Source organism: Glycine max, chromosome 11 (assembly GCF_000004515.6).
Source record: "Glycine max cultivar Williams 82 chromosome 11, Glycine_max_v4.0, whole genome shotgun sequence".
NCBI classification, from domain to species: Eukaryota; Viridiplantae; Streptophyta; class Magnoliopsida; order Fabales; family Fabaceae; genus Glycine; species Glycine max.
The window spans coordinates 39,388,799-39,599,332 of NC_038247.2; the positions used below are offsets into that span (position 1 = coordinate 39,388,799).

The following is a 210,534-nucleotide window of genomic DNA, read 5'->3' on the forward strand; positions in this document are numbered from 1 at the left end:
CTGTCCCCAGCACCCCCATTGGTGAGTGAACCTCATTGATCGAATTCAAGAGCTCCCATTACTGTAACACGTGGTGTTAACAACAACCCTAGCCTGCTTTCAGATTGAGAGGGACCTGACCTGTTAATAATTACCAACAAGCATGCATCGATCTTAAAAGGGTTTTACATGGGCAAGCAATGTAAAATTTCACAGCTGCGGGCGTAGAACTAAGTACTCAAAAACACTTTAATTATTTGATGCCATGCCCATGCATATTAGATTCTTTTTATTTTATTCATTGCATAACGCAAAGTTAATGGTTTTCAGTGGTACGTTTTCTATCTCCCCAGTCCCCATAATCAATAAAATAAATAGTATCTCTTGAAAGTTGAAAGATCTTTATTACATAAGCAGATATTTCAATGTTATATAATAATTAATTTTGATTGAAATTAATATAAATATATATAGAAGGAAGGCTAGTTATGCTGCCGACAGTGGAAAGATATCGATATATAGAGGCAAAGTTGCTGTCAGGAGTGCAAGTAGGGTGGATTAACAACATGGAAAACGACAATTCGATCGATCGTTTCTTAAGACAGTGGCAATTGGCTCTCTCTCATATCATGCTAGTTACGTGATTTTCAATATTATTGATCAAAAAGGTAATTAAACAATTATCAAACTCGAATCTCTCCAATCATGCAAGCAAAAGAGAGAACGGGAATATAATCGCACCAGCTATAGAATAACTTAAAATACAAGATTAATTAACAGATCAAAAGGCATCTACGTTTACATTTTCAACTTTTTTCGTACGTATTTACTTGGACATACAAAAATTATTTTACAACAAATATAAATATAGTCGCTTTTCAAGAGCACAAACGATAATGTTTGGTTCATTTCTTTTCATTGCAATTAATGAAACACTTTTCAAGCTCAGAAGTCATCCATTCATTCGAAACAATAATTGTCACTTTCTTTCTTTAACCAAACCGAACAATTTTATCAATTATGTGCGGTAGCTGAGATATTTTTCTTTTTCTTTTTTCCTGACTCAAGAAAACTCATTTTGTCCAAACATACATTACGGCAGAAATGCCCCAGCTGTGAAAGTTGGTAAAGTTAATTCTAATTCAAAAGCAAAACATTTCAGAAAAAATATTCAAAACATCGATCGCGAACGTGTCGAATTATGTAGTTTTCCCCTTAAAAAATTATTTTGTCTGTCCCAGAAAATTGAACAGGCATGTATGCTCTAATCATATGGAGAGGGCAAAGCGTATGGAACCCCATTGGGACTAATCAAACCCAATAGGATGCCCAAGAGCCAAAAGTATATATGATAAATAAAAGAAATGCATGTCATAATATATATATATATATATATATATATATATATTTATAATGTTATATTATATTGCGGGGAAGCAGCAGTGAGGAGAATCATGTCTTCTTCTGTCTTATCTAATGGTTGATAAAGTCAAGACTCACGGCTCCACCGACCAATGAGCATCTTCTACAATCTTGCCTTTACACAAAAGCTCCTCGAATAGCATTTCTATAAAAAAGCATTTAACCAACAAATATATATATATAGATCAATGACCGTGCCATTTCTCAGTTTACTTTCTGGTGACTGAAATTAATCACCGCAAGTTCAAGTTTGCTTAAAAACATTAATAAACGTACTCTTTCCTTTCATACACCATTGTATGCATGTCTCATTCTATATATATTAACTGATGGAAATGATTAGTTTTACTGGATGTTACTTTCACATTGTCTTCTTTCTTAAGAGGAGAGGAGGAAAATTAAGAGAGAGAGATTGAAAGAAACGCGACGATTGAAATAACATATTCTACACTTTATAGAAGCCTACTGGTTGGAAATAAGGTAATCAGCTTTATCCATAGTAATGAGAAGAATATAGTGTAACTTAAATATATAAATTCAACTCATTTTTATATTAAGACAGCAAGGTGAATATTGCGTTATATATGTTTCTTGTTTGCAAACACATAGTTTCAACTCACGGAAATTAAAGCCTACTCGTGTTTGGTTTCTGTTTATTTTAATTACGAGAATATTTTTTAATGGTTTTAATAATATCTTAATTATATTTTTTTAATACAACACAAACTATTCTAAATGCACCCTACTATTTTGTTCGGGTGTGATTAAAAAAATTAAGAACAAAAATGAAAGAAATAAGATATATATATATATATATATATATATATATAGATTTTTTTATACAGAAAATGATATTTTTTGCTTGTATTATTTGAATGAAAAAATGACAAAAAATAATCAATCCTCTTTCTTCTTATCTGATTGTGAAAAAGAGAGAGAGAGAAAATAATTATAATAAATATTTTTTTATCCTTTTAATATATTACTTTGTCCTATAAAATATTTTTCAAAAATTTATTCGACCATTTTATAAGATTATTTTCTAATTTTTAGATGTATTAATTATTTTTTTCCTTATATATTATTATTTAATTATTTTTTTTCCAAATATTAATAAGAAATAAGTAAGTGGATAGATAAAAAATAAAGAGTAATTTTGAAATAATAGTATACATAATTAACATATTTAATGTGATAATTATTTATTAAGGGATAAAAATTAGTTAAAAAATCTTATAATTAAAGACAAATAAAGTAATAAAATCTCTAATTCTTATATACTAAGAAAAATCTAAAATAGACACTGAAGGAATTTTTTCTCCTTAAATAAATGGAGCTGACGTGATTCAACTCAAATTAAGATATAAAATTGAGAGAAAGAGTTTCACCCAAAAAAGTTTAAGATGAATTGATGAATAAATTTATTATTTCAACATATTTTTAATTATTTTCTCTCCACTTCAGGAGAGAATTCTTTTAGGTCTCACTTTTTTTCCCCTCTACAATTAAACAATGAAAAATGTAACGTTTCTTCCTAATTCTTTCCACCTAGCTATTTTCCTTTATTTCCATGCATACATGAACAAGTGTTTCGTAATATATAAAGTTTTATGATCTTGTTCGAAGAAAACTAAATATATTTTCCATCATAAGCCCAAATATTTTGCAGATTACCATTCTTAAATTTATATTTGTCGCGCGTACTTATCACTCCATTATCAAATTAACGAAATCAATATGTATACTGGTATTCCCATGTGATAGGGAGTACACTTCTCAAGGAATAAACACAGAAGTGACGTAACTAGCCACAATGCTCCATTATGAACCTTCTTGTGTTGGGTCCACTCCTCTTCTACTTTTGTACGTTAATAATTCTCATCCAAATCCAAACTTTTCTGCTCGGAGTTCATCAAACGAGGTTGGTAAGCAACTAAAATAAGAGAGAAAACTGTTTTTAATTTTTTTAATGTATATATATACCATATCATATCATAATTTTTATTTATTTAAAAATCGTTTAGGTGCAGCACAATCTAATTTATTGATTAACTTGAATAGAGTTGTATTTAACATGCTTCTTGGCGGGGAATAAGTTATCTCCTTTCTATAATTCTATGCTATCTTGTCGTAAAAACTATCAGAACTAAGAAGTTATAGCAATAAAGAAAATTAAAGGAAAATGTTTAGTAAATATAAAAATAGGACATAAAAAGCTCTTATAAATTATAATAATGTTGGTTCGAAAGATTAGTCACTTGAATTAAAGAGAAAATTTTGGATTTTTTTTTTTGTAACTTTTCTATTTGAAAGTCATTATTAGATGCAGCACGATCTTATTTATTTAGCTTGAATATAGTTGCATTTAACATGCTACGTGTTTAGCAACAATTTACTTCAGTCTCTACTATATTGCCCTAAATTTATGTAAGTTGTGATGATAAAAATTGGATTTTCTTTCTCTGAACATTAAAGACGACAACAAAAGTTCTCTTTAGATTGATTAAAATGACAAGTTACTAGCTAACTCATAGGGATTGGCTTTGAACTATAAGACTATGTTGTATTCATATATGAATTAATGATGTATTTAGTTGAAAAACTCATTTTATTTTTTCTGTCTTAAAATTTGTTTTGAACCAATGACAATTATATATTACAAATGAAATTAATCTTTAGTTCAATACATTGAAGAATATCATGATCTATGAAAAAAATGACAATTTACTAAAATCAAAGAGAAAACAGTTTTTAAGATTTTGAAATAAGTATTGTGATCTTCCTAATTGAAAGTCATTTAGATTTTCCAAATTAAAATTAAAATTAGTGAAATAGAAATACATAATAAAAATGTAGACACATAGACACCTATGTTAATGTTAGTATTTTATAATGTCACTATTTAAAAATCATGTGGGACAACACCATGTCACCACATCATCTTCATTAAGTCAGTAGATCTTAGTTCTTTAAATTTTGGATGTTTATTTAATAACAGGACCAAATTTGTTTGAATAAAAGAAAAATGTGAGGAATATATTTCTAACATATTTTTTTATTATTGGCTAAATTTGTTATGATTATGTTTGAATTGATGTGGAGAATGAAATAAAAATATCATTTTATTGTTTGGATATTTTATATATAACTTTCAAAAAAAAATTTGCCAATTCTTTCTGAAATGTTCTCATTCTCTCCAATTTCAATGGTATTTGATCACTAAACCACTGCAACATGTAATAAACACACATTAACAATCACATTAAAGTTGATCACTAAACCACTATCAAGTAATTACTTCTAATAAAGACTTTAACTGTAAATGATAAGAATGTATAACGCTTGTCTTTAAAATGACCCAAATATATGTGTTGGTTATGATTAACTGTCCCGTTTTTATGAAGAATGTTGTTTGTACAACATTATGATTATGATACAATTTCACATAATTATATACATTATATTAATTAAACGTAATTCTTTTTCTGACATAATTATACGTACGTAAACTTAATTATATTACTTATTAATTATAAGTAAACTTAAAAAGGTAAAATGTTTCACAAAAATAAAATTCAAAGAATAAAATGTTGTTTCACAAAAAACGTAATTTTGTATTCACCAAAAAAGAAGAATGAAAGTTTTATTTTTTTATTTTTTATAATACAGTACTATCTAAGCTACAATAATTTTTTTAATCAATCTTAAGCTACATTAAATAAGATCGTACTGATACGATAAGTAATTTTCTATCTTTAATAGATATAAAGGTTGTATAAGTTGAATCACATTAAAATATTAAATACAAGTGGGGCTCCATAGGCAACTTATTAGACATGGTTTATGACGACCTGATGCATCGAATCAGAATCCATTCCATTGCAATTCTCAGCTATTAATTACATATTGGAGGGAGTGACTTTCGGATTGAAGAATCAAAGAGAAGTCGTGGGATATTCACATATATAAAATTTTGAAGTTCTTCCATTCGGTGGCGTTGCGTTGTACAAGTACAAGCAAAAATTTGCGTTTGCGTGTAGCAATGAATAGAAAAATTTTGGTCCAAATTTGATCCTGTGCAAGTTTGGGGTCATTCAGACAGAAAAGGAGATTATTTATAGAGCCGACCAAGGCCGTTCTGATCCTTAATTTACGTAAAATTCCGAATCAGAAGAATACTCCTACACAATAACATAAATTAACTAAAATTTCAACTATAGGAGTACATACTAGCATCGATTAGATAGCCAAGATTAAGATAAGACAGCAATTTATTAGTATCAACTTTGGCTTAGATAGCATCATTTAACATGATGATGACTGGAAAATGTTAAATGAACATGAAAGTATCAATTTTCGTATGTATAATATAATAATAAAATACTAGTCCAATATTGACAAATATGAAAACGGTACGTACTCTAACATTGTCGGTGCCTAATTAAATGGTCACTCTTTATCCAACTTTAAAAATATAATATACTAGTATCAACTAGCAGCGTTTAAGGAAAGTAGTCAATTCAGAAGAAAACTCTAGTCAGCGTCCATTCCTTAGCCTTAATTAGGGTTTAGTTGAATAGTTATTGTTGAGTTAAATTACTTGCAGTTTAGACAACCTTATAATGTTACTTAGTTTTTATTAATCTCTAAATCAAATCAACGTAATATTCGTTAGCAGACAATATCCTCCTCTCCCCTCCTCGATCGTATAACTTTATCGTAGAGCACTGAATGTTAGAAATGTTTTTTTGCCGAGTTAAAACCATCTAAATAATGAACATATATAAAAATATATAAATTGTAGTTGAATTTAGATGAGTTTAAATAGAATGTAAAATTGAAACAAATTTAATTAAAAACCATTTGAATTGAGGATGGGATGATTTGTATTTTGTTAATGTTATTTAAAAAAAAAAATAGATACTGTATCAAGTACGTATGAAGGCATGGACTAAAAGTCGTAAACTAATCGCCGGAGTCGAAATGGATATCTAGAATACATTTTTGTATATTGTGTGGATTAGGTAATTGGCCAAACCTCTCCATTTTATAATGGCCCAAGAACAAACAATTTAACGGGACATGGAAATTGGGAGGAGTTTGTTAAAGAAGAATAGGAATGGGGAGTGAAAAGGGAACAGAAAGAGTTGAAATGTTAGGACGTGGTGGGAAGGCCTACGTAGCATAATATATAATACAAGTAATAAAGTATGCAATATATAAGATGAGTGAGAGTGTGATAGTAAGGAGAAAAAGAAAGTGGTATATATTGATATATGTGTGTATTTCCTTTGGGCTTGAAACTCAAAACTATAATAATGGGTTCTTCTTCTCCTCCGGACACTAGCAAGAGCATAAAGCTAGAGCGATACAACAGCTACATCAGGAGACTCAACAGCACCAAACTCCTCAACGCCTCCTCCAAACTCCTCTTCCGTGCCACTATCTTAGTCGCACTCATCCTCGTCTTCCTCTTCACCTTCAACTACCCTCCCCTCGCCCCAGACTTCACCTCCCACCGCCACCTCCACTCCCACTCCCACTTCCTCTCCTCCTCCTCCTCCTTCGCCTCCTGGGAGAAGCAGGTCCGCCACTCCTCCACCCCTCGCCGCCCCAACGGCCTCACCGTCCTCGTCACCGGCGCCGCTGGCTTCGTCGGCAGCCACTGCTCCCTTGCCCTCAAAAAACGCGGCGACGGCGTTCTCGGGCTCGACAACTTCAACAGCTACTACGATCCCTCCCTGAAACGCTCCCGTCAGGCAATGCTCTGGAAACACCAGGTTTTCATCGTGGAAGGTGACCTTAACGACACCCCCTTGCTTGAGAAGCTCTTCGACGTTGTCCCCTTCACCCACATCCTCCACCTCGCCGCTCAGGCTGGCGTCCGCTACGCCATGCAGAACCCCCAATCCTACGTCACCGCCAACATTGCTGGCTTCGTCAACCTCCTCGAGGCTGCCAAATCCGCCAATCCCCAACCCGCCATAGTCTGGGCTTCATCCAGCTCCGTCTACGGCCTCAACACCCAAAACCCTTTCTCCGAGCTCCACCGCACCGACCAACCCGCCAGCCTCTACGCCGCCACCAAGAAAGCCGGCGAGGAGATCGCCCACACCTACAACCACATCTACGGCCTCTCCCTCACCGGACTCCGCTTCTTCACCGTCTACGGCCCCTGGGGGAGACCCGACATGGCTTACTTTTTCTTCACCAAGGACATCCTCCAAGGGAAAACCATCGACGTGTACCAGACGCAGGAGGGGAAGCAGGTGGCCCGTGACTTCACCTACATCGACGACATCGTTAAAGGCTGCCTGGGAGCCCTGGACACCGCCCAGAAGAGCACCGGGAGCGGCGGCAAGAAGAAGGGCCCCGCCCAGCTCAGAGTATACAATCTGGGGAACACTTCACCGGTGCCGGTTGGGACCTTGGTGTCCATTCTGGAAGGTCTGCTAAGCACCAAGGCCAAGAAGCACGTCATTAAGATGCCATCAAACGGCGACGTTCCCTTCACACACGCCAATGTCAGCTTGGCCTACAGGGATTTCTCTTACAATCCCACCACCGATCTCGCCACCGGTCTCAGGAAGTTCGTCAAGTGGTACCTCGGTTATTACGGCCTCCAGCAAAGGCTAAAAAAGGAATATCACCTTGACAATGAATAATCACCTACGTACGTACCCAAGCCTTAATTATCCTCACACCACATGCCCTTGTTTTTGTTTTTACAAGAAACAAAGAAAAACAAATAATTCAAATACCTACCTTGGATCATTTTTCTTGTTTTTTCTTCAATTATTACTATTATTTTTTCTTAATTATTGTGGTGGTCCGTGTCCATGGATCCAAATGCATGTTGGTGTAGCAATTATACATAATATAAATATCGGGTATATATAGATGAGGGATATATATGCATATATAAATGTCAGGGAAACAAACAGAAAGCAAAAGCAGCAAGGAAGTGTATGTAATGTAATGTAATGTAGATCTGTAAGGAAAGAGAAAGAAAGGTGTAATAATGCAGGGTGGGGTCTGCCACAAAGGTTGCAGATCTCTCCCCTTCTTTTATCCATATGTTTTCATTTTCATTTCACATCTTGTTTCTCTGTTCTGTTATTCAACAAATTATATATATTATCTTTCCTTTTCATCACTTTATTATTATTTACAGTTACAGTGTTGCTTTTCCCTTGATTCATCATTGGGTCCCTATTATTATTCATTGCTTTGGCTTTTGGAGATGCTTTCATATTCATGATGACTCTTTCTCTAGAAAATACTACTAGCATTACTAATAACTGTGTCATGTATGTGACACTCACTCACCAAAACGAATTGAATTGGATTGGGGTAATATTAATTAAGCTATAAGCATAACTCTACACCCTGACATGGACGGTTGGATTATGCAAACTCGGCTCATTGGGGGCAAAAATTAGTTACTTTGCAATCAGCAAGGAAACGACACAAAGTGGTGTGGTTGCCAAAATAATGACATCCCCAGTCTGAAGCTTCAATATTAGCCTAAAAATCTTGCCAGCAGCGCAAATGCCAATAACTCACACAACACAATTCCTATCCATATACTTGTACATTAAAAGTATCTGCTTTCCGTATCGTATTCCCTTTCATTTTCAAAAGTTAAATTATCTCCTTCACAACTCATAAGGTACATTTAAATTCCTATATTCTTTTTTTCTTTTTTATTCGTATATATAAAAGGATAAAGTGTTCTTCCTACAAGATAAATATGTTTAGCTACATTTAGTACAATTATAATTTAAAGCATTTCAAGTAACACGAGAGAGCCAGACAGGTAATTAACTTACCCATTTTTATACATTATACTATTAACAGTTAATCTTTTTTTTTAATTTTAATCATAGTTAAGTATTTGGGAGTTTGTTCGTTATGGCTTTCTAATAATTTTTAATGACAAGAAAATATATTCAAATTTCTCAAAATGATTTCAAATCTTAAAATAAGAAATCATTACACTTGTCATTATCGAAAGAAGCATTGTGGGAGGAATGAGCAACAAGGACATTCACTTCTTTCTTTATTTATCCATAAATAAATTGAGAAAAAAAAAAAAGAAGGCATTATGCCAGGCAATAATCATTTTCTTAATCAACAATAAAGAGAAAAACTTTGTTGTGTAAAATTGTGATCATGACTGTAAGAATGGAGAAGACTCAGCCAGTTGTTCACAACAAAAGGACAGAGAGAGTACCGCAGACAGGGTCGAAGTTAAAGAGTAGCGTGTTAAAAAAAGAGGCTTATTATTGCAAGCTCTGAGGGAGTCTTAGTTGTCAAGATTTTCAGAATCCAATTAAATAAATAATTGTGATTCCCTGTTTCCTTTTCTTGTGTACTAGTACATGTATACTACTTATTAGTCCATCTAAAGCCAAAGTATATTAAAGCGAAACAGGGGCAGTCCTATTGTATATTTGTATTAGTAAGGCACAAACTTTGACCAAAAGGAAGAAAGATGTTGGCATGAGTTTGGTTTTGTTTTGTGGATGACAATTTGAAGGTAGTATATGGTAAGACGCGTGAACTGCGATATTAATATTCTTCACTACCGGGATGCTCAACGACAGGCTGGCGCTGTACAATTTCAATTGTCACATTGAACACGACTCCTCTTCCTCTACATCTAGAAGTGAGCCTATAACTTAATTCGCATTCAAATTTAGTGCCTATATATCAATGTTTATTCCGTAGTGCCTATTAACCTCCACAATCTTGACTTTCTTTCGACGTGGAAATCAGACTGCTTAATTTCGTCACTTGATGAATGAATGAATGAATGAATGAATTTGTGTGCTGCATTACATATGTAATTTGATTTAATTTTACATTAAATATAATGCTTTTTTTTAATTCTTTCTATAGGTTTTTTTCATTAGAGTTAATACTGTTGAAATCGGATAAAACTATCTTATTAATGATACATTAAATGTAATGTCTTCTTTTATATGTAAAAATTGAATTTACAAGTGTTAAATGTAATTCTTTATTTATGTCTAATAATGAAGAAACAATAATCAACATAATTAACAGTAATTTTATACCCTTGTTTGAATGTCTCACATGATTTCATGCTTCATTTGCCATATATACATCGGTACATGTATAAGTGACCAGTAAGCAAGTAGTTCCTCCTGTCTTGTATATTGGTTATTTTTAAGATGATGGAAGAAAAGTTAAATCATTAAATATGTCTAAAAATAAAATAAGTTTTTAATTATACTCTAACATAATTATACATCCAACTAATTCCATTAATAACTAATTGAATATTTAACCTAAATTATTATCTCACATTCTCTCTCTTTCACGTCATTATTAATATTCATTCATTATTCTATTATCCCCATCAATGGATATGAACTAATAACAACCTTCAATTTCAATATTTCTCTTTCCTAATAATGAAATGTTGGTTAGTTAGTGACTTATAAATAAGATTAAGTATTCCTTCAGAAAAATGTGACCAATATATAGGACCAGAGAAAGTATATTATTAATATCATCTTTGATTTGGTTAAATTAACTATTTCTCCAAGATTAAAGAAATTGGTTATACAGCTAATGTCAGCGCAGGTGTTTTAATTTTGTTGGTTTTCTTTTTCTTCTTATTTTAATGTTAAAGAACGAATTAGCAATGGAGTCAGAAAATAGTTTACTTTTATAAACTATATATTTATACTGAATGATGTTTGAAAAATTGCAAAGATAATGATCTAGGTAGTATATTTTCTATGAATAACAATGAAAATGCCTCTCTTTACTTAGCTCCATGATCAGTAGATATAAAACAAAACTATGCGAATTTGGTATTGATTAAATTTGAAAAAATAATTGCTACTAAAAGAACTCTGATCACAATTTTTAAATTATAATAAGTTAATCATGGGTATCCCTGATTATTTGAACTCGTTATAGGGATGGAAACTGAATTCCCGGATATAAAAGTGCTATAAACAAATAACTATGAATAAATGACTGTTAAACAACCTTCCGCCAAAGTTGTATGCTCTCTAATAAGGGACTAAGGGTGTTAAACCACGTTGAACCATATTGAATGAAGATTTGTACTTTGTAATTTTCTAAAGGACTAAGGGTGTTGAACCATATTGAATGAAGGTTTGTACTTTGTAATTTTCTAAAACCCCAGACGCAAAAGAAAGAAAAAATTAAGGACAGATTCACGTTGCGTTTAGCGGAACTAATTTCCAAATGCACCCTAATATAATGCGTTGGTTTTGTATGGTTGTGGTGTTGATATACGTGGACAAATTTGAGAAATGAGAGAGACAAAGACGCTCCACCAACCACGTTGTGCAAGTTCAATCTCAGGGAAAAACTTGATGTAAACTATGGCTTTTGTTCACACTTCAGAATAAGGAGGACATAAGCACATGCCCCCACATTAGGGTGACATATCACTTCGAAACTCTTGACAAGGTCATACTGTCTGATCTATTTAAGAAACTTAAGACTGCTCACCGACACTGAGTAGGCATTCTAATCCACAAAAACTCTCGTAGAAATTTAGAACTAAAAACTGGTTAAAAAAATTATAACATTTTTAAATTTTATTGTAATAATTTTTATAGAGCTTATAACTTTTTTGCTTCTTAAACTTATGCTATTAACTTAAGCTCTCAATTGTTCCGATCTTTCCCTAAAAATCCAAAACTAAAAGATTAATGAATATTGAGAGAAAGAAAAGGGGAGTTGGGGGTAATGTTTCCGTATTAGAAAACTCCACTGAAAACAAAAATATATTTTCTATGATGCTTTATTGTTTATCATCATTGTCTTCTACCCTTCTCAGCAGCATAGACCTTGCATATGTTGAGAAATCCATTGTTTTTGCAATAGGATCGATTCGATTAGTTTTTCTCAATGGGTGCTTTGTCTTTTATAGTAGGAAAAATAAATGAGAGGTAAACCAAAAACAAAAATTATCCTTAGTTTTTCTCAATGTGTTTTAAAATTATTTCAAGCGTATAAACCATATCAAATTTCTCTCCACTTTTATTTCCTCATAATTTATTTGTCCCCTTATTATTACTTTTATTATTGCTGCTTAGAAAAAAAAAAAAAACTATTTGATTGAATTTCATAATTAAAAAACTTATTAATTGATAAAGAGAATCACAATAAGATCACAGATACTCCCTAATGTACAGCTTTAAATATCCTTTGTTATGAGTTATATTCATATTCTAATTTTATACGTATTACTTAAAAGTTAAAATAATTTTATGAGAATTACTCAATTGTCTTTCAATACTCTTTAGTTTTGTCCAAAGTGATACTCGAATTTTATTTTCTTGCATATAGGAACTAGTAATACACCCAATGGTACACTTTTAGGATAAAAGTTACTCAATAGTAGGTCTGTTTTATTATATTACATTTTACATAATTAAAACTAACGGCATTACGGAAAGTGACAAAAGTTCAAGTAAACTAAAATAGAGATAATAAATCTAAATATAAAATACCTATATCTAAATACGGTATAAAACCAGTTTTTTAATATTTAAAAGTGCTGCTATTGACGGGGTAAGATTCGGATATTGAGTTTTTTTTTTAAAAAAAAAACATGTTATGTAATATTCACACCGAGTCCTCAGTCCTACTCATCGCCATCCCGAATATATATATCTCTTTCCGAAGATAAGATTCAAGCCCATGTAATCAAACTGTTTGATTATCCAAGTTTATAATCTCCTTACGTGGCTTAAAGATTTCACAAGCCCAAATATAACAAACCCACATTTAGAACAACCGAATTCCCAAAAAAACACACAAAAAAAGAAGATCGACAGACAAATTATTTGATTTATTTCATCGCCAATAGCCGAACTCGTGTTTGACTCCATAAACTCGTTAAGTGTTTATCAAGAACAAACCACGCAAATTGAAATTACCTCCAAAACAAAATCAGGCACCAGAAATATTGATGTCTTTGTATTTGCATATATAACTCACCTCCTTTACCCAGTGACAAAAATCAAGAGTAATCGAGTTTTAAGGGTAAAGGGCAGAACACCCTATAAACGAGTGCTGCACAAAGCAACTAGTTTCTTTGAAATCTGATCATGGAAGCATTTGATAAAACCTAAAACTCCTGATACACTCACTGTCACAATAAAAGGTGGTAGTGCCGGGGCTATTTTCTCAAGTCACGATAACAATTTAAAAATAGTGGAAATGAACCAAGAAAAACTAATTTGAAATCCAACCTAACACTCACATTGACCATAATAGATGGAAACAAATGCTCCATTAACATCACAGAATAACATCACCAAGAAATGTAAGGAGGAAAAGCATAAAAATTCACTAATTACTACTTTACCAAAGTGCAAAGCATAAACATAAAAAAAATAATCTCAAAACTAAGCAGAAGACACAAAAATTGAATCACCAACCACCATTGCGAGAAGCAAAATCACCACCCGCCGCCAAAACCCCCACTGCGATAACCACCACCGCCGCCGCCGCCAGATTGAGGTCCAGAAGGTCTATCATTTGCATAGGATACCCTAATGCTTCGCCCATCTAGATCCTAAAGAACTATAGCACGTCAATCAACTAATAATGACTATAATAAAAAAGTTCAATATAAACTGAAAAGCACTCTGACCTTCCCATCCATTGCAGAGAGTGCCGAACTTGCAGACTCATCATTGGAGAAGTTGACAAATCCAAATCCCCTTGATCTTCCAGAGTCTCTGTCAGTTATAACTTTTGCTGTGTAACAGACCCACAAGTATAAGTATGCCAGAACCAAAAATAGGACCAGGCAGTCATTTATTAATGCAGGCATGAAATCTCATCAGCCACATGTTTATGTTTATTCCAGTTTTGTCAATAATGAAACCAAGAAATTTTCCATTGAATACACCAGCACAAAACAAAATTATAGCTATTTAGCAATGAGATACAAATACTATGCTTGCTGTGATTTTAAGAAAAGTATTCACAGGTGGAATGGCCAGACAGAAAATGATATTTTGCACACAAATTCCAACAGCAAACAAAAATCTAGGGGTGCATCACAAATCAATGGCGGAATGGGGGACGATATTCCTCTATAGCAGATAGCATTGCGGGCAAATAAAATCTCAAATATATATGCATAAAAATTAAGCTGTATGCAAATATGAATCAACAGCTATTTTGGCATTAATATTAACTGAAACTTCAATTGCTCAAAGACATAAATGTGTAGTCCCACATTCCGGTCACAAAAATGTGAAGCCCATTGAGACTGCAATAGCTGTATTCATAGATGTTGCACCACAGTGGACTCCCAATGGCAGATTGAAGGATTTACACAATGCCATTGCAAAGTTATAATGACATCAAAGGAAACTGAAGAACATATGGTAAAGTGAGGCTGACGGGTGGCTGAAATTGGACACCATGTGATAACAATGAAAGCAAGCTGAACTTACCATCAACCACATCTCCAAAGCCAGAAAATGCATCCTTAAGAGACTGATCGTCAACTCCATATGAAAGGCCTGAAATAGCAAAGTCCAAAACAATAAAACCATAAGAAAAATGGCGACCAAGTGTGTGGGTTGTATCCACAACTATTTTTCCAACAAAAGTGAATACCTCCAATAAAAAGCTTGCTTGAAGACATGCAGCGAATGTAATTAAGCATGGATGAAACAGGTGCTTGTGTGCTGCGAGCAGCACCCTGCCTCAAGACATTTCCAACCTTATTACAGAAGGCCATTATGCTTGTTTCCTGATACAAAAAATTGAAACCAGTTATTGTAAGGATCAATAGAATAAAAACGCATCATCGTGATAGCCATAACCGAATGACAAATTCTAAAAGGTCACGAGCTTCACTTCTCAAAAAAACAACAAAAGGACATAAACGATTCCTTCTCGCCAACCCAGTAACAAGATAAGTTATACCCTAAACCCTAAACCAACCTACAAGATCAGAGGGAAACCCAAAAACAAATTAAGCCCCCACACAGATAAATGCATCAAAGTGATACATGGGGTTTAAGCTCAAATAGGAGAAAGAGGAAGAAGAGAAGAAACTGACCTGAGTGAAGAATGAAGAGAAGAGGGGCTAGGGTTTAAGCACACTCGCAGGCGTAGGCGTAGAAAATATCTTCCGCTTTATAGAGTGTGTGGTGAAATCTTGTGCATGTAGGTCTATATTTTTAAATTACAACCCCTACTGTTGTATGCTGCCTATTGGTTCGCTCCCCAGACTATACTATACTTGCTGTCAAAAATCAAGATAACATACTACACTAGTATTTTAGTACGTGCATTATACAAAATAAATATTTATTTCTAAATTTAATTTTTATATTTTAAATATATAATTAAATTATATTTTAGATTTGTCAAAAATAATTCTTTATGATATATTATTTTCTATTATCGATCATTTTAAAAAAAATCAAGTTATTATTAATGATATTGAGAATAATTGATGATATAAGAAGTTAAGTAAAATCATTACACTGATATATTCTATGCATGTTACAACTTTTTGAATATATTCATATGTATAGATATAATAGATTTTTAATATTTAGTTACAACTTGTTGAATCGTTTGAATGATAAATTAAAAGTATAATTGGATGTAACATATACATGTTAGGTACTTAAAAAAAACACAAATATATTAGGAGAATGAAGTTTGTCATTTAATCAAAAGATGGTATTAAAATGAATGAGAGAGTGGAGAATATAAAGATCCGATGAAACAGTTGATTGAGATTTCTTTCAGACATTTCACTTATTTGTTAATCATTTCAATATTTTAGAATTTTAACATCTGTTTTTTTTTTTAAAGAATGGAATTTATATTTCATGAGTGTATACCGAATTTGAGGAAGTGTTAAAAAAATTTCAATGCCATTACCCAATAAAAACACTTACAAACCTTTTGAACCTATACGTTGAATCTTACTCCAATACAATAAAAATCAATTGAATATAAAATATATAACATTGTACCTCATTAACTTAAAAAACTTAAATTCAGTGGCACAATTAAACAAATGAAACATATTTCTTGATATTCAATTCAAATAATCATAGTCTCACACCATACCTTAGTTTAGCAATTGAAATTATGCATATGATAGAGTAGGATTTGACTATATTTATTTTGGCTTGGCTTTTGTGCTGCTGACTGAAAATGCTTGCTAATAGTTCTCTAATAAAATATGTAAAAAAAAAGTTCTTCAATAAACATTTAGAAACTTAGTCACTAAATTTTTTGCAATACGAGAAGCTATCCACATCGAGAATAGTATATCCACAAAATCTCAAGTCCCAAAAACCATGCCCCTACAAAAAAAGGAAATAAAAACTATAGTATCATGTTCAAATCCTAAATATATAGTTATATTAAACATTTAGAAGAACAATTTTATTCATCATAATAATTGTATTTATTATGTTCTATGTTATCTAAAAAAATTTAAAAGTTCAAATTAATTAAAATTCATAATCTAGTGCGTATTTTTAATATTATTTCCCATCCCAACTGGGAGCAAAATAATCCGCTTACTTTTGAAAGAAAAATTAAAGTAGAAAAAATGAAAAAATAATCAAATTGATTTTTGAAAATGTGAAGAGATAATAAATTGACTCTTGAAAGATTGAAAATTTTATTCAATTAATATATAAAAAGTATAACAAAATAATATGATAAATTAATGACAAATTGATCTTTAAATGTCATAATTTAATGTTAGATTAATTCCTATAGTAATTTAATGAAAAATTTATTTAATAAATTTAACAATTTGTCATAATTTTTAAACATTCATATATTAAATTTGTATTTTTGATCTTTTATGATGAATTTATTGCGATATCATCCTTTGGGATGAATTTTTACTTAAAAAAATCATTGAATTGATGGCATTTATGTGCAAGTGTGTAGAACAGGAACTAAAAGAAGCCTATGAATAACGGTAGAATTAGAATTTAAATGGGAAGAAAGAAGTGTAAGTATATTATTATGTTGTCCGTATTTTTTAGCTATATAAATAAATATTTATTTGAATTAATCCTGAAAAGGGGAATGGGCAAGAGCTGGAAAAAGAACACATAAGCGTAGCACAGAGACACAGCAATAGATAAACACACACACACACACACGAGAGAGACGCATCCATTGTTATAAGACGCAGGCAAGAGATAATAGAAAACCCAGAATCTTGACAACTCCATTCTTTCGCCTTCATTTATTATTATACTGAAATAGAGATCTTATTCCTATCTCTTCATCCTACAATACAACCTAGTAACTCTCTCTTTCAATATCACCCCTGCCCCTTTTCATCCATTCTTATTAACCCATCAAGTTTTCATTCCTCTTCCTCGCTAGATTGGAATTAGGGTTTTCTTTCTCTCCCTGGCTATCTACCCAGCTTCTTTCCGTTACTGGATTTTCTAGGTTTTCATTGGATCGTACTCGCGGGGTTTGCATGAAATGGGCATGAGCTCTGTTCTCTTCAGACCTTCCAATTGTGGGTTTCGAAACACCCTGCTTCAGCATTTCTACCTGGAGATTGCTTATTCCTAAGTTTCACATGAGCATGGAAGAGGATTGCCTATATTAATTCCTTACTCACTTATCATAGCCTATTCTACTCGCAGGCAGGGTCTTCCTTTTTTCACAGAGGATCTGATTGCTGCTCTTTCCAAGACGAACCCTAATCCTAAGCATATACTTATTGGGATTCTGCTCAACCATTTACCACCGTACTAGGAATTTTGTTAGTCAGCTTCAGTGGTCCATGTTTATTTGATTCCTTCATTTTCTATAATATTAGTTTCCGCCGATTGCATATTTGGTCAAGGCAAGTAAAGTAATCCTTGTTGGTCACCATAATTTGTGTTTATAGTCAGCCAATAAGAAGCTTATGGAGGAATATTGAAGCTGGAAATGAATGCGGTGACATGGTGCATGGACAAGAGCATAGTTGCTGGTTGGTTCGGGTTCCCTTTCTGGAACAGTGCTACTGGAAACTAATTCAAATATTCTCCATTTTACAAGGAACATACACCGGACATATCTGGACTTTGTGCAATGTCGCGCTGCTTTCCATTTCCACCACCAGGATATACAAACAAGGGATATGAAAAGAAGGCTACAACAGAGGATGTGGAATTACTGACAAAGGTTAACGTACTTTCCTTATATTCACAGCGTACATTTTGTTTCATTATCATGATTTGGGATGCAAAAATGAAATTTCTTGTCAGTTGTGTAGCTGTTAAATATAAGATACATCTTTGCGAATGGACCATCAAATTGTTTTTTAAGAATATACGTGCTATGTGGCTATCAATATAACTCATCCATGATGTGGTTTAATTATGTACATCCCTTTGTTCTGAACCGTAGATGAATTGGATTTGCTTAGGGTCCATTTTAATTGATAAACTTGAAACATTTGAAACGGTCTTTTTGAATGTATCCCACTGGCAAAAGTAAAAAGGCATTGTTCATTTAGGATTTGGGTGCAATAGAAGATGATTGGAGGCATACTCCCCCCCTATTTTGATAAGTTGTTATGTTCACCTCTTGGTTGATGGAAGTTGGTTCTTGTTGCTTGCATCCTTCCTTTGGTGTACATCGCAATAATTGTTGCCTCATTCTGTCTTACAGTGTTACAAGATTCATGTTTGATTTTCGTGTTCTTTTCAAGTTTTGTATTTTGTATTTCGATGGATAAGTTGCATAGTACTGAAACGTACAAGTTCCAAGAGTGATAAATTCTTTTTCTGCCCATGAAGAGGCTTTTATGCTCTTCTTATTCTATTGACTTTTGTCCTTTGACAAATTACACTAAGATTTAAACAAGAATTTGACCCCTACACTTTACCCACTTAGGTTTTGGTTCCTGTAGTGTTTTTTCTTTCTTTCTTTGGAATAAGATTTTTTTATTTCAGTTGTTCAGGTTCTGTTCCCTTGTGGACTAATACTTTGATAAATGAAACCTATGTGATCCAATTCGTCTTGAAAAACAAGGAAAAATATACCAATATTTTAAGAATAACAACCAAGAATTTAATTAGTGAAAATATAGGTATTAACATTAAAAAAAACTATATCGATCAAAGGCCAAATCATATTTATCAAAAGTGCGCTGTATTGGTGCTATAGTGGAGTAGCAAAGCAAAGTGGCCTTGACCTGCTATGGGATTCAATAGCAGTTGTTATAGCGGCACTAATATGATAAAAGCTTCAAAAACCCAATTTTAAACCTAAAACAATGTTTAGCTATTTCTTTTTGGTAAAATTGCAATTTATTCCTCATTTTCTAATGCATTTTTCTGGGTAAAATTATAAGTGAGATTTATTATTTATTATGCATTTCTTTCACTTTGTTTTTTGATTTTGAATATTTTTAGTGCAGTATAAACTATTTAGTTTGTATTATAATATTTATAATCGTGGTCATCGTGCATCCCACTATGGTTTTTTTTAAGATGGCCACTATGCTTCGCCATCCAGGATTGATAACTATGGCCCCAACAGCTGAAAACCATTAGGACTAATATCTTTTACTAAATCCTCATCATTCTACTGCCTTCGTGGAAGTTTATTCTATAAAGAGAATTTAATTTCTACTTTCATGCCAGGAGTACTGATCTATCATTTATTTTAAATCATCTATCTGGGCAAAAACAAAAATATTAGTGAAACCCACTTTGTCTGTCGTACGCTGTAAAATAATGCTTTTGTTTTTGCTGATTTTGTGGTGCTGTGTGTTTGATGTGGAGTGGGGGAAGGGGTCAAAACATAATCTGTTATTAAAATTGAATAAACAATTACTTGTCAATTGTCATCAACTTATGAGTCCTTCAGATGGGAAAAGTAATAGATGACACATTGTGGGAAAGTTGGAAATATGCTATTGAGCTGAGATAGTGTGGAGAATTAAAGCATGTCTATTATTGGATGGTTTTGGCATACCATTTCTTTTTGTATGATAAACATGTGGAATGTAGGATAAAACATGGTTTTGAGGTGTGCCTTTTCATTTGGAACAAATGTCGAGACCACGAGGTAAGATGTTATATGTGTGGATATTGGAAGTAAAATGATTGTCTGTTTACACTTTAGAGAGACTTTTATGTCTCCTGCTTTGAATTTTTTTCTTGTGCTTGATAATGATTTTTATTTTTGTTTGTTGTATATCTTCTTCGGTTATAAAGGGCTAAATTAATGATTAGTTGCTGTGTATTTTGTATGTGTAAGAGTGAGCATTTAATGGTCTTGTTATTTTCTTTCTTGGATCTTCTAGGACCGTGTTGTTATGGTTCTTCTGTGGATATATTCCCTTTTGTATTTATTTTCAGGGTGGAATGGACATGTAAAGTCATTTTGCTTGTTTCCTCATTTGATTATTAGTCTTCATATCCAATTTCACCATACAACTTGCAGGAAAAGCACAGAGAAAAAAAGCATAAAAAAGGGAAGAGGGACAAAGAGAAGAAGGAAAAGAGAGACAAAGAAGGAAGGGATGGAAAGCGTAAGGAAAAGAAGGACAAAAAAGAAAAACATAGAGAAAAAAAGAAAGACAAGGACAAGAACAGAGATAAAGAAAAGAGCAAAACCGGTGCTGCAATTGAGAAAGAATTTCCAGGACAAGCTCAGGGTCCCAATGCTGGTAAACTACATCAAAAGGAAATCAAACCAATTGATAAGATTGTTTTACTTGAGGATAAACTTACCAAACAGTTTGCCAGTAACAATGGAGAGAAGGCTAGAGAGAATAATCATTTTTTTGAGGAAAACAAGGATTCTAAATTCCTCCTGGATTTGGAAAGGAGGATTAGGGATAATGACGGAGGAGCTGAGAATCAATTGGCTCAAAAGTTTGCAACTGCAGGACACAGAAAGAATGAGGGAGCTGTTAGATTGGTTACTAAGGGTAGTGGCACCTGGCCTGATGGTAAGGAAAGGCTTCAGGATAAGGGCATTGATACTAGAATGGTTGATAGGAGAGAAATCTGGGCTGAGTCCCGACCAGTTGGAAATATAACAGTTCAGAATAATGCTGGAAAATTTCATCACAGGGTTGATGAAATGCCCAAATCTTTGGAAAATAATTTTTACAAACCTTTGGAAGCAGCAGTTGAAGGAAAAGAGAGGGTTAAGGAAAAAAAAGATGATAAACACAGAGATAAAAAGAAAAATAAAGAGAAGGGGAAAAAAGGACATGGGAAGGACAAAGACAGGAGTAAAGAAAAGAAAAAGGAGGAGAAAGCAAAGGAGAATGCTGAACATGAAAACAGAGAGCAGCAGAATAAATTAAAAGAAAGCACCAAAGCTGGTCCATTAGGCTCAAATTCTTTCACACAGGTTTCCAGGCACATCTATGAGAATTCTGCTGTTGGGGAAAATCTCAAGAAACGGAAGGACATTGAATCAAATGGAATTATGCATGGTGAGTGTCATACATGATAGATCATCATTTTATTATTGGTGTTCAATGATCCATTCTGGTTGTAGTTAGATAAACTAGAGCGTTTCTCTTGTTAGATTTAAAATATCATTTCATTGACCTAATAGCTGATATCTACATCCTATGAGATTCTGTTAGATTTCTAATGTTCCTACATAATTATTTTCATATTTTGATGGTTAATATATTTTTTCAATTATATTGTATTTTGTTGTTGGCTGACATTCATTTCTGAATTTTCTGACAGCAAATGACAATTGGCCCAGTAAGTTGCCAACGCCCTCCCCCTCTCCCTCCCATCTCACTGAAAATGGGAGGATATTGGAACCCTGCCAAATTTCCCTTCAGAATACATCTGATAATAGGCTAGCAGCAGCCTCTAATATCAAGGTTGATAACAAAAAACGCAGGACAAATGGCATCATTGAAGTTCTACCATCTGCAGTTTCCTCAAAAACTCCCACTCCCACTGCTACCTTGCCAGCTCCAGTCAGTGAAGCATCTGCAAAACCACCTCATCCAGATACCAAGTACATAAGTCAGGTATATTCCGTACCCAAAGCAGATGAGTGGTCTGATTTTGATGACCAAGAGTGGTTGTTTGGCAGCAGTCATTCGCAAGAAAGGAAACCTGTAGTGAAATCTTCAGAGGTTGGGGATACACTGCAGGTATGGGCAGAAGCCGTGCATATAGAGCCAGCAGATATTTTTGCTCTGCCATATGTCATTCCATACTGACTGATTGTTTAAGTGGCAAATGTTACTTCAAAAATATCTGATCTGCTCAAGGAACCCTCCGTTTGAGAGGATTGACAGCATCTGGAGCCATGAATTGATTCTTATTTTCTGATGCATTCTTTTGTTAATTGCACGCTAGCAACAAATTATGCTTGCCTTGATTTTGAATTGGTTGGAGGGAAGCATCTGTCATAAGTGTTTACATGTTTGGTGCATTGCTGGAGGCTTGATTGGAGCAGTAGTTCTCACTTCACGCGACGACATAGTAATTCATTTACAGATTAGACTTCATAAAGAAAGGCAGCCGCAGGTTGTGGGGAAGAGACGTGCAAGCTCGTGCAACTTTTTTTTTTTCTTCCAAAAATTAATTTTTGCCTAGATCTTTGCCTGGGCAGCTAGCTAGTTCTTTCTAATTGAGAATGAGAATGTAAGAGAAACTAGACCACAATTTTGTTTTGTCACATAGAAATCCTATTTACTAGAATATGTATGATAGAGAGGGGGGAAAGGGTCTTGGTAGTCGGATTCATTTATTCGGTTTCCAGTAAATTTTCTTGGTTATTTCATCATTTTGCAAGTCCTTGCTTTCAATGGGCAATGTTGACTTAAAATCTATTACAATGGTTATCATACATCACTTTCGGTCCATTATGTTTCATTATTATTTTGGTCCACCAACTCTTTTACTCCCTATGGAATGCTTTGCTCAAACTGTCAACATGAGATGCTAATGGTGACAATAATGATAAGTTTTGATGTAAGTTTCAAGTGTTTGTAAATTGGTGTATTGTTGGTTGTAGATTTTGTTTATTACATCTTAATTTTTTTTTTCAAAATTTCAAATCCTTTTTGGCAATTTTGCATTGTCAAAAAATTTATAGTTCCTTAAAATTGTTAGAAAATATCTCAAAGGAGTAATATTTTATCACATAACAATGATGAACATAATTAAGAGACAAAAATTAATCCGTAAAATCGAAAAATGAATTTTGTAAAAAAAATAACGTGTGAATTTTATAAAAAAAATTAAAAATATAATTTTTAAAAAAGTATAAGTAAATATCATATCAAATTAATTAATAATAAGATAACTTATCTTATTACTTAACAATTATACTTCACAACAAAGAACAGAAAAATTTGTCACATCGTTACTTTATGATTATAAACATTAAACTCAAAATTATTCATAAAACGTTTTTGAAATTGTAAACTATACCCATATGATCGAGCTTATTTCCATTGGAGTGTCAGTGTCAGTAAATTTGGTTGGCATCAAAACGAGTGATCCATGTGTGACGTGAGTTTCTGTGGTGTCTATGGTGCATAAGAGACAAAACGAGAAAGCAAATAGGATGAGCCGGGCGTGTTCCACCATAACCTCCCTTTCCATTTGGATAATCTACCAAAATGTTCCACAAATATTTTTTAAATAAGCCTTAAGCTCAATCAAATTTCAAACAACAAATTAACAAAGGAGCTAAGGTCAGTGCCTGCCATTTTTACACATTATTATATTAATTTGAATTGGATGCTTGTAATTCTGAAACTCAAAATTGATATCGGATTTGGAGTACAATAACATTTAGTTTTGAAAATCATGGTTCTCGTTACTCCAATTTGTAAAATAACAAATGCATGTGTTGATTTTAAGCAGAGGAAGAGGATGATAGCGGGTTATGTTTGATTGATGTGTTACAGTGATCATCAATATGAGAATGTTGCCTGTTTGCTCAGCCACCCCAAGTTATTCCACATCTTCCCAGGTCAATTTCTTCAGTCTTCTAACAATGTTCTGTGTTTCTGCTTTCTTCAGCATACCCATCAATGATAAATCTTGTCTCGTTAAGTTCTTGAACTCAATTTAGGCATCTCTGAGATGGAAATACTTCAGTTTTATTTATCTATCACTGTTTGTTAGTTTTTTTTTACTTGAGGCAATTTGATCTTGTTCCTGCAGATTCCCTTGTTTGGGGGATTGCACCCAATTCGAAAGGATCTTGAGAGCAGATGTGTGGCTGAAGAAGGTGTGCATTTGGCTTCACAATATGGAGCTCATTCACTGAGAAATTCATTTGCAGTGCAAGCTACAAAGACAGTATTGGGCAGTTTTTCTTCTACAAGTGAATCAGGATACCTTACAAGCACGTGGGGTTATTCACCAGTGCTGACAGATGGACATCATTCACTGAGTAACGGGGAAGTCAGACACATGGAAAGTTATCATTTATCTACTGTGCCAGATGAACTTGCGGACTTCGCAGAACAGGCAACTGAAGGATCTAACACATTAGTGACACCAGCACAACCAGAAACACTATCGGCTGCAGATATAATGCCTGAGAACTTTACATCAAGTCCTAGTTCTATTAATGTGGACAATGAATCATTAGCCAGTACAAAAGCAAGTGTTGGAGACCTTGTTGCTGGATTCAATGAATCATTCAATGCCTCAATCAATGAGGGACAAAATGCTTTACGAAGCTCACTGGATACAGCCACTTCTTTTGTAGATTCTATTGTTAAAACTGCTACTGAATCTGTAGATAATACTTTTAGCAAGGCATTTTCTTCTGTTGATCAAACAGGGGAGTTAGCAAATAAAAAATTAACCAGCTTTTCAAGTGAGCTGACTGGAGTCACAAATAAAGCACCTGCCGTGGCTATTGATGTGTTGCGCCGCACAATTGTAGTTGTAGAGAGTTCTCTAACAAGTGGGGCTTCCTATGTTGTCTACTTATATGGCTCAGCCAAGGAGCTCCTTCCCGCAGGAATTAGGGATACAGTCAATGTATATGAAGATAAAGCAACAGAAATCTTGAGGCCTGTTGGGTCAGCAACTCAAAGGGTAACATTTTATGGAATAATAGAAGTTTCAATTAGATACTTTACTCAACTTTACCTGATTCTAAGTCGTAACTTCCCTTGAAATCTCATATTGGTTAATGTTTGTTTGAACTTGATTTGAATTATCTAATAAGTTGAGTCAAATCATCTTCTTCATGGGTGCCTTTTCATCAGCTTTGCTTAAGAAGTTCCTTGCCCTTATTGGTGGTTGAAATATTCTGAATCCATGCTCTCAATTTGCTGTTTTATTTCACAAACATTCTAAATTTGTTAGCTATTTCTAGTCTATTTATGTATTGTGACAATTTATGCTCCATCGGCAGATATACATGGCTGTCTATTCATTGGAGAAGAGTCTTGGCTTGGATCCAAATGACCCAATCATTCCATTTGTTGTTCTTGTAGGCTCTTCAGCCACATTATGGTATGTGAATTTCTCCTTCCTCAAAAGTAAAATTTTGTTATTTGTCTATTGAAGAATAAAATTTCCATCACAAACGCTCTCTGTAATAGATTGCATAGATATGCAGGGCCTTTTATTGGTTGTGGACATATGGAGGTTACTCAGGAAATTTGTCCCCTAAATCAGCTTTCGAGCTTTTGGCTGAGGACGCAAATGCTGCACTTATTGATGTCCGCTCTGAGGTAAGTTATGATTAATTTTTCTGGCTTTTATCCATAGCAGGAAAAACATTTGTATAATTTATGAAGGCAACGTCAGACTATCCCTGTGTTTTGATACCCATTCTATTCTTGTTCAACACTTCTTCCAAACTCGAACTATGGTCTCATATTTTGGAAGTTTTCCTATCTTTTTGCATTTGTTTGGCTAACTATTTTGATATAAAAATTGACCAATGGAGTTACTGCTCCTTTTTTTTTCCTGCAGGAAATGCGAGAAAAAGATGGAATTCCTGATCTCCGACGGGCTGCTAGGTTTCGTTATGCAAGTATAATTCCTCTTGAGGTTTGTTTAAAGCACAACAATATTTAAAAGATGTGACTGGGATAATTGTGGTACACCTTGACTTTGTTAAATGGATCAAATCCAGATTCTTGGTTGCTTGTTAGATTGATTAACAATTAATTTATAATCTGTCTACTGCTAATATAACATATGCAATTCTCAGGTTGATGGCTCCATACGCAAGTTGTTGAAGAGTGGTAGAGAGCTTGATGATTCCTTGATTGCAGCTATTATTCGAAATTTGAAGATTGTTAAGGTGTTTATCTTTGTATCTTGGAATAGGGTCCATTGTTCTGAATAAAATTACAGGAAAGTACATGGAATAAAAGGGATATCAATAACTACTTACTAAAGTTATATGGTATTTATAAAATAAGTATTGCCTTTCGGCAGTTTCATCATTTTAATTTATCAATAACTACTTACTAAAGTTATATGGTATTTATAAAATAAGTATTGTCTTTTGGCAGTTTCATCATTTTAATTTTTTCTATGACATTAAATGGGGCTTTTAAAGTGCTTGTGCCTAGATATGTTGCATCTTACAATAGGTAAAAGTTCATGGTAAAAGATAGTCACATATTCAATGTGTTGAGTTTGTGTGCCTATAGCCCAATACTTGTTAAATGTGATCAGGAATTGGCATGAGAAATGATGTCTCAAAATCTTATTTTCTCTGGCCAATAGGACAGTTCCAGGGTTATAGTGTTGGATGCTGATGGTACTTGTTCTAAAGGCATTGCAAGATCCTTGAGAAAAATTGGGGTCAAGGCAAGTCTTTCGATACCTGCTGAGATATTTGCTGCAAAACTACTGATATATTTCATAAAATTCTTTGCTGAGTTTAGCTTTGTACTATGAGATTTGGGATCTAGGTAACAAAGAACAGTTTATGCTGCTTCCATATCTGATATAGAATCCTTGAAAATGACATTTGTATTTAAAGATTGGGGTTGAAGAGCTCTGTCATGGGGAAAAGGTAAGATAATAATAGAGAAAAATTCTGTTAAATGTACTCCTACTATTTCACATAACTCGACTCTCTGTTAGTTTCTGCTTGATTTCACCCTTAGCGGTATCTTTATCATTAAATATCAAATATAACATGATAGTTCTGAATGAAAATGGATTGAACTCTTACTGTGAGGTTAAAATATGATGATTTATGAGCTAGTTCGTGATACTCCAGCAAAGGACACGAGTCTTTGATTGCTTGAAACTGTAAATGAAAAAAAAAAATTAAAAATGAATTTGATTGAATTCCAGATGCCCTAACTCATATATGTTCAAACTAACACTTAGTCCCTCCTTGTCAACACAAATGCTGATTGCCAGATACGTCATAGACATAGAGACAGCTCCTTTTTATTCAAGTGTCTGTGCTTTAGGGGTGGTTTGTATTGCCCAGGTTGACTAACAGATACATTCTGCACAATCCACTTAATCACTAACTTTAATATCAAATCCATGTAATGGAGTATCATAAAATTAACAACCTGTGTATGATATTACAGAATCCATACTTGGTTGAAGGAGGCTTTTATTCTTGGATGAAACAAGGTCTCCGTATCAAGGAACTCAAACCTGAGACAGCACTTTCCATCCTCAATGAGGTATTCGTCAAACTACTGTTGTTTATCTGTATCTTTACCAATTTTGTTAGCTTGAGTATCCAAAACTAATGGGATGAAAACTCTATAGGTTAGGTAGGTGCTGCTACTTAGGTGCTTCAACCATGCCTATAAGTTCCTTGTTGTAAATTAACCTTTTGGCTAAAAGCCTAAAATCACTGAATTGATTTCTACAGTAAGCCATTGCCTAGCTACCTTCTTCCAGTTTCATTGTCTGTCTTTTGAAAAATACTACAAAAGTTGCAACCATGTATGATTCTGCATTTCATTTTAGTAAACTTTAAAGTAGTCCCATTTCATTTATTTAGGAGTTTATAAAGAATGCAGTTGCTTTATAAATCTTCTTTTAGGACAAGAAGTGAAACTATAATCTTCTAATCCAGAAGTTGCTTATCTCTGACATTGTATTGAATAATTAAGATTTATGCCAGCCTTCTTTCTATTTATTCTTGTAAGACTTCCTGTGTGTGTGTCAGTTACAAACCCGAAAACAGAACCTGAAATTTAAGAGAGGTTAGAAAACCGAGAAGAGAGAAAGTTAAAGAATGCATCTGTGATGCTAGATTGAATGACAAACAGAGAAAAAAGAGAATACTCCTTCCAAGGTTTTTCCCTTTACAACTGAGCTAGTGCTGGTTTCTCCAATATTAAAAATTCAGAAGGAGTCCTCTTTTACCCCCTCCTACCATTCAAGCTAGCTACCTAACCAATTCTTTCACTACTCTTTATTACCTAACTAATTTTGTAATGACTCTAACTGCTTTTTGTTGATTTCTTTCTTTATTGTGTCCTGGGTCCCATCTGTTCCTGTGTTTATGCTTTTATTTTGAAGACATATAAAAGGTTAAAAGAGAAACTTTAGCTTGATTATATATGTTGGGTGTTCATTGATGCACATGCATTTCGGTACATATACAGGAAGCTGAAGCAATTCTGGAGGATGTTAGTCCTTCTCCTTGGCAACTTTTAGGTTATGGTACAGTAAGTGTCAAGTTACTTGAATGACATCTTCATGATTTTCAAATTGTTATTTGCCAATGGTTGGATTTCTCTATGTTAACTATCAAGTCAATTTAATAAGGTTCGTGTTGTTTCATAACATGATATGTGGAGGTAGAAAAAAATATTCCAGTGGAGCAATTTGGGTTGAGAAAAGTAAGGGGGGGGGGGGGGGGGATTTGATAATGGTTTCTAGTTATTTGATTTATTCCATTGTTCTAATATTTTCAGAAATTTACTTATTTCTTTTTGAATATGTATGTAACTAAATATTCCTATATAATATACAATAATCTTAAATAAATATTTTGCCTACTTCCTTGATATCATGAAGGAATATTTTCTTTCATATTATTATTTGATTTGGAAATAGTTAAATGATTGCATTCAATTTTATTATATTCTAATAAATGCAACTACTTTTGACTCAGGTACTTATTGCAGGGCTGTATGCATTATTAGGTGCGTGCATTTTCTTTCAAAAACAATCAATTTGTTAAGACCTAACACCTAATGATTTAAAACTTTAATTTTTGGGTTACATCCAAATTCTATGGCAGTAGCCAGAGGTTGTAGAATTTTATTTTATTTTATTTTATTTTATTTTCATTTTTATAGGTGCCTCTGCATTTATATGCTTAGATTATTGTGAAGCTGATTAGTGATTGGTCTACTTTTTCTCACACTATTATTAAGGGGTTATATAGTATATGCAAATTCATTTTGATTCAGTAGCTTAAACTGAAGCTCTAAATCCATCAAACATCATGCACGAGTGACTCAATGTCTATGATTTCTTTTTAATGAAAACCTAAAGACTCCCATCACTTTATTGTTCACCATCCTCAAGTGGGATGAGGCTTTTTTAATAGTCCTGATCTGACAAAGCACAATCAATATTGTCTCAGAGTTGGAGAAGACATTACAGTTAATTGGTGCATTTGGCCTCGGTTTGGTATGTTCATTTTCCTTTCAGCAAGTGCTTTTCAATCAAATTGTTTCTTTGAGAATTTTCAGTGAGAGTTTAGTTTATATATCCACTTTTGTTTGAAATCACATGGCTGGCTCATAATATTTGTGTGCTGGGAAATTCTCATGTTCTGTCATGTTTTATAGTCTCTTGGTCAATAACATCAGAGATTTTCCATTTCCTTACCAATGGTTCACTGTATACCAGACCATCTATTTGCGGGTTTCTTCATATGAAAACTCAGAAGATCTAAAACAAGATGTGAGGTAAGTATACTTCATGATGGATATTTGGTCATATAATCATGAAAGTAGACAACCTTTTAGTAATTTAAATATTAGCTTATGACCAAGTTATCTTAATATTCATGGAAGGTTTGTCACAGTCGTCTTTTTATGTTTTGAACTTTTGCCTATATATATTATGAATAATGTTAACTATTGCACAGACACAAAAGTCATGATTTTAGACATGTGAAAGGATCAGAAAATGTGTTCATATGCCCCCCTGGACAGATATACGTGAACATCGAGCATGTGAGACACACACACATATATGTATATATATAAGCACTATTCATTTTGGAATTCATGTAGCTAAACCAACTCTTTGGGCATGACGTTTCTTTTTTTTTTTTTGTTGAGAATGACAAATATCTTTGGTTACTAATACCTAGAAATTTTTTATTGGAACATAGTATACATAGAAGAAATTTTTATTGTGATCTGATAAATAAGATTTTAAACGTGACTTGTGCATAGATATGAATAATACATTTTGAAACTTGTAACTAGGAGAGAGTTACAACCTGGCTGGTGTTTGTTCCAATTACCTTTAAACTGCAATATATTAGTGCTCAACTCAAGCATGTAAAAAAATTAGGGGAGAAGAGTTCGGTCTGATATTATTACATCTATAATATAATTCTCTCCCAGAAGAATGGAAAACTATTTTTTTAAATAAATAATCAATCTTCTGTGTAGAAAGATATGTTTTAGATTAGGAAATATTCCCTGTGGTCTGAACTATAAGAAAAAAAACATTGCACATTAACTAAGAAAATTAATTCACCACATTTAATTGCATCAATTTCAATTAAAAAGTATTTTTTTTTTAACTTATCCTTCATTAGAAATTGGTATAAAAAATAAGAAAGAGTCATTGAAACTAGCACTTCAATTAAATGAAGGGTATTTTAGAGATAGCAGCACTAAATAAAGTAAAATTAATTGAAATTTTCTTATATTTAAGACCAAGAAAAATGTGTTTTTTTCTTCTATATTGAGACCAGAGGGAGCAGCTATTCCCTTAGTTGGAATTTTCTTATATTTGAGACCAAGAAAAAAACATATTTTTTCTTGGTCTCAAATATTTGAGATTCTAACTTTTTTTCAAAAATGTGTATTTGAGACCAGTGGGAGTAGCAGCTAACAAAAATTACCAGCTTCTGTATTCTTTCTTAGCATTTTTACTCTGTCATCTATTACGAAATTTGACCTGATTGTCTTATTTTTCCTTCAAAGGTTGTTGCTTTCTCCTGTTAGACTTGGAGCACAAGCATTTTCATGGGCTGCTGGAAAATTAGAATCAAATGGATTAGGATTACCTACATCACCTTCATCATCAGATGTTCAGAACCGGGTATTGCAGGCTGCTGCCAAACATGAATCCCAACCATCTGATAGTGAAGGTAACCAAGATCCAGTTCCTGAACCGACAGTTCCTCTCAATCAGAATGTATGAGATCATTCTAGATTGTCATGTGCTAACATGAAAATTAGAAGAGAGATTAATATGGTCACAACAAATTTAACTTCCACGATTGAAAAATTGCAAGTTGAAATTATCCAAACTCTGTGCTGCCACGGACTCTGCCCTGCCTGTAGGCGTTTTGACAATATAGAAAGAAAAAAAAACATTTCATGAGGATGATTATGTTTGATTTTGTTGCATGCATGCCACGCCAAAAGGGCTGGGTACAATTTCCACTGTCAAAATAATAAGAATGTATTTGCGTGATGCAATTTGTACCAAAAATTTGTGGTGGTTTAACTTATAGTATTGCAAACTAATCCTTCAATAAACTCATTGCTGTTTTGGTCTTCTATGATAGTATGATCCGTTTGCCACTGGATCACCTTGCCAACACCGGATCACCGCAGTGGAAAAATAAGGGACAAACAACAAATTTTGTTTATGGAAAACGAGTTTTTGTAGATACCTTCGAAAGACAATTGCTATTGAATTTAATAGATATAAAATGTCCGTGTGAAGATGGAGAAAAATATATAGAGACATTCGGTCAAACTTGAAACTTGGTGGCAATTAGTTATAAGAATATGGTCTATTTTGGGACCTATGGATTCCCTTTAATTATGATAAAAAAAAATTACAGGAATTATGACAAAGCATTAACGGGTGTTTGGTAAGAGAGAAATTCTTTCATTCTCGAGAATCATGTTTCTTGAGTATGAATAAAATTTGTATGTTTGACCATTAAGAATTTTTAGATAAATTTTTTAAAAATAAAAATGTTATGAATATTTTTATTAATCATTTTAATTATTTATCACATTATGTAATTTAATAAAGAATAATATGATATTTTTATTGTAGTACAAGAAAAATAAACTTGGAAAAATAAAATTTTCACCTCTTATAAAAGTTTCCATGGGAATCTGATTAAAAAATATTTTTAGGAAATCTTCTTTCTTTAAGAGTTTTTTTTTAAATGCATGCCAAATATGAAAAATAAGTTTTTCAACCTATGATTCTTTAGAAATAAGTAAATGAAAAGGGTTTTTTTGGGGGGAAGGAAAAAGGGTCTTGCATGGTACATAATATGCTTTCTAGATATATAGCTAATGTAGTTATTATAATTTTCATTTTTTTTAAGATTGTAAGGTTTCGATTAATTTTTATTTTATAAGTAAGTTTTGTAAGAATAAATTTAAGATAACTTTATCTTAGATTTATTATTAGATTTCTAGGTGCTTATTTCTAGGCATGAAAATGTTGTTAGATTTATTCGCGCTCTAAGTGTTTAAGGAATGTGTTAAATGATTTATGTATGCAATAGACACATGAACCAATGGAATAGAGAGAATTAATTAGGTGGAGATAATTGCCATGGTAAAATAAATTTTTCTATAACATTGTTTAGAGTGTGTTGGACAAGTTTCTAAAAAATTATTTTGTTATTATATAAATTTATTTAATTAAAATGAAAATATTTAATAAATGACTTCATCTTATTAAATTATAGCTAAGTTTGATAGCGTTTGAGTTGGGAATTTATAGGTTAAAGTCGAGTCAAATTGATCTAAATTTTTTTAGACTATCGTTTTTAGAGTCTAACTTGACTTGATGGGCCATCATGCTAGTCCATTAGACTATGTCAATTTTGATAAATCTAATTATGATTTTTTATCATAATAATTTATGAGTAATTTGAATTCAATAAATTAATAACAAGTAAAAAAAATTAATGTCTACACTCTTTGTATGTATAGAATTTTTGAAATTTTATTTTACCTCTTGCATGCTTATAATAATTATTGAAACAAGAAATATATCAATGATGATAAATTAATTAAAAGATTTTTTATGAAAGAAATTAAAAGAATTAAAGTCAACAAAAATATTTTTTTCAGCAAACTAAAACTATATTAATGTGGGTATAAAGATACCCTAGGATACCCTAGCCGCATACAAAAAAAGTAGCCAAAACAGCCTTGCAATAGAATATTCCTCCAATGGTTACAAGATATTTAAAATGCACTATGCATGTAAATATTTAGTAACCATTAACTACCCTCATCAGTAATGAACTCTTTAAAACCCATACCACCCTCCTAAAAATAATGTACCTACCAAAGTCAATAGAAATATTAAAAAAAAAAGAATATGCTACATATATATATATTTTTAATTTTTATTAATAAATATTAATGGTTAATTTATTAATTTTTATTAGTAAAAAATTTAAACTTTTGACATATTAATTCCTCCCTTTTTTTTTACCTTTTATCATCAGGTCAATCTTCTATTTTTCATTTATGTTAAAGATAATTTAATGCTATATACAAAATTAATTATTTTTTGTAATTCTTATGAAGTTAAGACAAATTTAATACACAACCACACAATGCGGCTGGTACGTAGACCAGGTAAATAAAACAAATATTCACATGTTAATTAATGTTATATTTTGAATTTGAAGTAGTTGGCCGATAGACCAGTAATCAAATAAAAGTTGATAAAATTTGTTTTACGTGGAGTTTTTGTAATTTGCTAAAATAAAAATCAAAGTCACGTGATGAGGGTGGAGACTGGAATTATATAAATAGCTGGTTGTGTATGGCATTTGTTTCTGGGACGCATAGGTAACGAATTTACCGTTACCTGTGGCGTCGCGTCTCAGATCCCTCTCTCTTTGGAGAGAACGCCCCAACAATCTAAATCTGCATCGCATTATCATCATCATCATCATCAATACTTCATTTATGGGGTTTTATTAGCTACAATACTTGTTTGCTGCAGGCTGCCAACGAAAAGGTGGTAATCATTCCCTTCTCTTTGTTTTAATCATCTCTTGGCCATTTAATTGATTTCTTTCTAATCTTTATGCATGCATCAAATTGATTAAGGTCAAGGCATTTTGGATCAGACATCTTGGCCCTGCAAGCTTGATGCAACACAACAAATATATATATCATGGGGAAAACACACGACAACGTAGTTGGGCTTATATTGGCCATCTCTTCCACTGTTTTCATCGGTTCTAGCTTTATAATTAAAAAAATGGGTCTTAAAAAAGCTGCCGACCACGGCAACAGAGCAGGTTCAACACCTCTCATATATATCATCTGGGTTATTCACGTATTAAACTTTTTTTTATTTTATTTTAACATATATAACAATTTTTCATTGATTTGATCAGCCACGGGAGGGCATTCGTATCTGTATGAGCCGTGGTGGTGGGCTGGAATGATTTCAAGTGAGTGATTTTCAATTTTCTAATTCTAATTTATATATTAACGTAGTGGTTTCTGCATCAATCAACGTATGCTATATATATATTTATATATATATATATATATCTTTCTGTTTTCTCTAGGCCTTAATTTTCATAGTGCAGAATAATTCACACATACAGCTCATAGAATTTTGTGACGTAAACGTCCGGATCCTTGTCTCTATTTCCACTGATATTGAGAAAACTTCTTCAAGACATATATTACCTAAAATCACATCATGCATTTTGTAGTGATCGCTGGGGAAATAGCCAATTTTGCAGCTTATGCGTTCGCTCCTGCAATCCTTGTAACTCCTTTGGGAGCTTTGAGCATCATTTTCAGGTAAGCAACACACACATATATATACACATATGTATGTATAGCCTTGTTCGTTCACAACACAAACATATGTGCATGCAATTAAGTTAAGAAAGAGGAAACAGTTACAGGGTGGATGATATATATATATATATATATTTATGATGCAGTTCAGTGTTGGCTCACTTCATATTAAAAGAGAAATTGCACATTTTTGGCGTGCTTGGGTGTGCTCTGTGTGTGGTGGGATCTACGTCTATTGTTTTGCATGCACCGAAAGAGAAAGACATTCATTCTGTCAAGGAAGTGTGGGAACTTGCTACAGGACCAGGTAATAAGCCTTCATTAGTTGCATGCATGACATTCATATCTGGTTATTAATTAATTAATGAGCCTAAGCTTAATTGATTTCTTTTAAATTTTCCTATGATCGAAATCGAACAGGTTTTATTGTCTACATTTGCGCTATAGTGATATTAGTTTGCGTCCTTCATTTCCGTTTTGTGCGAAGCCATGGGCAGACTCATATGATGGTGTATCTCGGAATATGTTCTCCCACCGGCTCCATTACGGTATTAATCTAATGTTCAATGCTTAATTATACGTACGCACGCACGAGTATATCATAAACTTAATTAATGCTGATATCCTACCTAGTTTAATTTAATTTTGCATATATAGGTTATGGGTGTCAAAGCAGTGGGAATCGCTTTGAAGCTTACATTTGAAGGGACGAATCAATTTGTTTACTTTGAGACCTGGATATTTACAGTGGTTGTGATAGGATGTTGCCTTTTGCAGATTAACTACTTGAACAAGGTATGCTTTAATCTGTGCCATTATAAATGTTCAAAATTAAATTAATCTTTCAACTACGGGCTGTCATCCCACAGAGTAATTGTTTCGTTTCAATTTTTACTATAATGATCGGAGCACTAGTGTGAAAAAGTCAAATATTTCTCATAATGGGGATATATATATAATATCATGCATGTAGCATCTCGTCAACAGACACCTTAATTCTCATAATGTTATATGAATAGACTACCATTAATCCTTAGGAGATTTAGGTGTTATTATTTGTCCTAAAAGTTTTTACCGTGTCATTAATTTTTTTAGTTTTCCTATGATGAGCTAACTGCATATATATGCATTTCGTGATCTAGTAGCTAGGTACCATTTGGAAAGTTTACAAACTACATATATAAGACACTAGAACGATTTAGTACTGAATCTACTGTGCGCCCTGTGAGCCTACAAATTAAACACGTTATTCTTAAGGATGAACAGTTGATTTGGAAAACGTGTTTGCAGGCTTTGGACGCCTTTAGCACTGCTGTGGTGTCACCAGTTTACTACGTGATGTTCACATCATTTACAATCGTGGCCAGCATTATCACGTTTAAGGTGACTATACGGCTTGTTATTTACTACCTTCAATCATGCAATAGTTAATAATGACTTGATGGTGGATGCATGTATATGCAGGAATGGGCGAAGCAGGATTCAACGCAGATTGCTACTGAGTTGTGTGGTTTTGTGACAATATTATCTGGGACCTTCCTCCTTCACAGAACTAAGGATATGGGAAATAAACCCTCCGACGCCTCCGTTCATTCAAGTCCTGAAGATAACAATAGTAATACTAAGACACCTCTAAGCAACCAAATTTGAATCTATATAGCTTCTCTCCACAAGCATTATTTTGCTTCTTAACAAGCATGTAATTTCACACATTTTTTTTATAAAAAAATCAAAGATATGCGATGAAAATATGGAAGATTAAAGGAAACATGCCTATATATATGTGGTTTTGCCCAATAACTGCGTACTCCCCCATGCCCCTGCACAAATCACAGTTGCATATCATGTAAATCGACGGATGATATGTCATCCCCATTTTGTACTGTAGTTAATAGAAGAGACCCAATAAATGAAGCAAACGTTGCTCTTTTTTTTTTTTTTTTATTTGCCTGATTATCAACCATTTATTATGTAGTCGTTATTGTATGCCACAGGTGAAATTCACAGACTTACATGGTCAGTTGCCAACTTGACCACACATGGTTATTAGAACTATTAATTTAAAATATTGGTTAATCCGCGTCATTATCTCACATATACTGTATTTATATTTCTTGATTTCATTATTTATGAAAAGATTAACATCTTCATTACTTTCCGTAAAAAAACAAAATGTCATTCACAAATCACATCCTAAAGATCAACTAATATCAGCACTAGTTGGCTCTCTTTGCATTTGCCTTTGCCACAATAAAATATGCGTTACACTCCATAAAAAGTGCTATTGCACATCTATGCGAGGGCGAACGGGCCATAAGGATCAAAATTAAAATTTGTTAGATAATTATTTTAAATTTTAAAGGGATAAAAAAAAGTATGGAGATTAAAATTAATACGTACTGACTGATTTATAATTATTATCATTGCTCCGCTGGCCATGCCACTAGTTTGATATGCATGGTGAAAAGTCAATGATTAAAAGCGATACACGCACTTGACTAGGGTTAAAGCCAGAAAAAATGAGAGCCACCAGACACGTTGCACTTTAGCTTAGTTTAATCACCCGTATATGCTTATGCTCATCATGTATCATATAGATTCACTTTCAATGAGTAATAATATTTTGTTTTTATATTTAATTAAAATATGATTACTTGAAGAGACTATTAGAAGAACAAAATTACCATCTAAAAACTAGAAAAATAAACACATTTTTAAATAAAAATATCTTTAGATAAATTTATTCACAAACACTTCCGAGATAATAAAATAAAAAAATATAATTAATTTAATCATAAATTAAGATTAACTAATAGATAAATTAATTTATAAAAATTCTCTTATATTAACTTCTCTAAATTCATATTGTGTGTTAGCAAACACGTGAACTTCCTTTTATTTATTTATTGTTCTTAAGTTAGAAACCTTCTTTTTGTTAAGTCAATGAAGTTTCTTTTGTTCTATATTTTCTTTTTAAGTAGTTGAAAACTTACTTTTTTCAGTAAAAAAGAAATTACTTTGTTTTGCTAGTGACAAATTCATTTAGCTGGATTACTTGCTGGCTATCCCATTCCATTTATTTAACTTAGCTTTGCTTAAATTTCATTAATAATTATGACCTAGCCTGTGGGTACTCTAATTGATGTCATTCAGAAATTGGTTGAAAAAAAAGTAATTCCTAGTAAGTTTCATATCAACTTTTTATATGTCACTATTTTTTTTTTAGTTTTCTTTTAGTTGATAAACTAAACAACAGTTGAGGACATCAAATCACATTGAGGGAGGGAGACAATCAATTCTACATGAAAGAGCGGTTTTTTTCTACTCTTTTGTTAGGTAAAATTGTAGGCGTTATACCTAGAAACATTTTCAAGTCAGTTTTAAAAATCTTACCCAAACAAGTCAAAATTTTCAAAATCAATTTTACTAAAACAAAGGGCTGCCACATTTTGTCACTTTAAAGACATTAACTTCTCCTGGCTTATTACGATGTAGACGAATTCTTTTACGTATGTCTTGAATTACCATTGCTATTTTTAGCACATGCATAAAAACCATTTATTATGGATGGTTTACAAACAAGTGTCCTCCCTCTGTCATCAATAATTTCTGAGCATGCATTTGATTTTGTAAGAATGGAAGCAAAAAACGTTAGGATTCAAATCCTTCAGAGACTATATTTGTGAGATCAAGAATTCACAGAGAATTTTACTTTATAGTTTTTTATTCTTTTCTCATTTATAGAGATTCTTCTTTAGCGTAAACTTCGTCGTCAAATACGATTTGTTGCAACAAAGTACAATATCTAATAAATTAGCTGTTTCAGACCATTCAATCGTCACATATGCCTATTTGACATGACTTTCATGTCTAAATTGCAGAAAATCATCTTTACAAGACATTAATAACATTTGTTCCATCCAGTAGAAAACGACTTTCAGCACATGAAGCAATATTTCAACCACAAATTAAGGTTCTGGAGGTATATCTACAATTAGCATCTTAAATATGATAATATCCTTAACCTGAATTATCACCGACCCGAAGATCAAGCTGCAATTGTTCCATAAGTACTTTTTCAACTGCATCGACGAAGCTTGATATATTCTGCCGAATATGGGTATCTAAAGAATTGGCCAATTTCTGAAAAATCAATAGCCCAAAAGAAGAAAGTCAGCATGGAAATTTTCCAATCATATATACTGTCAAATCAGGTCATGATCAGAATAACACTTCAAAGCAAAATAAAGACATGGGATGAGGAGAAAATATCTTGGGTGCCAAACCGCTGTAATTCAAATGACGCAAGGGATTAAGTGCATCGTTGGAAAATTTTAAAAAGACACTACCAAACAATGGCCTATCAAAAATCTATCTCAGGTAGGTGCATGTATGTGAAAGACCCTAACATCAACATTAAATCAGAATTCATTTACCATATAATTTTCAGAATGTAATACTAAAAATACAACTTAAATACAAGAATTTAATTAAAGAGCTAGGAGTCTAATGTTCCAAATTGTTAGGTCCGAAGTACAGACTGCGAGGTTGACACTGATGACTGATTTAAGGATTCAAGTACCATTTTGTAAACTCCTGGGAGCAAACTGATTCTAGTTGCTAGCTGTCTTATCATATTTTTGAAACATTGTTGACTTACAAAAATTTGGACTCTAATATTGGAACAGGACCTCATGAAATTGCAGTTATCCCCAAATGTTCTGCACATCATTAAAGGCCTCACTTGCCGTAGGACCGACCTTGAGGAGACAGTCACCCATTTGGGGTCTTCTTTTATTAATAAGTGAAACATCAATGCCTCAATGGTGTTAGATAATAGGCCCAATGGCCTTTTATGTTATTTCTTAGTTGGTAGCTGTCTTATTATATGGACACTTTAGGAGAAAAATTACAGCATTTAGACTAACATTGGCTACGCCAGTGAATTAATTTTGTAGTTATTGTCAAAAGAAATGAAGAATACATGTAGGACTAAGCTACTCTGGAATTTCAATAGGTTCAGCAAACAATTAAGTATGAGCATTTTGGACTTAAAACCCTGATACCACATTGAGAACGCTTGTACATATCGATAAACCACAAGGAAGAATGATGACAGAAAATTTATAGGTTATAGCTAATACAGATTGAAATTCTCTCACCTCAACTTTGCAATGAAAACTTAAAGAAGTTCTCTTCAAATCATCTGATCCCTTTATACATATCAGCTTCAATGGAGAACCAAATATAGGCCAACCATGTGACAACTTTATGTACGCATCAATTCCTCCAGCCATATGAGCCACAATAGTCTTATCTTTGTCCAAGTATTCAAGCGAATATCTGAATTGAGACATAAAAATTTATAAAGAACACTAAATGATAATCCAAATTTAAGAACATCAAAACCAAACAGTCTCACCTTGATTTATTAGCATCCTTTACTACAAGATGCCTAAGTGTGCTTAGTATAATTCTATCTTGAACTTTCTGTATAAACCACTGCAACGAGGACTTGCTGCATGGTAAATGAATGTCAAGGCATGAGTAGTGGCCAGAAGGAATCTGGGACCCATGGTTAAGAAAAAAAATGAGGACATGGCAAACCTGACTAATTTTGCAGTATCAACAATGTCGTTCACATATATATCATTTGGAAAAACCTAAATAATAATACCAAAAACATAATAAATCATCTAAAGATAACAAGGATTGTAAAACTGCTAAATTAAATTAACAAAGGTTTTTATATGCTGTTCTTAAGGCATAAAGAAACCGTAGTCCAACAATACAAACTTAAGTTAAAGGAGATGAGGAAAGAAAAAAGCAAATGTGTTGCTGTGTTATGTCAGGATCACATTCAAATATGAAGCAGTACTAATGAATGGAAAATTATAAATAGATTCCTCATAAGCAAGTCAAATTAAGATAATGATCTATTTTGATACCTGAACATTCTTTAACCTCATAGTCCCCTCAAAAACTTCAATTAATAACTCATAATTGAGTTCAGCTGCATCAACGGTAGCTTCAATTCTCGGTAGGTAGGAAATACCCTCAAATGTTGGCATATAAGTCTTCAATGACAAACGAATGCAATTCTCATCGAATGCAAGCACTTTTAGCCCCGTGAATGCATCCTCAATCTGCTCTACAACTTCAAACCTGAACAAGGGAACAAGATGAGTATGCCGTAAAACAGAAGTACAGATAAATATTTGAAGTGTAAGTGAAAGTAGCTTAACATACCATTTGACTGTAAACTGAAGATTCTGGAGAGAGTTTAGAACCGACTTCATTTCATCAATCTTATTATCAAGTTCGAATTGCTGCAACATAAGAAGGAAAAAGTATACTCTTCAATCTTTATAAACAAACTATCCTAAAGAACCACCGAAATGATTAGCTGGCTATAAACAAACCAGAAAAAGAATAATTAGTCTTTGAAACTAATTCAATTGAATGCCCAACTTCCCAAGAAGAAAATAAATAGCAAGTAGCATGGGTTGTGAACAACACCTCTAAATTCTTGTCTAGATTTGCAACGGTCAAATTTAGACAATCATCTGCCAGCATAGGGGAATCAATGCCTTCAGCTGTGTTCTTCTGATACTGTAATTATTAAAAGCTAATTGATAACTAGAAGAGAAAGAAGCGTTTATTTTACAAGAGAAGCAAGTAGCAACCTTAGATGTGACATTATAATCTAAAGAACAATCGATTTCTCCAAGTTTGGCCTCCAAGAGAATACAATCTGCAGAAAGGAGAAAAACAAGTAAATAGCTGAATGATCGGTGGTGAGTGAGACAGAGACAGAGACAGACCATCGTTGTGAGTTTTGGAAAGAAGGTGAATCTGATTTGTTACTTGGGCGGTTTCAAGGTGGAGGTTGTTAAGCTCCTCTTTCAAATGGTGTAGGTAAGCATCTGTAGTGTAGAGTAGAGGAGCACCAAAAGTTAAGATTCAATTTCGACACAACACAAGAAGAGAATTGAAAAGAGAAAAAGAAAAGGGAGTAACCTTGAATTTCCATAGAAGAGAAGTCGGAATCAATCTGCTGCAGTGCGGTCTGTATCGAATTGAGAGAGTGAGAAGAGAAATAGCAGTAAATAACCTAATCTTAATCTAACCTAACCTTAAAATGAAGAAGAGCAGAGTCATTGTCCAATTCGTCGTCATTAGCATTGCAAAGCTTCTGAATCTCTGCAATTCGACTGAAACACACAACAACAATCAACGGGAACGGCGTGAGAAAGAGAGAATCAGAAAACGAATTAATGCAATGCCATACCTGCGGAGCTCGCCAGATTCTACCATCTTTCTCTCTCTCTCTCTCTCTTCCCACACTGGAACGACACCAAATTTCAAATATTTATGTTTCCCCCCAAATCCCAATTTTATGCGTCAAAATTAATTTTCTCACTTTATTTTTTAAGGTATTAAAAGTATAATGAAAAAATATTTATTAAAAGACTTAACCATAATTATTTCGAGATTTGTTTATATTCAAACATGTCTTGTTTTATTTTTAAGAAAATAAAATACATAAATACAAAGAAGCATGATTTTCGTGTGTTACCAGGTAAATGGACTATTGCATTGCATGCAATCCTTCCCATCCTTATGATCCATGTTAATGTCAACATGATTTAATTATATTTTTAATATTTTTTATTTATATTATATATATAATATAATATGAAAGTGAATAAGATATTGGAAATGATATGATGGAGTTGTATTCTTTTTAGGAAAATAAATCTCTTCAAACTTTTTTTTAAATAGACGTCTTAAACTTTAATTTAATCCTAAGTGATCTTTAACTTTTATCCCTTTATAAATAGATACTATAAATTTTATTTTTGTTTTAATTGATCCTTAAAATTTATCATTTTTATAAATGCACACCTTAAATTTTAATTGCATTCTTAAAATTTTTTTATAAATAGTTCTTTTAATTTTCTGATGTTAGAGTTAAATTATTTATCTCAAATATTAATAATTCTTTATTATTTTTCTTCTTTTGTTACAATTCATTTCTTCATATATTAAAATATAATAAAAACAATAACTTACAAAAAAATAAAATAATTAAAAATCATAAAACAATTTTTTTATTTCTTAAGTTTTATAATATATTTTCAGGTTTGGAAAAATTATTTATAAAAATAAAAATAATAAATGAGTAGGATTTAAAGTAAATAAATTAGGGGTGTAAGTGGTATGAGTTGTGTTGAGTTTTGTATAGTATTCATCTCAATCCAATTAAACTTAATTACATTAGATTGATTTATTTTTTTTTTGCAACACAATCCAACTCAATCCAAACTTAATTGAATTGAGTTGGGTTGATCATCCGATTGGATCATTCAAAACTTACTACCTCTTTAAATCTTAAATATTTTTTAAAAATCTTCAAACTCAAAAACATTATAAGGGATATTTTTACAAATAAGTATTCATAAAACTTTGTATTATCTATATGATAAACACAAAAAGATAAATAAAAAATATATACTTACAATACTATTTATAAAAAATTGTACTCATATGATAAACCAAAAAACATAAATCATAAACCAATAATAAATACCTCATTCATAATGATAAAATATAAAATTAGGTACGGGTGTTTATTTTAGGATTGTCTATATTAACAATTTACTATTTAATATATAATTAATATTTTGTTATATGTTTGTTTAATGTATATGGGTTGGGTTGGATTTTGGTTGGGTTCAAAACTCCAAATCTATTACCCAAATCAAATTTTAATTGGATTTATTAAAATAAAATCAATTCACCCACAAGAATCTAATTAGATTGAATTGAATTGGAAGAGTTTTTAGATTGTGTGACCCACTTACATCCCTAAAATAAATGATTTTTGTAGTAATTTAACCCAAAATTAGATATAAGTGACTATTTATGAAAGGGATATATTTCTTTTTAAAAAATAGTAAATTTTAAGGATCAATTGGAGTAAAATTAAAGTTAATGATATCTCTTTGAAAATAGAAAAAATTAAGAATTAATTAGATTAAATTTATACGTGCAAAAGTGGTCAAGTTTAGGGAGTTAAGTACTTTATTCCCTTATTTTTATTCTTATTTTCAATCTCACTTTTTAAACCTCATTTTTTCATCTTATATTTGTCTTTCTTCGTTTTTTATTTGTCTCGCAGTTATAGGAAAAGTTGTTAATTATGCATGGTTAAATAAAGGGTGAGAGTTGTGAAATATTTATAATGTTCTTCTTTATTAAGGACATTATTTACTTTTCCGTAATATAATATGACAAAAGGAAATAGAAAACATTGGGCCAACACAGCCCAAAAGAGAGTGTATGGATCTTTAGCTAACCTAAAATTATATGTAATATATAGAGAGAGAGAGAGAGAATTGATATGGTATGAAGACAAATTTGATATATTTCTTAGATTAAATAATTGAATGAGTTTGCATATACTACGAAAATGAGAGAGAAAATTTCTAAGTAGCAATTAATACCAAAACTTTTAAAATTTTAAGAATCACATGGAATATAATTTCTCGTAAAAAAAATGCATTTGTGTTGTTGTTTTGACTAAAGAACTAAAATAACCAGCCAGAATGTGCCTATGGTGAGAGTTGTTGTTGCACGACCAAAATTGAAGCACGACTCTCCAAATCTGGTGAAGCAAGAAAATCACCGATGGCACCTAATTCTGGGAATTCACTCCAGTCTGTAAGTCCATCAGTTTGAGGAGACTCAATCCCATTCCCATGGCGCCTCCCAACTATAAAGAAGTCATGCTCTTTCACTATGTCACTAAGAAAAGCAGCTGTCTGGGATCCTTCTGTTTCTATGATTTGTTGATACCTTATATTATGTTCACGTGCATGCTTCACATCTTCTAGCTCATCATCATCCACCTCTTGCCCCCACTCATCATCTTCTGCTTTAAAAACAAGGTTGTAAATAACAATGTTCATCCCCGGGTTCCTAATTGCTCTCCTAGCTATACACAATGCCTCTTCATCATCATGTTCGCTCAAATAAATTAGTGCTAATCGAGTGCTTGAATATCTAGTTTGGTGGGAGGCACGAGTCACAAGTATTCCAACCGAGCATGGAGATAATCCTAGGACCCTATTATATATTCAGTGTCCTTATGTTCTTGTCATCAAACTGAACTTCCCCGTCACTGGACCATCTTTGGTGAAATGGAAGAATTATGATGGATGCAACTTTGTCAAAGGCATGGTTGCATACATCTTCATACATGAGGTTGGGTGGAGCTATTGCTGTGCAAGGGTATGCAGATACAGCATCTGGGTTGTCATGCTCATCAGAGTATGACTTGTGCTGCAATCCTGATGCTTGCCTTTGAATGCGATGAGGAATGAAAATGGGTAGGGCGCGTTCAACTAGCTCTATTAGATGCAATACATCCACAATGATTGGACTTTCTGTTGTTGGACAACACAGGTCAAGCACATACATTGACGATATGTGACTTGGTTTATGAATGCACATCAATATCCTCAGCTCAGACCACGGTTTTAAATTCATTATGTTCCTCTTTTGGTATCCAGCGAATTTTCTTGAAGGATCATACAAGAACTTGACAGACCATTGCACAATGCATGCTACCACCATTATGCTCAAAATCATTACTCCAAATGCTAGCTAGCCCATCGATTACGTTGGTGTCGTATAAGAAGCAGTAGAGGCCAACTTCCACAACGCCTTTGCAGTTCAAAATGAGGGCAAGAGAGACAGCATCACGCGGTTGCATGTTGCAGTAGAGGGAAGGTACAAGGCAGGCATGCTATGATTTTAACCAAGTGGGTGAAGATTACGACGGAAGTGATAGTCATAACCGATGTGGATGAATAGGAAGTGAAAAAATCTGCTTTCAAGACATTGATAGTGACGAAGATTGGCAAAAGGAAGGTGGTACCAAGGAAATTAAGCTTCTTAACCAATGCAGATCCCAGTGGAGGTCCTTCTGGAACAGAAAATCCCAAAAATGAAAGCTCCGAGCACGAATTCCTGATTTAGTTTAACGGAAAGCCAACCTAAAATAAAGAGCATAACGATGATAAGGTAAACATAACCATCCTTCACAGCTCTCCCTTCTGGGGTATGTTTGATGATCCATAACATTGTTGGGCGACACACTAATGGATTAAAGATAGCCAAACATATCAAAGCCAAGACGTTTCTTATAACATCTTTGACATTAGAATTCTCAGTAATCATAACTGCAGTGCCGATGGCGGTAGCGATTGTGCACAATATGTCACTGATCAATGCTGAAGATAATGCCAATTTCCCAAGTTCGGAGTTTTGGATTTGAAGTTCACTAAGGAGGGAAGAAATGACCGCAAATGAAATTACGGTGTGGGAGACCAATGCAACAACCAAATCATTGAAAAGGCACAAAATATGGGTAATAGCAATCCCGATATGGCAATGGTCCATGCCCTCTTTCCCATCCTAGTTATCAACCCAAAATCCATCTGTACATCGTTTATAAAAATGAAGAGGACAAAACCAATTGATGATATTGTTGTAATGGTGTCGTGAGTACCGTGCGGGAACAAGAGCCTCGTGTATGTGGCCAATGGTTCCAACATAAAACAAGCTTGTAGAATGTGAAATAAATATAGGGAGTCTCTAGGGCTTGAGGAGGAGACGACAGATTTGGGATATGACAAATATTACAAGGACCTGTAACTCAAACAATGGGAGAAAAGATTTCACTGGTTTCCTATTTGTTGCACCACTTCCCCATAACCCATCTGAAACAATATGGGGTGGCGTAGCATGCAGGCATACCATGTACCTGTGCGTCGCCTCATCCACTGTCGTAATTGAAAGGAACATAGTTCCATTTGGATTCAAATTCATTTTGATCAATCTATATGAGAGGAGTAGTACTCAATAATGGCACTTAATTAATTGAGCCAATGAGAGAGTGTAATTGAATATATATTTGTCACGACACGTACGGGCTTGCTAGCTCGCTGCTTTTTGCTTCGGTGCAACTGATACTTAATTTTGTAAAGTTTGGCTGCTGTGTAGGAAATAGTAGCAATTGCAATCTCATAATTAAGTAATTAGTATTCCATGCATGGTTCAAGGTTGTTGCTTATTTCATTATACCTGTTTAACAGAACATGCATATTATAACTTCAAACCATACAATTCTATATTTACACCTGCGCACAGTTGTATAATCTCCTTAATTTCAACCATTTTATTATAATTAGACAATGAGAGTGGATATGTCTCCTATAATGGTTATAACAAACAATTAGATACCTATTCACGGATTAAAATCCCCCATTCATTTCCTGTGTTTTCTGGTCTATCTCTTTGACAAAGGTCACCTCGATTGTGTTTAAAATATAATCTTCTTTTTTTTAACTACGTACTAATTTTTTTTAATCATTTGCCATTTTTTAATTTAGAGGAGGACAGAGAAACAAATAAAAAATAGTAACAGGTTATTTGAATGAGGCAGAAACACAAGTGAATCGTTTGTAAGTTATCTTAAATAAATTGTTTCTCTCCATTATGACCATGTATGGTTTTAGTTACTCAATATTTTTTATTCAAATTTAATCCATTATGTTTCTTATTATTACAGTTAAGTGATCCCATTATTTTATATTTATATAAAATCCTCAAGTCCTAAATTTCTACTTATTTTCTTATTATGTTCTGATATTCCTTAAGATACGAGGGTAAAAATATATATACTCATGTTTGTTTGAAGGTTATGATAGTTTATTCCAGGATAAGTTATATTCGCATGAATCTTATATATCTTCATATTTCAAGCAAAATTTATTCACATGAGGAGGGTTGATGGATATATGGTATTTCCATGAGAATGAAAGTTGTTTTTCACAATAACTATATATTCACACTAAGTTCAACTATATTTCATTTTTTTAATAAATAAATCTTAAATTATACTGCAATTACTATATATCAATCAAACATTTCTATGGGAATAACATTTATAAACATAATATTTTCAGAAATATGGTTACCAAAAATATAAATTTATATCGTGAAACAAATGCTCCCTTAGAGTTTAGATTTTTACCCAAATTAATTAGGTAAAGTATAATGATTAATCATCAGCAATTTCTTTCTTCTATAGATGTAAAAGGTCAAGGGTTAATTAGCTCCACTTTTCTTTTCTTTATGTAATTCTCTTTCCTTATTTTGTTAATTTACATATGTGCGAGTATATATATCAATTTTATGTCTATTTAATGTCCGACGTATACCTTTTACATTTTACTTTCATTAAAAAAATTATCTTTTATTTTTATCCTTTTTATTTATATCCTTTAAACTAAATACAACATAAGTCATTGTTTCACCAAGTTAATGGGATTGCTCATGAGCCAGCTAGGACTATTCCATTATTTCTTAATCTTTACGCGTTCAATCATCTTGATTTGAGCAATTTCTTTATAGCATTTTATAATAAAATGCTATAAGTATTTTCTATCCTTTTTATTTCTATTCTTTAAACTAAATACAACATAAGTTATTGTTTCATCAAGTTAATGGGATTGCTCATGAGCGAGCTAGGATGGCTCCATTATTTCTTAGTCTTACCCTTTCAATCATGTAATTCCTTGATTTGAGCAATTTCCTTATAGCATTTTATAGCAAAATGCTATTAGTATTTTCTTGTCTCGTGTGTCTCCAAGCTAGAATTCTAATTAATTATCAGAGAATTCTAATTCTAATTAAAAAAAAATGTGATTCTCACAAAAACAAAAGAATCTGAGCAACATCGTACAAATATATAGTATCTCAAAAAAATAATCGTACAAATATACATAGTTTTTAAACTTTGACCGCTAAGTAAACTTAAACGTATATGTGTAATGAGTAATGTTATTTTTTTATAAGATGAAGAGTAATGTTATATTCTCCTACAAATTTTTTTATTATATTTTTAAAATAAGTATTGAATAAAAATAATATATTTAATGTCTTAAAAATATAAAACACATTGGTTACTTATCATAAAAGATAATAGGAGGATTTAGAATTTTTCATATGTAATTAATTTAATCAACTTTATACTCATCACGTGGTGCATATCTTCGGACTTCGGGGAAGTATTAAATACTATTTAATTGATGATTACGAATTAAAGTCCCCATAATTTATATGTATGTAGTGCACCATGTGGTACTTAAACTGATAATATGGTGTAGAAATTTCATTAAAAATAATACAAAAATCATTTTATTAAAAAAGATCATTTCATTAAAAAATAAAAAAATCCGACCTGCCGGATTCGAACCAGCGACCTAAGGATTGGCTGCAGACACAAACCAACTACAGTCCTCCGCTCTACCAACTGAGCTAAGGTCGGATACTGCACAAGACTTTAATAATTAAACTTACACAACTAGAATATTAATAATGAATTTGATTAGTGTGCCATGAATAGGATAAGTGAGACCGGATGAGTTTGCGTGATATCATTGTTTGGCTTGAAGCTAACTTTGAATTAATTAAGCTTAACTTCAAGTCAAACAGATTTTACAAGGACTAAAAATATACTAAAAAGTTTTACAGGATTAAAAATGAATATTTTTAATTTGAAAATTTTCTTTTTTTTCCCATCAACTTTTGGAAGGAGTCCCAACACCTTGGTAATGAGATCCACTTTGTAATCGTTGCCAAGCACCTCTTGTACCTTGACCCAGACGATGACTTCAACAACTACTAGAACAATGAGATCTCTTAGTTACATTTATATTTTGATCGAACAAATGCCGTCATTTTTTTCTCCAATTGGTGCAAATGATGTCAACCTTGAATTTTTATTCTCTATGGTAAGAATTTGCCTCCTCATTAGGTCATTTGATGTGGAAAAAAAATTCTTAGATTCTATGTCAGTTAGAGTGATAAGGAGAAGAATATGGTAGAGAATGATCAACGTTGGCAAAAAAATCAAATAAAAAATGTTAATTTTTGGATTATGTAAAATTTAAGGTCATGCTAACCAATATTTTTAGGATACTTACTGAGAAAAAAATTATGAACAACTTTATGCTTTCTAATAAATTTTTCTTCTTTTAGTTCTTTAACTAGTACTCTTAGAGGCTAGGACACTAATTAACATTTACTTAAAAGTTTTAGTATGTTTTTAGTCCCTTGACAAATTAAAATATACAATTATTTGACTTGAAGCTAAGCCTAGTTAACCCAAACCTACCTTGCCAACCGGTGGTTATATTTCAATTTTATTGAGACCAAATACGTACTGTTAATGAAGCTCCAAAACCGGATTGCTGACTGACTGGCGAAGAAGTGTGCGTCGTCTATTGATGCGCTCAAGTCTTGGGTTTCATGCCCACCAGACCTCTATCATGCTTTCAAAGATGATGCTCTAGGAACCCTCTTTCCTAGGGGTAGCTGATTTTTCTCTTTTCTGTCCGCTTTGTCTTTTTTCTTTTCCCATTGATAAAAAAAAAAAAAAAAAATGAAGCTCAAAATTTGTTTCATGCTTTTGACAAGCGTAGTTTCGCAGTACCATACTTTCCGAAACGGCACATCCTGTGAGGAAGTTATCCAATGGAACTTAATTTCGAAAGAATATAATAAAACGACATCTTCAATTATTTTCCTTCTTTTAAATACGTATTAGGAGTTAATGTTTAGAACTTCTATATTTGTGCTGGGACAAACTTTGCTTGCTCATGAAAACTAAACTTTTTCTCTCAATTTCCCACATTTTCAATTTCATTCCTTTGATTTTGCTCTAACAGCCTTAGAATGAAAAATGAGAGAAGAGAGTAATCGAGCGAGTGGGATGCAGCCATAAACATCGAAAACCAAGCATATAATCAACAGCCAACAAGGGCAAATGACACGTCTTAAAGCTTCAACAATCTATTGTTCTTTGGAGGGTGCACGTAGGTGAATAACTGAATGTGAATAGAGGCGAATTCCTCCAAGATCATAGTAATGTGGGCTTACCATTAAAAAAAAATGACAAAACCAGAGCATTCAAAAATACCCGATGCTGCTCTTAACCTACATTTACAATTACAGAGTAATTTACAATTATAAAATTAAACACTATGTTAGAGAGAAAAACATAATGCAAAATAATCAACGGTGAAAACCATTAGACTGACTGTACACGTAACTTATTTGCTACATGGAGCAAATGACTAATGTTTGTATATGGATAACTTTGCAGCAACTTGAGGTTAGAAGTGAAATCACCCGCTAGAAGGCGCCTACGAACCAGAATTAGCATTGCGCAGCATATTCTGAGAAGTGTCTCCTACACAGTATTGCATGAGTTAATTTTCGTGCTTTTTCTATTTTCCACTGAGTGGAAGAATTACTAAATATTTTTTAGGAAAAGAAAATAAACACATAATCCTATTGTCTATGACCTCCTGATAAACCATTATCAGTTCTATGCACAATTTGACAACGAAAAGGAATTTATTGCTGCAAGGTTACAGTCAAGGAAAGCACATGACTTGTTAGTTGTAACAAACTCTAACACTCCAGCACAACACAAAAGGGAGAAACTTTGATTTTGTTCTAATCATCTTTCCTTTACAATAGGATCCTATAAAATGCAGTTATGCAGGTTAAACTTGCAAGAGGGGGGCAAATAGAGCATGTTATGAAGTATAGTAAGGAGAGAACTATTATTAATGATGTCTTATAGGTTTTTAATTAGTAATTCAGTTTGGTTTGCCAATATAAATTTGCAAAACATATTGGTAAAACTATTCACTTAGTCCCTTTAGTTGTTCTCATTTTTAGTCCCTATGCAAAAAAACAGTGAAGTTCAAGTTACCATACAATTTTTTGTGTCGGTTTATCATCTTCAGAAAGTTTAGTGGCAGTTTTTTCTAGTCAAAAAGTTTTCTCTAGTATTCTCAACAGGGAACAAAACTACTTGTATACATGTGTAGGGACTCAAACTTAACAGTTTTCTCCTTTAGGGACTAAAACTTAAAATAAAGATAATTATAAGGACCAAATGAATATTTTAACCAAACATATTGATATAAAATGGCTAGTTTAATTTTTAACTTAATTTTGAAACACTTCAAACTTAGTTTTTAAAACAAAAAAAGAGTTTTGATTTTCAGTTTTTAATAAGAACAAATTCACACCTTTTCCAACACCGTATCTTGGGGGCAGCAGCAAGAATCTCAGGTCCTTCCACTGGGCATAATAGCTGGCAAAGGCCTATCAAAGCCATTTGGCATAGGCTACCAAAACTCAACGAAAGCATATGTGTGTTATGATGCTGGCCATAAGATGGCTATCATCATGGGACGCAGGGTCCAGTATATAAAATGGATGATGCATGATAGGTATCAAAACACACTGTTGCTGTCATGAATACACAGGACATGCAGAATCAAAAGGAACTCAGCTGGATTTGAGGCATGATGATATGCATTTCTTGGCATAAAGACACACAACATGCAGAAGCACTTGAAGGCCAGCTGCAGCTTGCTGCGGACATTCCCACCCACCACTGTAATTGCATGCAATACCCAGTGGCTTGAGGAAGCATAGTTTGTCAAATCCCGGATAGCGGAAGGTAGTGGCCAGCCCCAAAACGCTATAGCCAAAATGGCGGAAAGAAGGATGGCTGGCAAATTTAATAATTTTTGTATGCATATATATAATAATATTAAGTACATAATTACATATATAAAGCTACAAAAATACTCAAATTTCATGACATACTCATAATCATCAATAAAAAGTCATAAGTCTTATTACTGTATTAAGCAAAACATGAGGAGTAACTGACTAGTTGAGGAATGATGAAATAGAAAAAGCTTTTGTTTTGAGGGAGAGTGTGGATTAATAAGTGCAGCGATTCACGTGGTTGAAGTTTAAAATTTGAAAACTGAAAACCACAACAAATTGAAACTAAAACTAATAAAAAACTGAAAACTAGTTTTAGGTTTTAAAAATTCCAAAACTTAAAACTGACAACCAAACAAAACAAAACCTTTGTTATCCCTTTTTGTTGGCAGTCTTTGGTGGATGGAGTTTCCTAGGAGGGTTTTGGGGTAATTGTGGTGCTTCCTTTCACTGTTTCATCAGTCAAATGTGTTTTTGTGGCTTCTTATGGGGTTTTTGTTTTATTTTCCTTCAGCTTTCTGAGTTTTTTTCCTCTTGTATTCTTTTTATCATTGGTTATCCACTTCAACATTATTAATGTACAACGAGTAAAGTACAACCTCCCATTTAAAGAGAGGCCAATTCCTTTCCTTTTTTATTAGCTATCTAAAAGTAACTCCACAGTTTCAAATCCATCTCATTTCTTTCCTTAAGTGGTGGTGGAAGATAAGGTTAAATGTCAGTCCATTAATTTTTTTTTTGAGGGAAAAGCTAAGGGTAGTCCAATATAGTACAAGATAAATAGGAATAAAACTGTACCTGTGGACCCTCTGGATCACTTAAAATGACGTCCCAAATATGAAGGATGTCAGCAAAATTAAATTCCTGTGTCAAGAGGAGAGTAATCCACCTAAATGCATAGAATTGGGGATTAACCTGACATGGAATTAGAACCAGAAATGTGAGATTTTTCTGATCAACTGCTCAATAATCAAATCAAACACGTCAAATCATCTGGCAATTGACACTCAAGACATACTTGCTAAGTAAAGACCAAAAGTGCCACTTAACTCGTAGAAGAATATAAAACAGGGGGGAAAAGTGTAACATAGAGAATAACACATTACTGACAGTGAAGCAGTTAAGAAACACACTTTCTAGATCATTTATTATTTAGTTTTACTATTATAATATAATATTGGAGTGATGAAATTCTTTTTAAAACAAATTTAATTAAACAGAGAAGAGGTGAGAGGACATTGTCTTTATTACTCATTCCTTGAATTCATTTGCAAAACGAAGAGAGTTAATCACGATTGTTCTAAGGAAAAGTTCTCCCTCACAATCCTTTTTCCATTCTCAAAATTGTAGAAAATATTTTTATTTTTAGACAGATCACGTACTTAAAATTGCATCTTACCTCAGTAGTGACCTCAAGATGACGCCACAGTTCTTCATCATGTTCTTTTAAAAGCTGGGACAATCTTGTAATAGTGGAACGGATTCCACAAATACTATTATCAAGTTGTTGACAAAAATTATCTTGGAACCCACTCAATAGCTCAACAAAACAAAAGAATGTGTCTGCTTCAGCAAAGGCCTGCATTTAGTAAGTGGCAACAGCCTAAAAAATTTAAAATCATATAACACGAGTAAAATGAAACTACACACATTACTTAATTACTACTATCTGAACAACTTTTTGGAAGAAAAAAACCTTATCAACATAACCATGTTTCACATTTTTTCCATTTTCTTTTATGTAGATGGAAACATTGTATCAACATATGGCCCTCAGCAAGCATTTTGAAACTGAAAGAGAACGATGGGTAGGAGAGAGCATGCAAGGATGTACTTACTGCATTTTCCTCGTCAGGGTCATTTTTGAACACATAGAAGAGAGGAGCCAATACTTCATTCATCCCTTGAACATATCTTATACCTGAGTTCAACTTTGCAAAAATAATTAATATGGTCTTTAAAGCCTCCTGAAAAATCCGGAAAAGTTGAAAGTCAAAATGGCAAGAAAAAGGATTGAGTTGGTATGAATTTGAAAATAAAATTAAAAAATAGAGGAAGAACCTGATTAGATTTTGCAAAATGAGAATCACCAGAGAAGAAGTCTATATCTGGATGAGTACGCTTGACATCTCGGTCAATCTGCTCTATGATCTCTGTGTCCTAAAACAATGAAAGAAAGAGTGGCAGAAATGTGTTTGCAAGTAGGTGATAGCATAGCATAGAGATAGAAGTAGAACCTGGAAGAACTGATTCCATATGCTGGTCTTGCCAAGACTCAAAGGGTGGTCCTGATGAGTGATTTGTGATCTAGAAAGCAAGAGCCGAGTCTGAGTATCAGATTTTGCATCATCGATATCATGAGCAGCGGAGTTGGAGTTGGAGTTGTACATCCTCCTCGTGATTTCTGACTGACTAGGCACAGAAACATTCAAATGTGTGTGGTTGGGGAATCAATAAGTAAGTATGTAAGTAAGTATGGAGTAAGTAAGTTACAGGATTCATGAGGAGGTCGTCTTTGAAATTTTTGTACTGGGACCTCTTTTTGGTTAATTCAGAGAACCAAAGGGCACGATCGGGAGGAAGATATCCAAGCAGAAGCTGCAAAAGTGAAATTATATAGTTTGTGTTTAATTGGAAAGAAAGGAAAGGATAATTAATCTGCAAAGGTACCTTCCAGAGGGTGGGACGCAAAGCAGCATCGGGTATTCCTTGAGAAGCGACTCTCCTCAACTCGCGCATGTCTATCACCTTCCTAGATAACTATAACGAAAAACAACAACCACATAAACTAGCAATTCAAGACAAGTGAATGAGTGAGTGAGGAAGCTAACCTCGGCCAACAACTGAACCTGAGCCTGAGCCTGGGCCTGGGCCTGCCGGGAGATGTCATCGGCGGAAGCAGTAGGAGAAGAAACGGATGAAGAAGAAAAAGGAGGAGGAGAGGAATTCTGATTGGTTGGGATTGTCCGGGAATCTTCTTTAACAGAAACAGGGGGAGGAGGAGGAGGAGAGGGTGGGTCAAAGCGGCCATGGTCGGAGGGGGTGGACCACAGAGCACTGTTCATCCACTCCGGCACCTGCTTCTTTTTCTTCATCCTTCTTTTCTATTCTAGGGTTTCCTTTGAGAATTGTTTATACTCTACGTCTCTACTGCTCCAGATTTCTAGTATAGAAGAAGATAAAATTGAGAATTTGAGATTGGAATTGGAGGACAAATCTAATATAATCCTATACTCATTCAATTCAACAACCCCGGTGGCAATGGCATGCATTTGCAATTTTGCATTAACACCTCTCCTCTAATTTCAGTGGGCCACACATTCTATACACATGGCCCGTCCAAAAAATGCCGACACAACACAACTCCCCCAAACATGCCTTCTAACATTGCCACTCCATTCCTACAACAATTTCTTCATTTTGCATTGGATTATCAACACTTTTTTAAGTTCATATATTTTATTACAATTCTATAAAAGTGACTTAATTGGAAATCATCAAAGCCAACTGATTATGAAATACAAATCAATATCACTTATGTTAACTTGTTATATTTGTAAGAGCTAACGGAAAATTTATTTCGAGCCTATAATAATAGTAGTTTATTTTAATAAAGTTTTTAATTTATTTCAATAATCTTGTATTATTTACTACAAGTTATATTGTAAAAGTATCCCATAAATCCGAGATCGTGATAAAAAAAATACCATAAATCCTCAACAGATGAGAGTTTTCATATATTGTAGGACCATTTAGGTTGTTTAGTGGAACTACTGGCAGAGTTTAGGAAGTATGATGGTCCATTAAATGGGGTAATACACTGGCATATTTCAGAAGCTTAATAATGGGTATGAGGGAGTAGTGTTAGAGACATGAATGAATTGAGAAGGCCTCAAGTGGGGATAGAGGGAGAAGTTGGAGGATGGATCTTAAGGGAGAAGAGGGACCTCACTGTTGAACAACATCAAGGGTGTGCACATTATGCTCCAATTCAACCGAGTCCATTCGCCTCCCTTTGCTTCATCCACTCTAACCCTTCATTGCTACTCTCCCCCATTCAACTTAATTATGTTTTTAACTTATCGTTCCCTCTCTATCTCTTAATAGAAAAACTATGTACATCTTTTTTACTTTTTAAAAACTTAGATACACTATCACATGCCAAACAAAAACAAACAATATCAAATTGTCATCACACATTACACATTACAGAGGTGGAAAACTTCATTTTAATCGAAAAACGATACCAACAATGTTTATGTATGCATTTTATCCAACTTTTTTTCCTTTCTTAATTCATCAACCTTTATATTAAATGTATATAAAATTATAAGACTCGTAAAATTATAATAAACAACTCATATAAATAAATATATATTGTAAATGTTTTTATTATTATATATGTTTCAAGAATCAAATTGAGAAAAAGTTGAAATGAATTGAATCAGAAATTCACCAAAGTTAGAATAAGCCTTAAAAATTAAAGAATACTTATAAAAATATTTGTAATTTATTTATTAATAAAATTCTCACATCCACCACTCTAGTGAAATAATATCCATAATTATTTTTTAACAAATATATTCTTAACCAACTAATGAAAAACTAATTTCATTCAACATTTAATAATGGAATAAATAAATAGGATCTCATTCTTATAAAATCATTTATATATGTATATACTATTAAAATTAAAATTTTCATCAAAAAAATCCATCTAACTCTAAATACGATCAATTTTACCAATGCTCTTCATTGAGTCCATTCATTCTTAGTCCTATAACTCAATTCAATAGATCTTTTATATTATAATAAACTTAAATATCTGAAGAAGAAAAAACTCAAGTATATTTTTCTTTTTTCAACAAAAAGGACCAAATTCAATTTGCTACCATCTTATATATGTTCTAGATTGTATCCAAATGTATGTATTTATCAAGGGCTCAAGAAGACCCAACTATTGTTGGCCAAATAAAATCTAATAAGAGTTGTGTTAGGAATTTCTAATTAATTAATATGGCTACATATTATATTATTATTTATATTTGTTATTTATATTTAGAGGGTTTAATATAAGTGATTTAATTTAATGATTTCATTAGACTGTCAATAAAAAATTGATATAAGTTTAATGAACAAAAATCATTTTGACTCGTTAGGAAATAATAAAAATTCTAATAGGTTTAAAACTTAATACACCAAATCAAAAAATAGTTTTTCATCTTTTCTATCTAAAGAGAAAATCACAATCCTATAAGAAATAAAGTAATTTGATTGAAGAAGATTATTAAATCAACTATTTCTAACCATTTCAAGATTTTGTTGCATTTTTTATCAAATATTATGAATTCAAATATTATTAAAACTTTTCTTAATAATATGATATGATGTGTTTGGTGCTCATATCTTATTTTATATGATTTATTATAATTCCAACGAGTTGAATATGCATGATAATCCAGGAGTTCGACATATGGGTTTCTTGGACATAGTCGAGTTGCAAGTCATCCCATGACGCCATACATGAGTCATACCTGAGGCCTAAGCTAAACTATAAGGTTTTTCATGAGCAAATATGGTTTCTCTTGTGTGATTATGTGTGGGAGGCATCTTTGAGCTAAAACCCTTAATTTGTGGTGTTTGTTATTAATTAATAGATTACATTCATGATCCAATGTTAATTTTTTATGCCTACACAAGCTTTGATGCATAATGGGGAAGATTCTCAAGTCACATGTAGTAAGATTGTAAGATAAAAGATAATTGGACTTGATGGTATTAGGCTAACGTATATGCTTTCTTTTACTTACATAGGCCTAAGTAGGCTAGATGTGGCACTACCCCTACCTAGGCTAGATGGGGGAGTGAGGTTTTCTATTTTCAAGGAACATAGATTCTTACTTTAATATATTTCTTCATATTTAGAAACAAAAAAAGTGAATTTTTGTTAACAGTATTGCCAATTTTACAATAACAAAATCATACTAACCAGAAATGTTATAAGCATAATCTGGTTCCAGCTCAACTCTTTCACAATTGATCCCGTGTTGTTGTAAAAAAAAAAACAAGTATTTATTTAATTCTAAATACATGAAAATATTATTATTATTATTATTATTATACCGGTGCGCAGCTAAAACATATAGACTGGAGAGTTGGAAATATGAACGCAGGGAAATGTAACTTATCCAGGAATCTTGTCAGCAGGAGTGGTTAGATTGGTCCAAACTCCAAACAAAACAGCCTCCATTCATTCTTTCTGACTATGAAATAGCATTATATTCGCTCCATCACCATGTGAAGTTATCATTTCATCTATTGTTTCTTTGAGGTCATTTTCAGCCTCCCATAAAAAACGTTCTCCATTTTTTAATAAGGCATAAAATCTTTAACTTTGACTTTGCCTTTTGTTTTCTTTTTCTCCTTTTTCCTTCATCTCAAGTCTCAATTCATTATGCTAGCTGCCATTGCACTTGAGTAGTCCTGAAATGGGTTGGGTTGTAGTGTGTGTGTTGTTTTCACTAAGTTGTGCCATTGATAGACGCGAGCTGGGTTTGAGGCCCAGAACCTCCTAAGAAGAAAGGAACGCAGAGAACAGAGAAGGTAAAGTTGTATATATTTCTTCTATATCTGCTGTTATTACAATGGTCATATATATATAGCTATATTCCTAACAGAATTGTGATTCTGTTGAAGGAAAAGATTACAAGCATAACGGAAATGGTATTGCTGCCCCCTGAGGCTCGACAACAATCTCAGCAGATTCTCTATTCTCTATTCCAGCTCAGCTTGGTCACGCATAATCTTTCAGGTATGCAGGCCTGTGAATAGTTCTCTTTGGTTTTCCTCCTTGCACCCCCTCATTGCTGTCTAGACCCTGAGTTACTTCCTGCACCTCTCTTCCACTATTCATATCATTCCATGGCCCTTGCAGAAACACCTTGTCCTCAAGGTGGTAATCACAACGAAGCTGGTCTAGCTCCTCCCATGTCGTCTCGTCGGGAGATAAGCCCTCCCACTGAACCAAAACTTCCCACTTCTTATCCGTACGCTGGCGATAGTCTAGAATCGTTAAGGGTGCAATGATTGGTTGATTCTGATCAAAGCGAGATGGCAAGGTTACTGGCTCCATCGTCTCCGGTGAACCTTTAAAAGGTTTCAAAACAGAGCAGTGGAATATCGGGTGAATTCTAGCACCCTCAGGTAACTGCAGCTTATATGCGACCTGTCCAACACGTTGCTATATCTGAAACGGCCCATAATACCGTTTAGATAACTTGCCCGACGTTGCCTGCGAGTGTTTAGTTGAAGATTGGCGGTGTGGTCGCAATTTGAGCATGACCCAATCTCCCGGGTGATATTCCACGTTCCTCCGCTTTGCATCTGCATAATGCTTCATCTGAGCTTGTGCCTTAAGGAGTTTCTTTCGAATAGATAGGAAAGTCTCCTCACGATTGGTCAGCATCTCTTCCACCGCGTCCACATTGGATGAACCAGTAATGTATTCCGGAAAGTTGAAGGGTTTCCGGCCGAAGGTGACTTCATATGGCGTGGACCCAGTGGCCGCGTTCCACGACGTGTTGTGCGACCATTCAACCCAGAGGAGAAATTTACCCCATGAGCTCGGTCGGCGATGTACGAACGAACGGAGGCACTGCTCAATAACTCTGTTCAACACCTCTGTTTGACCATCACTCTGTGGATGGTAGGCAGAGCTCATGCGGAGCTGAGTACCGCTAAGCCGAAACAATTCCTGCCAAAAACGACTTACGAAAAGAGGGTCACGGTCCGATACCAAGCTCCGGGGCATACCATGAATCTTTCCGACGATATCCATGAACAGACAAGCTACAGAATGGGCTGTATGGGCTGTGGGCAACATGCCCAAATGGATCCCTTTGGAAAATCGATCCACAACAACAAGAATAACAGTGTGACCATGATACGGAGGAAGGCCAACAATGAAGTCAAGGGAGAGGTCGTCCCATGGCCGGTGAGGAACGGGCAAGGGGCAAAGTAGTCCGGCTACTCGTTTTGTCTCGTATTTGACACTCTGACAATCCATGCATTGAGCTACAAAGTCAGCAACGTCTTTCCGTAAGCCAGTCCAGTGGAAGTTCTCCATTATGCGTGCTACTGTCTTAGCAGTTCCCAAGTGTCCCCCAGTGGGGGTTGCATGGAATTCGGTCAGCAATGTAGGAATGAGAGCAAGTTTGGAAGGGAGCCAAATTCGCCCTTTTCTGAGTACCAAATCATTGACAATAGTGTAATCAGGATACGTTGAGGGTGATGTTTGAATGGCTTTGACCATGTCCTGGAATTCAGAACTCGCTGTCAACTGAGCTCGTAATTCGTCCATGAATGTCAGGCAGGGTACTGATAGTGTCAAGAACAAGGAAATGGTGTGCTCTGGAAGCCGCGATAAGGCATCTGCTGCCTGGTTGCTTGCGCCGGAACGAAATTGTATCTGATAATCAAACCCCATCAGTCGTGCCAAGTACATGTGCTGTTCGGGAGTTTGTATGACTTGGGTGAGGAGTTCCTTCAAACTCCGATGATCTGTAATGATTGTAAAACGGTGCCCAAGGAGATATTGTCTCCATTTCCGGACTGCGGTGGTCACTGCGAATAATTCCCTCACATAAGTAGAGGCATGGTGGAGTTTCGGAGGAAATGGTTTGCTAAAATAAGCTATAGGATGGCCTCGCTGAGAGAGAATGGCACCCATACCTACCCCGGAAGCATCCGTTTCCACAGTGAAGGGAACCTGGAAATCGGGAAGCGCGAGAACTGGAGCCTCCGACAAAGCCTGCTTCAACCTGCTAAATGCTCCCTGAGCTTCAGTGGTCCATTGGAAGGGTTCGACCGTGGTGACTCACACCAGAGGTGCCGCGATGGAAGCATACCCCCTTATGAAGCGTCTATAAAATCCCGCAAGTCCAAGAAAACTCCGTAGAGCACGAGTTGACTGTGGAACGGGCCAATGGTGTATGGCGCTGACCTTGGAAGCCACAGGCTCGACGCCCTTCGAAGAAACCATATGTCCCAGGTACTCCACCTGAGGTTGACCGAAAGAGCATTTGGTCAATTTGAGGACGAATTGATTCTCAGCTAAGACTTGGAAGGCTTGTTCCAGATGAACAAGATGATCATCAAATGTCACACTATAAATCAAGATGTCGTCGAAAAAGACGATCACGAATCTGCGAAGGAATGGCCGGAAAATCATGTTCATGGTCGCCTGAAATGACGACGGCGCATTGCAGAGGCCGAAGGGCATGACTTTGAATTCATAATGCCCGTGGTGCGTACGGAATGCAGTCTTGGCAATGTCGTCGGAATTCATTCTGATCTGATGATAGCCCTGGAGCAGGTCAAGTTTGGAGAACCAACAAGCTTTGCCCAATTCGTCTAAGAGCTCGTCAATGGTGGGTATCGGGAACCGATCACGCACCGTGATTGCATTTAAAGCTCTGTAGTCCATGCAAAAGCGCCATGACCCATCCTGTTTGCGAACCAGAAGCACAGGGGAGGAGAAGGGACTGTTACTTGGGCGAATGAGTCCTTTCTGGAGCATTGATTCAACCTGCGACTCAATCTCGTGTTTCTGGTAATGTGGATAACGATAAGGTCGTACATTGACCGGCGCAGCTTGTGGCAGAAGGTGGATGTGGTGGTCTATTTCCCGGGCCGGTGGTAGCGAAGAAGGGGGCTGAAATAAGGCAGGGAAACGATCAATTAAAGATTGAATACGTGGGTGGGGACTCTTACCAGTCTGAGGTTCGTCTTCGAGCACGGTGATGTGAAAATAGACTCCCGTATGGGATTTACGGAGGAGTCGCCGGAATTGGGGTGGAGACAATAAATTCAGGCTGAGCTCAGTGTCGCCGTGGAGCTCCACTAGCTGGCCTTCGTGGAAGAACTTCATTAACATAGAGTTGTAGTTCGTAAGGACAGGCCCAAGAGACTTGAGCCACTGCACCCCCAAGACAAGGTTCGCGCCGACAATGGGCAAAACGTACATATCAATGGTGAAGGAGATGCCCTGTATGGCGACCGCGACAGCTTCACACCATTGATTACAAGCTAAGTGTTGGTCGTTGCCAACCATGACCCGGAGAGGACGCGTTTCGTGTGTCTTCAATCCCAAACGAACCACCAATTCCTCCTGGACGAAGTTATGGGTGCTACCCCCGTCCACGAGGATGATAACTTGGTGGCCGGAGAGCGTCCCTAACAGTCGGAGCGTTTCCGGGGCTAATTGACCCGCCAAAGAATTGAAACTGATTTGGGCCGCTAACGGGTCATGGGTTGCGGGTGGGTCGGGTCCTGGGTCCAGTTCCTCTATATTAACCTCAGCAGCTGGGTCTTCTTTAGCAACCAAGAAGAAAACCCTAGAGGCACATCTGTGGGAGATAATCTCCTCCGGTGAGAGCCTTTTCAGAGTGGGTTGAGGTCGCAGTGTGGGTGAGCGAGGGGTGGGCATGCGAGAAGGTGGAGAGGGTAAGAGGGCCGTAGTGGGAGCTGGGCGAGAAACCGGTATCGTCAAAGTCGGCGGTGCACGGTGACGGAAGGAAGAGCGGGTATCCAGAAGCTTGTCTTCTTGGAGGCGTGCGAGACCCGCGGCTTGCACAAGGGTCATAGGCTGCAACGCCTGAACCTCACGGCGTATTTCGGGCGTGAGGCCCGAAATGAAGCAACTCAAGAGGAATTGCGCAGGAAGACCAACGATTCTGTTGGCTAAGTCCTCGAAGTCGGACAAATATTGAGCCACCGTGCCGGTCTGCGTCAACTTGAAGAGGGAGCCCGTAGGGTCCTCGTACGTGGTGGCGGCAAATCGAGTTTGCAAGGCGTGGAGGAAAGAGGGCCACGATGTCAGTTGACCATTGCTGGTCATCCACTGGAACCACGCCAGTGCTCGACCCTCCATGTAGAAGGCAACAATGGTAAGACGTTCATGTTCTGGGGTCGCGTGGTATTGAAAGTATTGGTTGATTTTGAACACCCACCCGCAAGGGTCAGTGCCATCGAACCTGGGTATGTCAAGTTTCATACGATGCTGTGTTGCAGGAACAGGGGGGGTGAGGGTAGGAGCAGAAGTGGGTTGCGGTTGAATCGGGGAGAGTGGTAAGCGAAGGAGGAGTTCATCGAATTTCTGGGTCATATTGTCGACGGATTCACTGAGGGACATTTGGTGCTGGGTAAGTTTGAGAATGGCGGTTTCGAGGGTGACTGCAGAACCAGGGGTATGGGAGGAATCAGACATGGTGAACGAGAGCACCAAAAATGATAGACGCGAGCTGGGTTCGAGGCCCAGAACCTCCTAAGAAGAAAGGAACGCAGAGAACAGAGAAGGTAAAGTTGTATATATTTCTTCTATATCTGCTGTTATTACAATGGTCATATATATATAGCTATATTCCTAACAGAATTGTGATTCTGTTGAAGGAAAAGATTACAAGCATAACGGAAATGGTATTGCTGCCCCCTGAGGCTCGACAACAATCTCAGCAGATTCTCTATTCTCTATTCCAGCTCAGCTTGGTCACGCATAATCTTTCAGGTATGCAGGCCTGTGAATAGTTCTCTTTGGTTTTCCTCCTTGCACCCCCTCATTGCTGTCTAGACCCTGAGTTACTTCCTGCACCTCTCTTCCACTATTCATATCAGCCATTGTTGATGGCGGCGGAGTTCCAACAACTCTGGATGGACCCTTCAAGCCTGTGACCGTTCCTCTTGATCAGAGCTTCCGAGCGGTTGACCTGCCAGATACAGATCCTCTGGTTCAAAGAACCGTTCAAGGGTTCCAGCCAGAACAAATCTCTCTTTCACTCTCTGTTTCTCATGATTCTGTTTGGATTTCTTGGATTACAGGTAGGTAGGTAGGTACCACTACCACTCATCTTCATTGCTACTTTCTCATCTTCTTCCCCAACTTGAAATAATAAAATTAACAAGAGGTCACGAATGAATGAATGCAGCTATCACTTTTCTTGTTTTTTTTTTTTGCTTCATTCTTTCACGTAAATCCCGCCATCACTGCATGTTACTTAGCATTGAATGAAAACCCGTGTTGCTACAGGAAGCACACTCACTCTCTAGGTGCTCATAGCTTTTTCTTCATTCCACAATTCACAAAACCAAACATACTCAAAGCAGCCCAAAATCACACGGTTTGAGGTTCATGAATTATTTTTGTTCCAAGGCCACATTGTGATTTGTGCTAGTGCTAGTGCTTCTACCTACCATAACTCTTAATTCATGTCCTTTCAATTCAAGTGGCTATGAGTTTACTTTTACCACATAACTAACTAGTGATTGTCATTGTCTGTAAAACGCATGTGGCATAACGTATGTATCCCGTTGTTGCAGGGGAATTCCAAATTGGGGACAATATAGAACCCTTAGATCCTGAAACTGTTGCTAGCATAGTTCAATATGGAAGGTTAGGAAGGTCCATGAGACACAATGCTACGGGCTATTCCATAGTTTACAGTCAACTTTATCCTTTTGAAGGCCTTCAGAACTACACCTCTGGAATTATACATCATGTTCGTCTTACAGGTATAATAACACTTGGTTTGTGCTTCCCTTGTATTAATTAATTGCCTATAAGTCAAGTTTTTATTTGCATGGCATGTAATTAATTATTTAGAATTGTATTGTATTTGGTGCGCGCAGGATTGAGACCCAACACACTATATCAATATCAATGTGGCGATCCTTCGTTGTCAGCAATGAGTGACGTTCATTATTTCCGGACTATGCCAGTTTCAGGCCCCAAGAGCTACCCTAGCAGAATAGCAGTGGTTGGAGACTTGGGTCTTACATACAATACCACATCCACAGTTGATCATATGACCAGTAACCATCCTGATCTTATTCTGTTGGTTGGAGATGTTAGTTATGCCAACCTCTATCTTACTAATGGCACTGGGGCAGACTGCTCCTCTTGCTCATTTTCTAACACTCCCATCCATGAAACCTATCAGCCTCGTTGGGATTATTGGGGAAGGTAACATTTTCGATCATCACTTTCTTCCTTAGACAAATGTTCTTCATTTTGGTTGCAAGTCAGCTTCTTATAATTGATTCAGGTACATGCAGCCTCTGATTTCTAGTGTCCCGGTAATGGTAATAGAAGGGAATCATGAGATTGAAGAACAAGCTGAAAACCAGACATTTGTTGCTTATAGTTCTCAATTTGCATTCCCATCAGAAGAGAGTGGATCATCATCCACTTTCTATTATTCTTTCAATGCAGGAGGGATACATTTTATAATGCTCGGGGCCTACATATCCTATGACAAATCAGGTTAAGTCTTGCTTCCTACACTACATGATTGATATTCTTCATGTTACTAACATGCATGGTTTAGACTTCAGAAAACTTTGCTGTTTATTTATTTAAATTCATGTTACTGATTGATCACTACTAGTTTTAAATTGCAGGGGACCAGTACAGGTGGTTGGAGAGAGACTTGGCTTCTGTTGACAGGGAAGTGACTCCGTGGTTGATAGCTACATGGCATGCACCTTGGTATAGCACCTACGGGGCTCATTATAGAGAAGCAGAGTGTATGAGGGTAGAGATGGAAGACTTACTATATAAATATGGCATTGACATTGTCTTCAATGGACATGTAAGTATATTATTGTACGTCTTCATTGCATATGATCCATAATCCATAGATAAATTGGCAGACAAAATTCATTAAGTGCTTATATACATCTGCATTTTTAATTGAATACTTAGAAATTTCTTATGGGAGAACAGGTTCATGCATATGAGAGATCAAACAGGGTATACAACTACACATTGAATCCTTGTGGTCCTGTTTATATCACGGTTGGAGATGGTGGTAACAGGGAAAAGATGGCAATCACACATGCTGATGAACCTGGACAGTGTCCAGAACCATCAACTACACCAGATGACTATATGGGTGGATTGATACGCAATCCACCCATAAAACGTTAATGATACGCAAGAAATTCATTGTTAAAACGTTAATGATATTATTGTCATAAAAAAAACAATTGTAGCTCTGCACCTCCCACTTACGTAATATGTAGTTGCATCGAGCCAGATAGTTATATTCCAATTCCACAAAACCGTAAACAGACACAAGCACTGAGGCACAGGCAAGCCAATTAAGGGATAAGGGACATAATGAGAAGGAAAACTAAAAATGAGGTAGTGGTTAATATTGTGTTCGAATTGGGTGCTGATGTAGAATTTTCAGGGATTAGAGGGTTCATTCCTACACCATCCCCGCCATGGATTGGAGTTGTTGTGGTAGGTGCTGCCACATTCGGCATCGCTGCAGGTGTTGTCACTGTTGTATTTGTATTTGTAACTCCAGCAGTACTACACATTCATTATAAGAATTGAAATCAAGTAAGCAATTATTATAACCCATTTCATTTTACAGTACAGTAAGTAATATGCATTCAACTGAAGAACTCGAAACATTTGACCTCCTTATAGTCACCTGTTTTCATCCGCAATTTGCTTTCTTCTCCAAGGCATTTAACAAAAAAAAGTAAAAAATTAAAAGTTGCAGATAATAACACATTTTCTTTTGTTTAACTGAAGAGAAAAATAAAACTACTATTTTTTCTCTTCTGTTTTTTCTCTTTAGGATTTTAATTTAAATTTTTTTCTGTTCTTCTATTTCTCTCCATTCAAATAAACAAGGATAAAGGCAAGTAGCAATAGCATGGTTATAATTGGCTACTGTACTAGTACCGTACCTAAGGGATAAGGGTTTTATACAGTTGAATTTTCAACTTTTCAAATTTCAACTGCATGCATTCAAACACATTAAATTATTATAAAATAAATGTAAGTTAAAAATGTTTAGACCGTTTGATTAAAACTGCATGACTGTGCAGTTCTTTTTAAACTCTGGGTGATCCTGATCGGGGGTTATAATTACTTTCATTTTGCAATGTCGAATCCAATGGACCCTGCTTGGATTAAGAGTAAAATAATAATAAAATTAATAAAGAAAGAGATGAAAAAAAAAAAAATAGAAGCACAATAGAATATAAGAGAGATATATGTTATTTGTATAGATAAAAAATAAGAAAAAATTGAAAAATATTCTATTTTTTTGTCCGAGGGTCTTGCGTTGTTACATCAATCCTTTGGGTTGAAAAAACAATTCTATTTAGATGATTGGAAAAAATAAGTGAATTATAGAAAAAAAAATATTTTTGTAAGAATTAAATATGTGATTTTTCTATTTAATATTTTTCTTAACCAAAAATTATTTATTATTTTTACAAAATTATATTATAAATAAATAAATAAATAAAGAAAAAAAAGCATTTCTCCCAATTCTTTCTTATTGGAAATAAAGTACAACAGTTTTTAGTTAATCTTACTAAATAGCTTTTTTTTTTCTTCCTATTTTACTTCTCAAACAAACATTGAAAATTTAACATTTTTATCTTTTCAATTTTCTTCCAGCCTATTTCTACCCCCCAAAATAAGGGGTAAACCTAATTTGTGATTTAAAAGAACTGAAATAATAATATTATATATATATATATATATATATATATATATATATATATATATATATATATATATATATATATATTGAAATGATATAGTATTAACATGGCATTGCTCAATTATATATCTAGTTATATCAATGACATAAAAAAGTGTGTTTGAACTAGCTACAATGACATATCTAGTTATTTTTTAAAAATTAAAATACAAATAAATTATTATATTGAAGTGAAATATAAATATAAAATTATAAACATATGTGGGAGAAACTCAGTTTAAGTTCTTAATGAATTCATTATTAATTGAAGAAAAAAATTGATGAAGTTCTTAAATTTAATGTTACAATGTGAGATTCAGAAAAAGCAACTTAAGAATCTATGTCCTTTTCAACTTTTGACCAGAATTTAGAGTGCAACCGTGAGTTGCTTATATTGAACCAAACAAAATGTATTAGTTTCTCCTCCTTTGTCTCAATTTTTTCTCGAATCAAAACAATAATTCAACATAATATGATATTTTTACAGTAAATCACGTTTTTTAATATAATTCCCATGAACCGCCCAAATAAAAATGGCTTGTTTGTTATAGAATATATGAAAATAATTTTAAGGAGATAGAATAAGTTGGTAGTGTTCAGCAAGCGAGAGTTAGAGGATAAAAATTTAAAAATAGTGGAATTCTCTATACTATTCGTATTTATTTGTGCTTTTTTTCATTTCTTTGTTATTTTTCTTCTACTATTCTGCTAAATATGTTACTTTTCACCTTTATCTATTTTTACTTTGTTTTTATTTTTATTTACCTTATTTTCCCCCTATTTACTAAACATGCATGGCAGTAGGATGGAGCCATGGAGGTAGAACCTTATTTTTTGGACAAGACGTGCAGGGCGCAGCAGGAGAAATTATTACCCGCAATAATTATTGGTGTACGAGCTTGTTACTAGTTGGTCTTGCTCATTCATTGAAAAGTATGCACTGATCCCTAGATTTGTGCAGAAAAATGCAGGATGAAGATGAACATGAATCGTTGGATGGAATGGAGCAGGCAAGGTGAGAAGCACAAAAAGACATTGGAAATAGGGGAGAGCGAGAGGGAGGGAGAGAATCGGAATCGGAGCTAGCAATTACCATGATAGTAGTAGAAAACAGACAAGACAACACGACACAACACAAGGGTCAACAAAACATATATGTACAGAAACACCTGACGCATGTCACAACCAAACCAAATCTCCCGTCTCACTCTCTCTGGCTGCCCGTGAACTCATTCCCTTCCCACTAAAGATTAATCTATCTCATCTGATCTCGTTTAAATTGTTTATTTAAGCTTTAGTTTATAAATAAATATGTTCAAATATAATAAATCAATTTTTTTAGACTTAACTCTAGTAATATGCTGCGAATGCGAATAGTTCATATAACCTTTTAAATTTAACTAATTTAAATAAATAAATACTCCAAAAGAAGTGGCCTGGCCTGGAGGGAAATCCATGTGAAGATGAAGATGAGATATGCAATAGAGATTTAATTAAGGAGAAAGAAGAGGACGGCATACCTTGGGGTTGCGGAGGATGGGTACACGCAAGATCCATAGCCTATACGTACAAAAATAAATAAATAAATAAATAAATGATCCAATTAAGTCGAGATTAAAGTAGTGGTTGCATGAATGAAAATAATTTTTACTGGGATCGGTTTGTGCGATGGTGGAAGCACCGTGGAAGAGGCATGCATGGGGAGCTCTAGTGTTGCGCTGGTAGAAGCTGTTGAAAGCATAAGAAGCATGAGCTTGAAGAGTGTTGGGAACGTAGCAGAGGCCATCAGGCTGAATGGGTGCACAATCAGCTCCACCACCGGCTTCACATGCAGAGTCCAATGCCGTCTGCAGTGCTTCCTCGCTCGCGCCAATCTTCGCCACGCACCAACTCGCTGATCCTCCCACTATGCTTATCATCACCATCACCATTGTCGTCGTAACTGTTATCACTATCATATTTCTCATCGCCATTTGCCTGCTGCTTTTCCTTGAGGGAGGGAGGGAAATAACACACTCAACTCAAGTCCACGCTTTCCTTTTTCTTTCTTCAAATATAGATATAAATAAATAAATAACCAATATACCTAGGTTAAATTACGATGGTTGTCTTCTTTTAACTCTTACTTAGTATGCAATTTTGATTTCCTTATCTTTTAACTTTTAAAGATTGCAGTCTTCACATTTAAAAAAAAAAAATTCATGCAATTCTAAAAAAAAAAGAGATTAATTCAACTTAATTACTATATATTTTAACATTTTTGCAGTTAGTATTAGGTTATGTGTCACTTATTGTACATGTATTTTTATTTCAAGTGCATGCATCAAAGAATTAGCTAAACACAGTCACAATATTTTGTTTTTACCTTTATTCTTTTTTAGGTTACAACAACGTATAACCCAATGATAAAATTAATATAATATTATTTTATTAGTAGTATTAATATTATATGTCTATTGGATTGAGTTCATGGGTTTGGAATTCACGGATCCAACCCTCAACCAAATTATAATTAGGTTAATCAAAATGAATTCAAACTAATTTAATGACCCAACTTAATATACTATAATGTATACGGGCTTGGTTGGTTTGATAGGATTTCCAAGTCGATTGTGAGTTACTTATACTCCTAATGCGTACTTCATATAAAAATTTAGTGATCTCTAATCTTATGTATTTCTTTCTTTGATTTTACTTAATCTCCATTTTTTTAAAGATATATTTGGTTTAAAGAAGAATGAAAACAAAGTTAAATTTTGTTATTCTCTTATCTAGTTCTATTGAAAGTAAAATAAAAATATATAAAAAATGAAAAATAATTTTATAAAACGTTAACCGTTTGAAAAATGTATCAAAATGTTCAAGTGGTAAAGACTCAGAAGTCTAAGTGTCGATTTCCACAGAGACTTGTTTTATACTTGTGTTGAATAATTTTCAATTTATTAGAGTAAAAGATGAGATAAGGTAAAAAATGAGCTAAAAGAAACAATAACTAAAATAATAGATATTAATAAAAAAATAAAAGATTTAATAGAAAATTCAATGAGATGAGAATGTTAGGATCTAACATGTCTTATTTGCCTAAGATGTATTGTTTTAGGTTTTTCTCTATCAATTAAGTGAATTTTTCCTACACATATCTATTAGAATACTTATTCCTTATGTCTCACGATGATAAGCATATCTTACCTATCTATCTCTAAAATGTCTTTACAAAGATTCAATAGATAAAATGCATAAAATTCTAATTTTAGATGTTTGCTTTGATACATGGGCATAATGCAATCACTCTATGTCTAGCAATAATTTTATTAAGATACTCCTTCCTTTTAGTTCTATTAGAAATTATCTCCTATCGAACGACTAATCCCTAAAACTAATGCATGTAAGACCTTCCTTGTATTTTTATTAAGGATTATCTTCTCTCGAGCACCTAACCCCCAAAGATGATGTAAGGATGAAAGATATATGAAATTAAAATAAGAAAGAATAATAGGAAAGAAAACATTTGTTTGCATTGATAGATATATGGGCTAAGAGTTTAGCCTCTTATAGTCATAAGCTTATACTTGAAAAGGGCTTTAGAAACTGATGAAAGAAAATGAATGAAAAAAGAGAACATAAAATGATGGGAGAGAAGAAAGAACTCCCTAAGAGAGAGTTCTCAGGCTAAAGCCGAGTCTCAAAGCATTAGGTTCTCTTGGTATGATTTAGCCTTCCCAAGTGTTTTGTTATCCTTCTCCTCTTTTGCTAAAAAAAGGTTTTTAGATTTTTTATTTTTAAAAATAGAAAATTAATTAATGTGCCCTTGATATGTCATTATATAACTACTATTTTTCTCTTCTTTACTTACTAACAACGAGGTTAATTTAGGGCTTCTTCATTAACAGAAAAATTCTCTTCTTTTGTCTCTCCATTAAAAATAAGACATTTCTAATTCTTTCTTGTCGCCACATTTGCTATTAATATACACTATGGAGCAACATCCTACCATTCACGAAAGCACTTTGCCTCTTATTGATAACCTTAGGGAGGATCCTTTTCAACCTATTTGCAAGAATTTTAGCAAGAATGTTGTGCATGCATCCCACTAAAAAAATAGGTCTAAATTCACTAAGCTCTTGTGGATCGTCTACTTTAGGTATTAATGCAATGAAGGAAGTGTTAGTACCTCTAGGGAAGATGTCATTTTCATGAATCCCTCCAAAAAGCCCTTGATATCACCCTTCAAGATCTTCCAAAAGTGTTTGATCGATGAAATTAAATTGATGTCATCTAGTCTAGGGCTTTTATGGTTATCACATTCTCACACCGCCTCTTTGATCTCACCAATATCAAATTTAGAAAAATTTGGTCAACTCTCACTCCATTAACTTTGACCGACCTCTATGAAATTCCTATTTCAATGATTTCTAGAAAATCTATTGGCAAAAAACAAAACTTCCTCCTTAACTTTGACCGGATCTTTCACCCAAAGATTGTCGATTGAAAGGTCTCTCAACATAGACTTTCTCCTCCTCCAATTTATCACTACATGAAAATATTTAGAGTTTTTGCCTCCTTTGTAATTGTGGCATACCTTACTATTTTTTTTCTCATTTTTTTTTGGAAAAGGCTAATTGATATATAAAAGAAATAATTACACAGTAAAAGAGAGGATACGAGGTGTCGAGGTACCAATATCCCTAGAGGAAGTACAACATTAACAACCCATCCATATTCCATAGTTTCAAATATCCTCTCCCCACTCATATAGTTAATCGAACACCAACCCCTCCTCCGACCCTCTGAAAAACTAAATCACTTGTATCAATGCATATCTATATGAAACAAGATGCAAGAACACAAGATTTTGTTGAAATTGAGTGTCACAAAACAGAACCAACCACCCGAGAAGCAATCATGACACGAACCACGTCCCCACAATAACCTCGTAAAATCTTTCAAACATGTAGCTCGATTTGAATTCCAGTGCACGAAAGAGATTGATAATGCCTAAGCCAAGACCACACCAAAAACAAAAGATTGTCCACGACAACTCCTTGATCAAAAAACCCTCCCTTAAAGATGCATTTGTTTCTGATACACCACAAATTCCACACAGTAGAACACCAAATTAGCTTCCATACATATGTCATTCATGCTCGTTGACCTTCCATCTAAAACATGTTGCAAGAAATTTGATTGAGGCGGCATAAATGGTAATGCAGTGGAAATCCCCAGCCAATTGCTAGCTAGTATCCCAAAAGACTTTGATATATAGCATTGCACGTGAAAAACATGTGACCCGCAAACTCTTCATGAAGATGGCTGAATTGACAAAGATCAGAATGATCCCCTAGGTGCACATGTGTAAGAATTTTCTAGATTACTTAACGATCTTAAAGAACATGCCTTAAAGATTCTAATGCTTGATTTGAATTTGGATTATCCATTTGTCATCAAAGTAGGATACATGGTTATACTTTAATCTTTGCTCCTAAACCCTAATAGTGGTTTCTAACAATATTTTGTGATCATGTAACTGAGGCGAGTGTGAAAGTGTATGAAAATTAAAGAAGTTTAATTAAGGTTTTAAAAAATCTAAAATTATACGAAAAAAATAATTAATGATATAAAATCAAGTTTGAATTTCATGAAGACTATAAATAAAAATGGAGAGATTTTTTAAGAATTAATAAAAACCTTATTAAATGTTAATTGTAACAATATACACTCCTCTTTATGAGAAATTATATGTTGGTCCCAGACCATCACATCCTATGACATATGACAACTTAACTAGCTCATAGAAAGTTAACATGTTATGGTTTATTGTTTTTTATGTTTTTCCCCCAAAATCTTAACAAATTTGAGTATTTGGATTAACACATAATTACTCTAAAAGAGTTAATGAGAAGTTTTCCACGACTCGAAATATATATATTTTTGTTATATGATAGAGACTACTAGTATTTGACACATGATTACTCTAAAAGAGTTAATGTGAATGTAACAAAACTTTACATCACGTTAACTCTTTGGTTATGTAAATATAAATTTGATAGTATTAGTTACTTTATTTATTAAATACAATTTATGATTAATTTTAATAAATTATGAAATATGATATTTACTAAATATAATATATTTTTTGAATTTAACAAATGTAACGTTAATAATTAATTATATATTTATTTAGTTTATTAAATATAATTCTTAAATTTAATAAATGTAATAAATATATTTATCCCATAACTTCTATTGCTAATACTTATTTAATATTTTAAATTATTTAAAACTTAACAATATATTTTAACAAAGTGAATAATAAAATGATAAATTAAAATATTTCGGTATATGTTTTAGTTAAAAATATTTCATTATTTGTTGTGATTTAGAGATGATTTGTACTATATTATTTTTAACTTTTAAAACTAATTTTTTTTTCTATAATAATTTTTAAGAAATAAAATATTTTTTATTAAGAAAATGATATAATAAAAATACATTTTTAATTAGTTTAAAATATTATTATATAATTTATTTATTTATTTTCTTTTCCACTCATATAAGTACATAGATTGAAGTTTTTTTATTCATGTAACACAACACAACTTATCCTTTTCTTCTAGTATAATTCTTTCATTTTTATTTCATTTCTCCGTGTTTCACTTGTAAGAAAACAACAGTGTATCGAGTAGAAATAAGGTTATGGTAGCAGAGGAGAGGGTTTTGCAGTTGCTTCGATTTTCCTTTTAAAGCGCTTCGACAAGGAATGAGTTATGAATTATGATGCGAGTGGCAAAGGCAATTCATTTCTGATTTCAGGTTCGCTTTCGTTTTTCAATTTATGCGGCAATTTACATTCCCATACGTTTTTTTATTCTTCAATTAGACGAACACCAAATTACAGTTTCTGTATGTTCGTAATCATAGGTATTTAGTAAGAAAGTGACTGGATAAGAGAATGAGTGCTGAGATTGATTCAACTTATGCTCCTGAACCTCACAAAATGTCTGGAGCAACTACCAGTGGCCAAAAGCTCTCTATATTTTCTGCCAAATCTGGATTTGTCATCCCTAAAAACAAATTGTCAGGGTCGCTGGTCCCTATTTTCCGAGGGGCTAAACAACATGGGGTCACTGCTGCTGCCATCAATGAAGAAAGTTCAAAACAAATTGAGAGGAGATCAAAATGGGGTCCTGATCTCACACAAGATGCAGCTGTCAGGAGGGGAAAAGTTTTAGCTTTGCAGGTGTTTTCTGGAATCCTTTCAAACAATACTCCATTAACATTTATAATTACTGCTAAGTATTTTTTATTTATTTTTATTCCATCATCATTTCCTTGAAAGTACTCAATTAATAAGGTTAAATTTATACTTCTTTACAAGTTTTTGATTAAAATGTTTATGTTTTTTTTTTAAGGAAAAATGTTTGTTTTACTACTCCTTATTCCTTTTTTATTTTAGTTTTACAAGGTTCCTCGCATCTTTTGCTCATGGTACCCCTCCTCACTAATGCTTCCTTGCCAGCTTAAACTTCCCCAAGACTGCATATTGTGAGATACACAATAGACATTTTACTTACACGAAAATCATGAGATTGACATTAGTAAAGAAGTATTTTTTGCTAGACCTTGGTATGGAATGTGATTTATAGCTAGAAGCTAATAAAGCAAGTTGGGTGCTGTAGTGTGTGCTTCTGCTAATATTTTGCATAGGTTCTCGCTTCTATGATGTCTATAACTGGTACTGTTGTTTTGATGCACACATTTTGTAGATTCGAGTGGATCAAATTACAAAGCAGTTGGAATCAGAAAAACTGGAAGTTGGGGACACTCAGAACTTGAATCCAGATCAAAGCATATCTGGCCCTCAAATTAACAGCAAGGTTAACAACAATTGACACTGTTCCTTTTAATTTTTATTACTTGTTATTTTCTAAATGCCATGAATTTATTCTTAAATAAACTTCTGATGTTGATTTATGGATTTAAGAAGGCAGAAATGCTCGAACTTGAAAAGCGGGAAGCAATAGGTTTGTTTTCCTTGAAGTATATCTTTCCTTTTTATTCTTCCCCTTTGCTTCATACAGGCTGTGTATTCCATTATAATCTTGATCTTAATCATATCCAGGTGAAATACTAAAATTAGATCCCAGTTACAAGCCTCCACGTGGTTTTAAACCATTGTTAAAAGAAGCCAGCATTCCTTTGCCTGTAAGTATTGCTTCTAAAATTCGGCTAGATGTAACTCAATGCTATTCAAATTCCATTGTAACTTGTTATATTTATGAAAAATAAAAGATAAATTTCCTGGATTTAGAGTTCAACATCATTTTTTAGTGCATCTATATGGGTGCCAATTGGATGGTTTGGATAATTTTTTAGTCTGATTATAATGGATAGATAAAAAAAAAAACTATTAATTCATTCGTAACCCAACCATCCATTAATAATTTTTTTACGGATGAATATCCGACCAATCTGTTTAAAAGTATGTTATATTTTAAATTTCATTTTCAATAATTGTATTAGTATTGCCAAATGGATCACATAGTGATGGAGAAGCTGCAGGAAAAAGGAAAAATGGGCTTTCAGTAGCAATAGGAAGAAAAACCACTTGATCCATTTTCAGTGATTTAATTCAATGAATTGAGAAACAAATGGATGGATCATTATCCATCCATTAATCACAATAACACAGTCCATACAATCCATTTACTTTTGTTTACTGAAATGTATTGATTGCATCAGATTTAATTTTCGATTGATAGGTTGGGTTATAGATATATGGATTATTTTGCCACTTGTATGCATCCAGCATGTGCATGAGTCTCCCACCATGTAGGGTCCGAGAAGCGTAGATGTAAACCTAGGGGCTATTTCTAGGATTTGAACCCATGACTTGTAGGTCACAAGGTAGTAACCTTACCATTGCTTGGACACTTACCCTCTATTGACAAGTATTGATATATTTAATAATTTCATGCCTTGTCAAAACTATAATATTTAAATTCTGCTGTTAATAATTATAAAATTCATTATTATGGTTGTAGTTAAGGTTTTGTGGGCCTGATAATATTTCCTTATGCTGTAAGGTGGGGGCAATTTTTAGGTTGAGGCCTTATATTATTTCTTTATGTGTTTGACTTTAAGGTCCATGGTGTTTGACTTGAGCATGTGGCAAGTGTTAATTAACTGACCTGAAACAGTAACTCATTTCCAGACTTTATTTTCCGGAAATGATCTTCTCATCCACTTTCCTTGGCTGCTTTCCTGATGGTTGATGTTGTTGGAGAAGCTCCCTCCTCGTATTCTTGAGAGAAAGTTGAAAACTAACTTGTAGTATAAGATGTATCATTCAGAATTGAGGCACACTAACGGCCCAGCCTAGATTACAACTAAAATATATTACTTGTATACCAATTGCTCTGCAGAGTAAGAATGCAAAATGACTCAACCTCTTTTGCTTCTGATATGTTAATGCTAAAGTTTGGCATTTGTTTGTTGTAATTTAATTTTAAGAATGATCTTTTTCTTTTTTCAAAAATGAAATGTCTTTAACTAAACCTGAAGTTCTATAATGCAATGAAAACTCTTATATGTAATACCATCTTTACAGGTCCAAGAATATCCTGGGTACAATTTTGTTGGTCTAATATATGGGCCTGAAGGTGATAATCAAAAACAACTAGAAAAGGTAAGATCATGGTGTTGATATCTAATCTAACCTTTATCTGGTGATCTGCAGTCAGTAAAGTGTATCTGCTGATTGAGATCACAACATGAAATTTGTTCATTTTTTTAATTGATCTCTGACATATGCATGTCTCAGGAAACTGGTGCGAAGATAAAAATTCATGGAATCAAAGCAGACACAGGAGAGAAAGTAAGTTCCTTCACTTGATAATATAACGTGGCTTTTATTCTGCACGATGACTTTAAAATATTTTAACTTGATTATGGGAGGAAAGGACTGTAAATGTTTGCATTTGCTTTCTGTTTTCCATTTATTTAACTGTTACATTTTCAGGGTGAAATTAAACCCGGAACTGATATCCAGTGCAATTACAAAGAGATGCATGTTAACCTATCAGCTGATAGTTTTGAAAAAGTGGATGCTGCTATGTTAATCATTGAACTGCTAATCACCTCTGTAACAGTGAGTCTTGTCATTTTACATGACAGAAGTTTTTTATGATTTATTGTTTATGTTATAATATGTTTTATTATCATTTTTGTAATGATGCCATTCCTTCTGTATTTTCTATTTTGACTGTTGTAATTATTGCTGTCTTTTTATTCAGGAGAATTTAGCTGCTGGTTCTACACCCTCTATATCAGTTTCTAGGGACAGCACTAATGTTCTGAGTCAAAGGCAAGAAGGCCATGCAGATTCTCTATCTCTGGAAAACCAGGCTGTGTTGCAACCAGTAGCTGTTACACAAATGCATGGTGATAACTTCCAATACTCTAGTCCATGGTTTTCAGTGGTTCCATCTCATACCCCTGTGTTTGCTTCGTCTGGCACTGTAGCCCCCCCAAATCCACTAGGTCTTGCTAGAACTCCCCATTTTTCATCACAAACTTCAAACATGGCTTCGACTTTTGGTGCTCAACCTGGACCTGTTGCTGGATTTCAGTCGATTATTCCAAATCAACATGTTTCTGTGCAAACACCACCACCAAGACAGATTTTACAGTATTCGCATATGACTCAGACAAGTCCTTTGGGTCACATTGGGCCCCTAAGAAATCCTGTACAAAATTTGTCAACTCCAAATTCTTCATTTTCATTTCCTGTTACTTTAAGCCAAGCAATGCCAATAGGACAACATCAGACATCTGTGTCTTCAATGCATCTACCTATATCTGGTATATCATCACCACCGATACCTAACCAGCCATTGACCCATCTTGGTGTCTCTTCTGGCCTGAACGAAGCCCCTGTCACTGTTAAAATGTCTGTTGGTCCCAGCAATATGGGGCCAGTGGTTCCACCTGCAAGACCTGTTTCTCTACATCAACAGCCAGATGTTGCATTTAAGCCACCGCAGTCAAATATGTCAATGATTACACGATCTGCCACCTTTCTTCCACATCAAGTAGGAATTTCCCCTGGACAACCATCTTCTTTGAGATCAATGCCTGTACCAATACGTGCACCTACACATTTATCTGCAAACCATTTATCAGGACCTGTTTCATTTCCTTCACGTGGAATATCCCCTTCACTTCCATTGCCTCAGCAAGCAGGAATACCTAATCTTGCTTCTGGAGTTGCTCCTTATCACACCCATGTAAAACCACCAGTCTTGGGGACATCAAAATCTGGAAATTTTACTTTTCAATCACATCTGCCCAATGCAGACTATGGTCAAGTGTTTTCTGGACCAAACAGTCAATCAGGTGCTACACAAGAGCCACCTTCTGGTCCACGACCTCCACCATTTGGGTTTGCTGTGCCTGATCAGCCTCGTCAAATCTTTCCAAGGACACAATTCCCTGGTCAAGTGGATCAAGCCGTTCCCTTTGGGGTAAGATTAGGTTCCATCTCGAACTCAATTCCACCACCCAGACATGCTGTATTTCCATATGCTGGTCAACCTGCACCTAGATCGTCAGTCCCACAAATGGGTATGAAGAACTTCATTTCTGCCCCTCAAATGCCAAATTTGACCAATGCTGGTGCTCAAAGAGGCATGCCTATTCGGCAAAGCTATCCTCCTCAGATGGCACGGCCAGATATCCCAATGCCTCTGAATCAAAAGTTTGTCAACAATCCCCCCATGGCTTCTGGTAAGATAGCATATGCTGCGGACCAAATTTATGATCCCTTTTCACCCACTTCTGCACCTCCACAACAGAAAGGTAATCCTGGAAAATGAGGGAATTGGATGTGGCTACAGATACGTAACCGATAGTGAAAAACTCGAGTCATGACTGCAGTTTTAGGTAAACAGGCGCAATACTATTTGTATAGATTAATAATGGTCATGTTACAAAATCATATATGATTTCTTACCACAGTTTGAGTTGATTTCAACCAATCTTTGCAGGAATTTGGTCATCTCTCCACTATGTAAACTACATTTCATTTGGATTTTTCACTTCGACTAAGTTGCATTTAAGCTTGGTTTCAATGATTGATAGTGTTACGCCATCGGCCGTGTCACACTTTCTTGTTGACAATTTTAACTATTACTAATTAATTGTATTGTCAGTTTTAAGTTTTTTATCTTGTCATTCAATTGGGAAAGCAGGTGTTTAAAATCAAACCAAATCGTTTATAAACCGACAAATTAATAGAAAAAAATCAAAAAATTACAAAAACCAAAAATCTAAGAATGCACACTTTTCATGGTTTGATTTTCGGATTTTGTTATAAAAAATCAAATAAATTGTATATTATAATTATATTAAATTTTATTGTGGTAATTAATAATAAGTATTAAATAATTTATAACTTTTTCTTTGTCTTATAATTAAGTTGCATATTTTATTTTCATATGTTAAAAAATAATGTACAAATATTGTTAAAAAATAGTATAAAATATCAAGTGATGTATAAATTATTATTATATTACGAAAAAAGTTGATAATATCATTTATATTAGTGTTAAATAGAAGTAAAAATAATAATTTTGAACTAAAATATGTTAAAAAAAAGTTGAATAAAAAATAAAATTCATTGTTAAAATAATATAGCATAATTATGTAAATTTAGTTGATAGATTTTAAATTATGATAATATACTAAAAAAATAAAATACCACAAAACCGAACCAAATGAAATCACAAAAAATTGGTTGAGTTTGGTTTGGATTTGATGTTATATTCAAATCGAAATAAACTGAAATGCATCTTAATTTTATGTTTGATTCGAATGATTTTTTTATCTAAAAATTAAATCAAATTGCACCATGAACACCCCTAAGAAAGGATAGTATATTCGACTTTTAAGAGTACGTCTTATTTTTTTGAAGTCTTTTTCTTTTAGCATCAAGAGTTGGAAGTACTTGAAAGAAAGAAGATATATTTGGACAAAAAAAGAAAAAAAGAAATGGGCTAAGTTGTATTTTTTATCTCAATTTTTTAATTTTTGACAAATTTTACCTAATTTTTTAATTTGATGCATTTTACTCTTAAGAAACTTACCAATTCTATTTACTCATTTTTTTTATTAATAAATACAAAATTTGAGGGAAAATTTGACAGAAAAGTAAAAAGTTGGGGTTAAATTTGTCAAAAAATAAAAAATGAAAGTAAAAAGTACATTATGTTAGAAGTAAGATGACATAGAGTAAAATGTGTAAGTTCCTTAAAAGTTAGAGATAAAATACATCAAAAATTTAAAAATTAAAATTAAGCCAAAGAAATGAGATAATATAAGTAGCTCAAAGGAAAAAGAATCACAAACGTAGTGGATAATATGAATTGAGTTGAGCTAAAAATGATGTATTCGTTCAAGTTTTTCGTTTATTAATTACAAATACAAGTAAAAAAACTAACTATTAACCTTTGTCGACAAAAAGAAATTTCAAAGAAGAAAATGAATTTGTGACTCTGACCTCTTCCCTACTTCCAAATTCAGAAGTTGTTTCTTATTCACCGTCAGAGAAAAACGTTCTGTGGGCCCAACATAACCATAATCAAATGATATAGGTAATCACGGATAGATCCTAAATAATCACGGGTTACCCTAAAGAACATCGATTTGTCACGGGTTCATGCTACGTATGTTCAAATAAATAACATACAAATTATGAATTTCTTGTTATCCAATTGTTATATATTAAAAAAGCATAACAATTCCCATATTTAGCAACAAACGACACATACTGGTCAGTGGCCAATTGGGATGCCTAATGTCACTTTTCCAATTTGCTATCCTATGTAACAAATATAATCGCAGATTATCAAAAAAGAAATTATTTTATCAAAATTAATAAAAAAAATTATTGCGTAATTTTTTTATTTCATTATTAACGTATGTACCTAGTGCATGAAACAAAAAAAAACTATATTTCTTTTAGATGTATAAACAATATAATTAACTGCGTGTTTGGATTGACCTTTTCCACTCTTATTTGTGCGTCCTCTTGATACAATTCAAAGCTGCTTTCACGTCTTTCTAACCATTTGACGCAAAAATGGTGACTTGCGCGCGTTATGAACGTCAAACCAAACATACTATAAGAGTGTGTATAGGTATCAGTTAAAACTTAAAATAATGTAAATCACTTTTCAACTTAAAAGACAAATTCTTACTTATCAATTTCATGCTAAGGTGTTAACCCTCACGCATATTCTTCCTAAACTCACAAAACAAGGAAACAAAAACACACTTAAAACTCATTTACTCAAGACTACTTATGAGGCGACAGACTGTAGCTAGCAACACAAGCAGCAGTGAACAGTTCAACAGATGTAAAGTTGTTCTATAAGTAGCTAACTAACTAAAATTGATGAAAAGATTTGTTTTGGAAGGTACAATTTTGAAGGGGGTAAGAGGACGGATTGAATGTGTGTGTACGATAGCCGTTTCTCGTTCAGAAATGAAATGTATATTAATATTAATTTTTATAGTGAAAAAAAGTTCATTATACAAATGATAAACATAACGAATACAAGGATGAATAGAATCATGAGACAGGGCCGCCTAGAGACAAAAGTTGGTTCACATGTGACAGATAGAGCTAGGGAAGGGCCCACTCCACTTTTGAAAATGCCTAGTGAAGTCCTAAGTCACAACTCACAAGCAAAGCATAAACATTACTGATAGTTCTCATCCACAACACAATGATTTCCAATCCCATGTTAATGTTACTAGTTGTGGTACTGCTGGTGGTTGGTTTTGCAAAGTCAGATTTAAGTAAGGACAGAGAAGAATGTGCAGACAAACTAATTGACCTAGCTAGCTGTGTTCCTTACGTTGGTGGTGAAGCCAAAACCCCCACCATAGATTGCTGCACTGGTCTCAAAGCGGTTCTTGACCGGAGCAAGAAATGCCTCTGCATCCTCATCAAAGATCGCGACGACCCCAATCTTGGCATCAAGATCAATGCTACTCTCGCTATTCAGCTACCCTCTGCTTGCCACTCACCTGCTAATATTACTCAGTGTGTAGGTAATGTAATTTAATTAATTTGCTTTATTTATAATTACAATACCACTATCACTATGGCTTGGCTTGCTGATACTATCATATCACATATCACATCATACTCTTTATTCAGATCTTTTGCATTTAGCACCTAACTCTCCTGATGCTAAGGTGTTTGAGGGATTCCAAAAATCTGCCAAAACAAACAGCTCCACCCCAGTTTCAGTTTCCAGTGGTGCTGAGAAGGGATCAAGCTCAAGTGCTCAGGAAAAGAGTGGTGCTGTCTCCACAATTACAAAGGCACACCACCTGTTTTACTCTATCTTACCATTACCATTATTATTTCTTGTTTGAACCACCATCAAGCTTGCTTGCTTCATCTATTTCTAGCTATTATTGTGTGCTAAACTGAAATAAAATCTATCTATCTATTTGGGTAATGGGTAGTAATTATCAATATTTCTTCTTGTTGGAATGTTGGGTCTCTACCTAGTACCTACTGACTACTGTCTACTGTCTTGTCTTTTTCATTCTTCGTCCGTAATCTTAATCTAACAAACGAGGCACGCATTTAAGAGAGGGACCCGCTATTATATATACTTCAGTTCAAATGATAGTTCTACATATCGCTCGATCTGTTGATTTGAACACAAAATAGCATTGAGGAAACCAATTAATGGTAGGTGCAGCTTTGTTATACTTATTTCCCTCCATATATATCAAGATGGGATTAAAATTGGAGACATAAAGCCCGTATTGGATTTGATGGCAATCACTTTTTGTCTTCAGTAGTAAACATGTTCAGCAGTGTTACACTATTATGCAACCGCGTTTTGGGGCTTGCTTTATGTTACAACCCTTTTTTTATTTCCTATTTTGGGATTTGTTTCTTTTGATTATATTGCTAAACGAACCGATCTCATGATTTTTTACGTCGTAAATATTTTAATACTGCTTATCACATGATTTCAAAACAATTTTACGTCAACTATTTCATATGTTAAAATTTCATAAATAACTAAATTCATTGTGTGAAATATCTACAATAGTTGGCGATGATATATTATGTTATATTATCTTAATGATGATAGTTATCAAATTTTAAATAAACTAAATATATCTAGATATATAATCTTACAATTACTTTTTACTTACTTTTAAACAGTATAAAATTCATTAAAATAAAGTTAATTGATGAAGTATCAACTGATTTTTATATTATATGACATTTTACAAATTTGATTTATTAACACATGCTGGCGAAGATGCTACATTTTTATACGTCGCATTCCAAAGTAATGGTAAAGATTAAGAAACAGATAAGAATGGTGGAAAGAAAATAGAAAGTAAGAAGTGTTTTTATTGCCTGCTTCTCTGCTACAACTTGGAAGTCTGTAACTCGCATGGTAATTGTTGAAGAAAAAGGTCTGGCCTGCTTTACGACATGGAGTCCCTACCAAAAGTTTATTTGAACTATTATGTAAATGCTTTGTGCAATTGCAGCTTGTTTGTTATCTTATGTGTATCTGGAACAAAGATCAATTTCAGACTAATAATTTAAAATCGTAAAAGATTCCTAATTTAAACAATTGCAAAGTATCCACGGTTAAATTTAGAATAGGAACAACGTTTCAATGGATCATCTCTTGTTGCACTATTAGTTTATGAAGGCTACCCTCACCACTCACATGTAGCCATGCAAATATTTTACCATGAAGACAAAAATAATCCTCAATAAATAATATCATAGCAAGGTGTCACTGACAAGCCTAAGTTTTCTTTTCTCCGTTTTTTCCAACCCTGTCGGTTAAATTAATTAAATCAAGCTATTTACTTTTATCTTCAACCTTAAGTATGCGTCACCGCCTATCTAGAGGAGTTTAGAAGTTTTAAATTCAAAGATTACACTGCTACTGCCGAAAGTTGCATTGCTTTACTGCACCGACATTAGCTAGATTTTACTAGAGACAGTTTTACAAATGCATGGCACCGCCATTGACAATTCTTAGGCACTAAGTTTTATTATATTTTCTTGTTATAATCTGCCCATAAAAAAGACCTCCATGTATCCCATTAAGATGATATGCAATAGAGTGAATGAATTAAAAGAAACTCTTCCTCTGTATACGTAAATGTGTTGTTTGTGAATTTAATTTATCCCAGTATTTACAAACCCTTGCAGATGCTTCTATTTTATGCTGAGATTGTGTATACAAATGTGGAATATCTCGACAAAAATCTCGATCTCAGCAGCTTATCCTTTCACCTAGTGAGCAGAGGAGTCAATTTGGAGAATGAAGATGACATCAACAACATGGCCAATTAATATGAACACATCATTGTTACCTATTAGATTTATAGAGCAAAGAAAGTAAAACTATCCCTTATTTTGAACAAATCTTGTTAATTTCCAACGGAATTCTACCTTACATTATCTATTGACTAGTATGGACAGCAAATAAAGAGAAACATTGTAAATTCCTAAAACAACATAGACAAATCAGTTATAAATAAAACAACTCATTCTTAAGATTCTCACATAAACAAACATCCAAACTGTTATATAATGCAAAAAATTGTTTGACACATTATACAACTTTTTAAAATAAAATAATGCATTGTAATTTTAAAGTGTTTGCTAATGTGTTTTAAAACTACTAAAAGTTCTAATACAATGATTATCCACCTACCCTTTTTCATCCTCCTACCAAACATACCCTACATATAAAAGACACACCATGAACAGATATTTCCACACAAATATGTCAATACATACATCCGGCAAGAATACTTTTCATTCATTTCAGTCACCACTAAAATATTACAAAACCTTAGCCCACCAAAATGGGGAAATCAAGATGACAACATATGTTGGGTAGAAACATGATCAAGAGATAAATAGATACGACTGTAAAGAAATGCCACCACCTTTCCCACAGCGTATTCTACAACCTTTCTCCCACCAAAATAACCACCCAAAATGAAGAGTACAGAAAGTTGTTAAAGAACTCCTAATAAGTTAGTAATCGCCATTGCCAACACCTACTGACACTGCACGACCTCTACTGATGCGGTAATGATGCCACATACACACCCACATCTCCCTTTAGTGATTAGCATTATAAACCGCACAAAATGAATAGGCTTGAAACACCAAGGTAAAAATAAATTTAAAGACCATAAACTTAAAAAGAAGACAAAAAAGGGAGAAAAATCACCCTAGGTGTATGTCTGCACCTAATACCCAAGACAGTATATAATGCTATCAGGTTGAAAATCAGTCCCAAGCACTGGTTACCCCAGGACCGTATCCTGCACCATACACACCAGAATTGCCATATCCACTACTGTTGTTTCCTGCACTGTAGTAATCAGAACCACCCCTACTAAAAGAACCCTCTCTTCGAAAGTCACGGCCACCAAAACGGCTTCCTCCTGATCGACGGTTCCTTCCACCACCAAAGGAAGAGCGAGCAGCATACCGTGAGAGCCAATCAGGCACTTCTTGATTTGCTTCTTGCATCAGATCTGCTAAAGCCCTTGCTAGGGATGCATTGTTGTCATTAAAGAATGCAGTTGCCAGGCCTTTCTTTCCTGCTCGCCCTGTCCTTCCAATTCGGTGTACATAATCATCAATATCATTAGGAAGGTCAAAGTTAACCACATGGGCAACATGAGGAATATCAAGACCACGTGCAGCCACATCAGTTGCAACCAATATGGGGGTGTTGCCACTTTTAAATGACCTTAATGCCAATTCTCTTTCCTGCACATATTGTAAAAAACAATAAGCCTATATACTACACATCCACACCAACATAATACTACTACCACATCAACATTTTGTTGAGCATTAGATGTCAAGTTAATAGATGAGCCAAAATTGCACAATTAAAGTAATAGGGGAACCAAATTAGTGAAAAAATAAAGGGGGGGGGGGGGGGGGGTGGCAAATTTGACAAATGACAATAGTAAGGAGATCTAAAATGCAATATGATTAAAGGTGTGTTTGTTAATGGCTGCTGGATAGTGGAGCCATGTAGGGTCAAAGAGGAAATTCAGAACTTCTTCATGAGGAGATTTGAGGAATCAGAGTGGGAGAGATCAAAATTGGATGGGGTCAATTTCAGATCCATTGGACAGCATCACAATAATTTTCTGGTGGCTCGATTTGCTGAAAATGAGGTGAGGGATGCGGTGTGGGAGTGTGGCAGTGAGAAGAGTCCTGGACTAGATGGTTTAAATTTCAAATTTATTAAGGAGTTTTGGGACGACATCAAATCAGATTTGCTCCGCTTGGATGAATTCCATGCTAATGGAGTTTTTCCGAAGGGGGGTAATGCATCATTCTTAGCGCTAATCCCTAAGGTCCATGATCCCCAGAGTTTAAATGAATATAGACCTATTTCATTAATAGGCAGTGTGTACAAAATTGTGGCCAAAGTGTTGGCTAGAAGAATGAAGAAGGCCATGCAAACCATCATTGATGAATGCCAAACTGGTTTTGTCGAAGGGAGACATATGTTGCCCAGTACGCTTATAGCTAATGAAGTGGTTGATGAAGCAAAAAGACAAGCTAAAAGCTGCCTTGTGTTCAAAGTTAACTATGAAAAGGCGTATGACTCTGTATGCTGGGAGTTTCTATTGTATATGATGAGGAGGATGAGTTTCTGTCATAAATGGATTACATGGATCAAAGGTTGCTTGAAATCAGCTTCTATTTCTATTTTGGATAATGGGAGGCCAACAGCTGAGTTCATTCCCCAAAGAGGTCTCAGGCAAGGAGACCCACTAGCCCCTTTCCCGTTCAACATTGTGGCTGAGGGATTAACCGGTTAGATGAGGAAAGCATAAGAAAAGAACTTATTTGAAGGCTTTAAGGTTGGGAGTAATAAGGTAGACATGAGCATATTACAATATGCAGACGACGCAATCTTCTTTGGGACAATGACAATGGAGAACGTCAAAGCAATCAAGGCGATGCTAAGATGTTCTGAATTAGTGTCGGGGTTGAAGATTCATTTTGCTAAAAGTAGTTTTGGGGCGTTTGGAACGATTGAACAATGGATTAACAATGCTGCCAGCTACTTAAATTGCAGAAGGGTATCCCTATTGGGGCAAACCCAAGGCATAGCGAGACATGGGATGCAGTAGTTAAAAAATGTGAGAAAATTGTCAAAATGGAAACAAAAATATCTCTCTTTCGGGGGAAGAGCGACTTTGATAAAGTCAGTCTTGAACTCGATCCCATTTTTCTATTTTTTTTTTTCAGGATACCGATGAAGGTGGTGGACAGGTTGGAAAAGCTTCAAAGATGGTTCTTGTGGGGACGAAACTCAGATCAGAAAAAGATCGCTTGGGTGAGCTGGAGAACAGTTTGTATGCCAAAGGAGGCAGGGGGTCTGGATATCAGAGATTTGAGGAAGTTTAACTATGCTTTACTTGGGAAATGGCGTTGGAATTTGTTTCACAGTCAAGGTGAACTGTGGGCACAAGTTCGGAATTCAAAATACGGAGGATGGCGGAATCTAGATGAGACAAGAAGATCCAGCAGAGAATCTATTTGGTGGAGGGACCTAAGCTTCATTTGCAATTTGACGGAGGAAGGGAGCTGGTTAAACAGCAATATAAAGTAGAAAATAGGAAGTGGTTCAAGGGTGCTGTTTTGGGAAGACACTTGGAAGGAGGATGGAATGTTGCTGAAGGAGAAGTATCCAAGATTGTATCAGATTTCTCAACAGCAGCAACAAGTTCAGCAAATGGGGATAACAACAAACACAGATTGGGAATGGCAACTTCAGTGGAGGAGTTTTTTCTGGAAGGAGAAATAGATGCAGCTGCAAGTTTTATGGAGGAAAGACAGGGTTTGGAAGTACAAATGCAGCAACAAGACACTTGAACTTGTGGAGGGTATTCAAGTGGGAAGTAAAAAATGCTTATGCGCTTCTCAACAGAATCCTGTCATCTGCGACGCATGATGAAGTGTTTAAAGCAATATGGAAATTAAAAATCCAAAGTAAAGCCTCAATCTTTGCTTGGAGATTAATATGGGATAGACTGCCTACAAGGAAGAATTTAAGAAGAGATGTGGAAATAAATGATGCTGGTTGCCCATTCTGCAGAAATCATGAGGAGGATGCATCTCACTTATTTTTCAGCTGTGATAAAATCTTGCCGTTGTGGTGGGAGTCGATGTCATGGGTAAATATTGTTGGGGCTTTCTCAGAAATTCCGAAAAGCCATTTGCTTCAACTTTCTTACTATAATTCTGATGGTTTTAAGGGTCAAAGATGGCAGAGTTGGTGGATTGCCCTCACTTGGTGTATTTGGCATCATAGGAATAGGATGGTATTCCTAAATGAAAGTTTCAATGGTCATAAATTGATGGAGGATGCCTTATTCTTCTGCTGGACCTGGTTTAAAAATCTGGAAAAAGGATTCGATATCCCATTTCATTCTTGGTCTAGTAGTATTAGGGATGCTTTTAGTAATCAGGGGGGAATAGTATATAGAATTTACAGATCTGGTGTGTGGGTGGTTCCTAGTCTACAGCCAGAGCTTTGGTTCCCTAATACTTGTTCTGTATATTGTATTAGTTAACCACAGCTCTGCTCCTGTGGTTGCTAGGCTGTGGGTAAATCAGAACCACTTATACTGCTTTCTCTATATTTTATAACATTTATATTTTTGCCGATCAAAAAAAAAAAAAAAAGGAGACCTAAACTGCAATTTAGCCTAAATATTATAATACAAAATAAATAATTTATACTACACATAAATACTGTTATTTGAATCAGAGGCCCAAGGCCACTCTGCTCCGCTACACAATAGTGTGCCATTGACTACTCCCTCTGTCCCTAATTATAAGATCCTTTTCAAAAATTTGTTTCTCCCTTTCTATAAGACCCTTTTTTAATTTCTAGATGCATTCATTATTTTTTTCCTACATACCCTTGATTATTTTCTCTCCACATATTAATGAGAAATAATTAAGTGGATAGAGAAGTAAATTTGGAATGATAATACAAATAATTGACAGATTTAATGTGATTAATTAAATTAACTACTTTTCTTAAAGGACATGAATTAGGGACGGAAGGAGTATATGATTACACCCGCTTATTCCAGGTATTTGAGAACTTGGGCTCTCCTCTAACTACTTTTTTCAATCCAACTGTCCTAACTGACCCCCCCTTCTCCCCTTTTATTTCTATTCCATGTGACTCATAACTGTCTTTTAAACAGTCTTGCACAAGAAGATCCTAACGCAGACAAACAAGACTATCTAGGAAAATCAGATGTCATCCCTACTTTCCACTACATTAACTCTAAACCAGACATTCTTACCTAATACCTAAGCATTCAACACTGCTTTCCCAAAGCATCGCACACTGTCACAGAAGAAAAAATGAGAATAGTAGGGGTATGGCCTAGGCTTCATCTGCATACAGATACAAAGGCAAATATAGTTGTACAACATACTAACCTGTTGTGTCCTGTCACCATGAATAGTAGTTGCTGGAAAACTATTACGGCACAACCAGTGCTCTAGAGAATCAGCTCCCTTCTTTGTCTCCACAAAAACTAAAGTCAAAGCTTGCTGCAGAGTACAACATCATCCATGAAATAGGCTTTAGATAATTTAGAAATATTATTTTCTTTCAGAGAAAGAAAATATTCATACAATGAGAAAACACAATATCCATGCTATAAATTTACCACAAACAAACAAATGCCAAGAGGTTTGAGAGAACAGAATGCATGTAATCATGTATTGACCTAACTACATTCAAGCAAGACAGTTACATTGTGTTGTTGATCAGCATAATCCAGAAAACCCATCCAAATTAGGTCCAAACAGTCTTGAGACCAATGTTGTTAATGGCGAATGGCGGTTCATGGAGAAAAGCCAAAAATCTGCCATAAAAATATGGCGGATAGCGTAGCAGCAAATGGTGGAAGTCATGGCAGACAAAAAAAAAAATAAAATATATATATATATATATATTAACAAAACAATAGATAAAAAATAAATATAAATAAAAAATTAAAAAAACAATGGATTGCATTCAAATAAACTAAAAAAGTTTCATGAGTTCACACAATAACCAACACCAAATAAACTCATTCAAGAGTTCAAAATAACAAAAGGATAAAAGCATAATGCAAAGTGCAAAGTAAAGGTTGAGGCTCTAATCATCTTCTCCAATCCCAACATAATCCTCTTCGTTGTAATTAGTAGAAGAGGACTGAACAGAAAAAAAAAAAAAAAGGAGAACCAAAAATTAAAAAAGTGTCAAACAGAAAAAAGAAAACTGAACAAAAAAAAACAGAACCAGGTGCAAAAAAAAAACAGAACCAAGTGACGCCGCCGTCCCTTGCTCGCATGCGTGGTGCATGGTGCTCGCGTGGTGCCGTCGTCGACTTCGGGTGAGACCTCACGCTGGTGCGTGGTGCCATCGCCGCTGGTGCATGCTGGGTGCTGCGTGCTGCTTGTGCTCGCGCTGGAGTTCGCATGGTGCTCGCGCTGGAGTTTTGGAGTTCGCGTGCTGCGTGCTGCTCATCCCATTTTGATTCGAAAACTGGGTTTAGGGTTGGGTCGGGTCAGCCCAAGATGACCCAAACTCATTTTGGGAAAATTTTCAAAAAAAAAAAGTTTCTTCCGCCATAACCGCCATTCCGCCACCACCGTTAAGCTTATGGTGGCCACCATGGTGCCGCCATTTGAAACCCGCAACGCCACCGCTATTTGGTGGCGTTTTTTCAAAAATCCGCCACGCCATACCGCCATGGCGCCGCCATAACCGCCATTTGACAACACTACTTGAGACAATACTAATCATCAGGTTTACTTTGAAAGCCTTTACAGTTTGCCAGAATACTGCTACAGGTGTCACAAATTATTAAAGGGAAAAAAAAACTTGTAACCATAATCAATCAACTTAGGAATACTAGGCATCATTGGATTCATAGCATAATCCCCATTTCAATTGATTAGGAACATTTTCCCAAGACTACTGGATGTATGGATCAGCATACATCAGTTGATTGAGGCCAAAATAACTTGAATAAGCCCTTGGAAATGTGTATTTCATTACATTTAATTGCTAAAAACAAATAAAATAACACTTTCAATGAACTGTGAGAATACCTTTCCTTGTACACCGTTTGCCTTCTGTGCATGAAGAAGATCCATGAGGTGACTTCTCTTGTCAGACTCTTGAACATACTCAACTCTTTGGACAATTAAATCAGTACTTGAGCCCACTCTTCCAACAGCCAGAAAAATATAATTTGAAAGGAAATCAGAGGCAAGTCTCTGCATATTAACAGTAAAACACAACGAAATAAAAAGATGAAATGAGTAAGCTATATATCCAACAAATAATATTCATGTCATGAGCATTATTTAGACCTCTCAAGCCACTTATCATCCCAATCATTTAATTCTAATGATGTTAATCCTTCTAAGAATAAAGGTGGAAAGAGTGATTAAGGGTCAAAAGATCCCTGAATGCCAATACGTTATGCACAAAAACATGGACCTAAGATTGTTTACAACTAACAACGTAAGGTGAGGCACATCCTCCCGACATAGAGAGAATATGAAACCTGTATCTCTTTTGGAAATGTAGCACTGAACAGCATAGTCTGTCTGGCACCTGCTGGGGGCATGTCCATTTGTTCTACAATCTTCCTTATTTGTGGCTCAAAACCCATATCCAGCATTCTATCTGCCTCATCTAAGGCCAAATATCTGATCATCTGCAATGAAACTCTAGCTCTCTCCAGTAAATCTACCAATCTTCCTGGAGTTGCAACAAGGATATCCACCCCTCTCTCAAGTTCCCGGAGCTAGAAAATTAGCAAAGTGTAAGTGTGGATACCAACTTTCAAGAGTAAAATTTGATTGGCCATCCAAGCATTATACTCTAGACTCCATACAGGAAAAATTACAGAAACAACAAAACCAACGATAGGGAGGATAGAAGACCTGCTGATTAATTGGAGCTCCACCATAAGCAACAACGACCCTAACCCCTGTCTGGTATGAAAACTTTCTAGCCTCTTCATGTATCTGCATGGATAGCTCCCTAGTTGGTGAGAGAACAAGGGCAAGTGGGTAGACTATGCGGACGCCGCGAGGGGGCCTCTGGAGGGGTTGGGCTTGGCCTCTCATAATCCCATTGATGATTGGGAAACAGAATGCTGCAGTCTTTCCGGAACCAGTCTGCGCACAAGCCATCAAATCCCGTCCCGCAAGGGATATCGGTATGGCATGCCGCTGAACCGGCGTTGGCTTCACATATTTGCAGCGTCTAATGTTCTGACTAAGCGCGTCGCCCAAGTCAATCTCCGCAAAAGTATTCACAGCCGGGGGCACGTTTTCACCGCTCGTCTCCACCGGAATGTCCTCATACGCATCGAAGTTAATTCCCGTGTTTTCCTGCTGCTCCTCGCCGCCAAACGCTGCTGCTGCCTCCTCCTGATCCCCGAAGGGATTCACTTCGCGCCGATCCCAACTACCACAACTTCTGTTACCCCATCCGTTTCTGGCTGGCAGAGCACCCCACCGTGATCCCGCATTATTATTATTATTATTATTATTATTATTATTATTATTATTATTATTATTATTATTATTTGATGTAGGTGGTGGAGCAGGGGATTCCGATGGTCCACGGTTTCTCAGATGCGGAGGCACATAAACCGGCCGCGAAGGAGCTGTGGAGTTAGAGGTTCCCGCATTTTCAGGCGCCGAATTGGCAGCCAAATCAGCCCATGAAGTTCGCATGCTTCCAAGAGATCACGCCCTCACCCTGCATTTCAAACAAACAATTCCAAGCATGGCCGTGGAGGAATCAAACGAAGGGGAAAAAAAGAGAGAGAAGAGAACCTGTATGTAGTGTATTGGAAAGAGGAAGACTAAAACCCCGACTGAAATGGAGACGACGATTATTGACGAAGATCGAGAAACCCTAAACGCCACACACAACAAACACGCCTTCAAATTTGGATGGGATGGGATGGATACAAAAATATCTTTTGTGCCTAAGGATGCGCCCTCTCTCTCTCTCCCTGTTTTATTTTCTTTTTTATTTTTTGTTTATGAAAGGCTCTTTCCGTTTCTGATTCCAATTTAAGACGCGCTGTCCTGTCTCTCTCTACCTGTTGGCGTTGTGTTGCGGCTGCCGTGAATCTCAAGGTTGATATATGCCAACAGCCAACCAACACTCCTGTCCTGAATATTAACCTAAATTCATTATTGCCTAAACTCTCGTTAACCCGCAACTTTCCTCCCCTAATTTCCTTTCATTTTTCTATTTCAAACTCCTATTATACTTTGCAAAATTTCTTACTTTTAATTAGTGATTTCACTGATTATAAAATAATATTTTAAAGAAAAATAGTATTAAACAGAATGTAATGATATAAATATAATTTTACATTCTTATTTAATTAAAGAATGTTAGTGTGACATTTAATATAATTTCCTTTTTCAGGAAACATTTAATATAATTGTTCTAAATAGGATTAAATTGAAATATTTTTTTAAAAAAAACAAGAGACTGCCGTTACCCTGGTGAGTGAGCTGATATAATTCACCTAAATTTTTTTAGTACAAAAAAACACGTTAACAAAATTCAACATGCATCACTTTTACATTTTGTGACTGCTAATGCCGTTGTGATCAATTAGATGGAAAAAGATAAATTGAATTTTTTTTACTAAAAATCAAAAGAGTAATTTAACCAAACTGGAGTCTAAAATTGTGAGATAAAAATGTTGAAAGTAGAATTTTGGAACCTTTAATTAAAAAAAAGTTGTTAAGAGTTAAAACTTTTAAAATTTACTTACCATGCAGGCAATTCAATTATAATAACTATACTTTTTTTTTAGAAGAGTTATAATAACCATACTAAGACAATACTAATCATGCAATGCAACTAAACAAAGTTGCTTATAATAAATAAATAGAGCTGCAAGATAGGTGATAAGCAAGGATGCTAAAATGGTTTGGCATCACGTATAGGCATGTATTGAGGAACAAAAGCCTCCCGATCCACCATTAATCAAAATTATCGCGAGTAATTTGACTCACAAAACCAATCAATTCTAACATTGTAGAGTTTTCCTTTGCACAGTATTGATTTTCGCAGAAAAACACAACAATGCACAAGACATTCATCGTTTTCAGTTACATCTGCAATTGAAATTCTCATCGGATTACATCAAACACCGTCATATATTGGCAGAAAGAGCGACCGGGAAACACTAAAAAGAAATCCGACAGAGCATGGCAATAAAAGAAGATTACTCATAAGCCGGGAATAAAACTTTAATGATTAATTATCATGATGCTGCTATTCAGAATATGCGTCGTTGCTCAATATCATATATACATGACCCTCAGTTGGGAATGAGAGGTTTTCTGATTACAGGGCTAAAGAATGTTCATCAACAAGTTACACAGGGAAAGGCAGATGCACACTGCTAAGCATGATCATGAATTCTGTTTGCTTTTTTATTCATCCTATTCATGATTCGGGATGCATCATTAAGTCTATCTGCTCTCTCATAAATGCTAGCAACAACAAGATGCAACTCTTTCTTGTTGATATTAGGATTGGAATCCAGCTTCTCAAACAATGATTCTACCATCACGAAATCTTTTCTTGCACCATATAGACTCAGCATCTGGAAATGAACTTCATCTGGAAAAACACACCCTTCTTCATGCATCTGTCTATATAAAGCATCCGCTTTATCAAATTCACGCAGCTTTCCAAAAGCATTCAGCACGAGAGCAATAACATCAGAATCAGGAAAATATCCCACCTCTCTCATCTTCTCAAACACTTCAACTACATTGGCATACTTTTTGTTCTTAGAGAAAAGATTAATCATGCAACCAAACACAGATATATCTTTGACCTCTCGAGCATCAAAAGCCTGCCGGAAAACCCAGGTAGCCTCTTCAATTCTACCAGCTCTGGCAAGAATTGCAATTGCAGTGTCCCTGGGAATGTTGTCCGGTCGCTTGAGCTCATGAAGTAGACGCTTTGCATGAGCAACTAAACCCGTCCTCTCGTAGGCTACAATCATTGTCTGGTAAAGAACCTCATCAATTCGAACTCCAGAACTCCTTAATTTCTGAAACAAGATGGCAGCACGGTCCAGTTTCCCTGCCTTCTCCCATATAGATATTATGGTTGAATAAGTGATGGCATTGGGTTCAATACCCCTTTTATTCATTTCTTGAATGAGATTTGTAGCCTTCTCGTGCTCGAGAGTCTTGCCATAAATATTAATCATAGTGTTGTAGGTGACAACATTTTGTTGTACATCCTTACTTTGCATCAAACGGAATAGATGGATGGCTTCCCCAAATAGGTCAGCCTCTCCATAAACCCTCAAGAGCGTATTATAGCTAATGACGTTGGGTTGAATCCCCATTTTCCTCATGCTCCAGAAGAGGCGGTCGGCTTCCTTGGGCATGTGAAGCTGGCCATAAACATCAATCATGATGTTACAAGTGGTGAGATCAAGAGGGCATTTAGCTTCATTCATTTCGGAAAATAGAGAAAGTGCTTCAACAAACTTTTGGTTGTCAACGTAGATGGCAAGAAGGGTGGAATAGCTGACGGTGTCGGGTTGAACGGCATTGTCTCTCATCTCTTGAAGAAGAAGGCGAGCCTCACGGAAGAGCTTGGCTTTTCCAAAGACATTGATCATGGAGTTATAAGCAATAAGGTCGGGGGTAATAGTGGAGGCTTTCAATCTGGAGAAGATAGAAATGGCCTTGGAATAATCGGACAACTTGCGGGCAAGGTCAATCAAGTTACTGTAGAGAACGAGGTCGCCGGAGACGTTGTCTTGCTCCATCTGCTGGAGCCAAAAGAGGGAAGAATCAAACAAGCCGTGTTTGCCGAAACAAGTAATTAGGGTGGAGTAAGTGTACCTATCGGGGGAGAGGCCCTTTTGGCGCATTTCATCGAACAGGCCGTGTGCGAGGTGCCACTGCTTGGCCCGAAGGACGTTGCGGAGAAGGACGTTGTAGGCGAAGAGGGAGGGACGATAGAGGGCCTTGTCGTTGATCCAATCGAGAAGGGCAAGAGCGCGTTGCCAATCAGGCTCGCGGGATAGCAGGGAAACCATGAAGCGCATGGATAACTGCCTCCCGTTGTAGGGAGACATAACCGCATACAGTTCATCCTCGTTCTGGGTCTGTCCAATTGCCGCTAATAGCACTTCCATGTCCACGCTGCGGTCCAAGTACTGCTGCTGCCTTCTACTACTACTACTACTACGTTGCCTACTGGTGTTGGAAGATGATGTTCGGGTCCACACATCTTTAGCCATAGCCGTGGCTAGTACGGATATAGCACGAGTGGCAGGGCTTAAATGGCTTATGCCATTGCCAACGCTCCCTTTCGTTTTAGAACAAGAAGAAGAAAGCCATCCCACAAGGACTGAACTTGAAACCACCGTGCACATCTTCAATTATGGTTATGGATTATCTATCTCTACATACTTGTTAGTTACTGGCTAGCTACTGCTCATTTCTCAGTAATTTGGGCTTCACTCATTGCGGAAGACCCCGGTTTCGGCCGAAACTCCGACCCCCCAGATCACAGATGCCCACTCTCAAGCTCAAGTCTATGTTAAAATTAAAGTATCTTAATTTATAATAGAAATTACATTTATTTTATCTCTTTGATTCATCTTATATGAACACTTGTTTAATTCATTTTATTTTTTTTATAAATATTAATAACAAATATTTAAATAAATTTGTATTCTCCGATCTTTATCGACCAAAATGAATCAAGTCATTAAGTGAGTCCAATAAATTATAAATTTTATACTTCAGACTCATCGTATTATTGTACTCAACTCAAGACTGAGGAGTTATGTATCCTCTGTCTCCATTGGATCAGACCAAATGAACCAAACCATTGGCCAAGTCTAATGAATTATAAACTTTATACTTTAGACCCTTGGTACTATTGTATTCGAGTCTAAGAACGTTTGCGACTCGGTTTAATTTGATTTTTCATCAAAAAGTTACTCAAACCAAACTTATAAAACATGTAGTTTGGATTGATTTTTATTCAAAATAAAATTCAAAACAAACCAAACTAAACCAATATTTTGTGGTTTAATTCATTTTTTTTACTAAAGTATTATTTCATTAAAAATTATATATTTTTTATCTTTTAAATTAAATTACATTAATAATAATCTACAAAATTCATTAACACATTAAACCTTTTATAATGAAAATATGTCTAATTTTCATCTATTTTAAATCAAACATATCTTTAATGAGTTGTCTGAGAAAGAAAATGACATATATTATATAAGTTTCACATACATAATAGTACAAAAACACATAACACTAAACAAATATGACAATATTTATGAACAACCAAACAAATTTAATCATTTCTAGGAATCATGATTTAGAGGATTTACAATTTTGGGGAACGGTGATTTCTAAACACAAAAACATTTCTCTTATACCAAACACCCCATAATGTTAGTTTTTTTTAATTAAATCCATTTTGCTATGAAAGAAAATATTGTGAATGAAATGCAATATACACCTTGACAAATGCTAATTAATGACCATTGCATAGTTACACTTAGTATGTCACTCTTGAAGTTGATGGTATGGAACCTACTGAAGATGATCTTTTGACAATTTTTTTGGCTATTGCAAATATTGGGTATATCAAGTTTCACAATATGTCAATTAGTTCACGGTTATGCTGAGAAAATAGGCTCCAATGCCTTTGATATACGCATTGCCAAGTGTGGATTCATATAGCTAGTGTGAGTAGATTCTTCCAATAAATACTTGATCAAAGGAAGAATTTGGTATCATGGACTTCAACTATCTTTGGTTTGCAATGAATGGGATGGGGATGGAAGCTCTAGAGACTTTTTGAATGCATGGAGAAGGCTGAGTTGAGACCAAACCATGTGACATGTCTTAGTGTTTTTTAGTGCCTGTAGTCATGGGGGGTTGGTTGAGGAGGGGCTCAATATTTTGGTTAAAATGGTAAAGGATTGTCACCTTGTGCTAGATATCAACCACTATGTAAATATCCCAAATCTAGAGGTATCGTGTCCCTTTTGTAAGCAAGTTAAGGAAGACATTAATCATTTGTTCCTTCTATGTTCTTTTGCTCATTTAGTATGGAAGGAATTGTTCAAATGGCTAAGGATTGAAGTAGATGTTTTGCCTCAGACAATCTCACATTTATATGATCATATGTTTCACTTGTTAGTAAAAATTTATTTTATAATTTAAAATTTATAAAATATATTACTTATATTAAGTTTGTAAAATATTTGTTTTATTCTGTTTTGATTTTTAATATAACAATATTTTTTTTGTTAGGCTTAGTGGTTAATTCCAACAATATTTGATTTGTTGAGATTCTTTTTTTCTGCAAGTCCATACAGAGATCTGGACAATCGCAATTTGAATTAGAAAGTTATATTAAGCACAAGATGCAAAATTCAAAGAGGGATGTGTACCTAGGATCCTACTTGAATGGGTAAGTTAAACTGAACAAATGAATTTAAATAATGTATAATAGTATAATAACTTATATTGTTCTCCATTGCAAAGCACATTGGCAAATGGTCGTCATTTTGCCTAAGGAAAATGTTGTCATCTGGTTTTGTTCGTTGCATAATAGGTCTGACAATTACCTTAAAGAAATTATTAATAGGCCAATTATATTTTTCAATACATTTACATTAGCATTAGTCAGGAACATCAATATTTTAATTGTACAATACGCATCCATGTCTGTATTCTTTGAAAGGATTTGACGATACTCCACTAAGTAAATCCAAGGTTGCTGTAGGTGGATTGTTGTTAAAGTAAGTCATTTAAACAATACTTATAGTTATATTTTAATACTGTGTAGACTAATTTGTACTTAACATTGAATATCTAAATTTCATAATGTATTTAGTGTAATAGACAAAAAGGAAGCTCTGAGTGCGGGTATTACGTTATGCACTGGATGTCAACTATAATCTTAGGAAGTTTCAATAATAATTGGAAAATGATAATAGTTTAATTCAAACATATTTCATTTTGTTGTAATTGATATTATATATTATTAACTTATGTTTTATAATATCATGCAATATTTCAATGATGCTAGACCATTGGAACCAAAGAGATTGAAGGTGCTTCGCATTCGGTGGGCAAGCTACTATTTGAATGTTAAAAATGACAATTAGTGTTTAAGTAATTTTGGAATTGTAGTTTAGTTGATTTACATGTTTTACAATTCATGTTATATGCACATTAAATATTCTTCTAATTCATAGTAAATATTCAATTTTTATGGAATTTCTGCTAAAAACTGTCTAAAAACAAATTGAAAATTGTCTGTTGTGATTCTACTTTTAAATTTGGAGGTTAATTTGGGGTAACTAAAAAAACAAACAACATATTAAAAAAATCCAAAAAGCAACATCGATTTTTAGTAAAAATCGATGTTGATGTTTACAAACAATATCAATTTTTGCTAAAATCGATGTTAAGTTGCACTCACAACATTGGTTTCTATAACACCGATGTTGTTGTTGAACATACAACATCAATTTTTACCAAAAACCAATGTTGGTTGTCAAACAACATCGATTTTTAGTAAAAATCGATGTTGTTGGTTGACAACCAACATTAATTTTTACAAAAATTGATGTTAATATATACATACAACATCAATTTTTACTGATGTGAATATATTTAACTTTTTTTTTATAATTCTTATTATATAACATTACTTTTTTAAAACACCAATGTTACTATTTTTATGTTAACATCGATTTTGGAGAACTGATGTTAACAGTATTACTTTCAACATGGGTTAATAACCGATGTTGAAAGTCTTTAATAATTGATGTTAAAACTTTATTTTCTAATACTGTATATAATGAAATTGAGTAATAATATATAAATATCCATATTTTTCATACATCTAACAAACACCCATAATTTTTCTTTATGTCTCTCATATCATAATACTTATAATTTCTTACATGAATACTTTTCCAATGAAATTATTCTAATTAATATCTCTCTCCGCATCTATATATACACACACATTGGTTCAAAATTAAGGACCCTTTCTTAAGGTATAGGGACTAGGGAGAGTGGGGTTAATTAAAGAGAAAGAAATGAAATGCACATTCGGAATTTTTATCTTTTCGGGTACACTAATTTGCACAATTTTTTAACCCCAAAGAAATGACACAAGAATCAACAAGTAGCTAGTAAGATTCTAGGGGTTTTCCTCCGGGACTTTCTCCTTTCTCCGAAAACCAAAACCAAGCAGAAGTATTCATATTATCTTGGGAGAAAAGGCCTATCATCTGTACTAGGAAGCCAATGTATGTATTTCATTGGACTAGTTTGCTAGCTAGATAGGCCTCGTTAAAGAAGGACCAAGTTTCATTTTGGGATTTGAGAGAGATCTAGTGTAAGTTAGGGGCAATGTCAAAAATTTCTTGGCACATCCCACACAGGCTCGTTTAGTCAAATTGTCGTAATCGTTGTCTTCAATTGCATCCAAGATCTTACGATACAATATTAATGATGACCAAACCTGCAAACATACAAACAAAAGTGTTAACCTCTGCAAGTGACCAGTGTAGCATGAAATGATCCTTATATATTTCTCTTAACACTAACATAGCAACTGCATATGCATGGCAATCTTAATTAATCATTTGATCCAACGCCTTTATTCTAACGTCGGGGATTAAATTTGATGAATCATAACTTACTTCTATATATAGATCAAACTAATGAGTGAAGATCATGTGCCAATTCTAATTTGTCTATGCTATTATTACTATTAACATGACAATCACGTATAGCAGTAGATTATCAATTTCATTTATTGGATGAAAAAAAGTTTTTAGGAAACCAATAAAATATGTGGGTTATGTTCTGTAAATTCCAAAATCTACGTACTGGCCAACGACTGGCTTTTTGGAGCTGAGAAACTCCTTCTTCTGCCCGGTTGAAGTAGAATCTTGTCCTTGAAATCTGATATTTCATAAAGTTTCTCCATTTTTCACTGACCTTTCTTGAAAAAACATCCTTGTCACATAATTCAAATTGGGCTAGTTCGTCTTGGGGAAGGTACACTCTATCTCTTAATGCACTAATTAATTAAAAGAGTATGGTCATATATATATATATATATATATATATATACATATATAGTAAGTAGAAGAGGAGTCAATTAATATATAAAGTGAAGAAAACGAACTTACTCCTCCCCCACATCTCTAAGAATGTTTGTGAGTTGATTTCCTACACCCAGATATAGTGCAACATCATATACACTTTGAATTGGGATGACAGACTCCTGGGCAATGCCCATTATCGGAACAGTCATTAAGCCCACAGTTCCCGCCACATAGTAGCAGTAAAGATATAACTCTTGAAAATTGTTGTATTGGGCTTTCCTCGTATCCATTCTCATGTTTTGTATCATGTCCCTGAAAGGTTGTAATTAATGAAAGACAAGAGTAAGTACTTCATTAAGCTAGCCGATTCTGATCCAGATAAATAAATAATTCTGGTGGTAATAAGTAATGACCTTAATATCCAAGGGAAACTTGGAGACGATATCAGTAAGAGCAGCATCAAGCATATCATAGGGTTGTCCATTAAAAATGTCGTGCAATCTATCTTCCCACCTATCAAGAATAGCAGAGCTCATATACACCGCGTTAGGATCATCAACAAGTCCATCCATCCTCCTGCACCAAACTGAAGAGAAGCTAGTATTTCAGTAAAGGTTTCACGTACTATACAAAGCTACCTCATGATCTAATTGTTTGCAATTCTAGTGTTATATATTAATTTACCATAAATTGCACATATAGCTTTCTGTCTTTCTTCTGTCATAAGCAAGTTTCTTGTTAATTTAGAATTAATGGGTTGTGTCAGCCAAATAGCAGTAACACAAATTAAGAAAATAGTGGATTTGCTTTGTAGCTACGTACCTAGATAAAAGGTCTTGGCATATTCCGCGCAAATATTTCTGCACATTTCATAGGCATCATTAAGAAAAATGGGCTTAAACAGTGGCTTAAGCTTGCTACAAGGACTAATGATCTGAGACTACCTGTGAACAACCTCTTGTACAGCAAGAGGAACTCCTTGTTTTGACAATCGGAGAATTCCTCTTTGTTTGGGAGCCACATTTACTTCCGACCTAATTATAACACCAAATCTTCTACGACCACAACATGGTTTCCTATTGCTCCCAGTATTGATCATGGAACAAGGCTTTGCTGTCATCAGTGAACAAAATGATAAACTCATCCCACTATTTCTATTCTCAAGGCTTTAATTAGCTTACTAGTTCACTTGGGAATTGGGATATATCTTGCTGCTAACTCAATGTGGCTGGAGGAGCCTATCAACTATATAATTAGATATGGTTCTTGTATAATAGGGTGTAAACACCAACAAACATTTCAATGGCAATTTCGGGTAGCATAGAATATTCTTATGTAAGATTGATGCTTCAAATTGCATTTTATTTTTCACCCCTAACGAATGAAACAACGGAACTTCTATAATTAAGCACCAAGCTTATGCAAATAAACAAAGTTCTGGAATATTTATATATATTTAATTAGTTTGGTTTGAGAAAGAACGGGGCTTACAAAGATGCTGCTTTTGTCCTGTAAATTTTCTCTTGCAATTGTGTCTTCTAGTTCAGTTCCCTGTAAAGAATCTTAGTCATTCGTGATGCCTTCTCGAACTCCTATAATACATCCTCCGTCCTTCCATATCCCTTTCCTTGGCCAGTCCATTTTTTTTTTGTTACGTACAATCAATCCTTCGCTAATTAATTATCCTTTATTGGCCGAACTTTAGAATCTGCCATTTGTATGGCCCTACCCCTTGCCCTCAATGTACAACCACCTAGCTGACTTTTTTTAAAGTGTGATGATAAATCGATCCAAATTTCAATCCAATGTAAACTGCAAAAATCATCCAAAAATTTGAAAAATGAAATAAATAAAAATTTTGGAAAATTAATTTTTTTTATTGGATCAGATCGAATTTCAAATTTGATTTTAAAGATCAATTCAATCTAATCTAAACGAACTTATACCCATTTATGCAAAATATATTTAATTAAAGATATGTTTTTAACTAATTATTTGAGTTAAGATGCCTAATTTTATTATTATTATTAGTTAAATAATGACATATCAATAAAATATTTGATATTTTAAATTATTTTCATTATATTTATTATGTATTTTATCTTTTATTTAATATTTTAAAAATAATAATTTAAGATTAAAACAAAAAATCAATCCAATCTAAATCGCTTTAAATTGGATTGGATAAGATAAAATTAAAATTTTAAAACCAACCTATATATGCATGATAAATTAAAAAATCAACTTAATTAAAGAATACCCCTATAAAACATACTACATGATCCCCCGGTCTGGATATATATAAAAAACAACTAATTAAAGAATATTTCATAGAATATGTTTGATAAGTATTTTTACCTAGTTTTTAATTTCTTTTTACAATATGAAAAGTTAGCTTTACTATTGTTTGATAAAAAAAACTTATTTTATAATGTATATGGCTACATGCTTTTATCCACAATATTCGATCCAGATTTTAGTGCAAAGACACTTAGCATGAATAGAAGGGATGTAGGTTAAATAAGATATATATCTGAGTGTTATAAATTCTATGATATTGTATTTAATTGTTATAAAAAAAAATAGACACTTAGCATGAACTAGCAAAAATTAAGAATTGACATGCATCTTTTAATTTTTTTTTACTAGTTAAATTGTTGTTTTATAAATTACTTTAATATTCACGTGCTTTTTCAACTATTATATCTTTTTTGCTTTACTAAATGTAATATTATTATGAATTTTCATTCAAAACTATTTAGAATATGACATAGTGATATTTTTGTAATTAGGAAAATGAAAATAGTTTTTTTCAGACTGAACTTCTAAGACGGTTATATGAAATCGTCTTAGGATGTGTGTCGGTGGAAATATTTATGTATTGAAAATGAACATGGTTTTACTTATAAAAGCATTGCCTTTTTTATCCCGACCTCCTCCCGCGCGCCTGGTACACCCTAGCTTTAAGCTTCTGAACCATTGCTGCCTAGTTCTCTCGCGGTCTCACTCAATCACTCTCCTGCCTCCCTAGTCACACTACTCGGTGTGTCGTGTGCGTATCGTCATATAGGTAATTGATCTATTACATTTTCGTCTATTACTTTCAGCTTAGTACAGTTGTCGTTGTGACTCCTTGACCCATGTTTCAATGTAATGTTGACATTATTGACGTCTATCCTTAGCATTATGTATAGACTGAGGCTCAAGCAAAACATACACTGAACCATGACCTCTGCTTCTACCGCAACCATCCATAAACCTATTTCGAACACAAGCAAATCAATATTGTTTAGCTATTACATTGAAACAATATTCATTATGAGGTAATCTTAAAAATGAAACCTTGTAATTCAATTTACTTACATCATCCACAGTTGTAGTATATATATGTTCAAACACTTGTCACCTGATATTATTTCAGCCACATCTACATGTGTGATGAAAAAGCTTGCTTGTACATTTGGAAGCCCGAATTTCGTCCCATCCCATGGCAGTTGAATTGGTTTCTGGTACATGTCATACAATATCTTCATCAATTCTCCCAATGGATCCTCTACAGCACCTGTATTGCACCTTTCAACACTTCCCACCGACTTTGGCACATTAGGGTGTGAATCCTATATGGTTAATGAAAATAACAATTACATTTATGTTATGAAGCAGGTATTAACAATGTCAACTTCAACAAAAACAAGCAGAGGGAAAATCAATTTATTTACATTAGAGATAGGTTTCACAAGATGTGTCGATCATCCAATGAATGTGTTAACGGCCTCCCTGGCATATTGAATCTCTGACATTGGAAATGGTACTCGCGCGTCACCGTCGTAAAAAGTTACAACACTAACCCTCACCACATCATCTGTGTAAGGGACATTGTGTATCGCAACGGTAGTATCAAATACCTTTCCCAAGGCCACTAGCCGTGTACACTCCTCACCAACTATGTACAAGCCCATAGTTGTGACATCAGCAGCAGAAGGCTCCTCAGCTACAACATTGGCAAGTTAGTGTGTGTTCATGAAACTACTACTGCATCATAATAATCATATAGTGACTTGTGTTGGGTGGTGCCATAGGTCATGTGGTAATTGGTGTTGCACTATTTAAATTCACATAAGTATGATAAGGCACATATTTATTGAGCATGTAAAAGGCTATATAGCATATGCTACACTGATGAATGGGATTTGGCACTTTAGCCCTGCTTTTCACCAAACAACCTAAAAGGCTGATTACTAGTAATATAAATAAGGGAAAATTGTTTGTTCTTGTAGCCTGACGGGAGTCCATTCAAGTTAGGATTCAACGTTCAATGTATTCTAAGACCTGTAGCTTTTCACCCCAATGTACATGGACCAGCCCAATTGGGCAGCACCTAAAAATCAAGTCTTGCAATGCAACTCAGTCAAGGACCACAAGTATGGAACACTCATCAGTCACCACCAATACCACTGCTACCATAATCTACAAGTTACTACAATTAATTATTGCCTTCTAAGAAGGGTTTAGAAGTTACCTTCAAAACACTTTTCAACATAGAATATAGGGTGTTGCCGTACCACATAAAAATAAATAAAAAAGGTTCATCCAGCAGATCAAAACCAACCAATTGAAACAAATAAACACATCATCAGTGACATTCTTAGAATGTGTGACGTAAAAAATAAGTTTTATTCCCGTAATTACAAAATTGACACCGTTTTATATTCTAAGACGGTTCTGCAAAATCGTCTTAAAATGCACGTCGTAGATAAGTGCTTTTCTAGTAGTGTAAAAAGATTATAATTTTTTTTTATCCCACTAAATAAAATTTTTGTATCCCTCAATGACATATTTTTGTTCCTCGAAAGATTAAAAAGATGGAGAGAAAGAAGAAGAAACTAATGCAACTCTTGAAACTTCATGGGGGATTAATTATGAGCCATCACAAGCATATTGCATATGTTTTATTGTGTTCTTCACCAGCTTCACTGTCCACACCATATATCTCAGCTCAAACATAAGGAAATCAATCAAGCTAGCGCTCATCTCATTCTAAATAATAATAGGTGGCAAATCGTTTCGTGTATATATTTGTTGGAAATAATTCAAGTCTCACATCGGGTAAAAGGAACCTCACTTTAGAATATATAAGTGAGGGGCAACCCTCACCCCTTGAGCTAGCTTTTGGGTTGAGTTAGGCCTCTCACATTATTCATTCTAAGATGGTATCAGAGTTAGTTCTGATCCTGGGATCACGCTTCTGCTAATCCTGGGATCATGTTTCCGCTAATCCTTGCTTTGTGGTGACAAACACCCACCATTTGTTGTTCACGCCCCGAGCCCAGGAAGTGCTTGGCGTGAGGGGGTGTGTTGGAAATAATCAAAGTCCTTCTGGAGTTGAGTTAAACCTATCACATTATTCATTCTAAGAATATTGCCTGCCATTAAAATTGAATGGTGAGTGCTTTTTCATTTGTTAATTTTATTAGCGGGCCTTGGTTATATTTAAAAGTATTATTTCTTTTAGATTTTTTTGAGAAATTATTTTAAATTGTTAATACAATAACATTAGTTGGAACTTTAATTTGTTAATGGACAAAGCAATACAAGATACAAGTTATTACACTGTTATAAATAATGCTAACAATTTTAATAATTGTTACTTCAGAAAAATATTCAAAATTTAAATTAATAAAATCTTACTTAAAATAAAAAAATATAAATAAATTAAATCATCAAATTTTATTACTCAATATTTTTTGTTAATTTTTTTTACTATAATAAAACTATATCATATTACTCTTATTAGATTATATAATATAATAAATAATTAAAATAATTAATAAAAAATATCATATAATTCTTTAATTTTTAAAACCTTATATAAATACTTTTTAACAATATTTATGATCAAACAAATAATTCTTTTTCATATCCAAAAATCATATTTTTTTTAATATGAAAAAATTTCTTTCATACCAAAATTCTCCTTTGTGCATTTTTTTTCTCTCTTATTAAACTGTAATGTACAAGGAATCAGGATTATAATTTTAAAAGTTTATTTTTATAACAATAAATACATTGATTATTCACTATATATATCCCTCATTTAAAAAAAAAAAAATTCTTTTTTTATTCGTCCATTTTCTCCTAAAAGGAAGTATATAATTTTTAAATGCAAATATAATTATTATATATATTTAAAACCCACTCTCAAGTACACAAAAAATCTTTCATTTAAGATTGTGAATTCAAGCGCGCGCGTCACTCACATTTTTTTTCACGATAGTCATGGGCTCATGGCAAATCTTCGGCATGATTAGGTGAATCTTTCAAGCCGATGCAATCAATAAAAAACCATATGTCATAGTATTACTTTATTTAAATGCAGCCAAAAAAAGTATTATTTCTTTAAAGAGCATCTATGTCGGGACTTTATTTAAATGCATCTTTAAAGAGCATCTACGTCGTCTATTATTTAAATATAATTCATCTCATATTATATATTTAATATGTATATATATATTAAAAAATAAAATTCAACTTTTTCTAGAAATTATGGTGATTATATTACTTTTACGTTGTAGTATGCGCACGAATTTGTACCAAATAGTGCTTTCCAAAGGGTGATATAAATTTCAAACATCTCTTATATTTTTTTTTCTCTTTTTTCATATCATCCTTTATTATCAATCAAATAAATTATTTATTTCTTTTTTTTTTTTTATCTCACTTAAAGTGTCTACACCTACCTGGTACAAGGATGTTCAAGAATTATTTTTCTTTTTGAAATTTAAATGACCCATGCTAATTCTAATAAAGAAACTAAAAAAATAGTTAATGTCATGGGCAATAGAAAACTCCCATGTTCTACTCGTGCACAATTTTTTAATTTTCCCAGATTAATTTGATACTTCACTGTCAAGAAAATAATAATAGGGATATGTGCGCGCCAGGCGTGCATTGCACTAGAGATTAAAATAACTGTAGTGGAATTAATGAGTGCCACATTTTAGCAGCAACATCTATAAATGAAGGTTTAAAGCTTCAAGGTTATTATACATGCACAGCTAGAGTTAAGAGAGGAGATGGGAGAAATAGAAAGAGAGGAGATGTCGTCGACAAGGTGGGAGAAGGAGGAGGAAGAAGAAGAAGAAGAGGCCCAAATGGATATCTGGAAGTACATATTTGGGTTTGTGGAACTGGCAGTGATAAAATGTGCGATTGAGCTTGGCATAGCTGAAGCCATAGAGAAGCATGGAAGTCCCATGACACTATCGGAGATATCATCAAGTTTAGGGTGTGATACTTCACATCTGAAGCGCATCATGAGGTTCCTGGTGCAAAGAAAGATATTCAAAGGCGACGGGTGCAGCAGGGGCTATTCTCAATCAGCTCTGTCTCGTCGATTGATGAGAAACGGCGAACACAGCATGGCTAGTTTTCTCTTGCTGGAGAGTAGTCCTGTAATGCTGGCACCTTGGCACAGTCTGAGTGCTCGCGTCATGGCCAATGGCAACCCCTCATTTGCAAAGGCTCACGGTGAAGACGTGTGGCGCTATGCTGCCGCAAATCTCGATCACAGCAACCTCATCAACGAAGCAATGGCATGTGATGCTAAGCTTGTTATGCCTATCATCATTCAAAGTTGCAGCGAGGCATTTCATGGCCTCAAGTCCTTGGTGGATGTCGGTGGGGGCAACGGCACCGCCATGCGCATCCTGGCTAAGGCTTGCCCTTCCATTCGACCCATCAATTTTGATCTTCCTCATGTCATTGCCCTCTGCGATGGCGATGGCGATGGCGTCCAACACGTGTCAGGCGACATGTTTCTAAGTGTTCCTAAAGCTGATGCTGCTTTTCTTATGGTACGTACAGTATATATATATATATATAAACTCATTTGTGCACTTTAAATAAAATCAATTTGATTTTGCTTGCATGCAGTGGGTTTTGCACGATTGGTCAGACGAAGAGTGCATCCAAATCTTAAAGAAGTGTAGGGAAGCCATATCAAATTCAAAGGAAAACGGAAGGGTTATTATTGTGGAGGCGGTGATTGAAGGAGAAGGAGAAGGAGAAGGAGGGAAGCATGACGGATTGAAGGATGTGGGATTGATGCTGGACATGGTAATGATGGCGCACACTAACTTCGGCAAAGAGCGCACACTCAAAGAGTGGGAATATGTCATCAAAATGGCAGGATTTAGCTCATACACTGTCAAACCCATTCATGCTGTGCAGTCCGTCATTATGGCTTTCTACTAAAATATATCCACCAAAAATTACCCTTGCAAGTTTGCCACTAAAATGCATTAAATAATTTAATAAAAAATAAAACATATTGTGTGATCCATCTTGCACGTGTAAAACAGTGTATGTTAATTTGTTGTAACAATATGAAAGCATTTCATTTTCTGTATGTTTGTTCGAGAGGAGAATAAAACGTATCTTTAAATCATACACTACTGTATTTTCTTTCTTCTCTGCACCCACCACGGCAGCATTGATTTTACGTGAAAATTTTTGTACAATTATTTTAAAATCTCTTTTTGAATCAATCACATTGACACTAATATTTTTCTGCAATCTATTATCTTTTTATTGAAACTTGCCAAATTATTATAGAAAAAATATTTATCTATATTAATAGTTAAATCACATTAAAAAAATGATAATTCATGACTCAACACAATATGCGATACTAGTTCAGATCTCATGTAAACGAAACAAGCAACTATCAACAAAATAATAGGTTGAAGTTAAAATATGTCATTAGCTATTGTAAATATAATACAATTTTTCTTTTTTTTTTCTTTTCATTTTTCTAATTAATCTTCATAAATATATAAAAGTTCAAAAAATGCGACACGATTAAATATAAAAACTAAAATTAACATCAAAATTTTAAATAAAGATTAAATGAAACTAAACTTATATGATCAGTCAAAAACATACTTTACCAATAAATTGATAAACATCATTGGTGCTAGCCAGAGCACCTGCTGGATCTTTTCAATTGTTCATTTTCTTTAAGGACCCAACTACCCAAGTTAGTAGTTAGTGATGACGACTTTAAATAACAAAGTAATATTTGAAAGACAAACTAAAGCAATGATTCTTCCTTTAAAAGAAATTTAAATACAACATTGTGATGTTGGTTGGAACTTTAATTTGACGGCAGACAAGTAACACTTAGATTGATTATAAAATTTAAAGCCAGTCTTAGTGCGAACTAGCGATCACAATGGATAAGATTTTATAATATTCATTCTCATGCCTACATTAAAAATAAAATATTTATATTTGACCTCATATCCACTGACATTAAAAGAATCAACACATATAGATTATGTTTGAAAAAACTACTAGTATTTAAAAGTTAAAAAATTAATTTATTAAATTATAAATGTTGAATGAAAGTAATTTATTTTGATTAGACCTCACTCAAATAGATCTTATAATAATTTAGGGGTAAAAGATAACAATAAAATAAACTTATTTTTCTTATAATTATATAGGACTGAAAAAATATTACATTTTGTTTTTTATATATAAGATCATATGTAGTATTAAAAACATTAATTCATCCAAGATTAAGTCATAAATAAATAATATTATAAATATAATCATCCAATATTTATAAAGATAAATAATTAAATAAATATAAATTTATATTACTAATTTGAAATATCAAACAACACACAAAATATCAGTTCACACTTTAAAATTAATCTTAAAAGAACTTGTGAATAAATTCATAAATTTATATATAAAATTAAATAATAATTTAATATTTTTAAATAGAATGTAAAACAAATTTAATTAATATAAAATATGTTGAATTAAGATTTACTATTGCTACTGTTGGTCTTAAAATTAGAAAAATATAATTATTTTTCTTATAAGCAAATATATGTATAATATAATTATTTACTTAAGAAAAATATTTTAATTACATTAATATTTAATATATATGATATACATGTGTGGGACCATATGGATATTATAGTATTCATACTTACATTTATTTTAACAAAAAATTAGATATAAATATCCGGTCTCATCCCCAATCCCAATAAATGAATAATTATCTTATTTTTACAGAGATAATGATATAGGTGATGTGTTTTTTTTGTTATTCCCAGTTCGCACCATGTTAATTTGCAAATTATTTGTCTTTTTCCTATCAATTCAACCTCCATGTGTTTCTCTAATTCTCTTAACTAATTCGCTTTTATTAATTAAGGACGAAGGACGATAACTATACCCTCGAACATTAATATTTTATAAAAAAATACTATATATATATAGTATAAAGCTTTATGGATTTATTATACTAACAATATGATAAATCAACCAATTCTAATACTTGATTATGTTCTTTTAAATTAAGATATCGTATAAAAGATTGTTGGGAGACCTATCTCTCTATTATAATTTATGAACGTCCTTTTCTTTTTTAATCAGCAAAATGAAAATATATTTGTCGGTAGGGCACAAAGGTATCCAAACCTATGCACATCACCTAGAATCCCTCATGTAAGTCATTGTTACAAGATATTTATATGAAAATATAAATAAAATAAATTTAAATATATTTTTAATTCCAGATATACTTATTTTTGACATTTAATCCTTAATAAATTTTTGTTTCATGACAAGTCCCTAATTTAAAATCTTATTTGATACCTCTATCATTAGTTAGAATCTATTATTATTTATGTGATCACTAATCGACCACACATATATGTGATATGTGGTGTCACCTGTAATCTTTATTTGACTAGGATTACACGTGTGTGCCACGTCTACTAACTCACTTGAACCCCCAAAATCCCTAAACCAGGTAGGGTGATTAGGGACAAAAACCCATAACTCAAATATTGCCATATTAAAAAAGTCAAATTCTGTTTTTATATGCGAACTACAAGGTCTCAAATAAATTTATCACTTAAATAATATCACTTACTAAATTAAAATATAACCATTTTTACAATGAACTTGAAGTTGAACAGAATACCAGAGAATGGGTTCACTATTTTAAACCGCTGGAATAACTAAAATTTGCTATAAAAAAAGAAAATAGAAAGAGCTGAAATTTGCTTTGACAGTTAGCACCAAAAGAAAAAATTGACTTTTGACTGTATGGCATCGCATTGTACATTCAACACCTCATCACATGTCGAAAAAATGGTATACAGGTAATTTTTACACTCACCCGCAATGATTTATCTCCCTTCCTCTCAAATTTAGTAAACCGTTATATATACCTCGAATAAAAATACGTATAAAGTAGACGTTCCAGTCAAATTTTTTCGTAGAATAAAATGTATGCCTCACAGCGAAGAACTTCATCAAGGGAAACTTCACGCACATATGCATCACTTGCCTGATACCATGTGGAACCCTCATTCTCTTTATCACCACCCTTCCCACTGTTCCTCTGGCCCCCTCTCACATACGCAACATAGTGACCCCCTCTCATAGTTCCGGAGTGCTCCACTAAGCCAACCAAGTGGTATTCATACTTCTCTTCATTTATGCACCTGCTTGGATATAATTGGGAGTGAATTACATGCCAGTATATCAATGAAGTACTAAAGAAAAGAAAAGAAAAACTAAACATCTACAATCAAGACTGCATTTACGAATCCAAACTGTTTGCAATTGCAATGAAGTGAAATTATGTCCAAAATATTTCTTGTGAGAAATTAAAAAGACAATCCTTAACACTTGAAAAAATAAGAAGCTAAATTGAATATAATAGGGAAAATATAAAATGAAATAAAAGCAAGCATGCAGAAGCATCTATAAAACACCAACCTCCGACATAGACACAGCTAATGTTTAAAATATAAGACACTAGGACTATGTATATATATATATATATACACGACAAAAATCTAAATTGAGAATTACGATTTATATATTTACCTTCTAAAAACAGTTTTAAAGCTTTATAATTTTCATATGAAAATGACCATCACAAAATTAATACTCTCCTTTACAATTTTGATTTTGTTCCAAGTAATAGTATTTTTAAGCTTTTTAAGCTATTTTTTCCAACAATACCCATAAATATGATTATGAAGATAAATTAGTACTTGGATTAAAAAGAGACATCACTCATAAAATTAAGTTAGTGGAAAGCATAATGTATTTATAATTGGTAGATAGTAAGATAGTTCATGACAAAAGTGAAAACTGTATTTTTGTCTAAATTTGTATCAATTGAATATTTCTTAATCAGTGTCATAGCCTTAAATGGAGCCGAGTACTTAAGATGGATGAAAACTACATTAGACAAGGATGAAAACAAGGACAAAAACATAGATGGTGGATGAAAACATAGATGCCCAGCAACCACGATGCTGGAGGAGCATCACCAACAACTACAGATGTCCAAGGTGCAGCTGGCAACAACAAAAGCCATGGTGACTGACCCGTCAACACACTGGAGTAGAGCAGCAACTGACAAACATAACAAAAACAGGATTTTGTGTGCAAAGGTGTTTGCATTCAATGGAAGAACGGGTTCTGTGCTTCATAACATTTTAAATGATTTCAGTTTTTAAATTTTTTCTAATATTTATAATATTAATATTAGTTGACTTTTTTTTAAAAAAAATATTTTCTTTATGATAGGAGTGAATGATAAGTGTCTAGCCAATAATAGATGTCGGCTCACTCTCTTGGCCAGTGTTCAAGAGGCAACTGAGCCAAAAATAAATTGTTCAAGGCGTGTCTAAATTGTTCAAGAGTCAACATGAGAATAAAGTAGGTGTAGCGGAGATGAGGATGTTGCGGTGGATGTGTGGTAAGACTCGGCAGGATAAAATTAGAAACGAAGCTATTAGAGAGAGGGTTGGAGTAGCGCCTATTGTAGAGAAGATGGTGGAAAATAGACTTAGGTGGTTTGGGCATGTAGAGAGAAGACCGGTAGACTCTGTAGTGAGGAGAGTAGACCAGATGGAGAGAAGACAAACAATTCGAGGCAGAGGAAGACCCAAAAAGACTATAAGAGAGGTTATCAAAAAGGATCTCGAACTTAATGATTTGGATAGAAGTATGGTACTTGATAGAACATTATGGCGGAAGTTGATCCATGTAGCCGACCCCACCTAGTGGGATAAGGCGTTGTTGTTGTTGTTGTTGTGTCTAAATAGTGTCCGACAGGCTGATATTGGGAAGGGGTGTCTATGCTTTATAGATTGTTCAAACTTCTGACAGGATCTAACAAAGTGGCAAATTACCTGGGATCAATATAGGGTCTAATATCCATCGTTTCTCTGAAATTGACATGGCCATTTAATTTACTTAAGCGACCACGGGCATCTTGGCTGAATCTCTTCAAATGAATGGTCAAGACAGGAGGAGCTTTATAAATGAGGACCCTCTTAGTTGCATCCCTCTTCACTTTCACGCTTTTGGAGCCAGCCTCTTCTTCTGAGTCATTGTTATCATTACCTATCATCGGAGAATCTCTTCTTTGGACATTTTCAATAACACAAGAATCAGCAGCTAAATGACTACAGCTTTCTTCATTGCAAGTATTACGAAAACTTGAAGACTGTAATTCATCAATATGTGTGTCTTCCATTTCAGATGATCCGCTATCCCTTTCATTAACAATTAAACTAAGCTCATCTCTTTGACCATTTTCAAGCTTTGTGTTGTGTTTATCACATGCAACCAAATTTTCTACGTTTGTGTCATTCTTTATGTCCCCATTTCCATTGGTTCTGACTTTAACAGAACAAGAGTTAACTGCATGCCATGGTTCATCATAAATTCCAGTTTCATTTCCATCAGATACAGCTCTTGCATGCTTTTTCTCTTCCATCTTTTGATGTTGGAGAAATTTTGAACAGTTCTCACAATGCCAAGCATTTTCATCCAAGAGAAGCTCGGGTTTTATAAAATGTGCCAAGCAACTCTCTACAGAGACAGGAGAATCTGTATCATCTACTTCATCTGGATCAGACTCACTGTTGCTTATGATAAAACCAGCTTCCATAACCTCTCTACATGAAGATGGTCTAGGAGCAGGCCCAGCAACAACTTCAGGCTCATTGAATAAGTCACCAAAGCCATCAAACTCCACTTCTTCTTGACCACCACCCAAAACAGATGAGGAGGCCTCACCATCCCCTCCAATGATCTCAGCAGCAGAGGAACTTTCTTCTTTGTATGGAAGTAACAGCACTTCTGAACCTTGAACTTGTAATGGAACCTTGTCTTCCCACCCATTTGCTGAAGAAAATTTGGGACTTAGGTTTTCATCCTCCTTAAGGAAACAAACAAGACCACTAGATTCACAGATGGCCTGTCCATGCAATTCATTTAAACATTCATCTTTGCTCTCAGTACCCTGTACCTCTGGGGCATCCTCCTTTTGGGAAATGAAATCACATTCATTAGTTCCAGCTTCCACATAATCCAACCATGAAAATCCGTCTGATGTTTTGATTGCACCATTGTCAAGCACTTGCATATGTTGAGACTCTCCAGGAGTAACCAAATTAGGTGAAGACAAGTCCTCTTTATCAGCTACACTTTTTATTTCTTCAGAACCTAATAATGTAGAATCAGCAGAACAAGTCCCCATCTCTCCAGCAACTGATATAACAGACTGATCAGGGCAAGATGATTCTGAGCTGGATAATTGGTTTGATTGAGTTTGAACCGGTAAGGGATAAGTGTCCCTGTTAACTCTGACTCGAGTTTTTCCACCTTTTTTTGGTGGAAGTTTAGCTTTTTTGGTCCGTGGTACTTGTTGGGCCTTGCAAGGTGGAGGTTTCTTAGTAGGAACTGGCACTGAAAGATCTAAGAAAGGTTCATACACTGTTGAGAAATGCCCACACTCTATGCAACATACAGTACTAGATATCTGACCCCCGAATAAAGCATCAACTAAAGTATTGGAAGAGGTCCCATCTCCCTTGGGAGAACCACTCTGTTTCCTTCCAGCTAGTTCTTCAGTACTTAACCCATCCAGTAAACAACGGAGCAATTCGTGACTGTCATGCTGCTGATATCCTCGAAATTGGGGAGACTTAGAACATACACAGCCAAAAAAAGATCTAGGATTTATAACATTTTTCAATCCTGATTCGGGGTTTGTTTCAGTGAAAAGCTTCTTCAAGGAACTAATAAGTGGCCCAACAGGAGCATCTAACTTTAGAAAGTCGTCCCGCAATCTATTCATAGCTAGCAGATTTTGCATAATTGAATTGAAGAAGCAAGTATTCCCAAGATTAATCATACCTCTAACTACATAACCAGCTTGTCCATATGAATCATTTGCAAACAGAGCTCTTGACTTAATTTCTGAAGTAATACTGTCATCCCCAACGGAGACATCCTCAATATCCACTGAAGATTTTTCTTGTGATCGTCCTTTCAACAATTTCACAACATCAGATAGAAGATGACACGATTCATCAGTTTTTTCAAATTTATCAACTTGAACAAGCATGTTGCAAGGAAAACACCAACACAATTGGGGCTTATCAAAATGAACTACCAAAGGGTGCCGATTTTTCCTCGCATGCCCTACCACATGGCAGTGAGGGGTTATTGGTAGCCCCACGCCTCCACAGGTATATCGACCACACTCCAAACAAACCCATATAGATTTTGACTCAGATTTTGAATCTAATGATGCGCCACCTTTCTTCTTCTCATGTTTACCTTTTCCTTTACCACTCCTTCTATCATTCGCACCTTCCCTACAATCTTCACACCTAACGGATCCAGAAGAACCAATCTTAGTGGACAATCTGTCAAAATTAACACCTTTTACAAGATGAGGGCAAGAATTAGTCTCTTTTGCAACCTCATCAACAGACTCAACAGTCGGGTTGGATGACTCAATAACCTTGATAGGCAAATGGGTAGCAACCCCCTTCTCCTTGGCAGAACCTCGAGTCTTCTTTCTGACTTTCTTCCCCATCAGTTCCTGTAATCCAAAACAAATCAATGAAGTCTGCCAGCACAAAACAGACATAAAAACAGATATCCATAATACGCATGCAAAGGGGGAGGACGAAAGTAGAGAATTTCAGTTTGCAAAGCACTAATGTTTGTGATAAGTAAAAAATTGGAATCCAAGATATATGAAAAGTGTGATGTTAGAACTGAATTTAAGAAGACGACGAATTCGGATACAATGCTATTGCTGGGTCCGGGGTCCCCATCGAGGCGAGTGGAATAATGTAGTTGAAAGCATCAGATCGAAAGATATTGTGATTGAAAGCATTTATTTAAGAAAAGAAACAAATAATACAAAGTGAGTACCAGCCAGCGAGTAAGCGGAAAGGCCTGGAGGAGTTGGGCAAGAGAAGATGCAAAGCCAGTGAGCGAGTGAGATAAATCCAATAAAAGATACTACTGTAGTAAGGATTGAAGAAGAGTAACAGTGTGGTGTGGTGGAAACGGAATGGATGCTTCTGACGAGAGACGTGCAAATTTAATTTGGTTTGGTTACCAGTCCAGACGGGTCACTACCCGAACCGCCCCCTATTTTGAGAAGAAACCAAGCAAAGCAACTATACCCTAATCTTAATCACTATTTTAACTGGGTCGGGATCCTTCCTGTCAGAAGAGGACCTGTTCAACAAATCTGACCCGTTGCCTTTATATTAAATCTAATCTACGGTGGAAATTAAAACCCTTGAACTTACCGTTTTATTAATCCATCTCCGTTCCGTTTCCTTCTTCTTTCACGTTTCACTCCTGAGAAAGCTTGAGCCACCACCGTATTGTAGCAATCATAAATGGCGACTCCGACTAGCTTTGCGAGTAAAACCATTAAGTGGGATTCAATACGTGTTCCTTTCATTCATTTGCTCTTCGAGATAGTGTTGGTGAAAAAACTATGAACTATGTGCATGAAAATTAGAGGACAAAGAAGCAAGACAATGTGTTGTGTGCTGCTCTGTTGCCTTCTATATGTCTGAAATTCAGACCAATTGATCCAGGATTTCTGCTCATAACTCTGCAATCTTCAATTATAGCAGCAAGACAGCTTGCTTCTATGTGGATATTTATGTGCTTGATTATCATCAGCAAAGAAAGATTTTTATTAAAACATCAATAAGGTATTGAAATGTATGGAAACATGAAGTCTTTTGACAAAATTGGTTCCCCTCCCTTTACAAATCCTAGCAGCACTCGCTACATAAAAATTGTATTTCTTTTGTCTCCCCTACTAACAGTGTTTTTTAACCGAAACAAAAGCAAAAGAAGAAAAAAGGATTATTTTCGTATAGGCAAGGGTGAAAAAATGAAACAAAGTTTCATTCCCGTTGAGTTTTATCGAATTCAAAGAAACTCACAAGTCATCTATATCGTATTTTTTAAAAAAATTATTTATTCATATACTTTAAATAAATGATATCTTTCTAAAAAATCATTTATTAAGTTATTTTTATTCACCGAAATTGATTAAGGTTACTAATTATATTTTAATTCGATCGATATATAATTATATTTTAATTCCATCGATATATATATATATATATATATATATATATATATATATATATATATATATATATATATATATATATATATATATATAAAATTTAATAAAAAAATAACTTAAATATTTAAGAGTTAGATCTATAATTTTTTATTTTCTTATAATTAGTTTTATAATTTTAACATTATTTATTTATTTATTTATTAAAATAATTATTTTAAATAATTATAAAAAAATAAAATTAAATAATTAACAATTACAGAACATCTATATAATGAATAGAATTATATTTACTTAGTGAACGGGTACACGGACTGGGAGATACATACCTGATGCTAATCCCACTTTTTCAAGTTGGGGAAAATCCAATTCTTAACCCCAACTTCGATCAAATGGATTTTCTTCATCTAACTCAATACGGGATTAGACTAGTATTTAGGAGTTCAAATTTTATTTTCATGCCTATTTCCTTCCTAGAATGTATAGGCATCTTCTCATCGGAGATATCATGCAGGAAAAAGAGAAGTAAGTCAAACCATAAATTCTTTTTATTAGTATTGAGTAGCTACTTTGATTGTAAAATATTAATTAACAGATGAAAAACAACAGTGATTTTTTTTTTTAAAAAAAAAGACATATCTAAGTTTTGAAGTTATTTTTTTTGTTTGGAAAAGAAAAAAAATTCTCCTCCCACAAGTATACAAATTAAGCTTTAAATAAAACTTTTCTTAAATTGTATAAACTCAACATAAAGTAAGGAAACGATTATCACGACTATCTTTATCTTTTAATTTATCTGTTGTTTAATTTCTATTACTATTGTTGGTGAATATTTTTTTAATGCTTTGTTAGTTCCATGTAGACTATTTTTATAACACATTAACTATCCTTTTAAAAAATAAAACATTAATTATAAAACAATTAACATATTTTATTTGAAGTTTTAACAATAAAATGAAACATATTAATTATAAGGTGATTGAGGCAACACGTAATTAATATTTTCAAAAAACACAAGTGCATTATTAATTTCTTTCTTTCTCTATATTACATATAAATATTAATTTATTTCCATAGCTCAAAAACATATTAAATACTAACTGATATCTTCCAATAAACTTAAAAAATTGTTGATAATATTCATTATTATACTTAATTTTCATTGATGAGTACTCACCGAACGATCAATCGTCTTTCATTATAGAGAATCGATCGGATGTCGGAGCAATTTATCATTTTTTCTACCATCTGGATGCATGTAAGATTTTTTACATCATTTTGATCAGCAAAAAATCGATTAAACCTTGATATTATTAGAAGATACCAGCACACTTTTGTTGGACGACTATTGTTTGTGGTTGCATCATCACTGCATTCGTCATCCTTGACTTTGTACCGTGATACCCCACATGTGGGGCACTTACGCATTTCTGCAAACTAATTTTTGTACAATATGCAATCACTAAGGCATGCATGGATTTTCTTGAACTCCATTCCCACAGGACATAAAATCTTCTTCGTCTCGTACTGATTTTTCGACAATGTGTTTTCTTCTGGAAGCATCTTCTTCAATAACACAAGGAATTCAGTGAAGCTTTTGTCACTCCACCCAAATCTTACCTTCAAGTTCACCAAAGCTAACACCACTGACAACCTTGTAATTAAAACTTGTGCATCCCTCATACAATGGCTTCTTTGAATCACTTTCTATTTTCTCATACAAAGGTGCATGTGCTTGATAAAAACAGTCTTGTCCAAGATCACAAATAATGTCTTCTATACGATCTCCGATGTCTTCATCAATTGGCTTAGTGCGACAAATTGTTGGCAGTTCCCCATGCCATATTCATTTTGTGTAATTCGGAACGATCTCGTGACATATAAGATGTGATCTTATTTCATTCACTGAGTGGCATCTTCCGTTTACACATTTAACACATGGATAGAAAAATTTTTCCCCCAAACTTTGTGCATTATGTTAAGTAAATTATAAGAATTGTTCAACCTTAGTCTAATATTCTTCACTGATACGTAATGCTTTCATCCAACTTTGATCCATGTTTCCCCTTTGTTGTCACACTTCATTAAGTTATCTGTCATGCATGATAACCTCACTTTTTTCATTAAAGGTGTGGTCCTATCCCATTAAGGAAAACATTTTTATAGTAGATTCATATGTAAAGGTTTCTTTTCTTTTCTTAGATTTGACAAAATTTCAACAACATTTATTGATCTCCGGGAACACAACATGAAAGCAGTGACATGTGCCACATCCACTACAGTCAAGTATGCACCCGAAGAGCAAAGTGAAATGCATTATACCAAAATTTCTTCAAATCTTAGAAAAGAAAATTTACCTATACGTATGAATCAACTATAGAAATAAGTCTTCCCAAACTGTCCAAATAGATAATTCAAGACTCAATACATCGATTAATCCAAACTATTTGTATTAATCGATGTATTGAATCTCAAAAGGAAAACTAAAGTTCACTCACAATGCACGTAACTACTAATATAATACAATACTCATATATCAACAAGCATGTAATAAGCACAACAGTGTCACAAATAAATACATACTTCAGAAGCTGATGACTAATAACCAGAAGGAATGCGGTGATGTAATGCTATAGTATAGAAAAATGTTGACTTGATTACACTGGTAGTAAAATATTGTTAAGCTAGTTACAACTGTTAGGACAGTTGTAAAGAGGAACAATAAATAGACCCTTAAAAGGGAGATTAGGGCATGGACTAGTTTACACTGTTTGTAGATCAACTAAGCGAACAAGGTAGTGCCATCTATCCATTTCCCTCCACATAACTCCATGTATTATTCACAAAATAGAAAAAATAATTCAGTCACCAGATCTGAATCCTAACAGAATTGCCATTAACGCCTACCTCACTAACAAAATGCATGATAAGAACATTCTAGAACATGTTGAGTGATGATTCTACTAAAATAGAACCATAAAGGATAACACTATAAGGTCTAAGACACATAATCCTTCCATTTCTTTGGTGCTAAAATTGTCCTTTTATGCCTTCTTCGCATTTTGTTGTCCAATTGCTCGCTGTCCATATTGGTTTGCATCTTGCTAATGGACTTGGGCATATCAGCTTTAGTATAGTTGATTATAATATTCATCGTTGTCCACATTTGTGTTATTTAATTAATTCAAAATCATGGAATGAAATGTATGAATCATTTCATCTTGTGAACTCTTTTTCTGCTTTTAGGTGTGAAACCAAATGAAAGTAAAAAAGTGGACCTCTCCCTGTTGTATTATCCATGTTTGCAGTCTTTGGTCTGTTATGTAAACCGACAAGTAATTCTGCATTTCAAATGGAACGGTAAATTGCTGAACTAGTTTTCTTTTCAATGTTTTTCTAATTATATGTAGCAGTGTGAGTATATTAAGGGTATATTTGTTCCTTTCCATAACGTCCCTCAAAGCTAAATGCATTATTTCTTGCGCATTTTTGAGGTTTAAAGACTTGACACAAAATGTTAAATGGCTTGCCTTGTTTTTGTCTGTAGCCTGAGATTCCAAATCCACTATATGACCTAAATAAATGAGGTTCTTGCAAGTTGAATCCATGTGAAAAGTTATATAAAGATAACAGAACATAAACCATGTGAAAAGTTCAATGTTGTTGTTTGTGATGTTGAGGTTTCATTCAATTTCCAGCAAACCCATATTCCAGTTTTCAAATCAATCGCTAGTTATATAGAGAACCAAGTCTAAATTTTCCCATTTTACCTTGTCTACATTGCATTAAATCTCCAATTTGAGATGTGAATTTTCTTTTTGCATGATTTATAGTATTTGAACTCTTCATCAACTCAACTAGTCAAAGGATGGGTATATATGATCCATTCCATCATATGAACATGTGGGGGGGGGGGGGGGGGGGGGGGGGGGGAAGCAACTTTAAAATTGATGGAAGCTTGAACTCAATTGCTCCCTAATTGTTAATGATTAAGCCTAGCATGTAGAACAAGGTAACAATGTGGGAATTTCTCTTTTGTTAGTGAATTAGCATTGTTTTGTGGGAAAACTTGTTTACAAAAGTCTTTTGAATTTTATTTGTTTAGTCTGAATGTACTTTTCACAAATGAAGGGAACCTTTACATCAAGATTTTTCATTTTTTTATTCCTTATTTGTACATGTTGTTATTTTTGTTTTAAACATGCAAAAATATTTGAGGATTGATAACTGACTAACTGCGATTTATAAGTATATTTTGGAGTTAAAGTATATAAGAATTTATATTTTTTCTCTCTTATTTTTTGTACAAATAATTATTATTTTAACATTATTTAAGTTTTTGTGCAAAAAATATTAAAAGTTGATGAATTTATGATGCTTAATGGGTAAAATAAAGCCCAAAAGAGAAAATTGAAAATCTAAAGAAGCGCACTTAGCGCGTTCCAGGTGCTCAGTGTGAGACTCAGGCTTAGTGGGAACAACACACATAGTGCCAACAGGATAATTCAAGAAAGCAAGACTAATTCAGGAAAGAGTCGTGCTTAGCGCAAGTCACGTGACAAGTGCGACAAGTGCACTCATTGTGATTACAACACGAATACCGTCATACTCGCTAAGTGCGACAAGTGCACTCATCGTGAAGGTTACGTGAAAACTAAGCTGATCTACACCTATAAAAGAAGGAGAGAAGAAGGAAAAAACAAAGAAAATTTAAGATTATACAATTCTTTATAGAAGAAAAATGCTAGAAGAAGGAGAAACAAACATTAGGAGTCATTCCTTCCCTCCATTTCCTTTCTTATCTATTCCTCCCTTTACTAAATATTCTCCTCTTGCAATTGTAATACCTCATATGACAATAAAAGGTTAAATCTCTCTTTGTTGGGAACTTGACAACTAACTACTTTTGATGTAATTTTCTCTTCTTATCTATTTAATAATGTTACTTTTGTATTATCCTTTCTTGTGCTTAATATTATTACTTATGGCATGACTTGATCACCCATTTGCATGATAAGTTTTAGGAGTAGCGTTGGAAAATATTATTTTCTAATAAAACTGGAAAATGGCATCTAAATAAAGTCATCACTAAGGATATGTTGATTTTGTTTAGCCTGTTATACATCTCTTCTTAATGCAATTTACTATTTTATCTCAGCAAAAAGATTTGGGAGACAAGTAGATAAACTAGACTCTTTCACTAGAGGGATCTTGGTTAAAGTATATTAGTAGATGCATGTGTAAATTGAATAATTGTAAATAAAAAAAAACATTAATATTACATCAAGAGTAGCTTTGGTAGGCTAAGTTCCCAACATTCTCATCTTTTGGATTTAACTTCTATAATAATATTAGCTTTTCTCATTTTTTTTCTGTTTTCAAGTAATTAATTTAAATTCATGTTTAATTTATTCTCTTCTTTATTTTAAATTTCTACCAATTTAATTTTCTGTTTTTCTCATACTCTTTTCAAATCAATTTAATTTCTTTAACTTCTTTTATTAATCAAATATTCATCTTCTTAAGTACAAACACAATTTTAGTGGATTTGACACTGAGACTTGTTTTAACTTTACTACTTGAGACGAATTTGTGCACTTGTCAATCCATCAACAAGGATAAAATGAACAAATAAAAAAAAAACAAGGAGTGATTACAACAATTTATATCGCCTTTATCTATTATTATAGATTATTATTATTAATTATTAAATAATGATATTTTTTGTGTTTATTTTGGAAATTTACTTAAACTTTAAAATATGCACACATAAATTATTAATTATAATATCTAACTTGTTCAAACACGTCTACAATGATATTTGAACATCTATTTTTTTTTTCAACCTAGCTAAAGCCTATCATTTCTTTTTCTTTTTTTTATATTATACCTAAAAATATCTATATTTCTCTCTCTCACTGGTGTTTCTTACTATTTTGGATATTATTTGAGTTTAATTAATGACAAATAATTATTGATTAGATTTTATTTAATTCTCTCAATTAAATTTCAGATTAATTAGGGTTCATTTTTGCTTTTGAACATGAAAGCTAAGATAAATGAAAAAGAAGGATTTTGGCGGTCCAAATATTATTTTCCATATGTATATTCAGTTTATTTAAAATACATATGATCAACTCTATATTTGTTCGGAAGAAGTGTAAAAGTTGAAAACTTTGAACGCTTTTCCAAACGAGTTTATACACATTGATCAACTCCAACCCTTTATCCTACGCTATTCTATTAAAATTAAATTGGCTAGTTCTTAATGTTGAACATTGTTCTTGCCTTATGAAAAAAAAAATGTAGAACGTTGTTCTTAGGAGTATGGTGCTGGTTTTGGCAAATTCTTTACAAGACCACAAAGCAAGTTACTGTCTGGCATATTGTACTCGTCTCTAAGAGAATGCTCAGGGGACAAAACACTAATGTATAACTGCTGGCCAAGATAGCGACTTTCAGCAATATCCGATCTTAGGTTCCACATCCCAGCATTGTCGAATGTCAACATGATGGCGGCCCAACATTTTGGGAACACATGAACTGTGTGTCTGCTCACGGCATCTAGAAGGTTGTAGGACTTCCTCTTCTCTGGGGTCCAAGTGCCTGGCTCTATGCTGTAAATATAAAAAATGAGAAATTAAGAAATATAATTAATTAATTAATTAAGCATTCATTCATATATATTCGTTGTTGAAAATGCATGCACGATGATATTTATGTAAGTGGTGGGTGGGGCTCGTGCAATCAATATATGTAAAGAATGAATGAATGCTTACTCACCCGAGTACGAAGAACGAATAACCATCCAAGTGATATGATTGGATTGTTTTTTCAGGGTTCTCAAAGATGATTTCGATGAAGTTGCGATGGGTAATGTTAAGAACATTTGGTTGTACGGTTACAGCGTTTCCAATGTTAGGTGATGGGTTGTCTGGGATAGTATCATATTTGAAAACCTTGTCCGAAATTCCAAAGTATTCAGCTAGCTTGAGTGGAGTTTCGGGATCGACATGTGAGACACCATTAAGGGCATAACGAAGCTTACCGTTAGACTTACTAACTGAGTTAACGAGCTTGATAGTACGAGTAATGTTGATTTGACCATATTTGTAGGAACCCTGAGGGTTGGGCCTGGCGGCACTAGCGGTGAGATTCCAACGGAAGGTATGGAATTGGTTAAGAGACCAAGCCCAACCCACTGGAGCCGGGGGGATGTCGGGTGAGGCAGGACCCTTACCATTTGTGTAACGAATGATACCTTTACCTATTAGAACAGTCTTGGTGAAACGTGTGGAAGCCACCATGTAGTAATCCTTTGGTTCCTTGTCCGCTGTAACAAGCACAGAAAAACATTCCCCTACATGCACATCAAGAGAGTCGTACATGTTTTGCACCACGTGGGAGCCTTCCATCTCGACAAGCTTCATGGAATGGCCTTGGATCCTATAGTTTAGGGAGTTCTTAAGGCCAACGTTGCATATTCTATATTTGTAGGTCTTTGCAGGCTTCATGGTGAAGAGTGGTTCGTCTTTTCCATCACCTTTAGCTGTTTTGCCATTGATAAGGACACCTTCAGGCCTACCAAGAGAGCGCCCGCTATCCAATAACTTCCTCAGAATGGTGTGACTCTTTGTGTACCAGTCACCAATGAGAACGGTGTATTCATCCTCAGGATCTGGGTAAGGCACAGGAATAAGCAAGCGACTGTTTACACGAAGGCCACCAAAACCACCAGCTGCCCTATGCATGGCTGTGCTTGGGTAGTAGAAGTAACTGCCTATTTGGTCCTTCACCTGGATACGATACGTGAAGTTTGTCCCTGGAGGAATGGGGCAGTTAGTTCCTGCAACCCCATCTTGCCATGAATTCTTTCTGTGTTGGATGCCATTCCTGCAAAAATTAGTTTAAAATGAACAACCATGCATTAAATCTCTCTCTCTCTCTCTCTCTCTCACACACACACATATATATCTATATGTACCAAGTGAAAAGGAATGGCTCATCAAGATTATTGAAGACATTGATAACTAGATTGTTGTTGCTGGTGGAATTGATATTGGGTCCTGGAAATTGGCCATTGATGAAAATGCCTTGTTGGGGTATACCCAATGGAGAGATGGTGCCGTAAGTAACATTCCATGTAAAGTAGAGATAAGGGTCTTCACCCCGGACCACCGTCAATAATGATTCGATCCATAGGCATGACAATACCAGTAACATTACCCTTTTCATCTCGCTTGATCTCGACCGGTCTCTGTTCTTTATTTTAATATTTTCTCTTCAAAGGTGGTTCCTTTGCAATTAATTACTTCCCTCGCTATTCCACAGTGGAACAAGACTCCTCCTCTTAACATCCTCGTCAATATATACCCTGCAACCCTAGCTTGCCTTATGTATATTTCCTCCTGATTTTGCCACCATGCAAACTACACGGAAACATCTCTCACTTTCCATTACTTTATGCTCCTTGGAATGCGTACTTCCTTTCAGCCTTTTCCGTTTTCTCCGTCAAAGCAGTTTTTGTTCTTATAGTTAGAGGAGTGACATATTACTATATTAGTCATAGTTAGAGGGGTGGCATATTATTAGATTACTTTCCCAATACAGAGAATGCTACCATATTAATTATTATTGGAGTAATGATTATTTTACACCTGAGTTTTCATGATTATTTTACAAGTGTGGCTAATTGACCCCTGGTGAAAATGTTTTCATGCCAAAAGAATTTTCACTAAAAAAACTTTTCGTTTTGTAGCCAGAAATGAATTGAATAATAAATTTTCCACATTATTTAATTTTATATTCATTTATATAGTAAGAAGTACGTGGTATATTTACTTTTAACTTTTTATTATGAGAGTAAAAAAAGAAAATAATATTTAAACTTTTTCTAATGTGATACGCATGATGTATTTTAATTTCAAGGATTTACCTTGTAAGGTGGAAAATTAATGTCACACCATATTATAATTATTATGACTTCATTCTCGTAAATCTATACAAACTCAAACTTAGGAACCATTCCTACGGCTACAGGCGGATGCACATGCAATCTTGTGAGAGAAATTTTTTATACTTAATATATTTAATAATTTTCATTTTTTTCTCATAAAAATTAGTGTTGGTCTCATAAAATATTTTTTTAAAAATAAATAGATGTAAAAGTTACAAGCTAGAGACAAAATAAAAATTAAATTGATACTAATTTTAATTGTATTACTTATGGAAATATATTAAGAGTTTATTTTAAAATAATTATTTTAAAAGTCAACAAATTTATCATATTGTGATTAAAAAATGATAAAAAATTTTACATTGCTAATTTATAATCTTTTTTTCTCATATATTAATTATTATATTACCATAAACATAAGAGACATTAAAGCTAAAAATTACAAATAGATAACATATATTAAAAAAACAAGAATTAACATACATGATTTATAATAATATAAATTATTTGAATATGCAAGATTTAATGCAATAAAATTCAATAGCAAAATAGAAATATAAACACACAAACGCAATAACGCTTATATTTCCCTTAGTTAATATAATATCTTTCGAAGATATATAAAGTTTCCAAGTCATCTCCCAAGAGACTTACACAATATCAAGCCAATTATGCACAATTCATTAACTAAGAATATGACATGTAAATAAAGGAATAGTCACGTTAGTAATCCCCAAGAAGAATGTATATATAACCATTTTCAAACCTTTTAAAGCCAATGTTGCAATCAATTAGTATTGGGATTGGGGAATGTTTCTAGGACAAAATCCACAAAAAAAATCCGTTCATTGCAAGAGTTCACATTTTTATAAAAGTTGGGAGTGCAAAGGCATCACTATGGAAAAGGAAATACCAACTACGTTGGCACCGAGAACCTACCAATCATTTACAGCGCGCCAAATATTGTTCAACACAAATTAATTATAGCTAGGAAACCAATATTAAGCATAAAATTAGTTACTAGCACATTATTGTCTTACAATATCTAATTACAAAGGAAATGAAATTTCGGAGACCCACATGCTACAAAGAGCGAAAATACGGTATTCTATGCTAAAATCAACAGTTTCTATCAATCATGCTAATCTGTGTTAAAATCAGCTGTTCTAGAAAAGCTCATGTACATTCCCAACAATTGCTAAATCTATTTCATCCAGGAACACATCAGCTTCTACCTTTAATTTACATGTAATCACAGTGTATCTAGTATGATACAGTCTACTCAGCTCAGTTTGGCTGTCTTTCCTCTCTAATCAATGATAAGAGTTTTGTCGCAACCATTGTATATATATAAATCATAGTCAAGATTTCTCTGACTGCTTGGAGAGCTCTTTATCAGCAAAATGAAGAAGTCTTCTTAGTCTTAGAACCATGTCACAGTGGAAAGGAAGTGCTGTTCGCCGCTCTAAGTACGTGGGACTTACCGTCATCCATGACAAGGCATGAAGCTCTGCTGCAAGAGACTCCAGAACCAAGTGGGTCTCAATTTCAAAATCTTTAGCTTCCCAGCTTAAACTTCTACCACCTTGCTTGTTAATTCCTCGGACAATCTTCTCTTGGGGGATGTTAGTACCTCCATAATAATCAATGAGGCTCACTGACAGTATAGAGGGCCATTCTTCTTTTTGGTTGCTTCTATAGTCCTTCCTCATGGAAGGTACTGCTTTTGAAACCACAAATCCAGTAGAGAGCGGAAGAGCAGAACCCTTGCTGTGAAGCAGATGAGCTAGTGGTGGTGACTCTGCTGTGAGGCATGTGGGGAGTTGAAGAACTGTTGGAGGAAGGAACCGCATGCTAGGAGAAGGAATTAGAATATATGCAGAAGACGTAGAACCAAGAGACTTCACTGGAGTGAAACCTTCTATGTAACCTGAAATAGACAAACCACCACCACCACCACTTTCAGTTCCTCCTCCAAAAAGTTTTTGCTATCAATACTTACATGATTTACTTCATTAACAATATTAAAATATGAGGCAGCATTGCAAATTCAAAATTTTGTTTCTTGGTTGCTTGTGAAATTCTAGAGAGTCCATTCTCCAATTCCTTTGTACAACTATAAGTTTTTTTATCCAGAAATCCTAAGTTGAAAATTGTTAAAGAGAAAGGACAGAGGCATATTGAGACTGGAACCATGTGTCTGAATACAGCACGAATGAGTTTATATAGGCTTATTGCACTTGTTCCAAATAAATGAAGGATATTTGATTTCCTCTAAATAAGAGATTATGTGCCTATAAACTATATTTATTACAATGAATGCAGAATATCAATACTGATTCTCAACAAGAATAATGATGAAGTCTATCCATACTGAAAATCCATAATAGATTCAAGTACTTGAAGGATATTTGTCTGAATTTCCTTTATTTATGTCATATGCCAAAACAGGATTTTAGTATATTAGTGCAGTGCAACTTTGAAAAATGTAATCGTCACAAATTTGTAGCTGTAGCAAAGGTATGTTCAATGTCAAAGTGACAGTAAGTTTGTCAAAAAATTTCTGGGCAGTGCCAACTGTTTTTATATGGACAGCATTGCCATTATTGGGGATGGTTTCAACGAAATAAATAAGTTGAAAGCTTCCCTTTCAGCTGATTTTCAGATTGAAGACCCTGGGTCCTTAAAATATTTTTTGGGGGACAGCTTGGACGATCAAAGAAAGGAATTGTTGAGTCACAAAGAAAGTATGTTCTAGACCTTCTCAAAGAAATTGAGATGTGGGTAAGTGGGTTGCAGGAAAGCTTAAAACTCCTATAGATCCTAATCAAAAACATGGAAGTGAAGACAAAGAAAATTCAGTAGATACAACTCGATACCTTAGATAATAGGGAAGATTAATTTATTTATCTCATATCCGATGGTGGCCAGACAGCCTTTGCAGTAAGTTTAGTGAGTCAATTCATGCACTCACCACATGGAGAATACCTTGAGGTAGATTACAGGATTGAGGTAATTAAAAAGTGCTATGAGCAGATGATTATCTTTTAAGAAAACTGAGCAGCAAGGCATTGAAGTGTTTATGTTGAACAAACTAAGAGAGAGAAAAGAGAGAAAACTGAAGAAAAGTTAAACTGATTTTTATTGATCTGAGAAGTTAGTTGCAGTTAGTTACATACAGAGGTATATATAGACCTCTGTCCTGTTAACCTAACAAAAAACAGATTCTAACTAACTAACAGATTCTAACTAACAGAAACTAAGAATATAGCCTTGTATCCTAATGAGGTCCCCCCCTCCCCACCTCAAACTCAAGGGGAAGAGTTTTCAGAAGAAACACTCTTCACATTGAGTTTGCCTATGAGAACTTCAAATCTTGATGCAGAAAGAGGCTTAGTGAGTACACTAGCCCACTGATCCAGAACTGAAATATGGACAATAGAAAGTTGCTTGGCCAGAATCTTCTTCCTTACAAAAAAAACATTCATTTCCATGTGTTTTGTACGGCTGTGAAATACTGGATTGTGTGGAATAGAGACAGCACTCTGACTGTCACAAAAGATTACAGGAGTGGTGAATGGAACTTGTAATTATGTCAACAAAGTATGAATCCAAGTCAATTCAGTGAAAGTCTGAACTATGCTGCGATACTAAGCTTCAGTACTAGACCTGGCAGTAACTTTTTGCTTGCGATACCACTAAGATATTAAATTTGGACCAAGAAAAATAGCAGTCCCTGAGGTAAGCGCCTGTCATCCACATCAGATGCCCAGTCAGCATCACAGAATGCTCAAATAACCAAGGGCTTTGTAACATAAGTGGTTTGAAGAAGCAGACCATGAAACAAGGTGCCCTTCAGATGCCTTAATATTTTTTTCACCAATGTCCAGTGAGAATCCAAAGGGACAGCCATAACTTGACAAACTTTGTTGACAGCAAAACTGATTTCAGGTCTAGTAAAGGTAGCATACTGTAATGCACCAACTACAGATCTGTATAGAGTTGGATCATGAAAAGCATCAGCACCATGTCTAGACAACTTGCAGTTGGAGACACCATTGGGGAAGAAATAGAGTCAGCTTCAGCCATGTCATGTTAGTTTTGTGAAGTAAATCTCTAATGTATTTGCTCTGAGTCATCAATATAGAATTGTTGGATAGATACTTGATTTCCAAACCCAAGAAATAATCTAAATGACCAAGCTGCTTGAGTGAAAAGGCAGTGTTTAGTTTGTATGTAAGCTGCTGAATCAGAGAAGTTGAGCTACCTATTAGAATTATATCATCTACATAGACTAAAAGGAAAACAACATGCATCTATTGCCGATAGATGAATAGGGATGAATCACTTTTGCTCCCAACAAAACCAAATTGCAGCAGAGTAGACTTTAGCCTGTCAAACCATTGTCTTAGGCCTGTTTTAAGCCATAGATAGATTTGTTGAGTTTGCAGACCAGTGACTTATCTGCAACTTCAAAACCAGGAGGTTGTGCCATAAAAACAGTTTCTTCAAGTGACCCATTCAGAAAGGCATTGTTTACATCAAGTTGAAATAATTTCCACCCATTAGACAAAGCAAGAGTAAGAATAATCCAAATAGTAACAGGCTTGATCATAGGAGAAAAGGTTTCATGAAAATCAAAACCATGAACTTGATGAAATCCTTTGGCTACCAACCGTGCTTTGAACCTGTTAATGGAACCATCAGCATTTTCCTTCACCCTGAAAACCCATTTACAATCAATAGCTTGTCTCTTAGGAGGCAATGATAATAAGTCCCAAAGTCTTATTCTTCAGCAAGGCATCATACTCTTACTGCATAGCAGTAAGCCAGTCTGTATTTGCCAAAGCTTGTTTTACAGTTTTAGGCTCAGAATGGGTAAGAAACAGAGAAGGATGTAACCTAGGATTGTGAATTCCAAATTTAGACCTAGTTTGCATAGGGTGAGTATTTACTGGTACAAAATTTGGTACAGAAACAGACTCTGAAGAGGATGTAGCAAGTGTAGTTGACTCTGAAGTTAGAGGCTGAACAGAGACAGGTGCAGAGGAAGTAGAATTTTGAGGTACAGAAACAATGGTGATGGGAGAATGAGCTGGTAAAGGAGAAAACCCAGGGAGAACAAGGGGAATAGAAGCTGTATCAGCAGGTGACATTTGAGATGATTGAGGTATCGATGTGACAAAAGGTGGAAAAAGATTAGGATTGAGACTAAAGTAGGAAAAGCTGGTGATGGAATTAGTGGAAGGGGAAACAGATCAGATTAGAGAAACCTTAATTCATTGTACAAAACAACTTTAGAAATGTACACTCTACCAGATGAGGATAAGCATTTGTATCCCTTGTGGGAAGAAGACCTCAGAAATAAACATTCTTGAGATCGAAAATTCAGTTTTTGTGTCTGGTATGGTCTCAATAAAAGAAAATAGGCACATCCAAATGTTTTAAGAAAATGATAATCAGGATTCTTATTAAACAAGGTAACAAAAGGAATAGCAAATTTGAGGGAAGTGGTGGGAAGCTTGTTAATGAGGTATACAGCTGTAGTAAAGGCATAATCCCAAAACTGCAAGGGTAAAGATGCATGATGCAACAATGTAAGACCCAAGTCGACTATATGTCTATGTTTTCTTTCAACCACACCATTTTGGTGATGAGTGTGGGTAGCCAGTCTGTTAGAGATGCCAAAGGAGGCTACAAGAGTAGAGAAAGGTCTGTATTCACCTTCCCAATCAGACTGAATACTCTTAATTTTGGTGTTAAGCTGCAATTCAACCATGGACTTGAAAGCTTGGAAAACAGAAATGGTTTCAACCTTGCACTTTATAGGAAATATCCAGGTATACCTAGAGAAAGCATCAATGAAGGAGACATAATATTTATAACCAGAATATGAGGTAATATGAGAAGGTCCCCACAAATCTGTGAAAATAAGCTCTAAAAAGGAGAATAAACAGAAGTAGAGCTATGAGAGGGTAATTTATGATATTTGCCCATACAGCAAGAAGAACAAAATCCTGTGGAACTTTTATTCAATGAAGAAATGTTACAATGAGTGAGAACAACTTTCATTACATGATCATTAGGATGCCCTAACCTAGCATGCCGAGATTAGCAACATTGAAAGAAGAAACAACAGAATTAGACATTACAGTAGAGCTATTATTATTAACAGTGAGAGCTGAACTAGAGAAGTCAGCATTTGAAATAGTAGATGCAGACATCAGCAGTGAAGGACTCTTGAAGCTTGAGATTATGAAAGGAGTAAAGTCCATCAACACCAAAAACTCCTTTAAGAAGGATCTTATTGGTCTCGTGAGATTTAACAAGACACAAATGAGGATGAAATTCAAAGAAAATAGAATTAACTTTGGCAAATTGACTAACACATAACAGATTTTTCAAAATTGAAGGAACATGTAATAATTTGTGAAGTTTAAAGGTTATGCCAACATCATTAGGAGACACAAATGATGAGGAACCAATGTTAGAAATACTTAAACCTTCACCATTGCCTATGAATATCTGATCTGGTCCATCGAAGTGGGTGAATTGTTTAATATTCTGTGTCACCAGTCACATGAAAACTCGCTCTAGAATCTGGAATCCAGGTGGTACCAACTTGACCATTCCCATGAGAGGATGAATTAGTGAGCATTGCACTGGGTTGGCTGTGACCTGGAGCAGGATTCTTAGAATTCGGATTAACCCAGGTGTTGGAGGTTCTGACTGAACCAGTAGAGTAGGGGATGGGTCGAAGTATGGTAGGATCAATGAAAGTTAGAGATTCGTGAGGTTGAAAGTTCACATCAGACCTAAAATGACAAACATTGATAGTGTGCCCATATTTAAGACAGATTTGACATTGGAAGTTTGCAAATTGTCCACTGCTGCATCCTCTGCCGAAGACACCACCACCACGGCCAACACCTCAGTCCGAAAAGGCACCGCGACCATACGAACCTCAAGAACTACCAGAATCACCAGTTTTATAAGCGTTTGGATGCAAATATCCTTGAGTGTAGTTTAACAAAGCAGAACTTATCACATGGGCATCTCTGTTGTAGCGCGAGTCGAGTTTCATGACCATAGAGCAAAGCTTCAATTTCTACGATGGATGGAGTGTGCTTTTTACTTTCAATAACAGAGACCACTGGCGCGTAATCAGACGGTAGACCTTCGAGGAGCGCATCAACGCATTCCTCGTGACGAACAGGAACGTCGATGCTGGCAAGTTCATCAACATACCCTTTGATTTTGCACAAGTACTCCTCAATCGTCTCGTTGTCAAAAGTAACTGCTCTCATCGCAGTGCGAAGCTATCGCACACAAGATTTCGTATGAAGGCTAAAGTACATGTGAATTTTATCCTAAACTTGATAGGAATGACAGGAGCCAAGAATGCGCGATAATACCGATTTTGAAAGAGTGGATTGCAGCCAAACCAGGAGCAGCAATTCGATCATAGCCAGGGTTGACGCGATCAGCCAAACCTCCTAGGCTTCATAGCCAGGGTTGACGCGATCAGCAATTTGATCATCCTCTGAGGTAACAAGGAGGAACAACTGGATTGACGACAAAACGTTGCAACCTATGTGATTTAATAACTGGTTCAACATGTATGCCAGTGAAGATAACTGGAATCATCAAGTTTTTCGGCAATGGAGTTGGGAAACCACTGAAACTGAATTCGAAGGAGCGGAAGCCAGAACGCAGGACTCTGGACCTTGCGAAGGAACCATGATTACGTAAAAATGGCTCTAGATACCAGGTTGAACAAACTAAGAGAGAGAAAAGAGAGAAAAATGAACAAAAGTGAAACTGATTTTTATTGATCAGAAAAGTTAGTTGCAGTTAGTTACATACAGAGGTACATAGACCTGTGTCCTGTTAACATAACAGAAAACATATTCTAACTAACTCTAACAAAAACTAACAGAATATAGCCTTGTATCCTAATGTGGTGCAGTTAGTCAAAGCTCACTGCCCTTATCATCATACTACAGCTGTTTAACACTAGATGGGTGCTGTTAGCAAAAGCTAACAGCTCTTACAATTAGATTACAAAACTGTTTTCACAATTGTACAATTACATACTCCAATAGTTTATAAATGTGGACTGGGCTGAATCCATTACTGACCAAAGGTCAACATTTGGCTATTGTACTTTTGGTTTGGTAAATTTGGTTACTTGGAGAAGCAAAAAAAGAAAAAAAAATGATGTGGCAAGTAGTGCAGAGGTTAAATGTAGGGCAATGGCACAAGGAGTCTGTGAAAGTTTATGGCTAAAAAAAATAATACAAGAGTTGCAACTTCCTATGACTCCACATGAAGTTGTACTATGATAACAAGGCTAAAATTAATATTTCCCAGAACCCAGTTAAACATGACCAGACCAAGCATGTAGAAATTGATAGACATTTTATAAAAGAGAAGGTGAATGTAGGCCTAATTTGCATGCCATTTGTTCCTACTTCACAGCAAGTGACAAACATTCTTAAAAAAGGATTCAGACCTAATTTTGATTTCTTTATAAGCAAGTTGTGCATGTAGGACATCTATGCACCAACTTGAGGGGGTATTGACAGTTGTATGTGTTTTACTTTAAATTTAAAGTTCAAATAAGAATTCTAGAAGATTTAAGTAGGTAAGATTAAGATCAAATTATTCAGTTCTGATTTGATTTTATTCTCCTTTATTCTAGAATATTTAGTTTGTTAAAATCAATCAAGATTAGATTATTCAAATTTGATTTGATTTGATTTGATTCTCCTTTATTTCTCCCTATCTTCTCATTATATTTTTTTTGTAAACAGGGTGGTAGAGTCTCTCCTAGCCTCCTCTGCCTATATAATTCTCTTGTAATTTTGATTAATGTACAAAAATAAAGATAATTTTCTTCTCCTAAAATTACAGATACCAATCTCTATGAATTTGAAAAGTCAAAGAATATAAAATTATTAGACATAATTGGACTTATGTTTTATAGTTAATTACTTTATAGATATGAATCTAACTACATATTTTGATTGTCATGTTTTATAATCAGGATATGACATAACACTTTTATTTAACTAAGCATGGGTACTAGACTACTGGGTCTAGGTAAGTGTATCTACGTATTAACAAGATACAGAGACGGGCACTAAATTTTCTATCCACGCAGGATTGGGGACTAGTTTTTTTTATAAAATGTGAGGATGGGGACAAATACTATAGTACCCTACCCAAACCCTAACCATTGTAGTTGAGGATGGGTACTAAATTAGTGTTCTTTAATGAAAGAAGAAAAGAACATAGAAGTTAAAATTATTCTAGTAAAGATAACTCACCAGGAGTTGATGAATCTGCTGGCAGAACTAGTTGTAACGTATGGTCCATGGAAACTGCAACAAAACTAATGCTTTGTGCCCAATGAAGCAAACCCCTAGAATTGTCAACCATAGAATGTCCACCCATAAGCTGCTTTCTTGCAGTAGGTTGCCCTAAACTGCCTTTCATAAAACTAGTGGATTTAGTATGAGGGCTGTACAAAGGACTAGGTGAGGAAGGAAGAGTTCTTTCGGGGATCAAACTAATATCTGATTGTTGCAAAGAAGAACCATTACTAGTTGCAGACATCCCATCAGACATAGATTTCCGCAATTGCAGAGGCCATCTCTTCATCTCAGATACACCAACTGAATAAATGGCTTTCTGCCACTCTGTTTGAATAAAATGCCAAAGTAAGAAAGCATGTATAGATGCAGACATAAGGAGCAAATGTACACCAACTAGCTTCTCAACTTAAAGTGTTGTAAATATAAAGCCAATTTACTTTTGATGTATGTTTTGATGTATGTAAATATGCCAACAACCGACCATGAACCTTTGTGTGTATAACTTTAAGGTTGGAACAGTTTGAATATGGTCTAAACCCACATGTTCAAAATTCAAATAAATCTGGGACTACACCTCAAACTTCTGGCAAAATTCATCATTATCAACAAGAAATAAAGTTCATTTTGATAAACTAAACGGTGAATGGAATCATATATAGATAATAAAATGCAAGAATCAGTTCTAACTTACATGTCACAGGCTAAAACAACAACAACAATAATAGTAATAATAAGAGAAAATTACATTGACACCCCCTATGGTTTCTTCAAGATGAAAATGATACCTTACCTTTTTAACCCCTACAATAACCCCCTTAATTGTTTGAAATACATTGTAGTGACATGCCCTGTTTCTCAATAAATGCATTGCATGTGTACCCCTCTAAGGGGGGTCACTGTGAACGTTAAAAAGGCAGAGGTATTGTGTGCAATTTGAAGAAGCCACATGGGGTGTCAATGTAATTTTCTCTAATAATAATAATTAGTTATAACATGACAGAGGAGATAATGAATTTTCTAATTTCTTTTATTCTTGAATTTTCTGACATGAAATCACTTGATAATTTGTTATATACATTTGATGAAATAAATTAGATAATTAAAAGTGACTGTGCTTTTAATCCAAAATATTTTGTGTGAATGTACTAAAACAAATGGAGCCAGCTAAATTGCATTATTACAAGTGAGATGCTCACTTGTTCTGTGAGATATTGCTTCACACAATTCAGAAGGAAGCTTTTGCACACCACTGCTACATTTACACATTACAGATTGGCAATAACTGAACTTATCGAAACCTACACTGGACCCACCCAAATTTCAATGGAACTGGTTTTAAACTTCACGATTTTTTTAAGAAGTCCTGTGGTGTATAATATATTAGAATTTGAAAAAATGACCCACCAACCACTTCATAACCATGCAAATAACATCACCATTGGGTACTATGCAATAATTCTCACTCAACAGTCTCAACTGACACCGGTATCAGTATAGGTATGGCCAATATCAGGGAATTTATGAACACTTTTTTTTTTTTGCTCAGCAAAAATAAATATGTATTAGATAGATGAAATAGTACCAGAGGGAATTTATGCACACATGTATGCAACAATGTGTGAATTGGTCATTATCTTTAGGACTGTAGAAGTGTTTTTCAATTAACTTCCAGAAAATTACACCGTATGTCCTAGCCAATGTCATCAGCCATGCCATTTTACATGAGGGGATGTACCATGCCCCAAAACTGATTTATATATCATATATCTCACAAGAGAGAGGCAGAGACAGACTTACCAAGGTACTCGAGCTCATAAAAACCTCCAATGCGTGCTATCACAAAATCTCGAGGCTTTGCAAGGCCAGGATCACAAGATTGAAGTATCAGACAACCTTGCTGAAGAATTTGAACAAATAGGCACTGCAGACCCTTTGTATCCTGCCTGCTGCTTATTCCACCAAAGGGGAAAATATTGCAGTCCAGTAATTCTCCCCTTGAGTCTGTCCAGATGCATACGAGCCAACGCCAGTCTTCAGTCCATCCATAGCAACAATGTAGGCTTGGAGGAGTCTCCGGATCGGACCCAGATCCATCAGTGCTTGAAGCAGACTCCGCATTTCCAGCTGTACTTGTACTCTGTGCATAGTTACCACTACTGTCATCTGCCAATGCCTTGGAAGATTCTGAAGTGGGACTACCAATAACTGAAATACCATTTTCAAGAGAACCTGGTTCTGCGAGAATAAAAAGGGGTTCAAACATGTAACGAATTTCATCATAAAGAAAATTATCTCCAGTTCTACTTGGATCACAGCTTAACCCCCCAGTCCTTGTTGGTTGCCAAGAATTATCCCAAGTACCAGGCCTCAAGCTAGCATCAATGTCACCCTCTCTTGGAAGAGAATGTCCTGCCATTCGAGGACCAACACAGTCTTTCCACATCCCAGAGATGGGAGAAGGCATTTGTGTCAAAACAGAATGAGATCTAGGAAATGCAGATTGAGCAAAATCACTAGAGATTCCACGTGAAATGCGACGAGCCTTGCTGTATACAGTAAAGGCAGTCTCTTTTAAAATGACAAGCTCACTAACAGATGGGCTTGTGACTCTGAAAATGGCATCCACTGTAACTATCTGCAAGACCAATTTTGGAATACTAAACCCAGAAAGCACAAGGATATTAGACGCTGAAGCTTCATCGACAGTGGTCAAGCCACTTAATGCCTTCACAACCTGGCTGTGCAAGCTAGATCTCCTCTCTCTATCTGACTGTTGGGCAACCGATCCAATGGCAACAGAAGATTCGATTACAGTTTGCAAAATTGCAGTGGGATCAGGAAATGGGCACACCACATAGATTACCTAAATGTAAGAAGGAAAAAATGAGATCAAAAGCATCAATGCACGTAGATCTACGATTTAAAAAAAAAAAGAGAAATATGCTTTGAGAAAACTATTTTCTTCTATGAACAGTGTCATGTCATTAATGCTTCAAACAACCAACTAGGCTGTTAAAGCCTCATCATAATTTGGTCTGATTAGCACTTAGGGAACAAAATAACCATTCAATCTACAAAATTGAGCCACTAAACAAGTCACTTACCAAGCATGAACTGTTACTTCCTTCGCCGGGGTTTGTAGAAAAGCAAGAGCCAATTTTCAAACCTCTAAGTGCCTTTGAAAGAGACTTGAGATAACTAGTCAGGTCCCAACCATTAGATAAAGATAAAAAATAATCACTTACTGAACCAACAAGAGATGCATTGCTGCTCTCAATCTTTATTGATTGGGGGCAATCAAGTAAAACAAAACCACAAGATGACAACTTTGCGGACTCTATCTCCATCTGATTCCCCAAGCCTTGAGGTGAATGAGTACCTAGCTTGCATGTCTCATACACTGAAAAGAATAAAAGCAAAATCAGACTAAAAGAACAAATCAATACATAATCCGAGTGAAGGGAAAAAAATTAGGTGAAACTTAAATCAGCAGTCACAATGCATAGCAATCTGGATGCATTCTGCTCTGCAACAGCAATCAGCTATTGTTGCATTCAAGTTCAACTAGTACAACACACAAGAAAGTCCAGAAACACAAAATGCTCTAAGCACCTCAAATAGCATCTACATCCATAAAAAAGATATGACTTTTCTTTCCTAAGAGACAGGATTTAGCTATGGTTTCTCCACATTTTCTTCCATCCTTTTTACTGTCAATAATACATGATAAATAAGTAGACATAAATACAAAAATTATCAAATCCATCATAAAGCATAATACGTTGCAAAATGCATTTTGTAATCATCATCAAATAGTCCTTATAAATTAATTGAAGCATAATTACCACTATTTACCTGTTCCTAGTTGTTGAAAAAAATCAGCAGCAGCAGAAGTAAGGGGATCAATGTCGGGACATACAACATGATAGGTAATCTGCAACCAACAATGCATATAATGATTTAAATGAAAGCAAGTTCTTAAGTTCATTACCCATCGGGTAATTAAGTCAGGCTATATGATAGACAAGGTTCCATTAGTAACAGCAGCCATAAGTGATAATGAACTTACAGGTTTCTGTAGAGCATAGGGCTCTAGAGGAGCCTTCTCCCAGTGCTGCAAAGAGTTTGCTGATGTCTTGAGCCAATCATCCTGATACCTATTGGGCATGTTTTGCATGAGTGGTTAACTAAATACCAAACTTTACAGTACCAGATGCCTGCTGTGCTAGCATTCTTATCATATTCAATATATGATGGACAATATACCAGCAAATAAGCAAGTGATTAATCTATTGGGTTATTTTTAGCACCCTGATATTGTTTATGGCTGAATTCCATGAGAATCAAATCGTAGTGTGTATTTTTATACATAAATAAATACAAACATATCCCATTTTTATATTACTGCTCAATCTACTAACTAAGACTATTCTATATATAGTATTTTAAGTGTTCAATTCCTGAAAATTAATGACATTCAACTATATTCAACATATGCTATAATGCCGAGCTGAGCTTGCACTTTTACTAAACAAGCATAAGCTTTTAAGAAGGACGGATAACTTGAATAAGTTCTGAATTTCATATATAATTATAATAGTGTTTTAGTGTGTAATGTTGTGTGTCAATGTTGACCACACCTCATGCTATTTATAATATAGAAAAGAAAATCAGTATTGATTACAAGATCAATCAATTTCTGATTAATAGGAAATAGATATCAGGAATACTATCAAAACATAATCTCACACTCCCCCTCAAGTTGGAGCATATGTGTGATATGAACCAAGCTTGTTACAAATGTGGTAAACCCAATAGAAAAGAAGGCCTGCTGTGACGATGGAGACCAGTGTGATGCTCCCTGGAGATGCGTCACGCGTTATGTGCGTGAACTTCACATGCCAGGGCCCTGCGTGGGGCTGCATGCAGTGGTGTTTTGAGTTGGCTGCGCACGTGGACGGCGTGGCAATCTTCCGTGATGGCAACAGGTACTGTTCACTGGTGAAAAAAGCAAAAAGATCCCCCTAGGATGCCTTGAGGTGGAGGGAGAGAAGATCAGTGTGACACTAGCCAGAGATGCGTCACGTGTTATGTGCGTGAAGTTCACGGACCAGGACCCTGCATGGGTTCGTGTGCAGCAGAGTTTTGCTTGCCAGAGGGGGGCGATTCCATGAGTGTGGTTGCGCTGGAGAAAGAAGACTCAGCAATGGTGAACGGAAGCTCACAGCGCTTCATGTTACTGTTCATGCAAACAGAAAAACGCATGCTGAAAGAAAGAAAAGAAAATTGTTTGGCATGTGATAGCGGTTGCTGGAGAAGCATTGGAAAAGGAGAAAGGGTCGCTGGAAGATATGCAGCGAGCAGAAAGGTTCATTGGGGGCAATAGGTCCTCGGTGGAGAACCACTTTCATTATTCCTCTGTTAAGAATAACCTAGCTCTAATACCATATTACAGTATATAGAAGGTACATGTAAGCAGACTTATGCCCCACAAGCAGAGAGGCTGTTTCCAGGACTTCAATGCATGAACTCTAGGTCATAAAACTAATGTTTTTAAACCCGGACCGGTCATTGAACCAGTCAAGACACTGATTAAAGCTTCAATGGTTTAGCCATAGTTGAATCGTGGTTGAACCAGTTATGTTATTAAATAATATTTTTAAATTTACAAGAAAATATATTAACTGATAATATAGACTTGATAACATTAAAATTATTCATAGGATTATTATTTAATTTTTCCTAGCCAAACATCAAATACATTAATTTTTTTTCAAAATAATAATCTACGATAATAATTACTTTAAGGGAAAAGTACTAGTATATATTTAGGATTAATATAGGATAATTTAAAATAAAAAATAATAATTTATAAAAATTAATTATATGAAGTGAAATGCAATAGTAAAAAGCAGATGATAGGCAACAAGTGTGTGTTGGTAAGTTTCAATGTGCCTCATGAGTTGCAATGCTCATTGAGTCTTTCACCCTTTGTCTTTTATTCAGTAGAGTATTGAGCTTTTATTAGAAATTCAAGATACATGAATGGTGTCTTTTCTTCTTCCTCTATCAAAGCCACAATTCTAACCCACCACCAGCAGATGATGCCAAGAGGTGCCATTTGCAGCCACCATTTCGTTTTGCGCCATTGCAAGCCCACCAGAGTTCTTCCATAGTCGCACTACTCTGCTTGCCTCTCGTTTTTACACTAGTCCTTCCTTCTCTATACATCATCTTTTTCCGCTTCATTTTTTATCTTCTCGTTTTTTTGGTTTGTTTCCAGAAACCCGTTCAGCCCATAGAACCGTCAGTTTTCACTGGTTTGGCCAGTTTTTAGTAGCTCTGGTTATATGGGTGTATTGGACCAGACACCAGGCAGGTTTTCTGGTTGAACCAGCCAATCCGGTCTGGCTTTGATAACATTGCATAAAGCAGCAACCCTACCATCTTACCTGATTTGCCTTATGTGAGTGTTCACGCATTGAACTCTAGGTAACAATACAACAACGCAATCTGATATCCTGTAATTTGGGACAAAATTACCCACTAAAAGGATTTGGATCCAGGTATTTACCTGAAAAAGCTTTGAAGCTATTAGAGTATGCTGTTAGTCAACTGTGAAAACAGTTCTATAAACTAATTTTAAGGGCTGTTAGCTTTTGCTAACAGCACCCATCTTAGAGTTGGTTAGGTTCTGTTAGTTAGTTACAATAACAGAACAGAGGTATATATATACCTCTTTTATTAATTAACTTTTGATAATCAATAAAATTATCCTTTATGTTCAACAAGTTTTCTCTTCCTTCTCTCTCTCAGTTTATTCAACATGGTATCTAGAGCCATTTTTTTGAATTCCTAGTTCCTTTACAAGGTCCAATGTTCTGTGTTCATGGCTTCTGCTCCTTCCAGTTCAATTCCCCAATCATTTCCCAACTCTGTGGCTGAAAAACTTGATAATTCCAACTATCTTCACAGGCGTCAACATGTTGAACCAGTTATTAAGTCACACAGATTGCAACGTTTCGTGGTTAATCCGATTATTCCTCCTCGTTATCTCACAGAAGATGATCGTGTTACTAATCATATCAACCCTGATTATGAAGCCTGGGAAGTCCAAGATCAAACACTCTTGGTATGGTTGCAGTCAACTCTTCCTAAATCAGTGTTGCGTGTTCTTGGTTCAGATCATTCCTATTAGGTTTGGGATAAAATTCATGAGCATTTTAGCCTTCACACGAAAACTTGAGCACGACAACTTCGCACTGCCATGAGAGTAGTTACTCTTGATGGCAAAACAACTGAGTACTTGCGAAAAATCAAAGGGTTTGTGGATGAACTTGCTGGTGTTGGTGTCCCTGTTCGTCATGAGGAATACGTTGACACGCTGCTTGAAGGACTATCGTCAGATTACACGTCGGTGGTTTCTGTTATCGAAAGCAAAAAGCGAACTCTGTCCATCGCAGAGATTGAAGCGTTGCTCTATGGACATGAAACTCAACTCATGCGCTACAATCAAACCTGTTACTATTCAGATCATCCTTACTTTGGCTTTGTCTATGGGTGGAAATTATTTCAACTTGATATAAATAATGTTTTTCTGAATGGGTCACTTGAAGAAACTGTTTTCATGACTCAGCCTCCTGGTTTTGAAGTTACAGATAAGTTATTGGTATGCAAACTCAACAAAGCCATTTATGGCTTAATACAGGCTCCAAGGCAATGGTTTGACAGGATAAAATCTACTTTACTGCAATTTGGTTTTATTGGAAGCAAAAGTGATTCATCATTATTCATTTTTTGCCAACAGATGCATGTTGTTTATCTCCTGGTCTATGTGGATGATATCATTCTAACAGGTAGTTCACCTTCACAAATACAGCAGATTACATGCAAGTTAAACCCTTCTTTTTCGCTCAAGCAGCTTGATCATCTAGATTATTTCCTGGGTCTGGAAATCAAGTATCTACCCAACAGTTCTATCCTTATGACTCAGACCAAATACATTAGAGATTTACTTCACAAGACTAACATGGATGAAGCTCACTCTCTCTTCTCTAATGGTATCCAACTACAAGTTCTCTCGACATAGTGCTAATGCTTTTCATGATCCAACCTTATACAGGTCTATAGTTGGTTTGGTGCATTACAGTATGCTACCCTTACTAGACCTGAGATAAGTTTTGCTGTCAACAAAGTTTTCCAATTTATGGTTGCTCCTTTGGATTCTCACTGGACAGTGGTAAAAAGGATATTAAGGTATCTGAAGGGCACTTTGTTTCATGGTTTGCTTCTTCAACCTACATCTGTTACAAAACCCTTAGTTATTCGAGCTTTTTGTGATGCTGACAGGGCATCAGATGTGGATGACGAGCGCTCTACCTCAGGGACTGCTATTTTTGTTGGTACAAACTTAATCTCTTGGTGGTCTCGAAAGCAGAAAGTTACTGCCAGGTCTAGTACAGAAGCTGAGTATCGTATCGCAGTATAACTCAGACTTCCACTGAATTAACTTGGATTCATACTATGCTAACAGAATTGCAAATTTCATTCACTACTCCTGTTATTTTTTGTGATAATCAGAGTGCAGTTTCTATTGCACACAATCTAGTTTTTCACAGCCGTACCAAACACATGGAAATTGATGTCTTTTTTGTAGGAGAGAAGATTTTCGCCAAGCAGCTTACTATTGTCCATGTTCCAGCTCTAGATCAGTGGACTAATATTCTCACCCAGCCTCTTTCTGCATCACGATTTGAAGTTCTTCAAGGAAAACTCAATGTGAAGAGTGTTTCTCCTGAAAACTCTTCCCCTTGAGTTTGAGAGAGGGTATTAGAGTATGTTGTTAGTCAACTGTGAAAACAGTTCTGTAAACTAATTGTAAGGGCTGCTAGCTTTTGCTGACAGCACCTATCTTAGAGTTGGTTAGAATCAGTTAGAGTTGGTTAGGTTCAGTTAGTTAGTTACAATTTGTTACAATAACAGAACAGAGGTCTATATATACCTCTTTTATAAACTTCTGTAATTAACTTTTGATAATCAATAAAATTAGCCTTTATGTTCAACAAGTTTTCTCTTCCTTCTCTCTCAGTTTATTCAACAGATGCAAATCTAATTACTTTAATACCCATCTTGCCTCAGCCACATGTTATTTGATATATAAATTTGAAATTAAAAAATATTATACAATTAACACAAATTAGTTGGTGACTTATCAGTCTCCACACACTGTATTCTCATTTCAAAACTTTGTCCTAACTCTTGTCATCTAATGTCTTTGTGGCTTCATCTTCATCTAGTTAAGATTAGTCAGCTGTTCCCCAATCCAACCAATCATAGAAATAGAATTTTAGTTTAATATTAAACAGCAGTTTTGTTTTACTAGATTTAGTTGATTATAAAAAATAAGGTACATTAAAAAGAAAACATATTTCATTTAACTAAAATGCATGTCATAGAAGCAAGTATATAGGTAGATATAAGACATGGGGATGGACACTGAAGTTGCTATCCGATCAAATATGAGTGCAGGAAAAAGTTCTTTTAAAAGTTGGTTGGGAATAGATACTATAGTATCATATCCAAACCCTACCCATCGTTATCGATGCCTAACTCTTTTCACTTGGTCATTCTCCGTTAGTTTATTTGTATGAGCCATGCTTATGCAATGCATGTTCAAATTAAGCTTAATCCCGAGCACCATTTATTTATCTTGTAATAAGAACAACCCTATGCAGCATCATAATCATCTAAACCACCCAACCCAATGCACTCAAATACTATGAAAAGCCTTGCACCATAAGGCAATTATGTATTCAAACTTACTTTTCTATAAACATAAATGACAACAAGTGTACATACCCTACAAGTATAGAAGGAAATGGAAGAGCAATGAGAGTAGGTTTTAGCCGGGAACATGATAGCTGCTCTAACTCTGTACTGCATAAATCCTGGCCAGATCTCCTTTGAGAAGTCTCATCCACCTTATCCATCAAGTTGGAAACTGCAATAGCAATCAAATTGTATTACAGTATTAGTATAATTAGTAGTAGTATAATAATGAACAAGAAACCTCCACTAATGTCGACACAAACTTCTACCCTTAATACTGGAAGATCCACCAACAGATGATTGGGATGGACTCATTGGTTCTGAAGAATCCCTACATTCATTAATGCTGGATTCAGCAGAAACTCCATCAACTATGCTTCCAGTATCAACCAATTGATTGCGTCCTTTGCACCAATCAGTTACAGATAATGGCCCTTCCAAATTGGAAAAAGCAGATTTCAAAGCCGTTTTTATGTCAGACTGCAGCAAACTAATGACAGTGGATGCATCAACCTGAGAATTCAAAATACTGGAATATAAGTATAAAAAATGGAACAGAAACCAAGCAACAATACCATTGACTATTATCTAATATCGTAAAGCCCTAAAATAAGCAACCCCATGAGATAACCAATAATAGTAAGTAGTAACTAGTAAGTGGGAGGGGACTGTGACAAAGAATTCATAACATCCCATCACAAATCATTAGACAGATTTCTAATTTGATAAACTACAACAAAGCCTCTCACCAGTTGTCAATTAACATAGTCAATCTAAGAGGCTGGTGTTAGGCAGTCAACAAAAATTGTAAAATATCGTCAAATCCTTATGACATAGACAGACGAGCTGATTAATGACTAAACAACTCAATAAATCAGAATATTGAGAATATTACATGGAGTCAATATAAGCATAGAACAGAAAATCGAAGGTGATATCTTACACAAGGGGATCAGCATCTTATCTTGTTGGAAATAGGAGCATTTAATGATTATTATTTTCCTAGCTTATATTTCACCTTAGCACTTTCTTTTTGATGTTATATTCATAAACTGAGATGAGAGACAGGTAGAGCGAGAAACAGAGAGAGAGAGTGGGGGGAGGGGGGTGAGAGAAACAGAGAGTGGGTGACTGTAGGATCCCAACGGTACCCCAACAGAGATGGGTATGGCCAGCAGCGCATCATTAGGAGAAACTGGAGGGATGCATCTGACTAAACTCATTCTATTTCACAAGATTTCCTGAAGATATGAATGAAACCGAGTTGTGGTACATGTTTAAAAAATGGGGGGACGTTCGAGAGGTATTCATCGCAAGAAATCGTAATAAGTGGGAAAGAGATACGGCTTTGTTAGATTTAAGGGGGTGAAGGATGTCACGACGTTGGAGAGAAAGCTGGACAACCTGGTAGTAAGAGGATTAAAGATGCATGGCAGAGAGAGGATGGTACGCGGAGAAGACAGTAGAGAACGACAACAGGAAAAGTCAAAACCACCACAACAAGAAACTAGCCCCAGGGAGGAATCAAACAGTTTTGAGTTCAGCCGGACCTGTATCTCACTCATCGGTGCAGATGAACATACCTGCGGACGAAAAGACATGGCTAAATAGGACATGGGTGGGAAGACTGAGGAACCTCACACTGTTTGACAGGATAGAAGACGGCCTTATGTGGACTGGGTAAGACGACATCACACCGAAATATATCGGAGATGATATGGTATTGCTAATGGGCCTTACAGAGACCAAAGCTGCACAAATGACGGAGGAAGTAAATGAACAACATTCGGCATTATTCTATTCGTTGGAAAAGTGGACCCCTCAATTGAGGACTGGGCACCGTCTGGTCTGGCTCTTATGTTGGGGTATACCATTGCATGCCTGGGACATGGAGCACATTAAACAGATTGCAACAGCGGTCAGAGAAGTGGTGGAGGTGGATGATGACATGGACGAACTCCACAGGCTGGATAGGAGGCGGATACTAGTTAAGACACCACAACCACCATTAATCCAACATAAGGTCTCAGTATGGATTAACAGAGTAGAGTACACCGTGCACATGGTTGAAGAAACTTATTATAACCAGGATAGATGCAAATGTTGGGGGAGAAGATTTATAGGATCATCGAAGGAAATACGCTCCGTCGACAGTGACAATGAAGCAGGAACACAAATGACGAATGGAGACATGATGTCTGATACTTAACTGCCACCGGAGGATGCTCGGCCAAGTGCAACGGGAGGCGAGAAAGATCAAGTAGTCACGGTGACACAACGGACCGAAGGACAATACCAGCCTGTCAACCCACAGGTCAGTAACCAGAGGTCACTGTCGACAACACGTGAGTTGGCCATACCAGAAACCTGGAATGTTCAAAGAGAAACTGACCGAAGCAACCTTAGGCCTGACAAAAGTAAAATATTACAGGCACAAGGGACTGCTGATGAGTCAAATCGCACCCCTAGCAGCCATTTACGGAAAGAGGATAAAACAAATGGAGACAAGATGGAGAAGGAATTGCTTAAGGAGGTAGGAAAGGTAGTAGCTGTAATTTCGGAAAAGGAACTTTTAATGGAATCAGAAAATTGCAAGGTTAGTGGGAATGAGGCGGACCTAGTGATGTTAGCAAATTTTGAATTAGAGGCCACAACTCCATGCGTTGTCTTACAAAATGTGGAGGATGGTGGGCCCTCAATGGGCCTCTCAAAAGATTACCTACGTGACAAACCAGGGGGTGCAGAAAGAAATACCCATTGTGAACAAATAGGCCCAAGGCACATGGGAAAGGTGTACTCAAGAAGTTGAGGGTGTAGAAAGAAACTGGACCAAGAGCACACTGCTGGGTTGTTAAGAAAAACAGATAATAACGCCCAAAACAAAGTCAGTAGTGTTATTGAGAACCAGGAGAACTTCTCACCAGGAACCAGAGGCAGTGGGTCGGAAGAAGTGGCAGAGACAACAGCACCAGTCGAAGCACAGCTTAAAACTCAGACTCCTTTGCAAAAAGATAGCCACCAGACATGTGCTCAAATAAGGGAAGCCTCAGCACAATGGAAGATGGCACAAAACCTAGGAGTTACATGCGAGGAAGGAGATGCAACAGTGGTCACAAAATTTATGAAGATGGAGGTGACGGATAAGGAGGAGGCCAACAAGTTGGGTAACAGGAGGCCTGGATAATGAAGATTATTACATACAACATAAGGGGGCTAGGGAGGGGAGTGAAATGGGCTGCAATCAGAAGAATGATTAGAAAGGAGAGAGCAGACATGCTGTGTTTACAAGAAACTAAGAAGGAACACTTAGATAATTATATTTGCCATGCCTTATGGGGAGATACAAATGTCAAATGGAAAATGCAACCTGTCATCAGTAGAGCAGGAGGACTGCTATGCTTGTGGAATGAAAGCTCTTTCAGATTGGACAGGAAGGTGTGTGGGCAAGGATTCATCTACCTAGAGGGAATATGGGTCCCGGACGGGCAAAGGATGGTTATAGTCAACATATATGTGCCATGTGACATGATTCAGAAGGGGAATTTGTGGGACCAAATCACTCAACTGAAAGCTTTAAACCCAGGCGTGTTGTGGTGTATACTTGGTGATTTTAACAGCATTCGAACAGCAGAGGAGAGAGTAGGGATGAGCCAACGAAGGGTAAATGATACCACCATGGATGATTTTAATGAATGGATAGAGGACATTCGGGTTGAAGATGTGCCTTGTGTAGGGAGAAAATTCACCTGGTATTAAGCCAAACGGAACATCAAAAAGCAGACTGGACAGATTTCTTGTCACTGCTGATTGGTTGCAGAAATGGCAAGGCTCGACACAGTTTATCCTGGAAAGAAATTTCTCGGATCATTGCCCAGTTATGCTGAAATCAGAAATTGCTGATTGGGGACCACGCCCTTTTCAGATTTTAAATTGCTGGTTCCATGATAAATCTTTTCGAAGGGTGGTTCAAGAATCTTGGTCGAACAATCAGGTAAGGGGATGGGGGGGGGGGGGGGGGTTTGTTCTCAGAGAAAAAATAAAAGGAATTAAGGCTACCCTGAGAGCATAGAATAAGGATCATTTCGGAGACCCCCGGCAGAAGTTAGTAACTATTGAGAAGGAGCTAAATAAATTATAAGCTGAAGGTGATGTAAGACAGCTATCTACCCAAGAATTAACGTGTAGGAAAAAACTTCAGGAGGAGTTGTGGTCAGCAGCCCAATCTCACGAGTCCTTGTTGAGGCAGAAAGCAAGGTCACGATGGATCAAAGAGGGGGACTTTAATTCCAAGTTTTTTCACAGATTTGCAAACTCAAAATGCAGATCCAGCACCTTGAGAGGAGTGGTTGTAAATGATGTATGGGTTGATGAACCTGGAAGGGTGAAGGAGGAGACATACATGTTTTTCAAGAACAGATTTCAGGAGGTTGAATGGGTGAGACCCAAACTAGACGGGTCAGATTTAAAGAAATTGGACAGCAGCATAACGTCAGATTGTCGGGGCCATTCACTGAAAAAGAAATTAAGGACACGGTTTGGGAGTGATAAGACTCCTGGCCCAGATGGCCTAAATTTCATATTCATTAAGGAATTCTAGGAAGTTATCAAGGTTGACGTGCTTCGATTCATGGACGAGTTCTATGCTCATAGATCTTTCTCGAAAGGGTGTAACACATCCTTCATAACCCTTGTCCCTAAGATCAAGGACCCACAGAACCTACATGAATACAGGCCTATTTCTTTTATAGGTTGCATATACAAAACGGTGGCCAAGGTGTTAGCAAGGAGGTTGAAGGGGGTGATGCCACTATTAATAGATGAGACGTAATCAGCATTCATAGAGGGTAGGCACCTGCTGCACAACACTATCACTGCGAATGAAGTGATCCATGAAGCAAAGACAAAGAACAAGTCGTGTCTGGTCTTCAAAGTAGATTACGAAAAAGCTTATGATTCAGTATCTTGGGAGTTTTTATTGTATATGTTGAAGAGGATGGGGTTTTGTGGAAAATGGGTATCTTGGATCAAAGGCTGTCTAAAGTCTGCTTCTATATCCATATTGGTTAACAGTAGTCCTACATCTAAGTTCATTCCCCAAAGAGGCCTAAGACAAGGAGACCCTCTAGCTCCGTTCTTGTTTAACATTGTTGTGGAAGGACTAAATGGACTAGTGAAAGAAGCAATGGATAAAAACCTGTTTCTAGGTTTCAGTGTGGACAGAAACGAAGTCAAAGTCAGCATACTGCAGTATGCAGATGACACACTTTTCCTTGGGAAAACATCCATGGAAAAAGTGAAAGCCACCAAGGTGATCTTGAGAAGCTTTGAATTAGCCTTAGGCCTCAAAATTAACTTCTCAAAGAGTAGATTTGGGGTAATTGGGATGTCGGAGAGTTGGAAGGCGTCTGCTACCAGCTACCTAAACTGCAAGCTACTGGACATACCTTTTCAATACCTGGGTATTCTGATTGGGGCAAACCCAAGGGGCTCTGAATTGTGGGATCCTATTGTCAACAAATGTGAGAGGAAATTGGCGAAATGGAAACAAAAACTACTATCTTTTGGGGGAAGGGTAACACTCATAAAGGCTGTCCTAAACTCTATTCCTATATATTTCTTTTCATTTTTCAGGGTTCCAAAAAGCATTCTGGATAAATTGGTGTGGTTGCAGCGGCGGTTTCTGTGGGGTGGAGGGGCAAAGCATAAGAAGATAGCGTGATGAAATGGGAGTCAGTATGTATACCAAAGGAGAAAGGAGGAATTGGAATTAGGGATCTTAGGAAGTTTAAATATGCTCTTCTCGAAAAGTGGAAACGGAGCCTTTTTCATAACCAAGGAGAATTGTGGACTAAAATACTAACTTCAAAATATGGTGATTGGTGTAACTTGGAGGGGGTATGTAGAGGCAGTAGAGTATCAGTTTGGTGGAAGGATATAAACAACATAGTTTTCGCTGGTGAGGATGGAAGATGTTTAGCTAAAGGCATACAATGGAAAGTGGGGTGCGGAGCAAAGGTCAAATTCTGGGAGGATGGATGGAAGGAGGATGGAGTATCACTTAAGCAGAAATACCCTACACTTTTCTCTATTTCGAAGCAGCAAAATCAGGTCATTCAGCGAATGGGCAACTTCTTAGATGAAGGTTGGGAGTGGGATTTCAAATGGAGACGCTAACTTTGACAACAAGTTGGATATGGCTGTGAGGTTTCTAGAAGACCTAGAAGGTACCAGCATTCATCCGGAACAACAAGATAAGTGGATTTGGAAAGAGGATGTTTCAGGCTTATAACAGCCAGGAACGAGTATAGGTTGCTCATGTCAGATCAAATTAATGAAAATCAGGATGGTGCTTTTACAGAGCTGTGGAAGGTCAAGGTCCCTAGTAAAGTTTCCTTTTTTGCGTGGAGACTAATCAGGGATAGATTACCAACTAAAATCAATTTGCGCAAGAGGAATGTGGAAATACATGATCCTACATGCCCATTTTGCAAAAATAAAGAAGAGGATGCAACACATCTCTTTTTTAGTTGCAGCAAAATCATGCCGCTTTAGTGGGAATCATTATCATGGACAAATACCTCAACACCATTTCTAGAGAACCCGCGTATGCACTTCCTCCAGCATATGGTTGGGAATGGAAATGGCAATAGCTTTCAAAAATGGCAATGTTGGTGGATTTCCTTGACATGCAGTATCTGGCAGCATAGGAATAAGATTGTTTTTGAAGAGGAAAGGTTTAATGTCAGCAAGCTGTTGGAGGATGCCATATTTTTCTGCTGGACCTAGCTAAAAATCTGGTTAAAGGTTTTGACATGCCTTTTTATCACTGGTCCAGCAATATGAAGGAGGCTTTCATGGGATGAAGGGGAGATAACAATATTAGTAGGGGTAATGGTGAGATTAGCATATCGCCGGTACTATGGTTTCTTAATTCATGTTGTAAACTATGTATTAGGACACCATAGTCCTACCTAAACTGGCCACTCTGTAATCATTCAGTACAACTTGTACTGTTAGATATATAATACAATACTACTTTTGCTGATTAAAAAAATATATTATTTTCCTAGCTTAGTTACTGTGTTTAGATGAGTTCAATGTATGCAAGGATTATTTATTTATTTATTTATTATTATTATTATTATCCATGCAATAATTCTGCAAGAACACAAAATTTACATTTACATGTTTTCAACACACAAAATTTATTAGTAAATTCAGTGTATCTATTTATTGTCTATTTCATAACCTTAAATGACATGCAAATCCTTCCAAGAGTGAAAGGTGGTATATCCACACCAAATCAAGGATTCCAAATTAATTGTATCTTCCCTCTTTCGCCTGAATATTTCTACGCACCTCAACAAGGATAACTTCAAAACATCCATGCTATGTTAGAATTGTAGAAATTCATTTTACTTCTATCATCAAAGACCAAATCCTAAATCCATACCCATAAGGAAAGAGACAAATGATTCATAGATTTACAACATGCAGTAGAAGGAGCATTTAAAAACATTACAGCAAAAGCTTACATCAGCAGAAAGTGGATCCACTAACTCCAAGCCAGCAATGTCCAATGAATGAGAAGAGGCAAGACTTCCCCCACAGCCAGCATGGACCATGGAAGGCCCACAACAAAATCCACGCCTCCACTGTTCTTGCATTGCAAGCAAACCATAAGGACCATCACCACAATCCGCATCCAAGGCCAGATCAACAAAGGAAATAGCTTGTTGGACGAGTAATGCTATCCCATCAAGAAGCTCCTGAAGTGGTTTCCTTAGACCATAAGAAAGGATACCCTCTTCATTGAAAGAATTATGAGGAAAGGAAGGAACAACTTCCATGTTAGGTGAATTTGAAGGTTTTACAACTTTTGAAGCTCCTAATGTGCGCCAAACACCAACAGGGGCATTAAGGTGGCCATCAAGCATTCCACCATCAATATCACCTGCAATTCTAATTGGTATATTTTCTTTCTTCTTCACATCATACTTGCCAGATATGTTGTCTGTTGTCATACTTGGATCACTAGGAAGCTGATTCAAAAATGAAACCCCAGTTGACCTACTCAAACCAACAGGCATTAGGTTACCTGAAGATAAGAGAATATGGCGTAACCTGCACATGGAAGCTTGCAACGTAACACATGTGATATCAGTTGCTAATAAAGTTTTTGCAGATAGAAGGAAATGCTCTGCTTCATGTGTGCCTTCAGTTGTCTTCCTTATGGCAGATTTGACAATAGCATTAGAACCAATGTTTGAGAGTGGTGGTATCCCCTCAGATTTAGTTATGCTGTTATCATTACATGTGGCAGGATTTTTATCATTTTTTTCTTTCCTACTTTCCACAAAAGTATAGTAATATTTCGAGTGGAGACTCGTAGTACTAGCATCATATTTTCCAGAACCTGTTTTTGTGTTGGCAGACATTCCATTCTTCCCCTCTGATCCTTCAGTGCAAGGAGAAGTGGGTGGTGCTGCACCATATAAATAATTGTTTGAACTTGAATTTGAACTCTTTGCTTTTCGAGATTTTGGAAAATATGGGCTTCTGAATAATGTTGTGGACAACTCACAAGTAGGGGTATCAACAGCTCCAAATTCAGGAGCAAATGTCATCATTGCTTCAGCTTTCATAATATGATCAAACTCCCTCGTATACAACAGTTGAGTTTGATTGGTTGGACACAAAGACATGGAGTTATTCAAGTTATCTTGACTTTTGTTAAGACATTCCTCTATGGATGTTGAAGGAGGGGGGTTAAAGCTCTCAAAGGAAGGAAACCCAACAGGCAAAAGTATTTGACCTGGAACATCTATCACACCACCTGGACTGCTGTTGACATCTCCACAATCCGGGGCAGAAAGCATAAGTGCCTGAGATTCTGCAGTTCCTGGGGGCTTTGTCAGAAAATGACCACACAATAAGAAACCAATATACAAGAGACCAAGAAGCAGAGAGAAAAAAACAATATTAGAATAATAAAGAGGAAGAGCTTATAAATTTGAAGTATTCATGAGTTAAACAAAAAGATTCTGAGTAAATTTATAGAAATTATACAATCTATACAGTCAACCATATCTTATATCCAAATTTTAATTTGAAGAATCATCAAGAAATAAAATAATAAATGAAATAAAATTCATTATTTTACACACACACATAAGAAAGAAGAGACAAGGCATAAGAAATTACAAAACACCTTACACTCCCAAACAAAGAAAAGATAGAACAATCTAAACAACTTCATTAGTGCAATAAGGATCTTCAAACCCTCTTTATATTCAAGGAGGCCCATATTATGGTATAGTAAACAAACCAAAAAGTGTAGAGGGTAGTGTATGCATTTTATTTTTTTTGGAAGGCTGAAAATATATATATTATTAATAAAACAACCAGTACCAGTGGTACCAGAAAGTATAAATACAAAGCACCAAGGTGCTACCCTCCAAAAAGACCAACAACACAAGCCAGAAAACAGCCAGATCCAACCCCCAACTAGGCAACAAAATTGGGAATATTAGAGGACCAGTAGTGGAAGCTAGTACTAAACTTTTTATCCTTAGCCTTTAACCATGACCAAGCTAAGAAAATAGCATGATCCATAACTTTACAGGGATCAAAAGGTTTTCCTTGGAAAATAAAAAGATTCCTATGCTGCCATATAGAAGTAGTTAACGCAACCCACCACCCACATCTTGTACTGTAGTTCTTATTTGCCCCAAACCCCTCACAAAACTGATAAAAATGGTGAACCGGGTTAATGGAAAGGGGACCTACTACTCGAACCCAGCGCATAGATTCCCACCACAGGCCATTTGTCAGCTTACAGTTGAAAAACAAATGATAAACATCCTCCTGCACACAGCCACATAAGGAACAGGTGTCTTCCTGAGTAATAGCATTTCTTCTTAGAAGGTTGACCTTGGTAGGTAGTCTATTTTTAAGTAATCTCCAACAGAAGATCACAGCCCTAGGGGGAATATTCAGCTGCCATATAGTCTTAAAAATATTGCCATCAGAAACTACTGAAGTGGTGTTCAAGCATAAGCTATAAGCTGATCTAGTAGTATATTGACCATTAGATTCAGCCAACCATAGCATATTATCTTTCACCTGCCGTTGAATAGGAACAGAACTAATTTCCTCCATAAACTGCACAGCCAACTGGCTTTCATGATCAAAGAGATTCCTCCTCCACCTCATGTCCCACCTCCAGCTATTATTATTAAAATATCCCATTTGAGAAATATGGTCCTTTTGCTGTCTACTTATGAGGAAAAGCTGATTATATTTCTGCTGCAGAGTGTGCTGGTCCCCTAGCCATTTATCAGTCCAGAATTTAATATTCTCCCCACTCCCAACCTTCCAAGCCAAGTTGTCTTTAAAAATACTGCAGTCCGACTGGTGATACAGATTTCTAATGTCTCTCCACCAATGGGAAAAACCCCTTTTGTCACTAGCATTTTGGAATTCTGACCAACCACCATATTTTGAAATTAAAATTCTGACCCAGAGCTGCTGTTGATCAGATGCAAAAGCCCAAATCCATCTACCCATCAGAGCTAAATTGTATTTAGAGATATCCTTTATCCCCAAGCCTCCCTTTGTCTTAGGCAAACAAATATCATCCCATTTGACCCAAGGAATTTTTTTGTGATCATTGTCCCCACCCCACAGAAAATTTCTTTGGAGGGATACCAGCTTTTTGACTATCCTTTGAGGAATTTTAAAAAAGGAAAGGAGATAGATTGGAAGGGCATTAAGGACAGAATTGATAAGAGTGATCTTCCCAGCCATGGATATATCTCTTTGAGCCCATTTGGCTAATTTAGACTTGAATCTAGAAATAAGAGGCTCCCACACCAGCTGGCTAGTAGGATTAGCCCCAATAGGTAAGCCTAAATAAAGGAAAGGATAATCCAGCTGTCGACAGTGCAAATAATTGGCTGCTTCCAAAGACCAATTGACTCCACCCCCTATTATCCCAAACTGACTTTTAGCAAAGTTAATCTTTAAACCAGAAGCTAGTTCATAGCCTCTTAATAAGGCCTTTATAACAAGAATATTCTCCCACACAGCCTCTCCTACAAAGACAGTGTCATCAGCATACTGCAAAATGTTGATAGGCTCCTTTTTCTGTCCAACCAAGAAGCTTCTATAAAGGTTTTTGTGGACTGCTTGTCTCATCATACCAGTAATACCTTCACCTACAATATTGAAAAGTAAGGGAGCTAGGGGATCCCCTTGTCTCAAACCCCTTGTAGGGGAGAATTCCTTAGAAGGGCTGCCATTAATCAGAATAGATATAGATGCTGAGTGGAGACAAGCTGATATCCATGATCTCCATTTTGAGCAGAATCCCAACCTGAACAGCATGTAGTCCAAAAAAGACCAAGAAACTGAGTCGTAGGCCTTTTCAAAATCCACCTTGAAGATCATCACAGGTTTCCTCTTCCTCCTGGCTTCCTCAACCACCTCATTGAGAATCACAATACCATGAAGAATATGCCTTCCTTTAATAAAGGCTGACTGCCTTTCATCAATTAACCCATTCATTACAGACCTCAGTCTGTTAGACAGCAACTTGGCTATAACTTTATACATACAACCTATCAAGGATATAGGCCTATAGTCATTGAAAGACTGAGGATGAGACAACTTAGGAATTAAAGCCACAAAGGAAGCATTGCTTCCTCTAGGAAAGCTGCCATGAGCATAGAACTCATCCACAAATCTTCTAAATTCTGGACTCATTATATCCCAAAATTTTTTTATAAAGTTGAAGTTAAAGCCATCTGGCCCAGGGCATTTATCACCTCCACAACTCCACACAGCCTCCTTGATCTCTAGATCAGAAAATGGGACAATCAACTGCTCTCTTTGTCTTTGAGAAATAGATTTAAAGGGGACCCCATCCAAATAAGGCCTAGAATAATCATGTTCAGTAAACCTGGCCTGGAAATAATTAACAGCTGCATTCTTCACTAAGATTGGTTGCTGCACCCACACACCATCAATAGTAATACCTGGAATAGCATTATATGCTCTCCTGTGATTTATTATTCTATGGAAATACCCAGAATTATAGTCCCCCTCCTTCAACCATGATATCCTAGACTTTTGTCTCAAAAGTGATTCCACAGCAATTGAAGCATTCCATAAATCCTGCTGAAGGGAGTTTCTGATTTTGAGCTCTTGATCGGATAAAATACGATTAGAAGCTAAGTCCTCCATCTCATTTAGTTTCTGCTGGATGCTGGATATTTTGTTAGCATCAATTTTCCCCTCATCCTTACTCCACTGTTTTATAGCAGCTTTCAAGTTTTTCAGCTTATTTTTTAAAGCAATACTCCCCCAACCTCCCTGCTGATCATTACACCATGTATCCCTCACCATTTTCTGATATTGATTCTGCTGCAACCACCAGTCAAAAACCCTAAAGGGCTTAGGACCCCAATCCACCATATTAGTTTGCAGAATGGTCGGACAATGGTCCGATAAATCCCTTTGCAAAACATGTTGGCAGCTCTCAGGCCACACAGATAACCATTGATCCGAGACCAAGAATCTGTCAAGCCTACTCTTTACATAACCATTAGGCCTAATCCAAGTATAGTTAGAACCCACAGATTTAATTTCCTGGAGCTCCATATCAGAGATCCATTGATTAAAAGCTGAGATGTCTTGTGATTCTACCCTTCTTTGAGATAAACTAACCCTTTCCTCTAAACTTCTAATACTGTTAAAGTCCCCAAGAACACACCATAAACCCCTTGAGTTAGAGACTTTTAGCTGCCATATATCATCCCATAAAGCTTTTTTCTCAGCAAAATCACATGGAGCATAAACATTGACAATTATCAACCTCTGGTTATTGTAAGTGCATCTCCCTTCAAGCATTAAAAAACTTCTTCCTTTCACCCTCCTTTCAACCTCAAAAATGGAGTTATTCCACATACAAAGCAGCCCACCAGCAGCTTGCACAGAAGGAACATAATCCCACTGAGCAGTGGAATCCCCCCAAATGGCATTACAAATAATCTTGTTAAAATTCTCCCTTTTAGTCTCTTGAATGCACACAAGGTCCACCTTGTGTTTTGAAATCAGCCTTCTTATAGCAGTCCACTTAACCCCCCTCCCTAAACCTCTGGAATTATAAGACAGAATTATCATAATTGTGATTTTTAGCTCCCCTCTCTGCTGTCAACATAACATCCTTGTTCTCCATGTCTAATAACATCCCCTTAACCTTGCTGTCATCTTCCCCACATGATAGACCCATTTCCTTTAGAAGGGCATATTGCATATGTATAGGGTCCTCTGATTGTGAATTCGAAGGATCATCTTTAGGGCCTGGTATTGAATTTGTCTTCTCTTGTAAAAGAGGCAAAGGAAGAGCATTATGGTCTGAAATGCAGTCCACGATTGAGTCCTCCCCCCACTGGGCCTTGGTTTTACTTTTCAACACTGTTTTTCTTCTCACATACCCCTTATTGACTGAAGAAGTTGGGCCATTTGGAAGGCCCATTTCCTCAGCTACCTTCTCTGAAAAAAGTTGACTAGCTGTACCATTATCCTTGTCCCTGACATTTGAAACGTGAGGTGTAATTTCCTCACGGGGCATAACATCCACTTTATCCCCTGCAACTCCTTTTTCTGACCTATATTGAATTTCCTCAAGCCCGTAAGTCAAATGGGCCTGGTCTACAAGGCTGTCTATAACAGAAAACTTTTCCTTAAACATGATATCCTGCTTATCACTTTCTTCATCTCCATTTAATGCTGACCCATTTCGGGGAAGATGGCCGTTGGAGGCTGTCAACGCCATCTCTGTCCCTATGTCCTGTGAATTTTGAACAGTGTCCCTATGAAATGCTTCCACGTCATCAGGATTAACGGACCAGTCCCTGCAACTCCGAGCCAGGGTCTTTACCCACTGGTCTCTGCGAGGATTATGCGGAAGGAACCCATCGGGATCTTCGGAGTCCCCGCCGAAAGTGTCGTCGGACGCCCCGTCGGGAAACCCGTCGCCGGAAAAGACCTTTGGGTGGAGAACACCCCCTGTTACGGGGGTGTTTGGCTGGGTCGAGAAAGGGGAAGGGGGGAGCCACGATGGGTTGCATGGCATCTGCTTCGACCCGCCCAGGTTCGTCATGTCCTCAACAACTTGGAGGACGCACTCAACTCCGTCAACGGTGGCCGGAATCGTCACCTGAAACGAAGGTTTAAGCTGCATCCAAACCAGGATACGCGCCACATCCAAACGCCGTCTGACCTCCACGTTCTCATCTACTTCAATCACCTCCCCAGCTTCAGCCAACACCTTCGCCATACACTCCTCTTCCCAAACTGACAGAGGGAGACCCCAAAGGAGAACCCAGGTGAGCCTGTGTGTGGGCCGTATCTCCGGGGACCATTTCTGGAGTTCCGATATGGGGGTAGACCCGTTCTCGTTCTCTTGGTGTATGAGTCGAACAACTTTGGACTCATCCATATCAGGGAAGATGACCCAATCATCAACCCAGTAGCATGGATTGATATCATCTTCAGCCACCCATTTCAATTCTTCGTCCAGCCTCTCAAACATGCCTCTGTTTTTCAGTCTAGCTACCCATGCCTTAGAGAGCCACTCAAGTTTCGTCTTACTTGAATGCAGAGTGACTGGGCCATGGTTCACCTTTTCAGCCCCGGGCATAGTTACCAGCGGGTTCATATGATTCGTTTCACCATATACAGACTCCTTCACCACCACAGCATATGATCGAGTTTTAGTATTGACTTTATTTTCCTCCTTTACACCTTCGTCCACATACCCAGCTTTGTGCTTCTGTTGAGTAGCTCCCTCACCGTGACTCAAGATCCTTCTTTCACGATTGCCTATCATCTTCCCCCTGTCGACTTTCGGACTATTGACAAACATTTTCACCCCACCAATGAAGATATTAGTATCTAGCTGCCTCTCTAATCTCTTCTCATCCATGACTTCTTTAAATCGGACAAAACCAAACCTATGGCCCAACTTGTTTTTGGTTTTGGAAATAAAGACTTCCCACACCTTTCCCCACTTCTGGAAGATCCTCCACATGTCTTTCTCCATCATCCCTTCAGGGAATCTAGAGAAGTAATATGTCGTAACATCAGCCTTGTCTCTCCATGTCACTTTCTTTTCTTCCCGTTGATGACTGCCTCCATCCGGTCTGCCTCTATTATCCTTCTCGTTCCTTTTCTTCTTGCGGGTTACTTCCACCCAGGCTCCATGATTGTTAACATCAAGTTTCTGTTGCTCCTGTTCTTCGTATGCGGTCCGTGAGGGGGAGTCTCGTTGAGTTCGCAAGTAAGCGTCATCAATCCTCCAGAACCTCCTTGTGTTGCTCCGAAATCCCCGTTGGTGGAAGTCGTTCCTGTAGCCGTTTGTTGCTCTCTTTGTGTTCACTCTCTCTCTCGGTCTACCCTCTCTCTCTCTCCCCCTGTCTCTCTCCCACACTCTATGTCTCAGTCTACCATCTCTCTCTCTCCCACTGTCTCTCCCACGATCTCGGATGGAAGTTTCTCTCTCTCATTCTCAAATCATTCTCGACCTACCCATTAGTTAGTTACATTAGATAGTTAGGATATGGATTTTTATCCATAGGAAAACCAAACTTATACTGTTCCAATTTATAAACTGCTAGAACGAACATAATGCATAATTTTAGAGTAACACATAACTCTTTGGATGTCTAATTTACAATTTAAGAGTTTAATTGTGTTGTGCACCTGTTTAGAAATGGAAGTCACAACTCAATGGCTCTAACTAAAACTCAGGATTATAGAGGAGAAAAAAGTGGAAATCAAAAGAAGAAATCCTCTTTAAATTGTAGTATAAATATTCAGATACCTCTCCAAAAGGCAAAACATCATTTTCAAAGAAGTCACCAAAATCACCAAACTCTGATAGAAGGGCTTGAATATCCATTTCCATGCCTCTATCATCATCATCCCAGTCCCAGTAAGACCCAATTGGATCATTTCCTACTCCTGTAATGGCTGAATTGTTCACTTCCATGGAACCAAAATCAGACATGTAAGCATCTTGCACAGGAATGTTTGTAGCTGTACTTAATGACTCTGTCACCCCTGTTCGAGACCGCTTAGAGCCCTGCAGAGAAATAAGAGCAGCTATAATACTCAATTGCACAAAAACTAGATCGGCAAACACAAAAATTAAAAACACTCCTTCCAGCAAAAAAAATACAATACAATAAGAGCACACAGAATATTGTTAAAGAATCTTTCATATTTTCAAGAAAAATACTGCATAACATATTGTTAAAGAATCTTTCATTTTTTCTCAATTTACTTTTAAATTGCAGTAAGTTAGCCTTCTTCATGTGCATACAATCCAGAACGTGGCTAGGTTATGAAGTGAGAAGTATGTGTATCACTATGTTGTAAGGGTACAGCTAAAGCTAAACTGGCCAAGTACCCGTATCCAGAATCGATGGTCTCAGTTTTACATTCAAATTTAAACTGTGGGAGTGTGTGTGTGTGTGTGTGTATCATGTACTCATTAGGTACCTATGGGTATGGTAACTACTCTGACCAGAATTGGTGCATTATGCATGCAATACATTACATTTAGCAAAATGCTACACCACCACCTTGCTTTTTCATAATCCAATAAAATATTATAAGCCTTTATCCCAAAGAATATAAAAAGGTGGGAAATTTATGGTAGTTAGCTTTAGTAGTTTGGGTAGAAGTAAAAAGACTAAAAATTTTATGGCGATGTGCAGTTTATGCTATTATTTGATTCATTTGGTTGAAGGATAGTGTTCATATTTTAAGGAGGTCGATAGGCTTGTCTAATGATATAAGATAAGATTCAGCAATTGACTCTTATTTTGTGTACAGCACGTGGTTTTTTAAAAGGTCCCTAGCAGATGTGCAGAGTGATTGGCAGCTTTGTTCCATTGGTTTTCTCATCTTTGTTGCCTAGATTTTCCTTTTGGATGATTGATTATCCTCCAAGTTCCTTGTAATTTTCTTTTATTCATCATGGTAAACTTTCTTTTAAAGTAAAAAAAGTTCAATATTATTTTTCAAAAGTAAATAATGATATACCAATTTGGGGCCATCACTGTCCAACTGATCAGCAGAAGATACCATAGACTGTCTACACGTCAAAGAATCAGCATCTGCCTCTAGTTCACTTGGTCTTGTAGTCTTGTAATCACTATCACTAGAGCTGGCACTTAAGCTACTAATACTGCTACTATTGCTATTGCTACTACTATCATAACTATTTTGTGTGCGGGTTCCATTGATTTCGGTCCAAGGATCTTCAGTACAATCCACATTACCAGCACTGCAGAAAGCCGAAGAAAATTGAGGCTTTAGCTAAAACCAGAACAAATGTACTCAAACAAATTTATGTGCTCAAAACATTAACCAATAAATTACAGGGATAAGGTTTTGAAAGAGGAATAGAAGTGAGACAAGGTTTATCAAAAAACCTATTGACAACAATTTTTTTTTCTCCAGAAAAGAAGAAAAGTACGACTATAGACTATGGAGAAAATATGATAGATACTAATACCGAAAATTCTAGACACAACAAGAACTCAAGAAACATGGGAAAAAAATGCAACAGACTGCATAGTCTCTGTATGCCAGACAGCCATCAGCAGAAGACAGAAGTAGTACAGGGTTCACAATTTTTTTTTGGATCGGCAAACATATAATATGTATTGATAAATTGAGTACCAGAGGTGCTAAAGTACAGCTAGGGGTTCACAATTAATCTTAATAATAATCAAGATGTAAGAATCAAGAAACACCTCAGACAAAAACATGCATGAATGCAGAGAGCGATAAAGAGAGCACAAACCAGTGAATAAAGGAAGAGGAACCAGGCAGGGATGGTCCCATCCAATTCTGCAGCCAAAATCTGTATGTTTCACATTAATAGAGTATATGAATCACAGGGCTCTTCTGGGAATTGAAGTATAATGGTTCATATGACAGGACAATCACAATGCACATACAGCATATTCATCTGACAAAAATAAATTTGTTACAGCTAAAGTGACACCAAGAATTGTAATTTAGGTGAAACCAATTAATAGTGTAAGAAATTGTGTCCAAAAATAAATAAGAGTAAAATGAAAACAAGTAAAGATGGGTGTAGCGCACACAAAACAGAGGAGGCCATTGAAAACAGAGAAGACAAGGCACGGTAGCTTGTGGATTAAAGGCCAGCTATTAGAGTTCAGACACAGCGGAAGCATGGTGGACCCATAACCCACTGGTCCCAGGATCGAACCAGGCTCTGATACCATGTAAGAAAGGAATTTACTGTGTTGTATGTTCTTCACCACACACAATACCTTTATTTATAAGCAGAATTGATACATAACTACAGAAACCTAATAATGACTAAGAAGGAAATCCCTAATTTCAGCTATACAATCAATCATATTAAAAACATATATTTCAGAAGTTCTTTTATCTAGGGGTCATGCAGAACATATGCTCACTATGACAGTATGACTGCTGCTATTCAAGTGGCAACAGGACACTATTGCGAAACACCATGATGGTGAATCAAACCAACATGAGCATTTGGGAGGCAGGGACGCTGTACTCTAATTTGCTCTACCCATCATTAACTACTCTTGCACAATTCAAGCCACTATTTGCTGCATATTGTTGGTGCATCTTATAAAGTGGGTTTGGGCTTAACCCAACCCCTAAAGCTAGCTCATAGGGTAAGGGTTTCCCCCCACTTATATACTATATCTTGCCACTATCTCTACCCGATGTGGGATTTGGGTTTTTCCCAATATACCCCCTCACGCTCAAGCACTTTTGGGCTTGGTACGTGGATAATATGGTGGGTGACCCGTTAATGAATCTAGGATAGGCTCTGATACCATCTTTGAATGTGGGTTTGGACCTAACTTAACTCCAAAAGCCAGCTCATAGGGTGAGGGTTGCCCCCCATTTATATACTATATCTCGGCACTATATCTAACCGATGTGGGATTTGGGTTTTTCCCAATAGTGCATAAACCAGTAATGTTGATGAGATTTGTTTTCTATGTAGCTTATTTGGATATGATTCAGAGATTAGCTTCTATTGGGAATCAAGCATGTGGTCTTTTCAAGGAGGTTTTCCAAATAAATATGCAGAGGGATTGGGCAATTTTTCCCCAGTGACATTTTTTTTTTCTTGTTCTAATTTTCCTTTTATTTTCATATGGATAATCCCTTATTTTTAAACTTCCTTGTAACTATCTTCTGTCTAAATGAACTTTTATTATTTAAAATAAAAAGTATATATCAACAAAAATCAAGCAGGAAAACCAGCTAGACTAGTGAGTCTTAACAGTTATACACAAAGCTCTTAACCAAAGAAAGGAAGAAAATAGCATAGCATATGTCCATGGAAAAAAAATACCTTCTCAAGGAAGACCTTGCTAATGATGTTTGTAAAACTGGCACAAGCACTGCCTCAGCTGGATAGAGAAATGTTTTATCATAATCCAACAAATGATCTGGTGATCCCTTGTGATCACTTCGTCCCACAATAGGAGATTCGGCAACATGAAGTTTGGGTAAATTCCTAACACTATTTTTGTTTGGCTGCAACGTGTTGTCAGTTCCAGATCTAGGGAAGCCAAGACTTACTTCAACATAACAATTCTGCCCCCTCAGCTGGCAACCAACACCCTGGGAAACATGATATGGGAGACCTATAATTCCATTGGACACCCTAAATTTGGTAGAACTGCTATTAAAAATAGAAAAGAGAAAAAAAAAAGGAATTTCGTCATGGGTGATATCTTGATATATCAAATGTCTACATAAAAGGTTATAAAAGGGACCTGAAGTAGCTTTGCTTGACAAGATCACTAGGAGAACAACCAGTCAAGCTGCCACAAATTCCATGTGGAGAAACAATCACTGACGCAAAAAAATGTAAAATAAAATCAAACGGTGCCAAGAAAAGCCACCTGGAGGACTAAGATGAACTTAGTAACCCTTTTGGATATTGCTAACTACTGATTAGTAATGAACATGCATGAACATATGATATTTGTTAGAAACCCAGCTTAGAAAATAGAGCAAAGAAAAAGATTGAATTGAACAGAACAAAGGAGATTCCTCTTTACAAAGGATTTCTCCTTATCAAAGAGCAATTGCTAAAATTATAAATGATAACTGATCTGAATGAATTCCCCTCCCTTTAGTTCTATTAATTTCTGTCACAAACTTCCTCTAACTCCTTCCCTCATTCTAACTAACATTCTAACAATCCTAATTAACCACCCCGCCCCCCGTCTTAACATTATGACATTATGACACCTAAAACAGGGATTAACATTGACAAAGATAGTGACAATAACATGACATGGACATGTCACATAGATAGAGAAAGAACAAATATCAGCAATTAACTGTAACAAAATCTCTAAGCAAAATTCAGTTCTCAGTGCAACGAAACTCCCCAAACCCTCGTAAATTATATAATAGGCCAAAAATGACCGTGTTCACATTAGCAAAGATATGCAAATTCAAAACGCTATCCCAAAGGACAGGAATCTTTATCAAGGATTCTTTGAAAATCCTAGCATTGCTCTCCATCATTACACACCAAACAAAAGCCAGCGTAATACAAATATTTTAGCACAAGAAAAGATAGATAGATAGCATATCAAAGAATAATCCTGACAAATGACTTTGAACCAACAGAATTTTATGCGCACAGAGCATGCCAACCTGGAAGTCTATATGTAAACTCCATAGAATGTTGTAATACTTTTTCCAGATCAGCTGTGGAAAGCATTCGGATATGCCTGATAAAAAGGAGGGAAAATAATAGGTAAATATTTCAATGCAAGATACACTATTGACAAACTATAAAAAAATAGCACTGTCATACTTTGAGGATACTATGACATGTATGAAGATTGCCTCCTCAGTTGCAGCAAAGACAAACTCAACTGCAGGCTGTCCTCTTCTGGAAATATCAGAAATATGCAATTTTTTTTGGTCAGCAAAGATAATAGATTAAATAAATATATAGTACCAGAGGTACTGAAATACAGAAAGGAAGTTGCCATGGGAATGGTTCCGTAATCAGACAAAATAGTCTGAGAAGGAACCACTCTATAGAAACTGAAGAAAACAAAACTAGTAGCTAATATGGTCTAGATTCCTATCCTTGATTACATCGAAAGCCTTCTCTAATATTTGAAGACCAGTGATTAAAGTGAGATTGAAAACCCTTCTCTAAATGTCTCAGCCAAGTCCATAATAAAAACACTGCATCCTCCATCATTTTATTTGCATTGAAGGTAGCAGGGTCACAAGTCAGAAAACAGCAAACAAGCTAGATCTCACACAATGCATACAAATTGCATTGAACAGTCAAACAGCTCTGGTGGGATTTTGGATTTAGCAATTTCAAGGTCAAAGCAAACATGACTAAATCTATAGGAAACTTGAGGTCTACAACGAAAGAAGCCTGTTATGATACAGTTTGCAGTTCAAAATAATTACTCCACCACAGAATATGTTGAGTGAGATTGGGGTGCATTAATCATAAATAGTTATAACTTATACTTACCCATACTCAGAGTTATTAATGGGAGATTATGGTGGTCAACCCAAAATCTGAGATGGCATTGCAACATGTGGTGGACAGAATAAAAATAACATATACATAGAAATAAAATTGCAATGCAGAAACATATAAAAAAGTGTTGACAGCTGTATGTCTATATTAAGAATTAATTAGACAGCTGGATGTTTATTTTTGGAATTAATTTTCTAGAAAATTGAATAATTAGGATCAAGATCAGATTATTCCGATTTGATCTGATTTGATTATTATTTTGGGTCAGAATCAAATCTCTCTGATTTGATCTGATCCCTTTTTATTTACTTTCCTTTCTGCATTTATTATGTTTTTTTTTTGAACGGCCAAAAGTATTTATATATTAGATATTAATAGTACCAGAGGTACTACAAAGATACCTATAGGATGCCATTTCCTAAGACTAGAAAACATAGACAACAAAGTACCACCCCAACAAGTAAAACTACAGAACCCAGTCAACCATCCCACACTAGATAAAGGCAAGAGACATGGATGAGGACCATTGCTGAAAAGGAACAGCAAAGTCCTTCTCCCACCCCCTCAACCAAGACCAGGTGAGAAAGATTGCATTATCCACCAACTTAGAGATAACAAACGGTTGATTTTTAAATATCATATCATTTCTAGCGTTCCAGATAGATACTGTTGCTGCTATCCACCAAATCTTCCACTTTCTATTAGAAGCCCTCGAAAGGCTGATTATTGAAAATCATGCCATTTCTGTGGTGCCAAATGGACAATGACAGAGCTATCCAGAGAAATTCCCATCTCTTGACTGTGCTGCTTGGTCTATTCCATTGAGAGAATTGCAGAAAATGATTGTTTGGGTCAGTGGAGAGAGGACCCACTCTATTAACCCATCTCATAGGCTCCCACCAGAGACTCCTAGTCTTGGGACAGTTGAAAAAAAGATGATTGACAGATTCTTCTTCAAGGTCACATAAAGGACAGCTATAAGAATGCAGAGTCACTTGCCTCCTTCTGAGATTATCCCTAGTAGGGAGCCTGTTCTTGAATAATCTCCATGAAAAAGCACTAGCTCTTGGGGGAATTTTCAGGCTCCACATGATCTTAAGAACCCTGTCCTCATTAGCATTATCATGAGCCTCCTGCAGCATTTTATAAGCAGACTTTGTGGAATATAGGTCATTAGGATCAGGCTTCCAGCAAAGGAAATCCCTGCTGGAATGATTGATGTTGCCTGACTCAATGTCAGCTAGGAAGTCAGCTACCATGTCAATTTCATAGTCAAAAAAGTTCCTTCTCCATGTTAGCTTCCATTCCCATCTCTCTTCCACCAAATTCCCCATAGAATTGATTGAAGAGGTCTACTGATTGCTTATTAAAAAAAGAGTAGGATATTTTGTTTGAAGATTATAATTATCCCCCAGCCATTTGTCCTTCCAGAAACTGATTTTGGTGCCACAACCCACTCTCCACTTGAGGTTATCAACAAAACAGTTGTTGTGCTGCTGCTGGAAGATAGCCTTTAAGTCTTGCCACCATTGAGAGTGGAATTTACTCTTACCACCAGAGATCATCTCTTTCCACCCACCATATTTGGAGATTAAAATTCTAGCCCAGGGCTGGTTCTGGTTATTGGCCAGCTCCCACCCCCATTTGCCAAATAAAGCCTCATTAAAGATGGATAAATCTTTGATCCCAAGGCCCCCTTTGTTCTTGGGGAGGCAAACTGAACCCCATTTTACCCAAGAAATCTTGCTAGCCTCTTGCTGACCTCCCCACAGAAATTTTCTCTGGATGGAGACAATCTTGTGCACCACTTTTTTGGGAATCTTGAAAAAAGAAAGAAGATAGATAGGTAAGGCAGCTAAAACTGAGTTAATGAGAGTGATTCTGCCCCCCATAGATAGGCTTCTTTGCTTCCACTTTGCAAGTTTATCTTCAAACTTCCTTATAATAGGCTGCCACACACTCCAGCTCTTCGAGGACACCCCTAGAGGCATTCCGAGGTAAGAAAAAGGAAAATCCATGTGACTGCAGTTAAGGAATTGAGCTGCAGCCCTGCACCAACTTCCAGATTTGCCCAAACAGCCAAGATGGCTTTTAGAATAATTAATCTTGAGGCCATAAACGTTTTCAAAGCATCTCAGAATGCATTTTAAAGATCTAACATTTTGCTGAGTGGGATCTCCAAAAAACAGGGTATCATCAGCATATTGGAGGATGTTCACTTCTTCTTTTAAAATTCCAACTCTATAGCTGCTAAATAGATTCTTGGACACAGCTGATCTCATCAAACCTGTGAGGCCTTCCGCTACAATATTGAAGAGAAGGGGTGCAAGGGGATCACCTTGCCTTAGACCTCTCTTAGGAGCAAATTCCTTAGAAGGACTTCCATTAATTAAAATGGATATGGTTGCTGTAGACAGACAACCATTAATCCATTTCCTCCACCTATCACAAAAGCCCATCCTCATGAGCATGTAGTCGAGAAAGCCCCATGAAACCGAGTCATACGCCTTTTCAAAATCCGCTTTGAAAACCAAGCAAGGTTTATTTCTAGCCTTAGCCTCAGCTATAACCTCATTAGCAATCAAGACACCATGCAAAATGTGTCTTCCTCTCATGAAAGCTGTCTGTCTATCATCTATAAGGTGAGGTAGAACAAGGGCCAGCCTCTTGGCCAGAACTTTAGCCACGATTTTATAGACGCACCCTATGAGGGAGATGGGTCTATAATCATTAAAAGATTGAGGATCATTAATCTTTGGGATGAGGGCTATGAATGAAGCATTAGTTCCTTTGGGGAAGGAACCATTGATGTAGAATTCATCCATAAACCTGATGAAGTCAGGTTTCAAGATCTCCCAAAAATGCTTAATGAAGTTGAAATTTAGCCCATCCGGACCAGGGCTTTTGTCCCCACCACAGTCCCAAACTGCTGATTTGATCTCCACTTCAGAAAATCTAGTCACAAGGCTTTCTTTATCTCTTGAATCAAGAGTAGAGAACTGGACACCATCAAGGGTTGGTCTTCTAGGAGCTTCCTCTGAAAATCTGTCCTTGAAATAAAGGATAGCTGCATTTTTAACAGTGCAGGGTTCGTGAACCCACACACCATCTATGAAGATACCTTGGATGGCATTTTTTCTCCTTCTATGGTTGATCAATCTGTGAAAATAAGTAGAGTTGTTGTCCCCTTCTTTTAACCACTTTACTCTAGACTTTTGTCTTAGCATAGATTCGTAAGCATAAGCTGCATCCCACAATTGACCTTGAAGGGATTTCTTAAGAATCAATTCCTCCTGAGATGGAGCTCTATCAATTAGGCCAGTCTCCAAATCATTCAGCTCCTTTTTAATATTCTGGACTGTTCTAGCATTAGCTTCCCTGTTTGTCAAACTCCAGCTCTTAATACTCTGCTTAAGGTGCTTTATTTTGTGATTCAGGACAAAGCCTCCCCAACCAGGAGGGTGGTAATTGCCCCATTTCTGCTCCACTAGCTGCTGGAACCCCTTATCCTTCAACCACCAATCCATAACCTTAAAAGGTTTTGGCCCCCAATCAATGTTCTTTGACTTCAAGAGAATAGGGCAGTGATCAGAAAAATCCCTATCAAGCACAAACTGAGTTGAATCTGGCCATTGCAGAAACCACTCATCAGATAAGAGGAACCTGTCCAATCTGCCCATGGCACTGCCATTGGGTCTGAACCAAGTGAATTTCCTTCCAATGGACCTAACCTCCTCTAATGCCATCTCTGAAATCCAAGAATTGAATTCAGAAATGCTGGGGTCAGGACCCACAAGCTGGGCTGCACTCACTCTCTCATCTTGGTGTCTTATAGAGTTGAAATCACCTACTACACACCATAGACCTTCTTGAGAGGATGTCTTCAGCTGCAGAATTTCATCCCATTGCTGTCTCTTCCTATGGATGTCACACGGAGCATACACATTGATAATGGAGACCCTCTTATTGTCTTTGATCCACATTCCTTCCAACAAAATAAATCCTGCCCCCACTACCTTTCTATCAACTGAAAATGAATCATTATTCCAGATGCAGAGGAGGCCACCACCAGCATTAATTGAAGGGGCGCATTCCGAAGCAACATTACAATCAGCCCATAAATACTGACAAGTCCTCCTATCAATGGCTTCCATTTTTGTTTCTTGGATACATAGAATATCAAGATTGTTGGTCAAGGTCAGTTTTCTGATAGCTGACCACTTGATACCACTACCCAGCCCTCTAGAATTAAAGGATAGAATATTCATGAGTCAATCTTATCCTTTCCCATCACAGCTGTTACCTCTGCTGTATGTTCACTAGCAACCTTAGCAGTCTTCATGTTTACAGAACTGTGATTATGCTCTTCAAAAGAAAGGCCCAAATCTCTGGCTAATTGAAGATGGAAGTCTTCCTCGTTTTCTAGAGGAGCTTTGTTGAAACTACTGGAAAGAATAGGGCTGAGACACTGCTGGTGCTGAAATGAAGCCACCTCCGCTACCTGAACATCCCCTGCCATGTCATCTTTTTTATTGAGCGTGTCATTTTCTGTAAGATCCAGGGAAAAGGTGTCATATACGTCCCTTTTGGCCTTTGCAGCAGAGTTGCTGTTTAAGTGGGCCAAGAAATTTCTTCCTACACCCCCCTTTCTTCTAGAGTAGACCTTTAAGCTGAGGACAGATTCCTCTCCCTTTGATGTTGGGCCATTAGTAATGAGGCCCAAATCCTGTAACTCCGCATTACATGCCTTTTTCTGAACGGTGTTGTTTACTTCAAAAGTCTCTTTGTATGAGAGATTTGAATTTGGTTTGACCAGGGGGTATGACACTAGGTTAATATCCTCTGGATCATGCTGTACGACCCAAAGGTCAGCCCCTTTACCAGAGTCAACTTCATTGGGACCTTCACCTGCTTTTTCCTTAAGAAGCATCTGCTGTTGGCCAAGGGAGGAATCCCTACGTTCTAGAATACCATGTCCATGCAAGTGGCTATGGAGGGGACCGTTGTAGTCCACGTGTCGCGCGGGGAGAGGCGATAGGCCCACAGCAGATGGCGCCTCCGAACGATGCAATGACGCGTCGTCGTCACAATGGGCTTCGGACTCCGTGCGCCACAGGTTGATGGCCCTGGTCCACCGTCGGCGGCGTCTGTCCCTGAGGCAGTTTGACGAAGCTCCGTCGGGAGTGAAAACTGTCATGCCGTCATCCGAATCCTCCACCGCTGTTGTGAACGGCTATGGTGGAAAAATCTCCGATTCCGGTCGCCATTGCCGTTTTCCTTTAAAACAAGGCATGTCCTCCCTTAAAACCAACTGATGCTTTGTACCATTCACCGTAACCACCATGGATTTGAAGAAAAATGGCTTCACCTCCGTACGTAACAGAACCCGCGCGACGTCGAGTCTCGAGCGATCCTCCGTCTCCTCGTCGAGCTCGATAAGTTCTCCATATGTCGATAGCAAGGTCGCAAAATGTTCCGCACCCCATATCTCCAAGGGAACACCCCAAATGTGAATCCATATTAAACGGAATTCGGTCTTCATCTCCGGTGTCCATTTCTGGATTGAGTATAAGGGTGTGTCTCCATTAGATTGTTCTCTGAGATTGATCTTTCCTGCTTTGGCTTCATCCATGTCAAAAAGGATAATCATGTCGTCCCCCCAGTAGGATACCTTCACCTCCTCTCCTACCACCTCCTGAACCTCTTCCACCACCCTCTCAAACATACCTCTGTTTTTTATACGACCCACCCAAGCTTGGTCCAACCATTTGTTGTCCTCCGTTGAAGTATGAAAAGTTACAGATGTAACAGGAGGTTCTGAGCTATACTTCCCCGACAAAGGCATCATAGACTCCTTCTCTTTCATCGCCGGATTGCGCTTAACAGCTTCCGCATATGATTTCATGTTGGTGGATGGCAGACTGTTGGGTCTCCGTTGGTTGGGTTCCATGGGGATCGTGAGTTGCTTCCTATCTCCTTTACCTTCTCCCACCAGGTTCTGGATGTCTCTTTTTCCTCCTCTCTAGAACTTTGGTTTATTAACAAACAACTTCATACCTTCTATGAATATGTTATTGTCAAGTTGTCTCTCCAATCTACCTTCCTCCTCTACACCTTTAAAACGAACAAAGCCGTATCTGTGGCCTTGTTTGTTCTTAGTCCTAGGTACAAAAACTTCCCATACATTTCCCCATTCCTGGAATAACTTCCAGAGAAATGACTCACTAACGGAATCTGGGAAATGGGAGAAATAAAAGGAGGTTATGTCCTTTTACTCCTCCATGATTGGGGTCTGTGTTTTCCCCTTGTCTGGTATACGTAAGTTTGTCTCTGTCTACATGAATCAGCTCCTTGTTCAGTTTTGGTCTGTCTCCAAGGCTTCCTCCTACCTCCTACTTCGATCCAAGGATCCTCCTGGTGTTTATTATCAGTGACTCTGTGATTGTCATCTTCTCCGGTAGAATTTCTTTCAGCCATGACTTGACATCTTCTCCCCCTACACTCCTTACTCAAACTGTATCGAGCCCTTCCATATAGGTTCCTTGTCAGGTCTCTGGCACTCGAACGGCCTCTCTCTCGCACAAGCTCCCTCTCTTCTTCCTTCACTCCCTTTCTCTTTGTCTCTCTCTCTCTGACTCTGTGTCTCTCTCGATCTCTGTCTCCCTCTCGTTCTCTGTCTCTCTCTCCATCTCTGTATCTGTCTCTGTTTCTCCTCCATCTTTGTCTCTGTCTCTGTTTCTCTCTCTAACCCTCATTCTCTAACCCACTTTGAGGGAATCTTAAGCTTCCATAGTTCCTCAAAAGCCCCATCCAGGTTCCCATCAGCCTCCTCCTCCCGTAGAACGCAATAGGCAGATTTGGCCATGTATTGGCCACTCGGATCTGCCTTCCACACCCACTAGTCACCTTGCTGAGCCTGAATCCTGAGACACTCGACCTCCCTTAGGAAAGAGGCCGCCATATCTACTTCATTATCGAACATAGGTCTCCTCCATCTGAAATCCCATTCCCATCCATTATCTCTAAAGGCCCCCATTTGCTGTATGTATTGATTTTGCTGTGAAGATATACTATACAACCTGGGGTATCTTGCTAGCAGCGATTCCTCCCCACGCATCCATGCATCCTCCCAAAATTTAAACCTGTCCCCACAGCCCACCTTCCATAGTGTTGAGTTGTTGATTATCACACCATGTTGTGGATGTTGAACCACAAGCTTTAGGTCCCTCCACCATATAGATTATGCCTGTGCTCTAGTTCCTTCACTTAGGCCCCTCCAACCACCATATTTCGAGTCCAGCACCCTAGCCCACAACTCCCCTGGTCGCTGAAATAGGTTCCAATTCCACTTACCCAGTAAAGATAAGTTAAAGGAATTAATATCTTTGACTCCCAAACCCCCAGCTTCCTTTGGCATGCATACCGTCTCCCACTTGACCCAAGCTATTTTCCTCTGCTGCTGATCACCACCCCATAGAAAATTCCTCTGAAGTCTTACTAACTCATCCACCACCTTCTAAGGAACCCTGTAAAAAGAGAGAAAGTAAATAGGAATAGATGTTAGCACTGATTTTAAAATAGTCACTCTCCCCCCGAATGACAAGTTTCTCTGTTTCCACTTCACTAGTTTTCTCTCACACTTAGAGATGATAGGATCCCATGTCTGATATCTTCTCGGATTTGCTCCAATAGGAACACCAAGGTATATGAAAGGGAGTGTCAACAAGCTACAATTGAGGTAATCAGCTGCCTCGCTCTGCCATGACTGCATTGCCCCGAAAGCACCAAATCCACTTTTAGCAAAATTGATTTTGAGCCCCGATGCTAGCTCAAAAACCCTCAACATTGCTTTGATAGCTCTGACATTTGCCATTGTTGCTTCTCCAAAGAAAATAGTATCATCCACATATTGAAGGAGACAAATTTCCACCTTGTTCTTGCCACACAAAAATCCCTTAAACAGCCCCTTCTCTAGCGCCTGATTCATAATACCATTCAAAGCCTCCGCAACTATGTTAAAAAGTAGAGGTGATAGTGGGTCTCCTTGCCTTAGCCCTCTCTGAGGCAAGAATTCTGCTAAAGGGCTACCATTGACCAGCACCGAAACTGTTGCTGACTTTAGACATCCCTCCATCCACCTAATCCATTTGGTGCAAAAGCCCATACGCCTCATCATATAAATCAGGAAATTCCAACTAACAGAGTCATATGTCTTCTCATAATCCACTTTGAAGACCATGCAAGGTTTGTAATCAGTTTCAATTGGGTTGAATTTCCCCAATAACAGAATTCTCTTACTCTTTCTCTTCTCTCTCTAAATGATTTAGTTTCAATTATTGGTCTGTTTTGTAAAGCATTAATTCTATTTTTTAGGAATTTCAAGCATTTTACTTTTTGTGAGATCAATATTTAGATTTTGTTTTATTATGATTACAAGTATATAATTTCTAAGATTATATAAAACACAACTTTTCTAAAACAAATTTTATTATTAATTTTCATATTCAAGTAATTATGAAATGATTTCATTCATATTTTATAAATTATATTATATTAAAAAATATTATCGAATATTTTTTATAATAATATTGTCCCATGCATCGCACAGGCACTCCATCAAGTATTACTATACACTCTAACAAATCTAAATATAGCAAAATCATACCTGAAAAGTTCTTCTCTTTGAAATTGATGAAACTTTGAAAATACATCTCCAAATCTCATGTAATAAAGCCCAAACAAAGCTCTGCCAAATTCAATAAGATAAAATGGCAAGATATGAACAATATTAATTTCACTTACAAGAGTTTAGAGAGAGAAAAAAAACCTTTCTACACAATTCCTTAAAGCCTGAGAGAGAGCAGCTGCAACCTCTTCTGAATCCCCAGGAGCCAACCAAAGCCCAGAAGCAACAACTTCAATGAAATAAAAAAAAAAAACCAACGTGAAGATATAATCAGGAAACACAAAAGTGGGAAAACTCCAATCCCATAACCTTTGATGAAGGGACTGTATATAACCATTACAAAGGTTTAGTTATATCTACAATACCTCTTAATCCAGATACTGCTGTCTGAGCAGTCTCAACAACTGATGAATGACGGCCCGGAAGAAAAAGCCACAGCTTAATCTTTTCGTCTTCATGTTCAGTATAGAAGGAAGAAATATCATTTGGAACAATTGAAAAGTTGAAGAAAGGAAACATAATGAGAAAAATGATTTTTAATGCATTTTCTTCTGCTTAGAATGCTAGAAAGCATGAAACAAAGAAAAAATATGGGTGAATCCCATGTTAAACATTTTCACCTCATAATAGGAAAAGAAAACACATTGAACCAGAAGAAAAGTAGCAAAATCACAGGTACATCCTTATTTCATTTATATTTATATTTTGTTACATTGTAAGGTTTAAATGTCATTTAAGTATTTAACATGAATACATTATTTCTTGCAGTGTTGTTAAATTGCGGTTATGACGGCGCCATGGCGGTATGGCATCACGGGTTTTTGGGAAAATGCCACCAAATAGCGGTGGCGTTGCGGGTTTCATATGGCGGCCGCCATAACCTTAACAGTGGTGGCGGAATGGCGGTTATGGCAGAAGACACCTTTTTTTTTTTGAAATTTTTGCAACACAGATTGGGTCGTGTTGGGGTGACCCGACCCAACACCCTAACCCGATTTTCGCATGAAAATGGGATGAGCAACGCAAGCACGAACAGCAACATGCGAACTCCAGTGCGACCAGCGGCACCACGCGAACTCCAGCGCGACGACGACATGAGTGATGACGGCGACGGCAAACTCCAGTGCGACGACAGCACTAGCACCACGCACCAGCGACGACGGCGCCCCGCACCAGCGCGCCACGCAAGCGAGCACCACGCACAAGACGAACGGACGGCGACGGCAACGGCTACAGTCTGCGACAGCAACGTGGTTCTGTTTTTTTTTTTGGTTTTTTTTCTGTTTGACACCCTTTTTTATTTTTGGTTCTGCTTTTTTTTTTCTGTTCAGCCCTCTTCTAAATGGCTGAAAATTGTTAAAGTATTATATTTTGTAGACAGCTGTATGTAGACAGTTGTATTGTGTACTAGTTGTATCTTTGTAAGAATAGTCTTGACAGGTTTAGAAAAGGCTGTTTTTAGTGTGGATTCTGAAAAGCCTAAGTAGGAGCAGGTTCCCTAGTCCGAACCTGTCTTTTCTTCTTTCTTATTGTACTCTTTCTGATTTATATAAATATATACAATGTGTGGCTGAGAAAAGTAACTCAGCACTTCTCTAATGTAATGTGTGTCTCAAACCCTTCAACAATGTAGTCCTTAACTTCAACAACCATCATCTAATGTTGCAACTGCAACAAGGAAAAATAAGACAAACCCTGGTTGGAAGTATTGTCATCCACTTATGGAAGGGGATACAAACACCATTGTTTATAATTACTGTGGAAAAATCACAAAGGGAGGAATAACCAGAGCCAAAGAACACTTGATTGGGAAGTCGGGTAACATTGCATCTTGCAAGAAAACTTCACCAAATGTAGTTTAAGAGCTAAAGGAATATATGGCTAACAAAAAAAGTGGAAAAAAGTGGGACCACTTACAGTAGTTCTGGCAATGGTAATGTGGCAAATATAAGAGATTTTGAATTTGGTGAACCAATTGGATGTGATGAAAGTGAAGATGAGTTTGCGGACTCTTGCAATGCTACTGCTTTAGCTGCAAAGACAAAGTGTGGGACTAAAAAAGGACCAATGGACAGATTTTGTAAGAATCTAGAAAATGCAATCAATCGGAGAAAAATAGAAATGTTGAGGCAAATGAACATAAGAGAGTCAGTGGATAAGAATGAAGTATTGAAGGTGCATCAATATATTGCTCGCTTTTGGTACCAAGCTGGTTTGTCATTCAACCTCATTAAATTGAAAAGCTTTGAGAATATGGTTGCAGCCATTGGTCAATATGGGCCACATTTTCCTATTCCAAGCTATCATGACATCAGAGTTCCACTCCTGAAGAAGGAAGTTGAATACACTGAAAATTTGATGAAAGGCCACAAGGAGCAATGGGTCAAGTATGGTTGTACTATTATGTCCGATGCATGGACTGATTGGAAACAAAGATGCATCATTAGTTTTTTATTAACTCTCAAGTTGGTACAATGTTTTTGAAGTCTGTTGATGACTCTGATTTTGTAAAGACAGGTGAAAAGCTTTTTGAGTTGCTTGATGCTATTGTGGAGGAAGTTGGGGAAGAGAACGTTGTTCAAGTTGTAACTGATAATGGGAGCAACTATGTTTTAGCAGGTAAGTTGTTAGAGGACAAAAGGAAACATTTATTGGACTCCTTGTGCAGCTCATTGTATTGATTTAATGCTTGAAGACATTGGGAAGCTTCCCTTGATAAGGAAGACAATTAGAAGGGCAATTAATCTAGTTGGGTTTATCTATGCCCATTCTAGTACCTTAAGCTTGTTGAGAAATTGTACAAACAACAGGGAATTGGTGAGACATGCTATTACTAGATTTGTCACTTCTTATCTAACCTTGGAAAGGCTCCACAAAGAAAAAGCTAATATTAGAAAGATGTTTATTTCTGATGAATGGATCTTAAACAAGTTATCTAAGGAGCCTAAGGGGAAAGAAGCAGCAAAGGTAGTGCTCGTGCCTTCTTTTTGGAATAGTGTGGTTTACACTCTTAAAGTCATGACTCCACTTGTCAAAGTGTTTCGTCTTATGAATGGTGAAAGGAAACCAGCCATGGGCTATATTTATGAAGCAATGGACAAGGCAAAAGAAACAATTATCAAGTCTTTCAACAACAATGAAAGCAAGTACAAAGATGTGTTTGCAATCATTGATAAAAGATGGAATTGTCAACTTCATAGGTCATTGCATGCAGATGCCCACTTCTTAAATCTAGAGTTCTTTTATGACAACACTGATTTGAAGTTTGATTTTGAGGTCACCAATGGATTGTTTGATTGTATTAAGAAGTTGGTTCCACGATGTGATGTGCAACAGAAAATTCTAACTGAGTTGCATCTTTACAAGATTGGTGCTAAACACTTTGGTTCTGACTTTGCAATGGCTCAAAGGAAAACCCATTCTCCTAGTAAGAAACTTTTACCAAATAACAAATACAAATACTATATTACTATTTTTTACGTATTAATGTTATAATTCAGAATTCTAAGTTATGCTCTTGGTTGGTGTTGCAACATATTGGTGACGAATGTTTGGGTCATAAACTCCAAATTTGTAGAAGCTAGCTATTAAAATTTTGAGTTTGACTTGCAGTGCTTCAAGATGTGAATGAAATTGGAGTGTATTTGAGCAAGTAATTGTGACAAAACTCTAACTATGCTTTTTAATTTTTATTTAATTTTGATGGTCAAGTTTTATTTGGAGTGTATTTGAGATTGAGATCAACATTTATTTGTTATGTTGTAGATTCATTCCAAAAAAAAGAAATAGGCTTGAGCACAAGAGGTTGCATGATTTGGTGTTTGTCAAATACAACCAACAATTGAAGCAAAGATATAATGCAAGAGATGAAATTGATCCAATTTCTCTTAATGATATTGATGTGTGCAATGAATGGCTCATGGGAGAGATGGATGAAGATGATGATAATGATGCTGAAAATGATTTGGTATTTGAAGATGATGATGCACTAAATTGGGCAACTGTGTATGAGACTTCGGGGGTTGGAGAGTGTAGGATGTATACTAGGCGGAAAAAAAGGGAAAGAAAGCAACCAACAAGTGCTGCTATTAGTCCTACTACTGCTGCTGCCCGCACTTCTAAAAAACGGGCAATGGTTGTTGGATCTTCATCAAGGAAGCAAAAAACAGTCCAGGAAAATGATGAGGATCTAGAGTTTGAGGATATTGAACTTGAATCTGAAGAAGAAGAAATCATGGTTAATTTTTGAGGCGTCGATGGAGAAGATGGAGAGGGAGATGCTCCACTACCTTATGATAACAACGAAGATGATTATGTTGGGATTGGAGAAGATGATCAGAGCCTCAACCTTTACTTTGCACTTTGCATTATGCTTTTACCATTTTGTTATTTTGAACTCTTGAATGAGTTTATTTGGTGTTGGTACTTGGTTATTGTGTGAACTCATGAAACTTTTATAGTTTATTTGAATGCAATCCATTGTTTTTTTAATTTTTTATTTATATTTATTTTTTAACTATTGTTTTGTTAATATTTATATGTATATATAAAACTTCGTACCCCATTGCCCAGAGGCTCTTCGCTATGCGAAGGTATGGGGGAGGGATATTGTACGCAGCCTTACCCTTGCATATGCAAAGAGACTGTTTCCGGATTCGAACCCATGACCAACAAGTCACCAAGGCACAACTTTACCGCTGCATCAGGGCTCGCCCTCATTTATATGTATATATAAATAAATAAATATATATATATATATACATAGATTTTTTTTGTCCGCCATGACGTCCGCCATTTTCGGTTTCGCCATTAGCCATATTTTATGGCGAATTTTTGGCTTTCCGCCATGAACCGCCATCTGCCATTAACAACATTGATTTCTTGTCACATTTCTCTCCTTTTTGTTTACATCAGAACAATAAAAACAACAACAACAATGCCTTGTCCCACTAAGCTAGGTCAGCTACATGGATCACATGACACCATCCAGCTCAATTAAAGACCAAATCCTCAAAGATATCATTTATCATAAGATCCCTCTTAACAACTTCCTCTAATGTCCTTCTTGGTCTCTCTCTCCTTTTTACTGAAATAAAAACCATGCAATCATCCTCACTAGTGCTTCTAGTAATCTTCTTGGTACATGTCCAAATCACCTTAACTGATTTTGTCACCTTTTCCTCAATCGGTGCTACATCAACATCTCTTTGTATACAATTACAATCATTTCATATCCCATCCTTCCTTATGGCTACACATCCATCTTAACATTATTCTCATTTTTGTGACTCTCACCTTTTTCTCTTGTTGTCCCTTTAAAGCCCAACATTCACTACTATAGAATATAGTCAGACATATAACAGTACAATAAATTGTATCAAGACAATAAAAAGAACAATATTTTTCCTGTTCATTTTCTTTCCTTTTATTTTCTTTCTTCTTACTTTCTCTCCCACCCCAAACAAAGTCTTAGGCAACTAGAAAATGGGTAACCATTTCCACCCTTTCCTTGTAAGAAGACACATAATTGCAAATGATAACAAAACCACTAAGTCAACAGTCTACCTGGATTATGCAATCCCTGGGATGGATCCCAAGGTCCAACAAAGGAATTGGTCCATGTGCTGAGAAACCCCTCCTTCTGAAGTTGCAGATGTGATGAAAGCACCAGTAACATTGCGGCATCCTTTTGGTCCACTTTTACACTGTTTGAACAGGAGGAAGCCTCAGTATTATTAAACCAGCAAACAAAATATAAAGAAAAAGTATTCAATCTAACCTTTTGTCAGGTAGAGGGTTCAGGTCAGGTTCATGAGGAAGAAACTGAAACCAAGATATCTGATGCAGACTTCCCTGTACAATTTTCCAACAATATAGACACATATATGAAGACATACAAGCAATTCATAACAGAAGTGAAGCAGCTAGGGATATATTAATTTGTGGTAATTGGTAAAAGTAACCAAAACGCATCTTTGAGCTTTAACTTGGTGTTCCCATTTTAATGATGTTGCCCTTGGAAAAGGGAGATTTGACCTTGAGATCTCTAAATAGACTAGCAGGTCATTTTCTTTTTATTTGATATCTCTCTCACAAGAGCAGCAAGTTTTAAGTCTTGGTTATTTTGCGCTCTTTTATGAAAAAAGGTGCTAAAGCTCAGGTTGATGTCCATCCATGCCACTGATTGATATGATCAAGCAACTAACAAAAAAAATTAGTTAGCCTAGCTTTCAAAAGAGCCTTATCATCTTGTTCTACTAATGGGGATAAAAAGGAAAAAGAAAGCCTTATAGATAAGTTGAGTTTCAGATCAGGTGATTCACTAGTCCAGGCAATTAGGGTGATACAGGTAACCCTTGGCTAGAGTACCCTACTGCAACACCAAACATAATTATAAGCATGTGCAGGCAGATATTGAAACTAGTCATCCACTAAGGAAGGGGGATTGAAACATGTAAACATTTGTGTTTCAGCACAGAGCAACAGTGCAGGTATAGTATAGTTAAAAAATTATCCAGTCAACCCTTATGATGCTTATTGGAAAAACCACAATTCCAGTATTCGATCAAATAGGGAAGATAGAACGTGCTCAAAGATGTCTTGTTAAAATTATATGCTTTCACAAACCAAACTTACTTCTAAAATAAACACCTTGTATCGACTAAGTATGCGATAATTTACAATACTTTTAGTCCTTAAACATGTTTGCACTAACTTATTCATGAGATGAGTACAGTACAAAGTCAGCTTACGAGATAAGAAAAGGGGTAAAACGAAATTAATCATATTAAGTCGCAGCATAAAAGTAATCACCCAAAAAAAAAGTGAGAAGTAGAAAACCCTACGATTTTGAAAACATTTGTCCACATATCTGGAATATGGTATGAAGGCTTCAGTGAAATTGAATTAGGGTTTGGCTGTAAATGATGCCGTACGGTCGATCTGTTTGTGTTGTGTCAGACTAAGACTCCGACCTAGGAGGATTAAGAATGGGACGCGGGTTTATGATACGTTTACTTGCTTTTGCTTTTGCTCCTGCACAAACCAACCACAAATGCGCCCCATTCCATTCGAAAATTCCGAATCTGATTCAGATTGCACCACTGATCCCACCGAGTGCTTGTTTCGATCAGGAGGGAAAAAGTATTTCGATAATAAATTATATTTACCATGAAGTTTTAATTTAATTAAAAATAAATTTTATATAGTTTATTTTTTCAAATTTATTTTTATTGTAAAATTATAAATAAATAAAAAAACTGAACTTACTTAGGGTTTTTAGTTTTAAAATAAATATTAAGAATAAAATGTAACATATAATTAAGTAGAAAGTAATTTAATAAGTCTTTTTTTTCTGATAAGTCTAGTATAAATCATTTTTTTTAATGATTAATCTGATTTCTATAATTTTATGGTTTATACTTTTTTAGTTTTTATAGTTTGAAAGTGATTTTTTTAGTCTCTAAAATTTACATTTTAATTCTCTTTAGACATGTCATTTGAAAATGGTTTTTTTAGTGTTACCATTTGCATTTTAATTCTCTTTTAATTCCTATGGTTTGAAAGTGGTAGTTTCTATATTTTATATTTTAATTTCCTTTTATGCTATCAATTATAATTAACTACAAAAATGTTAGCAAATAATTCGTAACTAATTAATCACAAAATAATTTGTAATAAAAAAATAGTTGATAATTTAGGCTCGAGATGATACATCTAAAGAGGTCAACTATATGGCCAATCCAAATCATCAAGGGTTCAATCGTGGAGGGCATTCAAGGTACCAGCAGAGAGGAAATTTCTATCAAGGTCAAGGTTGGAGATCTCATCTAGGGAATAACTTCAACAAAGATCAAGAAGGTTCATCTAATAGGCCTCCCAATCAAGGGCCAAGTCCATATGAGAGGACCACGAAGCTAGAAGACACCTTGACTTAGTTTATGCAAGTCTCTTTGTCAAATCACAAGAGCACTGAGTCAACTATCAAAAACCTGGAGGTACAAGTGGGCCAATTAGATAAGCAATTAGTTGAAAAGTCCATGTGCAATTTTGCGGTCAACACTAAGAAGAATCCCAAGGAGGAATGCAAGGTAGTTCTCACTAGAAGCCAGAGGAAGAAGAGTGTTGAGAAGGAGAAGAGAGCTGGGGGAATATTGGAGGATGTGAGTGATGAGGAAAGAGAGGATAGAAAGAGAGAATAGGATGTAAATAAAGAGAGAAAAATTCAAAAAAATGAAAAAGAAAAAAACGAGAGAAATAAGAGTGGTGATGAGGTCTTAATCTCTAAGACCAAAAGTCAGTTGGCTCAAGAGGCTAAAAAGGAGATACCATCAATCTCAGTGAAGGAAGCCCCATATCCCTTAGTACCGTCAAAAAAAGAGAAGGAACATTATTTTGCTCATTTTCTTGACATCTTTAAGAAGCTGGAGATCACCATTCCTTTTGGAGAGGCCTTACAACAGATACCCTTGTATACCAAATTTATGAAGGACCTCCTCACAAAAAAAGGGAAATACATCAACAATGAGAGCATCATGGTGTAAGGAAATTGCAATGTTGTAATCCAAAGGATTCTACCACAAAAATTCAAAGACCTAGGAAATGTAACCATCCCATGCTCCATTGGGGATGTGCCAGTGGGTAAAGCACTTATTGATCTAGGGGCTAGCATCAATTTAATGCCTTTTTTATGTATCAGAGAATTGGGAATCTGAGAATTGCTCCTACCAAAATGACTCTTCAACTAGCAGACCATTCCATTACCAAACCATATGGTGTAGTTGAAGATGTCTTGGTTAAGGTTCGCCAATTCACCTTTCTAGTGGACTTTGTGATCATGGACATAGATGAAGATTCTAATATCCCCTCGATATTGGGCTGACCATTTAAGCTTATTGCAAAATGAGTGGTGGACATGGGGAGTGACAACTTAGAGATGAGTGTGAAAGACCAGAAAGTAACCTTCAACTTGTTTGAGGCGATAAAATCCAAGTGATTGTAAAGCTTGCTTCAAGGTTGAGGAAATTGAGCGAGAAGCTGACCTCGCTATGCAGTACCCTGACTACTCATTCCCCATTGGAAAAGGCCTTGATAAATGTTGTTGATTGCCTAACCAATGAGGAGGAGAAGGATCTCAGAGCCTGTCTAGAGGACTTATACTGATTAAAGGAGATTCCCTTAGGGGAGTATGCCTTTGAAGAATTGAAGAAAAACAACCCAGCAGAGAAGCCCAAGGTGGAGTTGATAGCCTTACCTACTCACCTGAAGTATGTGTTTCTGGAAAAAGATAAAGCCAAGTCAATAGTGATCAACAATGACTTATCCTCAAATGAAGAAGCACGATTGATAGAAGCACTCAAAAAGCACAAGGCAGTTGTTGGGTGACATATCTCTTATCTAACAAGAATCAGTCCTTTCTACTGCATGCACAAGATCATGATGGAGGATGACTATAGACTAGTGAGACAACTACAAAGGAGACTCAATCCATCTATGAAAGAAGAAGTGTGGAAAGAAGTCCTCAAGCTACTTGAGGCTGGACTTAATATATCCCATTTCTGACAGTGCTTGGGTGAGTCCAGTCGAAGTGGTACCCAAGAAAGGCAAGATGACTGTGGTCCACAATGAAAAGAATGACCTCATCCCAACTTGAACAGTTACTAGATGAAGGATGTGCATAGATTATCACAAGCTCAATAATGCCACAAGGAAGGATCACTTTCCTCTGTCATTCATGAATCAGATGTTGAAGCGGCTAGCAGGACAATTCTTCTATTGTTTCTTGGATGGATATTCAGGATACAATGAGATCATAGTGGATCCCAAGGATCAAGAGAAGATTGCTTTTGCTGGCCTTTTGGTGTCTTTGCCTATAGACAAATGTCATTCGGGTTATGTAATGCACCAGCTACTTTTTAGCGATGCATGCTGGCCATATTTGCTGACATGGTTGTCAAATATCCCTAAACCCTTATTAGTCAAGTAACCCTAAACCCTAATTGGTCAAGTAACACTAAACCCTAATTAGTCAAATACCCATTGTTCCAACATTGGCCACGACAGGACAACGAAGTAAAAAAGATAAGATAAATTGTTTTCCAAAAATGGAAAACTTGGGGAGTCACCACCAACGTTTATTTAAGGAAACTGTCATGAAAACCACAAAGACAAGGAATGGTCTATAATTGGAAAAAAAGGATTCAGGATTTGTTTACGCAGGGTGAAGGTGATAGCACCCTGGGCGTCCATCATGAAAATAACAGTCTTTAATTGAGTGATGTGACTTTTAATTATTTATCATCCCTTAAAAACATGAATTATATTTTGTTATATTTTCTTTTATTTAGAAAAGGAAATCTAATTTTTTTTAGAAACAAAAGGGAATTTTATTTCTTTTTAGTTATTTTTTGTCGACAAGGGATTTGTCCTCGCTCCTACGTATCCCCAGGTGCAATGAGAAAATCAGACTTACGTAATTCTTTGTAGAAAAAGAGGTTGTGTGTTGGGTTGATTTTATTTATTTTATTATTTTTTTTGAAAGATTTTGGTTTTGTGGTAAATTTTGTGAAATCAAGCAAGTTGGAGACTCAACAAGACATTTACAAAATTTTCTCATACTTTATTGAAATACCGCCAAACAAGTTTGGGACCTAGCTCGAAGTGCGTGTAACATGAAAAAGAAGAATCGAGTAATCATTTATTTGAGAATGTTACCATTTTGGGAAAAAAATCATTTTTGTGGTAAACTTTGTGAACTCAAGCAAATCGGAGACCTAACATGTCATTCACAAAATTTACAAAATTTGCTCACATGTTATTGAAATACCATTAAGCAAGTTAGAGACTCAGCATGAAGTGCACAGAGCATAAGCATGTACTAAAGAATGCTAATGCAGATTTGCAAAAATAAATAAAAAAATTGACATAGTGATAGGAAATCAAATGTATAGAGTGGCAATAGAAAGAGATATAATAGAAGTGGGGAGTACACTTAGTAATTAAGGATGCAGGATTGATACGTGGGGAAAATAAGATGAATAGCGAGATATTTACAATACAATATTAATTAAACTAACAAGGCAATGATAAAAAGAAAATCACATTGAAGAATAAAATAAACGATAGAGACAATAAAAAAAATAAAATAAAGAGTTGTCTGCTAATATTTATAATTATTTTTATTATTATTTTTTGTCCTTTTATTTTTGTCAAAGTCAAAGGGTTGACTTTAACGTACTCAACACTGACGGAATGCTGACATGGCGGGCCTAGGCACCGTCCTAAGTGGCATGCGTGCATATATAAAGGAGGTAGATGTAACCATCAATTTTATTTTATTTCAGACTTGATAAAAAGTATGGACTAGGCCCAAAACAAAAGAAGGTGCATGTGTTGAAAATGACAGTGTAAGTAGTGGTTTTTATTTTCATCCAGATTCAGATAAATGGGCTAAGCCCAAAATGAAAAGTGCATCTGTTAAAGAAAAGAGTGTAAATAAAAGTTTTTATTTTATTTTAGACGAGCTAGGCCCAACATAAAAGAGGGTGCATGTGTTATTAAAAGGGTGCAAACATTTGTTTACAATTTATTTCAGACTTCAAAAGAATGGTCTAGACCCAAAATGACAAAAGGTGCACGTGTTTAAAAAAAAGGTTCAAATAGTGGTTTGCATTTTATTTCATATTTCAGAAAAATGTGCGAGGTCCAAAATGAAAGGTGCATGTGTTAAAGAAAGGGGTGCAAGTAGAGGTGTTCATTTTACTTCAAATGAGCCAGGCCCAACTTAAAAGAGGGTCCAAGTGTTAAAAAAAAGGGTGCAGATAGTTGTTTTCAATTTATTTCTCTTCAGAACGGGCTAGGTCAAAAATGATAGAAGGTGCATGTGTTTTAAAAAAGAGTTCAAATAGTGGTTTGTATTTTATTTTAGATTTTAGAAAAATGGGCTAGACCCAAAACGAAAGGTGCATGTGTTAATGAAAGGGTGTAAATAGAGGTTTTCATTTTATTTCAAATAGGCCCAACATAAAAGAGGGGCATGTGTGAAAAAAAAGAGATATAGATAGTAGTTTTCAATTTATTTAAGTGGGCTAGGCCCAAAATCACAGAAGGTGCATGTGTTTAAAAAAGGGTTCAAATAGTGGTTTGCATTTTATTTTAGATTTTAGAAAAATGGGCTAGGCCCAAAGTGAAAGGTGCATGTGTTAAATTAAGGAGTGTAAATAGAGGCTTTCATTTTATTTAGGGGGTGCATGTGTTAAAAAAAGGATTCAAATAGTTGTTTCCATTTGATTATAAATTTCAGGAAAATGGGCTAGGCCCAAAATGAAATGTGCATGTGTTAAAGAAAAGGGTGTAAATAGAGGTTTTCATTTTGTTTCAGACAAGCTAGGCCCAACATCAAAGATGGTGCATGCGTTAAAAAGGGGGCATGCCTTAAAAATGGGTGTAAATAGTGATTTTTATTATTTTTAGAGTACGTGAAAAAGGAATAGACCCAATATGAAAGAAGGTGCATGTGTTAATAAAAAGATTGCAAATAGTTGTTTCTAGTTTATTTTAGACCTAAAAAAATGCGCTAGCCCAAAATGAAAGAAGGTGTATGTGTTAACAGTTTCTGTTTTTTTTTTCAAACATATTGAAATACGCTAAATCATAATTTGTTAAGTAACCCTAAACTCTAATTTGTCAAATACCCCTAAACCCTAATTAGCCAAGTAATCAGAATTTGTTACATAACCCTAAACCCTAATTGGTCAAGTAACACTAAATCCTAATTAATCAAATACTCATAAACCCTAATTTGCCAAGTAACCCTAAACCGTAATTTATCAAATACCCCTAAACCCTCATTAGTCAAGTAACCATAAACCCTAAATGATCAAGTAACACTAAATCCTAATTAGTCAAGTACACATAAACCCTAATTAGTCAAATAACACAAAACCCTAATTTGTCAAGTAACGATAAACCCTAATTTGTCAAATGCACCTAAACCCTAATTAGTGAAGTAACTCTAATTTGTCAAAACAAACTAAACCCTAATTCGTCAAGCAAAACTAAACCCTAATTAGTCAAATACTCATAAACCCTAAATAATCAAATACACTAAACCTTATTTTGTCAAGTAACCCCAAACCCTAATTTGTCAAGAACTCCTAAAACCTAATTAGTCAAGTAACCCAAAGTTGTCAAATAACCCTAAACCATAATCGGTTAAGTAACAAAAACCCTAATTTGCCAAGCAATCCTAAACCCTAGTCTATCAAATTCACATAAACCTTAATATCTAGAATAGCCTTAAACCCTCATTGTTCAAGCAACAATAAACCCTGATTAGCCAAGTACTCATAAACCCTAAATAGTCAAATACCCCTAAATGCTAATTTGTCAAGTAACACAAAACCTTAATTTGTCAAATATGCAAAACCTAAATTAGTAAAGTAACCCGAATTTGCCAAATAACCCTAAACATGAATTGGTCAAGTAACACCAAACCCTAATTGTAAAGTACACATAAACCCTAATTAGTCAAATACCCCTAATTTGTCAAAAACACCTAAACCTACACCATAATTTGTCAAGTAACCCTAAACCCTAATTTATCAAAAACCCATAAACCCTAATTAGTCAAGTGCACATAAACCCTAACTAGTCAAATGCCCATAAACCCTACTTTGTCAAGTAACCTTAAACCCTAATTTGTCAAATAACCATAAACCCTAATTGGTCAAGTATCACTAAAGCGTAACTAGTAAAGTACCCATAAACCCTATTTGTCAAGTAACACTAAACCATAATTTGTAAAATACCCATAAACCCTAATTAGTCAAGTAACCATAATTTGTTAAATAACCCTTAACCCTGATTGGTCAAGTAAAACTAAACCCTAATAGGTCAAGTACCCATAAACACCAATTAGTCAAATACCCCTAAAACCTAAATTGTTAAGCAACCCTGAATCGTAATTTGGTCAAGCTACCCTAATTTGTCAAGTAACCCTAAACCATTATTTTCAAAATAATCTAAACCCAAATTTGTCAAATAACACTAAACCCTAATTTGTCAAGTACACCTAAACCCTAAATTGTCGAATACCCTAAACCATAATTTTTCAAGTAACCATAAATCCTAATTTGTCAAATACTCATAAACCCTAACTAGTCAAGTAACCCAAATTTGTCAAAATAACCCTAAACCCGAATTGGTCAAGTACCACTAAACCCTGATTAGTCAAGTACCCATACACCCTAATTAGTCAAATACCCCTAAACCCTAATTTGTCAAGTAACCCTAAACCCTAATCTATCAAATACCCCTAAAACCTAATTAGTCAAGTAACCCTAAGCCCAAATTTGTCAAATAGTCATAAACCCTCATTGTTCAAGCAACAATAAACCCTAATTAGTCATAAACCCCAAAACCCTAATTATTCAAATACCCCTAAATGCTAATTAGTCTTGTAACCCTAATTTGTCAAAAAACCGTAATCCTTAATTGGTCAAGTAACACTAAACCCTAATTAGTCAAGTACAAATAAACCCTTAATAGTAAAATACTCCTAAATGCTAATTTGTCAAGTAACACTAAACCCTAATTTGTCAAATACACATAAACACTAATTAGTCAAGTAACATGAATTTGTCAAATAACTCTAAACTTGAATTGGGCAAGTAACACTAAACCCTAATTAGTCAAGTACCTGTAAAACCTAATTAGTCAAATACACATAAACCCTAATCAGTAAAGTAATTAGTCAAATAACCATAATTTGTCAAATAACCCTTAACCCTAATTGGGCAAGCAACATCAAACCCTAATAGGTCAAGTACCCATAAATCCCAATTAGTCAAATACCTCTAAACCCTAATTTGTCAAGCAACCATAAACCCTAATTTGTCAAATAAAACTAAACCCTAATTGGTCAAGTACCACCAAACCCTAACTTGTCAAGTACCCATAAACCCTAATTAGTCAAATACCCCTAAACCCTAATTATTCAAATACCCCTCAACACTAATTAGTCATGTAATCATAATTTGTCAAAAAATCATAAACCCTAATTGGTCAAGTAACACTAAATCCTAATTAGTCAAGTACAGATAAACCCTACATAGTCAAATAACCCTAAACGCTAATTTGTCAAGTAACACTAAACCCTAATTTGTCAAATACCCATAAATCCTAATTAATCAAGTAACCCAAATTTGTTAAATAACCCTAAACCTGAATTGATCAAGTAACACTAAACCCTAATTAGTCAAGTGTTCATCAACCCTAATTAGTCAGATATCCATAAACTCTAATTTGTCAAGTAATCCTAAACCTTAATTTGTCAGATAACTCAAAACCTAATTAGTCAAGTAAACAGAATTTGTCAAATAACCCTAAACCCTAATTGGTCAAGTAACACTAAACCCTAATTATAAAGTACACATAAATCATAATTAGTCAGATACCCCTAAACCCTAATTTGTTAACTAACCATATTTTGTCAAAAACCCCTAAATCCTAGTTCATCAAGTAACCGTAATTTGTCATATAACCTTTAACCCTAATTGGTCAAGTAACACTAAACCCTAATAGGTCAAGTACACATAAGCCCTAATTAGTCAAGCAACCCTAAACCCTAATTTGTCAAGTAACCCTAAACCCTAATTTTTGAAATAAACCTAAACCCAAATTTGTCAAATAACACTAAACCCTAATTGGTCAAGTACCACTAAACCCTAATTTTTCAAGTACCCATAAACCCTAATTTGTCAAATACCCATAAACCATAACTAGTCAGGTAACCCTTGTAACACCTTGAAATTTTGCTAATTATAAATCAATGTTTAAATATATTTATCGTGTTATTTGATTATATGATTGACTTGAATGATTTGAGGAATGGTTTGAATTGGTCATGTGTGATTTGCTTGATGTGGATGTTGAGTTGTGTGGAGTTTTACTGACCTAAGTTGAAATTATGAAATTTCAAATTTTACCTAAATCTGTTATGGTAAAACTATGATCCTAGAAATGTTAACCATTGGATCGTCATCAAGTTCTTACTTTAGGTTCCTAACACATGTCTTCACAGTCTGACCATTGGTATTTTCAAAATAACATTTTGTGACTTCTCGATTACTGCAAGAAGCGCGCTAAGCGCAATTCCAACCAGATACTTAATTGCGCAGAGCAAGAATTGTCGCGCTTAGTGCAAGAGGAATTATGCTCAGCGTAAACTGTCGCACTCAGCATAAATCCTAACCTGAGAGGAATTGCTGTAAGCACGAAATGTCGCACTTAGCGCCAAAAGTGGACTCTCGCTTAACGAGACGAGCTCGCTAAGCGAGATATGCAGATTATAAATATGTTCTTCAGCCTGAAAAACACGATTTTTCATTCTTCTCTCTCCAAATGCCCACCTAAATCCTAAAACCTTCTTCTAAACCACCCACGACCACCGGTGGCCACCATGAGCCATCGTTGCTTGTTGTCGAACCACGACACTGAGAGGAACGTTTTAATCAGAGCAGAATCCTCAGAATCCACCTCAAGGATTCGGTGGAGAACAATTCCTCAAATCCTTTCTTTTGTAGCTTCTCTGAGGTAATCTTGACTTTTAAGCCTTTCTCCTAGTTAGTTTGAGCTTCTCTTAGCGTCTCTTGTATTTTGGGCATTGTAATATGGTATTTTTACAGTTCCTTTGAAATATCCTTGAAAATGATACGTCGTAAAAGTTATCTTTTTATAAAATTGAGGTTATTTTCGTGACCTTCACTGAACCCCAGTCACATTGGCGTGATCAAAATTTCAAAATGATGTCTCCTTTTAGTAGAATCCGAAACACCCCTTAGCCCTTTATGTTTTGATAGGGGTAACTAACCTCGAATGCTGTTATTAACCTTGTTTTTGAAATATATACTAAATTTCCTTCAATTGTGTATATAGAACCTTGCTTTTGAACTGACAAACGTGAATGAGAGAGGTCTCCGAGTAACGCAAAAAGGAACTGACGTAGAGCTCACGATAGGTGAGAGAAGTTTATTATAATTTATGGCTTTTGATACCATAGTTAGGGTCAATAAACCTAACTATGGGGATGTATGCATGTCCCTGTTGCATGTTGGTTTTCAAGAAAAAACAATGTTTTTGACTAATGGGATGTGATAGTCTGTTATTGATAAATGACATTATTATTTTTATTAGACTTGTGTTGTTTGAAGACCTGGGGAGTGTGAATCCTAGGCATGAACTATATATGTATGTATATGCGGAATGCGATTTATTGATGATATTGCTATTGATGATATTAATTGATATGAGGTGACGTTGACGTTTATGATAATGCTGACAGAGAATGATGTTGTTATTGAAGATGATATTGATAATAATTGATACAAGACGATGTTGGTGTTTATGATAATATTGATATAAGACGATGTTGTTATTGATGATTATGTTGATCTGAGACGATGTTGTTATTGATGATTATGCTGATATGAGATGTTGTTGTTGTTGTTGATAATCTCATTGAGATGAAATGATGTTGGTGTTGAGAATGACATTGAGATGAGATGATGTTGATATTGATAATGACATTGAAATGAGATGTTGTTGATGTTGAAAATGTCATTGTGATAATGTGTGATGTGTATGTACATGGGGGTGTAGTAACCATGTTGTATATCCCTAGTGGGGGAAATAGAGTGATTAAAGAGTTTTAATTATCTCTGGAGGAGGACGACTTAGAATCTTTAATTATCCATGATCAGTGCATTGATGGTGCCTATGTTTCATACTTCATATTGCATGAAAATAGTATAAAATTGGTCAATAAGTACTTGTAGTTTCTCATGAGGGGAAATACTTGTACTTGGAGGCATGTCATTTGGTTTGAAACTCCCTTGAGACTTAGGCTGATCACCATGGGGGGGGGGGGGAGGAGTTGCTTGTGCACAACAGGGTGACCTCGACACTTGCTGCTTAGTTTTTCTAAGTGAGAGTGTCGTGTGGACACGTTTAGGTTATTTCCTTGATGAGTGGTACCACAAAGAATTTGAGAGTTGAGGTCAGGTGCATGCATCATACTGAGCATGATTGATTGGAATTATGGATGGATGATGACTACTTATTGAATGTTTGTTGGACTAATGGATGTTGTGTATGCTTATGATATTTGCTAATATTTTCTTACTAATTATGGTTATTTGATTTTTGTGTTAAGTACCCCTAAACCCTAATTGTTTGTGTAGCTAATTTACTTTCCCTTATAAGGACAATGTGTATTGAGTTACTATATATATACATATATATATATATACATATATATATATATATATATATATATATATAGTAATTGTGCGTTGTTTGATGAATGTATATCGTGAAAAATTTACTTTCACTTTTCATAAGCAAATTAATAGAGTTTTCATTTAAAAATTGAAATTTTCACGGTTTAGAATGGTGACGAGGCGGGTCGTTACAACCCTAATTTGTCAAAACCCCCTAAACCCTAATTGGTCAAGTAACACTAAACCCTAATTTGTCAAATACCCCTAATCCAAATTAGTCAAGTAAGCGAAATTTGTCAAATAACCCTAAATCCAAATTGGTGAAGTAACACTAAACCCTAATTGGTCAAGTACTCATACACCCTAATTTATCAAATAACACTAAACCCTAATTTTTCAAATACCCCTAAACCCTAATTAGTCAAGTCACCCTAATTTGTCAAATAATCCTTAACTGTAATTGGTCAATTAACACTAAACCCTAATAGGTAAAGTACCCATAAATCCTACTTAGTGAAATACCCCTAAACCCTAATTTGTGAAGTAACCCTAAACCCTAATTTGTCAAGTAACACTAAACCCTAAAACCTAATTTGTCAAATAACACTAAACCCTAATTGGTCAAGTACCACTAAACCCTAATTAGTCAAGTACCCCTAAATCCTAATTTGTCAAACACCAATAAACCCTAATTAGTCAAGTAACCCTAATTTTTCATAACACCTTAAACCCTAATCGGTCAAGTAACACTAAACCCTAATTAGTTAAGTACCCATAAACCCTAAATAGTCAAATACCCACAAACCCTAATCTGTCAAGTAACACTAAACCCTAATTTGTCAAATACCCTTAAACCCTAATTAGTCAAATAACCCGAATTTGTCAAATAACCCTAAACCCTAATTGGTCAAGTAACACCAAACCCTAATTAGTCAAGTGCACATAAACCCTAATTAGTCATACACCCCTAAACCCTAATTTGTCAAGTAACCATAAACCATAATTTGTCAAATACCCCTAAACCCTAATTGGTCAAGTACCCATAAACCCTAATTTGTCAAGTAACACTAAACCCTAATTTATCAAATAACACTAAACCCTAATTGGTCAAGTACCACTAAACCCTAGTGTAACATCCTAGAAATTTCTACCCGGAGTTTTCGGAAACAATGTATTTTGAATGATTATATATATATAAGTATTATTCAGTGTATATGCCTATATGTTCTTGGTAGAAGTAGGAATAGTGGGGGCAAGATATGCGGGTTAGGCTAATTAAGGAAGAGAAATCCATAACTGGGAGGTTATGGGTTAATTCTTAATTAATTAGTTTAAAAATCATCGTTTTGCGTGCGACTTAGAATTTAACGAAACCAACCTCTGAACCATGCTCGGGGTTTTATTCTGAGCGTTTTGATATATATATTGCGTACTTTCGAAAACTGGCCCCGACGGACGCAGAGAAACACGAGGAACTGGAACCAGAGAAACGGCACGCAAACCGAGGTAGGATTTTAGCGTTTCAAAGGTCAGATTTTCTTACTTTTTGTGGCTGAGTATGAGTCACCATCAAAAGAGAAAGTGGACCCTTTTTGCTCCACTCAAATGGAGACATGTGGCATAGCTTGAATAAAATAATAGAAAAAGAGAAAACCCTTTTATTTAAACCAAAAAGCTTTTCTCTCTCCTCACTCAGCCAAAGCAGAAAAATTCAGAAGCCTTTTCTCTCCCTCTCTCACGTAGCTTTCTTTTTCTTCATTCTCCATTGAAGCTCCAAACAAAGCTTCAACCTTTGGCCATCATTTCTGCCCCAAATCGTGAAAGGAGAGCATTTTCGGGGTCGTGAAGTGCGTGTCTACGAGTGGGACTTCGAAATTTCAGGTTTGGGTGGACTTCTTTCTCTCTTGAATTTCGTGGGTATGGGGTTTTGGGAGATATGATGGGTAGTCTTGCTAGGTTTCTGCTGTGTGATGATTATTTGTGAAGACTCTTGTTGAAAGCTTGTTGAACTTGCCATGTTTGGATGAGTTAGACATACCCATTCTGTTTTAGGGTTTTTGTGATGATGTTTGTGATGTTTATATGCTGAAATTGCTTATGGAAAACTGATAGAGGAGAAGGGTAGAGTTAACCTAGGGTTAGAAAGTGAGAATGTGATGTTATGAGTGGAAAAAGAGTGAGGCTTTGAGAGTTGGAAGGTTAAGTCTGAACTCTGTGGTAAATGGAGGTTAAAGTGAGTTAATCCTAGCTTGAAATGTAATTTAGGACTTATGAGAAAGCTTGGACTGTGCTAGAGGGAAAAACAAATGACCAAAGTGAACCAAGAGCCATTTCTAGGGCAAAATTGGGTGTTGAAGAGTCAAATTTTGATTCGGTGGAATTTTAGGTGTAAATTCAGTTTGAGCAAGTTTAGATTGATGTTATGGACTTGTGTGAGGTGAGAGTTTGCTTCAAATTTACCTCATTCTCAATTTCACTTCTCAAACCTAGAAAACCCATTGAATTGAGGGGTGTTGGACACCTAGATTCTGTGTTGTTGTGCTTTAAAGCTTGACTTTGGTTTAGACATGATTGATACATGATTTGGGACTTGTAGGAATTGATTTGGGAAATATTGGATGAGGGGAAGTGTGATTTTCGAAATCTGCACTTATGCAGAATTTTGCTGTCAAAATAGGTGCAACAGGATTTTGGCTTTGTACAGAAAAATGCTTGTGTGTGGTTGGCTGTGGAAAGAGTAGTACAGAATGAGTTCTGGATGTTTGCCAGTAGATCCCAACGGTCAAAATGTAGGCTTATGTACTATAGACTTCCAGTAAAATTTTGGAGTCGATCCAACGGTTAACGAATTGGATCGAAGGAATTGTTACTGGGGTCTTTAAGTGAGAAAAGCTGTGATTTTGGTTGGTGTTTTGAGCAGAGTTTTCTGCCTTGCTCTATTTTCTTGGCTGTGGTAATTTGTGCTATTTGAATGTTGTTTTGCTTGGATGTTGTGGAAGCTTGGGAGGATTGATGGGGACCCGGTGTTGAGAGAAACGAGGATATGGGCTACGTGGGAGTACGTGAGCTCAGATGGAGGTGGGCAACAGGGGATGGTGGGTTTATGCGCGCTTTGTGGATGTGGAAAACTTGTTGTGCACCATCGCCCGACCGCCACCTAGTACCACATGTGATGGGTACCCCATAATCCGACAAGCTTGAGATGAGGAAGTGTAGAAGGGTGAAACTTCCTGCTTTTATTCGTTGACCACAGAGTGGTACCTGGAGATATGTCGCGGGGGTCAGGGGACCTTGGGGACGTCAGGTGGGGTGCTATTGCCCAAAACCAAGCTTGACCAATCCCGACCTAACCCGGGCATAGTCAGTCAGTGAGAACCTGTGATGTACCTAAACAGGCGAGCTCCTGGCAGTCAACAGATAAAAGGAACAAAGACCACAAAGCAAGGAGGCTTGTGGTGGCTGGCCAGCTGTGAACTTTGTGTGATATATGGGTTGTGGCCTCTGGTAATCGATTACCAAGGGTGGGTAATCGATTACAAGGCTTAAAAATGAAGACAGGAGGCTAAGATGGTCTCTGGTAATCGATTACCAAGGGGTGTAATCGATTACCAGGGTAATCGATTACCAGGCTTGAAAACGAGGTCAAGAAGCCATGAGGGCTTCTGGTAATCGATTACCAAGGGGGTGTAATCGATTACCAGGCTTAGAAAGGGGACTGGAACATTGTGGAGGCCTCTGGTAATCGATTACCAGCCTGTGTAATCGATTACATAGAGGGATGGGTCACTGGTAATCGATTACCAGGCATGTGTAATCGATTACACAGTGCATTTTTGCATATTTCATGTCTTGAGGCTATGTAATTCGAGTTTAGCCTCTGGTAATCGATTACCAAGGCTGTGTAATCGATTACCAGAGATGAAAAGCCTTAAGATACTCCTTTTAATTGCATGTAGTGGTTATGAAACGTATTGTGCGGCGGCATAGTTAGATTCTTGTGAAAGAGTCTACCCCTTTCTTTTCTTCCTTGTAGATCGTGATGGCGGCGCAACTAATCCATGATCGAGTGGAGATGGAGTGCCTAGAGGGAGCTTGGGAGACCCTCGAAGGCAACACGAGGTGCCGATTTCGGGGCACCATTCGATTTACGGCTACTTCTTTGGTGCATCCAGATGAACCTGCACGGACGCTTCAGCGCATTATGGAGTGGATACTACCCACGCCTACACTATATCGTCTAGTGGAGCCCGTCCAAGTGATCGAGGTAACGTCATCCGAGGAAGACCCCGAGGAGGATCTGGTGGAGCTACCTCCTGAGCCTGCTGTGGATGCCCTTGACTTTTTAGAGGGTGATGAGGATCCACTTCTTGAGGTGGATTCTCCCGAGGAAGTCATGTCGGCATCTGAGGCAAACTCTATGGAGGATAGTGGCCCGGGGGAGATGGCGATCAGCAGAGGCTCTTCATCCTAGTGGACAACTTTTTGGATTAGTTTGTATACTTTTGAGGGTGGGTGTATCTAGGACTGACTGTTAGGTTTACTCTTTTGTTTTCGTATGGGTAGATCTGATGTATAGGAATTTGATGATTGTATACATGTGGCTGAAGCCACCACTATGGACACCTTTGCTCTGGATGACACTATGTATTTTGTAAAACTCCCATATTTTGGACAGCTTTAAATGATGAATGCTGTTATGATCGATCTTGTTATTTGAAAAGAAAGCATTAGCAACTTTATTTGTAAAAGAGTTTATCGACCGTATTTTATTCTTTTATTTTCACGTGACGACCTAAAGTAATGGCTGGTACATTCTTCCTTTTGAAACAACAAAATAGTTTAGAGATTATGAGCGGTAAGAAAGAAATGACTCCGAATAGAGTTGTGAACTGACCATTCAGGACTCTATAGTGAGGATTTTCCTTCTAAACCTAGTTATGGTGAAAAGAGAAAGAAATGAAAAAGAAAAAGAAGAAAAAAAATTTACCATGGTTTTTGTTATTTAAATTATTACTATTAAACCAGTCATTAATTTAGGGACGCCACACCTAGGGCCCAACCAGGCATTAGACAACATGCCATTAGCCAACAGGGTTGGAAAAACCTAGGGTGTCTCACCCCAAAACATCGCAGAAGGAGGCGAAAGCCACCACAGAGGGTGGTAAGCTTCCCTAGCACTACCGGTGTAGGGCTTAGTAGCGTGAGGTCGCCATGGGGACGACAACAGCACGACGGTGTTGGGGCGACGAAGGAATGAATCGCGAACAAAAGGATAACGATGGAGGAAACGCGAACCACTAATAACTAAATAAAATAGAGCACAAGGAAATTAACAATGCCAACCTATATGCATCTCGTCGGTGGCCATAGCACCCTCCGACGAGATGAAACGAATCAAAGAGAAACCTACGAAGGTGAAAAGAAGAGGAGAAATGAACTAGATAAGAATGAAAAGAACGAAGGAGAAGAAGAAAGAGGGAGCCAAGGAGAGAGAAAAGGAGAAAAGAAGATGAGACAGTGAGGGAATAAGGGATACCTGGAGACCCTTCTCCCTTCTTTGAGGGTGTTGCCAAATGTTGCTTCTTCGTTGGTCTCTTTTCTCATTTCGGGATCTGTGTTGCTATATCTGCAATTAGTGTAGAGACCTTCCTCTTTTACGCTTTTATGCATTGTGCTGCCTTTCTTGACCAGTAGGCTCTCTTTGAGAGCCCAATAGGTCACAATGTATATTTTTTGTTTCTTTTCTTTTTTTAAACGTTTTCTTCTTTTTTTTTTCTTCTTTTCTTCTTTTTGTTGTTGTTCCTTTTTTTAGTTTTTTTAATGTTCTTTTTTTCTTCTTTATTTTTGTTTGTTTTTTCTACACGTTTTCTCTTTTTTCTTTTTGTCTTCTTTTTATAAATTCTCTCTCTCTCTCTCTCTATTTTTTAATTATTTTTTTCTCTCTTTTTTTTGGCTTGGACTGAATTAAGGTCTGACAATTGCTCTTCTTTACTTATATTTTATCGAAAGTAAAAGATAAGTAAAGATGAAAACACTAATTCTGTTCGGATGATTCTTCGAAAGATCACAACATGAGAATGAAGAATCTTTGGACAAAGGAATTTGGTGTACCAACAAAATAAAGAACTTTGAGTTCAGCGACAAGGCAAGGAAACAAGTGTCATGAAACAAAAAGCATTGGACTTTGAGTTCTATGAAACATATAACAGAGGATGTTAAGTTTTATGAAAACATAAAGATAGAGGATGTTGAATCCTACGAGACATAAAGATAGGGGACTTTGAGTCCTATGAAACATAAAGACATAAGAAGTCGAGTCCTATGAAAACATATAGACAGAGGATATTGAGTCCTACAAAACATAAAGACAGAGTACATTGAGTCCTATCAAACATAAAGACAGAGGACATTGAGTCCTATGAAAACATAAAGATAGAGGACATTGAGTTCTATGAAACATAAAGCAAAGGAGATTGAGTTCTATGAAACATAAAACAGAGGACGTTGAGTCCTATGAAAACATAAAGACAAAGGATGTTGAGTCCTATGAGACATAAAGACAGAGGACGTTGAGTCCTATGAGACATAAAGACAAAGTACGTTGAGTCCTATGAAAATATAAAGATAGAGGATGTTGAGTCCTATGAAAACATAAAGATAGAGGACGTTGAGTCCTATAAAACATAAAGACAGAGGACGTTGAGTCCTATGAAACATATAGCAAAAGACGTTGAGTCCTGTGAAACTTAAAGACGAGGACGTTGAGTGCTATAAAACAAAAAGCAAAGGACGTTGACTCCTGTGAAACATAAAGGTGAGGACGCTGAGTCCTATGAAAAGATGAAACAAAGGATATTGAGTCCTGTGAAACATACCAATAGGTACTAGTACCCAAGGGCTCAACCTTATAAGAAAACAAAAGGTTGACTCTTTAAGAGGGCCATTCATCCCAAACTCAAAAGATAGGACATTAGATTTTGGAAACTGGCATATAAGGAGAAATCTATGCTCTTATAGCCTGATATGAAGCATATGAGTTTTAGAACGCCTTCTAATGAATGAAAATAGGCATGCAACCTTCTCCCTGAAATGCAGTAAATGTAGGCTTTGTACCCAACAATGTAATGCAAAAGGTTTCGAATCATGAAAACTGTGCAATGCTCATGACATTCTTTCTCTCTTATTACACTTCTTTTTGTTGTTGTGAAAAACACAAATTGACTGTCTCTTTCTAAAAATGTGATAATTCATGCAACCTCATCCTATTTTTTTGTAAATCTCTTCAGAGACTCCTTCATAGTGTATGTTTTGTTTGATTTGATCACTTGACAATTTGGATGACGGTAATGGAGTCATTTGACATTTAGTCAATGAACTGAAATATTGATCCTAAGGTTCACGCCTTTCCTTTTTTGTTTAAAAACTTTGGTTATTTTGCACAACAAGGAAATATAAGGCTTTGGTACTGATCGCGTGCACCATTGAAGGATGGTCATGGATTGTTATGCTTTGGTATATGACCAAGTTAAACTTTCTGATTTAAGATCATAGAGGGCTGCCATGAGTTTGTCAATCCCATTGAAACTTGATGATATGGGTTGATCCCAAAAGAAATTATATAACAAAGGCTACCCTTGGATTCAAAAGGAGCCCTAAGGAGTATGCTTGAGCGACTAATGTTAGATGTACCCTACTATCACAATTGTCTTTGGGCATCTTCCAAAAGCTCCCAGTCGAATGACTTTTCTTCTTAAATGTGTAAGTGAAAACGTCGAGGATTTTTTTATACTTTTTATTTTTATTTTTTTAACAATCACAAGCGTGTGCAAGTTCCATTCCAAAATCCAAACTCAAAAGCAAAATTAATCATTCCTTGATCCACATGGGCTTTATTGGGCTTATAACGTGGTCAGCGGGTAAGAGGGTTATGAAAGAAAGGATTAGAGAGGCTCAAAGAGTGTTTAAGGGTGATATTGAGTAAGAACCTTGAAAGCCTTGCTTGTACTTTTATTCATTTCAACTTTTTGGGCTGGTCTTTACTCCATTTGTCTTACACATTAATCCTTATTGCACTTTTGCACCTTCCTTGTAAAATTAGGAGGACTTTTGTCTTTTTTTTGCTTCACTCGCCTTTAGCAGATTTTTTTTATTTTCTTTTTTTATTTCATTGTTGCCCAACCTAAAGCTTAGTAAACCTCATGCATGTGTTGTTTTCATTGCTCTTCCCGCCATTTTAGCAGTGGTTCCTACTTAGGTTTTTTTTAGAAAACAATTATACTTTGGCTCGGAGGGGACAACAAGGGATAAATTAGTGTTTGGGATGAAGAAACACGACCATGTGTCATTTCAAATCTTAACTAGAGATTCTTACAGTTTTGATTTTGGGACAAAACTTCTGATAACATGCTCTTGATTGTTTTTCTCTTTTTTTTTTTATTTACCTTAACTTTTGCCTAAGCCGCCCTTTTGGGTTTTCAACCTACTAGGTGAAAACCTTATATCTGCCCCCTAAGTTCGCTTGAAAGCTCATGCATGGTGCCTACCATTGCCCCAACGTAGGGTTCAGAGAGGTATCTGCTGCTATCGTTTGTCATGTCCTGGTAGTAAGAAGAAATGAGAGAAAATATGCAGATTCTTGAAAGAGAATTTTCAAAGACGAAATATTTGAAGGATTTTCAATTGACAGATTAAACCAATTGACTAAGCTTTTCACATTTTTTTTAAGAAAGATAAAATGAGGATGCATGAATGTCTGTGCTTATTATTTATTTATTTGAAATATAGTCAATCAAATGTTTAGTCAATTTTACTTGTCGCTCACGACACCCCCACCAAGTGTGTAGAATGCGCAAATTTTTTATTGGGCATACTTAAAAATCAACTCTGAAGCACAGGTCACATGAGCAAACAAACAAACAACATACATTCATATTCTCGTGAAAGTTAAATAAATATGCAAAAATATGATCGTGAGAGAATAAGAAGAAATGAAAGAAAATATGCAGATTCTCGAAAGAGAATTTTCAAAGACAGGAAATATTTGAAGGATTTTCAATTGACAGATTAAGCCAATTGACTAAGCTTTTCACATTTTTTTAAGAAAGATAAAATAAGGATGCATGAATGTCTGTGCTTATTATTTATTTATTTGAAATATAGTCAATCAAATGTTTAGTCAATTTTACTTGTTGCTCATGACACCCCCACCAAGTGTGTAGAATGCACAATTTTTTTATTGGGCATACTTGAAAATCAACTCTGAAGCACAGGTCACATGAGCAAACAAACAAATAACGTACATTCATATTCCCGTGAAAGTTAAATAAACATGCAAAAATATGATCATGAGAGAATAAGAGGTGACGACATCAAATTCATCCATATTATTAACGTTGCGATTGTTTTTTACAATAATAGCATAAACATGAAAATCCTAATAAGCCCTTGGAAATATTCAACAACAAATCGCAACAAATATTCCACCCACTTAGTGAAGTAATCAATAACGACTAGGATGAAATGATGCCTATTTGAAGCTTTGGGCTCAATAGCCCCAATCACATCCATGCTCCACATTGAAAACGATCATGGTGCGGACAACACGCCCAACAGAACTAGAAGAGCCTTAACATTATCTGCAAAAGCTTGACACTTCTGACATTTCCTTACATGAATACAAAAATCATTCTCCATCGTGAGCCAAAAATATCCAGCCCTTAGAATCTTTCGAGCCATGGCATGCCTATTGGCATGGGTGCCAAATGAGCCTTCATGCAGCTCCCTTAGTAATTGCTCAACTTCACTTGAATCCACGCACCGGAGTAACACCATATCATGGTTTCTTTTGTATAGCACGTCCCCATTCAAAAGGAAGTTAGCCGCCAACCTCCGTAGTGTCCTCTTGTGATGTGAATCCCCCTTGCCTTGCTTCAATTCAGATTAATTCTAGGATGGAATTTGCACACCAATTAAGCCAGAAACATATTTTACTTTTTATTCGTTTCTCAACCTACAAAACTCAGATTGTGACGATTCCAAATCGAGGTGAAAAAGGACGTTTTGAAATGCAATTTAGGCACAAAAAATACTGAAAAAGTTTAAGTAAAATGAGAGATATGCAAATAAAAAATTTGGATTGAATTACAGAATTAGCATTGCGGAAATTAAACAAGGACACAAAAAATGCGAAAGGAAGAATAAGATAGTCGCCACAAATAATGATGTCTAATAAGTTTTAAGGATCGCCACAAGAATTGAGCAATTCTTGATAAGATCAAATGGTTCAAGGAAGAACCCTAGCAGAGACAATTCTCTCCCTTTAATGATAAAACCAGCCAAAAGCCCCTATCCATTCACTTCACAATTGATTTATACAAATCAGTTCCCATGTACTTGGTAGAAAATAAAAGAAACATAAAATATCAACATTGAAGCATAACTAAAATGCCTTAGTGGTTAAGTGAGACATAATTAAGCTTGAGGTCCAAGTCTCAAAACTAACTACAAGCACTTTATTATTATTATTATTTTTTATTAAATGCCTTAGTTAATAATTGTCTTTTGTTCTCACTCCAAGCAAGCAATACATGTGACTAGCAACCCAGGTAGGCAAGCCTTTAGATGTTGGGTCCCCTCATACTATTGTTTGCCCTCATATTAGCCACTATATGTTGCAATGCTTCTTGGGTCTTGTTTGCTCTTGCTCTTGTGATGCGCCCTCCTATGCCTTGGGCTTCCTTTTGGGCTTGGATCTGGTCTTTGATGTCCTCATCATTCCCTCCTTCTTGAAAAGCATTTGCTCTCAAATCAACTTAATCATATGATTTGACTTCCTTCGAGAAAGGAACCGCTCTTTCCTTAAATGCACCCATGCCCAGGCACCTGGTTCAAATGTTACCTTTTTCCTTCCTTTGTTTGCATACTTTGTATACCTTTCTATTTTCTTCTCAATTTGGGCCTTGGTTTTCTCATGCAACTTCTTGACATATTCTGCTTTAACCTGCCCAAACTTATCTTTAAATTGAGAAATGTTAGGTAAAGGCAACAAATCCAAAGGAGTCAAAGGATTAAAACTGTAAATAATTTCAAAGGGTGACATCTGAGTAGTACTATGTACAACCCTATCAAAAGCAAATTCAACATGTGGTAAACACTCTTCTCAAGTCCCAAGATTTTTCTTAATGATGGCTCCAAGAAGAGTAGAAAGAGTTCTATTGACCACCTTAGTTTGCCCATCAGTTTGGGGATGACATGTAGTTGAAAACAACAATTTAGTTCTAGTCTTACCCCCACAAAGTCCACCAAAAATGATTAAGAAATTTTGGAATCTCGGCCACTTATAGTACACCTAGGTAAACCATGCATTCTTACCACCTCTTTGAAGAACAAATCAACAACATGAAAAACGTCATCTACCTTCTTGTAGGCTATGAAGTAAGCCATCTTAGATAACCTCTCAACCACCACAAAAATCGAGTCCTTTCCTCCCTTAGGCCGAGGCAAACCTAGAACAAAATCCATTGAAATGTCAATCCAAGGATGTTCAAGAACTAGCAATGGAGTATACAAACCATGTGGCATGACCTTGGGTTTAGCTTTCTTGAAAACAAGATATTTATTACAAAACTTATGCACATCATGCTTCATGTGAGGCCAATAGAAATGCTCATGCAAGATGTCATATGTATTTTGTACTTGAAAGTGCCCCATTAAGCCCTTTTCATGTGCCTCTCTAATAAGTAAGTCCCTAACTAAACCCTTTGGCACAAAGTCTTTTGTCCCTTATGCCTAAAATACCAATTAGATGCAGTATGTGAACATGTTTGATATATATCAGAAAAGTCAGCATCATGGTCATACAATTCCTTAATGCAATCAAAACTAAGGAACTTAGTTTCAAGTGTAGACAATAATGCATACATGCAGGAGAATGCATCAGAGACCATATTATTCTTACCTTTTTTGTGCCTGATCACATAGGGGAATTGCTCAAGAAATTCGACCCACTTGGCATGCCTCTTGTTCAGCTTTCCTTGTCCATTCAAGTATTTCAAAACTCATGATCCCTGTGAATAACAAATTCCTTGGGCAAGAGATAATGCTGCCCAGTATGCAAAGCTCTAATTAAGGCATACAATTCCTTATCATATGTAGAATAACTAAGAGCAGTCCCATTCAGTTTCTCACTGAAATATGCAATGGGATGCCTCTTTTGCATCAACATAACCCCTATGCCTACCCCAGATGCATCACATTCAAGCTCAAAGAATTTAGCAAAATTAGGCAAAGCAAGAACATGAGCATTAGTTAACTTTTCTTTCAAAGCAATAAAAGCCTTCTCTTGTTGATCACCCCATTCAAAAACAACATTTTTCTTAACAATTTCATTTAGAGGTGTAGCCAAAGTGCAAAAAATTCTAACAAACCTTCTATAGAAACTTGCTAAGCCATGAAAGCTCCTTACCTCACTTATATTTTTGGGGGTTGGCCAATCTTGAATGGCTTTCACCTTCGATGGATCAACCTGCACTCCTTGTGAGCTAGCAATAAATCCAAGAAAAATGACATGGTCCATATAGAACACATTTGTCCATGTTAGTATACAATTTCTCACACCTAAGTGCTTCCAAAACACACTTCAAATGCAACATGGCCATCATAAGATTTGCTATATATAAGAATATCATCAAAATAGACCACAACAAACTTTCCTATAAATTTCCTCAACACATGATACATTAATCTCATGAAGGTACTAGAAGCATTGGTTAACCCAAAGGGCATAACCAACCATTCTTACAACCCATATTTAGTTTTAAAGGTTGTTTTCCACTCATCTCCTTCTCTAATTCTAATTTGATGATATCCACTTTTCAAGTCAATTTTGGAGAAGACACAAGCACCATACAATTCATCCAATAAGTCATCTAACCTAGGAATGAGATGTCTATACTTTACCGTGATGTTATTGATGGCTCTATAATCTCTCCACCTCCTCAAAGTTCCATATTGCTTAGGGACTAGAATGACTAGAACTGCACATGGACTCAAGCTTTCATTAACCCACCCCTTTTACATCAAGTCTTCAACTTGCTTTTGAATCTCCTTGGTTTCTTGGGGATTGCTCCGATAGGCTGGCCTATTAGGCAATGAAGCTCCTGGACTGAGATCAATTTCATGCTCAATGCCCCTAAGAGGAGGTAGACCTTGAGGTACTTCTTTGGGAAAGACATCTTCAAAATCTAGCAACAAAGAAGAAACCTGCTTTGGAAAAGAGTTAGTAGGACACACGTCCTTTGAATTACACTCTTACTCAAAT

The 210,534-nt window shown here is 35.8% G+C and overlaps 18 protein-coding genes, 1 long non-coding RNA gene and 1 other non-coding gene across 33 annotated transcripts; 8 read left to right on the plus strand and 12 right to left on the minus strand.

Moving 5' to 3' along the window:
- Positions 1-6,391: 6,391 nt before the first annotated feature.
- Positions 6,392-8,557, plus strand: LOC100786653 (UDP-glucuronate 4-epimerase 6). The gene has a single exon (XM_003538479.5). It carries the CDS (start codon positions 6,678-6,680, stop codon positions 8,064-8,066), a length of 1,389 nt encoding a protein of 462 aa, XP_003538527.1. The 5' UTR covers positions 6,392-6,677; the 3' UTR covers positions 8,067-8,557.
- Positions 8,558-13,665: 5,108 nt separating this feature from the next.
- LOC100527220 (uncharacterized) lies at positions 13,666-15,553 on the minus strand. The gene is given in 5 exon segments (NM_001249645.2): positions 13,666-13,999; positions 14,078-14,184; positions 14,892-14,960; positions 15,058-15,193; positions 15,506-15,553. Coding segments are annotated over 4 exon segments (417 nt in total). The 5' UTR covers positions 15,182-15,193; positions 15,506-15,553; the 3' UTR covers positions 13,666-13,882.
- Positions 15,554-17,479: 1,926 nt separating this feature from the next.
- Positions 17,480-23,412, plus strand: LOC102668076 (myb-like protein X). The gene is made up of 3 exons (XM_006591374.4): positions 17,480-18,618; positions 20,890-21,895; positions 22,161-23,412. Exons 1-3 carry the CDS (start codon positions 18,526-18,528, stop codon positions 22,649-22,651), a joined length of 1,590 nt encoding a protein of 529 aa, XP_006591437.1. The 5' UTR covers positions 17,480-18,525; the 3' UTR covers positions 22,652-23,412.
- A 552-nt stretch (positions 23,413-23,964) lies between these two features.
- Positions 23,965-32,102, plus strand: LOC100786142 (calcium sensing receptor, chloroplastic). Of its 2 annotated transcripts, XM_003538478.5 has the most exons (14): positions 23,968-24,136; positions 24,309-24,417; positions 24,612-25,499; positions 25,822-25,922; positions 26,029-26,143; positions 26,388-26,465; positions 26,629-26,721; positions 27,153-27,236; positions 27,980-28,078; positions 29,015-29,077; positions 29,527-29,557; positions 30,004-30,050; positions 30,273-30,331; positions 31,589-32,102. In XM_003538478.5, the coding sequence occupies exons 2-14, from the start codon at positions 24,364-24,366 to the stop codon at positions 31,806-31,808; spliced, it is 1,932 nt and encodes a 643-aa protein (XP_003538526.1). In that variant the 5' UTR covers positions 23,968-24,136; positions 24,309-24,363; the 3' UTR covers positions 31,809-32,102. The 2 variants fall into 2 exon arrangements, with proteins under 2 accessions (XP_014619773.1, XP_003538526.1); XM_014764287.3 differs by lacking the exon at positions 27,153-27,236 and having other exon boundaries at positions 23,965-24,136.
- Positions 32,103-34,437: 2,335 nt separating this feature from the next.
- On the plus strand, positions 34,438-37,412 carry LOC100785617 (probable magnesium transporter NIPA1). Its single transcript, XM_003538477.4, has 9 exons — positions 34,438-34,622; positions 34,715-34,908; positions 35,008-35,064; positions 35,335-35,425; positions 35,572-35,732; positions 35,846-35,973; positions 36,083-36,220; positions 36,716-36,808; positions 36,890-37,412. The coding sequence occupies exons 2-9, from the start codon at positions 34,782-34,784 to the stop codon at positions 37,073-37,075; spliced, it is 981 nt and encodes a 326-aa protein (XP_003538525.1). The 5' UTR covers positions 34,438-34,622; positions 34,715-34,781; the 3' UTR covers positions 37,076-37,412.
- Positions 37,413-39,212: 1,800 nt separating this feature from the next.
- LOC100785081 (uncharacterized) lies at positions 39,213-42,805 on the minus strand. 3 transcript variants are annotated; one of them, NM_001255705.3, is made up of 12 exons: positions 42,717-42,768; positions 42,561-42,639; positions 42,446-42,494; positions 42,250-42,351; positions 42,112-42,179; positions 41,945-42,037; positions 41,675-41,754; positions 41,374-41,590; positions 41,033-41,088; positions 40,848-40,943; positions 40,588-40,768; positions 39,213-39,568 (listed from the first exon to the last, which is right to left on the minus strand). In NM_001255705.3, exons 1-12 carry the CDS (start codon positions 42,740-42,742, stop codon positions 39,446-39,448), a joined length of 1,170 nt encoding a protein of 389 aa, NP_001242634.2. In that variant the 5' UTR covers positions 42,743-42,768; the 3' UTR covers positions 39,213-39,445. The 3 variants fall into 3 exon arrangements, with proteins under 3 accessions (NP_001242634.2, XP_014618982.1, XP_014618981.1); XM_014763496.3 differs by having other exon boundaries at positions 39,225-39,568; positions 41,945-42,028; positions 42,717-42,805; XM_014763495.3 differs by having other exon boundaries at positions 39,225-39,568; positions 41,945-42,031; positions 42,717-42,805.
- Positions 42,806-49,733: 6,928 nt separating this feature from the next.
- On the minus strand, positions 49,734-49,826 carry TRNAY-GUA (transfer RNA tyrosine (anticodon GUA)). Its single transcript has 2 exons — positions 49,790-49,826; positions 49,734-49,769 (listed from the first exon to the last, which is right to left on the minus strand). It is a non-coding gene; the product is annotated as a tRNA-Tyr (tRNA).
- A 1,501-nt stretch (positions 49,827-51,327) lies between these two features.
- LOC100778830 (TBC domain-containing protein C1952.17c) lies at positions 51,328-56,482 on the minus strand. 4 transcript variants are annotated; one of them, XM_006591371.4, is made up of 9 exons: positions 55,927-56,479; positions 55,766-55,855; positions 55,589-55,693; positions 55,333-55,503; positions 55,157-55,255; positions 54,934-55,062; positions 54,495-54,674; positions 53,894-54,010; positions 51,328-51,752 (listed from the first exon to the last, which is right to left on the minus strand). In XM_006591371.4, the coding sequence occupies exons 1-9, from the start codon at positions 56,188-56,190 to the stop codon at positions 51,591-51,593; spliced, it is 1,317 nt and encodes a 438-aa protein (XP_006591434.1). In that variant the 5' UTR covers positions 56,191-56,479; the 3' UTR covers positions 51,328-51,590. The 4 variants fall into 4 exon arrangements, with proteins under 4 accessions (XP_006591434.1, XP_040862897.1, XP_040862898.1 ...); XM_041006964.1 differs by lacking the exon at positions 51,328-51,752 and adding an exon at positions 52,606-53,063 and having other exon boundaries at positions 55,927-56,480; XM_041006965.1 differs by lacking the exon at positions 51,328-51,752 and adding an exon at positions 52,606-53,093 and having other exon boundaries at positions 55,927-56,480.
- Positions 56,483-64,567: 8,085 nt separating this feature from the next.
- On the plus strand, positions 64,568-67,076 carry LOC100777754 (purple acid phosphatase 15). Its single transcript, XM_026124332.2, has 7 exons — positions 64,568-64,658; positions 64,730-64,969; positions 65,468-65,659; positions 65,777-66,110; positions 66,193-66,410; positions 66,548-66,738; positions 66,873-67,076. The coding sequence occupies exons 1-7, from the start codon at positions 64,568-64,570 to the stop codon at positions 67,074-67,076; spliced, it is 1,470 nt and encodes a 489-aa protein (XP_025980117.1).
- Positions 67,077-67,092: 16 nt separating this feature from the next.
- LOC100306413 (X8 domain-containiong protein) lies at positions 67,093-70,711 on the minus strand. 2 transcript variants are annotated; one of them, XM_006590198.4, is made up of 4 exons: positions 70,310-70,711; positions 70,179-70,218; positions 67,591-67,614; positions 67,095-67,466 (listed from the first exon to the last, which is right to left on the minus strand). In XM_006590198.4, exons 1-4 carry the CDS (start codon positions 70,629-70,631, stop codon positions 67,250-67,252), a joined length of 603 nt encoding a protein of 200 aa, XP_006590261.1. In that variant the 5' UTR covers positions 70,632-70,711; the 3' UTR covers positions 67,095-67,249. The 2 variants fall into 2 exon arrangements, with proteins under 2 accessions (NP_001238468.2, XP_006590261.1); NM_001251539.2 differs by lacking the exon at positions 67,591-67,614 and having other exon boundaries at positions 67,093-67,466; positions 70,310-70,709.
- A 4,524-nt stretch (positions 70,712-75,235) lies between these two features.
- LOC100777227 (splicing factor 1) lies at positions 75,236-80,806 on the plus strand. Of its 3 annotated transcripts, none has more exons than XM_003537465.3 (9): positions 75,236-75,468; positions 75,577-75,895; positions 76,422-76,532; positions 76,640-76,679; positions 76,778-76,860; positions 78,266-78,343; positions 78,479-78,532; positions 78,677-78,805; positions 78,951-80,806. In XM_003537465.3, the coding sequence occupies exons 2-9, from the start codon at positions 75,608-75,610 to the stop codon at positions 80,529-80,531; spliced, it is 2,364 nt and encodes a 787-aa protein (XP_003537513.1). In that variant the 5' UTR covers positions 75,236-75,468; positions 75,577-75,607; the 3' UTR covers positions 80,532-80,806. The 3 variants fall into 3 exon arrangements, with proteins under 3 accessions (XP_003537513.1, XP_006591432.1, XP_040862888.1); XM_006591369.2 differs by having other exon boundaries at positions 75,247-75,468; positions 76,643-76,679; XM_041006954.1 differs by lacking the exons at positions 75,236-75,468; positions 75,577-75,895 and having other exon boundaries at positions 76,647-76,679.
- A 2,588-nt stretch (positions 80,807-83,394) lies between these two features.
- Positions 83,395-84,178, plus strand: LOC100305590 (uncharacterized). The gene is given in 2 exon segments (NM_001250635.2): positions 83,395-83,772; positions 83,882-84,178. Coding segments are annotated over 2 exon segments (549 nt in total). The 5' UTR covers positions 83,395-83,444; the 3' UTR covers positions 84,103-84,178.
- Positions 84,179-86,521: 2,343 nt separating this feature from the next.
- LOC100784557 (DEAD-box ATP-dependent RNA helicase 52C) lies at positions 86,522-94,994 on the minus strand. The gene is made up of 6 exons (XM_003538475.5): positions 94,646-94,994; positions 93,743-94,568; positions 93,361-93,603; positions 92,900-93,067; positions 91,235-91,348; positions 86,522-87,514 (listed from the first exon to the last, which is right to left on the minus strand). The coding sequence occupies exons 2-6, from the start codon at positions 94,541-94,543 to the stop codon at positions 87,026-87,028; spliced, it is 1,815 nt and encodes a 604-aa protein (XP_003538523.1). The 5' UTR covers positions 94,544-94,568; positions 94,646-94,994; the 3' UTR covers positions 86,522-87,025.
- Positions 94,995-96,084: 1,090 nt separating this feature from the next.
- Positions 96,085-98,414, minus strand: LOC100784025 (pentatricopeptide repeat-containing protein At5g39980, chloroplastic). Its single transcript, XM_003538474.4, has one exon. The coding sequence runs from the start codon at positions 98,245-98,247 to the stop codon at positions 96,244-96,246; it is 2,004 nt and encodes a 667-aa protein (XP_003538522.1). The 5' UTR covers positions 98,248-98,414; the 3' UTR covers positions 96,085-96,243.
- A 3,456-nt stretch (positions 98,415-101,870) lies between these two features.
- LOC100776690 (phytoene synthase 2, chloroplastic) lies at positions 101,871-103,887 on the minus strand. Its single transcript, XM_041006970.1, has 5 exons — positions 103,804-103,887; positions 103,400-103,567; positions 103,066-103,306; positions 102,761-102,953; positions 101,871-102,389 (listed from the first exon to the last, which is right to left on the minus strand). Exons 1-5 carry the CDS (start codon positions 103,847-103,849, stop codon positions 102,204-102,206), a joined length of 834 nt encoding a protein of 277 aa, XP_040862904.1. The 5' UTR covers positions 103,850-103,887; the 3' UTR covers positions 101,871-102,203.
- A 6,141-nt stretch (positions 103,888-110,028) lies between these two features.
- Positions 110,029-111,424, plus strand: LOC100782951 ((RS)-norcoclaurine 6-O-methyltransferase-like). Its single transcript, NM_001317539.2, has 2 exons — positions 110,029-110,834; positions 110,914-111,424. The coding sequence occupies exons 1-2, from the start codon at positions 110,055-110,057 to the stop codon at positions 111,232-111,234; spliced, it is 1,101 nt and encodes a 366-aa protein (NP_001304468.2). The 5' UTR covers positions 110,029-110,054; the 3' UTR covers positions 111,235-111,424.
- Positions 111,425-114,088: 2,664 nt separating this feature from the next.
- On the minus strand, positions 114,089-120,098 carry LOC100776156 (ubiquitin carboxyl-terminal hydrolase 2). The gene is made up of 3 exons (XM_006591368.4): positions 119,269-120,098; positions 116,223-118,930; positions 114,089-114,515 (listed from the first exon to the last, which is right to left on the minus strand). The coding sequence occupies exons 2-3, from the start codon at positions 118,922-118,924 to the stop codon at positions 114,275-114,277; spliced, it is 2,943 nt and encodes a 980-aa protein (XP_006591431.1). The 5' UTR covers positions 118,925-118,930; positions 119,269-120,098; the 3' UTR covers positions 114,089-114,274.
- A 6,429-nt stretch (positions 120,099-126,527) lies between these two features.
- On the minus strand, positions 126,528-128,727 carry LOC100782413 (L-ascorbate oxidase homolog). The gene is made up of 3 exons (XM_003538471.5): positions 128,439-128,727; positions 127,238-128,347; positions 126,528-127,071 (listed from the first exon to the last, which is right to left on the minus strand). The coding sequence occupies exons 1-3, from the start codon at positions 128,687-128,689 to the stop codon at positions 126,774-126,776; spliced, it is 1,659 nt and encodes a 552-aa protein (XP_003538519.1). The 5' UTR covers positions 128,690-128,727; the 3' UTR covers positions 126,528-126,773.
- Positions 128,728-130,411: 1,684 nt separating this feature from the next.
- LOC100781873 (mediator of RNA polymerase II transcription subunit 13) lies at positions 130,412-186,076 on the minus strand. 4 transcript variants are annotated; one of them, XM_014764290.3, is made up of 22 exons: positions 185,784-186,076; positions 184,718-184,791; positions 184,504-184,643; positions 179,304-179,390; positions 179,080-179,167; positions 178,918-178,998; positions 169,557-169,631; positions 169,394-169,470; positions 168,499-168,577; positions 168,072-168,404; positions 166,500-166,559; positions 165,734-165,977; positions 164,508-164,768; positions 156,154-157,527; positions 148,888-149,131; positions 148,649-148,790; positions 142,860-142,947; positions 142,646-142,724; positions 141,895-142,190; positions 140,588-141,653; positions 138,743-139,114; positions 130,412-131,340 (listed from the first exon to the last, which is right to left on the minus strand). In XM_014764290.3, exons 1-22 carry the CDS (start codon positions 185,805-185,807, stop codon positions 130,772-130,774), a joined length of 5,853 nt encoding a protein of 1,950 aa, XP_014619776.1. In that variant the 5' UTR covers positions 185,808-186,076; the 3' UTR covers positions 130,412-130,771. The 4 variants fall into 4 exon arrangements, with proteins under 4 accessions (XP_014619776.1, XP_014619775.1, XP_006591430.1 ...); XM_014764289.3 differs by having other exon boundaries at positions 168,072-168,401; positions 169,557-169,634; XM_006591367.4 differs by having other exon boundaries at positions 169,557-169,634.
- Positions 186,077-206,576: 20,500 nt separating this feature from the next.
- Positions 206,577-210,527, minus strand: LOC112998399 (uncharacterized). 2 transcript variants are annotated; one of them, XR_003263493.1, is made up of 3 exons: positions 209,680-210,527; positions 209,173-209,316; positions 206,577-208,720 (listed from the first exon to the last, which is right to left on the minus strand). It is a non-coding gene; the product is annotated as an uncharacterized lncRNA (long non-coding RNA). The 2 variants fall into 2 exon arrangements; XR_003263492.1 differs by having other exon boundaries at positions 209,173-210,527.
- Positions 210,528-210,534: the final 7 nt, after the last annotated feature.

What these genes read in the sequence shown, in the direction of transcription:
- LOC100781873 (XM_006591367.4), bottom strand. Translation starts at nt 185,807, where the DNA reads ATGTGGACAAATGTTTTCAAAATC. An exon ending in CAAAGAGAAGAACTTTTCAG is followed by an intron (nt 169,635 to 178,917) that starts GTATGATTTTGC and finishes TGATATTTCCAG; the next exon opens with AAGAGGACAGCCTGCAGTTG. An exon ending in CCTATGCTCTACAGAAACCT is followed by an intron (nt 142,725 to 142,859) that starts GTAAGTTCATTA and finishes TGTTGGTTGCAG; the next exon opens with ATTACCTATCATGTTGTATG.
- LOC100784025 (XM_003538474.4), bottom strand. Translation starts at nt 98,247, where the DNA reads ATGTGCACGGTGGTTTCAAGTTCAGTCCTTGTGGGATGGCTTTCTTCT.
- LOC100786653 (XM_003538479.5), top strand. Translation starts at nt 6,678, where the DNA reads ATGTGTGTATTTCCTTTGGGCTTGAAACTCAAAACTATAATAATGGGT.
- LOC100782951 (NM_001317539.2), top strand. Translation starts at nt 110,055, where the DNA reads ATGGGAGAAATAGAAAGAGAGGAGATGTCGTCGACAAGGTGGGAGAAG. An exon ending in CTGATGCTGCTTTTCTTATG is followed by an intron (nt 110,835 to 110,913) that starts GTACGTACAGTA and finishes GCTTGCATGCAG; the next exon opens with TGGGTTTTGCACGATTGGTC.
- LOC100782413 (XM_003538471.5), bottom strand. Translation starts at nt 128,689, where the DNA reads ATGAAAAGGGTAATGTTACTGGTATTGTCATGCCTATGGATCGAATCA. An exon ending in GAGCCATTCCTTTTCACTTG is followed by an intron (nt 128,348 to 128,438) that starts GTACATATAGAT and finishes TAATTTTTGCAG; the next exon opens with GAATGGCATCCAACACAGAA. An exon ending in TATTCGTTCTTCGTACTCGG is followed by an intron (nt 127,072 to 127,237) that starts GTGAGTAAGCAT and finishes TTATATTTACAG; the next exon opens with CATAGAGCCAGGCACTTGGA.
- LOC100776156 (XM_006591368.4), bottom strand. Translation starts at nt 118,924, where the DNA reads ATGGGGAAGAAAGTCAGAAAGAAGACTCGAGGTTCTGCCAAGGAGAAG. An exon ending in AGACCCTATATTGATCCCAG is followed by an intron (nt 114,516 to 116,222) that starts GTAATTTGCCAC and finishes ATATCCAAGCAG; the next exon opens with GTGCATAAATGAAGAGAAGT.
- LOC100784557 (XM_003538475.5), bottom strand. Translation starts at nt 94,543, where the DNA reads ATGCGAACTTCATGGGCTGATTTGGCTGCCAATTCGGCGCCTGAAAAT. An exon ending in GAGCTCCAATTAATCAGCAG is followed by an intron (nt 93,604 to 93,742) that starts GTCTTCTATCCT and finishes CTAATTTTCTAG; the next exon opens with CTCCGGGAACTTGAGAGAGG. An exon ending in CAAACGGTGTACAAGGAAAG is followed by an intron (nt 91,349 to 92,899) that starts GTATTCTCACAG and finishes TGTACTCTGCAG; the next exon opens with CAAGCTTTGACTTTAGTTTT.
- LOC100785081 (NM_001255705.3), bottom strand. Translation starts at nt 42,742, where the DNA reads ATGGTAGAATCTGGCGAGCTCCGCAG. An exon ending in TTCCAAAACTCACAACGATG is followed by an intron (nt 42,180 to 42,249) that starts GTCTGTCTCTGT and finishes TCCTTTCTGCAG; the next exon opens with ATTGTATTCTCTTGGAGGCC. An exon ending in AAGGATGCTAATAAATCAAG is followed by an intron (nt 40,769 to 40,847) that starts GTGAGACTGTTT and finishes GTCTCAATTCAG; the next exon opens with ATATTCGCTTGAATACTTGG.
- LOC100777227 (XM_003537465.3), top strand. Translation starts at nt 75,608, where the DNA reads ATGAGTGCTGAGATTGATTCAACTTATGCTCCTGAACCTCACAAAATG. An exon ending in AAGCCAGCATTCCTTTGCCT is followed by an intron (nt 76,861 to 78,265) that starts GTAAGTATTGCT and finishes CCATCTTTACAG; the next exon opens with GTCCAAGAATATCCTGGGTA. An exon ending in AAGCAGACACAGGAGAGAAA is followed by an intron (nt 78,533 to 78,676) that starts GTAAGTTCCTTC and finishes TTACATTTTCAG; the next exon opens with GGTGAAATTAAACCCGGAAC.
- LOC100785617 (XM_003538477.4), top strand. Translation starts at nt 34,782, where the DNA reads ATGGGGAAAACACACGACAACGTAGTTGGGCTTATATTGGCCATCTCT. An exon ending in GCTTTGAGCATCATTTTCAG is followed by an intron (nt 35,426 to 35,571) that starts GTAAGCAACACA and finishes TTTATGATGCAG; the next exon opens with TTCAGTGTTGGCTCACTTCA. An exon ending in AGATTAACTACTTGAACAAG is followed by an intron (nt 36,221 to 36,715) that starts GTATGCTTTAAT and finishes ACGTGTTTGCAG; the next exon opens with GCTTTGGACGCCTTTAGCAC.
- LOC100777754 (XM_026124332.2), top strand. Translation starts at nt 64,568, where the DNA reads ATGGTATTGCTGCCCCCTGAGGCTCGACAACAATCTCAGCAGATTCTC. An exon ending in CGTTGGGATTATTGGGGAAG is followed by an intron (nt 66,111 to 66,192) that starts GTAACATTTTCG and finishes TAATTGATTCAG; the next exon opens with GTACATGCAGCCTCTGATTT. An exon ending in CATATCCTATGACAAATCAG is followed by an intron (nt 66,411 to 66,547) that starts GTTAAGTCTTGC and finishes TTTAAATTGCAG; the next exon opens with GGGACCAGTACAGGTGGTTG.
- LOC100778830 (XM_041006963.1), bottom strand. Translation starts at nt 56,190, where the DNA reads ATGAAGAAAAAGAAGCAGGTGCCGGAGTGGATGAACAGTGCTCTGTGG. An exon ending in AGGTTCAGTTGTTGGCCGAG is followed by an intron (nt 55,856 to 55,926) that starts GTTAGCTTCCTC and finishes TTTTCGTTATAG; the next exon opens with TTATCTAGGAAGGTGATAGA. An exon ending in ATCTTGAGGTCACTACTGAG is followed by an intron (nt 54,011 to 54,494) that starts GTAAGATGCAAT and finishes ATTCCATGTCAG; the next exon opens with GTTAATCCCCAATTCTATGC.
- LOC102668076 (XM_006591374.4), top strand. Translation starts at nt 18,526, where the DNA reads ATGTCGCGCTGCTTTCCATTTCCACCACCAGGATATACAAACAAGGGA. An exon ending in ATGTGGAATTACTGACAAAG is followed by an intron (nt 18,619 to 20,889) that starts GTTAACGTACTT and finishes TACAACTTGCAG; the next exon opens with GAAAAGCACAGAGAAAAAAA. An exon ending in ATCAAATGGAATTATGCATG is followed by an intron (nt 21,896 to 22,160) that starts GTGAGTGTCATA and finishes ATTTTCTGACAG; the next exon opens with CAAATGACAATTGGCCCAGT.
- LOC100306413 (XM_006590198.4), bottom strand. Translation starts at nt 70,631, where the DNA reads ATGGCGATGAGAAATATGATAGTGATAACAGTTACGACGACAATGGTG. An exon ending in CCATCCTCCGCAACCCCAAG is followed by an intron (nt 67,615 to 70,178) that starts GTATGCCGTCCT and finishes GCCTTGGAGAAG; the next exon opens with AAAGCAAATTGCGGATGAAA. An exon ending in CAAATTGCGGATGAAAACAG is followed by an intron (nt 67,467 to 67,590) that starts GTGACTATAAGG and finishes ATGAATGTGTAG; the next exon opens with TACTGCTGGAGTTACAAATA.
- LOC100776690 (XM_041006970.1), bottom strand. Translation starts at nt 103,849, where the DNA reads ATGTGCAGAAATATTTGCGCGGAATATGCCAAGACCTTTTATCTAG. An exon ending in CTCCAAGTTTCCCTTGGATA is followed by an intron (nt 103,307 to 103,399) that starts TTAAGGTCATTA and finishes TCTTTCATTAAT; the next exon opens with TACAACCTTTCAGGGACATG. An exon ending in AAAAAGCCAGTCGTTGGCCA is followed by an intron (nt 102,390 to 102,760) that starts GTACGTAGATTT and finishes GTATGTTTGCAG; the next exon opens with GTTTGGTCATCATTAATATT.
- LOC100786142 (XM_003538478.5), top strand. Translation starts at nt 24,364, where the DNA reads ATGAGAATGTTGCCTGTTTGCTCAGCCACCCCAAGTTATTCCACATCT. An exon ending in TGAGAAAAATTGGGGTCAAG is followed by an intron (nt 27,237 to 27,979) that starts GCAAGTCTTTCG and finishes ATGATATTACAG; the next exon opens with AATCCATACTTGGTTGAAGG. An exon ending in AGGGCTGTATGCATTATTAG is followed by an intron (nt 29,558 to 30,003) that starts GTGCGTGCATTT and finishes ATATTGTCTCAG; the next exon opens with AGTTGGAGAAGACATTACAG.